Source organism: Mchenga conophoros, linkage group LG23 (genome assembly GCF_057382185.1).
Source record: "Mchenga conophoros isolate Kocher_MC1m ecotype Shallow Benthic linkage group LG23, M_conophoros_male_GT1.1, whole genome shotgun sequence".
NCBI lineage: Eukaryota > Metazoa > Chordata > Actinopteri > Cichliformes > Cichlidae > Mchenga > Mchenga conophoros.
The window spans coordinates 25,072,060-25,360,417 of record NC_140547.1 but is presented as its reverse complement, the minus strand read 5'-3'; the positions used below and the strand labels follow the sequence as shown (position 1 = coordinate 25,360,417).

General features: G+C 40.7%; 6 protein-coding genes, 1 long non-coding RNA gene and 1 pseudogene across 17 annotated transcripts in view; 4 read left to right on the top strand and 4 right to left on the bottom strand.

Annotated features, from left to right (window-relative positions):
* Positions 1-62,223, top strand: part of LOC146547343 (inactive dipeptidyl peptidase 10-like) — a 130,499-nt gene extending 68,276 nt beyond the window's left edge. For both annotated transcript variants that reach the window (XM_085264695.1, XM_085264697.1), the window contains exons 2-27: positions 2,055-2,169; positions 2,343-2,438; positions 19,949-20,043; positions 26,180-26,254; positions 31,947-31,999; positions 32,093-32,174; positions 33,432-33,552; positions 35,334-35,488; positions 36,650-36,747; positions 36,834-36,957; positions 39,247-39,285; positions 40,080-40,187; positions 43,101-43,192; positions 43,714-43,761; positions 43,852-43,970; positions 46,540-46,587; positions 49,465-49,554; positions 49,730-49,799; positions 50,305-50,433; positions 50,518-50,574; positions 51,875-51,929; positions 53,012-53,111; positions 53,733-53,791; positions 57,287-57,356; positions 57,596-57,669; positions 59,307-62,223. In XM_085264695.1, coding sequence (XP_085120821.1) covers positions 2,055-2,169; positions 2,343-2,438; positions 19,949-20,043; positions 26,180-26,254; positions 31,947-31,999; positions 32,093-32,174; positions 33,432-33,552; positions 35,334-35,488; positions 36,650-36,747; positions 36,834-36,957; positions 39,247-39,285; positions 40,080-40,187; positions 43,101-43,192; positions 43,714-43,761; positions 43,852-43,970; positions 46,540-46,587; positions 49,465-49,554; positions 49,730-49,799; positions 50,305-50,433; positions 50,518-50,574; positions 51,875-51,929; positions 53,012-53,111; positions 53,733-53,791; positions 57,287-57,356; positions 57,596-57,669; positions 59,307-59,435 — 2,301 coding nt within the window. In that variant the 3' untranslated portion in view covers positions 59,436-62,223. The remainder of the gene's footprint in view (positions 1-2,054; positions 2,170-2,342; positions 2,439-19,948; positions 20,044-26,179; positions 26,255-31,946; positions 32,000-32,092; positions 32,175-33,431; positions 33,553-35,333; positions 35,489-36,649; positions 36,748-36,833; positions 36,958-39,246; positions 39,286-40,079; positions 40,188-43,100; positions 43,193-43,713; positions 43,762-43,851; positions 43,971-46,539; positions 46,588-49,464; positions 49,555-49,729; positions 49,800-50,304; positions 50,434-50,517; positions 50,575-51,874; positions 51,930-53,011; positions 53,112-53,732; positions 53,792-57,286; positions 57,357-57,595; positions 57,670-59,306) is intronic.
* A 6,545-nt stretch (positions 62,224-68,768) lies between these two features.
* Positions 68,769-75,748, bottom strand: LOC146547342 (tubulin alpha-1C chain-like). The gene is made up of 4 exons (XM_085264703.1): positions 75,604-75,748; positions 71,319-71,541; positions 70,077-70,225; positions 68,769-69,964 (listed from the first exon to the last, which is right to left on the bottom strand). The coding sequence occupies exons 1-4, from the start codon at positions 75,604-75,606 to the stop codon at positions 68,990-68,992; spliced, it is 1,350 nt and encodes a 449-aa protein (XP_085120829.1). The 5' UTR covers positions 75,607-75,748; the 3' UTR covers positions 68,769-68,989.
* Positions 75,749-81,257: 5,509 nt separating this feature from the next.
* On the bottom strand, positions 81,258-83,929 carry LOC146547341 (uncharacterized). The gene is made up of 2 exons (XR_014890870.1): positions 83,629-83,929; positions 81,258-82,008 (listed from the first exon to the last, which is right to left on the bottom strand). It is a non-coding gene; the product is annotated as an uncharacterized LOC146547341 (long non-coding RNA).
* Positions 83,930-96,366: 12,437 nt separating this feature from the next.
* Positions 96,367-102,969, bottom strand: LOC146547340 (nuclear receptor subfamily 4 group A member 2-like). Its single transcript, XM_085264698.1, has 8 exons — positions 102,740-102,969; positions 102,611-102,656; positions 101,637-102,460; positions 100,385-100,514; positions 100,126-100,283; positions 99,819-100,018; positions 99,526-99,704; positions 96,367-97,200 (listed from the first exon to the last, which is right to left on the bottom strand). The coding sequence occupies exons 3-8, from the start codon at positions 102,453-102,455 to the stop codon at positions 96,941-96,943; spliced, it is 1,746 nt and encodes a 581-aa protein (XP_085120824.1). The 5' UTR covers positions 102,456-102,460; positions 102,611-102,656; positions 102,740-102,969; the 3' UTR covers positions 96,367-96,940.
* Positions 102,970-103,434: 465 nt separating this feature from the next.
* On the top strand, positions 103,435-142,698 carry LOC146547339 (glycerol-3-phosphate dehydrogenase, mitochondrial-like). Of its 2 annotated transcripts, XM_085263956.1 has the most exons (17): positions 103,435-103,579; positions 108,968-109,074; positions 114,180-114,351; positions 115,072-115,196; positions 115,346-115,443; positions 115,842-116,005; positions 121,375-121,539; positions 123,778-123,922; positions 124,513-124,706; positions 125,085-125,219; positions 125,300-125,475; positions 129,645-129,776; positions 129,858-130,016; positions 135,005-135,117; positions 137,077-137,155; positions 137,244-137,342; positions 140,370-142,698. In XM_085263956.1, the coding sequence occupies exons 2-17, from the start codon at positions 108,973-108,975 to the stop codon at positions 140,493-140,495; spliced, it is 2,184 nt and encodes a 727-aa protein (XP_085120082.1). In that variant the 5' UTR covers positions 103,435-103,579; positions 108,968-108,972; the 3' UTR covers positions 140,496-142,698. The 2 variants fall into 2 exon arrangements, with proteins under 2 accessions (XP_085120082.1, XP_085120083.1); XM_085263957.1 differs by lacking the exons at positions 103,435-103,579; positions 108,968-109,074 and adding an exon at positions 109,106-111,350.
* A 16,497-nt stretch (positions 142,699-159,195) lies between these two features.
* Positions 159,196-219,849, bottom strand: LOC146547338 (fibronectin type III domain-containing protein 4-like). The gene is made up of 7 exons (XM_085264384.1): positions 218,979-219,849; positions 186,944-187,059; positions 179,841-179,942; positions 168,436-168,538; positions 163,079-163,168; positions 162,704-162,870; positions 159,196-159,876 (listed from the first exon to the last, which is right to left on the bottom strand). The coding sequence occupies exons 1-7, from the start codon at positions 219,061-219,063 to the stop codon at positions 159,835-159,837; spliced, it is 705 nt and encodes a 234-aa protein (XP_085120510.1). The 5' UTR covers positions 219,064-219,849; the 3' UTR covers positions 159,196-159,834.
* Positions 219,850-246,947: 27,098 nt separating this feature from the next.
* LOC146547337 (poly(rC)-binding protein 3-like) lies at positions 246,948-274,877 on the top strand. Of its 7 annotated transcripts, none has more exons than XM_085266007.1 (13): positions 246,948-247,076; positions 256,892-257,060; positions 257,197-257,220; positions 257,321-257,353; positions 257,444-257,560; positions 261,362-261,493; positions 261,811-261,939; positions 264,958-265,101; positions 267,387-267,428; positions 269,365-269,440; positions 269,937-269,992; positions 270,663-270,832; positions 271,580-274,877. In XM_085266007.1, exons 2-13 carry the CDS (start codon positions 256,986-256,988, stop codon positions 271,632-271,634), a joined length of 1,053 nt encoding a protein of 350 aa, XP_085122133.1. In that variant the 5' UTR covers positions 246,948-247,076; positions 256,892-256,985; the 3' UTR covers positions 271,635-274,877. The 7 variants fall into 7 exon arrangements, with proteins under 7 accessions (XP_085122133.1, XP_085122131.1, XP_085122132.1 ...); XM_085266005.1 differs by having other exon boundaries at positions 269,934-269,992; XM_085266006.1 differs by having other exon boundaries at positions 269,362-269,440.
* An 11,765-nt stretch (positions 274,878-286,642) lies between these two features.
* The window catches only part of LOC146547336 (leucine-rich repeat-containing protein 3 pseudogene), an 8,007-nt pseudogene continuing 6,291 nt past the window's right edge, over positions 286,643-288,358 (top strand). The window contains exon 1 of one of the 2 annotated variants that reach the window (XR_014890850.1): positions 286,643-286,674. The product of XR_014890850.1 is annotated as a leucine-rich repeat-containing protein 3 pseudogene, transcript variant X2 (transcript). Of the gene's footprint in view, positions 286,675-287,087; positions 287,208-288,358 lie in introns of those variants that run through there. The other variant, XR_014890849.1, reaches the window with a different exon arrangement.

The following is a 288,358-nucleotide window of genomic DNA, read 5'->3' as shown; positions in this document are numbered from 1 at the left end:
GTTAGCTATTAAATCAGCTTCAGTGCTCTGGAAATTTTGTGTTAACTTCACAAATTCATATTAAATTAAAATGTAATTGAAACCTGGAGATGTATTGTTAATGCTCTACAGCATAGGTGTCAAACTCTGGCCCGCGGGCCAAATTAGGCCGCGAAGCCATACCAAATTACTATCAGAGCTGGCCTACTGGTATTATACAGCTAATATATATATTGTTTAGTATTAAGCTTTGCTTGTTCCATATTCAGTTTTTCAGCTAAACTTGTTTGAGTCCATAAGAAAAGATTCATTCTTATATCTGGAGGAAGATTTTTTTTTTCAATAAATATTAACGTTAGCCCGCGACTTTGTTCCATTTTGAATTTTGGCCCACTGTGTATTTGAGTTTGACACCCCTGCTCTACAGCAAGTATCACACAGTAATCTGGACCCAGGGGCTCAGTTCATACATGATTTTTAAGCCTATGCAGTCTCTCTCTGCTATGTTTGATCTTTTTATGATGGTGGTTGGAGCACGCTCAAGCATCTCAGTCCCAAACGTCCTGTAGATGTTCAGTGTGAACACCACAGCATCAAATTCAGTGAGCCTTTATTTCCTCTCTCATTTTGAAAGAGAGCACAGATTACAGCCAGAGCGTTCTCACTCCCGAGGCGTAACATGTCGACGTTTTGTCACGTCCCGCGGCGTTCCTGAGGAACGCGAAAGGAGACCTTCGGCGTTCTTAGGGTACGCGGCGGGTTATGGCTGGAATCCAGTGCAATGACGCTCCCGCGGTAATAGACGTTCCAGCCCTGTATTCCAGCCCTAAACCTAACCTTATCCCTAGCCCTAACCATAACCTTTTTCCTGACCTTATCCAGGACTTTAATGATGTCAAATAGCGTGTTTCTAAGCGATTTGAAGAAAAAGAGCGAACATGTGTAGATTCAGTCCAGAGGGTTCTCATATTTCCTCTGTTTTCCGAGGTCGTCATTTAGGAACGTGGTGGGTAGCCGAAAACGTAATATGGTGACGATTTGTCACCTAGCGTAAAATGTTACGCTTTGGGAGTGAGAACGGGTTGTTACAGCAGAGCCACAATTTTCTGTCCATCATTTAGTTAGAGTGAAATGGCCAAGGTTTCTTTGTCCTGTCTTCCTTTCCTCACCCCACACCAGTGGCAGATGGCTGTACCTCCCTGAGCCTGGCTCTGCCGGAGGTTTCTTCCTGTTAAAAGGGAGTTTTTCCTTCCCACTGTCACCAAAGAGCTTGCTGATAGGGGCTCGTCTGATTGGTGGGGTTTCTCTATTTTCTCTGTATTATTGTAGAGTCTTCACCTTACGATATAAAGCACCTTGAGCTAACTGTTGTTGTAATGTGTCGCTATATAAATAAAATGTAATTAAAATGAAGCATCAAACTTTATTTTGCTGGAGAAAGGTACAATTTTTGTATTTTTCCTTCTGTACACCAACACAGCAGAGTTTAAAACACTCAAGATGTGACTGACGTGGAAACCTTCAGCTTTAATTTAAGTGGTTTAATGACACTTTTGAATTAACTGTTTAGAAATTACAGCCCTTTATACAAAGTATCCCATTTTTCAGAATGATCAAAAGTAACTGTATTAAGTTAAGAGTTGTGTGTGTGGTTGAGGCTTGTGGGGAGCTTCAGGGCAAATCCCTAACTGGTCCACAGCACCTCCAACTCACAGTGAGCTGCCAGCTGGTGCCAGATGTCATAAGACACCTTCACAGGTCTTGCAGAGCCCATTTCTTTATATCAGTACTGGGATGATATTTTATTGTCAGCGCCGTGTAAAAAAAGTTTTCCTAGTTTGGTCTGGAAGAAGTTACACATAAATTCAAACTCAGCCACATGCAACACCTCTGGGATGAAGTGCAAGCTGGACCGCATTAAACAGCATCACTTCTGACTGAATGAGAGCAAAATCCCACAGCGAGCGTAGAGGCTGTTAGGACTGCAGATGAATTCTCGCAGTGTTCGAGTGACTCACACACAGAGGCACAGTTTCTGATGATTAGTGTTTGTTTCTGACTTTCTGTGTTTGCAGGAGTATGTGGACGTCAGCCCTCCGCAGAGGAACTGGAAGGGCATTGCAATCTCTTTGCTGGTGATCGTGGTGGTCTGCTCGCTCATCACCATGTCTGTGGTCGTCCTCACACCCGGTATGTCAGCCTGTGGAGAGAGACAGGATGATGTTTCTAGCTTTCTAAACCATGCAAATATGTGTTTGTCAGAAGTACATGAATATGCTTTATAAGACACTTATAATCTGCAGCTCTGCGTTGGATGAATCTCTCACTGTAACCTGGAGTTCACCCATTTATTTGTTTTCCAGTTGAACTTCCCGGCAGCAGCAAGTCCAGGCTGACTGTAGCAGATCTTTACAAACCAGAGTTCAGCATTCACGACCCTGAGGCCAAGTGGATTAGCGGTGAGTGTTTACATGAAAAAAAAAACCCACACAAAAATCCTCACACAAACAAAGATGTGTGTTGCTGAATATTTTGAGTCTGAGGTTTTAATCCTGCACAGAGTAGCAGCGTTTAAGTCTCCTTTTACAGAAAGAGAAGGAAAGGTAAACTCACGTCGTATATAAAAGATGGACTTAATGTGCTGCCCAGGGCTGGGCGATATAACCCAAAATTCATATCTCGATATTTTTTAGCCGGACGGCAATATAAGATATATATCTCGATTTTTTTTTAAAGCCATAAAGTAAGAACAAAAAGAGAGTTCTTAGTCAAAGCTGTGTCCCAGATGTCACACAGGCACTTTTATTAACATACAGCATAGATGTACATGAAAAAAACTACTCAAAAATAAATTATGAGCATTTATTAAATAATAATGCTCCATAAATGAAAGAAAACTATGTTGTTTTTGTGCATAACAAAGAGCTCACAATTGTGCAGTCAAAATGCAAACTAACAGACGCCGAGCACAATAACAAAGAGACAGATTTCACAGCTGCTCTGTTCCCAACTTCTACTGCGTGACTGACAGCCTGGAGTTTGAAATCCTCTTTGTAACCGTGTCTCTGAACAGGTGCCATTTATGGTCCTTATACACACACAATACGGTAATATTACGTTGAAGCACAGTACGTATTACGTATTAGTAGTCTGGAGCCTACGTATTAGGCTCCAGACTACGGTAGCCGTAATGTTCTGACAATCCATCAAGCGGTGCAGCTCAGTAGCTTACCAAAGTCGAACTAAAACATTTTTTGACAGATTGCTGAGCGCCGTGTTCCACATACAATCGGTTCGCGGCCATCAAGCACAACCAGAATTCATACATAAGGCGCGCTGTCGACTTTTGAGAGAATGAAAGGATTTTAGGCTTAGCTCGTTAGCGTGGTTAGCTCGTTAACAATTTGGTGCTGTCCAGCCCCACGCACGGGGCGATGCGCAGTAACTCGTTAACGGAGATTTGCCGTGTCCATCTTGTCGCTGCCTCCAGGTGAAGCGATGGGGAAGGAGGGGGAGTTGTGTTCAGTGAAGGAGAGGCGAGGCCGAGTAATGTTGCGTAAAGACAAAAGTGGACGAAAGAGCGGCAAACTTGTGGCTCCACAACTATAATTATAACGTAACTTATACTATATCGATATAAATGATATTGTCACATCTTATATCTCGTATGAAAATATATAGATATTTTTAAAATTACTCAATATATAGCCCAGCCCTAGTGCTGCCACTCATTTGACATTTCTTCCATCATGTTTGTTTTTTTGTTTGTTTGTTTTTTTGTTTGGAGACAAAAGTGACCAAACTCCAAAGGACATTAAGGTAAATAAGGTAAATGCTGTTCTTCAGAGTGGGAAGGTCATCAAATGGGAAATCTCACTTCCTGATGTGTTTTTGGATCAGTCTGGGAGCCCTAAATATTTGTCCCTAACAAGCAAAAGTAGCAAAGGTAAATCAGAGTTACTTCTAGCTTTAATTAAGTAACAATAGTACATTTACTAGATTGTGATTTTTTCAAGCAGCTCTGGCCATTTTTTTCTGTATATAAAAAGTGAAATTGATTTCTATAGCTCCTACTGACCAAGAAAGGTGACAATTAACTTCCCCTCCTTGTCTGATGGATGGATGGATAATATCAGGAGAGAATAACACCCGATGTACGTTATAGACAGAGAAACACAGTTTACTCGTGGTTCAGTCTGACAAGAGTGAAAACAGGATGACAGCCTGTTGAATGACAACTTGAGAGAAAGCCCAAAAAAATAGTGTTCACATTCATTTATTTCCTTTTTCGCAACTGATTGCAAGTACTTGTGCCAACCAGCTGGTTGCCTAGAGGTTGAGCATGCAGCATGTGACATCCTCAAGCTCTGGGTGATAACTCTAAATTGTCTGAGGGGAGGCAACCTGTCTCCGAACCATCGTGGTCTCTCTTGGACTGACTGTAATCACTCAGACTGGTGAAGGTTTGCAAACAATTGCTGTTTAATTTGTAAGTGTAGGCAAAGGTCAACATGTTGCACTCAATCCGAGTCAGTCTGTGCTAATCAGCGCAACTCATCTACGTCTCGTCTCTTTGCGAAAGAGGACTCCACTGGTTTTCTGCTTTTAATCCTACATCAAAGTAAGGTTGCAGTCAAACTGCTGTCCTGCAGCAACTATGTCACAGTTTCAGATCTTTGAGTTTCTCTGTGCACGTTAACCACACTGCCGCCCGACTTTTTATCTGCTGATTTATCATGTGTTTTACTCTAGATTAGTTGGACCGTAAACTCATCAGTAAAGTGGAAAGTAGAGTCATTTTCTTATTTGACTTCCTTATAACCTGAGGAGGAAGAGTCACTTCACGTTGGCTGTCAGGAAGAATGGCCATTGGTTTCATATTTCAGACCTGGAGGTTACATCTTGTTAGTTTTGATGTAGTCTTAGTCCAAGAACACATAGTACTCCATAAGCTAATACTGAAGCCTTGTGCAAATAGACACCTGATTTTTGTTAGCTGCCTGCTCATGTTTGTTTACCAACACTTTAAATTATTTTCATCTAGATCTCTTTTCACTGGAATCATAGACCTTTGTGACCATCGATTTCCATTGCAACAACTAACTTTCATATGTTAAGAAATAAAAATGAAACATTTGCATGCATTATTTAGGTACACTTGGTTTTGAAATAAACACATATTTATATCTCGAAACATCTGCCATGATGGATTTTTAATCAGTTTTATGTAATGAGATAATGGAGCAATCCTAGCTACAATAGCACTAACTTTTTATGTGCCTTTATTTTTGGAAAGAAAAACAAAAGTATTGCTGCCAATATCTGGCTTTGATGCAGAGGAGTATAGTTACATTTTAATTGTGACCCAAGGTCACGAGTCGTGGCCCTTGCAGAGTGAGGTGAAGATGATGTAGCTCAGGATGGAGGAGGTGAGGACAATGTGTGAGGAAAGCGACATGTAATGCAGTGCAGGCGAATAAAACTGTGCAAACAGCACAGAGGTGAAGTCTATGTGTCAGTTTGAGAGGCCTGATGAGAGGTGTCGTTTGGTATTTTTATCTTTTGAAAGAAAAAAAATCAGTTCTTCAGTTTCAAGAACAGCGTGTAGAAAACTTTACACAGTTTTAGTTGGTGCACAATTTCCCCTGTTTATTCCTCATGTGTTCCTTTATTTTAAAAAAACAAAACAACAACAACAAGAAGTTTAATAATTTAAACATCCATCCTGTTACGCTTAACCAGTTCAGGGTTGCTGTGGCATGAAGTTTATCCCCACGGTCACTGCTCGCCGTGCTGCAACCACTAATTAAAATTAAATAAAATAATTTCATTAAAACTACTCTTAATTAATATGACTTCCTATATGACTGTTAAATATTACATTCAAAGATTAAAAGACTAAATCAATAAACAGCTGATTTAAAATAAATACAAATACACAATAATGATATTTAATTTAAAATAACATTTATACTTGCATTGGGTAAAAGAGTTTGCACAGCCACGATATGTTTTCCTAAATATGTTTTATAGGGAAATATAAATGCTGCTGTAGCTTTGTCCTGGGTACTCTGTTCTTCATCTATTTTTGTTCCCCACCAGCTTTTGAGGGAAATATGTTGATGTGTAACTGCTGACCAGCTAGTCCACCACTGTGCTCATCAGCTCGGCTCTAACTGGGTCTGCTTGCTGTTTTGTACTGAGCAGGTAACATACAGGTGCGTTTCTTTAGGTTTTTCTATGAGCACAAACTCCACCTGCAGTCAATATAATGTGTTGCTGTAGCTGGTTGTGAATAAAGAAAACGAACCAGACCACCTTCATTTATATTCATAAAATACTCAGCTTTAAACAACATTACGCTATTATGCTTTTCCTCATTTATTGTCATATAAATACTGATGTATGTATTAGAGATGGACCGATCCGATATTAAGTATCGGTATCGGTCCGATACTGACGTAAATTACTGGATCGGATATCGGAGAGAAATAAAAAATGTAATCCGATCCATTAAATATCAAAAAAGCACCTCACAAAACTTGAGACACGGCGTAACTCGGCTCATAACCATAGCACGCAGCAGCAGTACCCCTCACGTGATAGAGCCGCTGCGTGTATTTGTAGCCTCGCTAGCAATCCGGCATTTCATCTCCGAGGAAGTTATCCCAGAGAGAAGTAAAGCAAGTGTGTAAGTTCATCTCTGAATGTTTGTAAAGCATTTCCACGTTAAGCTTAACAACCGATATATGGAGCAACTGCCTCTTCTCTCCCTCCCTCTCCTGTCGTGAAACTGATCAATGATCAGCTGATCGGCTTTTTTGTTGCAAGTCTGTCTCTCTTGTTTGTTTTTGGCCCACTTTGCACCAGAAAGAGGAAACCAGCGGCTGAACAACAGCAGCACGTTTAAGCTTGATAAGCTGTTGTTAGAATTTATTTAATATTACCTTCTACACCAGGATCTTTTTCTACGTAGCTGACAGCTGGTAACTGTGCAGGGGCGGATCTAGCAAAGTTTAGCCAGGGGGGCCGATAGGGCATTAACGGGGAAAAGGGGGCACAAAGACATACTTTTCTTTCTTATTCTCATTTAAAATGTCAAGCTTTTAATAAATAATTATCTGAATCTTACACCCAAAGTTTTAATCTGATGTAAAATGTATAGAAGTCCATTACTGTATATAGTAACTATTAAGTCTAATATATCCTAGTAAGCTATAGTACTTTTTCCTTTGGGAAGGTACCATCTGTGCAGTCTGCAGTTCTGTTGAAGAAAGATGTTGAATCTATTTAATTATTCTTGAAAAATAATTTATTTCTGTGCATTTTTTTTCCACACTGCATCAAATTAAAGTTGATTACGTCGATTAAGCATCACGAGGTGGAGGGTGGGGGTGGTTCCCTATTTTATTTTATTTTTTGCTGGAGTTTGCAACCCTATTAGGTTGCTTAATATTTCTGCTAAGTACTCTTTAAAATACCAGAATAGGAAGGATGTAGTAGGTTTATTAGATTGATCAGTATTGCTGAACTATGAAATATTTTGGGTGCAGTGTATTTTTTACACACAGGTATAACAGAATAGCTTTAGTGTTGTTTATTTAAACTTGAGTATGAACTTATACAAAATGCAGCAAGATATTAAAAAAAAGTTTTATTTATTAAAAAACACTATATCGGATTCATATCGGTATCGGCAGATATCCAAATTTATGGTATCGGTATCGGACATAAAAAAGTGGTATCGTGCCATCTCTAGTATGTATATATTTACTGAATCTTCACAGCAATTATAATTGTAAACATGTACAATTGCTGCGAGCCAAAGGCTTAGGTCTCAGACATCTTTAAACTCCTTTTTTTCTACTCTTAGCTGAGTATGATGTCATTGAGAGCAGATATCCATTAGCTCCACCCAACTACTTGTTTCTAAGAGGCAGCCAATCACAAGAACGTTGGCTTAAAGGGAGGTTAGACAGCTGCAATTGTTTATTGGAGACACAAACCAAACTTGAGATGTGGCACCAGAGCCCAATGCAAGATAAATAAAGATTATTTTGGACTTTGATTCATGCAAAGCTACTCTGGCAGAGCCCATGAATTAATAGATGGGGATGGAAATGAGTCAGATAGGCCTGTTTGAAGGCTAGAGAAATATAATGGCTAATTAATAAACTTTCCTGTTTTTATCTAACCAAGACAATTACATTTTTCTAAACTTGAAATCCAAAGCAAACTTCTGTTCTTCTCTTCAGAGCTGGTTAGAGTGGATTGGTGAGCTGATGAGCATTTAATAAAGTATTTTCCAGATAAATTCAGCTAACCACAGGATGGACACTTTCCTCCCACTGGGGGAGAAAAACCGCATTGAGAGAGCCGTGGGTAAAAAGTTCAGAGCACTGTGGGAAGTGCATTAGCTGGAAATGAGAATCTCTCCACCTGAGGTTTCATTACAGACTCCAAACATTTGTCAGTGAGCAGAGGGGGTCTGTTATTGTTTCATAAAAACACTTACTCACTTTTCATGATAATTAGTTTAGTTTTAATACTTTTTGCCTCTCTGTTTGACAAACCTCTGGTTCATTTATTGACATCAAACTGCCTCAAGCGTCTCTAACTTTCACCATTTTCATACTTTGTGAATTGCTTTTTAGAGCCAAAGGTTGTTTTTTTGTTTTTTTATTGAGTCCCTGATTTATTTATTTATTTTTTATGTCTGTCACTGTATAAACACATAAGCTAGCTGGAGTGACTCCTGCTGACCTGCATATTCAAATGCAGATGGCTTCTCTGTGTTGGAGCTCAACAGCCTGCAGTGACTCAACATAAACATCCACAACCCCTGTGACAAACTATGGTTGAGGAATAATAATGACTGTAACTGTGAAAAAGGTAATCACTGTTCATGAACATATGATGCTAAAAATGCAGATATTTTTACACGTCTAGGAATCAGATATTTTGCTTGTACAAGAGGAATTTAAATGGCCTTATTTCCTGATCTTCATGATGAAGTCATCAAAGTGTAGCAGGGTGACATCGTCACCATAAGGAATCAAATATGAATAAACCTTAAGACAGTTTTGACTTTTACTAATTGTAAAACTGGTACTGAGAGTTGTTGAAAGAACTTTTCTGTCTGTAAGGTCTTTGGCTTCTATTGCTGTTAGCCTGTGTTAGCTGGTGTTAATGTCTGTTATACTGTTAGCTCTTCTTAGCCTCTGTTAGCTCATATAAGCTGCTGTTAGCCACATTTTGTGAAACTGTCTTTTAAATGGATGAAACATTGTTGAGCTTAGACACTTAGAGAAGTAACTCTCATATGATGTGATAATGTAACCAAACTGTTTATCTGAGGGAAAGTTTGACTTTTAGGACACTTGAGCATAACTTTTGTTGACATAAGGTTAGCTGATAACCAACTGTTGTTGTTTGTTTTTTTCAGCGGCTTGGTCTTAGTGTTAGGAACAAATAAGTAAGTAAGTAAGTAAAGTTTATTTATATAGCACCTTTCACAGACATGTGTCACAAAGTGCTTTACAAGAAAGGCAAGAAAACACAATACAGTCATAAATACATCATAAAACCCCCGGTCTAATTAAAAGCTTTTTGAAATATGTCCCTGTAATGCTCTAAAAGTTAAAACTAGAATTTTAAAATGGATCCTAAATCCAATTGGGCTCCCTTGATCAGGCGGGTCAGTAGCCTCGCTGCAGAGTTTTGAACAACCTGTAGACGAGCCAGCCCTTTCTTGTTTAGACAAGTAAACAGGCCGTCACAGTAGTCGAGTCTTGTAGAGACAAAAGCATGTATTATCATCTCGAGTTCACTTGTTGACATGATGGATCTGAGTTTTGAAATGTTCCTCAAGTGAAAAAAGCAGGTTTTTACTATCTGATTTAAATGTCCCTCCAAAGAAAAAGCTTCATCAAAAATAATGCCTAGGTTTCTAAGGTTATGTTTCTGTGAGGAACCTAAATCATCCAGTCGATGTTTAATAACAGGTATTGTAAGTTTCTGTTTTGGCCGGGTTTAGCTGTAAGCAATTATTGTTCAACCATTGTTTAATGTTAGTTAAACAGTCAATCAGATGAATAGCAAAGGTGGAGTGGTGAACTTGAGCATTTTACTTGTAAGTTTTAATAAATTTATCAAAGAAAGCATGAGTAAACCTTATTTTTTGCCCCAGTTACACAACAAATGGACACTGCGATGCGAAAAGAGTTTTCACACGACGGTGTAGAGTCCTGTGAAAACTTTCTTTTTCATATGACTCTGTATCTGTGATCTGTGACACACTGTGGTGGCAAAATGACATGAAGGCATATAAAGAGTGTGGTAAAATGACTTGAGTGAAATGCTTTATAGTCATGCTTTTGGTAAATATCAGCATGGCAGCAGATAGTCGAATGGAGTCAAAGTGACACAGACAAATAGACAATAGGGTTCAAATCCAGCTGATTGTTGTTTTGTGGGGTTTTTTGTCGCAGCTGCAGCTCAGCTGGTCTGTTACTAATTGTGGCATTTGTGTTAAAGTGTCCTTGAGTCAAACTCTCAGTGTGTGTATGTGGGAGAAAAATATCTGTCACTGAGGATAATAAAAGCCAATTCACAGCTCTCAAACATTGCATCACCCCCACCACCTGAGTTCACTGACTCTTCTCCTCTTCAATCTTTCCCCGGGCCACGTCGCCACCGCCTCCTCATTACATTTTTCAACCGTGTTGCATAAGACTCGGCCCGTGCTACAGCACAACCTTGATCTGCGGTCGAGGGCTGTGTTGTGTCATTGCATCCCTCCACATCCTTGAGCTCCTGTTCAAGTCTAAATGTGGACAATCTCAAAGGCTTGCGTTGTTTAACTGGCTCCGTGACAGAGTGACAGATTGTGTTTGTATCCAGGCTTGGAGAATGAAAAAAAAGAAAAACCAAAGAAGAAGCAGAATGTAAATAGCAGCTATAGATGGCAGAGCTGAAGAGGAGGGACTCTGGCAATGTGATAGCTAAATTATTGCATTGGTTGTAAATTAGATAACTAAAAACACCCATAACACCTTTCCGGAGACTTGCTGAGAGTGACAGAAGGTGAGAGGAAGAAAGACAGACAGAAGGACAGAGGTGGAGGGGGACGGTGAGAGACGGTCCTCCTGCTCTGGCTGTGAAACACAGACTCACCTCCTGCTGTGTCCTTCCCTTCCACAGAGAGATAATACTAATGGCTAGTCTTGTGGCCTGTGGCTTTTCATAATGGGCTGTGGATGTTTAGTCCTCTACCACACACACGTACACACACGTTGATGTATGTGTAGAAGCAAGCAAGAAGCTGGTGTACGGCTAACTGCTGTTGTTTTTTCGGGTAATTATTGTAATTCTATTAAGTTAATTCAATGATACACCTACCTGAGAACCAATTTTAGTAAATAAATCATTGTTACAATATAATTTATAGTGTGTGTTATGGGAAGTGGCAGTGCAAAGAATGTCAGCGACTGCAAATGACACATCTTTAGTAGTTGCTGATTGGTGCTGAAATGAGATCATCAGTCATGTTTAAGGTCTTTTATAGCCTTTGGTATCACTACCTGCTAATGTAGAGGCTGCAAACAGAAGCATCCTTCACCTGATCTGTAATTTTAGGTCCAGTATTCCAGTATCACCAGTGTGTGAATGTGTGTGTGAATGGGTGGATGATTGCGTATAGTGTAAAGCGCTTTGGGGTCCTTAGGACCAAGTAAAGCGCTATACAAATACAGACCATTTACCATTTTACCATTTTACTGGAAAACCAAAATAATCCTAGTTTGTGACTTTAAAAAGAAATGTTTTCACCCAGTTGGGCTCTTCCATTAGTACCATCACTGAAAATAGGATTTGTGGAGTGAAGATTCGCTTACTGTATGTTGCAAATATACCAGCAATCGTCAGCTGTTGGACAAAAAAAAATGACCATATCACCAAAGTCTTTTGGAGAGAACTTTGGTCTAAATGTTATTTTGGTGTCATGACTATACAGTTGTGGTGAGAAGTTTATATCTGTTTATTATGGGCATGAATGAAATGATATTTTTTTTAATGATTTCTTTGAACTTCTCTTTTTCCAGAGTGGAATGATTGCACAGCATGCAATTTAATAACAAGAAGCAGGTGCATAACTTTGAATTTATTTAGGATTTTCTGTAATCCACACCGATCAAATGTATACACTCAGCCACACTAATGTTTGGTGAAATGTCCCTTAGCACATTGACCCTCAACCAGAAACTTTTGGTAGCCATCAACAAGCTTCCGGCATAATTCTGGCTGAAATTTGGCTGCTCTTCTTGGCACAATTGGTAGAGTTCATTTCAACTGGATGGTTTCCTGACACAGACGGACTCTTACGTTTTCCTGACTTTTAAGTGTAGTCCGCAAATTTTCAAATTTTCATGATGCTACCAACATCATGCTTAACAGCTGGCACAGGTTAGGTTTTAAAGCCTCATCTTTACTTTTTCAAACATACCGCTTGTCAATTTGGCCAAAGAGCTCAATCTTTGTCTTGTCTGAACATAAAACTTTGCTGCATAAGGCATTTGGCTCTACTCTGAGCCCCTACTGGATGAGAGCCCTTAGAGTCTTCTGAGGAATCTAATTTCTGTCACTCGTATCCGTCATCTTTTTCTGTCAGTCACTACCCGGGGGTCGTAAAGCAGGATAGGAATATAGATCAACCCAGAGTGGTCACGCCATCCATTTCCAGCTTATTCTATGATATTTATAGTTTTATTTATTGAATCACTTTGAATATTTTCTCCACTTTATAGATAGATAAAATGTTTCTTCTTCTTCTTTAGATTTAGACATATGTCAGCATGAAGACAGTATGCGTATGTAACATGAGGATTTAGGTGTGGTAGTCTTGTTTTGGGAACAATACTCTTGATCTTTTCAGCAGTTTGAACTTAAAAAAATTAGTTATTTTCATCCATCCTTCCTGTGTTTGCTCTGGGGGTACGTGCTCTAAGCAATCAGGAAGAAGATTTGGACGTGTTTGTTTTGCTCTGGTTTCCTGATGAGGCTGAGACATATTGTTTTAATGATCTTCAGAACTTGTTTGGCAGCGACTGAACTCAAGAAGCTGCAATCTCACAGCTTAATTTTTTTTCTGTTATTATTATGGTTGAAGTGTTTGCTTTATTTTCACTCAATTTGTCAACCGTGTCTCGAACTGCTTTTATTAGTGTCCTTCATGCTGTTAAATTAGGGCCGAGCAGCTACTGAAGCCTAACAAAGTTATAAGAGGAGAGAAAAGGAAATAAGTCAGAGGTTGTCAAGGAAGCAATTTCCATCATGTGTGAATTACACCCACAACATCTCCAGGAGGCGCAGCAGTAAATTCAAGCCCAGGCCTCGCTCGTCTGCGCTGTCTCTGGGCTCTCATCGCACCTGATCGACATTAGATTTACACCACGCTGCATGTCAGGCAGCAATTTCCCAAATTTATCATCAATCTCAACAAAACAACTAATGGGGCAGGCGACTCTGTAGGTCTGAAAAATTAATTACCACCAAAAACCCACAGTGCAGCGTTTGCCAGAGCGAACAGCTAACTGCTAACTTTATAAACGTGTTCATTATTTTACATCACTACCATCTATACGTCCTCCTCCTCACTAAACCTGCTCTGTCGGTTTGAATGTGCACCTGTTTATCTGCATTTGTGGTGTATTATTGTAATGTATGGACAACTTATGTGTTTTTGAGCTGAGGATGAAGAAAACATCCAGCTGCTTATGCAACAGAGCGATAACGTGTGTGTGTGTGTGTGTGTGTGTGTGTGTGTGTGTGTGTGTGTGTGCAATCACTTATGGGTGAGTGCTGCTCAGCTTGTCATACATGATTGCTAATGAGGTTTGGACAAACGAGACTACATCCTTAGTAGAGACTCACATGAGTAAAACATGATTACATAATATAAATAATGTGAGAACAATACTGCACATCCTCTATAAGAGTTCAGGTCGATCGCTGTTACTGGAGCACAGAGACTTCCAGTGGATAAGGGGGCTTCAAGACATGGGCAAAATGGATATGTGGACACCTCAGCATTAAACTTTTATTCTATATCATGTTGAAAATAAGCAGCTACCTCCGGAGTTGAAAATAGATGCAAAAGCTGCAGTTCCTCCAGTGTCCACTTGAGGGTGTCTTGAAAAGTGAGTCAGTCTATGGGGACTATGTTTACAGTCAAAAAAAGGTTTTGATCTCTGTTAGATAATTTCCTTATTTAAATATATGTGATTAATTTTTATTCCATGTTTCACTTCAAAAAGTTACAGTAAGTATTTTTTTTAGGTTATTTAATATTTAAAAAACCCATTGTACTCATAAATACACACTGATGAGTATTTCATTGCATCTTCCAGCAAACTGATTCATTCTCATAAACTCAGAATAAATCCATTCAGAATATGTAGGTTTGTGGAGATGAACATCACCATTTTCTGCTAATCACACTTTATATATGTGGCTAGAAACCAGACACATATATGTAGTACACCTTATCAGCATTACAAAGTGTTTCCCACACACTTTTAAGTTTTCAATTTGAAATGGAATGGTTAATAAAACACACCTTTTGAATGCACACTGCAATTTGCTGTCATCTAGTGGTGAGATATTACACAGTGTACCCTTTAAACTTTAAAGGGTACAAATAAAATCTACCTGAACAAAACAAACAGAGCTACCTTGTGGTGATGCCCTTGTGGTGATGCCCGTAGGTAGATTTTATTTGTACTTGTATTTGTACTTGTACTTATTTGAACTTCTGGGGCAGCTGGGGGTGGATTCCAACTGTTGGTAGCTTCCAGCCAAGTCTTATTTGCTTCCTCATATTTAGATGTTGGCCAATATGGTGGTGGAGTGGTGATCACGATTACTTCACAGCAATAAGGTCCTGGGCTCCAATCTACTCACCAACTGGAGCCTCTCTACATCGAGTGTGCTTGGGAATTTTCTGGGTCCTCTGGCTTCCTCCCACACTCCAAAGATGTACATGTTAGGTTAACTGGAGATTCTAAATTGACTGAGAACATGAATGGTTTTTATCTCTCTGTTTTAGCCCTGTGACAGACAGGTTATCTGTCCACAGTGTACCCTGCCTCTCGCTCCATGACAGCTGGGATAGGCTCCAGCCCCCTTGCAGTCCTGAATTGTATAAGCAGTTTAAAAAGTGGATGGCTGTTAAGGTGGTTTCTTTTGGAGATTAGAGTCCAGGCAGACCTTTGACGTCATCGCTGCTGGGTTTTTGTGACGCAGGAAACTAGCCTCTAATTCAACATGGAGAATATTCGTAATGAGGGGTTGTTCTCAAAGCACTTCTTCTTGAATATATACGAACTCCTGCCATTTTCTTCTTTCTCTAAAATTTAAAAGGACAAGGGGAAGGTCAGTGATGACCAGTGACTGCTAGCTTGCGCTGTTGGTATATATTTCTTTAAACAATAAGCTCTAAAATATCTTTATGAATTACTTTTTAGTCATTATCAGGTGAAACATGCCATGCAAGTTGTATATATATATAATTCAATAAATATCAGCCCATTTAAATACTGAATTTGACTTCATGGGGAAAATATCTGGTTGTTTGCATGCTAAATGCTACTTAGTGATCCACAGCAAGTTGTTAAAAGTGTGGTTTTTTTGTCATAAGTGTTTTCAGGCCCATCTTTGCCCACTATTAGTAACAAAGAGGTAACAAAAGCAGTAAGTTTCCAGCACCAAAACAAAGAGGTGAGCAGCAGAGGCTCAGTAAATAGAGCAGATCATCAACTAATCAGAAAGTCAGTGGTTGAAAAAATTATCCAGCTCCTCTAGTCTGTATGTTAAAGGTGAGTTCAATGTAGCTGCACAGTGTGTTCATTTTCCAGCTTTGGCATTTTTCTTTTCAAAAAACAGAGATAATTGTAGCCACTTGCAGTTGGATCAAACCAGCAATATTACGTATTTATGCTAAAAATGGCTGCATCTATTCATGTGTTTTTCTTCTCTAACAATGTGAATGCACATTAGCTTTTTTACGCTGCATTAGAGTACATTCAGCCAGAAAGCTGCCTCTGCTCGTATAGCAGTGAGTGAGTGATTGCCGCTCCTGCAATCAGCCACAAATTCACTGTAAATGAGTTTCAGGAGCTTGTGAAGAGGGAAGGCGAGGGAGGCACAGCTGCTTCTGGTTCAGTGTGGTTAACATGTGAAGCAGAGTGATTTTTCAAGAAATTCAAATCAGAAGTTTACACCATTTTTATTCTGACAGAAACAGACTAAACTTCGAGTAAGAGCTTTTTTAAAATTCTTTATTAATTCAGGCTGTCATCAGTTCACTTCATCTCTCCATAAAAGTAAAACACAGTTGTCATCATTTAAACTTGTGACTTGTCAAAACTCAAATGATCGATTAAAGTACATTTTAAATTAAATTTTATTCCAGATGTAGACGATAGGGACCAGGTCAGCTACCACTCAGCAGAGGCGGAGCCAGACATTTGAAACACCCGGGGCTTAGCCCAAAAGGGTAGTATGCATGTGGGATTTTTTTTTTTTCCCCTTGGGGCGGGGGGGTTAGAAATGACTGAAAGATTAATTGGCTCTGTTTTGAGTTTTGTTCAAAAAAGAATGACTTCATATAGGGAAAAATATATATCACATGTGCAGGACACCTTAAACTAGTTTTTTAATTAAGCAGCAAGGCAGAACAAGGTCGGGGCTGTATCAAGACACGAGGACTAAACCCCAATTCAACCAGACCCAGAACTGATCCAGAATTAAAACAGGACTACAACAGTTCAAAATCAGGACTACTGAGGACTTAACCAAGACAGAACCAGAATCAGAACTAGATGATAGCAGCACTAAAAATCATCATAGACCTGCACTACACTTATTTTTTAATTTTACCAAAGTACAGATTCAGAAAAGTTTATATAATTATTTAGCCTTGTTGTGCAAACAAGCCTGCATAACTTAATAAATATAGAATTTGAAAAATAACAAACCTAAAAAGAAACACTCAGTACGAGATACATGAGGACCTATGATACGGTGATACTTTTGGTAAACAACCATTTGACTAACATGTGTGTCTCACCTGCTCTTGTTCATCTCTGTTCTGTTCCTCTCTCTCTCTTTGTGCTGACAATCAAGCCAAACACCAACATCATCAAATATACAGTTGAAACCAGATATTTACAAACTCTTCAGATCAAAACACAAACACTTTTTTGATTGTAACATCAAATCAGACTAAATGTTTCTTTTTTTAGATTGATAAATATAAAAACATATTTGTTAACTTTAAGAGTAAAGAGAGAAACTATCTGTGTTTCTTAATTGCAAATGGCACCAAATTGTATTCAAACTTGAGCCACACTTATGGAGCTCCACAGTTCTGTTCCTGGTGTTTTGGTTGACATCTCTTGATTTTCCCATGTCAAAGAAACAGGCTCTGTGTTTTGCCTTATATGCATCCACAGCTGTGCCACCAGTTTACTCACATGGACTCTACGAACCTATCAGAAGCTTCTTCAGCTCAGAATGGAATCGTCTGGAGTTTCTTATTAATTAACAATAAACTTAGTGTACATGTACTCCTAAATTTGATGAAAGTGATAAAAAACAGAAAGCTCTGTCTCTCTTTATTCTGACATTTAACTAATTCAAAATATATTTCAATATTTATCTAAAACAAGTTTACTCTAAATTGATGTTGTACAGTAAAAATGTTTTACGTTTTCTCCCTAAAGTGTATGTAAATATCTGGTTACAAATGTGAATATCCTGCTGTGTACTGAAATCCCTCTTGTTTTGCATAGAAATATACTGAACAACATACAAAGCATAATATATAAAATAACATTTACCTGAGTTTTTTCTTTGAAAGAAGCCTCTAATGTCCATTCTTATATTTCAGTACATAACTGAAACCGATTTAGTCGGGGAGGGTAAGAACTGAAAATATGAAATAAACACATGTAAGCTAAGACTCTCTAAAAAAAAAATAGCATTTGTTCTGCTTTTCATTTCGCCATTTGTTGATTCACTTGAAGAGCAAGTAACGTAATATTGGTCAAGTGATCAGTTTGATATCAATCTTTCGTGATGCACCGTCATATTTACATTATTTGTACGGTACGAATGATTTGCTTTGGTACCTGGTCAAACTTAAGCTCTCCTTAGAATGGCTGGCTCCGTCTCTCCAACAGCGCACTCACGGGCAGCAGCTGCCCCGCCCCCTCGCTCAGTCGCTTAGTGCCTGAGCTTGGATCATACCAATATCAGGGGGGGATTCACGCACAGTCGTAAATTCCCACAGTGTGCACTATGTGCTTCGAATATTGTGTGTACTTTTTGTTTTATACAGTTGTCAGCCAGGCATCTAACTATGAAAAAATTACACTCCAAAATACCCCGGGCTTCTGACAAAACAACCCGGGCTTAAGCCCAGTAAGCCACCCCCACGCTCCGCCCCTGCCACTCAGAGGCAGTTCCTGTCTTGATATAATTACTTTGGTGCCTCAAGATGGGAAGTTAAGTTGGTCAAGTTGGGAATTACATGCAATACTTTAAAACTGTCAGTACTGTTTGTGGCATTACAGCTATTAATTGTAATAAACTGGTGAAATTTGCAAATCTGCTACTGTCTACATAGACAGAAGGTCAACCAGAATCTCACACACTCAAAAAAAATATGCCCCAAATTGCTGACTTGAACTAATTTAATTACATGTAATATTTGTGTGTGATTTTGTCACAGAAGTCCAAAGTAATGTTAAAATTAATGGAATCTGATCAAGGGAAATTTACTTGATTGTTATATATGTAGTTATATGTAGTTCAGAGTTGCACTCAGACTGATTGCAACATGTTGGCATGTTGGAGACAGGTTGCCTCTCACAAAGTGAAGTATGCAACTATTCAGAAGGTGAATGTGTTGCACGCTCTCAGGCAACCACTATTTTTGTTTTCCTAGTTTCAAAGAGGTTGCCGTCCTGTTTTGACTCCATGGTCATCTCAGTCACAGAACACAGAATCCACTTTAAGGGCACAAAATCATCATCAACCAGCAAACTTCTGAGGGAAACTTTGTCTTTAATGCATTTTGAATGAATCGCTGGTTCTTTACAGAGTAATGAATACATGGAAAATGTACATTTTAGTCCTCTGTACACTAACGATCCAAGAAAGTCTGCAAGACTAGAAGTTCAGTCAAAGTTTTTTTTCACTGAACATCTTCTCATACTCCTTCCCGATGCCGTCAGCTGGGACAGCCACATTTATAAAAACTGCCTTTTTTTTCTCCCGTGTCTGACGTATCTTTCTTTGGTTGGTTGGCCAGCAGCGGCTTATCTGTCTGGAACTTGAGGTCCCACAGGACTTGAGCGCTGGAGTGGAGTGTCCCAGTGGGACTTGTGAGCTTTTAACGAGCACAAATGTTCCTGTACACTATTACACAATTACTGTCATGAGCAGCTGGACTGTCCCAGAGCTTCTTTGCACACGTGCACCTTCAGTGCTGCCTCTGTGACACTTACTGTGCTCAGGGCATGAGTTTGCAGCCATGATCAGAACACTTGCCTTTTCTTGCCCCACTGGTAGGACTTCTTGAAGTCAGCCTCATCCTTTATCTGTTGATGGTACATGAAGAGGTTTGGTCTTCGTGGTGTTACCACTTACCCCTCATCACTTGTCTTCTTGTCCACATGTTCTTGTTGTCTTGGTTCTGCACTTTGTCTGGAACCCTCCACATATTGAGTCTAAAATTTTTCTGGTAATTTAAATTTTTTTTTAGCAAGATAACAGACAATCACATGAACTGAACTTGGGCTTTATTGTGGTATCTTGTGGTCTGTATCTAATTCTGAGTGTACTGTTTTTTTAAAAACATGTTTTCCTGGCTCTTTTATGTCTTACGTATTTTTCTCTCCATTATCAGATTCACAGGTGGTTTACAGGAACCGGGATGGAGATGTCATCAAGTTTGACTTTGACCTGAATGACACACATGTTCTCCTCAGCAACAGCATATTTGTGAGTGTTTTTACACTTTCTTTATTTAAACATATTAAATATTCCAATACACGCCCATGCGCCTGAGCTGTTATATTCTATGAATGCCATTTTACTTCACTGTTAGGTGATTGCCAAGGAATGTGATGTGTGAATATACATACTAGTGCAGGGGTCAGCAACCTTTAACACCCAAAGAGCCATTGGACCCGGGTTCCACACAAAGGAAAACACTGGGAGCCGCAGATACTTTTTGACATCTAACATGAAGATAACACTGTATATATTGTTTTTTACCTTTATGCTTTGTGTGAACAACTAAGGTGTGTTGCTTATGAAATTCATGAAGTGCTACAGAGAAAATTACATTTTATTCATGTAATTAACACATTTTGAACTCTTAAAGAAATATAACCAAAGGAAAGACACCCAGCTGAACTAAAATGATCCAGCAAACAAAAACTGTTGTGAGCCGCCACCCTTATATCGCCTTTGGGCTTTTGGAGCCTTGACCTGACTTTTAAAAAATAATTGGAAAAAAAGCACTATGCTGCTAAAAGATGAAAAATAGATATTTGCAAAATTCTGCCTAAATATGTATTTTACCTGGTTAATGTGTGTGGCGGGGCGTGGTCTGCAGCGCCGCTTAGGGGAGGCGGACGCACCTGAGCGGCACCCGCAATCACGCCTCGCCACCTTAACGTCTGTGCTCTCTATGCTGTTGTGTTGGTGTGTGTCGGGCTGTGAGCTGCAAAGCTACAGCCGGCTGTATACGTACAGCAGCTGTGTGTGAAAAGTGGTCAATAAAGAGATGCTGAAAAGCATGTTCATGCAAATATCGTCGGGTCTGCCGTGGTATGTTTACAATGGGACTTATTTTGAGCGATGAAAAAATAATAGAATATAATTTTATTTTTATATTTCAACATCACAATAATCTTCCAATTTAGAACTACAAGTTAAAAAATGAACTAACACAAAAAATACACTTCAGCTAAATACTTCTAAGTTATTTTCCCAAACCACGCGGAGCCGCAGTATAAGGACTAAAGAGCCGCATGCAGCTCCGGAGCCGCAGGTTGCTGACCTCTGTATAGTGTATAGAGTAGGGCTGCTCGATTATGGCAAAAATGCTAATCACGATTATTTTCACTGAAATTGAGATCTCGATTATTTGACGATATTTATTTAACAATAACAATGTATTGAATAATGACTTTAAAGATTGTCAAAAAATAATTTAAAATAGTGTGCAAATACTGATAACAGTGCAAATGTTTGCAATATAAAAAATAAATGAAAAATGTAAACATCTATGTTTAGTGAACTTCAAAATACTGCACAATATTTCTGCATACAAATCAAGGCAAGCTGTGTAGCCACACAATGCACAATTGCATCAAACTGACATTGAGGTATGTCAACTAAAGTTGCTGCTCCTTCATTCTTTGATCGTATGTCACTTTGTGAGCGGTCTTCACACTATGTCTACTTGATCCACGTCTGACTCCGTGAACCCATAATGTTTCCACACCACTGAAGTTTTTTTTACCTCTCTTTTCAACCAACGGCAGTCACTCTCCTCCCCAAATAACTTCTGCTTAGCTTTCCGAGCTTCCCTCGGGTCCTCTTAATTGTTGTGACGCGTGTTCGAATCGCAGAGAGGTGCGCTCGTTTTACCACACAGAGCAGCGCGAGAGTAAAGCACGAGGGAGGTGCTAATAACTGTTTACAACTTGCATAGTTCCCATTTCTGTATAACTGTATATCTCAGATTTCTGTAAAGTTATTTATTTCATATTCTGTATAGTTTTTCATATTTATATCCTGTTCATAGCCTGTACATAGCTTGTACTCACTACAGCCTGTACATACTTATAGTTATAGAATATTCACAACATACTTCATACCGTGTACATTATAACATACCATAATAGACCCATTTCTGTAATATACTTACATATCTATATTATTGCTAATATATATATTGTAATATATCTATATCACTAAAGCACTTCTGGATGGATGCAAACTGCATTTCGTTGCCCTGTACCTGTGCATGTGCAATGACAATAAAGTTGAATTCTATTCTATTCTATTCTAATAATCAGCTCAGTCATTTTTAATGATCGTTGAAAGCCCAGATCGTAATTTAGATTAAAATTCGATTAATTGAGCAGCCCTACCCAATAGTTATGTTTTGTGGACATAAAGGAGATCATTTCATTAATTTGAAATGATATAATGGTTTTAGAAGGTGTTCTAGATGTGTAAAAGCTACAAAAGGGTAATTTTAGTATGTTGGTAGGGTTAGTAATATCTGATTTAGATAAGAACCTAATATTCAAGTTTTGGGGATATAAATTAGATGTTAATGTTACAAAATTAAAACGATATAATGGTTTTTAAAAGACTATAAATGGCACATTTTAGCCTAATGCTAGGTGGTTGCTTTGCAGAATGATACCATCTTAATATCAGATGTAGCTGAAAGCCTTCAGGGGTCAAAGATGTACCTCTATACAAAGTTTGATTACTCAACCTCTGATCATGCACACGTTAAAACACAAATATCATCTTTTAGGACTTAAAGAAAACAGAATTACAGAACTGGCACAGTAAATTGGACACTGGCCTTGCGATCTTACTTCTGTCTAGTGCTCATCACAAAGCTTTCTCTTCTACTGTCTGGCTGCTGGGTCCCCAGAGGCTGCAGGAAACAAGTCTCATCCCTGCTTTATCTGCACAATAAAAATACAGTAGCCTCCTGGTGAAGACGCTGGTTGCCCGGCTGTCTGCACTGCGGACAAACTCAAACCTCTCTTTAAGGTTGATCCTCACCTCAACTTACCTGGAAAAGAGGATTTGACGTGTGAATTATAATTTTAGATAATTCTCTAAAACCTGATGCGAGCACACAAATGAACATTCATCATGAGTTGTCACACATGTATTACTTCCAGGAATTTTAAATTATTCCAGTGCAGGGCTAAATTGGCTGCTTTCTAATTGCATCATTATAATCCTGTTGGTGTTCCATCATCACAATCATAAACCATTTATTCTCAGCCGCGCTGTCACCGGGAAGCATGTTTCTACATCAACATGCTTAAATGAGTAGCTCCATGATGAAATCAAAAGACAGAGGTGGCCTCGGTGATGAGAAGTCATAGTCTTGACCCATGCTCGATAGCTGCATAGACAAACAGCTTCAGCATCTAAACCGAGCACTGGCCTGTCTTGCTGCACAGCTTCCCTCGGTCAGCTGTGCACCTAATTTTTTGCAAATAATTGCAAAAACGACACATAAGGCAAAAAGTGGCACTAGAAGTGATGCATGCTGTTTAATTTTTAAGCCTGCCTAATTATTCAGACTCTGCAAAATTTTGAAATGCTGTCTATAAAATGTTGGTCTACCACTTCGTATTAGGGCTGAACGATTATGGAAAATAATCTAATTGCGATTTTGTGCCCCAATATTGCGATTGCGATGCGATATGCGATTATTTTTTAAGGTCTTTGTCTTCTGTATTATTAAACAAAGACAAGCAATACATCATATAGTATGGCCAATACTATATTACATTAATTTTAAACTGTTCTTTCCTGGAAGACAGACCTCTGTTATGATGACATGAGGTGATGCATGAATTGATGACTGACATTTTTATTTAACTTCTTCAATCACAACAGTATATTTGAACATACACAATAGTTTATTTTTAGCTTACAAACATCTGAGCATAAAGTGCTGACAAGGAACCCTGGTGTAAACATTAAAATGAAAGTCAGTACAATGTGCAGATTGCAGAAATATACATAAAAAAAATCAGTGGCTTTACCACACTCAGTTTTTCGACATCTGTGAACTACTAGACAGTCATTAAATTAAAAAATAATATTAAATAAATAAAACTAATAAATAAAAAATACACACATCTTACTGATCTCTGCAGTCAGTAACATTACACATAAAGTGCAAACATAATAGCAATTGTATAAACACACACACAAACACGCCTTTAAAATTTAAAGGCGTGAAATTGGACGGTCTAGTTCTGATTAGCGTCACCGCTGTCTCGGTGGAGTTTAATAAACTCGGCCGTCTGCTTCTTGCTATCTAAAATATAACCAGACACTGGTGTAAATTCTCGACTGTCTCATACTTCTGTTTAATAAGTTTTCTGTCTGACGTTTAGTCAGCTGTGTGAAAACCAAGGAGGAACCCACCCGGGGGATTAATAAAGTTTTATTTTATCTAATCTAATAACTTTAATCTCAGCCAAACCGATTTACTCACGAACAAACAAAACACTGAAAAAAGCCCAACAATAACATTTTTAGGTTGTCTAAGTGACTTATATATTACGTTTAACCCGAGCAGCGAAACTCCGCGGTGATCTGAAAATGATGTGCCGGGAGTTGTGCCGTTCTCGGCCGCATCAGTAACCCTCGAGCTCCCGGCTAGCTGTCGAGCTGGTGGGTAGCAGACACCTCTGAAAACGTCGAAGCACTTTTGCAAATATGGGATATCTTGATAAACCGAGCAGATATTTGATGTTTACACAACTACTTTCTCGCCTGAAAATATGTTAAAAGTTTATTTTGTGACCCTGAAAGATTAGTATGAGTAATTTTAAAACTTAGTAGCGGCCGCCATTGTTGGAAACTGGAGTTTGGCTGGGCCGCGCTATGAATTCTGGGATATGGTAGTAATTTGGACAGCCTTCGGCGCGTCGCTGTGACGTAATCGGTCTACAAATGCGGCCTCAGGAGGATGCAGCCCATGAATTTGGACATGTCCAGAGTATAATCGCAGCCTTTGCGGTTAGAAAATTGCACTTGATCATGTCGCGATATTATCGCAAATGCGATATATCGTTCAGCCCTACTTCGTATACCAGAAATGTCACAACCTGCTGAGGTTCCCGTGTGGTTTTGTGACCTTTATCTGCCACATTAGCTTCTGCCTGCTGCATTAGTTTTCTTTTCTTTTTTTCATCATTGTCCTGGGGCAAAACCTGGAAAAAAGCTGGGGTGAAAATAGAACAGCAACCTCCAGATTTTACCTCAACTAGGAAAAATCAGAATCAGAATTTGACGCTTGACCATAAAACCCAACACCCTCCTGTTGGTGGCTCAGCTCTCAGCAACTTAATTCTTCCAGCCCTTCTCCTCCCTTTGATACCAGCAAGAGGCTCTTTCTGCTGCTTCCCTAATCCTGCACACAGCTGTCTTCAATTCATTCCCTTTTTACCCCACTTCTACAGAAAACAGCTGTGCTTGCCACCCTCTCTGTCTGCACTCTTTGATAATGTCTTGGTATTTATTTATTTTAGGGTTTTCCTTTCCTGAGCCTCATCACAGCCTTCTTCCAGTGGCACAGTAAAGTCCATAAAGATGACCTTCTTAACCTGGTCTGATCGTGCTGGCAGAGGTCTGAAAACAGCTGTGTGTTCGGCTGATAGAGTTTGGGAGGTTGAGCAAACAAGAATGGGAGAAACTTCCCAAAAATAGGTGTTCCAAGCTTGTAGCATCAAAAGTCTTGAATACCTATATACATATTTTGTTTTTTTTTAATTTTGAATGAAGTTGCAAAAAATTTCAAGCTAACTTTTGTGACTTTGTCATCATGGGTTATTGTGATTGGAATTTTGAGGTACAAAATGAATTGAATCCATTTTGGAATACAGCTGTAACATGACAAAATGGGAAAGAGGTGAAGCGTTGTAGACTTCAGTGAAGCATCACAATAAGAGCAGAGTCCCAACATTGGTAGGAAGTAGGACAGCAGCCTGGCAGTTGTGGAGATGAAGCAAGTGGAGAGTTGGGTCAAATGGTGAAATATATATCTGACCTATGGAACTTATGTTTAAGCTAAAAAACAAATACAGAACTTAATCGATTTAGGAGGAAGTTTATCTATTAACACTTGGTAACTAACCTTATCAGGATGCAATATTGCCGCACAATACCAGTGCTCAATCAATTTTTTTCGCCCCACTCCTACCAGTTGTCCATTCCTGCCTCCTGAGTGCTTGAGCTCTCTGTTATCTTTTTTTTTGCTATTGTTTGCTTGCTTGATATAAATGTGGACTGAGCAAAAAAACATAAAAAAAATCTTCTCCTCTTCTTCTATTTCTTTTTTTTCAATCAGGTTTCTTTCAAGGTGGCAAAGTACTCCCTGTCTGCAGATCTAAAGTATGCACTCTTTGCCTATGACGTCAAACGGGTGAGTTTTACATTAAAATGCATCCACAACCCACTATGATAAATCAAAATCCCCTGAACATCACATAAAAAAGAGCAAACAGAACAGATGGTGCATTTTTTATTTGCTTCCTCGTGAGCACACACCCTACGGCAGGAGTTCATCCTCACTGTCACAAACCTTTTGTTTCATTTCCAGCCAGGACGGTACTGACACTGCTTTCATTCACTTATATGCATGCAGCAACCTGATGTTTTTATTCCTAATCATGCTGTTTTGTTCTCAGACAAACTGTTTTTCAAACCCATAAAAAAATGGAAGCGACATAAATTAAAAGCATTCACTTTAGACTGAGCATACACCAGCTGATTGCAAAACACAATACTTACCGCGCTGCACGCGCCCACCGTTTCTCTGTGAGTATAAAGAGCTGCACCTGTGCTGAGCAGGTGTGTGTTTATTTGCGGTGAGGCTGTGTGCCTCTGCCCTTCCTGTGCATTTTCACTCTGTCTCTCAGTATTTTTGTGTTTTTCTGTTTGTTAGCGGTCAGTCATCCACCACGAAGCTCTCCTCCCCTCACAGGTTTTCCATTGATTTTTAGATTTGTTTGCAAACCGATGCATCCAGGCTTTAGAAAGTCTGCAGCAACTGAAAAACTCTGAGGTGGATGTTTGTACATCCTGCACTGGGGTCTGCAACACCAGTTTAAGGGCCTCTCAGCAGGATGGATCGGTGTTTGTTACCATAAAAAAAAAAACACACCTTGGAACATCTTCTGTTTATATAGAAACATGTAAACAGCTTTATTTTCAATGAGCTTTACGTTTTTAATATACCCTCCACTTATCGCACCCCTGTTTACCATCTACTGCAACATGATATCCCCTTAAGTACAATTAAAGCCTCTTCCTGAGGTTTTTAGTTGCACTCAGTTGAATTTCTTCCAGTTCAAGTTTGTTTTATTCCTTAGTTAATATTCCAATATTTATATTAAGCTTGGATTACATAGTGAGGGCATACTTAATATATTCAGATACATGGTGCTGTAAGAGGAGTCTTCTGACTTTAAAGGCACTTTTGGGGGAAATTAAATCAGAAAACCTAAAGTGTGGTTTGTGGTTTCCAGTGAATTAAATCATTCATGCAACTTTAAAGGGCCAAAATTGCACAAACAACATGATTTAATCTCCTGTATTTTTCCAGTATTTGAGAATTTTAAATTCCTACCTCAAGAGCAAGCAGTTTTTAAGTGATACCATGGATTTGAGGGCCAAAAACACAAAAGATAAGTGTCAGGAGAGAGATCTGGACTAGGAGTCAAACTGCCGGTGTTACAGTTTAAAAGCAAATGTTTAACCACCCAAGCCTCCACTGCTTTACAGTCGGCATTTATAAATGTGCCACATGATGTGAAGTGGTATCTAAAATGTTGTAACAAAGAGTGAAAAAACATTTAGTACTTTCCTTGTTCAAGTTGTCAAATTTGCATTTTTATGTGTTTTTGTGACAATTTCATGGCCCCAACTTTGTGGCAACAGTTTAGGGTTGGCCCCTTCTTTTTGCAGCATGCACACCAGTGCACAAATCAAGGTCCATAAAGACATGGACTGATGTCACAAATGTGCTTCTGGAAGAACCGGTCAAAAATTCCCAGAAGAGCTGAAGCTGTTATATCTGCAAATGGTGGACTGACCTATCAAACCCTATGGATTAAGAATGGGGCGTCACTCATGTTCATACATGTTTGAAGACAAACAAACTAATACTTTTGGCTGTATAGTTTAAGTCCATTCTCACTGCTTCCAGTGTAATTAAGTGGGTAAATAGCACCCTGGTGCTGCCAATCAAATGGACTTGATTAGTTAATGATCAGCAAGTATGAGCACCTCTATAAAAGCAGAACTTTTGGCATTTTGCATACTCAGAAAAACTGCCAAAAACCCAAGAATTACACCTCAGACTCTACAGGCCTTAATTAGCATGTTAAATGTTAAATTTCACGAGAGTACAATTAAAAAAGACTGAACAAGTATGGCGTGTTTGGGAGGATTGCCTGAAAAAAACCTCCTCTCTTTAAAAAGAACATGGCAACACAGCTTAGGTCTGCAAAGCTACATCTGAACAAACCACAAGACTTCCATAACAATGTCCTTTGGACAGATGATATCAAAGTGGAGTTGTTTGATGATAATGCACAAAACTAGACCCAACATCAGCACAAATACCTCATACCATCTGTCAGCACATGGTGATGGGGTGTTGATTTGGGCTTGTTTTGCAGCCACAGGACCTGGACAGCTTGCAGTCATTGAGTCGACTCTGAACAACACGTAAAGTATGCTAGAGTCAGATGTGGGGCAAGTTGAACAGCTAAAGCTTGGACCAAACTGAGTCATGCAACAGGACAATGATCTCAAGCACAGCGACAAAAAGCAATGGGTGGAAAAAAAATTCAAGATGCTGTAGTAACCAGTCAAACTTCAGACTTCAACCTGATTGAAATCCTTTGATCTGATATCCTTAAGAGAGCTGTGCATAAATGAAACCTTGCAAACTTCATTGAACCGAAGCAACATTATAAAGATGAATGGACCAAAATTCCTCCACAACATTGTAAAGAATGATAAAGTTAGGCAGAAAACAATTACTTCAAATTTTTGCTGCTAAAGGTGGTTCTACACTTTTCACACTTGCCTAGTTTATTTCACCACATTCATTTGTTGGGTGGGTGGAATCAATGGATCCGGTAACATTATTCTTAACTTAAAATTGTTGAACAAAGCCTACAGTAAGAGCCAGTACCCCCAGTGCTTCTGATAAAATACAGTATACCCAAATTTGCATGATTCGTTTCCCATTGACTTGAAGTGAACCTGGGGGCCAGTCCACTGGCAGTGGTAATTCATGAATATGCAGATGTTCTGTAAATAGCTTCTAAAAATCCTGCTCGCGGACAAGAGGGCAATCTGGGCTGTAAGGAGAGATTGATGAAGATAGATTGAGACAGCTTTTGCTGAGCAAAATGTCAGTATGATCAATATTTGTAAGAAAAAGCAAAACACAAGACAAATAGTGCAATAACACAAGATATTTAAGCCAGAATGGATGACGTGTCAGTTCATAGCATCATTGGGTCGATAAAGATGACTTTACTGAAGCATTTGTAAACATACATCATTTTAAGCATCATAGCGAAGGTCAGTCAGTCAGCAGCAATCTGTGAAAAGCAGATTAATCTGTAAAGCACAACTCGTCCAGTTTCCTTGGTATCGTTTGATAAAGATGTGTTACACCTATTCCACACGTGAACACATGTGTGTTAGTACGTAAAAAAGAGCCTGCTTTTATTTTGACCGCTGTGTCCTGAAATCCTCCTATTTAATAGAAGTTAAGTACAAATCCTTGGAGTGTATTATAACCCTTAAGTTTTACACTTGCATATTTTGCCAGCAAGCTAGGTTTTGTTAAGTGTGTTATTAGAAAAAGAGCCAAGTGCAAAAAGAAGAATTTTAAGCTGCTTAATGAGAGAAAAATCAAAACAGCTAACACTGAAAAAGACTGTTATAACCTGTTTCTACCAGAAACACACAAAAAACATGATGTCCGTTACTCAAATTTTTGGGTTAGCAATTTAAAATTAGAATGAAACACAATGGGAATACAAAAGGAATAAACAAGTGCTTGGGTGTGGCTGTGGCTCAGGTGGTAGAGCAGTTCAGCTACTGGTTGGAAGGTTGGTGGTTCAATTCTTGGCTTCCCCAGTCTGCATGCCAAATATCCTTGGGCAAGATACTAACCCCAAGTTGCCCTCCGATGCGTTCATTGGAGTGTGAATGTAGTTTAGTTTGCACTTGTGTTTAGAAGTGTTTGTATGAATGGGTGAATGAGGCATGTTGTATACAGCTTTGAGTACTCTGGGAGAGTAGAAAAGCGCTTTATAAGAATCAGTCCATTTACCATTTACAAACCTATCAAGAAAAGCAAGTGGAGAACAAAAGCCAATATAGAAAACAGAACCAAAATACAAAACAAAAAAACCACCAAACATCCCCAAAATAACTCAAGAACTCGAACATTAACCATACTCAAAACAAGAACAACCACGAGCTCCTAAAATAAGAACACAAGCAGAGAACAGAATTTACCAAAATAAAACAGGAAGTGACAGCAACGGAAACATCGATAAAACCATCAAAGACATACACTAGGGCTGCTCGATTATGGCAAAAATGATAATCACGATTATTTTCACTGAAATTGAGATCTCGATTATTTGACGATATTTATTTAACAATAACAATGTATTGAATAATGACTTTAAAAATTGTCAAAAAATAATATAAAATAGTGTGCAAATACTGATAACAGTGCAAATGTTTGCAATATAAAAAATAAATGAAAAATGTAAACTTTGCAGTGTTGCTCTGTGGTGCAGCTACGACACTGTAGCTTACACACTATGTCTACTTGATCCACGTCTGACTCCGTGAACCCATAATGTTTCCACACCACTGAAGTTTTTTTTACCTCTATTTTCAACCAACGGCAGTCACTCTCCTCCCCAAATAACTTCTGCTTAGCTTTCCGAGCTTCCCTCGGGTCCTCTTAATTGTTGTGACACGTGTTCAAAATGCAGAGAGGTGCGCTCGATTTGCCACACGGAGCAGCGTGAGAGTAAAGCACGAGGGAGGGGCTAATAATCGGTTCAGTCATTTTTAATGATCGTTGAAAGCCTAGATCGTAATCGTGATTAAAATTCGATTAATTGAGCAGCCCTAACATACACATATTCTGCTACATGGATTTATTATGCCAATGCAAGAAGCAGAACAATAACAGAACACTCAGGTTCGCCAGGGTTTAAACTACATATGTACTGTCAGATTTGATTTAGGAACTCATTCAGCAGTCACATAATTATTAAAGGTATCAAACAAAACCTCATGTCACAAACAGCCAGCTAAAAAAGCCAAAACTACCCGATTATTTGAAGTATCTGAGGGTCGTCTGAATGACACTGAATGACACTCAAAATAGCTGTCTACCATCGCCATACTTAGCAGCTCTGTCATGGTGACCCTATCCTCCCCTCCTCCGCCTCTGATCACGAGCCTTTTACAAAGGAGGGGGACGGTGGTGGGTGAAGGGATCATAATTCACAAGAAGCCCAAAGCTGAGCTGATAAATAGTTTTAAATCATGCTTATTGAGTGTCTGAGCTTGGTTTGTGGTGACTAATCCTAACTTTTGGTTTCTTGCATTCAGAAAATTCCTGAAATATCTCTCCACTGAAATCCCTTTATCTCCTCAAATGTAAAACATGCCTCGAGACTGATTATCAGCTTAATCGTATCTTATATAACGAACATGCCTGGCAGCATTGTTAGGGTTTCTTTAAATGTGTTTGTAGGCTTAGCCATAGGTTTAAACAGGCATGTTTGGCTTTAAGAATTTGAGATCCGCTTTCCCACTGAGACACCTTGTAAACATGAAGCTGTTTCTTATCCATCAATACATCAGGGTGTGAATACCTGAAGTCTTGTCTTAGCAGCAATCAAACAGGAAGCAGAATAACGAGATGTTTGCAAACGACTGTGACTTCAGCACGTATATCAAAGTTTTCCCGCTGCAGTTGGTTTGTCTTTGCTCAGCAAGGCTGGTATCAGTGATGGATCAGTGTTTGCATTATGTGATGGCTTGCTCTCTCATTTCAGATGTACAGATATTCATACACCGCATCTTATATCTTGTACAACATCTACACGAGGTAAGCCGGTTTAGACTTTTCATCATCACCTGCTCTCTGCACGTGACGGCATTCAGGTTGTTTTATTTCTGTGTGTGTGTGTGTGTTCAACAGGGAGGTAAGGGAGCTGAATCCTCCCGAGGTCCACAATGCTGTGCTCCAGCACGCAGCCTGGGGACGACAAGGACAGCAGCTGGTAAGGCTGAGCGTGTCTGTTTTTAAAGCGTGATGCTTTCTCTCATTTCCTTTCTTCTGTCCTCGGCGGCTTTTTATAAATTCACGCTGCCCAGCCGCTCCAGGGGGATCTGCTCCACAGGATAGGTTGTGTTTACACGTTCTCTGTTTTCGTCTGTAGTTAATTTCACATTTTTACATTATGTTACACTCAGGGTGCTTCTTCAGACTTATTAGTAGAGTGAGGAAGTCTCTGGGCCACCTGTTTTCATTTTAGCGCTGTGCTGTAGAAATAAATTCAGCACTGTAAAGCAAGCAGCAGCTTTCAGCACAACCTTGAATGTCTGCTGATGTAGTGCAGTGCCTTTTATCAGTAGTTGGAAAGCAATATAAAAGAATAACATATATGTATTTTATAAATATCTTTTATAAAAACTTTGAGGGTTTTTTTTTTAGTCTTCAAACTTGGAGCACAAGTCCAGAGCTCATTCTCACTTCTGAAGGTTAACACAGCCAGATTATTTCATCGTTCTTAGCTAGAGACCAGATTAATTCTCTTTTACTTAAGGTTTTGCATTTTTGCTTGACGAGACATGTAAGAATCTGTGCTTTTGTGTCATTTTTAAGCACCATGAGTTGAGGGCAACTTTAATCATTTCTTTGCAAGTTCTTTTAGATGTTTCTATGGTGGCTCTAAAAGGTCAAATGCACTGCAACTTACAAAAAACAGGAAATATAAAAATGCACATAAGAAATCGACAGAACAACAGAAGTCGAATAAAACACAATGAAATGGAAAAATGTTTCACAAAAAAGATCTCATGACACTGATGAACCCTCCACCTCTTGGTCCATTTTTCCTAAGTTGGTGTCAGTGTTGTAACATTTGTACAGCTATTAAAACAACAGCTGCATTAGGTGTATGTAAGCCAGAGGAGCTGCCATGGAGCTAATGACATTTGACAAGAGAGCAGTGGAAATGAAGCAAATGCAGCGGGAAATGACTTCAGGAAGATTCAGGATATTGGTGAAGATGCAGGATCCTGTTTGTACCTTCAAATGCAAATATTAAAACACTGATGAAATATGGTGAACAAACAGTGCACACTGGGATTTAATATATATAAAAAAGAGATGTCATCAGAGAGGAAATCAAAAAGAAAAACAAATCAAGTGGACGAGCAAAAAGCAGCTTCACACGAGGGTGAGAAACGGCACAGAGGAAAAACAAACTAAATTTGCGTGTTTGTGTCTGCTGTCGCTTCGTCTTCCTCTCCAGATCTACATCTTTGAGAATAACATCTACTACCAGTCAGACGTGAGGAGCAACTCTCTGAGAATCACCTCCTCTGGGATGGAGGGAGTCATTTTCAACGGGCTCACTGACTGGCTATACGAAGGTGTGTGCCGCAGAGTGTATCGACTCTGAACGTTGAGTCCTTTGCATCTTTTATGAGCCCTTTAATCACTACAAGTGCAACTTTTATGTATAAACTGCACTTTGGGCTGATGCACCATAAATGCCAGCTCTGACTTAATGTGAATAACTGTGAAATTAAATCTTGCACAGACACTGAATGTAAATGAGTTATAAACACGTGTGAACTTTACTTATGACTAAATTCCTCATGACATCAGCCTCAGTTGTGGTTTCACATATAGATACACACATTAGCCAACATGAGCTCCTCTGTATGCCAAAGTTTTCTAGAGTTCAATGTGAGGACATCTGTCTGACAGATAAAGCATGCAACAGGACAATGAACACAAGCATACAAACAGAAAGCAAATCTCCAACACAGTGCCTGAAAAAGAAAAGAATCAAGGTGGTGCAATGATCCGGTCAAAGTCCAGACTTCAACCTGACTGTTGTGGGCTGCTGTAAGTTGTTCTACAAGTCACTGAATCGCAGGATGGACGTTGTTTTACAGGACTGGTAATGTTAGCATGCAAACCTCTCCGCTGGTAAATATGACAACAAATAACTTTTTTATATAGTCTATGATTATAACAAATAACTAACGAGCAATGCAATAAAAATGTAAAACATTTACTAAAATTCACACACATTGCAATGGGCCAGATATCATTATCTTACAGTGTTAAATGTTTGTATGTTATTCATAAACAATGAGCCATTCTAGTGTCTTACCTTTAGGATGTTACACTTATACTGGAGGCTGGAGTATGGCTACAGCGGCTGTGGTTTTACTAGATTTGTAACGTGCACTACAATTTTTCAGCATGAGATCTTTTCCTTTTACTCATTTTGACATATTCCACTAATAAAGAGAGAAAAAGCACATCTATGGACACAGAAACAGCCATTTATGAAAGGTGGCATTGCTCCCATTAGCAGTGCGCTTGTAAATTGCATTTGGCTCACTGCTCTTTTTGTTACTCTCTGAATTTCTCTTACTAAAATGCTCATTTAAGACCTTCAGAAAGTCAGTTATAAAAACTTTGTGACATTAATAATTGCTAAGTTTAAATCGAGGTGGTTTGAATTTTTGCCATTCTCTCTTTAAATGCCAGAAGGTGAAACAGGAGAGTCGCTGTGAGCTCGTTGGTGGAGGAAACAGTTTCACGGTGCACTGTGGATTGTCGGTTTTTCAAAGATTTGTCTTTGGCATTAAAAATGCAGCAGAGCAGACTAGACAAACTCAGCAGAGTGGCAATGAAAAATCAACAACAAGCCTCTACGATCCATTAAGTCTCTGTGTAAACAAATTCAGTAATGTGGTGATAGTGTGTGCAGTGTGCGCAGTCTGCACAGAGAGCAGCACAAACGCTGTCTGAGAGAGATGGGGAACATTACAGAATAATTTTTGTTTGTAGATTTACTGAAAGCTGTTCATTTTCACTGTTTCATTTGCTTTTACTTCAGATTGCAGCCATTTGGCTGATATGTTCTGACAGCAGAGGAGCACAACTCCATCAAATAGTGTGCTTTTGACCAGTTTTTGGATTACATTTTAAATAACGTAAAGTGACCTAGAAAAGGCAAAAATAAAAGAATAAAAGAATAGGAGTGCAGGTGGGGAAAACCAGCAGGTTCATAAGATCTATCTGTCTTAATGTATGTAAGTAGATCCTCGGGTCGCTTTAAATACAGAATGAGAGGAAAAAATCTAAATAAAGCTGTTTTACAGATGGTTTTGTATGTTTTATTCCTGATCAGAGGAGATTCTACATTCATATTTGGCGCACTGGTGGTCTCCTGATGGAGAACGACTGGCCTACCTCACCATCAACGACACACTGGTACCCAACATGGTTCTTCCCCAGTTCACCGGCAGCACGTACCCCCGAGGCCTACAGTACCCATATCCAATGGTGAGGCTGGGCTCTGAGGAATAGACAGTCGCTTTCTTTAAGGCTCTTTGCAGTATTTTCATCCTTCAACTAATACACAGCTAAATCTAAATATACCAGAGGGAAAATGCAATGCCACATCAATAACCTTAGATTAGCAGAGTAGCAGTAAGTCACTGCTCTGCACATCTGGCTCAGGTGGAATCATTTTAAATTATTTTACTGTAAGTAATTACCTTAAAGTGCAGTTTTTCGATGACAGAATCATGCCTGTTGTTAACGCAGTGCTGCCCGAGGGCCCGAAGACCACAGGCATCCGTGTTGATTTTGGGCTTTGTCCTTGCACACAGAGATTTCTCCAGATTTTCTGAATTTTTCAATGATATTATGCACCATAGATGATGAGATATTCAAAGTCACATTTATGTAGAGGAACATTATTCTGAAATCTGTCCACAGGTTGAAGATGCAGGGTTTTTTCAGATTTGTTAAACTCTACCTCTTAAAGATGCTCTTTTTATACACAATCATGTCACTGACGTGATGCCAATGAACCTAATGAGCTGGCAAAAGTTACTATTTTAGTACTGCAATCAGTGTGTTCTGTTTTTGTTCACATTTGACACAGCATCCAAACTTTTTTGAAATTGGTGTTGTCATTCCCATCGTGATATCTTGAATTTATACTGAACGCATCAATACTTATGGACACGTTTGCACTCAACCCACAAGCGTTAAACTCGGAAGTTGGCTGAACATTCATACAAACAAATTATCTCCCTGTTTTTTAGATGATTTGTTGATTGTTGTTTTGTCTCAGAGTTTTGGGAATTAATTTCTCACTGTACACGTGATACCAGCAATTCCCCAACCAATGATATGTCTGACCGTTTAAATGATCCTATGACCTGAAGACCACAGCTGTAGTTATTGTACAACTGAGGATGCAAAAATCTGCTATGTGGAAGAGTAGAATTTGTGGAAATAAGTCATGAACAGTTATTTATTTGGTGTTAGCTTGCATATTCTCTCTGTGATCTATAGCATTGTCTTTTCATTTTAAATGAATTATTCAGACTTTTTCTCTGCTTTTATGTATAGATGTCAACACCACAGTCTCGTCTTATGTACATTAAATTAAAAAGCTGATTTTAGGGGATGTTTCTGTGTCCGTCCCATCAGGCTGGTCACATCAATCCTACAGTCAAGCTGTCGGTGGTCAGCCTGGTTGGTGCGACGCACACTCAGGAGATGCAGCCTCCCGATCAGCTCGCGCTCAGGTGACGACACACAAACATAAGCTCGGGCTGGCACAGAAAGGTGTAAAATCCACAATTCGAGTCTCCTCTCTGTGTCTTCTCTGCAGGGATTTCTATATCACCATGGTGAAGTGGATCAGTAATACTCACCTCGTCGTGCAGTGGCTCAATCGGCCCCAGAACGCTTCTCTGCTTACTGTGTGTGACGCAACAATAAGAGTCTGTCTTCAGGTTAGTGCTTTTGATTTAAACCTCAGGAAGGAAACTTAGTTCAGAGTTTCATTGTCCGCATACAGAGCAGATTACTTAAGTGTACCCCAAAGCACTGCTGTGAGTTGAGAAGAATCAGACTCATTAAAGTTGTACTGTTATTTTACTCTCTTAGGGCCAGTTGTTCTGCTTTTCTTTATTTACAGTCAGATATATACAGTCAGCGAGTCCCAGTCTTTTGTGACACTGAGGCATGTAGGCCACTCTGATACAGAGTAAATTGTAAAGTGGCAGAAGCTCTTTGCTGCAGTCTTGACTATAAGAAGATCAAAGCTGCCACTTTACAAGCCTGTGACCCTTTGCCAGGACTTATAGGCAGATGGTGCTGTGCTTGTAATGGTGCACACTTCAACCAGTGCAAGTCAGTGTGAGCTGCTGCTAGGTGAGGACTATGTGCCAGAAAGCACTGGAACTTCTCTAAGTGTCGACTTTGCATCAGGCCGCCACGTGGCCGATGAGTCCACTGATACACCAAAGTAGCTTTAAGCATGCCTGCTCCCACTTGCGCTCTCTGTGAATAAAGAACACTGGCATTCATTTGTCAAGACCCAAGATGGAGAAACTGTCATAAATGTGGTCATTTGGTTCTAAAACTGAAATCATAGGTATCTGACGTTCACCTCCACACATCCAAAACTGGATGGACTGATAAAAATGGAGTTGTTGTCAGACGGGTTTAAAGATGGTGAAAAGCGGTTATGCTCTGCGGATTTTGGTTTGGCAGCTTGGCAGATGGTTTGGAAGAATGACCAATCTCTGTGACATAAAGTCCAGTTTATCAGACACGGAGAAGTCCAGTTTGGCATAGAAACAGTTTTTGGTCTTCCCTGCCTTCTAAGGCTGATGGCAGTGGTGGACTGCACTGATGGGCATAGCCTAAAACTCTTTTCAGACCTACTGGTAAGTTCCTTTAGCTTCTCAAAACCGTTCTTACAGTCTGTGGTAGGGGTGGGAAAAATCAATCAATCAAAACACTTGATTGATAATAGCTTAGTCGCACAAGTAAAAATAGGACAGCAACCTCCTCACATCTCCAAGAAGACCAGTAGCTGTCTGACGATTGTATTGAATTGGTGATTGAACTGTTGGTAACATCATTGGTGGCTGCCAGCAGTTTGCATTCTGGTAATGTTCCTACAGAACAGGAAGGCTGCTGAGCACAAATGTGATAGTTAGATATTCATTTCTTTCCATGTCGACAGCAACAGATATGTGATGTGCAATGATTTATCAGAGTTAATTGCTGATAATTGTGCTGTTAATTATGCTGTTATGCTGTTATTATCATAAACAGATTGCATATAACTGCCAACTTGACCCCATTTAATACCACAGTGATCGTAGACTGACTCTCTCATGGCAACATTTATGGCAGGTTTCAGTTACCACGTTGGTGTGCTTCACAGCCTCAGTACCTGAAGTGAGATAACTTTATCTTACAGAATAAAACAGATACTGACTAAATCTAATTTGCAGTTTAATAAAAGATGATAAATCGCTGTACGTGTTATTACTATACTCACAATAATAGTTAATGAGTGAAGTACTGTAATAATATAATATTATTAATAATATAATAATATGATCATGTTATTTCTACCTGAAGTATATTAAGTGATTTTGATGCCTAGTGGGGGGAGGGGGGGTATGAAACGTGGCTTATTTAACATAACTTGAGAGTAAATGTAGTACTTATAAGAGTATGACCCACTTTTACTAACTTGTGTTTGTACTTATGTGTTTTAGTTTGGCGTCCTTTGTTTTGATAAAAAACGCTCCCCTCATCTACTAGCCCCTTTTTGCAGCCATAGCAGTGTGTAGCTGTGACAGGTACATGACATGCTAATGCTAGCTTTACCAGATGACATTTTAAAAACTTCATTTTTATTTTTCAGTTGTTTCACACTTTTTTGACCGTTGTCGTCACCTTTAACTTTCCGTGTTTCTGCTTTCTGTATAGTAGCATCCAGTGTGGCCCGCACTGGTGCTTCGCGTGTTCTTCTTCTTTTATTATTATTAAGTGACATTGAAGCACATTACTCCCACCCTCTGGTGAGATTGGTGCATTACATCCTAACAAGTGTCAATAAAAAAACAAGTGAAGAAATAGTTGCATAAATTATTATACTTTTAAGTAATTATAGGAATATTCAGAAATCATAACCATACCTAACCTTACAGAGACGTTTAATGGACACATGATTCAAGCTGTGTCAAACCTTGGATTTTATTTCCTGCTCTTTCATGCAGAGACATGAGGAGTCTTCAGAGACGTGGCTTTCCAGACAGGTAAGTCTGAATGCACACATTTATCACAGTGTCCCATATGTGGAATCAAACCGTGAATACCACACAAGTGATAAGTCTTAGCTTTAACTTGCAAACATTCATGCCAGCATTAGAAAGGACCAGATTTCAAGGTTACAAAACTAACCGGACAGGCTTCTGCACTCAGACCTTGTCCAGAGCTGTCTTTATTACACAATTAGACATGTTTGTAGGACTGGAAATAATCAGTGTGGTTCAGGGGAGGGGGCATCTCTGGACAAGAGGCAGGTCACGTGACGCCCATTCACACCTGACAATCACAAGGACATTGTAGCAGAGACATCGGAGGTTAAAGACCATTTAAAGTATGAGCTGACCGTGTTTGACATCTGTGTTCTCACATGCTCCTCATTTATATGATGTCTAGAAAAGTCCAGGGTTCCTGTGGATGTGTGAAAATGGCGTAATTTTTTTTTGGGGGTGTTACTAGCATTCTTTTTAATGCTTGAATAAGTGCATTATAGCGTAAAAGCCTGCAAGAATAATGAATAAAGATAGATTTTCAAGGTTTGTGTATACAGGAGCATCCCCTGTGCTTGGATAAGGGGTTTAACTCATGGGGCGGGTTAGTTTTCACAGTAGGCGAGACGTGAAGGTTAAATCTCCTGCACAGCCGCCTCCTTTAATGTCGTATCCATCGATAAAAATATGCGTAGCTTATTTTTGGACTGTGTTGTATTGCTGAGTCAGCATGCAGCAGGATGCGTCCATGCGTGAAGAATGTGACCTCTGAAGTCTTGAGTTTCTCTCTGCAGGGACAGGATCCACTGTTCTCCAAGGACAGGAGCCGGTTTTTCCTCACGCTGCCTGTGAAGCAGGGAGGTCACGGAGACTTCCACCACATCACGATGTTCACCAAGAAGGTGATTTACAGACGACACTCTGCTCTTTTCTCCACGTCCTCGCCACAAGTGGTGTCGCCAGGACCGGATAAGAGTAGGACGACTGTTTCATCCGTTACTTGGCTTTGATTTTAATCCCAACCACAGTTTTTATTTAATCAGAATACTTTATTAATCCCTAAGGAAATTATGTAATTAATCACAAGTAATTTAAATTTAATCCCGTCTGGAACCCTTTAAACCTTTTATGTTGCAGAGGTTTTCTGAACTATATTTAATTAAATATTTTATTGAAATGTTATATTTAAGATTAAACGGTTTTGGTTATCCTGAGAGGAAACTATTTTTTCATGATGAAATAAAATGTTCAAAAGAGCTTTAAAAATATATTCCCTTTCATGTACACATTAAGCTGGAATTTACTAGTAATTAAAGTGGACCATTTATGCCTTCTCCTTATTTTCTGGATATATACTCACTGGCCACTTCATTAGGTACACCTTGCAGCTGTCAGGTTGTATGCTCTTCTTGCCTTCAGAGTTGCTTTAATTCTTCAAGTCACAGATTCAACAAGGTGCTTGGTGCATGTTGACAGCATCAGACGGTTGTTGCAGATTTGTCAGCTGCACACCCGAAAGGTGCTCTGCTGGATTGAAATCTTGTAAATATGGAGGCCCTTTGAGTACAGCCACACACCATTACACTACCTGAAGCCAGAATCACTGATATAGGGCAGGATGGCTCCATGCTTTCATGTAGTTTAGATCAAATTCTGACCCTACCATCTGAATGTTACAGCAGAAATACAGACTCATCAGACCAGGCAATGTTTTTTGAATATTTTGTTGTCTAATTTTGATGAGCCCGTGTGAATTGTAGTCTCAGTTTCCTGGTCTTAGCTGACAGGAGTGGTCTTCTGCTGCTGTAGAGATACTCTTCTGCATACCTTGGTGGTAATGAGTGGTTATTTGAGTTACCGTTGCCTTTCTATTAGCTGAAAGCAGTCTGGCCCTTCTCATCTGACCTCTGACATCAACAAAGCATTTTCACCCAGCGAACTGAACATTTTCTCTTTTTCTCTGTTCTTTTTGAAATACTTAGATCAACAACTGTGTCATGCTCAAAGTCACCGTTCTTCCATTCTGATGTTCAGGTTGAACCTCATTAAGTCGTCTTAAGCATGTCTGCATGCCTAAATGCACTGGGTTCCTGCAGTGTGATTAGATTAGTCTATGTTAATAATGTCATCCTCTAATCGCTCAGTTTAAGACCATCTTTTCAACCCAGCTGCTGTTTAGACACTTTATTTATTTATTAATGGCTACAAATCAGAAGAAAGCTGGGTTTAAAGTGAGGTCATCACCAAGGTCCACAGAATGATTATGTAGATCTTTGAATGATGTAAAAAATACGCTGCTAGAGTCACACAATATAAACCTGGAAATGAGCATAGTAGGGCCACTTTAAAATAAAAATACAATCTGGATTTTTATGAATTAATGTTAAGAACAGAAGCTCTTATAACTGTGTAATTCCACATGATGTATAAGATGCAATGAAACAAACTGCATTCGCAGGTCACTGAACTTCAATTATCAGCTCAGTTTTATATGAAACTTTAGGACATTAAAAAAAAAAATTGGTCATTAAATACACAGAAGCTTAAAAATTGATCTAATTTACTTCAGGTTCTTCAATTGTTTTGAGTTCTTTTTCCTTGTTCGCATCGCTGAAGGTTGTAGTATACAGACAGCTGTCACTGTGCTGCTTTGCTAATAAAGAAAAAGTCAGGGTCCAACTGGTGGGTTGGACATAAAAAGGAAACAATTCTCACAATAAAACGCATATTTGCATATTTGCATATTTGCAACTGTCAAGAAAGAGGAGGCACAGAATCGGGGCTGGCACCAAATGTTTAATTGGAGAGAGACAGAATATCAACCAAAAATCCAGAAACACCATTATATAAAAGTTATAAATTGATCTGTATGTTATTGATTTAAATAATTATTTGAAGTCAGTTGGTAATGCCGTTGGTGACACACTACGCTGTAACTGACTGAAATCTGAAGACTCAAAGAACACCATCCCCCACGTGGAAACATGGTAACTGTACAATACGACTTCATGAGATCCTGCTTCCCTCAGCCAGGACGCTGAAAATGAGTCATGGATGGCTCTTCAAGCAAGACATTGACCCAAAACATATCACCAAAGCACCAAAGGACGGGCTAAAGAAGAAGCACACTGTGATAAAAGAGTAGTCTAACCAGACTTCAGACTATATAGAGCTGAAGCTGCTGAGCTTTAGCCAAAAAACCTAAAGGATTTAGAGAGTTTCTGTAATGTGGAGTGGACCAAAACACTTCCTGGGATGTGTGCAAACCTGGTGACCAACAGGAAACAGCTTACCACATGACTCTTGTTTTGATTGGGGATCAAATACTTATTTATTCAGTGACATGCAAATCAGTTTTTAACTTTTATGTAATGTGGAGCCTGAATACACAACCCCCAGACTTAATTTTTTTATTTAACCTTCTTTTCATAAGGAAAAAATAATCTTGAGATTAAAAGTCTCTTTTGTCATGAGTGTCCTTGCAAACAAGGACAGCAGTACAATCATAGGCTGCACAAAACAATATGAAGCACACACATCCAAATCCATACACCAGTTAAATATGGGCAAAGGATGAACATTAACAAAGAAATTTCTAAACTTCACTGTCAATAAAAATGATTATCTTTGTCAAAATAGTAGTCGAATGCCAGAAACAAAGATAATAATATTCAGACAGCATGAAGTAACTTCATCAAAGTCATTTAAAACTGCATTTCCTAACTAACCAGTCTGGGATGAGAGACTCCAAGTCTTATCAGTTCTTCACTTTGTTTTCACTTCAGCATGTTTCCATCAAACTGTTTGTCTTTCAGCTGCGAAGCGACCAGGACGAAGTTCGCAACTTGACGTCGGGAAACTGGGAGGTGACAAAAATTGTGGCGTACGACGAAAACAACCAGACTGTGTAAGACTCAAACAAAATCATAACCCGTGTTGTCTCAGCAAACACTGATTGATATTTGAGAGGAAGATGTTAAGACGCTTCTCATACAGCCACAAAAATGAATGTTTTAACACAGACTGTGTGGCTTTTCGTTGCCAGGCTGTAATTATAACGCTGGACTCAGAAAGCAGTGGCTCAGATGTAAAGTAGACGATGAGAGAAAGGAAAAACACTCCTGCTAAAAGCCTAATTTTTCTCTAGATGAAAAGCCTTTTTTTCATTTTCCAACCAAGAAACAGAATAAAAACTCTTCTTTCTGTCTTATTTATTTTTTCCCATTATCACTGCTAATAATAATAATTCAGCTTCATTGAGGAGGAGGAGATAAACGTGTGAAAACAACAAGTGCTTTGTGAGCTGCCAGTTTCATGACAGCACAGATCTTTACTTACGGTTGGGCGGACACAGAGACGAGTGCAGGCGGATGGATAATGGATGTGTGACCTTGTCCTACTTTAGCTGCTCTGCTTTCCTTCACACAGATACTTCCTGAGCACAAAGGACGCTGCAGAACACAGACACCTATACAGGTGAAACACACACTTAAAGCCTTATTCCCCCAGCCTTTGTGTGTGTGCGTGTGAGGCTCGGTAAACATTTTGTCCCCTTTCCTCTGACAGTGTGTCGACTCTCAGCTCGTTTCCACGGCGATGCCTCACCTGTGGACTGCGAGAGGGATGCACCTTCTTCGATGCCAACGTCAGCCCAGACGCACAGCACGCCATCGTGCACTGTCGAGGTCAGAGAGGGTCGATGCACATCCCGCTCGGGGAAGCATCACACACACAAATTATGAGGTCTCGTGTGAGCAAGATTTGGCATTTTAATGACAGAGTGTTAATGAGCACTCTTTCTGAGCTTATGAGTTCTGACCGGCAGAGGCTGTAACACACGGTGAGACTTTACGCCATGAAAGACAACGTTTGAATAGAGAAATATTAAGAGTTATGTGTGAAGAGGGAAGTCCTCTTTCAGTTTTAAAACTCTATATATGGGGGCTTAATGAGAAACCATCTGGTCCTCAGATGAGAAACAACATGATTTATTGCACAGTGTAATTATTTATTTAACAGAAACTGAGCCAAAATGCAGAAACAGTGTGTAAAACAAGCATGGATCACCTCACTGCTTTCACAGGAATGAAAGTGTTTCTGCTTTCTATCAGGCCTCAGTTAGCATGTTAAATGTTAAAATTCATGACAGTCAAAGTAGAAAAGGATGGGACAGGTATGGCTTCTTTGGAAGGTTTAGCAGGAGAAAGCCTCCTCTCTCTAAAAACAGCAGGTTTGTAAAACTGCATCTGAACAAACCACAAGACTTCGGCAACAATGTGTTTTCGAGAGACGAGACCAAAGTAGAAATGTTTGGTCAGGATGCACAAAACCAAAGACCTCATACCAGCTGTCAGCACGGTGGTGGAGGGCTCATGATCTGGGTACCTTGCGGTCATTGAGTCGACCGTGGACTCAGGACAATGATCCCAACCATAGCAGCAGATCTACAGCTGCTGCTATGATTCAGTCAAACGTCTCACCTCAGCCTGACTGTAATGCTCTGGTGGGATCTTAAGAGAGCTGTCCATGAACCTCAATGAACTGGGATAATTGGAGATAAATTATCTGAATTTAAGGAGCGAGACCACGCTCCTTCTGGGTATTATCTATTTATGGACCCCATCCCCATTAGTTTTTTTGTTTCCTGTTCTCATGCTGTCCTCCCAGGAGCCCAGCATGAGTAGAGGATATCTTTTTTTCCTCTTGTACTTTCCCATTGTAGTGTATATTTCAGTGTTTTTTTCTGTAACGCTACCGATCTCCGACCTGTATCCCCATGTGATGTCTGTGTTGTGTGTGTAAGGTCGGGGGAGTCCTATTTCACTGCAGGGCAACCTGCACGTGGCGAATAAAGCCTTGATTGATTGATTGATTGATTGATTGATTGATTGATTGATTGATTGGACCAAGTGTCCTTCACAGTGATGCTGCTGAAGGTGCTTCTACAGGCTGCTGAATCCTGAGGTCTGCTTAGGTTCAGCATTTTGGTTCTTGTTAAATAATGACACAGTGTAAGATGTCGTGCTGTTGTTCATCTGAGGTTTTATTTAAGTAACTTTAGAACCTGGCGAGGAACACATGACTGTATTATGTCCCCATATGTAAAATCTTATAATTGAATTAGATTTTCCAGTGTAAATCAAAAACACTTGTTTTTATTTTACATTTTTAACCCTTTAAAACCGGTCAGAGCGGGCACGCTCCGTTTTGCGTAACTATTTTTAAATCCTGGTAGCTCTGCAACCACGTAATATAATAATAATAATATATAATAATATAATAATTTTTTTTGCATATGAAACCGGAGCAGTTGTACTTACATCTTATGCCATCAGCTTGTCCTAGGTCACGGCTTCCTTCCACATATAGCTTTGCAAAAACTGCATAAAAAGCAGTTGCAGCAACAAAAACACAATATTCCAGAAACACGCTTTGCCGATCCGATCAGCTGTTTGTAACACTTCCTACGTCCATCAGCGTGAACTATCACATGTCCGCCATGACCTGCCCGAAACCGGAAGTGACGTCATTTTCGCGGAAATGTAGTTTTTTACCATCAAGGCCTCAGGGCCTATACTTGTGTTTTTAAAAGTTATGTTTGACTTTATGACTTTCTGTGTCGTTTCTGGGATGCTTAGGACTCATATTGGACTGCTGGAAATAGTTTATTTTGATGCAGATGCTGCTTTTTTGCAAATTTGCACTATAATATTTATTTTCGTTTTTCCTGCAGTGTATAGAAATTGGTGTATTTCAAAAATAAAACTATGAAGACACTCAAAATAAATTTCCTGTGGTGGGAAACTATTTTGTGCAACTTTTTTGTATTTACAGTTTTGAGGGATAAGCCTTTCCGGTTGGCTTTTTGGCTTCTTTGGCTCCATGCTAGTTTATTTCTCCAGACAAATAACGCACTCAATCTAAAGCCAGACAACACCATCTATCGACAACATTGTTCACTTTTACTTTCTAATATGGCAAATGCAAAGGAAAGCTGCATTTAGAGCTTGGCTGAGAGAATTAAACCTGATTGAAATCTCCAGTTTCACTCTTTTTGCTTTAATCGCATAACAACTGCAGAAATAAAAATAAAAATACTCCTGATGTTCAGAATAAGTTGTTCTTTTTTGCTTTTGCATGACTGATAATTGGTCAAAACACAACCTAAAGCAGGCTGCATCAGCATGGAGCTTTTTATTCACAAGCACACAGTCATCTCTCTCCCTCTCTCTCTCTCTCTGTCTCCCATCGCAGGTCCCGGAGTTCCAGCTGTGCTGCTCGTCAGTCTCGCCGACGTGGACTGTGAGTGGAGTCTTTACTCCGCCTGATGGTGTTTGTGCGATGTTTGTGTGGGCGGGCAGATGTGCTTTTTTCTCACTTCTGCTCTGAAATGGAAAATAGTTTTCTGCAATTAGGCGACATCATCTCATTTGTGTGGAAACATGAGCAGCTGCTGGATTTGGTGCCAGACTGCGCTGATAATTTCTGCATTTTGGAGGCGTTTAACGTCTTTGTATCACAGTTTAAACGGGCGGGTGTCATCGCTTAGTGTTTTAGAAGAGCTAATCATCAGCGGGGCTGCAAGGGGAATTCATTAAAAGATTGTGAAAGAGTGGATTTGGATACCATCTGTGTAAGTTAGTGGTGCACTGATAGAATGCCAGAGAGAGGACACCTACACTACATTTCCAAAAGTATTCACTCAGCCATGGTGTTCCAGTCACCTTCATGGCCACAGGTGGATGAAATCAAGCAGCTAGCTGTGCAGACTGCTTCTACAAACATAGTGAAAGGAGAGGTCACCAACTTCATGCACAGTCGCGGCAGTGACACCTTTGCTTGGCCGTGTGCTTGTGCTTCTTCAAATGCACATGAGCTGCAGAATTTTCCGTTACACAAAAGCAGGAATTAAAAGCTGAATTAAAGTACAGTAACAGTTTCCATGTGTCTGTTTTTAGGAGAAATCACCTCAAAATGCTACAGGGCAGCCTCGTCGTGTCGAGCCACATTGTGTTGTGTTAAAGTCAGGCTGAAGTAACAAACGTAGTTATGTTTTCTGGGGTTCCTTTTGTGAGAAATTCTTCCAAATGCTGAAGTTTTCAGGGATAACAAACCAGATGCTTGTCGTGAGAGGATCAACTTTCTCCAAAAAAAACATGCATGTTTAAAAAACATCACCAAGCTCACTGTTGCTTCTCAGTGAGTGTATTACTGCCACTTGCTGTGGCACTTGGAGACTATGGGGGCAGACAAGAACCCACTGAAGGTCCAGGGCTGAAAAATAAATCCACAGCTGAAGTACCAAAAACTGTAGTTCTTCTAATGCCTGTTTGAGGTGGACTCTGTCAGAGGGCTCGAGGATGGAGAAGAAAGGAGCAAATTCACCTTTGATATACAATCAACCAAGTTTCCTTATGCAAGTTTTCCTTAGAAATAAGATTGGGGGGGAGGCGGTATGAGAAATCAGATATAGTTTATCAGAGAACACCACCATGACTGGTCTGCAATATGGATTATTTATGTTGCTTATCAGCAAATGCTTTCAGCCTGTTCATACAGTGGATTTATAGCCAGTTTACCCAGCAGCCTTTGCTGAAGCCTGGTGCGTTTTGCAGCCACATAAAAAATAGATGAATTACGACTGAAGGTCTCCCAGTGCATTTGCTGCATAAATGAAGCAGAGAGAAATTAAACAGCCAAGAGTGACAGCTGTCAAGTTAAGTCTGTGATTTTTATAGTCCAGTATTACAAACGGCAAATCTTTCTCACGGGGGTTTCACAATCTGCACCAGCTGCACTCAGACTGATTTGAAAAAGGTGAAAACACGCTCAAAAAACATTTTGTATTAGGTAATTTGGGAAGAGTGACTAATGAAGCATCCCTCTGATAAGACCCTGCTTTGCAGTAATAGTATCTTGGGAATCCTCCTCAAATAATGAGTGTAAAGGGTTTCCTATAAAAGGACATTTTCCTTAAATAACAGGTAGAAGGTGAGTGGTCATATTCTAAGCAGGGTCATGTTATATTGAGGCCTATGTGGTGTTTTAGGAGAGAACTGCAGGTGTGAGTGTTTTTCTCCTCAAAGGTGATTTTGATGTGTTGCCAAGCCAGAAAATATTTACTGGTTGGTCTGGTTCATGGTCATCAGTAAACCAGTCTTACACTGCAGGTTTTTCCCAGTAATCCATACAGTAATGAACTTTCTGAACTCTTCTAGCTGATCAATCATACATCAGAGGCAAAGCTCAAATGAGAAACTGTGAGCATGTTAATAAAACTGCAAGTTAGAGCTTTTGCTATTAATCAATGAGGACCTGATGGAAAAACACCAACACAATTAGCTGCTCATTACAAACTCGCATATGAGTGTCGTGTACCTTTTAATAGACACCGCCTGTATGAGGCATCTATTTATGACACTGTTTAGTCTTTCTAGCCACGATATCGGCTGTGTTGTAGTTGGATAAACATTAGCAAGTTTTACATTTTACTCAAGCAGGCTCATAATCCATGCTACATGCAGCGGCCTCAGTCTGCAGACCCTCAACTGAGATAAGTAAAAACACCATGGCGATCTTCTGATCTCTAAACACAGCTGTTTGAAGGTAGGGGTCATCCTCTATCAGGGTCAATATTTGGTGAGAACAGAGAGTCACGTGCTGGGTTTTTCCACCCACAGGAGGTAACAGTGAAAACTACCATACTATACTAACTTTATTTGTAAAGCACTTTACAAACAACCACAATGAACCAAAGGAGAAGATGCAGGTTTTAACGAGATTTAAAAACGAACAGAGAAGAGAAATTGTTCCACATTTTAGGAGCTGGTATCAGATGTTTGAGTTTGTGCTTTCTGACCAAACATCTCGATTTTGGTCTCTTCTTTCCAAAGGACATTGTTCCAGAAGTCATGAACTTGAACGTTTATCATGCTAACTGAGACCTGTAGAGTCTGAGATATAGCTCGTGAATAGCAACGTCAAGTCATGACTTCTTTTTATTGTGTAAAAATAACAGTGGCGTAATAACCAGCAGTCGATGAAGTCTTGATAGAAAAACACTCAGAGAATTAACTGCTCCGCTCTGAGCATCCTGGACCTCTTAGCATCTTTTAATGATTTTTCTCGTCTTAATAACAGCTTTGTTGCACTCTGATAAACACGATTTCTTCTTCACAGCGTATTTCGTCTTGGAGAACAACCTCCCCCTGCGCTCGGCGCTGGAGACTAAAAGGATGATTCGGACGGAGCTCACTAACACAACCTTTGGTACAAATTATCTGCACTTAACAGCTGTGCTAGTGTGTGAGCTTCATGAGATAATTGAGCCACTCCGAGCGTGTTTGAGTCTGTGCACCTGTCGTCATGTTTGTGTGTCTGTGCGTGCATCTTTTTTTTATCCTCGCCTCGTCTCCAGCTAATATTTCTGCATGTCTTCTCACAGGGCTGCCTCTGAAGCTCATCTATCCTCCTGACTTCTCTGACTCCTACATCTACGGCCTTCTTCTTATTGTGTAAGCCTTTTCCACTTTATTACATTTGCCTTTTTTATTTTATTTTATCGCAGCACTGTGAGCTTCAAAGGTCAGACTCTGTGAGGACAGCTAAAAATGGAACTGCAGTGTAGCTGCAGGCTGTCGGACACATTTGTGGAGATGAAAATGGATGTTTGAGAAAAATGTAAATGTCATAGCTAAAATCAACCTGCAGTTTTATATACATGCGGACTGGTTTCAGAAAGACGTGGTTATACAGAAGTCTAAACGACCTTCAGTTCCCTTCATTTATGTCCTTAGTTAACATTTTTCTCAGGGTTTATGCCCTGGGTGGCTAGTTTTAAGTCTTTCTCAGTACAGCATGATGCTCATTTTGTAAATTATGGTGACCATTAGAGCAAAAATGGGTCAGGGCCAAGGGTCAAAATGCTTCAGTGAAGCGCCACTCTCACACAGTAAACTACAAATATGTCCGGATCTAAGAGTCAGTACATTAATGTGAGTAAAACAACCTTCCCGACAGCGACAGCTCTCCAGGCACCCAGACGGTGACGGAGGAGTTCAGGCTGGAGTGGGACTCGGTGCTGGCAGGATTGGCGCAGGTCATCGTGGCGCGGATTGATGGCAGGGGGTCAGGGTTCAGAGGTCAAAGGTAACAGTTTTTGTTTTTTTAGTAACAGAAGTTGTTTCAGTCCTTTCTGACCTCACAGTTTCTTTGTCTTTTGTCCTCTGGCAGTTTTTCACAGCAGAGGCTCGGCATAGCGGACGTGGAGGACTACATAGCAGCTCTGAAGTACGTAGCGTCCACCCTGGAGTACCATTTCTCTGTTAGACAGAGATTTTGTCAGAGCTTCGCAGATGACTCTGTGGTGTTCTTGGGCGGGAAAACATAAACAAGATGCATACGTTAAAAAAGTTAAAAAGCAAAGCAAAACCCTTAAATGATCTATAACAAGAAGCTTCTGAGTCCTGCTTTGTATTTTGTATATATTCATTTCGTTTTCTTTGTTATTTTTAAAATTATTTTAAGAAGTTTGAAGTATGTAGTGCCATAAAACCCAAGGTCAGAGTGAAGTCAGAGGTCAGATGTGACACGATATTTGTAGGATATTCATAATTCTTTCCTAAATGTTGCTGATACAAACAAAGAAAGTTTGACCTTAATAAACTTGTCAGAGTTCCAAAGTAACGTAATATATTTAAAATCCTCCTGTTTGTCATTCCCTACATGTCTATATGCTGTCAATACACGATATGGCAGTAAGAAACATTAATGATCACTTTGACTTTCAGCTCAATCTGTTGACCTTGAAGAAGAGGTCAGAGGTCAAATGTGATTTGAGGTTTAAACCTTTATATGTTACTTTCTGTACTGACGACACACCAAACTTGTGAGAATCATAGTTTCTGGGTTTTAAGGCTTTTTGTCATTTTTCGACCAGTAAGTTGACCTTGAAGACCTCGATGGATGTAAGGCTAATTTTAATGACTTGTTAATATGAGTGCACCTTACTCGCCTACAGAGTTTTATCAAAATTCATTTAAACCTTAAGAGCTTTCATGTTTACAGACAGAATGAAGCACACATGTAAATGCTACTGAAAACATAACTCCTTGGCCCGAAGCAACTAATTGAGTTTGTGAACAGAAGAAAATCAATCGAATCTCTGTTTCCAGTTTTCTGGATATAAAGGTGCTTGTTTTATGAGCTCTAAACATCTTTGAAATGGACATTTAAGAGCTTGTCACTGTTTCTTAAAAAAAATAAAACATTTAAATGGTCATTTTTACAACTGTTACACCTTTTATTGGAATTGATGAGATGATTAGAATGAGGTCTGGTGTAAGTGATCTTTGTTCAAAACTTTGGGAGATGTAAAGAAAAAAATTATTTCTTTATGAATAGTAATATTTCTGGAAAACATAAATTTGCATTCAAAAACTTCTCTCACGGCTTTGACCTTTGACCTTCCTTATGTAGCTTCAGCAGAGTGTGTGATGTGTGAAATGAAATATAAAGTTATAATTACCTCTCTTGCTTTCTGATACCCACTTCCTCTCCACTCGTTAAAAATAGCCGCTGTGTTTTTCAGTTTCCTGGCGGAGCGGCCGTTCATCGATCGCACTCGTGTTGGAGTCTTCGGCGAGGTTAGTCTCTCACGCCCTGACCTAACCCTGAATACACGTGTGATCGGTACAGTAACTGTAGTGGCTGCCCAGTCAAAACTCTGATTTCTGTTTCCTCCTCATCCAGTGAATTAATCCCACAAAAAAGAGGAAATGAGATTTTACAAAGAAAACATGGTTAAAATGGACTCTGCCATCATTAATTATAACAACTCAGTGAAGCTTCAGTCTGCCTATTTAAGAAGTAGAAACCACTGTGAATCCATTTCAGCCGCTTTGGTACAAAAGAAAAAGAGGTGCACTGGAGTATGGAGGGCTGTGAGTGCCAAATGAATTTATTTGATGTACTGAGGTAATTAAATTCCTCATTAAATTATAATTGAATCTAATAATAATTAATTAAAATAATAAATGCTGTATTAACTGTTTTAAATGAAATTACTTAATATTAATTATTTGTATATTTAAATAATTTTTCATTTACAAATGTAATTATTTATTAATGACACCTTAAATGAATGATTTAATGATGTACTCAGTTAATTCATTTTGGCACTTGTGGCCCTTCATTAGGAGGCAACATTTGTCATCATGCATTTGTCATCCAGGGACTACTTAAAGGTTCTGGCCACAGGAGACTTGTTTATGACCTGTACCAGGAGGAACAGGAGTTTCTCTTGGTCTGAGTAGTCTGGGTACCGCTAGCTAGCACATGAAGGTCTGTGTGACCCTCCAAGGATACGCCTCCCCAAACCATCACTGCCAAACGGGCCACACTGGATGATGTTGAGCAGTGTATTTACTCTTTGAGCTACTTGTAATATAATGCTCCTGTTTTTAAACCCAGAACAGCCCACTAATACCACAAAAACCCAATTAAATTACACATTATTCCCTAAAATTTAGTTTTGCCTTTCTTTATTAGTTTGTTAAAGATATTTCAACAGTTCTTGCTGCCAGCTGCTCTTGCTGGAGACCATATATAAATGTAATGAAGTACAGATCCATGCAGAGACTGCCATTTTTTGATGCTGTGTAAACACGATAGAAACGTCCTGTGTTTTCTCGGTGCAAGTGACGCTCCTCTAATGTCTCCCTTGCAGGGCTACGGTGGCTACCTTGCGCTGATGATGCTGAAGTCGACAGAGAAGCTGATCAGCTGCGCAGCTGTTCGCGCTCCCGTCACCGACTGGAGCATGTACGGTGAGCAGGAATTTGAATCCTCTTTAATACAACGCTCCAGAGACGCGGAAATATTTATTACTTCTGCTGCTGCTGCTGAACCCGGCTAGTCATTTCTCAGAACACAACATCTTTATCCTGCACAATCTTTTTCATGTGCACTGCCGGGGTAATGTCACTTTAATTATCCTTTGCGTTCGCTTTCGGGAATTCAGGGTTATTACATTTAAAGATGAAAAAGTTCTCGTCAGTTCTGGGAGGGAATGCTGGGCGTTAGCACTCCTGTACAGCTCAGGACTTCCTGCTGGCTGTGAGTAGAGTTTAATAGACTGAAGTGTTGCTGCAAAGCCTCTGCTTCAAAGAAAGCGTCTCTGTCTGTCTGTCTTCACTCGTAAAAAGCAGAAATAAGACGCCTTTCCACCTCCGACTGTTCTTCCAGCATGAGTCGAAGAAGACTTCAACTTGTTTTTTGCCAATAATAAACTTCAAATGTGTCCTCTAACATAATGTGTGGCTTCTAGCTTATTCCAGTGCCACTGATCTGTCAGATCCTCCAGAAGATCCATGCAGCACTTTTTATGTAAAGTTCTCAGGTTGCTGCTGACGTCATGTAACCTCTTTGATTTCCCTTTTCCCCTTCAGCCTCAGCCTTCTCAGAGAGATACTTCGGCTCACCTTCAACTGACGAGAGCAGATACCAAGTGAGCGTCTTCTGTCTTTTACCCACCTGCTTCTTTATTAACGGATGACTTAGATTCATTTCATTTTAGTCATAGTTTAAGCATTTAAACTCTTTTATTTTTATTCAACTAATTGTTGTAGCACGAGCGTTCCTCCACACGGCATCTTATTTTCCTGTCCATCAAATGTGAAACCTGTCCATATGTCCGCTCGTCTCTTCCTCCCAAGCGTTTTCGAGAGAAACTGCGAGCACGTGAGGTGGTTGAGTCGTTTCCCGAGGGCAGCTCAAATGTGTATGTCTGATTACTTCTGATTGGATTACTTCCAAACTCGTCCCGCCTTGCTCACAACTTCATAAGTTCTGATTGGATCTCTTCTCTCCAAAGTGTCCATCAGTTTTTGTTTAGTTATCATTTGTTAGTTAAGAAAATTAACACTGCTAAGAAATTCAGCTAAATGCGACTGGATTTGGGAAGTTGGATGTCCCTCATCAGATGGCGTGTCACGTTTGACCTCTGACCTCACATCTACATTTCACATCTGCCTTTTTTAGGGGACGTCAGAAAGTATTACATGCTTAAAGATAGTAGAGTAAGCTGCATATACTGTAGTGTAGAGAGTGAAGTAAATATCTCTCATGCTACCAGTATCTGATTTTTTACTGCACTACAAGCTGCTTAAAGTACTTTTAAAAATAACAAAGAAAACAAGATGAATGTATACAAAATACAGTACTGTTCCCTTAAAAGTAAATATTGCCCAGAGAGTGAGCCGGCTTGGCGGAGGTTTGTGCTCTCCGAGTGCTTCTTGTTATTATTAAATCCTTTATTTAAACAGGCAGTCTTATTGAGATCAACATCTCTTTTTGAAAAGACAGACCTGTGTACAAAAAACATATACAGAAATTGAGACACATTATACACACAAAAAAAGAAAAAGGTGTGCTGGGGTTGTTGCAGGGAGACAAAGACGACCCTTTAAAGCGCTCCAGCGAAATCAGAGAATAGTTTTTTTGTAGCTTGTTCCATTTATAGACAGCAATGTGTTTAAACAAGAAGCACAGCTTATGATAAAATGTCCTGCGACCTGACACCTTTATCTTTTTATCTTTACTGTGTTTAAACCGAGGCGTGGAGGTAAGCTGGCAGCCGTACAGGCTGCTTCATGCAGCTCAAATCTCTGAAACCAAGGAGAGTGCAAACTTAGAGCCACTTTAATGGGAAATGCAGCTGGCTGATGATGCAGGTGGCTGGGTGGGTTTCACCTTTACCTGTTTGATTCCCAATCATTTCTACATTTTACAGTATAGCAGAGGTTAGACAGCCAACACAAATTATACAGCTCCCATTTTTTAAAAGTAAAGAACAACCAGTAAAGAAGAAGAAAACATTTAGGAACAGAGAAATGCCATCCTAAAAAAAAAAAAAAAATCACCCAGCTGTCCTCCAAGTGAAGGTTGCAGTCAGAGAGTGTTTTTCTTCCTAAGTGGGTTGCCTGTAACTGGGCCAGAGAGCTCTATTTTTGTGACTCTCGCAGCAGGAGGGGTGGTCTGCTTCAAAAGTCACCCAGAGAAGGAAATGTGGCACAATCTGATCAGACAATAATCAGCAGGGCATCATCACTCACCCAGTCCTCCGAGATGCAGAAACAGACGGGTGAGAAAACATGCTGTGGTTGATGGCTGGTCGCGGGTTTGAATTCCAGCTGGGAACAAAATGAATGACAGCAGTGAGACTGAGACATCCTGTAATATTAAAGCTTCGCCCTCCCAGTGCGATCGCTATCAGTCTGGCATCTTGGTTTAAAAAAATGTTTTTTGCTTAGTTTTTAAATATCTTAATCCAAAAAAAGCAAATCAAAGAGCATGAAGGACAACAGACGGGATCATCACACTTAAAGTGGCTCACGTTACATCATGTGAGTCTAGCGCCTTTATTTCAGTGGCTTTAATTCAAGCAGACTACATATATAACTCTAAGGTCGAGTTTTTCCAGGCTAAATAAATATAAGAAATGACCTCAGATGGAAACACGAGCACTCAGAGAGCTCAAGTCACCCTGAAGGACAAGGGCTACACTGAAACTTTGTTTTCATTACAACATGCTGACGTCAATGTGTTACACTGTCATTGTGCTGCTAACATCAAATGTTTTTACTCAACAGAGGTACTCGTGTCCCCCAAGTCCTGGTATATTGTTGTGAAGTTTGAAGACGATACATAAAAAGTTGTGGATAATCTAAAGTTTTTACTGATATTCACATTCGGTGTGACCCTGACCTGATTTTTACTAAAATTAAATCAGATTGAGCTATTTTTGGTAACTACCATCACACAACAATATCCTGAAAACTGTGGACGCTGGACTGCTAACAAACAGACAAACAAGGGGAGCTGATTGCATACTTCCTCGCTTCAGGGGGTGAAAAATACTGATGGCTGTCGGTTCTACCCCTCAGCCTCCTATTAGATTAAAAAGGCACCTGCAGCACAAATGCAGTGTAAAGGTCCAGTTTAGTGACTGATTAGCCAAGGTGAGGACTTGCAGGCTTAACCTTCCTGTTACCGCATCTTTGGGCTACAAGCCAGACTACAAACCAGTACTCCTAGTTTCAGTCCCAAGACTGAATGAAAGAAGAAGGTTGTGTCAGGAAGGGATTCCAGTGTAAAATATGCACCTAATCAAGCAAGCAGATAATTAATAATGTGAACCATGGAATGACGTGGAAACTGTGCTACTGCTGGCTGAAGAGGGAAGGCATGTTCAGAGGCAGTTAAAGAGAAGGAAAAGCAGGAGCGCCGGAGTGAGAGGAAGACCTCAGAGGAGGTTCATATAGTGAAGGATGGGCTGGTGTGACAGAGGAGGATGCCAGGCATAGCGTGAGATAGATGATCCAAAGTGGCGACCCCTTGAAGGAGCAGCTCAAAGAAGAAGAGACAAATAACCTATCATGCAGTTGTCATGCAGGGGGAAACAGGGCAGTTTGTGGCCTATAAACATGCTTTTTATTACTGTAAAGGTAAACATTTTAAAAAGTTGAATGGAGATGATGCGCTTACTAGAGGAATGACAGGTTTGGCACGTCTACGTTCGTATAATTTTTCATCAAGAAGATGGTTACTTGCTTTAATAATCTAGTGATTTCCAGTATATTTAGCTTAAAGCTTCTGTTTACTGCTTAACTAATTCAGAGTCACGAGGGATCTGGAGCAGGGTAGACCCCAGATAGATGGACAGAGAAACATCTCACTCTCACATCCTCACCTAGAATTACCAGTTAATCTAACATGCCTGTGAGACGAAGCCAAGCTTGCACAGGGAGAGCATCAGCCAACAAGAAAAAATTAGCTTCTTATATATTTTTTCCTGTTAATGATCTTACAATCCGCCTCCTCAAGTGGAAACTTCACGATGAACTTTTCTTACACTTTTGACCCTTCAATCAAATTCTGATGCTTGTAATGTTATGACCTGGTGTTAATGCGACAAATAATTTGATTTGTGTCCAATCTTCAGGCTTCCAAAGTGCTGTCCGGCATGAAAAATCTGGGAGGAACTCTATTCCTGGTCCACGGCACTGCTGACGGTATGCACATTTCCTTCATCCTCCTCACAGAACAGCAGAAACGGAGGATGTAATTTGACTTCATTTCACAATAACATCGTAGTAATGTGGGCTACTGAAGGTAGGCGTGAGTCTCACGAGCCTCTCTGCTATGCTGAGCTTTAAAACTTGACCTCGGCGAGTGCGGCGCCTTTTATCCAGTGGTGGAATTAACCTCTCCGACACTTATTTGCATGTCCTGTTTTTTTGTGTCTCGGCAGCCAATGTTCACTTCCAGCACTCGGCCGAGCTCATCAAGCACTTAATAAAGATAGGAGCCAACTACACTATGCAGGTAAACACTCGGCTCTTACAAAGAGTCTTTGCAAACAGCAGCTGTGGCTTTTAATTAAAATGGGTCATTCTCCATTATGTATCAGTGCACTGTTATGCAGAGTCTTTATTTACTCCAGTGTGGCACAGGAAATTTGCTGTCCTGTACTTGAGTTCTAAACTTCATTGTAAAAGTGTGACTTTTAGGATTTTTTTTAATATTTAAAAACTCACTTTACCCCACTTTAAAGGTACTTATGAAGAGCCATCATTCAATAAATAGCTTTAGTTTTGCTGATTACCTTATCACAGCTTAGCATGGTCACAGCTGGTCCATTTTTCACTTAAACATGTTTTAAAAACCTCTCTGTGCCAAACTTCACTGAAAAAAAATGTGTTTTGTGACAATACTTGAAAACGGTTAAGTTTTGGAAAATATGCTAAAGAACAAACCTGTAAACATGTTGCTTTTATGCTTATAGTAAAAAATATATATAATTAAAAACATAACTAATGAGCAAACTTTAGAGATGCTGCTAGGTGGGTATTGCTGCCATTTGACTGACATTTGCTTCTGTTTCCAGTGTTTGAATTAAGCTAAGGCAAGATAGCATATAAGCTAGCAAAGGTAGCATATTTCTTAAACAGTGATGCATATCATCTGTTAACAAGAGAGCAATTCAATCATATTTACCTAAGTATAGCTGCAAATACTGTAAATCATCTCTTCCACAGTCTTACAGTGTCAGTAAAAATCCACCTTTGCTTTGGTTGCTGGAAAATTGCGACCTGTCGTCTGTAGTTTTTCGCATTAGCAAATTCTTGCCAGCTATTCGCTGAGCAGTTGTCAAACCGAAGAGTAAACGCTGCACTTTCTGTAACATAGTTTGGTGATGTGGTAAAACAAACTTTTACTTGGACATTCTCTATTTCCAGTTTGCGTTACACTCTTCAGTTTGACAGTCAGTAAATAGTTGAGGAGTGTTTGCTGACAACTTGGTGTCTTTCATGCAAAAAAAAAACTACAGACGACTGCAGTAATTTCCCAGCAACCAAAGCAATCACAAGGAGGTTTTGGTGCAGCAACTTCTTTGTAACCAGTTTCATCTGGTGATAGCCAGCAATCACTCTAAAAGCCCAGACTCAAATCTAAGTATCTCCCCAGAAAGTAGAGGAACCTGATTTTCTCTGATCCACAGATTTTCTCCTAGTTCTTCCACAGACAGATAAACAGATAAAAGCTTCTCACATATCTTGTTTCAAAGTGAGCTACGAGATAGGAGTGGGCAGATTGATCCAGATGTTGACAGTATTGATACTAAAGCTGGTATTGGTATCGGATACTAGCACGATTGGATTGATGCTCTCTTTGTCTCGTCTAAATTCAGCGCTTTGCTCCTGTTCATCAACAAAGCAGCAACACTTTAAGCTGTTAAATTTTGAGCACTCAGAGGATTTATTTGTTGGATATCTGCAGTCCAGTCACTATAAAGCAAGGAGACTCAAGGACAGACATTTCTATTGTGGTCAAAACCTTGAGCACATTCGAGTAAAGTGAACCTTGAGTGAAGAAAGTGAAGAATAAAACTTAAAGCTCACTACAAGAATTTTTCCAGAGGTTGTTCAGATCAGATAAATTCTCTCCTCTTTCTGGGCCAGATCTTCCCAGATGAAGGCCACTTCCTATCAAGACGCAGCCAGATTCAGCTGACTCACTCCCTAATTGGATATTTCAGAGGATGTCTCCTCGATGCGTCATCGTTACTCAACCAACGGGATGACGAGTGAGAGGGAACGGGCTCGCTACTGTTTCTGAGCGTGTGTGTGTGTGTTTTATACCTGTAGCACAATGTTTGACAGACAGGAAAAGCTTCTTATTGACATATCAGAATAGTCTGTGTCACCTCAGTAGAAATAAGTTTTCACCTGCTGTCAGAGGTTGTCAGTGACTGTCCCTAGATTTCCTTTTTTGTCCTGGTGGCACAAACAAGCCTGTGAAAGAAGCATTTAGAACTGTTCAAGCTTCAAACTGTGAGAAAACTGTGAGATCTTGTTGGAGTTGTTAATCGGAGTTCAAATATAATTGAGAAATTGCATTTTTTTAACCTTTAAGGTTTAGATTAGTTTAAAATCTGTGAATCCTTGTTGCCTAGAGTTTAACGGCTGATTCAGAAACCTGTTGTTCAAGGTGTGATTGAGACGTTCCTCCGTCAAAACAACTTAAAACGGTCCATGTATTCAAATATCACCAACCAGCACAAAAACCAACTCCTTTTTCCAGTTTATTCCTGATCATTAGTAGAGGAGGAGCTGTTTGAGGCAGTGTCCCAGTGAGGCAGATGTGTTAAAATACAGTCACACCAGGGAAAACAACAGCAACAAGTGGACGTCCAATCTTGTTGCCTTTTAAATTATTGCTTCGACTTCGGTGCGTCGAGGCAGTGATGAAACTGTAAGGTGTTTATCTTACGGTTTAACCCTCTCAGGCTCAAATTAAGTTTTTGTTGCTAATGCACAAAAGAATACCTGCAGTGGTACTTCTGAGTAAAAAAAACTCATAAAATATGTATGTGCGGTAACCAGGTTGTTAGCTTTTACTTGTTGCAAATCTGCAGCGCCTGCCTTGAGAGGGTTAAGGCGCCTTGAGGCAAATATTGTTGTCATTTGGCGCTATATAAATAAACCTGAATTAAATGGCAGTGTGATGGAGTCGATCTGCTTTCAGTCTGTGATTAATTGGGGTCATGTTGACAGTTTGAGTTTGTGAGAATACAGCCGTAAAGGCTGATAAATCAGATAAAATCAAAGATCTTTTGCCAACTACATGCACAGAAACTCACACCAGTTACAACATCACAGATTTGAAACAGAAATTCCTCCACAGATAGTAACATAGGGTTTTTTATTTTTATTTTTAAACAATACAACCAGTTGAGTCGAGCCTCTCATTGCAAAGCATCTCAGCGTTGTACCAGGAGTTACTGCAACTTGTTGGCAATCAATCTGAGAGCGATTGCAGTCGGTCAAAAGGCAGCCTGCAAGTGTTTGGAGACAATCATCACAGTTTGTGCTTTGGTGTCATGGAATCATTACACTTTTTATTAGCAGTGTTGGTGGATATGAAACTCATTTTTACGAGATGAAGGGACTCGAACCCTCAATTTCCTGATCCGAAGTCTGACACCTTATCCATTAGGAAAGTGGTCACACACTGAAGCACAGACTTACTTCTGGTATGGTTTGTAAAGACGGGACTCTTGGCTCACACCTTGCATCAACTGTTGTGTCTTTCTCAAAATATTAAAGCATAATGATACCAACGATACCAACCTGACCCAGAGGTCAAGAATCTTCCAGAGCTGGGAGGATAAAAAAGTAGAAAAACATCAGTTTTATAGATAAAGCCATGTTTAAAAAACCGACTTCAAGGGCGTTTTCAGGTCATGTTGTTACCTTCTTTTTCTACGTCTCATTTCCCCGGGTGTTTGTGATGCTATCCTGTGGATTATTTATGTGGGGGCAGCTTACAAAGTTTGACTCATCAAGCTTATAGACAGCAATAGTGCTAAACAGATGTACGACAGTTACAAGATCTTTTTTTTAAGCACGCTATGTTTCCTTGTCCTTACTGAAACAGAGTTATTTATTTATTTATTACATCTAAGAGTAGATATTTACCATTTCACACCAGTTTTTTTGGTGTTGTGCAGGTGTGGAGGAGCTTAATAGCTACTCATAGTTTGGCCTGGACTACATTTCAGGACAGCCTACTTTGGTTTAATTTTTCTCATGGGTATTTGAGCAGCTCTGTTGCAGGTTAAATTGTGACATTTGGCTTATAATGTATATTTTATGCTGTAATTTCTTTTTTTTTAGATAGCTGCAGGCTGTTCTGTTTTTGTATATTTAAGTATGTGGTCCAAAACTTGGTATAGAATCACCTTTGGCTGAATACAGAAGTTTTCACTGTATTTGGTTCTGTTGTTCTCCAACTTCAGTTTATGCATTTCCAGCTGCTTCAAGTCTTCTCTTTCGTAAATACATCGTGGTTGTAGTGTTATCCAGAAAACACTGCAATAAAAGCATAATAAATGTTATGCCAATACGACACCCGAGAGCGCTCCTCACTGTGATTACGGCTCTGAGAGCGATTCCCACAATTACCGCTCGGCCGCTCACAAGTGCCATCAATCACAGAGACGAGCATCCTCGGCGAGGTTCATCTCCACGCGAGGATAAAAACAGTTGCAGGAGCTGGCGTGCGTCGGGGGTGAAAAATCCCCCCAGTGCTTGGCTTGCAGGTAGTTGCCATGACAACTGTTTTGGTAGCCCAGGATACGGCCACTCTCATAATTCATTCAGAGATGAGCGCTTTGCATCGCGGAGCGAGCAGCTGCTGATGCAACATACTCAAAGCCATATGTATCTGTGCTTTGTAACATGGAGTCTGTGAGGGGATGGATTTTGTTCTGGGGAGGGTGGGAGGGAGGGGGGCAATGTGGATGTGGGATGAGTGATGAGAAGCTTATTGTAAATTTTTTCGCTGTTTTAATATTAAAGAATGATGAAGAAGTCATGTTTGAGCTGTGAGAGTTTCTTTGTTAAACACAGGAACACCTCGGATCTCAGTTAGGCTCATAAGCATGGACTGTATACGAAAGATGCAAGGCAACAAGTTAAATCAACACACAAAGTGTCCAAAAGTTGATTCTGTTCATCTGGACGTAGCGTTTTGTGGGAGAACTGTACAGTACAATGTACTGTTTATAAGAAACCTGCAGTCATCTGAGACTGAAGAAGTCACTTGGATGAGTGACGAAACGTTTCTCCCACAAAATGCTATGTCCAGATAAACAGAATCAACTTTTGGAGATTTACTTACCCGGATGATTGAGCATGCATCAAGATGAACACAAAAAGTGGTTAAGCCTGAATTCTCGCTAATGTCCAGCAGGGGTGCCTGGCTGGATAAAAGCCTAAGATCTCCGCCACAAGGCGTAGAGGCTGCTTAACAACCTTTAGTCGCTAGGGAAAGATGTACAGTATATTTGCAAGAGGCAGGATATCAGCTGCAGAGAGATGCAGTTTGCACTTGACATTCACTCTGAGCTTTAGTGAAACTTGAAAAAGTGCAACACAGACTAGAAATGGAGAGTGTTAACCTTTGGCAAGCAACCTGCTAGCAACCAAGGCAGTCACAAGAAGGTTTTTCGGTGCAGTATCATATATCCTCTTTGTTACCAGTTTTAGGCTAGCAACCCCTAGCCAACCGGATGGCGAATGAAAATTTTGGCCTAGCAACCAGATGGTGGTTGCCAGATGACCACAGACTGGTCTCTAAGCCTGTGTGACTACAACTTAAATGAAAACCGCCCTCTGCCTCACTGGTGTGTTTCTGTGAGAGCTTCAAAGCACCTTGGGGGCATTCCAAAAGCGGAGCTCAGGGGTCTTTTATTTTGAAAATTGACTGGATTCTATATGGTATTCCTGTGTCTGACTTCCTGTCCTGTGCAGCTTCTATCAACAATAAACCCAGTTCTAATTTGAGAATTTGGTAAATGGCCTGGTTCTTATATTGTGATCTTCTACTCAAAGACTCAAAACACGTTTTACAACATGTCTAATTCACAATCTCAGTCCTTTCTATCTCTGACTCACCTATTCTCATAACGATCGTGTAATTTCGCAGGACGAATTTGTGCCATTTAATTTTTCTGGAAAACGCTCACTGTTTTAGGATTTTTCGCATTTGAATAAACAATAAACAGCTCCGGTACTAAAAGAAAAAAAAAATCTTGCTTAAAGATACTTTGAAATGCAGACTGAAGCATCCTGGGAACATACCACCAACTTTCCAATTGGTAGATGACCTTTACACGTGTGAAACTAAAGTCTCGCAAGTTTAACGTCTTACTGAATACAACATGATACTCAGTAAATTATTTAAATTATCTGTTCTGGTTCAGAAGGAAATAGGAAGTACGTGCTCATTGGCTAACACAAGTTATAAGTCTTAGAAGATGGTTATTTTTATATTTGTGTTTAACTGCGTTACCTTACATTTTGTGGTATTCCTTTACTAAGCTTTTATTGTTCTAACTACCGTATCTAAAGTAAGACCAATGTCTTACTAAGGTCTATAAATATATTATTATTGAGTTAAGAATAGTGTTCATAGCTCTCTCCTCCAGAGCAGAGATTGTTTTCAGATGCATCAGGGGACACTCGGCGTCTTCAGTAGCATCATACACATAATTCCTGCTGTCATTTCAGAGTCATTCATGAACATGTCCGCAGTGTTTCCCAGCCTCATCGTCTCCTGTCCCCCATCCTCTAACCCACATTCCTCAAGCTACAAGTAGGTTCTCATATTTTCTGTGTAAAGTGTCTGTTTGGCATTAAAGTTACAACAGCTGTCTTAACTTTCAGCATGAGTTGATATTTTAAATGTAGACACGGGTAAAAACAGCAGACTTGCTGTCCACAGGCATCAGTTTTCCACCAGTGTGTGGTTAAATCAAGTTTTCCTTTGTTAACTTCTTGGGCCTTTGTACCTGAATAATTTCCTCCCTTCATTTGCAGCCAAAGTAGTGTACAGTCAGCATTTTCTAGGTAGAAATGATTAGTGGCTGTTGTGCACAAATCAGCAGCATTTCCCTATAGACCACTTCAGGTCTCGGCTCAGTAGCAGAGCCTGAAGATTAGTCAGGAACTCGATGTGAAGCCTCCACCCATCGGTCACTGCTATGACTGAAAATGGTGCCACATTTGGCTTTACAACCTAGAGAAGTGCACCTCTTATAAAAATTCAGACATGAGCTGAGGAGGGGTGAAAATGCTTTGTGAACATAATAAATTAGCAACAACATAGTTGCCTTTAAATTTTCCAAAGTTTAAATTATTTTCTTTCTTTTTTTTCTTATAAAAATGACACAAAGCAACTGTGAACTTCACATATAGAGTATAAGTTATGCAAAATGTGGTTAGTTTGCACTAATGAGACTGGGCTTTACATGTGTGCTACTTTCTCTGGATATACAGTGGGGCAAAAAAGTATTTAGTCAGCCACCGATTGTGCAAGTTCCCCCACTTAAAATGATGACAGAGGTCAGTAATTTGCACCAGAGGTACACTTCAACTGTGAGAGACAGAATGTGAAAAAAAAATCCATGAATTCACATGGTAGGATTTGTAAAGAATTTATTCGTAAATCAGGGTGGAAAATAAGTATTTGGTCACCTCAAACAAGGAAAATCTCTGGCTCTCACAGACCTGTAACGTCTTCTGTAAGAAGCTTTTCTGTCCCCCACTCGTTACCTGTATGAATGGCACCTGTTTGAACTCATCATCTGTATAAAAGACACCTGTCCACAGCCTCAAACAGTCAGACTCCAAACTCCGCCATGGCCAAGACCAAAGAGCTTTTGAAGGACACCAGGAAAAGTATTGTAGACCTGCACCAGACTGGGAAGAGTGAATCTACAATAGGCAAGCAGCTTGGTGTGAAAAAATCAACTGTGGGAGCAATCATCAGAAAATGGAAGACATACAAGACCACTGATAATCTCCCTCGATCTGGGGCTCCACGCAAGATCTCATCCCGTGGGGTCAAAATGATCATGAGAACGGTGAGCAAAGATCCCAGAACCACACGGGGGGACCTGGTGAATGACCTGCAGAGAGCTGGGACCAAAGTAACAAAGGTCACCATCAGTAACACACTACAACGGCAGGGAATCAAATCCCGCAGTGCCAGACGTGTTCCGCTGCTGAAGCCAGTGCATGTCCAGGCCCGTCTGAAGTTTGCCAGAGAGCACATGGATGATACAGCAGAGGATTGGGAGAATGTCATGTGGTCAGATGAAACCAAAGTAGAACTTTTTGGTATAAAGTCAACTCGTCGTGTTTGGAGGAAGAAGAATACTGAGTTGCATCCCAAGAACACCATACCTACTGTGAAGCATGGGGGTGGAAACATCATGCTATGGGGCTGTTTTTCTGCCAAGGGGACAGGACGACTGATCCGTGTTAAGGACAGAATGAATGGGGCCATGTATCGTGAGATTTTGAGCCAAAACCTCCTTCCATCAGTGAGAACTTTGAAGATGAAACGAGGCTGGGTCTTCCAACATGACAATGATCCAAAACACACCGCCCGGGCAACAAAGGAGTGGCTCCGTAAGAAGCATTTGAAAGTCCTGGAGTGGCCTAGCCAGTCTCCAGACCTCAACCCCATAGAAAATCTGTGGCGGGAGTTGAAAGTCCGTGTTGCTCGGCGACAGCCCCAAAACATCACTGCTCTCGAGAAGATCTGCATGGAGGAATGGGCCAAAATACCAGCTACTGTGTGTGCAAACCTGGTAAAGACCTATAGTAAACGTTTGACCTCTGTTATTGCCAACAAAGGTTATGTTACAAAGTATTGAGTTGTATTTTTGTTATTGACCAAATACTTATTTTCCACCCTGATTTACAAATAAATTCTTTACAAATCCTACCATGTGGATTCATGGATTTTTTTTTTCACATTCTGTCTCTCACAGTTGAAGTGTACCTCTGGTGCAAATTACTGACCTCTGTCATCATTTTAGGTGGGGGAACTTGCACAATCGGTGGCTGACTAAATACTTTTTTGCCCCACTGTATTTGTTGCACAGCAAGGTAAATTTGGCACATTTTATATTTACATGACCTTGCTGGCATTGGCCTGTTGATGTGGCACTAAACCTATTTCCAACAGCTGTTTGTCCAGCTGCTGCCTCCTGAAATCCAGTCATTTTCTTAAGCTGGGTGCACACAGGACAGCTGATTCTCAGACTTGAAGGATGGACAGCATTGTCTTTAGATGTTTGACATCACAGAGTTGGCTGCTGCAATGGACTCTGGACACAGTTTGTGGACAAATTTAAATGTAGACAGTGTCACGAGGACCATCTCACAGTGTGACTGCTGCTACAATCTGTTGGTCCTTGCCCAGTAAGAGAGGTTCATAGTTGGTGAACAAAGATAACCTGGGGAGGAAAAAAAGTCCATCATGCAGTGATCCAACTTGAAATGGCAACTTAATGCTGGCAAAACAAGGTTGAACAGATTAGAAAGAGTGGAACCCCCTGCTCTTATACACTGTTGTGATTTAGGAATCTTGGTAACAAGAAACAATTGTATTGATATATTTGATAATGCTGCCGAAATGGTGATCTGTCACTGAGTAAAAGAGACCTTGCTGTAAAGTAACAGAGCTACCACTGCACCACCAGTTCATCATCCATATTCTGCTTCTTATCTGGGTCCAAATCAAGGCGGCTGCAGCCTAAGCAGAGATGGACCAGGCTTCGCTTTCTCCAGCCACGTACTCCAACTCACCTGGAGGAACATCGAGGAGTTGCCAGGCAAGCTAAGAGACATAAATGAGCCCCGGTTCTGCCCCTGGGTTTCTGTCCTGTAGGGAACACATAATCTAGGAGGCAATCGAGTCAGATGCCCAGATGCTCCTTTTCAATTTGGAGGAGCAGTGGCAGTACCCTGAGTCTGAATGACTGAACTTTTTACCCTATCTCTAAAGGAGAACTCTGTTCTGCCGCTTCTATCTGCTGTCTCCAATATCGAAGAAGGTTGATTTCAGTGTCCTGATTGTCCTTATTTAAGTATTTTTTGAGCTGCTGAAATCTAACCTATCAAATATCATCTTGCAGTTCTCTCTTCTGTTTAAACTTGCTATAATCTGTCCTCATTTGACACTTGCAGCAGCAAACGTCAATACTTTATCCATCTGTGCACGACCAGGCTGCAGCCTGTCCCGACCCTGCTGTGATTATTTATCGATATCAGCACCTTGTAATTTCCTTTTTTTGCCATATTGAGCAGGTGTGTTTGTGTGGCACCCTGAAACCCTGACAGATGTGATTTAGGGCCTCACGGCCACGTCGAGAAAAAGCGAGTAACAGTAAAAGTTGGTGGACTGTGGCAGCAGACTTATGAAATCCAGGAGAAAAGAACATTTATCTTTCTCTCTCAGCCCTCTGTGACCTTTATAAATCCCCCGTCCGCGCTGTGCCTACACTCCGCTCAAATTGAGCCTTAATTACATCAAAGCAATTACAGAGCGCCTCATCCAGGGAAGGGAGGAGAAGCTGCGGCGGAAACTTCAGAAGATGTAAGTTAAGTTTGTCTCTGGTGGTTCAGCAGAAAATTTATAAAGACCAAAAGAAAAAACACTTTGTACTGCAAGAAATGAGGAATCGAGCCTTGCTTTGACAGTTTTAGAGTACAAAATCTGCAGAGGGGTGACCGCAAAGGTCACATGTCTGTACAGTGTAAACCACATGAGCAAATTTAGACCTGTGAAAACAAACAGACATGTTTCAGTTTGCTTTAAATGTTAAATGGTAACTTTGAGGTAATAGTAGCTCACTAATATAAAATGTTGCTTTTGATTAATCCATCCTGATTAAATGCATACATTTAAAAATAAAGTACGGCGCAAAAGTCTGTTCTGCGTAAAGTCACCCCACACTGACATCTAGTGGTGGACCACCCACATTATAACCCAGAAGCCAAATACAGCCATTGAACGGTTTAGGGAAGATTTTAGTGTTGTTATCTTATGGTTAGTTATGTAGTTACAGAAAAATAACAAAATATTCGTTTCTATTGGTAGAATAGAAAATGTTTAAAATTTATGGATCTGAATGGGATTTTTTTTAACCTTTCCATTGTTTGCTCTTTCCTACACCACTTATCAAACTCTCTTTTTATCTTTGCGTCACTTATACTTTGAACTTGATCTTTTTCTTTTTTTGAAGAATGACATGGTATTTATTTTATAGAATAATATCTTCAGGTGTCATTCGATCTAAAAATGTGTAATAGGATGCAGATTATTGGACAGCCTGTTTAAAAGCCATTTTCGTTGGACCAGAAAGCTTCAACATTTCCTAAGAAGGGCTTTTTATTGGTTTATTAAACCAGTACTGTAATAATGAATCTGCATATGAACATATACTATTAGGCACACATTATGGTTTTATAACTTCCTTTTCCTTTTTTTTTAGTGCCTGGCTTCTAAACCTTCATTATAGATCTGCATCATAGAGTTTTAATAAAGTGTTGATGAGGACAAGCTTGATAGTTGCGAAGAGTTTTATTAGAAAAAGAAGATACAGACACAGTCTCTCTCAGTGGAGAGTCGTTCTTCAATAAAACCAAACACCGTGGGATTGAGCTCAGACAAACTGCTGCTCTGCAGTCTTTATTAGTGGTCTACAGTCATTAAACTGCTTCTGCATGAGACTGATAACAATGACATGAAAAAAGCTCTTTTTTTAAATAAACACTTCCTGTTTTTAATACTCCTCCCCCTCTTCATCTTCTTCGAACGAGTCGACGCCGACCTCCTCATAATCCTTCTCCAGGGCAGCCATGTCCTCTCTGGCCTCTGAGAACTCTCCCTCCTCCATTCCCTCTCCCACATACCAGTGGACGAAGGCCCTCTTGGCGTACATCAGATCGAACTTGTGGTCGAGTCGAGCCCAGGCCTCTGCGATGGCAGTGGTGTTGCTCAGCATGCACACTGCTCTCTGCACCTTGGCCAGGTCTCCTCCAGGAACCACGGTGGGGGGCTGGTAGTTGATGCCCACCTTGAAGCCTGTAGGACACCAGTCCACAAACTGGATGGATCGCTTCGTCTTGATATTGCCGATAGCGACATTGACATCTTTGGGCACCACGTCACCACGGTACAGGAGGCAGCAGGCCATGTACTTTCCATGGCGAGGGTCACATTTCACCATCTGATTGGCCGGCTCGAAGCAAGAGTTGGTGATCTCAGCCACGGTGAGCTGCTCGTGATAGGCCTTCTCTGCTGAGATAACAGGGGCATAGGTGGCCAGAGGGAAGTGGATGCGAGGGTAGGGCACCAGGTTGGTCTGGAACTCTGTCAGGTCCACATTCAAGGCTCCATCGAAGCGAAGGGAGGCGGTGATGGAGGAGACAATCTGGCTGATGAGGCGATTCAAGTTGGTGTAAGATGGGCGCTCGATGTCCAGGTTCCTTCGGCAGATGTCATAGATGGCCTCATTGTCCACCATGAAGGCACAGTCGGAGTGCTCCAGGGTGGTGTGGGTGGTCAGGATGGAGTTGTAGGGCTCCACCACAGCTGTGGACACTTGAGGAGCTGGATAGATGGCAAACTCCAGCTTGGACTTCTTGCCAAAGTCTACAGAGAGACGCTCCATGAGCAGAGAGGTGAAACCAGAGCCGGTTCCTCCACCAAAGGAGTGAAAGACGAGGAAACCCTGCAGCCCTGTGCACTGGTCAGACTGACCGAAAAAGGCACATATTAAAATTTAAGAATCAAAAACAACATTCAAAGCCCATTTATTTCAGCAGCCCCACACTCAAAATCTCTCCAGGTTTCTGCTCTTCTCTCACCAGTTTGCGGATCCTGTCAAGAACAGAGTCGATGTGCTCCTTTCCCACAGTGTAGTGGCCGCGGGCGTAGTTGTTTGCAGCATCCTCCTTCCCGGAGATCAGCTGCTCAGGGTGGAAGAGCTGGCGGTACGTTCCTGTACGGACCTCATCTGAAGGAGAGCAAGAGAGAGCGAGCAATGCTTTGACTGTTCATGCTGAGTGAGAAAATTTGCTCTTAAAAATCGAAGCGCACTATTAAAATGGATGCCAAAACATTAGGAGTCCCCCTGAAGGTCATTTGGGTCCAGTTTGTAGTTTCTGTTAATGGCGTTTGGAAGAACAGAAACTTTACAAAGGCTCTTTTTTGCTTTTGTGGGTGTAAGTAAACAATAAAAAGGAGCCAACATGCAATAAATATTAACACTCTTGATGCAGCTCTAAGTCTGTATTAATTCCATCTGTAGTTGCAAAGGCATAATGAAAATATTGAGTGAAAGAAGAAGAGTGGATCTGACTGGCTGATTTAAACTCAAGTGGGCTGGGCTACAGAGAAACCCAGCCTACTTGAATGATTTGAAATGACCTTCGGCCAGGAGATAAATTCATAAAAGTGACTGTTACAGCATCAACATTATCTTGGAACCACCTGCTACCGATAACAGAAAATGATTAACTAGTTTTAACTTCATAGCTTTGGACATTTTTATAGCTCAGTTTACACACACGTTATGAGTTTTTTGGCCACTTGGGGGCAGCAGAAACAAATATTTGCCCACTACATAAGAATCAGCTCCACTTAGAGCCGAGCTCACGTCCTCTTGATAAACAGAAGTTGAGATTCCCTCTTTTTAGCTCCTGAGGAAAAACATCGGGCTCTTCGACTACTAAATGCTCCACTATGTTCACCAGCTGGACTTTAACCGGGTCCCTCTGCGGCCAAATGCTGAGCATTGAAAGTATGTAACATTTCAGGGTGAGGCTTATCTTAGTTCATTGTGTCTGCAATCTAGTCTATTTATAAAAGAGTGCGATGACAAACCACTGTATGACAGCTTTGTGATACTTCACAGTTTGCCTGTGTCTGCAGACCGTAGCAAAAACTCAGACAAAAAGCATGAAAGGAGTCTTTTAGCTTTTTAAAAAACTGATTGAAAAAGTTAATCACCTTAAACTCTAAATGACAAATAAAATAACAGCTCCCACCAACCTTTCGACGCCCTAAACCCTTAGGTCTTAAAAACCCGCTCAGAGTAAAACCCTCACCGATAACAGTGGGCTCCAGGTCCACAAAGATGGCTCTGGGGACGTATTTCCCATTGCCGGTCTCACTGAAGAAGGTGGTGAAGGAGTCGTCATAGCCTCCGGTGGGCTTGTCGCTGGGCATGTGGCCATCTGGCTGGATGCCGTGCTCCAGGCAGTACAGCTCCCAGCAGGTGTTGCCCATCTGGACACCGGCCTGGCCAACATGGATGGAGATACACTCACGCTGTAGAGGAAGAAAACAAAAAAGACATTTTAGTCATTAATATTCTTTTCATTTTTGCTCTAATATACAGCTGTTGTCAAAAGTTTACATCCACTAATCACTGGCATAAATTTCATGGTAATTTGGGACTTTTAATGATTTTATTTAAACTCCCCTTTTTACATGGTGGAATGATTGTACAGCATACGTCTTTAATCACGTTGTTTTTTTAAAAGAGAGAGAAGAAAAGGGGTCACAAGTTTGAACGTATTTTGGGATTTCTCTAATCCACACAGGGTCAACAGTATAAATACAGACTCAAATAAGAAACGAACACTCCGACTAATATTTGGTCAAATTTCCCTTAACAACTTGAACCTCAACCAGACACTTTTGGTCGTCATCAACAAGCTTCTGGCAGAGTTGGAACACCCAACTGTGCTCAAGTTTCAACCATCTAGCTCACAGGTGTCAAACTACAGGCCTCGAGTCCAATAGGTTTTAGATGTGTCCTTGATCAAACACAGCTGATTCAAATGGCTAAATTACCTCCTCAACATGTCCTGAAGTTCTCCATAAGCCTGAATGAATGAATGATCATTTGATTCAAGTGTTTTGACCCAGGGTGTTATCTAAAACCTGCAGGACACCAGGCTTCGAGGCCTGGAGTTCGACACCTCTGATCTAGCTGTTAATTCAACACGTTCTTAATTTGAGGTGAAGTTGAAGTATTTGGAAGTTCCTCCTCCTTCATTATTCCATCCACTTGCAGTGTACCAGTACCACTGGCAGCAAAACAGCCCCAGAGCATGATGCTACCACCACCATGCTGGTGGTAGCATCTGGCTACAGCTGGCACAGTGTTTTTAGGTTTGAAAGCCTCACCTTTACTCCTCCAAACATACTTCTTGTCACTGTGGTCAAACAGCTCAATCTCGTCTGACCATAAAACTTTTTGGCTTGTCCATGTGGGCTGCTGTAAATTTAAATTGAGTTTGAAGGCATTGATGATGATCACTAACAAGATAGGCCTCATATAGGACATCATAGAATCTTCAGTACCACTTATTAAAAGATTTAAGTGTGTTTATGTATATATGTGAGGCAGTATCTATATGTTTGACCCTGTGCGGATTAGAGAAAATCCAAAATAAATTCAAACTTGTGCACACAATTCTTGTTTTCCAAAGTCATTAAAGATGCATGCTGTACTGTTATTCCATCCTAGAAATTGAACATTTTTAAAAAAAAAATGTTAAAAGCCCAAAATTAATATGACATCATATCCATGATAAATAGTGGTGTATCAAAAATCACATAAAAATATATATTTTTTAAGGCTAAATTGTTTTAACTGGATACCTTACTGCCAACATTTCTGCCTTTAAGCCTGTCATGACCTGCTTTATAAGACAGTTGAGCTGGGTGGAGTCGATTTGCTCTACAACCCGATTTCCATGTGTTCAAATTGCCTGGATCTGCAATCTTATAGTTCTCAGGCATCACTGCCTTAGACCAGTGGTCCCCAACCCCACAGAGCGGTTTGTGCCCGACAATATTTTCATGGACCGGCCTTTAAGGTGTCGCGGATAAATACAACAAAATAAAACTAGTACCGGTACCGAAAAAAAGAAGATTTATTTATAACACACGTGAAAAGACCCAGGAAAACCGAGTTAATGAAAAAAATGATAACAAAATAAAGCTAAAAACTGATAAAAACCCTGAAAACCATACATTTCACACCCGAGTCTCAACTCTCGCAGCCCGGTACCAAATGACTCACGGACCGGTACCAGTCCGTGGCCCGGGGGTTGGGGACCGCTGCCTTAGACTAACAAGCAGTGGTGATTAACACAGTCTTGTCAGAGTGTGTGTAAGGTCCAAAGTGCTTCCACTCCCTGCTCAAGTATTTTTTTTTGCTGCTTATAAAAGATGTGGGTGAGAGTGAAAACGTGTTTGGTCTCATCGTGCAGAAGCAGCCCGAGGGAAAGTAGGATGCAACATCAGCCAACCAGTTTAGGCTGTCAAAAAGCAACATGGATATGAAATTAGCCTCGTTCATGAATTATTAACCCGAGTCATATTTATCTCTGCAGATGATTTTGTTCCACACTGTTTGCATTGTCCCAGCAGTTTCCCTGTCAACAGATGACCATCTGTCCACGAAAAAACGAGAGCACATGCGTCATGTGTTGCTCATACCTGCTAAGACAAGACTTCAGGTATTCACACCCTGATGTATTGATGGATAAGAAACAGCTTCATGTTTACAAGGTGTCTCAGTGGGAAAGCGGATCTCAAATTCTTAAAGCCAAACATGCCTGTTTAAACCTATGGCTAAGCCTACAAACACATTTAAAGAAACCCTAACAATGCTGCCAGGCATGTTCGTTATATAAGATACGATTAAGCTGATAATCAGTCTCGAGGCATGTTTTACATTTGAGGAGATAAAGGGATTTCAGTGGAGAGATATTTCAGGAATTTTCTGAATGCAAGAAACCAAAAGTTAGGATTAGTCACCACAAACCAAGCTCAGACACTCAATAAGCATGATTTAAAACTATTTATCAGCTCAGCTTTGGGCTTCTTGTGAATTATGATCCCTTCACCCACCACCGACCCCCTCCTTTGTAAAAGGCTCGTGATCAGAGGCGGAGGAGGGGAGGATAGGGTCACCATGACAGAGCTGCTAAGTATGGCGATGGTAGACAGCTATTTTGAGTGTCATTCAGTGTCATTCAGACGACCCTCAGAGAGCGGCGGCTACACTTTTACTCCGCTAATCTGCAAACAATCTGACGCTTCCAGCCTCTCTGCAAACATTACATTACACTGCAAACATATATGAAGCTAATTCAGCAAGAGCTGTTGTGACATCTGTTGGCTGAATGTGAGGAAGGTGGGCGTGACGGCCTGTTTGCTTGCTGGTGTTGCAATATGCCTCGCAGCCTTGAAATACCCACTTCCAGGAAAACATGGGGGCTGAGGGGGGTGTCTAGAGTGAAACTGTGCTTCCTGTATCTCGTCCCCTGACTGAAACCACGTCATGTTTGACGTCCGGGTCTCCATGCTGGTAAGCTAACACAGTAGAGAGCTTTGTGCTGCAAGAGTGCGCGCTCAAACAAAAATGCAGAAGTGGCTATGAGTCATTAAAGATTTTGGAGTTTCCTGGTTTCCTCGGATGAAAGTGAAGTGGATTGTTGTTGTTTGTGTGTATTTTGGTGAAAGAAGGAACCGGGTGGACAAATCAGAAGCCGTCCAGACCAGACGATGCCAAGTATTCACTTAAAGCTCACTCTTTAAGGTGGAATTGAGTCTCTGAGCTCTCTGCACTTCCCCCTCCTCAGTAGGAAGTGTCACAAGAAACCGTTTTCTTGCGTTCAATCACTTCTGTCTGCCTGCATTTTCCAAATGACCTGCAAATGTTATACCACTAACTGCTGCAAAGGGAGTAAAAGTCAGGGGGGGGGGAGGTCAGAGTCCTGAAGTTTATGCACAGTTTCTGCTGATTTCCCTTATCTTTAACATTTCGAGCAACTTTGCTCAAAACGTTGTGCACTCCAAAGACCCCGGAGGTTGGAGTTTTTGCAGCTTGTGAGCACGCTGCTGAACAAAAATAAATGCAAAATACACAAGCGGCCTGCTGGAAGCCACATCAGCATTCCCAACCAGCCGGGCAAACAAGCACGCCCCTCCTGACAGACACACAGTCCTCCAGGCCTCATATGGAAAAAGTTAACCTTCCCCTGAGCCGGAGCTGAAGCCAGCTACCCGGTAGCTTGTTTCCACTGACTGACTCTATGTTTTAAACATACATTTGTTTTCCGTGGCTGAGGTAGGAGGTATTTCCTGCATCAGCGCCAAAAACAGAAATGTGTTTTGAGAAGCAGCCTGGGGCCAGTAGAGTAGAAATAGTAGACTGAAGCTTGGGTTTGAGAAGAAAGTGTGAAGATACAAGAGGAAACCTTAAATTATGAAGAAATTTCAAGTCTAATATGTTGCATTTTGGGGTAATTACGGCTGAATAGAAGCAGTTCTGTACTAATAACAGTAAATAATGTCTGGATTGATACTCACCATTGTGCTGTTTTAATTGTTTTCCAAGGAGAAGAAGTAGTTCAAATCTGCAGGTTCTCACAGTGCACCTATAATGAGATCTCTGTGAGGGAAGTCTCATCAGTGTGTGACACGCACACTTTTATAGCTACTACAGGAGGTGGAGGAAAAGGGAGGAGGAGAGGTGGAGCCACCCAACAGCTGAGACTTTGTTCTTTTTTTAAGGGCAAGAGAAGTCTTCCTCTGTGTCCTTGTCATAATAAAAGTCCACAGGAAGTACTCAGATGATGTAATCTTCTGATAGTGATCGCTGTTTTTAGTTCCACAGGTGTGAAGTACATGTATTTAAAAACTCTCATTATAGGTTTGTTCCACTATGTCAAAATAAATTTGTGTTACCTAACTTTCTGTAATATAGATCTCCTGTTCCAGTACTGGATCCTCATATTAAACATCAAACATTAACTGAAGTTTTAAAAATGTGCAAGTAATACATATGACTCAACAGCTCTAAATGCTCAGTTTCAGGCAGTTGTTTTTCTAGCCTTGGCTCTGTATGATGTCATAAAGAGCAGATTTCTTCCTAATATGGTCGTCTCTTAAATTTCGTTGTCATGTTGTAATTTTTTTTAGAAGTGTGCTGTTGTTAAACTCCCCCCCCCCCCCGGGGCCAACACCGTTACATAATAATCTGCTCTTCATCACATGCCTGGTTAAATAAAGGTTATGCTGACTCACTGCACCATCTTGTGACAAAGTTGTAAAAAGTCTATTCAGATCCTTGTTAAGTAAATAAAAGATTTCTGACCCTCATCAACCCTGTTATTAGGAGCACACTCCTCTGAGAGTGCTCTTTAATGGGTCTATAATGATCTGAATGACTTTGATGCAGGGCATTGTTCTGTGCTCACTATGCTAGTCCTGAGTACTGCCTTTGATCACAAAATTTTACTTAATAATCTTAAAATAATACTTTGGCTGGTGTCTCTGACTCTGTGTTAGACTGTTGGCAAATTATCCTGTAACCCTGCTTCTCCAACCTGTGGTGTTCCTCAAGGCTCAATTTTTTTCCTGCATTCTTCTTTCAGCTGCCATCATCGGACATCATTCTGACATTTCTTATCATTTCTATGCTTATGACATTCAGCTGTATATGTCTTAAACCCCACCGGCTTATCCCAGATTAGTGACCCTAACAATGACCTTTCCAGTAACACTAAGGCCCCTGCACTTCCTCCTGAAATACATTAAAGAATCAGTTAAACACTTGCTTACTAGATAACTCGTCTAGATAACTTGCAATGCCACGTTTACCAGCTTAGACAAATCATCTTTTTCACAGCTGGTTATATGCTTCTTTTGTTTTAATTAATTAATGAATTAGTTATGTTTTTTTAACAGCTAATTAATGTGTTTAAATTTAACGTTACACTTAATTATGATTATTACTAGACTTTATTTTATTGCACAACACTCTAAATAAAAAAAACTTCACTTACTTAACAACTTGTGGTTAAACTAAATAAATAAATAAACTGGGATTACACAGAAGTACAGCCCAGTCCTACTTAAATTTAATCTGATATCTCCTAAACAGAATACAAAGATGTTTAGGACATTCTGTTGAGATTCACTATATAGCGCAGTATTTAACAAAAAAGTGCCCTTAAGGAAGAGGCTCTGAAACAACATACTTTAGAGGTTGGAACTGAAAGGCTGCACGAGGTGCAAGAGAAAAAGGTTACTTTGAAATGAGCAGAATAGGTCTGTGTTAAGACAGTCAGCTTAATAAATTAAATATGATTAATATTTAATGCAAATGAAATGACCTGTAAGTATATAAAGCAATTCAAATAAACAAAAGGCACCTTTCAATTGTTCTTACAATTTACTTACATTATCAGAATTATAGTGACTCGTTTCTGTATATCTGAAAACATGCTGACTTTAAATTTTGTGTGTTATTTCTTATATCTCAAAAACAACAAATGACCTATTTTTGTTTCAGTCATGTTTAACTTTAGGTTTTGTCACATAACTTAGCAAATGTGTTATTTTATCTTTTCTGTTGGGGTTAAATATGATTTCAGTATAAGCCTCACAGAAACTTGAGCTTCTTTCCTCATGAAATATTATCACACAGAAGAGCTTCACCATCAGTCCTCCTGCTATAATGAATAGATGTTGTAACACTAAGGCTGAACCTCTGTGGTTAAACTGTTTATAGAGTTACTGACAGTGACATACTGCATAGATGACTTTTCAATAACAGATCGACAGTGCTCTCTTCAGGTCAAATGACGCAACTGCATGTCTGCAGCTTAAGGTACAGTTGTGTTCAAAATAATGACAGTCCAACAGGAGTAACCAGATCAATCAGTATTTTGGTACAAATCATATTATTACAAAGCAAATTGGAATTGTAAAGCGCTTTGGGTGCCTTGAAAATTATCAGTCGGTGTAGTAGAGTCAGAGAAACCAACCAACCCAACACTCATGATATGAATGCACCCGAGTCTGCATAACTGAATTAAGTGAAATGGGCGTGTTCAATATGATAGTAGTAGAGCAGGGCGATATGGCCAAAAATATTTATCACGATATATATTTGAAAATTTGCGATAACGATATAACTGACGATATAATTGATGCGAGACAAAATACAACTCCACAACATTACTAGCGCAAAAAGACAACCTTCCATTTATTTTCACTTAAACAAGAAGCTGGTTTTTATGTACATTAAAGCTTTATAAAAATTTAACAGTGCAAATGCAAATTCCTTGCTGAAAGTTTAACCAAAAGGCATTTCCAGTAGAAATGGGCTGACATATCCTGAGCATAACCATGTATAATATCCACTGAAGTTAAAAAGAGGTGCTTTGCAACATTAAACTGCAGTGTGCAGTACGCATTTTTCGGACAATAAGGTGCACGGGATTATAAGGCACATTAAGCGAAACAAAGCAGTCAGATAAATCAAACTTTATTAAACTCATTCTTCTTGCTTCCTCCAAATCTGTACCAGTGATTCATTAATGTTGAATTCTCTGGCAGCGGCTCTATTCCCATGTTGTTGCAGTATATTAATGACTAACCTCGTATTGTGGATGGATTATCTCAGTTGTTCTCCTGACTGAAGTTCGGTCCGTTTACAGCATCCTGCCATGCGATTGCATTTGTCTCTAACCATGAGGAACCTTCACGTTAACTTTTATCGAGTGGAAAAGTGTTAGTGTTCGTCCTCCAGCTTCACTGTTTATGTTATGCTAACATAGCTGTGTCGCTAGCGATCACGTAGCACATCATTATATACCAGCTAGCCCAACTTCAGTAACCCTACAAACGTCACTGCTGTTTAGTTTCCTGTCTTCATTTATGTTGGAAGTGATAGCAGAGCTGTACGTTTGAATTTTTTCAGAAATCTATATATCATGCTTAGGCAACTAGCGAAATTAGCGAGCTAACTTCCGCTAGCTTCCTGCTAACTTCTAACTCCGTTAAATGTAATAAATTTTGTTTTCATGGATGCCTGGAAGTTAAACTTCATAGTTACACCTGGTAAAGCAGCAATGCTGATCGTTTTATTAAAGATGAAAGAATTTAGACAGTTTTTAACTCTCAGTGATGCTGCAGTGTTGTTTGACCTGAAGCATACGGAGTTTAGGACCCAGATTACTCCCAGATTTAAGAGCATCTTAGTCCGACAAATACGACAATAACAACGGCCGCTTGCATGTTCTGCAAAAAAATGTGCTTTCTTGTGTATCTGACAGACAAACACCAAACCAGTTCCACATCACTGAAGTTGCACCATTTTTACAAACCAATTCTGGTTCATCTGTTTCACTCAACAATCGGCCGTGTGCGTATGAAAACAAAGGCACTGCGCATGCGCGTTTTACTCATATTCTATCGCGATATTTCATTTTCCTATCGTTGCCTAACATTATACCGGTATTACCGTGAACGGTATAATATGGCCCAGCCCTAGATAGTAGTATAGTATGATGTTATGTAAAAAAAACAAGGATACAATTTGCCAAAGAACATATCAACTGGCCTAAAGAGAAATGGAGAAACATTTTGTGGAGTGATGAAAGTAAGATTGTTCTTTTTGGGTCCAAGGGCCGCAGACAGTTTGTCAGGTGACCCCCAAACACTGAATTCAAGCCACAGTACACTCTGAAGACCATGAAGCATGGTGGTGTAAGCATCATGATATGGGGCTGTTTCTCTTACTATGGTGTCGGGCCTATTTATCGCATAGCAGGGATCATGGATCAATTTGCTTATATCAAAAGGTCATGCTGCCTTATGCTGAAGAGGAAATGCCCTTGAAATGGGTGTTTCAACAAGACTATGGCCGCAAACACACCAGTAAGCGAGCGGCATCTTGGCTCCAGACCAACAAAATTCAGGTTATGGAGTGGCCAGCCCAATCCCCGGACCTTAATCCAGTAGAAAACTTGTGGGGTGACATCAGAAATGCTATTTCTGAAGCAAAACCAAGAAATGCAGAGGAATTGTGGAAGGTTGTCAAATCATCCTGGGCTGGCATAACTGTTTACAGGTGCCAGAAGTTGGTCGACTCCATGCAGCACGGATGTGAAGCAGTTCTCAAAAACAGTGGTTAAACAACTAAATATTAGCTTAGTGATTCACAGGAATGCTAAATCTGAATGGTTTTTTTCAGTTTATTGAGTAAATATTTGAGTTTGTAATGAAAAATGCAGACACTGCTATTTTTTTGAACAGCCCAGTATCATGTTTTGCTTCATTTTCTGTAAAGTAATTGAAATATTGATACTTTGTTCTTCATGTTTTGATGTAAAATATAATGTGCAGTGTTCCCAATGAATGGAAATAAAAATATTATACGGATTTTGAGCTTTACTCACGTTTTAAAACACACTGTTATTATTTTGAACACAACTGTACACTACACTCACTGGCCACCTTTGTTAGGTACATCAGCTACTACTTAATGCAAATATCTAATCGGCCAATGACATGTCAGCAACACAGTGTATTTTAGGTAGACATGATTGAGACAACCTGCTGAAGTTCAAACTGAGCATCAGAATATGAGAGAAAGGTGATTTAAGTGAGTTTGAACGTGGCATGGTTGTTGGTCTGAGTATTTCAGAAACTGCTGATCTACTGGGATTTTCCCACATAACCAGTAGTGTTTATAGAGAATGGTCTCAGGTCAGAGGAGGATGCTCAGGCTGCTTTAAGCTGCCAGGAAGCCAACAGTAACACCAAAAAACAAAAAACCACTTGTTACGACTGAGGTATGCAGAAGAGCATCTTGGCGGCAGCAGAAGAGCACACCGGATGCTGCCCCTATCAGCCAAGGTCAAAGAATGAGGCTACAATTTGCAGGGGCTCACCAAAATTGGACATGCTAGCATGTTAATATCAACCAGAATCTGAGGAATGTTTCCAGCACCTTGTTCAATCTATGTCATAACAAATTAAAGCAGTTCTGAAGGCAGAAGGAAGTCCAATCCAGTACTAGCAAGATGTATCTAATAAAGTGGCAGATGAAAAGGCAATGAGTCTTTTTAAAAATAACCAAACATCCATTTTAAAGCATTAACATCTCTTTCACAGAGCTCCCGTCACAACAATCAGAAAATTTTAGAATGAATGAAAATGGCAACAAAATATTTAAATGAAGTTGTTTTTTAATCAATTTTCAGATTTATAATCAGCAACAAAGAAAAAAGCCCACCGCTCACTTTGAACAACAGAAAACCCCACAAACAATAATCACCAACATCTGGCTCCCTATCAAACAACTCCTCAAGTGGGCTTCACTCTGAACCTTCAACACATTTTCCCCCCAAATACCTCGCACACTTTTTCTGTACCGTCTGTACCTTTGCTGCTCTTTGAGCTAACAGCATGCTCATTTTCTTCCCAGTCTTGGCTCTCATCTATGGCAGAGCTGTCTTTGGCTCTGGTTCACTGTTAGGGATGTTCAGCCCACAGAGACCTGGTTTAGTTCTTGCCCTCAGTAACCTACCAGGTTTTCCAGGACCTTGTGTGAATCAGGATCCAAACTGGAATAAATCAACATATGAAAACAACAAAAATGGAAGAGAAACATGTTGCCCGGTGATCTAAAGAAACTCAACTTTTAGTGTCAGTATGGACATGTGCTGAAGGCTTCACTGGGAACGTAAATGTGTGAAGAATGCGCAGTCAGAACCAAACAGCCCTTTGATTACTCCCCCCGTAGATAAGTAAGGAGTCACCATAAAGTTATTAGCCTCCTGCTTGTCCCTCATGCCAGGTGCAGGTTTTCTCCTCGTCCTCTTTAATCCGTGACCTCTGAGTCCTTCTGGTCCACACTGGAGTTCTGCTCCTGGTTGGAAACCTCCAACTTCTTCTTAAAAGCTTGATTGTGTGGGTCATCTGGAGGGAGACACACACACAGACACAAAAAGTGACGAGAGTGATGAGAGGACAACACAAAACAAATATATTATAGTAACAGCAGAGGTCTGATGGCACAGATGGTAATCATTCGTTTGGGGCATTCTGTTCATAACTTTCACAGAGAGTTTTCAGATGTAACCGAGGGAGGTGGAGGGTTTGTAGGGTTTGGTGGAGTCGTCGTTCTGGCCTCACTGAACATTGGCCTGCAGGTTGCACTGGAGCTGTTTCCAGTATTAGCACCTCCGAGTCTGAGGAAGACGCTTGACTTGCTGCCTCGGGGAGGAGTTCAAGCATCTCAGGAAGGAGCGGTACTCATCCACATTGAAAGGAGACAGTCGGGTCGGTTCAAGCATCTGATTAGGAGGAGATTCCAGCTTAATTCTCAAACAAACTGAAGATATTCTATTCCCTAGAAGAGTTGGAGGAGGTGGCTTGGAAGAGTTAGAGCTGTGCTCTTCAGCTGAGACTGTGGCACTGTGTCCTGGGCTAGCATAAGCGACAAAAAAAATGGAGCTGTTTCTGATTAAAAACCTACCAAAAACAACCAAACACAAGAACCTTTAAAAGGCACAAAACCTTCAGAGGAAACAAACATTTTACCTAAAATTACCTTTTTAAATTTTCCATGTGTAGCAGCATAGTTTATAGAAAGTAACTCTCTGGACGGTGTGCAAGCGATCAGTCTGCAATCAACACCAGTAAAAGAATTGTTTTACTTTTAAGTTCTGTCGTGTCATGATTGGTCAGTACAGAAACCAATACAAACGCACCCAATCCAAGTATCGATAGCAACGCTGGTATTGGTATCAGGCCGGTACTAGTGCAACAGAATTGACGCTTTGGGTTGTTTGTCTTCCGTAAGTTCCCTACATTGTTCACGCGAGTTTCTGCGGCCTATAGGTAATGTTATATTTTTATATTTGAACCATTTTTGCGGTAAAATAAGCATTTTCTAGCCTAAAAAAACATAACAATATAAATATCGTCTTACCGCTGAACACCACATTGATGATCCAGCCTATAGAGCAAGGTGTTTTTTTCCATGCATTTAAGGCGTCTTATATACGAAACACCCTGCTGAATACATACAGATGTGTCTCAAAAGTGTCTTTAAAAGTGTCAGGAGGGTTTTTATGGCTTTAAATTGATGAAAATAATAAAATAAACACATGGTTTCTGATTCGCAGATTTTCCACGTCCTGGACCATAAACCCTGTGTTAATCCAGGGGATGCTGTATTTGGTGGGGTTGTATTTTCACACACAATACTGTAATACGATACTGTAGTGGTCCCACCCACTACTGCATAGCCCGGCAGGATTGGACTCTTTAGCGTGCCACTTCTGGGTCCCCGGGCCATATGTTTGACACCCCTGCACTCTACCCTTTCCTCTGTTTTTTAATAATGGGGTCTGGGTGCAGCAGACTGTCTCTGCCTGCAGCTTTATAGCTTTTTGTTGGTGGCCTCCTCAGCAGACTCTGCTGATCTCCGCCCTGTCCTGTTCCTCACCAACACCCACGGTGTCACCGTCCTCGCCCCTTCTTGTCAACACCGCGCAGTCACACCGAGTGTGGTTAAATCAGGATCTTACACACCTATTCTGTATAACTTTACTTCGGGTTTCCAGATGACATCCAGCATTTTCCGTTGCTGCTCGATCTGCGCCTCGTACCGGACGGTGGTTTCCTCCAGCGCCGAGCACAGGTCATCGCCCACAGCCGACATCCGCTGCCTGAGGCGCTCTCTGAAAGACCCAACCGAGGACATCTTCACTCCCACCGACGGCTGGGTTTAGTGCGAGCACACAACAAAGAGGTCCTCCAGCCGAAAAACACCGAGATAATGCCGGTAGCGCCTTCTTCGTCTTCAGCTGGGCAGCGGTGGCGCAATGCTGCCCTCTGCCGTTCACTTGTGAAATCCACATGGAAAAACATGCAGGACACTAACGCTTTTTCCTGCCTGTTAAATTTGATCTGTTTTGTGCTGATGTCACTGATACTGAGAGAGTGGTAGAGAGAAATCGTAACACATTTGGATTTTGTGACACTTGGAGAAGACATAAAGTTGATTTGGTTGCATTTTGAACCCTTAGATTTCTTCTCCTGTTCTTCTGAAGCAAACTTGGAAGAAAATAAAAGGTGGAATTAAAAAACGCCAAATACTACTTCAAGGGCTCGTAGGATATTAGTAGTGTGGGGAACATTTTATGCTTCCTTTTAATATGTCCACTGTGTGAGCCTTCATGTTACTCACCAAGGAGATCTGGGCTGTCAAACACAATATTTATGCACTTACCTGTCCTTTGCGCACAGAGATCTCTCTATATTTTGTGAATCTTTTAATGATATTATGCACTGTAAATGATGAGATATTCAAAATCTCTCCCAGTTTTATGTTGATGATTACTCTGAAACCGTTCCACAATTTGCAGGTGCAGTTTTTTGCTGATTGGTGAACCTCTGCCCATCATTACCTCTGAGAAACTCTGCCTCTCTATGATTTTAGAGGACGCTTTTTATACACCAAGTCACATTAATGAACATTAATTAACTAATGTTTAGGTTAATTAATTAACCCAAGTAGTTCCCAAAAGTTCCTCCAGCTGTTTCTTTATAACACCACACACTTTAAATTCATTATTAGCTCAGATTTTTCTTAAATTTTCTAAGTTTTAACATTTTGTATGTTTTCTGTGTTTTAAATTAGAAAAAAGCTTCATGAGATTGGGAAATCGGTGCATTCTTGTTATTTTAAAAGCTATGCAATACTTAAAATCACTTACAGTATACTTATTTCTTTGTTTCCTGTAAGGACCTGATTTGTTACACTCATGTTACACTCATTTACTTACCAATTGTAAGTAAATATAATTACATTGTAATTTCTAATAAAATACATTGTAATCCCATTTAATCACAGGTTAATTATGCCCCTAGTTGCAGGTCATATTTCAAAGTGTTGGCTCCTGACTGTGAGGAAATGACACTGTAACACTGTGTAACATTAAAGCAGTGACTTCTTTATGCAAACCCAGACTGAGCCCAGGGTGAGGACTCTGTGTGCACCAACACTCTGGGTGAACTGAAACCAAACCAAAAAGAGAAACACTGTTTTTTCCCCCCTTGTGGTGTTCACATCAAATCATTTCTCATTAGCAGTGTGCCTTTGTCATGGATGCATGCACGTGGTCAGCATGTATGAGGAAGAACAAAGTCTTGGTGAACTTTAGCTGTCCATCACTCTTCACAGGAACGCAGAACTGATCCAGGAGCTTTCACAGGCCTGAGCCCATCGCACCAGGCCGCCGCCTCTGAATGTGAACGTCCTCATAATCCTCAAAGTCCTCCGGAGCCTATAGCTCCTTCATTCCTTCCTTCAAACAGTCCCCTAAGCATCTTTTTTTTTTTCTTTTTTTGGAAAGGTGCGAGAGTTTGCGATAGTGGAGATCTTTTTCATGTCGTGTGTTTCGTCCTCCTCCCCCTCGGAGGTCCACAGATGCTCTTCTGTTACATCTCTCTCACTTTTTCTGCACCCGGTCCTCATGACTGCTTGAGTTAGAACGTGACAAGAACGCCAAATCTCAGGTTAAAGTCTTTTAGACAAGTCACTTTATTTATAAGAAGAAGCAACACCTGTATAAAAAGGAGATACAAGCTGGAATCAATGATAACAATTACAGAAAAAAAACCTTTCAGCTTATGAGTTATGCAGCAGTAAGACGTTAGATTGGAGGATTGAACCCACATTATTACACTGTGTGCATTCACAGGGAAACAAACTGTTTAAAGTCAGCTCATTTACAGAAAATAGAACTTTTCTGTGGTTATATTTCACCTGCATCTGGTTTCCCGTGTAGTGAATCTAACACAGCAAAGTCGTGCACACTTAAAGTACATCAGAAATTCAACGACTTTCCACTTTAATGAAAACAGTTTGCAGTACCAGCATAGAGGAGGAAGAGGGGGCTGGTATTTCAGAGTAAAGTGGAGCTCATAGTGGGCTCAAAGAAGCGAAGAACTCCCACATTTATTATTATTATCATATACATTAACAGTGATCATGCCGCAGGTCCCAGCAGAAGGTTTTAAAGCCACATATTCCCGTCAGATTCAGATCTAGGCTTTGGTTAGCAAAGCAATCAGTGGATTTGGAATATTTTGCCATCATGAAGAGCGCACTCAGCAACTCTATCTCTAAATCTTGTGTCACCGAGACAACAGGTAATAATTGGAAGGGATTAGAGTGCTTTATTTCTGAGGGGTAAACCCCTCAGGGAGCTCCTCACAGTTTACAACTGAAATTAGCATTGTCTGCTAACAGGGCAAGAACTGAACACTTGAATCACCCGACTGGATTACTTCAGCCCAGAGGTAAAGGACAGAATACACACAGAAGAGCCCAAGTGATGCATCAAGAACCTGATTTACCGATTCGACTTTTAACCTCCAATCCGCAGCTGATTCATAAACAGCAATTTAGTTTCTTCTGTGAGTTTGTGCAAAATTTCATAATGAGGCAAGAAGGTAAGACTGAAAAAATGGAATTATATCCTATTAGTTTAGAAATTAAATCATTTGGCCTAGTATTAGAGTCACAGCTTGTATTTGCTTTGTGCAAACCTAACAGCCCTTTGTTGGAGCTGCCAATAAGGCCCTGGTGATAAAATTTAAGAGTTTACTGATCAACATTTTTATAGTCTGGCTTATTGGACAAACTCTTATTATGAAGAAAGCCAAAGTATTTCTTTCTAATTAGAAACAGCATGCATTTGGTTTGTTATACACACTCACTGGCCCTCAACGTTGCTATTACGGGATTAGTCCCGTTTTGGACATGGTCACCAATCTTATGTTGTCCAATTTTCTGTTTTGGTTCAAAGGTTCCTCTCCTAGGCTAACAGGAGTAGTACCTGCTGTGGTCTTCTCCTTCTTCTGAGATCAGCAGTTTCTGAAGTACAGTCACTTAAATCACCTTTCTTCCTCTTTCTGATGCTCACACTGAATCCAGCAGAATGTCATGACCATGTCTTCATGCTTAAATGCTGCCATGTGATTAGCTAATTATACATTATTGTACATAACCTTGGCTTTTCTATAAAGTCCAACATGCTCAAGTGACACCCAGAAGACAGCATTATTTCTCAGACATCAGCTTATAGCTTAGTTTTCATTTTGTAACTATTTTCAAAAATGTTTGCTGGGTATTTTAAATGTTGTGCACACAGAAAGGTAAGAACTTAGAAGAACAGGGGTTTAGCCTCAGTTTGCCTTTCTCAGCTGTTTTTATGTGTGTCCTCAGTAAAAACTATTTATTACAATTTAGAGTAAAAAAAAACTATTTAGAGTAAAATATATGACAAAGCAGGATAGTTTTTATTCTGCATGTTTACCCATTTGTTTTCTCAGTCAGATTAAACCCTCACCTGTCACATCTGGTCTCTAAGCACCAAGAAGGCAAGGTTTTACATCAGGACTGCCCTACCATTGGGTTACATTATGGGCCATCTTTTATATACAAACTGACAACATCCTCCCAGGTTTTTGGCTTCAGTCCTCAGCCATTTTCCAAGCACAACATTCAGAACACTTTGGATATTTGTGGAGAAGTACGAGACATTATGGAGGAAGATAAAAACAATGGTCTCGTTTGACGTTGAATCTCTCTCACTTGCATTCCAGTTACTGGAGTAGTGGAGGTAGTTCATAAGACATTAAAGGGTGACCCTACCCTTCACATCAGGACTAGTCCTCTGTCTACATTTCACACACAACTGCCATTACTACAGGCAGAAACATGGTTGCACCAGTTTTACCCAATGTAGGTAAAAAAGGGCTCCAATATTCTATCCTGAAACACCACCAAGCCATTGAGTTTGTTAGACTGTGGAACTAGTACTGAAAAGCTGATGTGTACCATAGGCCAATGCATATGGATACATTAAGGCATGACTCTCATCACCCACTGGAGCACAAATTAGTTGTCATCAGGATGCTACAGCACAGTGTGAACATCATCCCCACAGATACAGAAGCCAGCAAAGCAGAAGAACATCATATCAAGAAGGCCCTGAATAAATGTTGTCATCCCAGCTGGACATTTGTCAGAGCTGGGAAGATAACCCAACAATGCTCCAGGCGATCCAGGAAAGAGTATGGACAGCCACTGCCTGAGTGAAAACCACTGGTGAGCCCTTATGTGTCAGGAGTTTCGGAACAGCTGAGACTCAATTTTTCAAACCCAGAAAACACGCTATGCTAAAAAACGATCTACCCCAAGGAAAACAGAGTAACAGGAAACAAAGTAATATCGTGTACATGGTGAAGTGCCCAGAGGATTACTGTGAATTATAAATTGTGGAAACCAAGCAAGCTCTGGCCAACAGGATGGGAAAACACAGAAGAGCTACCTCATCAGTCCAGGACTCTGCAGTCTTATTATGCCTACAAGCTAGTGACCACTCCTTCGGTGATTGGCTGTAGCTCAGGAGGTCGAGCATGTCATGTACTAATCCAAAAGTTTGTGGTTTGATCCCATGGCTGCTCAAGTCTGCATGCCAAATATCCTTGGCAAGATACTGACCTGACGTTTTGTGAATGTTAGACAGAAAGCACTTAAGCACTGAAAAAAGTGCTTGGGTGAATGAGGCATGTTGCATAAAGTGCTTTGAGTGCTGTATGAGAACCAGTCTATTTACCAGTAAGTGATGAGGATGTGCACATCCTGGTAGGAGTCAAGGAAGCCATTTGTGTGAAAAGAGAATGACCATCTCTGAACCGAGGAGGGGGCCTAAGGGTGCCATGTCTTTGTATTTATACAACATTTTAATCATTATTATTGAGCCGGTGCTAGTGTCAGTCTTTCTTCAATAGCACGTTTTTTAAGATCAGGGAAACCTGATCTTGAAACCTGCAGTCAGCTGAGACTCACGTAGTCAGTTGGATTAGTGATGAAATGTTTGTTCAGATTGACAGAATCTACTTCTTCTGATTACTGAGCATCCATTAAGACATACAGTCCATAATGAAACCAAACTTTATTTTAAACTGCGCTCCAAGCACTGTAAGAGCCAAACGGCAAGAGAGAACAAATAAAATGTATGCTTTAGAGAGGTTAAGTTTAATCCTCATCCTTTCCAGATATAGTTACGGTATGTTACAGTAACTCCGGCCTGAAAACACCAACTCAGCTTTGTGTTTATCTGCAGAAGCAGCCAGAAGGTGAAGCTGTACGTCTACAACATGCTTCATGCTATAAATGATAAATGCTGAAATTAGAGTCCAGTCAAACTGTGCAATCATCAGTGTGGTGACTTATTTTTACATTTAACGAATATGTATTGATTTCTGGATTATCCATTCTTAAAAGAAAAATGACCATTGATTATTGAAAATGTTTGATAAAAGACCGAAACAATCCAGCTTGTTGTTTTTGTCTGGGGACCTCTAAAAGTGGTTCATGCATGCTGTAGGAGCTGTAGTGACTTCAAATGGAAAGTATTCATTTATAATTATGACAGCTATTGATGCATCTGTCCAGTAATCTGTAATAATCTGCAATGGATTACATGTTTAAAGTAACAGGGGGGGCCCCTGCCTATAAATCTGTCTGCGGTGGTCCTGATGCTGGCGGGCTCTGGGCTGCTAGCGATAAGGGTTAAGCTGTATTGAAGCTGGATGGATGCAGAGATCAAAGTCAGAGCTTCAGAAAAACCCCACGAGTTGTGCACTTGAGATAAAATAGTTGATGCTCCTGAGCAACCACGGCCAGCCCGAGGGGCTTCAGGAGCCCCAAAAGCAGCCTATTTCTGATGGAAGTTCAGTTGTTTGGCAGTGAGAGACAATCAGAGGTCTGTTCTCACTGCTGCCTGAACTCTCTGACCTTCTGAATCTCCATACTTTGTCTTATATAAAATCCATAGCTTATGAGGATTCCTGTTGGTGTTCTCCCCTGTTTTCCTAACATTTATAAAGCATACCCAAAGTTAACTTTTATAGTTGTGGCTCTTTTTCATTGATGATGGGTGAAAAATCCATGCAAGCCAGATTAACTGTTCCAACCAAACCTGGGAAAACCACTGCTTTATGGAGCTGACTGTGTCCTGCTGATAGGGAAAGGAGTTTCCATATACTGTACTAAGGTAAAAGATTTTGAAGCAGCCCATTGGTGGATCCATACACAGGAAGTATAGTTATGGTCAAACATTTACATCTACTCATCATGGGCATGAATGCCATGGCTTTTAATTATTTCTTTGCAGTATTTGTTTTCCAAGTGAAATGGCTCTTCTTGATGGAGGACACAGTGAGCTCCATAAAGACGTGGGTTTTCCAATTTGGGATGGAACAGCTACAACTTGGCGTCATAGAGGATTGGGCTTTGGATGAATGAATCAAGATGAAGTTAAACCAAGAAAAGAAATATTTAATAGAACTTACAAACAACAAAAAGCAGTGCACAAAAACTGGCGGGTTGAAAATATGAAGCAATAATACAAAAATCTAAAAGGAGCACAAAGAAGGCTAGGAACAACACAGTCAGAGAAGCACAGGAAATGACCACAGAGGAGTTACAGGTGGGGGGCAGTGGGGCCAGACAATCACAAAATCGGGGGGAAATTAACAAAGGCAGGAAGTAAAAACCACAATGAGGGAAAACTAACCTTCTGCTCCATGTATGATGATATAGTGACTGCTCTGCATGAAAGTGGTACACTGCTTGATAAACAATATAAGCATAAGAAACCTAACATCAGACCTGGCTGGAAAGAACATGTATCCATGTACCATGATGAAGCTCGCATAGCTTATAAATGTTGGGCCATGGCTGGAAGACCTAAACAAGGCCCAGAATTTGAACAGAAAAAATGTGCGAATGCCAGATATAAGTACGCTGTTCGCTTTATAACTAAAAATGAGCAAATGCTGAGAGCAGATTCTTTGGCCAGGAAAATGCTGTGTAATAATACGGCAGATTTTTGGAAAGAGGTGAAAGCTCTTAATAACTGTAAACCATCTCTACCATCAACTGTTGAAGGTGTTTCTGGGGCAGATAACATTGCAGCATTATGGAGACAGCATTACAGTGCGTTGTTTAACTGTATAAAAAGTGATCCATATGAGGACAATCTTGACATGAGTAATGACACAATAAGTGTAAGGACACATGAAGTATATGAAGCCATTCATAGGTTGTCTGATAATAAATCCTCTGGTTTGGATCACATCACTGCAGAACATTTAAAACATGCTAGTGTAAGGCTAGCTCCTCTTTTAGCACTCTGTTTCACTGGGTTTATGATTCATGGCATATTACCAGACTCAATGCTGTGTATTTTACTGGTACCAGTTATGAAAGACAAAGCTGCAAAAGTGAGCTGTTTGGATAATTACAGGCCGATTGCACTAGCCAGTATTTTATCTAAGGTGTTAGAAAGAATCCTGTTTGATAGAGTTAGTGTGTTCATCTCTTCTCTGGATAATCAGTTTGGCTTTAAACCAAAGCACGGCACTGACATGTGCATATATGCACTCAAGGAAATAGTCAGGTTGTATAGGGCTAAAAATTCATCTGTCCTCATGTCTTTCATTGATGCCTCTAAGGCTTTTGATCGAGTGAACCACAGAAAACTTTTTGATAAATTGAAGACACGGGGAGTTCCTCAGTACATCGTGAGGATTCTCTCTTACTGGTACGCTCATCAGAACATGCAGGTTAAATGGGGAAGCAGTATTTCTGCCCCCTTTGGTGTCAGCAATGGTGTTAGACGGGGTGGGATTTTGTCTCCAATTTTATTTAATTTATATGTCGATGATTTGTCCATACAGCTGAGAGCCTGTAACACTGGGTGTATATTAGGTGAAGCACTGATAAATCATCTTATGTATGCAGATGACCTGGTTGTTTTTAGTCCAAGCAGTGCTGGGTTACAGGATCTTCTTAATGTCTGTACTGAATATGGTGTGCAATATGACATTGAGTACAATGCTGCTAAAAGTGCTGTTTTGATATGTAGAACCAAGCAGGATAAACAGCTAAATTTCCCTTTGTTTAAACTGGCACAAAAAACTCTTGAAGTTCATAAAAAGGTGAAATACCTCGGTCACTTTATTACTGAGCAAATGAATGATGATGATGACATATACAGACAACGATGTAAGCTCTATGTGCAGGCAAATACTATTGCACGCAAATTCAGCTTTTGTTCACTTCCAGTTAAAGTGGCTTTGTTTAAAGCGTATTGCACACCGCTATATACTGCCCCCTTGTGGTCATCCTACAAACAATGTAGCATGCAGAAGCTGCATGTTGCATATAATGATGCGATGAGAATCCTTTGCAGGATACCTAGAAGTGGTAGTGCCAGTCAGATGTTTGTAGCTGTGGGTGTCTGGACTTTTAAAGCACTTTTAAGAAAGTTAATGTTCAGTTTTAGAGAACGACTGGATGGTTCGAGTAACAGTATAATTTTAGCACTTACAGATCCGACAGTGAGTGGTTCCCGTTACTCATCCAGTCTCAGAAAGCACTGGTTAAAGTGTTTGTGTATTTATTGATTTATTTTAAGTAATTGTGTTTTATGTATATTATGGTTTTATATTTTTACAAATGCTTTATATACTTATTTATATACATATATATATTTAATGGTATACCTTGTGTTGTGTGTGTGTGTGTGGGGGGGGGGGGGGGGGGAGTTGTGTGTGTGTGTTTCTTGTCTTGTTTTTATGGACATGTAGTCTGCCAATAAAGATTGAATTGAATTGAATTGAATTGAATTGATGGCTCTGACGTGCCACTGAAGCTGATCGCGCCAACTCAACACAATGCTTCCTTGTGTATTTTATAAGCGTCCCCATGGTGCCAGGTCTATTTTTTTAGGAGGCTGCACAGAGCAGGTGAAGAGGGCAGGAAGTCAGATACAAGCAGTACATAGGGAATCCAGGGAATTTTCAAAATAAAAGACCCCACACAAACTAAAGGCTCTGTTTCTGAAATGCTCCCAGTGGGATTTGAAGCTGTGCAAAGGATGGAACAAAACAGTGATGGGAACGTGACATTAAATCCAGTGTATTCCCAGGGTAATGCTGGCAAAAAGTAAGTGACAGACAGGGACATACAGAAGGCAGGAGGAAATGGGAAGTGGAAACGGAAAGGAGTAAAATAAAACAAATGATTACTTGTAGAATGATACAAACCAGATGTTTTGCACTGTGCAGCAACCCCTCTTCTTTTGACAAGAGTCTGTAACACATCTTCTTTGCATAATACAAGTTTTTATGAGTTTTATTTTTGTGTTTTTGAGCTCTTTCACTGATGTCCACAACAGAAATGTGACTGTTTTTGATGTAATGCTGTATGAGGGCCTGAAGATCCCAATCCAGTACTGATTTTCAGCCTTGTGCTTTGCGCACAGAGATTCCTCCAGATTTTCTGAATCTTTTGATGATATTATGGACTGTAGATGATGAGATATTCAAAAGTCTATACATACAGGACATTATTCTGAAATTGTTCCAGAATTTGTGTTTTTTTTGGTGATTTATTTAAAATGCTGGGGTTTTTTTTTGTTTTTTTTTAATACCCAATCACGTTGCTGACCTGCTGCCAATGAACTTGATTGTCTGCAAGATGTTCGTTCTTTTCAGGTAGCACTTACTTTTCCAACCTTTTACTGTTTTACTTAATCAAATGTACGAGTTAAACCTTTCATTAAAATATTAAACTGTCTTAGTTTAAACATTTAATATGCTTTCTTTGTTCTACTGCAAATAAAATATGAGTTTATACGTTTTTTTAATCACTGCATCACACAGCGTACCAACCTTTTGGGGGAATTCAGTTTGTACATTTCATTCAAAATTCCTGCCCAGCCTTCTGTGTGGGAGTTTGCTTGAACCCATCTTCCCTAAACTAACAAAACCTATTTCCAGTGACAGAGAGCTGGTGCAGTTGCTGGTGCCTTTTGAGAAGCTGCAGAATGACAGGTTTGAGAAGCGATTGTTAGGACAGTTGGGGAAATTAAGGGGGGGAAGAGAATCCTGGCGGATAGAATCTGCAAGCTGCATCTGTGAATTATCGATGAATTTCCTGCAGCATCCTCTCCTTTAGCTGCTCATGTCAGCGCACCATACAACACAGGACTACAACATTAGCTAAAAGTGAGGGTACATCAAAGCTAACACATCACATAAAAATGTGAAGTAGTTGATCCATTGTTCACATTGCTTCTCTTAATCACTCCAGGACTATTGTAGTGATAGTGATGAATTAAAGAAGAACCAACTAGGAGATGTTATATTAGTAAATCATTGGGTACCGGTTACTTCAACATTTGTTCCTATTTTTGTACTCCATATTTTGTATTTAATTTAACTGACACACAGTGAATTTTGGAGTCTTTGAGGCCTTTATGAGCTAAATATCCATAAATGCAACATGAAAGGTGCTTTTACATGTTGTTCTTACACCTGATATCAGTTATGGGACATTAAAAGTGCTTTTTTGCAATGAGCTACAGCCTGGGTACACTGTCTGCTGCTTGATCTTTGTGTAGACCGTGCATGAAAGAACTTTTAATTCCTTTTTCTTGCACTCTGTAGTTTTGCTCTTTGGTTATTAGCAATATGAATAGCAAATGATTTCAAACTCAAGCCAACATCTTCTTTGAGGCTGGGATCCAGTGGTAACAGCTGCACAAGTTTCCTTAAAGCTCCAGATGGGGGTGTCTAAATACTTTTGGTTATGCAGTGTATTACAGTACTGCAGGGACTTGGCACTGACATATACTGTGTATGCGATAATGCTCTAGCATGACTTTGTGGATCAATAGATTTCCTATAGGCTAATTTTTGTAAAACATTCCTGTCTGTGACCTTAATTCAATGTCCATATTTATAAAGGTGCTATAGGAACTAGCACTGTTTGGCTGTTAAATATCAGTTATTGTATTGCACTCGCTTTCTGCACCTGTCAGTCACCATCATCATCAGAATAAATTGGATGTTTCTCAGATACCGTTATCGATTTATCTCTATCTCAGCTCGCCACGCCGGGGCACCCGAACGGCCCCAGATATCGACCTGCAGGCCTATTAAAACCTCCTTGGGAACATCATCCTATAAGACCTTTTTTTCAAGTCATGAAATCAATGTTTTCAGCCAGATAGAAGAGAACACATGTCACCAGCTGCAGAGTACAAATCAGCTGGAATAACTTGAAATATTTACATATGTATGACTAAAAATGTTTAGGCTGCTGTTTAAAGGATTTGGCTTTTCACTGAAGTCTTTTAAAATGTGATGTTTTAGAAGAGATTTTAATCATATGGACAGGAGCAACATGAGGTCGTAGGATATATTCAGCACCGGCGCCTCCATTTATTTGCTCTGTTTGGCCTTTCTTGGTGTAGATGCTGAATCCTGGGCCTTTATCTTTGCCAACGGCAGCAGAAACTGACTTCTTTAATGCCACATCTAACCAAAGGGCTGCAGAAATGTCAGGCAGCCGACGGCCAGAAAACACACACACACACACACACACACACACACACACACACACACACACACACACACACACACAAACACGCACACACACACGCAGTCATGCCTTGGAAAATTCTGTGTAAACTCTGCCAACTTTGAAAAAACAGTGCCAGTGTGACCTTTACATTCATATACAGGCACACATACGGTTTCTTATAGCTTATTTTTTAATGGATCTCCAAAGTTTGCTTTTCTCATTACTTATCAGAAAAAACTGGCAAATTAACTAAAGAGGAGAAACACTGCTCATATTACTTTTACTTCTTTTCATCTTACTGGCAGGCGTTAGCATCCATATTTACTGTTTCCTGCATGAATCGTGCAAATTTTCAATAAACTGTGTTGCAGCATTTCACACAAATGCAGCCAGCTACCCATAATGTGTTCGTATGGGTGAGTACTTTATGGCATTTTTGCATGCATAAAAAATAATAAGCAAAAAAAAAAATTGCATTAATACGAACCAACACGTACAGAAAGAATGACCTTTGCATAAAAACAATGTGACATAAATTTGGTCTATGCAATAAGTACATTTAAAAAATGCAAACTTACATATAAGTTTGAAAACATAATTAAAATTTAACAGCAAAATAAAATAATTGAATCTCTTTAAGAATGCGTTTTTACAACAGTAGGTGTTAGAAAGTTGAATTAAATGTTATATATTGTAATTAGAATTGTTATTAAATTCAGTATAACATTTTTAAAGGGACTCTGCATTTCCTGCGATTAAAAATCAAATGTCCAACCATAGTTTCAAATAAATGATAGAAGGCCCAGCAGTCCAGCCAGTGTAACTTCATTTAGTCTTTTATTTATGAAAGTGTGGACAATGACATCTTACTCTGAGAAGACAACAGAGGTTAATGAATATTATTAATCACTAATAAACATGATGGGACGCCTTGTCTCGTATCAAAATGCCTTTGTACACAATGAGTAGCAGGAGAAAGCGTAAAATAAAGTCGTCTGAGTCACTTGCAGTCCATAATCTTGGCCTGACGGGCTCATTAAATCACGCTGTACAGAGTAATAATGGTAGGAAAAGCTTATTTCAGTCTTGCAATGAAATTAATCCTTTTTTTCAAAGTCATCAGCATGCTTCAGTGAAGTTATATTTAGAAATTAAGTGGTCACAATTCTTGGATTAAATTGCTTCCACTTCTCATTTCACTTGTTCTCATCCCAATGTGATCTTCTGGTTCGGTATAACTTTTTAAAAATGTTTTTGTTTCTTATTTTTTTGCGCACAACATCCAGATAGTCAGCAATTATTATCGGGAACAAAGCAAAAGGGGTCTTACAGTGTCCTCGGCGAGAAAACCACAGAAAACCGTTTCCCTGTGTGTCTCCTTTCTTGTCTCTAAAATGGCAACGTGTCGAGGAATAACTTATCTATGATGGCTGGTGGCGGCACCAGATCCTCCAGCTTCAGGTAGAAAATCCTCTGCAGGCCCTGGATGCACAGAGTGCGAAGTTCCGGCAGCTTTTCCAAAAGTCTGGACAAATGATTGGACCAACAGCTCGAGCCTCCATCCGCGCTTGTCCCACCGTCCTTCAAGCACCTGACCACGCTGCTCTGTAGCTCCTCAACTTTCTTTGGCTCCTTCAGTCCATGCCGCTCTGTAGAGAATTAAATAAAAAATGAACTAACTTTACAAAGTTAACCAGGATATATTGAATTCTTTTATTACCTTTTAACTGGTGCTACAATAATTTCATTAAGTAAAATTACTACTTGTAAATCAGACTTTTGGTAGCTACATTCATCTCAAGGCTTTTGTTCTAAAATAACAAAGAATGTGAACTTTTAAAAATTCAGTTTTATCAACCAAATTTCAACCATTCAATTCATCTTATAAATCGCATATTTAAGATTGTTTTGCTTGGGTATAATTTTCAATACTTTTCCAGTCATTATGTTTAGCTAAGATTTTGCCATGCTATCTGTTACTGTTGGTTAGCAAATAGGTTTGACTAATTATATTAATAATTTATTCAATTTTAAAGCCCACTTATCGGGCCTCAACTTAGCTAACAAACTCATTTGTCTCAAACTTTTAGCTATTTCAACTAGTTTTCTTTTACTATTTCAAATTAGCTTTAACTAGTTTTTCTACCCAATTACTTTTAGCTAACCTTTTAGTAGTCAGTTTAGCTAATTATGCTAACTATTAATTTTAATAACATTTTAAAAACTATTTATCCCATATTAACTTTTTTTTTTAAATTAATTATATGAACCACATTTCAACCATTATCATATAAATTGTAGACTAAAGAGATTTTTGTTTAGGTAGAAGTGTCAGTGCTTTTCCAATCATTACTGTCTGTAATGTTAATTAGCTGATAAGTTTAGCTAATTATAGCAAACATTTATCCAATAAATTTAATTAAACATTTTTTGAGCCTCTGGTTGTTGCTAACAAATCTATTTAAACAATTTACTTTTATCAATTCTGTTTTCTTTATTTCAACCACTTTTTAAAAAAACAAATTACACTATTAAATTACCTTAAACTAATTATTCCCCAAAAGTTTTTGTTTTTACCATTTTTGTTATTTTAAAAGATTCTATATAATATTACGTCTTTGCTTTTAGCTAACTTTAGCTGTTGTCTTTACTTTTTCGCAGTCATATTTAGCTAATAGAAACGTATCCATTACTTTTAAATCATTTTTAAGATATTTATCTATTTTAACTAGAAAGTTAGTTATTATAATTTGCTAACTATTTCAACCATAATTAAATGACTAACAATTTATCCATAACTTTTATCAACAAGTTGTCAAACAAACTATTGTTTTGTTGTTGTTTGTTGTTTTTTTCACTATTTCCAGCCATTACCCTTTAATCTGGGCTAATTACTTGGAACTTTTAGATAACTATTTAAACCAGTTACACTAATTATTGCACTTATTATTCTACAAGATCGTGAAGGACCTCAGCCATCCCAACAACAGACTGTTCTCTCTGTTGAGGTCAGGAAAGCGATTCCGCTCCCTGAAGACCAACACAGAGAGACTGAGGAGGAGCTTCTTCCCGCAGGCGATACGGTCTCTCAATCACACCACCACACAGTACTGACCCACACATATGGTTCTTACACACACACTGGACATTCTGGACATTGTTTTCACTTCATTACTTAAATCACGCTGCTGTTATTGTGTATATATTTATTTATATTTCTTCATACATTCTTATATAGTTCTATATTGTGTATTTTGTTGTACAGTTATTTTATTTTCAACTTTAATTTATATATTTTATCTTATTCTCCCAGTTAAATTACCCTTCATTCTAATTTGTGTTGTACAGTTATTTCATTTTTAACCTTAATTTATATTTTATTCCTTCCTAGTTAAATTTACCCTTTTTAATTTTTCATATTTATTTCCTATCTTATTCATAGCCTTTTCCTTTTTTGTTTTCTTTAGGTCACGAGCAGTTGTCCAAGCATTTCACTACATATCGTACTGTGTATGACTGTGTACGTGACAAATAAAATTTGAATTTGAATTTGAATTTGAATTTGAACATGGCGTCACAAATTATGTAAAATTGCACACCTTTTGCCAAGTTTCGCTAGATTTTCTCTAGATTTAGAGAAACTAAATCAATAACAATCAGTCCAGCTTACTTGTCATCCCTTAAACATGTAGTTCACATTCAGGAAAGTTTATCCTCAGTAAATTAAAGCTTCACATCCTGGCATGATTTAATAATGTGACTGATTATACAATATTGTTCTTTTATCTTTATTTTGATTTTTCTTTTTTTAAACTGGAGCTGTGTTAATGACAAAAAATATTATAAATGGTAACATTCCCATGTTGAATATTATCAAAATAGATAATCCAGGGTCACTTGAATGTAGCATTTATCGGTTATGTCTTTAAGCTTTGTAAATCGCATGAAGCGGAAAATGTTCTTGGACGTCTCACCGGTGACCAGGGCGAGGGTGCATATACAGGAGAAGGTGGAGACGTCCAAGTTCATCCTCTGCAGATTGGCAGAAAATTCAACAATGCTGTCAATCCATTCGCCAAAGCCCCGCAGACACTGGAGCCGGTGCCACACTGACCCGTCACAGAAGATCAGTTTCCCTTCTTCTGGGTTGGATCTGAAATGTTACAACAGCCTGTGGTTAACGTGTGAAGCTGGAGGGCAGAGGTGAATAAATAAATAAGTAAATAGGCAAATAAATTCTATATAAAATGTGTAAAAGGTTATTTACCTGTACGACAACCGTAAAACAAAAAGTTCCAGGAAGGCAGAGTAGAAGAGAAGGTCTTGGTCATGTTTAGGTAGAGAGGTGAAACCCGGGATCTTCTGCGCCCAACCCCGAATAACCTCTATCGATCTGGTCAGGAGGTCATAAAACTGGCGGACATGCTGAGCATCGTCTCCTGGGGGACTTCCTGGATTCTCTTTAAACTGCATTTAAAGGTCACCGGTCGGATCAGATTGGAAGGAAGGAGGATACCAATGATTATAACTCTACTATGTCTTAGTCGTATATCAACAGTGTCAGTTCTACTTACTTTGGAGTAGTCCAGGCGAGAAGGTGGAGGATTGGACTCCACATGCGCCCTGATGAGGGCGCTCAGGAGGGCGCTGCCAGGTGAGGAGGCGTCTGGAAGAGCTCTGGGTTTGGACGGCAAGCGACCTCTTCGACCTTTCAGGCTGTCTGTCCTCACCACTGCAGAGGAAAAGATGAAGAGGGCGACACTTTTCAGCTCTGACCTCCTAAACGGCACCAAGAATAATGGTTTAAGAAGCTTTTTGGCTCTATCAGTTTACCTTCTTTGACCATTCCCACTGCGAGGCACTTCTGGAAACGGCAATATTGGCATCGGTTCCTTCTGCGTTTGTCCACAGGGCAGCTTTTGGCAGCCAAGCACACATACTTGGCATTTTTTTGCACTGTGCGCTGCACAGAGAGAAGAAGAATCTGCATATTACTCTATATACCTTTTGAAAAATACAATCCTGCACTTTAATAGGTTCATGGCTCTCGGGCTGAGGTGTGGTCGAATTTACATCAGTCTTCTTCCTGATCCAGCAAACACACCTGATGGTTAAAGGACTCTTTGGTTAATAAAAATCTGACTTGTTGGTGTGTTTCTTAAAAACTTGAAACAACTTTCAGTGCTCTAAACACATCTACCACTTGCTGCTGTTCACTAAAACTTTACACAGTACCTTTTCTTTTTCTAGTAAGAGATTTTTGGAAATTTTCTTGTAAAATTTTCAAATTAAAGCACAATTTTGGTCTCTAGAAACGTGTGCTGGTGGATTAGTCTGAAATATGGAGCCATATGGATCTTTTAAAAGATCTAATATGAGAAAAAGGAACAAAAAAAAAAAGGTCCCTATGAAAGAAACAACAAGAAGAGACATAACAATAGTAATAGCGGACTTTTTTTTATAAACATACTGTCATGACAATACATCTCAGAGGGCTCATTGTTAAAAAAAATACTTTTGAGCCATTTTAGAAAGATAAGAAAGGTAAAAGTAACCTAACAAGGGGTTAAATTGTTCCTTCAAAATTAGTGGCAGCACTCTTGCTCCTGTGGGCCATCTGAGGCACTGAGCAGTCGGACAGGCAGGTCTGGGTAAATAGAGGGTCGTGGTCATTCATAATTTGGAGACTGGCCCCGGGGAATCTCCCAGTGAAAGACGAAGGAGAAGGTTTTGATTCACGGCACGTTGGTGACCATTTTCATACAGGACATTCGCGACGTTTAACGCGCGTGTCAAGAGACCAAGAGAACAAAACGTGCCTCTGGAGTCTATTGTCCAATTTAGAAGGCCGGTCAGAGCTCCCCGGGGGAACCTTTATATTATAGCCAATTACTTGGAATTAGAGTTGCATTATGGGATATAATTCCCGTGGGTGTGTAGTTATTTTTTCATCATATTTTTCACAGAAATGTTGGAAGACTTTTGTGCTAAAAAAGGGAGTAAATATCCATAAAAAACAACTTTCAGATCTTCAGAGTTTCCTTTAAAACTGCAGATTTGTATTAAGCCTTCACTGAAAACAAACCTTGAAGAACCCCTTGCAGCCCTCGCAGGTGCGCACTCCGTAGTGCTGGCAGGCTGCGTTATCCCCGCAAACCGCGCACACCCCCTCTGAGCTCAGCGGTCCTCGGCCGGGCGCAGAAGAAGTTTGGTATTCCATAAAGTGGTGGCCGTGCGCGAGATGGAGTGGGTGAGCAAATCCAACACCGCTCTGTTTGCCCAGGCCGGTGGAGCCCAAAACGGTGGGTGTTTCCAGCTGCTGGTGCGCCAGAGCTCCGTCAAACTTCACCTGGCACGTGGACAAACTCTGGCCGTCGTGTTGCGCGTGTTTTAGGGACAGCAGGGAAAACCTGGACAGCGCGTTTTTCCTGTGCGTCGCCAAATAGTCCTGCCGAAAGCTGTACAGGGAGCCGGAGTCCTCCCAAATGTGTCCCGACGGAAGCTGGAAGTTGGGCGTGAGGGAGGAGTGCGGGGAGGGGGAGCGGTAGTAATAAACGGGGCTCGGGGAAGAAAGGAGCTCGTCTGACTGGTGCGCTGGGTGCTGATTCGGTTGATAGCGCGGGCACCCGTGCGCATCCTCCACCTTGACGCACGGCAGCTCCCCCTGGACCTGCATCTGAAACAGACACGGGGGCTTTACGTCGTACCCAGAGCCGTAAGAGTCCGCCAGGGGGCCGAAGGTGGGGCCCGAGGCTCCAGCCGACACTTCACTGTTAGTAAGATCCATGCTGAACTTGACAAACTCCGGAGTGAGGAAGTCGCAGCTGCGCTCTCCGCCGGAGCTCTGGGAGGCTGGGCTGGCTCCTTGAGGCGACGAGCCGCACTGGGTCTGGACGCACGGCATGATCACTGCAACAACACACGCAGATGATGAAACGTGTTTAAAAGTGCGATAAAGTGATGCTCTAGTGAGGCAATGTCGCTGGAATTCACCGTCAATGCTTTTTTGTTGATATATTTAATTATAATATTTTTTTAAGGTGAAACAAGCAAACTCACCTTACAATTGATTTTCCACAACCTCCTATTGTGCCCCAAACGTCTCCTGGCACGAAACAGAAACAACAGATAATTTGTTAGCGAGCCCAGTCCCCCCATTTAAACTCAAAAGAGTAACATTTCCACTACCTTAGATGTGGATCCAGTGCGGGAGGACGCTGGTGAGTAATCCCATCCCTACTGTGTTGCTGCTCGTGGATCTTCTGAAGCTCTCTGGCTGTATGGACGGAGCGATGGAAATGACTGTTCACTTCAGCCACTCTTTGGCTTTGCAGACTGGCTGCCAGTGGCACCGACAATGTGCTTTTGTTTACGTGCTTACGCGCTCCAAGCCCCATTACGCACGCACTGGCCACAGAGGGGTGGTGTGAGAGAGTGTGTGTGTGAGTATGTGTGTGTGTGTGTGTGTGTGTGTGGTTAGAAAGCGGCTCAGTGAATTTGGAAATTATGTTTATAATTAAGTTTAATGTAGTTTTAATAGATGTACGGCTGCAGTGGGGGATTCAGATTGGACTTATCTAGTTGTAAACGTGTGTAAAAGTATATAAAATTACACTTTTTATGTAGTTTTTAAAAACACAAGAATACTACTACACATGCTTTAATCTGCAGGGTGCTTGGTTTACTTATATGTGCACGCCTTCTGTCCTAAATAACAGAGGAAACGACAGCTGGCTCGTTGTTATTATCCCCAGGGAGGATGAAGAAAAGAGCGGAGTTGCGCAATCCTGCCTTTGCCTTACATCAATTTACGTGGCACCGCCTCCGCTCGAACCCAATTGGACGCTCTCAGCCGAGCTCCGCCCTCCGATTGGCTCTCCCCGACATCGCTCGACGTGCCCGCCGGGCTTCCTGGTTGTAGCTGTCAAGCGCTCACTCAAGCTACGGTTTGGATAGCTACCGATGCCCCCAGTCGCCGCCCTGCATCGCCCCGAGCGACTTTTATCCAGCCACGAAGCACCAAGTCCTGTAAGTGGGAATGTTTGTTGTGTCACCCGGTGATTTTCGGACATTTTAAAGCCGCTCTAAATAATTGTCTAACCCGTGTTTTTCTTTTCTTTCCCGACCCCAATAAAGGAAAAAAAAGCAGAACATCTGCGAATTTTTCTTCGCTAGCCGCTATAGGGCTGAGAGACTACCCTTCAGTTTTATCGTGTTCGTGGAGCTAAACACGGGCCATATTTACGTGTCTTTTTAGGCTATTTAAGCCCGCGTGAACGGCTAAATATTTCACACACCCTTTGAAGTGTATGTAGCCTTTTTTTCTTCTTCTTCTTTTTTACAACGTAAAGGCGAAGGTCAACAGTAATCTCCCCCCTCAGAGACCACACCGACACTGATCGCTTACATTTTGATCCACGGCAGGACAACAGTTAAAGATCAAACCGACTTCCTCTTGTGTGGCCCGGCGTACCTGCATCGGTATATCACCACCTGCTGTTAAAAGCAAACACTCCCAAGTAGGACATTTTGAATTAAAAGAAAAAGCCACAAATTTCACGTGTTTCTTCATAAAAATCACCCCCTCCTCCTCTTCCGGATTCATAATGAGCCTGCAGGCTGCTCTAAGTGAAAGCTGGTGACTTTCCCCAGTGACACGAAGACACCAGTAGTGGCATGAATATGGTGTGCCATGTTAATAACATAGAGTTTAAGAGTCCTAGTTGCTTCACTCACAAAATCAGGGGTGTCAAACCTGAGGTCCGGGGGCCAGAATCGGCCTGGACTCCAACCGGTCAACTTCAAAAAGCAGGAATGAGGGTGTACATTTTGGCCTTTAACTATATTTCAAAGGTTTTAGCTTTATCTTAACTGATAAACACCTCCCACATGGCCATTCATGCTACACCAAAGTAAATAGCTATGTAATAGATTTTTTGAGTTTGACATCACAGCACTAAAGGAGGCACCGATTGTGAAAGTCTGGGCTAGTGCTCATGTTTAAATATTCCAGATTGCCCCACACAGCTGGTGCAATACCTTGTCTTTGAGGGTTTTTAGTTAATTGGTATAATTTATTCCTGTCTGTGAGAAACAAACTAGTGTTTAATCTTTGAACACGTAGCCAGCACAAACATAGCATGACATTTGTACACTTTTGGAAAAGATTTTTTTTCTTTTTGGAAAAAGAAAAAAAGTGGAACGATGGAGCGACTGGTCTCATTGTGAAACGTCAGGCTAATTATTTTCATCGTCACTTTGTTGGTGTCCACATTATGTGGACCAGTGATGTGGACCACAAATGGGACCTTAATCTTCAAAATTAGCATCATGTTCTTTTAAGTAATGATTTAAACTTGTGATTGGGACCATAAACATATTAGAATAGTGCTTACTGAGGCCATTGGTCAAGGAAGACGTATCAGGGCTGTCAGATTTGTTTTTGAAAGTAGGAAAGTCGCCCCCTGCTGGACTTTTGGAGGCAATAAATTGCACACTGAGCTAAATTTGTCAGACTCACCTAGTCTTAATGCAGGTTTTCACACAGATTGCGTAATTTAGCCTAGTTAAAGTTAACATAGCGAAATTGTGCTTTGTTAATTGATATCTGGCTGTTGGGTAATTGCTAATAAATGGTAAATGGCCTGTATTTGTATAGCGCTTTACTAGTCCCTAAGGACCCCAAAGCGCTTTACACATCCAGTCATCCACCCATTCACACACTTGTGATGGCAAGCTACATTGTAGCCACAGCCACCCTGGGGCGTACTGACAGAGGCGAGGCTGCCGGACACTGGCACCACTGGTGTCTGACCAGTAGGCAACAGGTGAAGTGTCTTGCTCAAGGACACAACGACCGAGACCAAGCTGGAGCTCGAACCGGCAACCTTCCGATTACAAGGCGAACTCCCAACTCTTGAGCCACGATCGCCATTAATAGTTAAACCCAGTCAACAACTAAGATGGCATTTACTGATGTACTCTCTCTGGGTGTGTCCCTTGGCTTCTTTCCATCCAGGCTTGCTTGGAAACTTTCAAAGGGAGGCGCTGTTTAGATACCACACCGCATCAGCTGGCTCATTTTGACGTGAAGGTTCAGAAGCTTTACTTCGACTAAAATCTTTTTTCAAAGACTGCTTGAAGCCCTGTAGAGTCCATGCCTATTTGGTACATCGTGGTGTAATAACTAGAAGATAAAATGCAGACTGGGACTGGACACTTCAAGCAAAATGACTGTTTGTTTGATTTTGATGTCTTTTGAACATGTTTTAATTCACCCAAACAAAATTCAGAAGAAGGCAAACTTCAGCCTGACTTATAGGTGTGAAAAAAGTTGATACTGTTATTAATTTGTAGTTGTTGTTTTGAGAGGTAAAGTTTAGAATTTGGTCAAAAGTTGGCAGTAAAAATAATAAAAGACAGCGTTTGTGTGGCTAATGTCTGGCTGCCACAGTGGTATGCTACATGTAATAGGTCATTAATTACAGCAAACTGCTTGTTGACCTTTGGGCCATCTGCTTTATTAAAATGCATTAGAATCTGCTGCGGTGCACTGCGCTCCCTGGAAACTTGTTTTTCGGCGTACGTTACCGTAGGAATGCAAATACTTTACTGGGGCTCACCTGATGGGAATTGAAATTCGTGGGCCGGCGTGCAGAGCAATGTGTGTCACGTCGTGCTCGTTACGGCACAGACTCATTATCAGAATATTAAAGAGTCAACATCATCATATTCATTGGGGATCAATTTTAGTTGCATTTTCTTCAAGTATTATTTTCTCTGATGTAACCTGTAAAACCTGACCAGATGAGTTTTAATTATAGTTATTTACTGCATGTAACCTGGTTAGACTTTATACTTCCTTTGTCAGAGAGCTGAAGAAATTATGTTTTTTTGGCATGTTATGCATTTGATGCTAAAAAGTTCTGCTTCTTCTTTGCTGAGATTTGCTGCTTTTTTCTTTGTTAAACATCAGCACTTACTATTTGCTACCATTTTATACACCCGATGATCGTGTAATGTTAGGCAGTAATCGATGGGTAGATTAATGATGAAACTGTTCCTTCTATAGTCCCTTTTTACACAGGTAGAATTACACTTAGTGGCCAAAGGTTTGTGGACATCTAAATGATTTACTGATATGTTCCAGTAGACATGGAATTTGGATTCACATTCAGGGGTTTTCTTGGTTGAGAGTGAGCCTTTTTGTTCCACATATACATATAAATATATTATAAATATGAGTAACTAAAATCCATACTTGTTAGAAATAACAGTGATCACCTATTTAGCTCACCAGGCAACCGCTATGATGTAAGGCTAATGAAGAGGCCTGCCCCAAGGCCATTTAATGTAAGTCTTCTGATCTTTTTCTTCTGAAGTTTTTATGCCTTCTCTCATCTGAGCTAGAAATTCCAAAAATATGTGTTTTTTTCTTCGTTATTTAAACTTAATATATAAATTTGGTGGTTTTCCTTTAGTGGGATGCCAAAACATTTTTGAGTGGTCAGGAAAAATGCTGATATTGTTGTAGAAATAAGCCGTTGCATTAGGATCCACATCGAATTGAACATGTTTTTCAAATTCAAATTCAAATTTTTATTTGTCACGTACACAGTCATACACAGTACGATATGCAGTGAAATGCTTAGACAACTGCTCGTGACCTAAAGAAAAAAAAAATACTGTACAAGTATTAACTGGAAATGAAGAATATAGTGACCAGTGTTGTGCAATCCACATTATGTCTTGTGCAGTGCAAATATGCTTAAAGTGATTTAAGTGATGAAGTGAAAACAATGTCCAGAAAGTCCAGTGTGTGTAAGAACTATATGTGTGGGTCAGTACTGTGTGGTGGTGTGATTGAGAGACCGTATCGCCTGCGGGAAGAAGCTCCTCCTCAGTCTCTCTGTGTTGGTCTTCAGGGAGCGGAATCGCTTTCCTGACCTCAACAGAGAGAACAGTCCGTTTACCCTACATGTCACATCTCACCTTATAATCTTTAGCTTTGTTTGAAGTTAAACAGGTTTTAGCTGCTATTGCCACGGTTCAGCAGTGTGGAAAGCAAGAAGTTGATCCCAATGCAAGACTCAGGAGACAGGACTTGATAAAATCACAGCTTTATTGCTAGCAGTCCATTAAAAACAAAAGGCCAAAAATATGCTTAACAGGGAACTTACTTGGAGGAAAAGTCAGAGAGTGCTGGACAGTGAAAACACACTTCCATGTGGGGGAGGACGCGACAAAAAACAGAGAGAGACTCTGAAAATAAATCTGCAACAGGTAACTAGGGAGATGGGAAACACCAGGGAACACAACTTACATCAGGTAAAATAGGGAAGGTAAAACTCAATACGAGGTACACAAGACTATCAAAATAAAACAGGAAATGGCTAACACTGAGACGCACTAAGACATGCAGACTTGATGCAAATAAGCAAACATAGAAACACGATAGAAACAGAATGACATTCCAAAAAGGGGAGGGCCAGACAACCACAGGAACCCAACTAAGGAAACAGAAAGACATCACAAAAAATGGTGACTAAATATTACAATACCAAGAAGATGAAGTGGAATATAAAGAGAGACTGTTGACAGAGGATAAAATAAATGATGAGGGAAAATAGCAAAAACACATTTTCAAAAACAAAAGGAGCCACTAAACTAGCATAGAAACACAAAAGCCATGACAGCTGTCATCAAAGATAAAATCAACGTAAGCGACTTCCTAGGATCAGGTCTGTGTTTGCATGTTTAACAGGACTCAGAAGAGCGCCTGAAACTTGAAGTTTTTGCAGCTCTCCTGGTTTTCCTCCACAGTTTGAATGCCCTGCTGGGCAGCAGTTACTTATGAAAGTGTGCTGAATGTGTTGACGGGCGATCGTGGCTCAAGAGTTGGCAGTTTGTCCTGTAATCGCAAGGTTGCCAGTTCGAGCCCTGGCTCCGACAGTCTTGGTCGTTGTGTCCTTGGGCAAGACACTTCACCCGTTGCCTACGGGTGGTCAGAAGGTCCGGTGGCACCAGTGTCCGGCAGCCTCGCCCCAGGATGGCTGTGGCTACAATGTAGCTTGCCATCACCAGTGTGTGAATGACCTTAGGGACCAAGTAAAGCACTATACAATACCATTTAATCCTGCTCTGCTGGATACACATAATAATTTTTCCATTCAGGAGGTTTAGCTAACAGTATTTTCCTTATTGATAATTTTGCCAGTTGTTTTTTCCGATACTTTAAATGTCACATGGCGAATAAACTTGTCTCTTTCATCCTGACTTGCAGCTTTTGGACCCTCCCACCTTCCCTTTATCTGCATACTACCTCACAGACTGGCATGCCTGGCATGTCAAAAGCCTGCTAACCCAGGTGTCTCTACTCTCTCTCTGTCTCTGTCCTGCCCTGTACCTTCACTGCAGGGCCGATGGCGTTCAGGAGGGCTCTGAAACGGACGGCCCTTGTAGGCGGTGGGGCGGTTGCCACGGCGTTTGGCCTGTCACAGCTGATCGAGTACAGAAAGACACAGGTAAGAAGAAAACTCGCTCCAACAAATGTTTGCTTTCAGTTTTGTTTTTGGCTAGGACATCCACGCAGATGTTCTTTCACTTTGCATGGAATAGTTTATAGTTTGTGAGAGCTCCTTCTCCTTAACAAAAGAAAAAGAAGAGGCAGACATCTGTTTTTTAGGAAGGGAGTGCCATTCAGGGCATGTCCTGTCTAGATGTTGGAATGTGTTTGAGGTCTATTGGGTGTGTTTTCAGTCTTTGTATTTGATGCTTCACTTGCTGCTGTGCAGGAGGTCGTGATTGGACCTTGAGCTGCACAGAAACGGTGATTACAAATAGTATAATCGGCCACAGCAGCATCAGGTTTTACAGTGTTGTTAGGCTGTAAAATGGAAGTAATCACCCTCACATTCTGCTTCCTCCACTGGTTCACTGCCTACCCACTCGCCATGGAGGTGTGGCCATTTTAGCATTTGGCTTTTCAACATAAAAGTCAAGTGCCTGTCACTAGCATTTTTTATTTTTTGCTATAATGGGAATATTGACCCCCCCCCTCTCATTATTATGCTCTTTCCAAGAGTTAAATAAAAAAATTGATACCACTGTCATGTCACTTCTCTGAATATGAAGCTACTTTTAACAACCAACAAACTTAGCATAAAGACTGAAAGTTAGGCCAAAGCCACGGTTCTCAAAGTGTGGCCTGCAGGCCAGTGGCGGTCCCTGGTAATTCGCAAGAATCCTCCGCTGTACATTTAATTCATTCACAGTTTTTATCACGGTCATGAATCATACATGTAGTGTTGAAGAAGAAAGAAAGTTCACTGCCACTGGTTCCATAGAAATCAAGAAGTTAAGCAACAGCCAGGTGCTGCTAAGCAAATTCACTTTATTTTCTCATCTGCAAATGTGAGCACCTCTGAAGGTGCATAAATTCTTCCGTGTGTTAACTCAATGCCACAATATTCCTACTAACAGACCTCCCAGCAAATTAAGCCCAAGGTCAGATCATGCAATACTTGGAGAAAGTGCAAAAAAACGAAGAAATGTTCGTGACAGTAAAATGAGAAAAAAGACTGAACAAGTGTGGCCTGTTTGGAGAGTTGAACAGGAAAAGCCTCTTATCTCTAAAAAAAAAAAGAACTTGGCTGTGCAGCTTAGGCTTGCAAAGTTACATCTCAACAAATCACAGGACTTCATAAATGTGCCATATCAACAAAAAGACCTCATACCAGCTGTCAGCACAGTGGTGGAGGGGTCATGATTTGGGCTTGTTTTGCAGCCTCAGAGTATCTTGCAGTCATTAAGCTGACCGACCATGAACTCCTCTGTATACCAAAGTATTCTACAGTCAAATGTGAGACATCTGTCCAACAGCTAAATGTTGGCCAAATTATGTCATGTAATAGGATAATGATCCAAAGCACAGCAGCAACCTTACACAAAAGCGTCCATTAGCCAAAAGGAAGGATGAAACGATCCACAAAGGGTTAAAATCTAACATGTAATATGTTTGCTCCGACTAGCCATACTTGTTCAGTGAAGTATGTGAGGATTGACCCACTTTTGTAGCCAGCCTCAAGTGGCCGTTAGAGGAACTGTAGTTCTGAACAACAGCAAGGAAGCATCTTCTTGGACAAGTAGGCTCCAGGCGTCACTCAGAAATACAAGCATCATCCTCTAAGCAGAGAGATTACAAACAGTAAAGTTTTTTAATCCTCTGTTGCCCTCATTTGTGCTCATTCATGAAAACTTTGAGAAGCCCTGGTCCCTGGATTGTACATTTGGTGGAACTGTAGGTCTCTGTGTCCTAATAATGAGCCCATACTTCATGCCTGTATCTCTACTAATGTTGTCCAATGTAGCCAAAAACAGACGTGTCAGGGTATCAATTCCTTCATTTAACTTTGAGCAATAAAAAAAGTGCATTATTGTTGTTTTTATTTATTTTTTTCATCCATTTGATGCTTTGCGAATCTTGTGTTTATCCACAGGCGACATCAAAACTCTTCATACAGTAAATGATGATTTAGGATCTTTGAGAACAGCCGGAAAGATAAGAATAGATGATGTCTTTACATTCAAGCCTCCAGTCTCAAGCTTGTCTTCTTCAAAAAAAACCTAAACAGCTGTTCCCACTGACTTTATGACGTGTTTTAGGCTTATTATAGGCATGCCACACAACTACATACCAGGCTTTATTTGACTGCACAACCTAATGTGAACTCTGCTTTGTGTCCCGGTGCGATAATGTCTTCTCTTGCCCGTCGCCGTCCTCTCAACCAAGCGTGGATTGGTAAGCAAGAAGTCGACCCTGATGAAATATAATTATTTTTCACAATAGTTTGTAATCATGCATGCCTCTAATCCCAGTAATTGCAGTGCTGATGAGATGAATGTCCGTCTTGTCTCCTTTAGCAAGGGCACATGGCTTGGAGAAGTTTTCAAGACAGCGGCCGATTGGCTATTAGCGTGGGCCTGGCTGCGCCACTCTTTGACTTAACTTGATTACGTTGGGGAAGGTGGGGGGTTGGGAGCACACACCGTCGCTTAATTCTGCGGTGGTGTTTGTCTATGTGCATCATCAGAAATAGACAATGATTATATCATGGTCTTGTTTGCGGCTGCAGGCTTAAATTACAAAAACGCCTGCTGGTATTTGCAAGTCAAATGCCGCGGTGGCTTCAAAGCAGCTTGATGCAATCATTTAGCTCGAACTGCTAAACAAAAAAAAGAAAATTAATAAATATTTCATTAGAAGAGAAATCCTGCATCCTTGTGTCAGAGCTGTTTTCTTTTTTATTGTAGATGTGATTATTTCTTCTTTAAATTCATTATTTTGCTAATCAGACAGTGGGCAAAAGCGATGTTAAAAGCCTGCAGTGTGAATTAATTTTATTAATTTTTTATTTTTGTAAAGCTGAGCAGCATGCTGCAGCAGGTGGTAACCCTCCACACTCTTTGATTTGCAACTAATCGCACCAGGAATGTGTTCTGTTTTTTTTTTTGTTTTTTTTTGTATTAGCAACACTTCACTTGTCGTGGGACATCATAAGCACGTTGTGATTCCACTTTCTGCCAAAAGTAGCTTCATAAGAACAATTTTCAGATTTGAGCCGGAGAGCTCAAAATTTGATTTGTTAAAAATGCCATCTGTAGTCACTTTGGTAACTCGACCATTTTTACAGTCCCCTAATAACTTCTTTCAGTCTTTACCAACCTGAGCCCCTGCAAGAAGATATCTGTAGGTGATGAGCAACATTTTGTTACCAGCACCACACCACCAGCTTGTCGTTATTTACCTACTTATTACTTATTTATTAACAGCTAGCCAACAACATAAAATAATTAACATCAGTGATTAAAAGGATGATGGGAGAAGTAATAAGAGACTTTTCTCGTAAGTGAAGCGTCAGGGTGATGTAGTAAAAATTGTTAATGTGCCTCAGTTAACTGTGTCTAAGCCTGCAGTCACCCACCTGCTGCTAGCCTGGGCTGCAGGACCTTCCGAGAGCAGCCCAGGCTAGCAGCAGGAAGTTGGAAACAAGTGAGGTGGAAAGTAAGATGGCCCACATCTACGTGAAACGCCACGTTCTGCAGGTTTTTGATTGAGAACATAAGCACTCGACTGGGGAAATACGCAACCATGTTAAACTGCTTAGGCCAGAGCACGACTGTGTGTGCAATGAACTTGCGATCTCGTTGCCTTTGTACTGGGTGCTTCAGAGACAGAGACCACAGTGGAATCGACCGGTGCATGAAGATGGCGATAAAACAGCAATAAGGTGGAGTCGGTCTGCTATCAGTTTTTGACTGAATGGGGTTAAAGTGGCACATGCATAGAATCTGTTTTCAATAATACAACAACCAAGTGTAGGGAATCAGTGAAACAATGTAAATCTTTTGCTTTCTGCATGGACAGAAATTCATAATAACTACTTTCATTCAGAGTTCAGTCAGAACCTCATAGATTTGAAACAGATGTTCCTGCAGGACTGCAGTTTAACCGCAAAAAGCCATAGGTGCTCAGCAACCTTACTTTTATATAGGAACGTAACCAGCTGGCAGCCAGTTAAGTCGAGTACAATATTGGAAAGTGATGATATTGTAAGAGAGTTTTGCGACTCAGACTGATGGCACCGCATCAGCAATCTCTCTGCATTTATAAATTAGACAGCAGTTATTTGTAAATCTTTGCCAATCTAAGAGCGATTCCAGTCCAAGTTGGACTGTCACTGTTTGGAGACGGGTTGCATCCCACCAGGCGACCTGTGCAGGTGTTTAGTAAACAAAAAATGTTGCACATTCAAGCCCTGCGGTGTTTACCCGACTGACTGAGTCATAATTGTTGTTACGTGGCAGAAGTTGCCACATATTTTCGTGACATTTACCATGCAGTTTCATTGCTGAAGAACGTAACTGGCTATGTCAAAAAGCTTTCAGGTACAGATGCAGTGTTGCTACAATTTAGCTCAAGAAAAGGCGAGCAGTAGGTTTTTATCCCTATTTTATCAACTGCTTATTTACTAACTATAAAGTACTCAAAGGAGCAGTATAATATTGGATATACTCACATAAAATAGCCTTATTTGTGCTGCAATTACATAATTACTTTTCTATATGTGGTATAGTCACTTGGGTTGTGCAACATTAAAATAATAAACAGCCGGTTTGTTCACCAGAATCTGCAGGTTTTCAGGTTCAGCATGTTGTAGAAACTCCTTTTAGCCAATTAAGAGCAATGATCATCCATCAAGTCATAACTGTTTTCCCATACATGCATTATATTCCATCCGCCACATTGCTTATTATACTGTAAACATGTCTTACAGTAATCACATTACACAGTCAATCCAAATGCATAATGTATTGAAATGATTGCAAGTCATTATGCATTATGTCCCATGCCACTCTGAGGTGATTATGGTGCAAGCATCATGTCCTCGCAATGTGCTTATAATGTTTCAAACGCACCTCAAGGAAAGTGTTGCTACGTTTTCTTTTAATTTAACGTCTAACATAGAAAAGCTAGCTGATTCGCATTCATTACGAAGGGCCCGTGTCTCTTTAAAGCCTCGTGCTCTTTGTGTTCGTGCTGATCCATGTGCGTGTCTGTCACATCCAGGCTCGGTTAGCCCAAGTGGCGGCAGAAGCAGAGCTGAAGGTTCCCTTCATCGATGAGCTCCCCTCTCGGCAGGCGCAGCTCGCAGCGCTGACAAACACAGAGGAGTTCGACGTTCTGGTTGTCGGAGGAGGGGCCACGGGGGCAGGATGTGCCTTAGACGCTGTCACACGCAGTAAGCCCGCCATCAGCAGGGTGTCTCTGCTTTCAGGTTTCACTAGGCTTTGGAAGTGTTCTCACTGAATCATGGTCGAAGGTTTATGATGGTCCTGTACTCTATGCTTCAGTTTTTTAAGAGGTTCTTCTAGATTCTGCAACTGTGCAAAATGGACTGGTTCTCATATCGCTTATGTCCTATTCACCGATTTACACACACATCCATAGAAGCACTGCTTTCAACATCTAAATCCACGAGTATTTACTTTACTTACTTTAGGGTTTTCCTTTAGGTGGCAGTACCTGGTACTTTTAAGTTCATTTCAGGTCTTATTATGTACAGAGTACTGGGCTTGTAAAAGTTGGCTGCAATTAAATCCATGTTTATGTTTAGTCATTACTGTGTGGCAGACGTTTATGACGTGGCCCTTACTTATTTAAAAGCCGTCACTCCTACAGGTTTATAGATTCACTGCGAGCTGATGAAGCTCATTTATCGCAGATCAGACTTTGAAGTTAATAGGTCAGAACAACATTTTTCACTTGTATTGATAATAACCGGATTCATCAGAGCGAAGAGCCGTCTGTTTATTTGTTTTTTGCCTTGAAGTTTTCGGGTGACATATAAGCTAATCGTCTGTAAGGTTTAGGTCTTATATAAGTTTAAGTTTTAGTGTAAGAAGGAAACAAGGCTCTTCTTAATACCGTTATCATTAAGGCGCTGTGTCATTTTCCCCAGACCTTAAGACTGCTCTCGTTGAGAGAAGCGACTTCTCTTCTGGAACAAGCAGCCGAAGCACCAAGCTCATCCACGGTGGAGTCCGCTATCTGCAGAAGGCCATCATGAAGCTGGACTACGAGCAGGTTACTCTGTGCTGCACCTTCGGCTTATTGAGATGCTCCTCTCTCACCATCATCTTTTTGGATTAGATAAACAGACTTTTATTGTCATTTCAGTCTCACTAACAGAGCACATCAGTAGGAAAATATATATATATATTTTTTTATAACAGTACATGATGGTGAAAGAGGCCCTCCATGAGCGAGCCAACCTGCTGGAGATTGCACCTCACCTGTCTGCGCCGTTACCCATCATGCTTCCTGTTTACAAGTAAGATTTAGAACAAGGTTTTTTGGTTAAATATGGGCGTTTATGAGGGGGATTCATCTTCAGTGGGTCTGTGTCATCTTCCCTGGGTAGCAGCTGCTCTGTGAGACTACAGTAGGGGTGTATAAATGCCTGTCGGTTCAACATCTATTACTCTTTTTGTTCTTTGTAGCTATTTGTTGAGCAAACCTAAGTTTTGAGTAAATGTAGCCACGTTTTGATGATGACTGGGGTAAGGACAAAACCTGCCTTGTTTAACCAGCTTATAATTTGTTTAATACCTGTCTGAAGGAAAAATAGATTTTTGCATCTTTGTGGTGACGTAAAATTGACCAAAAAACAAGATTTTGTATCCAAATATTTAAGTAGACAGAACTTAAATCACTGTGTTTGCCTCACAGATGGTGGCAGTTGCCTTACTACTGGGCAGGGATCAAGATGTACGACTTGGTGGCGGGGATCCAGTGCCTGAAGAGCAGCTACGTCCTCAGCAAGACGAAGGCCTTGGAGCTCTTCCCCATGCTGAAGAAGGACAAGTTGGTGGGGGCCATCGTGTACTACGACGGTGAGCTCACGGCTCCGTTATTGTTGGGGTTTTTTACGCCAGCAGAGCTGTTTGTTTCATCCGCGCTGCAGTGTGTTTTCAGTAGGGCTGAACGATTATGGAAAATAATCTAATTGCGATTTTTTTGCCCCAATATTGCGATTGCGATGCGATTATTTTTTAAGGTCTTTGTCTTCTGTATTATTAAACAAAGACGAGCAATACATCATATAGTATGGCCAATACTATATTACATTAATTTTAAACTGTTCTTTCCTGGAAGACAGACCTCTGTTATGATGACATGAGGTGATGCATGAATTGATGACTGACATTTTTATTTAACTTCTTCAATCACAACAGTATATTTGAACATACACAATAGTTTATTTTTAGCTTACAAACATCTGAGCATAAAGTGCTGACAAGGAACCCTGGTGTAAACATTAAAATGAAAGTCAGTACAATGTGCAGATTGCAGAAATATACATAAAAAAAATCAGTGGCTTTACCACACTCAGTTTTTCGACATCTGTGAACTACTAGACAGTCATTCAATTAAAAAATAATATTAAATAAATAAAACTAATAAATAAAAAATACACACATCTTACTGATCTCTGCAGTCAGTAACATTACACATAAAGTGCAAACATAATAGCAATTGTATAAACACACACACAAACACGCCTTTAAAGTTTAAAGGCGTGAAATTGGACGGTCTAGTTCTGATTAGCGTCACCGCTGTCTCGGTGGAGTTTAATAAACTCGGCCGTCTGCTTCTTGCTATCTAAAATATAACCAGACACTGGTGTAAATTCTCGACTGTCTCATACTTCTGTTTAATAAGTTTTCTGTTTGACGTTTAGTCAACTGTGTGAAAACCAAGGAGGAACCCACCCGGGGGATTAATAAAGTTTTATTTTATCTAATCTAATAACTTTAATCTCAGCCAAACCGATTTACTCACGAACAAACAAAACACTGAAAAAAGCCCAACAATAACATTTTTAGGTTGTCTAAGTGACTTATATATTACGTTTAACCCGAGCAGCGAAACTCCGCGGTGATCTGAAAATGATGTGCCGGGAGTTGTGCCGTTCTCGGCCGCATCAGTAACCCTCGAGCTCCCGGCTAGCTGTCGAGCTGGTGGGTAGCAGACGCCTCTGAAAACGTCGAAGCACTTTTGCAAATATGGGATATCTTGATAAACCGAGCAGATATTTGATGTTTACACAACTACTTTCTCGCCTGAAAATATGTTAAAAGTTTATTTTGTGACCCTGAAAGATTAGTATGAGTAATTTTAAAACTTAGTAGCGGCCGCCATTGCTGGAAACTGGAGTTTGGCTGGGCCGCGCTATGAATTCTGGGATATGGTAGTAATTTGGACAGCCTTCGGCGCGTCGCTGTGACGTAATCGGTCTACAAATGCGGCCTCAGGAGGATGCAGCCCATGAATTTGGACATGTCCAGAGTATAATCGCAGCCTTTGCGGTTAGAAAATTGCACTTGATCATGTCGCGATATTATCGCAAATGCGATATATCGTTCAGCCCTAGTTTTCAGTTATCCAAACAGCATGCTTTGTTTGCTTATTTGTTACTCATCTCTTTTATTTTGTGTAAACATGAAAAGACAGCTGAGTCAGTCTTGCCCTTTCCCCGCCGTCTTCCTCTCCTGCAGCAAAGATTTACAATAGCGATGGCTTGATGGAAATTTGCGTGAACATGAGGTTTTATAGAGCAGCTCTGTAACCGCTATTTAAACGCCTGACAGCAGCAAACGTGATGACAGGTCTTGAAATCTTTTTCAGAAGCACCCATTGACTTCTGGGGTGTTGAAACATCAACGTGAGCATTCACGAGATGACTAAACAGATAGGAGGGAATGAAAAAATATGTTATTTGGACTGACCTTTTCTGCTTATGAAAAACAGGATATCTAACCCTCGTAGGCGTCTAAATAGCTCATATTAAATTGTCAAATGCAAAAACACAGGTGTGATGTATATAACTAAATATAGTATTTCTTTCTTTCTGGTTGTATATTTGCTGAAACAAAACCTACAAAAAGCTTGCAGTAGCTGCAGAACAACATGTTTAAGTTTTCTGTGAATTGAATCTGTTGATGGCTGTCTACACTAGGAGCCGCTGAAAGGCTACTTGAAGTACTCATTTAGTAGTCTTAAGAGCTTGAAAAGAAGGCGACAGGATTGCTTTCATTTTTTTCCAAGAGGTTTCTTTAGCTCTAAAGTAAAAGATCTTCAAAACACCCAAAGATGTCCAGTCACCAACTCTTAAGACTACCATGACCACAATGACTGAGAACCTACACTCACATAATCATGTGCAACTTAACTCTGACCCGACCTGATAAATCTTCTGTATTTTACAAAATTATTCAGACAAAGGTTCCGAAAATACACCTGTTAACACATTCAACACTGACCGTTCATGCACTCTTTGTATTCATGTGAGTAGGAAGAAATTGGCTGGTAGCTTGTAGAAAGAATAAGAGAGGACTAATAGCAATGGCAAAAAGTGAGACTATAGATTATAGATTTTATTTTTGAATTTTTTTGGCCTGGAAGGAGGAGAAGTTGAGTGAGAGCTTTGGGAGTCATCTCATAGAGCCATCAGTGACCCTAACCTGTAGATTTAGTCGTAGCCTCTCGGTTTCTAACATGTTCTGTTGCTTTAAGTTCAGTTTGGTGTCGCTGACTTTTCAATGTTTAGCATTTCTGAAACTTTTACCAGCGTCAAGCTTTAGTTAACAGTTGATATCTTAGCTGTTACCAAGAGTAGTACGTTAAATGATAGCTAGCTAGTACATGTCTATTTGCCACCGAGTGAGCATGAAATCACAAATGGTATGTGAGCCCAGCGGTAATATTTTGGCAAAAAGAGTTTCATGCCCACAAATCTAAAAAACTGCAGCACTTTCAAAACTTTTAGTTTTAGTTTTGCTCGGTTAGTTGTGATCAGAAGTTTGTATCCACTCATAATTGACATGAATGTTGTGGAAAACTTTAGGCTTTTATTTATTTATTTGAACTGTTCCATTATCAGGGTGGAATGATTGTACAGCACACATTTTAATGGCTTTAAAAAACACGATTTGGGTGCACATTGAACAACTCATTTAAATATTTTAATAAGTGGTGCAGAAGAGTTTTGACAGCACTTATTGACCAGTGCTGAGAACAAAGTGAAAGTCTAAAGAACTCAGTGAAGATCTAAGAAGGACAAATGTAGATTTACACCACCTGTGAAAGTCTCTTGAAGTCATTTCTAAACAAACGCAGATTCCAGGCTCATCAGTTCAAACATTTTTACATGAGTACAAACTATTCAGATTTGTCACCACTTTACCGAGTCCTGTAAGAAGACCCAAACTGCCACCCTCAGATGACAGGAAATCGGTTAGGATGTTAAAGAATAACCCAGAAACCACCAAGGCTCAAGCCTGCCATGAAAAACTGTTGAATGAAAACTCTTGGAAGTGAGTTTTATATCACCATGAACTGAGAGGGTGCTAACCAAGAAAGAAGCCCCTGCTCCAAAATCAACACCAACTGAAATCTGCAGCAGCCCACATGGACAAGCCAAAAAGTTTTATGGTCAGACAAAGCAAATATTGAGCCATTTCACCACAACGACAAGATGTAGGTTTGGAGGAGTAAAGATGAGGCTTTCAAACCTAAGAACAACATACCAGCTGTCAAGCATGGTGGTGGTAACATCATGCTCTGGGGCTGTTTTGCTGCCAGTGGTACTGGTACACTGCACAAATTGGTTGGAATAATAAAGAAGGAATTTCTTCAACTTCACCGGGAACCAACAGCTAGATTGTTGAAACTCGGACACAGTTGGGTGGATGTATTTGAACTGCGTGTTTATTTTTGACCTTGTGTTGATTAGAAGAAATCCTAAATAACATCAAGCTTGTACTTCCAGTTCTTGTTTTAAACAGTTCAATGAAATCCTTAAAAGCCCCAAATTACTATGAGATTGATGCCAGTGTGAGTAAACTACTAAACACAGCAGTAGTAAAAATTAAACGCCTTTAAAATACAATCTGTCTTTCTTCAGTTCATAGACATATTTTTAGCTGTGCTGTTCAAAACCTGTACGAGTACAGACAAAGAAGCAAAAAACAATTTATTCTTTACATAAAAACATACTTTATGCTAAGAATTTAAATCAGGTAAAGTTTACGACCAACTTTCTCTTTTATTCACATTTAAACACAAATAGTGCAAATCTGAAATATACTTCAGGAAACATGTAGGGATGGTATCATTAAGCCAAACAGCAGATTAGAGAATGCAGGCCTCGGATGCAGCTCTGCCCGAGGCCTTCACATCTCCACTGGTGCCGAACAAAATGTGTTGACAGACTGGTAGGATGCCCCCTCTACCCCCGCGGCGCTAAAGGTTGCGTGTTTGCCTTTTCACCACGAAGGAGAACCAAACATATGCTGAGCGTCCAGCTGAGTGTGAGGAGCCTTGTGCCTCTGGCGTCCTTTCCGTTCCGCCGCCGAAAATAACAACGGCGTATCTGCGGGTGATGTGTTTTCTACTGCTGGCTTCGCTGAGTATGGGCTCGTTGTGTTCACTCACAACAGGCTGTTTTTTTTGTTTTTTGTTTTTTTTTAATTGGAGAAATGACACCACTTACAGGTTGCTGATGTTTGTCTTTATCATATTTTTACTATGAAATAAAATACGATATCCATTAATATCCGTTTATTTCTTCAGCACAGTAAGGAGCGCTTACCTGAAGTTTTATTTATCCATTTAAAATACTTTTACTCTTAAGTGATCGGAGGTTCCTGCCTGCAGACTGAGAAAATGGAAGAGCGTTTTCCTGGTGCAGAGCAGCATATGTTTGATTTTCACCTCCTCACCATCCTCCCATCATCTGCTCTGAAGGGGTGGGGGCTGGGGGCCAGGGTGATGGGGAGGAGGGGGAGGGGTGGGTCGTCTTTTCTCCAATTATGCCGTCTGGAACAATCACGCCCGTGACATTTCGAAATATGACCTTCTCTCCCGGCGGTGTAGACCGCAGAGCAGCAGCGGCGGCGGCGTCACCGGTCGGAGCGGGTGAGCAGCAGCAGCTATTTCTCCCACTTCCTTGGTTACTGCCGCTGCCACCAGCAACAGCAGACACTTCTTTATTGTCACAGACACACACCAAATGTTGGGCCTAATCCACTTACGCCGAGCTGGCTGGCTGCTGTATTATATATATATGCATTCCTCAAATACTTCCCCTAGGTACAAATTCTCCTATCCATGTGAGAAATCCAGCTAAATGCCTATAAAAAGGCACAAATTACCTCTTCCTTCCATCTTGTTCATGTCCTTCTTTTCTGTCCTGCTTCAGGTCAGCACAATGATGCCCGTATGAACCTGGCCATCGCCCTCAGTGCCGCCCGCTACGGCGCCGCCATCGGAAACTACACCGAGGTGATTCACCTGCTGAAGAAAAAGGACCCACAGAGCGGCAGAGAGAAGGTGTGCGGTGCCCGCTGCAGGGACGTCATCACAGGTGAGGGATGCGGGCGGCGAGATGGCGCTCTAAAGTTTAATTTTTTCCATCCGAAAGTGTCTCTGAGCTCCTAAAGCACAGGTTAGAAAGATCATCCTGACCCTGAAGGTTTAGACTTCCTCCAACACCATAAAAAGAGAAGATGAAATAATCATTTAAAAAGGCCAAGCTGTGTTGTGCCGCTTCAAACTGTTGCATCAGTCTACATGGAGACTGACATTAAAAAAGCTTTTTAAACATTAGGATTAAATATATTTATGAAAAATCCCTGGAAGTGAGGATGGAAAGGGTCAGCTCTATACCTGCTATATACCTGAAGACCACCATGTAACCATAACAACGGCATGTCCATTTAATCTCTTTCTTTTAACTTCTCATTAACACCATAGAGCCAGGGTTAATAACTTAAGTTCACTCTTCTCGCTTTTTGGAAAAACATGTCATATTGAGCTCAAATACGCCCCCTATGGTGGGAGCGGGAAAATCAGAAACCCCCAATTTCACCTTCACTGTGGATTGCTTTTTTTTTTCTCCCACCCATTCATCACCTTTCAGGTTTCTTGTGTGACATCATGCGCACATTGATCAATAGTTATCCACCATAGTGAACATTAAAAATGTGCACTAACAACCAGTTGGTGAGTAGTTCCTGGAGGTTTCTGGCAGTTGGTGCAAACACTTGCCATCTACTCATTAAACGGCAGCCAGAAACAAACAGTTTCCTTTAAAGTAAAATTTGGATCTACACAGCCAACACCTTTCAAAAGGTGCAACTTTTACTTTGAAAGCAAAAGATCTCCATCACTTCCACTAGGAGAGTAGTTGGCAAATGCTTGCAGATAAGTCGATGTCCTCCTAACAATAGTTTCCTGGTGTCCAAGACATTGTATACGTCTTTGCAAGTACCTCTTAAAAGGTTGATTCTGTTCATCTGGACGTGGCGTTTTCAGTGGGAGAAACGTTTTGTCACTCATCCAAGTGACTTCTTCAGTCTCAGCTGACTGCAGGTTTCCAATCTTATAAACAGTACATTTGCATAATGACTGAAACCAGCCCACTGAATGAACGAATGGGCTATGAGGTCAATTCCTTGATCATTAATATGCAAATTATCATGACCATTGATCAACAACCACTGATTAAAGTCCATAGATCAATGGCCATGAGTGCCATTCACAGTGGGAGTGGCTGCAATCACAGCATTGTTAGATGGCAAAAGATGTACCCTTAAGGCTCCTCCTCCATTCATAGATGTTCTTTACCTTTTCACGTAAATGGCCTCCTTGACTGTCCTCAGGCTCAGTCTTTCAGAATTTACTTACCTGGTTGGCTGAGCATGCATCAAGACATATTTGCAAGTAGTATCACCTTGCCACCTTGCCTGAACATCTAGAACTACAGTGTCACATGTTCAAAATGGCAGACAAGTTGAAGCCAAGCATTCGCATGATTGCAAAAACTGAATTCCACGTCTAATTGGCTTTTGCTTTATTTGCGTGTGGCGTCGGCTCAGGAGGTAGAGCAGGTCATGTCTTCCCCCTGTGCATCCATCAGAGTGTGAGCATGTGAATGTTAGGTTCAAAGCACTCAGACGTAGGAAAAAAACACTTCTGTAAATGTGTGTCAAAGGGTCAGTGACGCTTGTATTAAGAGGCGCTCAAACAAAGGAGAAAAGTGCAACAATTAGAGCCAAATATTTGTGCACTGCAGTCCACAGAGAAGTTAAAATATAAATAAAAAAGTCTCATCGTGTCCAGCTGTAGCGCTTCAGGTCATTAATAACAGTTATATTATAAACTACAAGCCTTACATTAGATTATTAATGAATAAGTTATTAGTAATACTTCAAAGCTGATAAAGGAAATTCCCATTATCTTGTTGCTGTTTTTCTTGTTTCTGCCTCTGATGTTTTCTGCAGCTATATCTACAGCTTCCTTTTATTTGAGTTATGTATTGTTCTTAATGACCATGAAGGCTTCTAAAAGGATTTTTTTTGGGTAAATGCATTATTGTAAATGTAAGTAGAAATGAATGTGTATAGCAAATAATATATACACAGGCAGGACGGTGCTGCAGTGGTGTGAAATAAAAAAGGAAAAACTCAATTTAATTGTGATAAGAAGCTGCTGTTTGCATTAAGAAGCCAGTGAACGGTTCCTCCCACATTATTGTTTGCTTATTTTTTGTATTTGATGTCTCTCTTAATCGAATCTGTCAACGTCTCGCTCGTCTTCACAGGGCAGGAATTTGACGTGAGGGCCAAGTGTGTGATCAACGCCACCGGACCGTTCACAGACGCTCTGAGGAAGATGGACAACCAGGAGGCCTCGAACATCTGCCAGCCCAGTGCTGGAGTTCACATCGTCATCCCCGGATACTACAGGTCTGACATAATAATGCCAAAAACAACCAAAGCTGTTCCTGTTGTTTTCTTTTTCTCTTCCATTAACATGTATAGTAGTTCCTGTGTTTTCTCATTCCTGTGTGTAAATACTAAGCTAGCCAAACTATTATCTGACCTCCGCCTACATACATAGGACAATCTTCTCCAGTTAAGATACAGCCGAGTGGCAGAGTGGTTTTGTTGAAGTCGGAGGTTTTAAAGTTCAGCTAAGCTTATTGAGTGAAACCCGAGGGAGCGCGAGCCCTTTGAACAGAAATGCCAACCACCTAATTTTCTTCCTCCTGCTCACTTATTCTCATCTTCCTCCTGCTGCTATCTACCCCCCACCCACATACTCCCGTGCCTCCTCTACCTCTTCCATATCTGTGTTCATTTGTCTCCTGCTCAGGTTGGCCCTCATCTCCTCATTTTTAGTGCCACCATTCCTTCTTTTCCTCCTGTTTTCCTCAATTTTTTTGCGCCACTCTCCTTTTTTATTTCAATAAACCGCACAGACTCCTGCTACTTCTATTACGAGTGGTATATTTAATAATAAGAAATCCTCCTTTTTTCCCTTCTCCTTGGCACAGTCCTGACAACATGGGTCTCCTCGATCCAGCCACCAGCGATGGTCGTGTCATCTTCTTCCTGCCGTGGGAGAACATGACCATCGCCGGAACAACCGACACCCCCACTAGTGTGACAGCCCACCCAATCCCAGGGGAGGACGACATCAACTTCATCCTGAGGGAGGTCCGCAATTATCTCAGCCCTGATGTAGAAGGTACAGGAGCGCTTTGTGATGAACTTTTGAGTAGCCTGCTTTTTATTTTTTACCTGCTTCACATGGAGCCGCATGCTTATATGGTGACTGAATCTGCAGTTTTAAAGGTTTTTTTTAATTACTGACTCACAGGTTTGGGCATTCAGTGATGCATTGGGGAAGGGTAGGTAATCGTAATCTCATCTTTTTGGGTAGAGCAGCGAGTTTCTAGTCAGAAAGATTGCTCTTAAGGGTCTTAAATCAAATCTTGCTGTGCTTGGAGTCCCTCAGGGATTCATTCTTGGCCCACAGTTGAATATAGAGTTGTTAGCTCTATATTCTCCTCTTTGGCTCCTTCTTTAATAAACATGACATGGTGTGACATTTTTGTGTCTGCAGTGCGTCGAGGAGACGTGTTGGCAGCGTGGAGCGGCATACGTCCCCTAGTGACGGACCCCAGCTCCAAAGACACCCAGTCCATCTGCAGGAACCACATCGTCAGCATCAGTGACAGCGGACTGGTCACAATCGCTGGTGAGCTGGCCTTCATCTGTTTGATCATCTTCAATGAGAGGTACCTGTGATGGATTTTAAAACACAGCTTTGGTGTTCAGGTGGGAAATGGACCACCTACAGATCTATGGCTGAAGAGACCCTGGACGCAACAATTAAGGCCCACCGCCTCTCAGCTGACTCCTGCAAGACTGTTGGTCTGATGCTGGAGGGAGCCAAGGGGTGGACGCCGACCCTTTACATCCGCCTGGTGCAGGACTACGGCCTGGAGAAAGAGGTCAGATGTTACGTTACTGCAGCTGGTCATTAAAGCCTAATACTGTACTGTTTACTATTAAAGCTCAGCAGGTTTTTAAGCACAGCTGCTGATCGATGGCTCTTTTCCTTTCATTTCCTCTGCTTCTGCTTTCCTTCTGTTACCGAGTCGCTTCCAGCAGCCTAAAGCAGTCCTACTCGGCAGGTTTGATACTTTATACATGTTAGCCTTAATTTCTCAAACAGTGGCCTTTTCTTACATTAACCCCAAAGCATACTAGGCCTTTATTTAAAGTTTCCTTCTCTTGTACATTTTATCAGACTTGCCAAAGAAGTGTGTCGTTGTGGACCGGAGAGTTGAGTTTCTTATGATTTTATGCTTTATGTGCAGTTTTGTTTCTTCTTTTAGAAAACTTATGATCCAAGCTGCAAAAAATTGATAAATAAGCCCCATAATTTACCACCACATCTTCAAATCTCTTCTTATGCTACATCTGTTTATTGTGAATTACCCAACAGTGGGACTAATATAGACCATCTTATCTTATCTTAGCTTGCATTTGAGCATCAGTCTAAACCTTGAAAATGTTAAATTGATATATAGGTGTCTTTTGTCCTTTACAATTATAGCTGGTTCATCGATGAAGCTCTACTTCTGATTGTTGTCAAAATGCAACACACTCTGATGTTTTCATATTAACAGCTTTCATTTAAAAGGCTGAAAGACTTTTATCTGAAAAGTTTGGTAAAATGGCAAAGTCAAACTTGTGAAGCTGTACTGGTGGAAGAGGAAGAACTAGAGGTCAGGGAAACATTCACCAGTTCCTTTTTCCCGCCTTCGATTGTCTAATTAGTGAGCTCATGTGTACTGTAGCCTCAGTTTCCTGTTTGTAGTTGACAGACGTGTCACCCGTTCTGCTGCTGATGAGACGCATCAGCATCAGCAGCAGAAGACCACACTCCTCTGCATAGCTTGGTTGTAACAAGTGGTTATTTGCGTTACTGTTGTCTTCCTATCAGCTCGAAGCGGGCTGAGCATTCTCCTCTGACCTCTAGCATCGTTTTCACCCAGATTAGTGAAGCTCACAGACTATTTTCTCTTTTTCAGATTGTTCTAGAACTCTAGAGATGGTCGTGTGGGGAAACTCCCAGCATATCAGCAGCTTCTGAAATACACAGTCCATCAACCCTGCATTGTTTAAAGTTGCTTAAATCACCGTCTTCTTCCTCTTTCTGATGCTTTTTGAACGTAGCTCATCATCTTGATAATGTCCAGATTCCTAAATACACTCAGTTGCCTCCATGTAATTGGCAGACTGGATGTTTGTGTTAATGAGCAGTTAAAAAAGTATACCTAATGAAGTGGCTGGTGAGTGTACAAATAAGTGTCTGACTTTAATGTGAAAGTCTGGATCTCTCTGCCACTGAGATAAATGACGGTTTATATTTAAAGCCACATCTTCCAGGTTTGTTTTCAGACCAATCAATGAGATTACTGCTTCATTAAGAAAAGTTTGGGAGTGCGTAGCTACTGTACACACTGGCTGACACAGCCGTGTACAAACCGAGCTGTAACCGCAGCTCTCGCAGACACATTCGGTGTCTTCTCCACCAGATGCTGACATTAAAGCTGCTGCTGTAACAAAGCTGACATTTCCACTACACAAAAGACTGGACACGCGTTAGAACGCACTGTGTGCTGTCCAATTTACCAGTGGCATTAAGGAAAGGCACATCGACTCACATCAGCTTTGCAGCGTCTTTCTGATAATTAGCCTGCTCGTTTTCATTAAGCGCAGTAGAACATAGTTTCATAAGGAAAAAGGAGTCCTGCGCTGAGTGCCTGCAGTAAACGTACTCCTCATTAGGGGCCTCAGCTCTGGTTGTTCTGGTTGTTCTCTGAAATATTCCTAAAAGGTCACTGTTGGTATTTGGACAGCGTTTGCCCTTTCACACGATCAGCAGGCCAACGATCTGAATAGCAAATAACCTGTTGTGTTCTGTAAACATGTGACACCTCATTGACAAAGCGGCGTTATCGTTTGTCGTTTAACTCAGAAGAGGTGAAATCGATCATCTGAATACCAGCAGCTGCAAGTTTACATAATTTAAACTGTAGTGAAAGGACTTAAACATGCGTTTAAAAGCAGAAGCTTTTTATTGTTTAACTCTTTAATTGTGTGTAACGTCTGTTAAAATCAGTCTTCAGTTTAAAAGTGGAATATTTGATTGATGGACAGTGCTGAGTCTGTTAATATCAGGGTGTTTTTCTAATTTTGTATTAAAACTATGTTTTTTGGGCTGTTGGTTAAACACAACAGACAATTTAACAGTTAATCTAACAGTTATTTTCTGACCTTTTTTAAAAACATGCTGTTAAAGAGGACAGAAAACTAAATAATTCTAAATAAATTAATCAATAAATTAAGTAAATACAAACATTTATTCGGGGAGGGAATTGAAAAATAATTTCTATACATACTATTCAAATTTTAATTAAGGCTACAGCTGTTTTTCTACATTTGATAATTTTTATTCTACATTTTCTATATTTTTTTGTATTTCACAATTCATGTATTTATTTATGTATTTATGCTCAGTTTTACTACAGTTATTTAGTTTAGTTTTAGTTTACAACATTAATTTATAGATAAATTTAATGTATTTAATCTATATAATGTATTTATTTAGTGTATTCACTCAGTTTTTATATTATGTTTTTAGTTCTGCAAATCAATTTCCATAGTTTTACATTAATCTAATTAATTCTCTATTTTGCATCATATATACTTCAACATTTACTTAATGATTTATTTATTTTTACATTTATCTTCATTTATACTCGGTCATTATTTGAAAGTTATTTAGGTAGTAGATATTAATTAATTAATTGTTCTGTTTTTGCATTTGTATATTATTTCTCCACATGAATTTATGTAGCTATCTAATTATTTCTGTATTTTAACTTGGATTTATTTCTCTGTCTACATTCAAACATTCATTTTGTACATTTATTTTTAAATGTATCTATTTACTTATTCAGACTTGTGCCATTATTGCTCATTATTTCACTGGCAGCTGGGAAAAACTAACCAAGAGCAAATAGATTTTCAGAATAATGGACTTACATGTTGTAGGAGGGATAACAGGAATTATACATTCACACACTTATTATACACACACTGAATTCAGCTTATTTGGAAAAACCCAAATAAGCTGGCGTCACACCTGTAATTCTTAAGTTGGAGTAGGATGTTCAACATCTTTCTCTATAGAAATATTTTAGCACAGCCCCCCCCCCCTATTATTTAACCGTTATAGCAATATGCCATTAACAGTGGAGGGAAACAGCGGGAGTAGCCATGTGAAAGTATGATATACTGTCAAACTCTGTTTACAAATGTATTAACTCATTCACTGCCATTGACGTCTATAGCCGTCAATTGCAGTGAATGAGTCAATGGGTTTAACTCATTCACTGCCAATGGCTGGCAGTGAATGAGTTAATCAGTCAGTATAAGAGGTGTCGGTCTTTTTTTCCTCATGTAGGAAATGACTTGTAATATTTCTACTGATGCTGCTTATGTATTTCTCAGATCAGCTAATGACTTTATATAAAAGCTCCTATGACAAGGATGGTAAAAACGTTTAGATATAAAAAGCAGTTTAGTGTAAATGATATATTTAGGAAAATCAAATTATAGACCATGATGAGACTTTGTTCTAGCAGATGTAAGAAAAAAACAAAACAAAACAAAAAAAAGTTCCTAATGAGTGAATAATGTATTCATTTTAATAAAAGTTTTATCAGTGAATAACAGGTGGGTCACATGTTTCGATGTAACTAAACAGTCAATAAACTTCTAATAAGTGCTTCTGATTATCCAATAATTTAATACTGTTATTAACACAGTTTAAATTGTGTGTTTGTGGGTTGACTACACAAATTCAGGCAGTCTTTTTGCTTTAGTTTCACCTTACTGTTTATGCATGTCCCTGTAATTTATGACCTTTGATAATTGTTTGAGTATTTGAGTAATGGTGTTTTATCACAGTCCTGGTGATTTTGCTTTGGTATAAATTCCTAAACATGTTTTCAGGGCAGAAAACCTCTGATTAGCATTATTATTAACATAAATTAATATAAAATCTATGTATTTAAGTAAGTATTTATATCTTTCTCTGGCACAGGTCGCTCAACACCTGGCCTCCACGTATGGGGGAAGGGCATTCGACGTTGCCAAAATGGCTCAGGTCACCGGGCAGAGATGGCCGATCGTCGGGAAAAGATTGGTGTCTGAATTCCCGTACATCGAGAGCGAGGTAAAGTGGGACTGTTGTGTAAACGGTTAAAGTTCCAGCTGTGTGTCTGAAGAGTGTCTGAGAGCTTCTCGTCTTTTTCAGGTGCTATATGCGATTAAGGAGTACGCCTGCACCGCCATCGATGTCATCGCCCGGCGAACTCGCCTGGGCTTCCTGAATGTGCAGGCGGCTGATGAGGCGCTCCCACGTATCGTCCAGATCATGGGCAAAGAACTGGACTGGAGTCAGGAGAAGAGGACGGTACGGCTTTACAACACTTGATGTTTTTAACCCTTTAACATTCACCAGGTCACCGTTTGGTATGGTTAGATTTACAGAATCTCTGTTGTCCACATAGAGAGGCTTATTAAAAAAATATGCACGGCAATATGTCTGTGAAGGTTCTCAGTCCTCCAGGTCATCGTAGTCAAAGGAGCTTGCAAAGAAAAGCGTCTGGACTTCTTTAAGTTGCTTGAAGACGTTTCACCTCTCATCCGAGAAGCTTCTTGGATGAGAATGTCTTCACAGACATAAATAAAAGGAAATATAAGGCCCACATCTACTACTGAAAGTGTGCTTATGGTTAAAACACAACCTAACTCTATTTCTAAAACTGTCACCAGCATCCTGAGGTGCATGTCTGCAGGTTAAAAGGATGTGCACTGATGGGATTACACTTGTTTTATTCCCCTGGCTTCTGCATAAAGCTTTAATCCCTGGTGGGTTTCTCAAGTCGGGGCAGGGATTCGTTTTTGATCAGAGTACAATGGAAATGTCCACACCCTTTGCTCTTTCATAGAGGAGGCTCTGTGCATGCATGAAAGTTGAGCTATTTTAGGCCTTTATTGTTAACCAGCAGAAGTAGTGGGAGAATAGCTCATAAACAAGTCGGTTAATCATGCACCAAACAATCTGGTTTCTGGTTTTCCTTGTGTAAAAGCTTTCAGTTACATTGTTGTGAAAAAGTGTCTGCTTTCTTCATGGTTTTTTGTTTGTTTGTGTTTTTTTGCATATTTGTCACACTGAAATGTTTCAGATCATCAAACAAATTTTAATGTTAGGCAAAGATAACCAGAGTAAATACAAAAATGCAGTTTTTAAATGAAGATTTCATTTATTAAGGGAGAAACCCTATCCAAACTCACCTGGGCCTGTGTGAAGAAGTACATCATGAATTAACTGTATTAACCACATTTTTTGGAACCCTGACTTCAGTTTCTTCAGCTACACTAAGGCCTGATTACTGCCAGACGTGTTGAATCAAGAAATCACTTAAATAGAAAATGTGTGACAAAGTGAAGCTAAAAGATCTCAAACACCAACACAGCACATCACGATCTAAAGGAGCAGCTGAGAAACAAAGTCAGTGACATCTATCAGTCTGGAAAAGGTTACAAAGCCATTTCTGAGGCTCAGGAACTTCAGTGAACCACAGTGAGAGACATTATCCACAATTGAAGGAAACTTGGAACAGTGGTGAAGCTTCCCAGGAGTGACCAGCCAACCAAAATTACTCCAAGAGCTTCGATGACTCATCCAAGAGGCCGCAAAAGAACATCTAACTCACTTGTCTCAGTTAAGGTCAGAGTTCATGATTCAACAATAAGAAAGAGACTGGGCAAAAACGGCGTCCATGGGAGAGTTCAAGGAGAAAACCACTGCTGACCAAAAAGATCACAAATGCTCGTCTCACATTTACCAAAAACATCTTGATGATCCCTTTTTTAAATTACAGTTTTTCATGGAATAAATGTAAAAGCTGCAGTTTGTATTTACTCAGACTTACTAACTTCTAGTATTAAATTTGTTTGATTTGATTGATCAAGAAGGTGGAAGATACTTTTTCACAGTACTGCAGCTCCAATGATCAGTTTTCCCAAAAAAAAAAACCTGTAACATCACCCCAAAATTTGTTATTGGTAATTCTTTGTCTGTGATTGAGAGATTTTAATCAGCGTAGTCCAGGGCCCTACTTCAGGAAGCCGGTTTAGAAAACTCAGAGTGAAAAACGATACTCAGGGTTGAGTAACCCCGAACTGTCCAACTCGGAATATTCGGTCTCAGAAAGGCTGATAACAATTAGTTCAGTCAACGCGGAGTTGCTTTAACCCCAAATTAAACGCGCGCACGAGGATACCGTAATTGTCGGGCTATAAGCCGCTACTTTTTGCACAAGCTTTGAACCCTGCGGCTTTTAGTCAGGTGCGGCTTTTCTATAGATTGTCCATGATTTTTGTGATATTGTAAGACGATTTGTTTTGTTTGTTCCGCTGTTGTACGGCACTACGTTGCCTGGCGGAAGGATCGGAGTTCAAGAGTGGTATGTTGGTCACATGTCCGTCCGCCAGGCAACATAGTGCCGTACAAGTAGCGCGAAAAACAAACTTCAAAGTACCGCTATGCGTTCAGCGGGAGTCGTGGATGATGAGCGGCGATAAACTTGCGAAAAGCAAGTTGTGCTCAACTCTACCGGTGGATTCTGACAGCGTGGAAAAGTGTGCAAACATCCACGATCACCAACGGATTTCGAAGGGCTGGACTGCTGCATGATGAAGAGGAGGACACCGCCACGGCCCTTCAGAGGGTGTTCGACTCTGACACTGACAATGACAATGAGGATTATCTTTGGTTTTGAAAGTGACAACGAAGGAGAGAAGCGGAGAGTGGATGACGAAGCCATCCTGAGCCTGTTCGTTTCCGACACTGGAGAAGAGGACTTTGGTGGTTTTAGAGCGCAGGAAGATGGTGGTGAATGACTGACTTTTCTTCTTGTTAAAGCCATGTCACTGCACCTGAGCCTAAAAGGTAGTCCGAATCTATTTTTCTGGTGTGCTGTAGGTTACTGTTATGTACTACATTTGTTACTCATTTATGAAGCACAGCACATGTGCAAATATGTACCCATAACTTGATTTTCAAAATATTAATAAAAGGGGTGTGTCTCCAAACAGCCATCTCTTTCCTGACAATTCGCTTTGTGCATATTCTCTTACATATGATAAGTCAATATTGAAACACCTGCGGCTTTTGGTCAGGTGCGGCTAATGTATGTACAAAACAGGATTTTCCCCTGATTTTAGCTTGTGCGGCTAATATTCAGGTGCGCTTTGTAGTCCGGGAAATACGGTACATAAAGCCCTGATTAGTGGAGCACAGATTAAGCGAGTCACCATGGAGACGGAGGGAAAGAAGGCGCGGTCAATGTATTTTACAGCGCTTGAGGCCGAAATTCTGATGGCAGCATATGCCGATAACATGCAAATTTTGCAGAAAAAAAGTAACACAGCCTCAGCTGCAAAAGAAAGGGAGCATGCATGGCAAAACAAAGCCGACAGAGTCAATGCGTGAGTGTTAATTTAAACATTGATCTAGGGATTTCCACCCATTTAACACGTTATTTTATTATATTTCATTTTTTATTTTATACATTTTATTTTGTGATGTGACGTGTGCGCAGGTGCAACCCAACAGGCCCCAAACGTTCCTGGCAGCAAGTAAAAATGAAATATAAAAATATAGTCCAAACAGGTAAGGTGTAATTGTATTATGAGCCATAGTGCTTGGTCTGTTTGTCCGATGTAAATCAATTGCAGTTAGAGGCTACATTAATTTCCCCTCTGTAAGCACTTATTGAAATTATCTGAGCACATTACAAGTACATATTTGCTTACTCTGTATGCTCAAATGTGACCCGTTATAGCCAACAGAAAAAAAGCGGAGGCCCGAAAAACAGGTGGAGGTCCTCCACCACCACCACTCACAGAGGCTGAGCAGTTGGCTTCCACATTTGTGATAATGTTGGCAGCATCACATATGATCTTCACAGTGCAGAGAACACAAATTAGCATCCATTACTATAATGAAATAATTTGTTAGTTTGAAATGCTACAGGGAACTATGTACCTGTACATTAATGCTGTGGAAAGACTTCCTGTTCACATAGTCTCCTTCATTCACTGAAGGAGCAATGATTGGAATGTGAGTGCCATCTATACAGCCAATCACGCCTGGGAACCGTGAAAATAAATGTAAAATTTAAGTAGTAGTTCAAATATCACCACATCATGAATTAAGTTTCGTTCATCCTGATACCTGCAATTTTGTGGCATCCCTCTTTGATAAATCTTGTGGGTCTATGACCGGGGAACACCACAAACGAGTACAGGAGACGTTTCAGTGCAACTGTAACATTCCTGACTGCCCGACAGACGGTAGCCTTGGAAACGTGCTCAGCGTCACCAATATTATACAGAAAGCTCCCGTTTGCAAAAAACCGAAGTGCGATACAAATAATATGCACAGGACTGAGAGGATGTCCGCGATGTGTCACATGAGCAATATTAGGCCTGAGGATGTTATTCAAATAAATTGTAGATTGTGCTGAAAAACGGTAACGTTCACACAGGAAATCATCAGGAAATGATAAAATGTCCAAACGCGCTCTAATCACTCTCTCCCGGCGGAGAGCTCTGCGGAGAATTTGGGCTTCAACATCTACTGGCTCTTCAAGGAAGGAGCACGCCATGTCTGACACTTCCTACAGTCAGGTTTCCGACAAAGAGGCGGAGAAGGTCAGGGTTAGTTGAAGTAAACCTGCTAGGGGGCAGGTTAGCTTCACGGAGTGTGTCGTCATAGTAACTCACTCAGAATTAATCTAAACTCGCTTTGTGAAACCGAAAACCCAGAGTTTTCGTTAACTCAGGGTATACTTACTCAGAGTTTGCACTAAACCGGCTTCCTGAAACAGGGCCCTGGAGTTAGAAAACACAGATTAGAAAACACAGATTAGAGAGTCTCACTTGTAGGATGGGTGGAAGTTGTGCAGCCATAATAAATAATTTCTCCTCACTGTCACTGTCATGTGACAGCGACAGACTTTCTTTAGATTTGATGTGGTGGTCAGACACAAAGAGACTTTTGAAGATGTTATTTTGAGTTTTGGAAAACCAGATGTTTTCCAGTGTTTTGAGGTTTGTTTAGAGCTAAAAGATCTGATGAATCAGGTAAACTAACATCGAGCTGTGCATTTTGAGACAGCAGCTTGTATGAGTGACATGTAGCAAGCTGGAGAAAAAGAAACATTTTAGCCGTTGACACACATTGTAGTGACCTCATTAGACATTAGATGCCTCATTTAATGTTATAACCTGAGTTACAGAGGGTGTATGTGTGAATCTGTTTGTTCTGATTAAGGAGAAAATGACTCTGCTGATTAGTGTGGGCTCACTTTTTTTTTTCTTTAAATCCAGGAGGAACTTGAGGCAGCGAGGAAGTTCCTGTACCATGAGATGGGCTACAGGTCTCGCTCTGAGCAAATAACCAAGACGTCTGAGATTAACCTGGACAACCATGAAGTAGCCAGGTAGTGCTTTTGAAAACGTCAGATAGTTCATTTAAGTTTCCTGATTGATTTATGCATTTTTTTTTCTTTCTTAATCATGTTCCATATCAGTTATAGACTACTCAAAAAATTAAAGGGACACTTTAATGAGAGTATACCATCCAGTCAGTTAAATCTCTGGGATGTTGTTCTGGTCATTTAAGTGTCAGAGGGGCTTGTTAATGAGTTTCAGTTGCTTTGGTGTTAATGAAATGAACAACAAGTTCAGTAGACGTGTGACAATGAGACAAACCCCAACAAAGGAATGATTTGCAGCTGGAGGGGACACATTTTTCCCTCTTCACTTTTTCTGTTTTTTACTAGTTTTGCATTTGGCCAGTCTCTGTGTCACTACTGCTAGCATGAGACGATACCTGACCCTACAGAGGTTGCACAGGTAGTCCAACTCCTCCAGGATGGCACATCAATACGTGCCATTGTCAGAAGGTTTGTTGTGTCTCAGGAACACACAGGCAGTTACTGTAGGGGAGCTGGACAGGGCCATAGAAGGTCCTTAATCCATCAGCAGGACCGATATCTGCTCCTTTACGCTAGGAGGAACAGGATGAGCACTGTGAGAGCTACAAAATGACTTCCATTAGGTCACTAGTTTAAATGTTGCTGACCAAACAATCACAAACAGACTACATGAGGGTGACCTGAGGGCCTGCTGTCCTCTGGTGGGCTCAGTGCTCACTGCCTGGCACTGTGGAGACTGATTGGCATTTGCCAAGGAATACCAGAATTGGCAGGTCCACCACAGGCACCCTGAGCTTTTCACAGACGAGAGCAGGTTCACCCTGAACTCGTGACAGATGTGAAAGTGTCTGGAAAAGCCGTGGAGAAGGTTGTGCTGTCTGTAGCATCGTTTAGCATGACCGGTTTGGTGATTGGTGATTGGTCAGGGGAGACATGTCCATGGAGGGGCACACAGACTCTGTGGTTCTTACTGTGGGGCACAGAGCAAATTTCAACTACAGGATTTCCTGCAAGTATTTAAATAATCTTAAAATATTATTTTTATAGTAATTTATGACCCTGATCATATTTAAGTTCGCTCTCATATTTTTACTATAAGGGGAATATTTCTCCCCACTGTAACTTTGGTCAGTCTGTCTCTACAACTCCTCACATTTTTTTGTTCGACTTGCTGGCTCTGATTATTACACAGCTAATAGACCCAGAACCAGATTCAGAGATTCTGGAGCAGACATTCAGGCTCTGGAAAAACCTGCTGCTTTCAGGGATAAAGGACCATGTTTGTGGCTCAGTTACCCAAATACTGTCTCTGGTACTGATCTCTGGTTGGATGAAGAGTTGGCAACAGTTTCAGGCAATGCCCTTTTAAACTCTTTGAAGGATCTGGTAGAGCTGTGATACCAAAACTCCTCTATTTTTAAAAGTAATATGAAAACATCTTAGATTACCTGTCACAGATATATGACAGGTAATGATGACCAAGTATAAATAAAAAAGTATAAGTAGGTCATAAATGGTGGGTGAGGTGGTGGGTGAAAGGAGGAAAGTCAGGCCTTTTTTTATCCCGTTTGGGGAAAATACTTATTTATTTCAGTGCAGATGGTAGTAGTTACAACTTACTAACTGTTGCTGTTGCACCTCAAAGGCATTTCCAAACCAGCGAGTAATTAGAAGGTCAACACGCTTTTGAGGAAAGCATAACAGCCTCTAACAGCCACTGCTCGCTAGGGAAAAATGTTTATTCCCAAACACCAACCAGGGAACGAAAGCTAGAATTTAAGTAGTGGTTACTGGAGGCCATGTGGGTTTTTTGGGTCGTGGTTCCAGTGTTGGTCCTGGGCCAATGCTGGTTATGGTGTTGTATGCGCAACATCAACATGACGGTATTTGATCCACTGCTGTTGTTGTTGTCTGTTAATATCGCTGCTGTAAATCGGCTGTTACTGCTCGTGTGTCTGACAGGTACAAGAAGCGTTTCCATAAGTTTGACAAAGAGAGCAAAGGATTCATCACCACTGTTGACGTCCAGCGAGTTTTACAGGTGAGTTTTTTTCTCTCAGTCTTCACATATTTGTTACCCGCAGCTGCATGTCATTGATCCCGAGTGCTGTGTTTCTCCTTCCCTGCAGAGCATCAATGTGCACATTGATGAAAACGCGCTCCATGAAATCCTTAATGAGGTAGACCTCAACAAGAACGGACAAGTCGAAATTGATGAATTCCTGCAGGTAGGCACTAAGTACAGAGATGATCAGCAGCGCTTAATTTTAAGTGCCTTCTTTAGCATCTGTAAGCACAAGACAGACATCAGTTATCTGTGATCTGTTAATGGAGCAGCTGTGCACAATAAATGCTTAAACTAGCTTTGAGCTACGTGCTCTGAGTGGCCACTTTGTTAGGTACAGCTGTCCAATCAGCCAATCACCTTTTAACAACTCAAAGGATTTGGGCATATAGACGTGCTTCATGCCTAAATGCATGCAAGGTATGCTCTTCTGCATACCTTGGTTGCAGTCAAGGTATGCAGAAGAGCAACTCCGAATGGACAGCATGTCACTTCATTATATTAGCCAGTTATCAGATTTCAGTCCAGCAGAGCAGCTTTAGGATGCGGTGTAATGGAAGATTCTCATTTGCAAATCTGCAGTAACTGTGTGGTGCTATTATGTCAACAAGGACTAAAATCTCGGAGGAATGTTTCCAGCAACTTCTTGAATCTGCACCATGAAGAATGAAGCCAAAAGCGAGTTCGACCCAGTACTAGCAAGGTGTACCTAATGGAATGGCGGGTGATGTTACATAGAAACACGTCTTAAAGGTTTAGTTACAGCTTACAAATCCAAAATGCGGTGGTGGACTGGATTATTATTTTTTTTTTCTAGATTTTAGCAGGCAGTGAATAAAAAAAGTGTCTGGCTGTAATAATGCAAATTTATTTGTTTTCATTTGCAAAAATAAAAAATGCAGATTCATGGAAAAACTGAAAAATATTTGGATCGCAGATTTCAGCTACATGATTTCCTGCATGTAGCTGAACATTTAAATAATCTTTAAACAATCTTAAAATATTATTGTATTTATATTTTAAACCTTTACAGGAAAATCAAAAATACCAGAACAAATTTTAAAAAAAGGCAAATAAGAATGATTTTCTTTATGCGCACATGCACAGTATGCAGTGTGGTGTGTGTCTTATAAGAGGGAGCATTAATGCCCAACACCTCTGTGAGTGTGCCTGCCCTTCTCAAACCAGCAGAGCAAACATGACTGAGGACGCAAAGGCTGGATAATGGAAGCCCTCAGGAGCGTGATCTGTCACACACGGATTCAGCCTTTTTCTTTTTTGTTTTTTTTTTGTGGGAAATTGAGCCTGGAATTAACATGAATTCAGCCTGTAAGTGTACAAATCCAGTTTTTCTAATAGTAAGGTCACCAAAAGTCAAAGGTTCAGTTCCTCCTCTCTTGCCTGTCATTTTCAGTATTTTTACCCTGATAAAAGCAGCATATTCCTCCTCATACATGCAGGAGAGCTGGAACTTAAATTATCCTGTCGTTAAGAGAGAGAGAGAGAGAAAAAAAGAAAGACCTGTGTCCACCTGACAGGTGAGTAAACTTCCGCTGCTGCAAGCCGAGAGTGTGAAGTCTAAAGCAGCGGCAGGTCAGGCCGAATGAAGGTAATTAGAGAGGAGAGGCTCTGTCAGCGACTCGTGTAATGAGGCCTGAGGAGTGTCCGGGGAGCCCACACGTCCGTCTGTCGCTAAATTACTTTCTCACTCGAGTCCAGAGAACAGCCATTACAGAGGACTACCTTTGTTAGCGACCTATCTCTGCTGCAAACGAGCCGATGTTCGGACAATAGAGAAGCTAAAAGTGAAAAGAGCTTCTGTCTCCTTTGTGATGACATCTGTATCTGTGCGTTTGTTTCTGCTCGCCTGGTTCGCCATGTGAACAACAAACACAAAGTAGTGTGGAGGATATTGATCTTTTAACCCTCACACAAAACCTAACCCAGTTCTCCGGTTAACGAAAATTATGGCTGGAGGTGGGAAATGAACTAAAAAGGTCCAAGAAGTGTTAAAGCTGAGCCAGGTGACTTTATCTGTGGTGGATAAGGAACAGGAGCAGCAGCCGTGTGTTCTTCTGCTGCTGTAGAGATGCTCTTCTGCGTACTTTGGTTCTAACAAATGCTTATCTGAGTTAATGTTGCCTTCCTGCCAGCTCCCAGCAGTCCAGTCATTCTCCTCTGACCTCAGGGTTCAACAAGGTGTTTTCACCTAGAGAGCTGCTGCTCACTGGATGTTTTCTCTTTTTCACAGCAATTCTCTATAAAAAACAAACAAACTAGAACTGCGTGAGTGGGAAATCCCAGCAGATCAGCAGCTTCTGAAATACCAATAACCATGCCACATTTAAAGTTACTTAAATCCTCTTTTTTTTCTCAATTCTGTTGCACAGTTTGAAGTTCAGGAGGCCACCTTGACAATGTTTACATGCCTAAATGCACAGAGTTAGTGCCATGTGATCGGGTGATTAGATATCCACTGTCCATATGTACATAGCGCTGCAGAACTGTACCCCCCCAGCATGTTTACACTGAGTAGGAGATGCTCTGTATCTCATTGTACAACTGTATAGTGACAATAAAGGCATTATATTCTATTCTACTCTATATATTTTGTTAATGAGCAGTTAAACAGGTTTACCTAATGAAGTTTTCATAGATAAAGCTGCTTAGCAGTACATGAAGTCCTTAAAATAAGGGCGTCTTTGACCTGAACCAATTTAATAGAATTAATATAAGGAGTTTAAATATTTGTGTTTCGTGTCTAAATTTTTAGAAAAGAAAAAACAGTGACAGCACTTTCTTAGCGCGTCATCTTAACTATTAAAACATTGCTTTGCACTCGATTTGTTGACACTAAGATTGAGAAGAATATATAATCATGTCAGAGAACATTAAAATCGCTGCTTGTTTCCTGCCGTTGGAGAAGATTACATGACCTCATTTTCACATTAAAACAGTCGCACCTTGCTCAGCTTTAACACATGAAAACTAAAAATGGTTTCATCGTCTGCCTCTCAAACTCAGGGATGTGAGCTCTAAAGCCTTTCACTGCCAGGCAGGCGGTTTCCTCCTCGTCCTGCAGATAATTATTTCTGCCCGAGGAAAGCGGCCCGCCTCGCTTTGACAGGTTAACCTTTCCCGCCGTTGTCCTACACGCCACGTACTCTGTTCTCTCCTGTTCCCTCCGCAGCTGATGAGCGCCGTGAAGAAGGGACACGTGTCGGACAGCCGCCTGGCCATTCTGATGAAAACTGCAGAGGAGACTCTGGATCAGAGGGAACCGGTGTCGGTGGACCGAAGCGGGGGCGGAGTCTGAGTTGGATGCCAAAACAAAAAACCAAAAAAACCCCCAACCTTTAAAGGTGGTGATGACACACAAAAAAAGATGCAAATGGAGCTATTTGAATGACAATATTGCAATCAAGCATGCAGCCGGATGAATTTGGACAAATCAAGCACTCCTGTGTGTTTTGGGTGAAACGGTATCTAATGATTGAGGCTGAGATGTGTCTGTTTATTTCATCTGTTATGTCCAAAGTCTTAACATCTGGTGCCTCAGACCACACACACAACATTTTATACTGTCTTTTTACGCAGCACTTTTAATACTTTGACGTTCTCTTTGTCCAGCACTCCTTGATTGACGCTGATTATTGTGTAAATACCATCTTCAGGTGGCTTTGCATCACGCAACACAATTTACAGATAAATGTGAAGTTTCCTAGAAAAAGAAGGAAAAAAAAAAAAAGCAATTTGGTTCCAAGTATTGAAAAAAGAGCACTTCATTTACGTTTCTCAAAAATAATCACCCTTTTATTAAGTGAAAAAAGGTTTTAGCAGCTGCTTGAGGAAGATGCTTTCACCTTTTCAGGACGCCCGTTCTAGCTGTTGTTTAGTCACCGTACGTTAGCTGTATCAGTCTACTCGTATATGACTAAATGGTTGACAGGATGCAGGCAGCAGAATTAAAAAGAAAAGAGAACTTGAATGTGCCACTTCAGCCAGAAGAGGCGAATATGCGAGGCTGAAGATGAAGAAAGCGGGTATTTGGTCATTGTAGTGGCAATTTAAACCAGTTTTGCTACCGAGGCGCTGCCAGAGACGTTTAATTGGTGAGGTCTTGATTGTCCGTTTCTAAAGTTATAGTTCCGCTGGGGCAAAATGTCCGCATGAATCAAATACAATCAAACAACATCCATTTGTGTATCCAATATATATCCATTAAATGTAGAGCGGGAAGAATCGATACATTGTCGTATCACAGCATTTTGTATGCTGATGTTGTATCGATACAGGGAGACCAAACATCTGTACTTTTTTAGAAAATTAAACTACAACCAATATGTGATTTTCATTTATTTTAACAGTTAATATATTACGAGAAAAACAGACTGATAGCAAATTGACTCTGTCTTACAGAAATATTTATAGCAGATTTTAATGACAACTGTATCTTATTGTTCAAAGCATACTGAGATTGACAGATATTGAGGACATAATTAGTGATAGTTTGTCACTGCTGTAATTAATTTAGTTTTATTTATTAGTTTTCATTTAGTTTTAAATAGCGCAAAATCACAAGGACGGTATCTTATACAGTAAACACTCTATAATCCATCTAATAATCCAGTCACCAATCAAACGACCCCCACTTGGTGACAGTGGAAAGGAAAAAAAAAATATAGTGTTTAAATGGAGCCGCTCTTTTTTTTTAAAAAAGAGAACGTTTTTATTTTATTTAGCAACAAATTTCCTTTTTAAAAAAAATAATTTTCCTTCAAGGAAACTTCCTGGTAGGAAGTGTTGGACCTTTAGACAAAACCTCAGCGATAGTTTCTGCGTGTCCTCTCTGATCTGTTAAAAGCACAAGTCAGGTGACGCTCAGCATATTTAAAGTATTTCTTCAGCCAGGTTTTTGTTTTTTTTCCTCTCAGATGAGTTATTTTTAGGCTCATCTGGGATCTGCTGTTTTTTCCATCTATTGCACTACTGAGGTTTACATGACGAGGTTTCCATCTTCAGCGCAACTGTTTGAGGACGCTGTCACTCTGATCTCCTCGTGTATATTTTTTATAATTATTTATTCTTTTTTTTATCCGTGTCATTCTGCTCTTTGCTCTTATAAAAACAGGATTTCAAAGGAACTATGAGTTATTTTTACTGGCTATAAGGTTGAAGTTTGTTTTGTTTCTGTGCTTGAGGTCGAGAGCAAAGACCTGAATTAACGCTGTATTAACGCACATCCACCAAACTGTTGTGTAATCCTGCATGCAAGCTGATGATTTTTTTAATCATGTATCTGACGGAAATGAGATGTTTTTAAGTGTGGCATGCTTCGTGTGCAGACTTTGTCTGAGTGCAGTTGAAAGACAGTTCACTGTATGAATGTATGATGTGCCTTGTTCTGCCTATAACATGACACTCAGTCTTCTTTTTCACAAAGCTACATGAGTTAAACATTAACAGGAAAACATGTTGAGAATGTAAAGACATTTATAAAACATTTATTACGTGAAAAAGTCGATTGTATGCCTGGTTTGTTCGAAATAGAGACTTATTGACGGAAGTTGAAGGGTTATTATTAGTTATGGATAAGGGTATTTTCTTTATGGAAGCCGATTACTTCATGTTTTAGTATAAAGATTTGTACTTTGATTGGGTTTTTTTGTTTTGTTTTGTTTTGTTTTTTGGGGGGGGGGGAGATTTTCTGTATCCCATTGAAGGATTGTTTGGCTGAAATGACTCCGCAGCACTGTCTTTCTGCATCTTAAGTCAGAATCTTTGTAGCTAAAGATAAAATTATTAGCTGTTTGATGAACTTTTAAGGTTTCACAACACAAAACCTTTAAAATGTTGAGTGTTTATTTTCCTTATTGGTGCATGTAGATGTGAAAATGAATGTTTGGCAGAAATGGAGAAGAGGATTCTGGCACAACTTAATACTTCCAAGGTGTCCCAATGAGAACATGAAGTCTGAAGAGGTTAAAGATCCAGCAACAGTTGTAGGATTAAGAGCAGCTTTGTTTCAGCCTTTGGCCTGTACCAGGCCAGTGAAGTCCAACAGTTTTCCTTCATATGAAAACTGTTCTTGGAGCTGTAACCTCCAGTTTTCACTGCAGTGCTGTGAAAAAACGTTCACTCTTATTGCTTCTATAGGAAGGTAAAGGTAAGTCTGCTAGAAGCAATTAGTACTTTATCATTGTCATCAATAGTTATACTTGGGTGGGGGGGTATAACAAATTTGAATGTTATATTTTACAATATTAAATATATTAATATTAAATATTATATTTTATTAAATAAATTGCACTCTGGAAATACCATGAATAACAGTGCACTACCTTCCCGAGATAACATTAGCAGAGCAAACTTGACAAAGCTACCTCCCGATTGACAGCAAGCTGATGGCTCAGTTACACAAGTAAAAATAGGACAGCAACCTCCTGGAATCTGTTGGTGATTGTTGTGAATTTTTCCACGTGCTGCGACTGATCGTAACTTGTGACTAAATGGTCAGAGGTGGGACCAAGTCATTGTTTTGCAAGTCTCAAGTAAGTCTCAAGTCTTTATCCTCAAGTCTCAAGTAATGTCAGGCAAGTCAGAGTCGAGTCTCAAGTCACTGGTGTAAAAGTCCGAGTCAAGTCACAAGTCTGAAACTTTGAATTTCAAGTCCTTTCGAGTCTTTAAAAAAAAAAAAAACAACGAAAAAATAATGTTGCAGTTATATGCTAAATGTAAATATTAGACCATGTAATTTTAAATCTGTGTTTTTCTCAACACATGACAAAATAGTGAACTTAGAAAATATACACAAATTGTGAAATTGCACCTCTTTAAAATGCAGCTCAATTAAACTTAGCTCCAAGAATAATTTTCACCGACAGTTCTGAGATACGCTGCATGTTATTCTTGGATGCGGTTGTAGGACCGGCTTTAAAATCGCATGACAAAAATATACACATTAAAAAAAACTGCATCACCAACGTAGCCTGGAAAACATTTGCTAGTTAGATGAAGTCAGCTATCTCATCGTAGCATATTTATATGCATATTTATAATCATACGGTTCTTGGAGTGAGTGCATACACTCATGAAGTTTAGTAACTTCCGGTCACTGCAACAAGCCCAGGTACAGTTTACCGACGGATGGGTACAGGACCTTGAAATGCACCGTGTAGAAAGTAAAGACCATCGTACGTATCATAAGTTTACCAGTCTCACAAATCGTCGTCATAAATACACATTCCTTAACCGTTTATTAATAGGACCTTTGAGCTCAAGGGTAATTAATCAGTAGTGGAAATAATTTCTGGTACGAGTTACAGAAATGTAGCAGTGACAATAATACTGTATGCTGTAATCGTACTGGGCAATTAGTGATACAAAAAACCTGTTTTATCCTGTGAATAAAAGTATATGTTTTTGTCAGTGTACCATAATAACAGAAGCGAAACGCAATATTGTGTCAGGACAATTCACTATTTATGCACAATAAATAAAGGAGCATAGCTCGACAATTTCTGTTCAGTGCCAGACTTGCTTGTAACCTATATCACCAATTATGTTATGAAAATGACGTATTAACTACTAAAAAACACTGACCTTCGTGTAAATGCTTGGAGCAGACTAACCTGTGAGCTGGAGTGTTCTGGGACGTTATATTTGGTCTTTGAATGGCTGCAATCCAGACCATCCGTCGCCTCTTTGTTACTTCGGAAACATGGCTCGAACAATTTCTCTTCAACGAGGTAATCCGATAACAACCGATCTCTTTACCCGTCGGCTTCCCGTGGCTGTCATGCGACCGGCTATTGCAGTTAATAATACAACAGCTTCTTGTGTTTCTTTTTATCGCTGTATAACTGATTTTAATTGAAAGCCTGCGTGCGCTAGTACCGCTTGCCACGAGTTCCCAGAATCCTTTGCGGTTCTACCCGTGAATGACGTCACATTTTCAATCTCTATATAATATGCATGTTAAATTTTGTATTTGGGGTAAAATATCAAGTCTTTTCAAGTAAACCGGTTCAAGTCCAATTCAAGTCCCAAGTCATTGGTGTAAAAGTCCAAGTCAAGTCACAAGTCTTAGAACATTTTTTCAAGTCAAGTCTAAAGTCATAAAATTAATGACTCGAGTCTGACTCGAGTCCAAGTCATGTGACTCGAGTCCACACCTCTGTAAATGGTTGCCCAGATCTTGAAGGTGTTGCACTTTTGATTGCACGGATCATCTGATAGGAGTCAACCTTTTTGCAAAAGGTCTTACTTGGACTGACTGCAGTCACTTGGAGAAATTGACAAAGGTTTGAAAGTAATTATTTTCTACCCTACAAATGTAGACAGATTGCCAGCATGTTTAAACAGATATTGACAATATTTTACTTAAACTACATAATTTCAAGTAAAAGAAAAAGTGATAAATCACAATATATGTTATTGCAAAACGCACAAAATGTTAAAAATCTTAATACCATCGTATCATGAGCAAAGTATGGTGATAGTATCATTTTACTACAAATAAATTTCCACAAAAGTTGGGCTGCTGTGTAAAATGTTCATAAAGACTGAGTGCAATGATTTGCAGACGTCAGGAACCCATACTTTAGTCAAAATAGAACATTAAAAAATGTTCCAATGTTTAAACGGTGTGAGACACTGTGCCATTTTAAGGGGACCGAAACAAGGTCACTTTGAAATGGAAACAACACAGTTAAAAAAAAAATACTTGGGACTGGGACGCATTTACCACTTGTTTACAATATCCACAGCTACACTGTGGGTTGTGTATTAATGACGTGGTTAATTATTTTGATTTCAATTTTTGAGGTGTCCTTGGGTGAAATGCTGAACCCCGAATCTTCACAGAGTCCCAAAAAATGAAAATATTTCGTGTTAATCAGTATCTGAATCATCACCTCCCACATTGCAGCACATCTTCCCTCACTACCAGCCTCTCCTCAGGTTTTATAATCTAAAAGAAGCGTGTGCAGGCTGTTCCTCCTTACTGCCTTTATGGTGTGATTCATTCTCACTAGCAACAAGTATTCAGTTTCTCTTAGGCCTTTTTCTTATTCCCTTCACAGAGTCATGCTGCAGGTTTTCCTTCTAAAACACTGTAGCTGTTATTGCAGTGTATCAGTGTGCGGTCACGTGGGGGTTCGACTACAATACCTCGACACTGAGGACCCTTCAGGCTGCCACCGCTGCCCGTCTAACCTGAATAGCTCATGGGCAGTGCGACTTAAATCCTGATGCTTGATTGTCTCCTTTGGATGAAATTACAGCTTTATCCAGGGTCAAAGAGAATCATATTCTTTACTGCTTTTCTCTTCACCAGCACTGTAAAAATGCAGCGATCCAGTCTCCAGGTGGAAAAAGAAACAACAGCAATTATCTAATTAAATGTATCTGGTTGCTTGCAGAGCTTTGTGTGGTTTTTGTCTTTCTGGTGAGCATCAGTCAAAGCTGGCGTCACAACAGCCGAGGATGTGAGCGCCTGTGAGAGAGGAAAGTGAGCATTTTAAACCAGAAGTGTTTTCCTTGTTTTTGTTTTTAATTTGATGTTATTTAATATCAGAAACCATGTGATACGAGTACAGTAGAGCTTACTTACAGGGACCTGTTTGCCTTGTTTTATTCTTATTTAGAATTCAGGTTATTCTGCAAAAAGTGGTAAAAAATGTGAGTTGAAACTTGTCAGATTCATTTTTCCTGCCTTTATCTAAGTACTAACTGAACAGATATCACCTTTGGTTTTGGAAAACTGACAAAGGTTTGTTTACACACCAGAAGACTGACAAACGATAGACAAAACTTACCTAAATTCCCAGGGGGAGGGACAAATGCCTTTGGAGGTTGCATCCATCCAATGTAAAAGTCTGCCAAATAAAAAAGATGTTGAGCTATTTGCTGAGGTGACAGATGAAAGTATCTTAGTTCTTGGCGCGAACTCACTACTGCAACCATGCTGTGCCTCATGCATGTATGGAAACCCTTATGCTTGAAGGTGGAAGGTGCATTATGGACAAAGTGCGAGTTCAATAACAGAACACCATTTGTGTTCAGGCCTGGCACGCTGTTCCTCCCAGTCAAACCCTTTGAGGTCACAGTTTCATCGCCCACGTGAGAGTTGAAGTGCCCCTAAATGGACAATGCAGTATCCAGATGGGGCACTTTCCGAGCTCAGTCTCCTTCCACACCCAAGAGATGATATTATACAGCCACTTGGGATTGGACCATCAGGGCCTCAGCCACTGAGAGCACTCTGAGTCCCCACTGAATAGGTCTTCATTTGACTCTTGGGAGACTGAGAGATGGGTTGGGGCTGCATTGTGTTGGTATGGTGTGGTGAAGAGACAGCTGAGTGTAGAAACCCTAGAAACCCAGCTGTAAGTTTACCCACTGATCTACACCCCTACCCTCACCTGTGGTCACAAGCATACGTTAGTGATTGAAAGAATGAGATTGGGTTTGCAAGTGGCTTCCATGAAGGGTGGCAGGCTGTTGCCTTAGAGATGGGATGAGGAGTTCTGTCATCCCATCTATAAGAGTAGAGCCACTATTGCTCCACATCAAAAGGAGTCAGTTGAGGTGTTTTGGGCATCTGACTCAGATGCCTTCTGCGTGAAGTGTTCCAGGCATACACTACAATGAAGAGGCCCTGGGGTAGACCCAGGAAATGCTTGCCTGGGAAACCCTTGGTGTTCACCTCAATAACCTGTAGAAGGTAGCCAGGGAGTTGGAGGTTTGCACTTCTCTGTTTAGGCTAATGTCCCCACAACCCAGCGCTGGATATGTTGAAGAAAATGGATGGATGGTCTTTATCTGGCTTCTCAACAAAGGCCTACTTGCTTTGGGAGATTTTGTAAGGGTTAATACACCTTTGACAACGTAGCTGTTGGGATGACTACTAGGGCATAGGCCAGGTCAGGTGTTTTATTCATATCCTGCCAGGGGAAGGCCTCAGGGCAGACCCAGGACCCACTGGAGACATTATATCTTTTGCCTACCTTGGGAACACCTTTGTTTCCTCCTGGTGGAGCTGGAGGAGGTGGCCGGGGAAGAGAGGTCTGGGCTATTTCATCCCCGACTTGCAAGACCCAGAAGAACAGCAGAAAATAAATGGCTGGATATATTTTGGTGAACACATTTAGTAACTTACTTTGCTCTAGTCTTCATGTCTTTCATGCATGCCGTGCAATTAATTAGTGACTTTTTTATTTTAGGATTGAAGCAGTTCAGTTTGCCTTTTTTTTAGTTTTCATGATAAGCTAAGCTAAGTAGTAGCTGGCTATAGCTTCATATTGTACATGGATGGAAGAACAATTCTCTCACAATTCTTTTATTTATATGGTAGGTTTTCAGAAGAATTTAGTCACATAACAGGGTGTTCCACAACAGACTATTGAAAATGTACACATTCTGTAACTCCTTGTTCAAAAACATACCGACTTCTGAATTCCAGTGACAACTGAGAACAAAGCTCTCATGTTAAGCTCCAGAGCAGCAGCTGAAAGTACCAGATGGTGACATTTTTACTTTTAGGAACACCTCACGGCAGACCTATGTTGTTAAATGTCGCACCCCTTCTGTAACATCTCCGTAGCTTATGGATATTTCTAACCAAGAGTTCATTCAGTTAAAAAAAGAAGTGCTTTTCTCCCAAGTGTTACTTTTCACTCTGCGGCTGTAAAACATTGGGTGAACTTGGACCAAGCCAAAACGTCCTCACAGAGGCTGAAGTACACGACCACACACACACACACACACACACACACACACACACACACACACACACGCACACGCACACACGCATTAACCTTCATGCAGTCGGCTCCTGCAAACTGGGTGAAAAACAGCCTTTTCTCCTGAAAGGTCACAGCCAGATTTGAGTGACAGCTTTAAGTTCTGCGCTCATATTACAATCTGCAGCCGAGACGTCTTCATGGGAAAGGCCGCGAGTACGGGGAAGCAATTAATTGTAATGAATAATGGGACAAATCTGGTTGGCATATGACCACTAATGCTCCTTTTTTCTCCGGAGGGTTAGGACGCTGATGCCAGCCACACCGTAGCGTCCGCCTGCACGCTAATTGAAAATGTGTGGAGGATGTCAAGGGATGGTGTCAATTACTGCCTTCTGCTTAATTCAAAAGAAGATGAGGTTTTTTTATGCCCTCTTGTTTTTTAGTAAACTTTAAAATAGCATAGATTGGGATTATTTTTTAAATGATGAGGTCATAAAATTAAATAAAAGAACAAGTCACCAAATTAATAAATAGCAAAAAGGTGTTTGAATGTCATTTAATGGACTGAATGTCTTCGAAAAATGCTTGTGCTGATATTTTGCATCAGGATGATGCGGTTTGAAAGTCTGCAGCCTGTGAAGAAATATGAAATCCACACATATTGGACAAAAAAAGTTAAATTCAAAGAAAAAAAACTGAAAGAGTGGAAGAGTCAGCATTTATCATCAATGAAATGAAAACTTAAACTATAGAAATTATTTTAAAATTCCACTACAACTACAATTACAGTCGCTTAAAAGTAAATCATGCAGATCATAAGAATTAGCTGTGGTCCTGTCCAGCAAAATCAAAAAAAGGCAAATAAAAAAAACCAAACAAACAAAAACACCCAGAACATAATATTATAAACAAACAACAGCTTGCCCACCCCGATGGGGTTTTTATTGTCGCCGGCGACTTTAACAAAGCGTGCCTAAAGACTGTGCTTCCTAAATTTGTCCAGTTCGTGGACTTTGCTACGAGAGGAGAACACACTTTGGACCATGTCTATTCAAACATCAGGCATGCTTTCAGAGCGACACCCCTCCCCCACCTGGCTGGATCTGACCACCTCTGCATGTCCCTCACCCCCACCTACACCCCCCTGCTGAGAAAAACAAAGCCCCAGACAAAGACAATAAAAACCTGGCCTGAAGGAGCCCTTTCTCAACTGCAGGACTGCTTCTCAACAACTGTATGGGATTTATTCTCCAGCCACAACCTCCAGGAGTACACGGACACTGTACTCTCGTACATCAGGAACTGTGTTGACAATGTCACCGTCAACAAAAGGGTCAGGGTGTTTCCAAATCAAAAACCCTGGATGAATAGCGAAGTGCAATCCCTCCTAAAAAGCCGCAACACTGCCTTCAAGTCAGGGGACAGGGCTGCGTATAGGGCGGCCAGGGCAGACCTGAGTAGAGGCATCAGGAAAGCTAAGGCTGCCTATAGGAGGAGGATTGAAGATCACTTTGCTGACAACGACCCCAGAAAAATGTGGCAGGGGATCAATCACATTACCAACTACAGAAGCAATAACCAGGCAACATCTAGGACTGATGCCTCACTGGCTGAGGATCTAAACCGTTTCTTCGCCCGCTTTGAGACGACCAAGCCCTCAGCTGCCACACCACTTCCACCCGCCCCCAGCACTGGCACACTAACACTTAGGGAGCACCAAGTGAGGTGTGTTCTAAGGTCAGTGAATCCCAGGAAGGCGGCAGGTCCTGATGGAATACATGGAAAGGTTCTCAGAGCATGTGCTGGCGAACTGACCGGAGTCTTCACTAAAATCTTCAACCTTTCCTTGTCATCAAACACCGTCCCGCCCTGCCTCAAAACCTCCACCATCATCCCCATCGCCAAGAAGACAGCTGTGGCCAGCCCAAATGACTACAGGCCTGTTGCACTTACGCCTGTAGTGATGAAGTGCTTTGAGAGACTGGTCTGTCAGCACATCAGGGCCGGTCTGCCTCCCACTCTGGACCCCCACCAATTTGCCTACAGGACAAATCGTTCCACCGAGGACGCTATCACCATAGCGCTCCACACTGCGCTGAGTCACCTGGAGCACCGAGGAAGCTATGTGAGAATGCTCTTTCTGGACTTCAGCTCAGCATTCAATCATATCATCCCGGAGATCCTGGTCCAGAAACTGTCTCACCTGGGACTCTCCACCCCCATCTGCCTCTGGATCAAGGACTTCCTGACAAATAGACCACAGTCTGTCAGACTCGGCCCCCACCGGTCCAGCACCATCACACTCAGCACCGGGTCTCCACAAGGATGTGTTTTGAGTCCCCTCCTGTTTACGCTCTACACATCCGACTGCTCCCCTACCCATCTCTCAAACACCATCATAAAGTTCGCGGATGACACCACAGTGGTTGGATTCATCTCAAGGGGGGATGAGTCGGACTACAGAGATGAGGTCAACAGACTGACTGAGTGGTGTTCAGTTAACAACCTCCAACTGAACACCACGAAAACTAAAGAACTTATCTTGGACTTCAGGAAGGGCAGAGCAGACCCGGCCCCACTTTACATTCACGGGAGCTGTGTGGAGAGGGTACACTCCATGAGGTTTCTGGGCGTGCAGATATCTGATGACCTCTCCTGGACTGCAAATACTACAGCAGTGGTTAAAAAGGCCCAGCAGCGTCTCCACTTTCTGAGAGTGCTCAGGAGGAACAACCTGGAGGAGAGGCTGCTGGTGACATTTTACAGAGCCACCATAGAGAGCATCCTAACGTACAGCATAACAACATGGTATGCAGGGTGCTCAGCTGCAGACAGGAAAGTACTGCAGAGGGTCATCAACACAGCCCAGAAGATCACTGGCTGCTCTCTGCCCAGCCTGGAGGTCACTGCAAACTCTCGGTACCTCAGCAGAGCTGGCAATATCATCAAGGACCACTCTCACCCCAGCAACCAACTGTTTGAACTATTACCGTCAGGCCGACGGTACAGGTCACATAAAACCAGGACAAACAGATTCAGGGATAGCTTCTTTCCCAGAGCTATCACCGTAGTAAATAAGCACAAAAACAATTGAACCTATTCCATACCGTCACTGTCATTATATTATGCTGCTATTCATACTGTCATTATATTAATGCTGCTATCCTGTATATATTGTACATACTATTGTTTGAGTACTTACGATTGTTTTTTTTGTACTTTTTATATTTTACATTTATATTTATTATTGAAACTTGCACCAAGGGAGTGGCACTCCAATTTCGTTGTACTCTGTACAATGACAATAAAGGCTATTCTATTATATTAGGTAATAATTTTGAGTTTAATGCAACTTAAATATATAAAATCAAGGGTTTATTTATTCAAATGATTAATTGTTAAGGAAAATATGGTTGGTGAAAACTGACTGTATACCAGTCAAGTCAGAATAGATTCCATTAAATTAAATATTTTGCATTCTACTTATGTTTATATGTAACATAATTACACATAAAATGTAATTAAATTACTTAAAGTCAATATCCTTTTGAGAGCAGTCACTTCAAGGTGCTGTATATTAGGGTAAGGTAAAGACCCAAAATATTAAAAAGAAACCCCAACATTACACAACTCTCTTTGAGCAAGCATTTGGTGACAGCGGGGAGGAAAAACTCCCTTTTAACAGGAGGAAACCTCCTTCAGAAACAGGCTCAGGGAGGATGGCCATCTGCCATAGAAAGGACAATTAAACTTTGAACAATGAGTTAACGTTAATGTTTGTTCTTGTTCTTCTGCGGGGCTCCAGATAAAACTGGGAGCATTTTAGAAGCAGTAGTCTGGGTGGGGTCTTTTATTTTGAAAATTGGCCTTATTCTTTATGCTGTTTAGACAGCTTCATGTGTCTTCTCAGAAAATAGAATCAGTGCCGTCTTAAATGACACAGACCAGGTGGACACTTCTGGGATGCTTCTTAATGCAAGTCTCGTATTGAACGTGTGTGATCAGCTGGGCCCATCTGATGTGATCTGAAATGACCTGTGATTGGTCAGCGTCTCCTATCATGAGCTAGCGTTTTCAGAACCTTACAAAAAGGTGCAGAGTCCCCATCTTTGAAGCAATCATTTAAAAGACAAAAAGATCTCAAGTTGCGCATCATTGCACAGGATGGCAACAGCTGTGCTCCCCAGCTGCTGTTTGCTTGTTTTTTTGTGGCATTTTTGCCTTTATTAGATAGTTGAACAGTGAAGATAGACAGGAGAGTGGGGAAGAGAGTGCGCAGGAAAACATTCAGCAATGGACCACAGGTCACACTCAAAGCTAGGCCGCTGCTCTCCGGCTAAGCTAAACTACAACCCCCCAGCAACTGTTTTTCCAAGTGTGACTGTATCATAGCTTTACACTAGGGCTTCATGAGCAGTGTTACACTGCACGGCCTACACACAGACATAATAGTGCATTTACAGGATTTTCTTTCAGGCGATTTTGAAAGGAAACTTGTCAGGTCAGTTCTTCAGGTAAAAATATGGCCACTTTTGTGACCCTCTAAAGTCAGGCTTTAGGATCAGCTTACCTCACTTACCCACAAACTTTTCTTTGTAGTATGTTTCTCAGCTGGCGAGACCACTTGAGTTTAAACATGCTGAAAGGTTATGGATGTTTTTTGTCACATTACTTTACATTAAGTGTATCTCATTTACTTTTTCAATTACTTGATTTTATTTCTATTTATTTTACTAGTTTCCCTCTAGTAAATAAAACTTAAAAACAAAACAATAGTTTGTCTTTGCTGTAGGTTCCAGCAAGTAAACTGATATTTTCTTTCTGTAATTTATTAAATGAGGATATAAAGTGGATGTTTCACATCTTTTAAAGCTTGATATTAGATGTTATGACATCATGCGTGTGCTTGACAGGCTTTTCTGGGTTTATTTTAATCACATTTGCCATAATCCGGCCTCATCATGCATATGATAGCAGTGTTAGCATCTATTCAGTCCCACGAGCTTGAGTGCCAGTGTCAGTAATGAGAAATTTCTAAGTGGGAATTATCAGCTATTCGCCCAGTTTGCACAAACAAGTTTCAAAATAATGCCCTTTTGATGAGTTTTAATTAGAGTGCACCGGGACCAGAGGGCCCCACAATGACCCGCCAGGGCTTTAATAATTATGGTAAGAAAGGAGATAATTAACTGATGGCTGGAGAAATTAATCACATCGACCACTTGTGAGGAAGGAAAAGTTCAATTATTGATATGAGAGGGCAGGTCTGACTAATTTAATATATTGTTATTTAACATTTTTTTGATGTACAGCTGATTGCAAGTGGAAGTCGTTAAACCTGAGGTTGTTTTTGAAATGCGGATGCACTAAAATGACTACCTGCAGTCGCTGATTGATTCTCCAGGGCGCTCTTGGTGACTTTTAGGGGTGTCCGAAAGTGAAAAACCTTCATTTAATGGGGGAAATAATGGTTCAGACCTTTCGGGGGCCACTCTTGAACCTTCTCCCATTGAACAAAAGGTGTCCTGACATTTACCTGGGTCATTGGCAGGCTTTGTGCCTCGCAGCGTGCAGACGGGAAGTTCTTTTAGCTGCGTTTCAATGGATACCTGCCAGTCAGCCGAGAATCTCAACTCCACAATCATTCTGAAGCCGAAAGGAGAAGAGGAACATTAACATCAATAAAGAAAAAAAAATCCCTTCTTCTCAAACAAGGCTTTTTTGTTTCAAAGAGCCACCGATTGGCATGACCAAATATCTCAATGAGAGGAATGTGCACTGCAGTTTAGTGATGCTGGCTACTTCTGATTCCTCCTACGCAAGTGAAAATTGAGCAGTGTCTTTATGAAGAGTTTCCTAATCTTTTGCCTTCCTCAGACTGTGTCCATGATGTGTTTCTCCCTGGCAACAATGCCTCCTTTCACGTTGGACTCGGCACAGTGAGTCATTCAGCTGAATGTCCCTGGCTCTGAATGATTTTGAGTGGGCTGACCAAATGTGTTGGGAGATTCAACACTGAAACAGCTCTTTCTCTCTGAGAGACTGGATGCTTCACTGTCATTTTAGACATATTTTGTTAGAGTTCTGCAAGGCTTTCATGGAGGCATGCAAGGTCAAAATGTTATAAGACTCCCAGGAGAGTTGTGGTTTCAATCCAGTAACACTTCCTGTTGCTGGACGTTTAAGTTTTAACTCTTTCCTCAAGAGGTTCAGGACTAAATATTTTGACCGGTAGAACATTGGTCGGCTTTATTTTCTTTACTAAATGTCTCTGACGGTGAAAAAAATATAGAGATTTGATAAATATTAAGGCAAAAATAAATAAATACAAAGACTTCTTCAAAAGTATGTCTGACAGTTTGCTGAGATGGCTTTGCCAGGTAAGGCCCTGCTCTGGAGCTTGTGGGTTTTAATTCTTCTGTGCGTCAATGAGTTTTAGGCAAAACACATCATGAAGACTGAAGAGCTGGAAGAAACTAATTTGAAGTAATTGTATAAATGAATCTAGCAGTTAAAGAAATGCCTGTTAGATTCTGGTCTTATAGACCTTATAGAAACTTGGAGTTTGGATGTTTGTGAGTTTCATCCTCTCAAACTCAGACCAGTAAAAGTCCCATTTCTGTCAGTATAAAGAAGTTTAACAACACATTTAATCCTTGAGGTCACCCTTAATATGAGGGAAAAAGAGCAATTTCCACAACACATCTCAGTGTTTTCTACATGATAAACAAATGTTGGAGTAAACAAAAGAAATCTGGCGGCACAACTCTTTAATTGGAAGAAAACGTGTAAAATTGCACATTACAGTTAAGTGTATAAGCGTGTACAATGGATACTGTGCAGTCTCTACACAGTGTATCCATTGGGCAAGCTAATGTGTGCTGGTTCTGGAATATTTTAGCCTATTTATATGATCATCTGACTGGTGGCATGACAGATTGTTAATTTGATCTTTAATTTCACTTCAGCTTGAGAAACATGTGAGGGTATCTTACCGAATTTTAATTGGATGGAATAAAATAATTAAAAAAATACATATCTGGTCAGGATATGTGTGGGTCGAGCGTACTGTAGAGAACATTCGAACACCTTTTAAAGGCAAACCTTAATGACTTCTTTAAATGTCAGTGTGGAGGGTGCTGTTATGTATGTCTGATTAAAATCTCATTAACTGAGAATGAATCCCTGGCACCGGCAGGAAAGTGGATGTTTTTTTTTCCCTTTTAAAGAGGAAATGTGATGGGAGAGTCAGTACAACATTAAAGAAGAGGATTTATCCACAGTCAATGATTCAGTCAGCAGCGCTTGATCGATCCTGTTCCCTCGCTCCTCTGCCTCAGTATTACCACAGACTTGTCGCAGACTCCCTCAGAGCATCAAAGAGGATGACGAGCCCCGGGCAAGCCGTGATATTTCAGACTGTTGGTGAAGGCGACCTGCCCTTTACCTCCGCAGTCACTGAGGATTCCTCCACTCCTGTCTTTTTGTTTTTAGGAAGAGAGGACAAAACATTTCAGGAACATATTTCACTTTTAACTCAGAAGGTCGACACGTGCCTGAGGTGGAAGCCCTTCCTTCCTGTGACCTCTGACCCGGAAAGCCTTACAGCTGCAAATCACGCTCTGTGTGAGGTGAATTAGTGACATTTCCCTTTATTCAAATGAAGCAGAAATATACGCTTACTTCTGAATGATATGCAGACCTTGCCTCTCGTTAACTGCAGGCCAGGTTCTGATGGTGTTGTTCATCTGCTAACGTGTGAAGAATGGGATGAATAATCCTCTGAAAAGAGGATAGTATTAAGCTAAATTCTTTTTGCTTTGAAAACTAGATGTTTTTAGATTCATAATCAGTGAAGTCACTGAAATCTTAGAGAAAAAAACTTTCTCAGATTCTCCATGCATCAGAGCAATCCAGTACAATAATAGCATTAAAACAAACAAAGAAAAAAAAAGCTCATTTTAAATCTATGATCTCGTCTTAGATGCTTTACCACTAGCATCCCCAGGCTTCTACCTTTCTACCTATAAAACCGTGTCAGGTCAAACACAAATGCAAGAAAAATCAGGCCACTGTGCGATGTGTTCACTGCAAAAGATACACATGTGGTAAATGCAGACTACAGGTACCATGGCAGTGCCAGGATTGTGAGTGATTGCTGACAATGTTGAATTATTTGTAAATATGTGTACAAATGGTTGGTTTTTTGTACTGTTTTTATCAATAAATGTCAGCAACAAAGGACATACACCCATGTGTGTTGATTTCTCCCCAAGATGGCAAACTGAAACACTCCACTCCCCCACCCCCACTCCCCTCCCTCCAGAATTCCTACTTAACAGCCTAATATACATATGAATGACTAGCCAATTTAGCTTCCACTTCCACCATTTGACTGCTCTCCGGGTTTTATAGGTAGGAATCCCTAAAATGATGGCTCGCGGGGGTTTAAGTGTTACCTGCACGGACAGAGATGCAGATGCACAAATACCCCTGCAGCTTGCAGAACAAAAAACTGTATGTGATGGAGTTCAGGCGCCACCTTGTGTCCAATCTGCATACAGCAGTTATCAAAATTGATATTTGTTTAAGTCCATTTATAAAACATGGCAGATAAAAGCCTCAAACTCAGTCTTAGCTCCATCAAAAGGATTTTTCTGTTTGAGCAGCAAAAGTGTCACGTGTTTGTGTGCACTGATGCAAAACCTTATTGATGTTAACATCTGCACTCCTGCAAACGGTGCCTATTGATTAGCTGGTGATCTGCTAATCATCCTAATGCACCAGTAGGCTCACACTGACAACATTTCATGTTAATTTCCTGCTTGATGAACCCATGACAGAAAATAATGGCTTTGCAGATAATAGCATTTGATGCAGTTTGATTATGTACCCTGGCCTAAAAGCTTTTTCAGAGGACCTTTCCAAAGACAGAAAGTTTGGCTTTTGGCACGAGAAAATTCACTAAGTGTCCATATTGTGCATAATGGCAATGAGATGTCATCTATCCAGATATATTATAGGCTTTAAACTCAATATACTGCAACCAGTATACTGAGAATACATCATCCATCCCAAAATATGGCTTACTCTTATGAGGTTACTTGTCATTGGTTGGCTGTATTGCACAAACCAATAAGAATTCAGATCCACTGGGAACAAGGATCAGGTCATTTCTGTGTGCGAGTTTCACTAAAAACTGAACAGTTCTGCAGCAGGAGAACAAACAGCTACAACAGCTGGTTGTGTTGTAGATGTTTACTAAACTTACATTTTTTTAAACAAATTTAGACATAAAGAAACGTCTTTCTAAAAGTGCCCAGAGGACAACGTCCAGGGATGTCTGGTGTTCAGAGAGTACCTCTAATTGCTTCACATTTTGTTTTCTGTTAGCAAACGCAACTGCAAATGGTTTTCTACCTAGAGTTGATGTTGCTAATGTTGTGATTTACCAGACACTTTATTGGGTACACTGGTTTGGCCTTTCATGATTAGAATTTGATGTTCAACCACATCCCAAATGTGCTCAATGGGATAGAGATCTGGTGACTGTGGAGGCCATTTGAGTACAGAGAACTCATTGTCATGTTCAAGAAACTAGTTTGAGATGATCTAAGCTTTGTGACATGGCGTGTTATCAGAAGATGGTAAACTGTGGTCATAAAGGGATGGACATGGTCAGTAACAATGCTCTAAGCTGTGGTGTTTAAATTATGCTCAGTTGGTACTAAGGGGCCCAAAGTGTACCAAGAAAATATCCCCCACATCATGACACCACCAGCAGCCTGAACGGTTAGTACAAGACAGAATGGATCCATGCTTTCATGTTGTTACACCAAATTTTGACTCAACCATCTGAACGTTGTAGCAGAAATTGAGAATCATCAGACCAGGCAACATTTTTCAAATCTTCTACTGTCCAGCTCTGTTTGAGCTTATGTTCAGTAAGTCATTTTGACCATGTCTACATGCCCTGAGTTGCTTGCACTTGATTGGCTAATTAGAAATTTTAATGCTTAATGAGCTGTTTATCAGACATGCATAATGAAGTGGCCATTGAGTGTAAGTTAAGCTGTAAAAATAGGTGTTTTTGAGGGACAGACAAGGTTTAGAGCTGTACTTTTAAGTGGCTCAGATAGAAATAAAACCTTTTAACAAAATCCGAAACAACAAGAGAAGCTGCTGGAAACTTCAGGTGATATATCTTGAGAGTTGTTCACATCATTTCTGCTTTTAGAAACTCTGAGAAAACAAAAAGCTTAAACTTAATTTAAAAGGCAATCACACAATTTCAATGATTTAATTAAACTAATTATGAATTGTTTTACAATGTAAATTCCCCACTACCACCTCCTACATTCAAATGCTTCTGTGAATTACCTTTACAATCACCTTCAGCCTATGTACAGATTTGAATTGCGATGCTAAATTACCGAACATGAAAGTAATGTGAATTAATCCCATTAAATAACCATCCAGACAGGATTTCAAACGTGTGGTTCTACAGCGGGTAAAAAGAAAAAGGGATGAGCTGAACACCCGAGATGAAAGAATGTCTGCTGAAAATGAATGAGTCTGAGGCGAGTGGGACTTGGCACACGGTCGGGCCGACATGCTGGCAAATATTCACACTTCAGTCTTTGACATCAGAGAGAAGAAAACGGGAGATTAGTTTGGCCGCACTTCAGATGAGTCCAGCTTCCTTCCAGCTGTTTCTGAGCCCCCCGAGTCTCTGGCCACTAGAGAGCAGCAGCCGTCCACGGTCTCCGCAGCATGGCTCCTCGCTCTCATTTCAGTCTGATTTGCATGGAGTGGTTCCTTACTCGGCCCATATTTTACAATAGATTGGACTCTGAGTTTGTAAATCCTCCTCGCTTGTCCAAGAGGCTCCGATCCGGCACCCGCATCTCAGACCCTGATGATGCTGATGGAGGAGGAGGCCCTGTGCAGCTGAAAGAGAAGGAGCACACCATGAGACGTGAATCACAGACCACAGCATGTCATGCATGTCAGAGATTTACTTGCCAATCAATGAGCGAGGGTGAGCAGAGAACTAACTGCTCCCAGGAGCTTTTTATTTAAAGACTATCCTATTTAAAGTAGGATGCTTTTATTTTGAATCCATCATTAGGCTTTGGTATTTAAATCTCTGCAGAAATCTGTGTGTGCACATATATCCCCAGGAAAGTAGACATAGCCCTAAATGAATTATTTTTTTAAAGGATTAAACTCACGAGAAGTAGCTAATAAACTGTAAGGACACTTAAAAGCTGCAGAAATGCCAATAAGAAAAGACTAAATTAAGATAAGAGTGGTGTTTTTATAATTAAATTAACCATTAAATCCAGCCAGTGCAGTTTCAGCTCCGTAAACGCTCAAAGTAACGCTGCCTTTCTCTCACTTTGACACCACTGGAAGCCGTCCTGTATGAATAAACAGTGCGAGCTGCGCGCGGTGGGCGGTCAATTGACCCGTACATCGCGAGCAGTGAAGTCACAGGTTCTCGCAGCGAGAGAGGCCAATTAGAACGGGAAGTGTGAATTAACTTCCGACAGACAGATGCCCTGCCAAAATGTTCCGGGACATTCTCTCCACAAACACTCTTTGATACATATAGACAGGCGATGGATTAAAGGAAAAGATTTTAAAACAGAGCGCAGCAGAGGACAGAAATCTGTAAACTCCACATTTATGATTTGGAGTCACACAGGCTGTCGCTCACTTCAAACTTACCATGCCACATAGAAGCTTTTAAAGGACTCAGTGGCATTGCATCTAAATGCACTGGCTGACCATGGTTCATTTTGTGAAGGGCCGTATTTTAATCCAAGCTGTGAACCTTTCCCAAACCAAACTGACTGTCTCCGTCACATTAAAGTAAAAACAGCATGTCAACCTCTTTGCGACCAGAAAATTGAACTAGAAAACTAGAAAAGCTGGTGATTGCACTGCATTTTTTTCATGATCGAGTGCTGCAAGTAGTTGCGACACCAAAAGCATGAACACTTTTGATTGCCTGGAGGGAGGCAACCTGTCTTGAAACAGACTGCAATCACTCTGAGACCACTTGGCAAAAGTTTGCAAATGATCCTAAACGCAAATTCAGAAACACAGATTTCCAGCATTCAATCAATCTAAGTCAGTCTGCACCAAATGAGCATGAATCTCTGTGCAACATGAGACTCAACTTAACTAGTACTCCCCCTTGTAAAAGCAAGGCTGCTGAGCACCAAGATCATTTTGCAGTTAAATGAGTCATGAGAGCGTCTGCTTCGCGAAAATCCGCTGGCAATGAGTCTTTCACATCGCTGTGGAGGAATTTTGTCCCACTCTTCTTTGCAGAATTGTTTTAATTCAGACACATTGGAGGGTTTCCAGCATGAACGACCTGTTTAAGGTCAGTGCAAAGCATTGCAATCTAATTTAAATCCAGAGTTTGACTTCACTCCAAAAACATTTTGTTTATTTCTGCTGGTGTGTCTCTGATCATTGTCCTGATGCATAACCCAAGTGCTCTTGAGCTTCAGGTCTTGAACTGATGGTCGGACATTCTCCTTCACGATTATCTGGTAGAGAGCAGAATTCATGGTTCTATCAGTTACAGCAAGTCGTCCTGAAACAGCAAAGCAGCCCCATCACACTACCACCACCATGTTTGACGGTTGCTGTGATGTTCTTTTTATGAAATGCTGTTAGTTTTATGTCAGATGTAACAGGACTTGAACCTTCCAGAAAGTTCAGCTTTTGTCTCGTCAGTCCACAGAATATTTTCTTGGGGATCATCAAGATGTTTTTGGTAAATGTGATACAAGCTTTTGTGATCTTTTTGGTCAGCAGTGGTTTTCTCCATTTTTGTCCAGGCTCTGTTTTATTGTTGAATCATGAACTCTGACCTTAACTGACACAAGTGAGTCATGCAGTTCTTTCAATGTTGTTGTGGTTCTTTTGTGACCTCCTGGATGAGCCATCGAAGCTGTTGGAGTAATTTTGGTTGGCTGGTCACTCCTGGGAAGCTTCACCGCTGTTCCAAGTTTCCTGCATGTGTGGATAATGACTCTCACTGTGGTTCACTGGAGTCCCAAAGACTCAGAAATGACTTTTTAACCCTTTCCAGACTGATAAATGTCACTGACTTAATACATGATTTAATAAAGGGGGCAGTTACTTTTTCACAGCACCGGGATTCAGGCTGCTGGATAGTTCCTTATTCTATTAACGCACATAATCTGTGTCCTCTGTTTCCTTCCTCTTAATGACCAAAGTTTTATGATTTGTTGTAACCTTCCTCTGAGAGTTTGTAATGAGGCCGTGAACGTACAGCCTCGCTTTCTCTACTCAACACCACAAGTGAAGAAATGTTCTTCTATCTGATGTTATTCTCTGCACCAGTAATCTTGCAGATGACGAAATGGGTGATAAATGAAATGTGGCCATTAGGGGGCGCTGCAACCAGGACACCTGTAGCTGGTGTGTCTAATTAAAGCTGCTCGCATGTGGAAAAACAAAAACAAATCGTCTGCCTGTTCGCTTTAACTGAGGAGATGCTCAGCAACAACTGAATGGGCGTTTGCGCTGCTCTCTGTTTTCAGCCCGGCTGTTTTATATTTAGCTGCGATGGCAGTAGCTCTAGTTGCTAGGAGATCTCTGATGCAACTACAAAGACTCTACAGAGGAAACAAAATACTCCTGGCAGCCAGGAGCGAGCGTGCATTATAGAGGAGTTCTGCAGCAAGACGAAGAGGGGAGGAAGAGGAGGAAGTTTTAGTAAATGAGTCACCCTGCTGCTGCGGACGGCTCCGTTGTGGTAGATGGGCGAGCTACCAGCTGAGGCATTGTAGTAGGAGGAAGTGGCTCGGACCAGCGGCCGCTTGGCTTTCTCCTTGGTGCCGTTGGAGTCGTTGTCTTTGATGATGTCGTACTGCCGGCAGAAAAGGGCGATGACGGCTGGCGGTGTGGAAAGCAAAGAGAAAAGAAGTCAAAAACATCCCTCGCTTGATGAGTTTGCGGTCTCAAGCACTAGATTCAGGTCATATTAAATTAACACATGAATTTTATTGAATACATTAAGGCGGTTAACGGAGTTAGAAAGGAAAATTATTCAGAAGAGATGCTTAGAGTGTCCATTGGATGGTGTCTGTTGGTGCAAGCTGACCTGCCCACAGCAACAGCACAGTGGTGATGATCAGCAGCTCTCCAGTCTCCAGTTGTGGAGTCATACCCAGACCCTCCATCGCTGGCTCATCTGAGGACAAAGACAAGTCTGGTCAAACTCTACTCAACAGAATATACTACAGTTCTATCTTCTACCAGCAAATCCCATTAAAAAAAATAAAAAAATCTGAAAGGCTCACAGTACGTTTAATGTGGACTATTTTTAGTAGCGGATTGATCCACATTTTCTGTTGTTTTCATGGTAATAATGCAACATGTGAGTCAGTGCAACAGTGTGACTCACTGATGTGTTTTTAATGACCACCACAGTGAAGCTCTGAGGCACACAGGAGTAACATGTACGCTATGACACTTTGTAAACACAGTACTTAATGGGATTTTCCCCCCAGATGTTTGTAGTTGCTATGGCTACTTTACAGGTATTATTTTTACTGCTACTGTTCCACCCTTATACTACAGTGCTATGCAAAAGTCTTGAGTCAACCCTTTCTTTATATCTTTCTAGGAAAATGTGATCTACTGAAACGTGCAAATATATGAGGCAAAAACAGAGTTTGTACAACTCTAATGAGTTGTGACCATCTTTATTCTTCAGGACAGTCTTAGGCAGCTGGAATAGTTCTCCAGGCTTCTTGAAGGACATTCAAAGCTCTTCTTTGGTTGTTTCTGCCTTTTGTTCCGTTCTCTGTCAGCATGATCCCACACTGCTTCGATAATGTTGAGATCCAGGCTCTGGGGAGGCTAAATCCATGGCCGATAGTGTTCCACTATGTGTTTTTCAATCGAGGTATTATTTTACTGCATTGGCATTGTGTTTAGGATCATTGTCATGGTGAAAAATGAAGCTGCTGCCAATCAGATGGTTTCCAGATGGTATTACATGATGGATCAAAAATTCATAATTCAACAATTATGACAAAGATCGCCAAGATGTCAGCCTTTCCTCCCTGTTTCCCTCCATTAATGATTGCTTCCTGACAGCCACGCTTTCACTGAGACCATTTCAATGAGGCTTCAATGAACAGTAGCTGGATCAGCTGAAGGTCCAGATGCATTTCTCGTGTCCTGTGTCTGTTAGGAGACCTGGGTCGTTGACCCAGAGTTTTGAGTTTTCATTATTGTTGAACTTTGACTTAGCCATTTTTTATCGTTTCTAGTCTTTTGGTTTATTTGTTAGAGTTCTCTGTCCTATGGTTTATGTATCTGTGTTCTATAGTTGCTCTGTCTCCTCTGTTATCTTTATCCCCTTGTCAAGTCCGCGTCTCTGTATTATGTTTCCTGTTTTACTTTGAAAGTCCCTGATTTTGCTTCCCTTGTCTCGTTAGCCCTGATTTGTCCCAGCTGTGTTTCCCTCCTGCCTTCCATTCCTTGATTGCGCCCTCTGTGTATTTAAGCCCTGTGTGTTCCTCTGTCTGTGTCACGATCTAGTGTCTTATCATGCTGTGTGTTCTGCCTGTCAGCCTGTTTGGTTTTGTCGTTTTCAGTTTAGTTTTTGGTTTTTATTTTACAATAAATCTAAGTTTGAGTTTACATTCCATCTCTGTGAGTCTGCACTTTGGGTCCTCCTTACCACCACTCCTGCCTGCATACAGCCTCACCTGACAGTGTCAGGTCTTTGCTGGATTTCCCCCCCCCCCTGTTTCTTAAGAACGTGACTTTTAGATAGTATTCATCTGCTGTACTTGTCCAGTTTCCTCAAAATTTTTAAGGACAGAGTGCACACCATGCTGAGATATGCCAAGCTTTCAGCTATATCTCTTTGTGAATCACCTTTCTGGTGCAAAAATACTATTTTATGTCTGTCAAACTGTGTTATCTTTGATATTTTTCACAGATTCAACCAAAGAAATTGAAACAAATGGTGTGTTTTTATGATAGGTTGCTAATAACAAAGTAACTAAAGATACAAAAGAACTATGCCTTTGAAGTAAAACACAAAGACATGAGGAGTGGCTCAAGACTTTTGTATACTGAATAACGCGTACAACATTACAACTACATCATTTTATTATTATTGCCAGTGTCTGTGAAGGTTCTCAGTCATCCAGGTCAACATAGTCTAAGGAGCTTGGAAAGAAAAGCGTCTGGACTTCTTTAAGTTGCTTCAAGACGTTTCACCTCTCAACCGAGAAGCTTCTTCAGTTCTAGGGTCAAATGGTGGAGAGTCCCAGATTTTAGCCCTGTGGGAGTATCCCCCCCGAGAGGGACAAAGGACCCCCTAATGATCCTCTACCTAATCACATGAGCCAAGTTGTGAAAATAGGTGTAGCTCACAATCAGCCAGGCTTTCGTGTGGGCTCATTGTGAAACCTAGCCCCACCCTATCATGTGAGTACCTGAGTTTAGAAGGCCCAGGATGTGCGTGGGCGTTAAGGCGTCTGGGAAGGGATCTCAAAACTGAATTTTAGATAGCAGACAGTTGGTGTCGTAAAGCCCCGCCCTCTGTTCATAGATGGTTTGACTGATGGCCCTTACTATAAAGATTTGTTTTGGACTTTACGTTTCCCAATTTTGCTTTAAGTTATAAAGTTATTTTGTTATTTACATATGGCCTAATAATTATCCTTATTGCTGTTTTAGATGCTTCAAAGGATAGTTACAGATTTCTGTCAGAATCTGCAGATTATACAGTACTCTTGAGGGTACACCAGTACTGAAGGTCCAGATACACTCAACTCAAACGCTGCTCATGACATCCTTCCATCTCGTATTATTAAAGATGGGTTTAACATTATCGAGCCCTGTATTCTATCATTAATTAACCTGTCATTGTTATCGGGTTGTGTTCCGGCTGCTTTTAAACATGCTGTAGTGCAACCTATACTCAAAAAGACCTCCCTTGATCAGAATTATCTCGCTAACTTTAGACCCATTTCCAAACTCCCGTTTCTGTCTAAAATCCTAGAGAAGATTGTTCATTCCCAACTTCAAACTTATTTGGATGCAAATAATATCGAGGAAAAATTTCAGTCGGGCTTTAAGCCACGCCATAGCACGGAAACTGCATTACTGAGAGTCTTTAATGATCTTCTCTCAATTGCTGACTCAGGGCGCCCTGTGGTGTTAATTTTGCTTGATTTGTCCTCTGCTTTTGATTTGGTGGACCATAATGTCCTTTTAATGAGGCTTAAACATCTGGTGGGCATCACGGGCAGTGCCCTTAGCTGGTTTAAATCCTATCTCTCAGAAAGGTCCTTTTCTGTCACCATGGGTACCTACTCCTCCTCCATTGCCCCTGTTACCCCTGTGTCCCCCAGGGGTCTGTGTTGGGTCCCATGCTGTTCTCTTTATACTTGTTACCCTTGGGCCGAATCTTTGATAAATACAATATTTCTTTTCACTTTTATGCGGATGACATTCAAATCTATTTTGAACTGGCTGAGGATGTCACGTTGTCGTTGCAACACTTCTCCGATTGTATGAATGAAGTTAAAATCTGGCTACTGAGCAATTCCCTCACTCTAAATGATAAGAAGACTGAAATTGTAATCTTTGATACTCCCTCCTCTCAGGCTGAACTAATTGGTATTCTCGGGCCCTTTGCTGACTCCCTTTCTGACACTGTGAGGAACCTGGGTGTTGTCTTGGACAGTTCCTTCAAGTTGCACAAACATGTGTCCTCTGTAGTTAAATCGAGTTTCAATAAATTACGTCTAACCTCTAAGGCCAAGCCCTACTTACCACGTAAGGACCTGGAGAAACTTATCCATGCCTTTTATTACATCAAGGTTAGATTACTGTAATTCCCTTTACACTGGTCTCAATTCTGCCCTTGTTCACAAACTGCAGCTCGTTCAAAATGTGGCTGCGCGTCTCTTAACTGGAACTGGCAGGTTTGAGTCTATTACTCCAGTTCTTTCCGACCTGCACTGGCTCCCTATTAAATTCCGTATTGATTTTAAAATCATATTGCTCACTTTTAAAATCATAAATAACACCGTGCCCAGCTATCTTACGGATCTCCTCAGCTTTTATACCCCTGGGAGAGCGCTTAGATCAGCAGGTCAAATGCTCCTGGTGCGACCTAGATCTCGGCTCAAGACCAGAGGTGACCGCGCATTCGCCGCTTTCGCCGCTTTCGCCGCTTTCGCATCCTACCTCTGGAATAACCTCCTTCTAGCTATTCGGGCGTCTGATTCAATTCAATCTTTTAAATCTCGATTAAAAACGTATTTGTTTAGCCTTGCTTTCCCCGCCTCCTAGAGCCCGCATTTTTAGTGTATTGTAACTTATCTTTTTCGCTTTATTAATGTTTATAATGTTTTAACCTTCAGCCTTTTGGGTTGTGCCTACTATGCCTGGTGTATTATTGGTTAGTTATGTCTCCCGCCTGTTAGTATATTTTATTTGTTTTTTGTATTTTGTGTTTTGTACTTGTATTTATTATTGCTCTTAACTCGTTCTGTGAAGCACTTTGGCATACAGTACCTGTGGTTTTTTAAATGTGCTATATAAATAAAATTGTATTGTATTGTACAAATAAAATGTTCACATTTCTCCAACGTTGTCTTCCCAACAGTTTCACTAACATCTACACTGGATGGCCAGGAAGCATTCACGATGTCTTCTCCGGCGCTGATAATTGGTGTCTGTCTTGTGTCAGTGACATAAGACACGGATTTAATGCGACATGACCATTCAAACAGCAGTCGCTTTCTAAAACATCAGATATGTATCGGATTCAGTAACACATATGAAAGTAGCCCAGATCGGATTTGAAAATATCGGATTTGTGCTGTTCACACTGTCATACCATGATCGGATATGGGTCGCACAGGGTCAAAAAAGTCGGATTTGATGTGCTTTCGCCTGCCATCTGAACGTAGCCATAGATGGCTTCTTTTCCTCCTATTTCAAACCATCTGTCTTCTCTGTCCAAAATTTGAACATTGGCGTCCTCAAAAGAGTGACCTTTGTCCTTTAGATGGAGATGGACCGCTGAGTCTTGTCCCGTCGAGGTGGAGCCATGCGTTTGTGAAGTGGCTGTTTGGTCTCTCCAATGTAGAGGTCTGAACATTCCTCGCTACACAGTACAGCATATACTATGTTGCTAAGTTTGTTTTTAGGAGTTTTGTCTTCGGGATGAACCAGTTTTTGTCGGTCTTAAAGTCCAGACACATTTCTTTCGAAGCTCCACAGACTATTATTGCCAGTATTTAACATGTGCATACACACCTTGAAAACTTGACTTAAAACAGCGTTTCTGAGACACCAAACTTCTGCGTACTTCATGCAACAATAAAATGCCTCAGATTTGTGTCTGTGCTGCTGAAACACGGCACGTCATGTGTTTTACTTTAGGAAGCTCCCCTCTGGAGTGTGTTTATGAGCACTCACGGTGGTCCAGGACTCCGGCTGGATAATGGTCGGTCCTCTCCAGAGTCCTGAAGTGGACGGCACGGCTGGGTGGGCTGTCACCGTGCGGCCCAACGGACTGCACCTACATCCAACAAGGGGGAAAAAAGTATTTAGAGGGAATGTTAAGATATTTTTAAGCAAAGGTAGAGCCAAGCTGATGACAGCTGAGCACAAACTCTGGGTGCATTCGTACAGTGGCATTAACAAAGGACAACATTATGCAACGATGGTAAGAAACTGGCTGCTGAGGGTATATTTAGTGAGCGAGCGGTGCTTTGGCTTTTGGCCGTGATCCTGAATGATCATTGGAGGACGCTGAGTAAAAGCTTGAAAGGCAACAGAGAGAATATGAATTTAAGCTATAAGCTCATTTGGGGACATTTTCAGTCACTGGGAAAGATTATAAAATTAGGCTTTGTGTAAAAAATAAACACGTGTTAATGGTGTTTCACATTCAAATCGGGCTGCAGTGGAGTTTTGTAACAGGAAGCACTCAGTTTAATGCACACACAGGGAAATCAATCAATCACAGAGATAAAATTACATCCACACGAGGTCTCAATGTGCCACAGATGCTCTCTCCACCTACACAACACAGCCAACGGCAGTATGCAGCAAGTTTTCTGTGGAGTGTATGAAGTAAGTCCTTGAATTTAGAGTGTTTGTTCTCCTCTAATTCTACAGTCTGATGCCTGCAAAGTGTCCTCTGCAAGCTCTAATCTGTCCCCTCATCCTGGATAACAACACCCAACTCCATTGGGAAATTCATCCTTTAATTTTTAACCTCCCCGCACGCCAAAGGGAGGTCAGAGGTCAAATTCAGCCCCCTCTGGACCTCACCGGGCAGCAATGCATTGCTCAATGACACTTTCGCAGGACATCTGTCTGCTGACGAGCACATTGAAGCAAGTCCTGCAGCTGAAGGACAGTCTGCAGTCTGCGTCAGTCTGTTAGGCTATAAAAATTTTAATAGCACCACGATAATGGAGTCACATTAGAGACTCCCTCTTCAGAGAGGAGCTGCAGTTTTAGTTTAAACTTTCAGAACAGAGACGTGTCACTGTTTAGGTTGATCAAACACTGACACTTGATTTAAGAAAAAATGCTTTGTCATCATCTAAGAAAGTTTCTCAGCTGTGATGCAGATGATCCATCTATTCGCTAACCAAGCATTAAATGATACTGAAATAATTAACATAATTAAAATGGTAATTAATGTTTTTATGAGAGGTTCAGCAGTGTTTTTCAGCCCTGGATAAGCAATTTGTAAGGTTGCCAGGTTGTGAAAATATCAAATTATTTTACATTTATGTGGACTTGTGCTTAAAATATGAGTTTATAATCAGCTTTCAGCTTCATTACACTGAGTAATACATAGATATACAGTTTTGGTCAGACGTTTACATCCACTCATCATAGGCATGAATGTCGTGGTAATCTTGGGCTTTTAATTATTTCTTGGAACTGTTCTATTTCTAGGCTGGGATGATTGTACAGGATAAATCTTTAATGACTTTGAAAAACAAGAACTGGGTAAGTTTCAATTCAGTTATCTATTTATTTTGGATTTTTTCTAATCCAAACAGGCTCAAAAATATGCATACACTCTTAAATCTTTTACTAAATGGTGCTGATTGTTCTATGATGTCTTTTAACTCACAAGGCCAATTAACTTCTCGTTAGTGATCATGACTGTGTACAGCTGGTAGTTTCTCTTTGCAGTATTAAAAGGATTTGTTTGACGGCACTCATTAGGCTGACCAATACTCGGAACAATGGGAAAGTCCAAGGAACTCAGTGAAGATCCAAGAAGGAGAACTGTAGATTTGGGAAGGTTGTGAAGGTCTTGCAGCCATTTCTAAACAACTGCAGATTCCAAGATCAGTGATTCAAACAAATGTACATAAGTAGGCTACAAGTTATTCAGATGTGTCACCACTTTGTTGCTACATCATGAAAATAATGTTGATCGTGGACCAACATTATTATTACCTAAGAACGCCGTACCAGCTGTCAAGCATGGTGGTGGCAGGTTCATGCTGTGGGGCTGTTTTGCTGCCAGTGGTACTGGTACTGTCACAGTCTGGCGAGGGCAGACTGTATGAATTGAGAAAAGGACCCAAAACGCAGACTCCAAGGAACAGGGAACAGAACTTGAAATGTTAACAAAAGGCGAGCCGTTTAATATGGCTGGTAGAAGAGATACAAACAAAGGGCAAGGCAAACTGAAGCAAAATTAACACAAACCTAAACTGGGGAATCTAAACAAACAATAAGAAAAACCTAGACAAGAAACTTGGAAGCATGGCATGGCATGGCATAGGAAACATGGCGTGGACAACAGACGACCTGACAATCACACACTGAAAACAGAGGACTTAAATACACAGGAGGTGATTAGGGGAAGTGGAGACACATGAGGAAACAGCTGACTAGGATAAACATAATGATGCACAGGCAAGAGTAAAACTAACCGCATGAGCACAGAACACAAGACCCCTTTTTCAAAATAAAACAAGAAACATGCAGACTTAGACACGACAACCAGAACTTGACAACGTAAGACACAGACATGAAACGCATGAAGAGCAGGGGAGATTTAACATGGTTGGAAACGGAGGGGGAAATAATAAGAACTAGAAACACTTAGGCATGATAATACAAACTTGATAACATAAGACACGCAGCATGAAACACAAAGGGTGAGGGGAAGCTTAAATACAGGGGAAGAAAACACAAGGAGTCTAATAACCAAATGAACTTAGATAACCTAATGAACAAAATAAACTCAAACATAAAACGCTGGGTCAAAAGACCCAGGACCATGACAGGTACACTGCAAGAAGTTGATGGAATAATGAAGAAGGATGACTATCTCCAAATTCCTCAAATTCACCTCAAATCAGGACAATGATCCCAAACAGATCAAAACTAGTTGGGAATAGATAAAGCAGGCTAGCATTGAGCTTCTGGAATGGCCTTCCTAAAGCCCCGACCTCAATCCTGTTGAAAATCTCTGAACTGGGCTTAAAAGCCGGGTCTGTGCCAGGAAACCATCCAATTAGAATGAGCTGGCAGAAAGTATAATAGGTGAGTTTTGAAGGTAAAGATATTTGATATTAAAGAAGATATTATATATATATATATATATGTTGCACACACAGTAGGTATATATATATATACCTACAACCACGATTACCGACACTAACAAGCTGATCTACAATACGGCAGCAGTGATCAGTGAGATGCTTGGCTACAAGTTGAACAGCCACAAGGTGCAGTACCCCCCATGGAGAAGGAGGCTAGAGGGCAAGATCAAAGTAGCACGGAGGGAGGTTAGCCAACTAACGGAGTTGCAGAAAGGTGCGACAAATAAGGTGCCTAAGACCAGGAGTGACATGTTTAGCCGCATGTTCTCCTTAAATTGCTGGCTGTCTGAGTGGTGTCCCAGAAACGATGTGGGCTTCATAGATAATTGGCAAACCTTCTGGAGGAAACCTGGTCTTGTTAGGAGAGACGGCATCCATCCCACTTTGGATGGAGCAGCTCTCATTTCTAGAAATATGGACAAATTTATTAAAACCCCCAAAATATGACTATCCAGAGTTGGGACCAGGAAGCAGAGTTGCAGTCTTACACGCCTCTCTGCAGCTTCTCTCCTCCTGCTACCCCCCCAAAAACCCATCTCCATAGAGACTGTGTCAGCTCCCAAACAGACAAAAAACAAACTAAAAACCAGCAACAAACAACTTAAACTTAAAAAATCACAAAGAAAGAACAATACAGTATCCACATCTGAACCAAAGAGTAAAACAGTGAAATGTGGATTATTAAATATTAGGTCTCTCTCCTCCAAGTCTCTGTTAGTACATGACTTAATAATTGATCAACAAATTGATTTACTCTGCCTTACAGAAACCTGGTTGCAGCAGGATGATTATGTTAGTTTAAATGAATCAACACCCCCGAGTCATTCTAACTACCAGAAATCTCGAAGCACAGGCCGAGGGGGCGGTGTGGCAGCAATTTTTCACACCAGCCTATTAATTAATGAAAGACCAAGACAGACTTTTAATTCATTTGAAAGCCTGATGCTTAGCCTCGTCCACCCCAGCTGTGAAACTCAGAAACCAGTCTTACTTGTTATCATCTATCGTCCACCTGGGCCTTACACAGAGTTTCTGTCTGATTTCTCAGACTTTATATCTAATTTAGTTCTGAGCTCAGATAAAATAATTATTGTGGGTGATTTTAACATCCATGTAGATGCTAAAAATGACAGCCTCAACATGGCATTTAATCTGTTATTAGACTCAATTGGTTTCTCTCAAAATGTAAAAGAACCCACCCACCACTTTAATCACACTCTAGATCTTGTTTTAACATATGGCATACAAACTGAACATTTAACAGTGTTTCCTGAAAACCCTCTCCTGTCTGATCATTTCCTGATAACATTTACATTTACAATAATTGATTACACAGCGGTGGAGAGTAGACTTTATCAAAGTAGATGTCTTTCTGAAAGCGCTGTAACTAAGTTTAAGAATATAATCCACCCACTGTTATCATCTTCAATGCCCTGTACCAACATAGAGCAGAGCAGCTATCTGAACGCTACCCCAACAGAGGTCGATTATCTTGTTAATAATTTCACCTCCTCACTACGTACGACTCTGGATACTGTAGCTCCTGTGAAAACTAAGGTCTCTAATCAGAAGTACCTGACTCCGTGGTATAATTCTCAAACACGTACCCTAAAGCAGATGACTCGTAATCTGGAGAGGAAATGGCGTGTCACAAATTTAGAGGATCATCATTTAGCCTGGAGAAATAGTTTGCTGCTTTATAAGAAAGCCCTCCGCAAAGCCAGAACATCTTACTATTCATCACTGATTGAAGAAAATAAGAACAACCCCAGGTTTCTCTTCAGCACTGTAGCCAGGCTGACAAAAAGTCAGAGCTCTTTTGAGCCAACAATCCCTTTAACGTTAACTAGTAATGACTTCATGAACTTCTTCACAAATAAAATTTTTATCATTAGAGAATAAATTACCAATAATCATCCCACAGATGTAATATTATCTACAGCTACTCTTAGTACCATTGATGTTAAGTTAGACTCTTTATCTCTAATTGATCTTTCTGAGTTAACTTCAATAATTACTTCCTCCAAACCATCAACGTGTCTTTTAGACCCAATTCCTACAAAACTGCTCAAAGAAGTCCTGCCATTAATTAATTCTTCGATCTTAAATATGATCAACCTATCTCTAATGATCGGCTATGTACCACAGGCCTTCAAGCTAGCTGTAGTCAAACCTTTACTCAACAAGCCATCTCTAGACCCAGCAGTCTTAGCTAATTATAGGCCAATCTCCAACCTTCCTTTCATATCAAAAATCCTTGAAAGAGTAGTTGTCAAACAGCTAACAGATCATCTGCAGAGGAATGGTTTATTTGAAGAGTTTCAGTCAGGTTTCAGAGCTCATCACAGCACAGAAACAGCTTTAGTGAAGGTTACAAATGATCTTCTTATGGCCTCTGACAGTGGACTCATCTCTGTGCTTGTCCTGCTAGACCTTAGTGCAGCATTCGATACTGTCGACCATAATATCCTATTAGAGCGATTAGAACATGCTGTAGGTATTACAGGTACTGCACTGCAGTGGTTTGTATCATATCTATCTAATAGACTCCAATTTGTTCATGTAAATGGAGTGTCCTCTTCACACACTGAGGTTAATTATGGAGTTCCACAGGGTTCAGTGCTAGGACCAATTCTGTTTACATTATACATGCTTCCCTTAGGCAGTATCATTAGAAGACATAGCATAAATTTTCACTGCTATGCAGATGACACCCAGCTCTATCTGTCCATGAAGCCAGATAACACACACCAATTAGTTAAACTGCAGGAATGTCTTAAAGACATAAAGACCTGGATGGCTGCTAACTTTCTGCTTCTTAATTCAGATAAAACTGAGGTTATTGTACTCGGCCCTGAAAAGCCTAGAAATATGGTATCTAACCAGATTCTTACTCTGGATGGCATTACCTTGGCCTCCAGTAACGCTGTGAGGAACCTTGGAGTCATTTTTGACCAGGATATGTCCTTCAATGCACATATTAAACAAATATGTAAGACTGCGTTCTTCCATTTGCGCAACATCTCTAAAATTAGAAATATCCTGTCTCAGAGTGACGCTGAAAAACTAGTTCATGCATTTATTACTTCCAGGCTGGACGACTGTAATTCATTATTATCAGGATGTCCAAAAAACTCACTGAAAAGCCTTCAGCTAATCCAAAATGCTGCAGCAAGAGTACTGACAGGGACTAGAAAGAGAGAGCAGATTTCTCCTGTTTTGGCTTCCCTTCATTGGCTTCCTGTTAAATCCAGAATTGAATTCAAAATCCTGCTCCTCACATACAAGGTCTTAAATAATCAGGCCCCATCTTATCTTAATGACCTTGTAGTACCATATCACCCTATTAGAGCACTTCGCTCTCGCTCTGCAGGCCTACTTGTTGTTCCTAGAGTATTTAAAAGTAGAATGGGAGGGAGAGCCTTCAGTTTTCAGGCCCCTCTTCTGTGGAACCAGCTTCCAGTTTGGATTCGGGAGACAGACACTATCTCTACTTTCAAGTTTAGGCTTAAAACTTTCCTTTTTGCTAAAGCATATAGTTAGGGCTGGACCAGGTGACCCTGAATCCTCCCTTAGTTATGCTGCAATAGACGTAGGCTGCCGGGGGATTCCCATGATGCATTGAGCTTTTCCTTTCCAGTCACCTTTCTCACTCACTATGTATTAACAGACCTCTCTGCATTGAATCATATCTGTTATTAACCTCTGTCTCTCTTCCACAGCATGTCTTTTATCCTGTCTTCCTTCTCTCACCCCAACCGGTCGCAGCAGATGGCCGCCCCTCCCTGAGCCTGGTTCTGCCGGAGGGTTCTTCCTGTTAAAAGGGAGTTTTTCCTTCCCACTGTTGCCAAAGTGCTTGCTCATAGGGGGTCATATGATTGTTGGGTTTTTCTCTGTATCTATGAAGCGCCTTGAGGCGACTTATGTTGTGATTTGGCGCTATATAAATAAAATTGAATTGAATTGAATTGATTCTCCTTATGGGGACCTGATATGTTTAATATGCTGCTGAGAATATAGCCCAGAAGAAGCGTATAGTATAGCTTTTATTCTGGAAAGAGCCATTTCTCTGTAATAAACTCTCTTTTCCAAAGATGAGTGATTCCTCAATCAGACATATTTTTTTTTTAGTACTTTGTTGTTTCAGCAACATTAAATTTAAAAACTGTACTTATGAGTTAAAATATATATTTATAATTTCAATAAATGACAAATTAAAAAGGCATGAACATTTTTTTTGTATCAAAAAATATCGAACCGTGACACCGTGAATTTTGTGTATCGTTGCACCCCTAAATGCACCCCTAAATATATATATATATATATATATATATATATATATATATATATATATATATATATATATATATATATAAAAAAAAACACCCAGCACGCCCCTGCGGGCGGTTTATCCTTCAAGCTCGGGTCCTCTACCAGAGGCCTGGGAGCTTGAGGGTCCTGCGCAGTATCTTAGCTGTTCCCAGGACTGCGCTCTTCTGGACAGAGATCTCAGATGTTGTTCCCGGGATCTGCTGGAGCCACTCGCCTAGCTTGGGAGTCACCGCACCTAGTGCTCCGATTACCACGGGGACCACCGTTACCTTCACCCTCCACATCCTCTCGAGCTCTTCTCTGAGCCCTTGGTATTTCTCCAGCTTCTCGTGTTCCTTCTTCCTGATATTGCTGTCATTCGGAACCGCTACATCGATCACTACGGCCGTCTTCTTCTGTTTGTCTACCACCACTATGTCCGGTTGGTTAGCCACCACCATTTTGTCCGTCTGTATCTGGAAGTCCCACAGGATCTTAGCTCGGTCATTCTCCACCACCCTTGGGGGCATCTCCCATTTTGACCTCGGGACTTCCAGGTTATACTCCGCACAGATGTTCCTGTACACTATGCCGGCCACTTGGTTATGGCGTTCCATGTATGCCTTGCCTGCTAGCATCTTGCACCCTGCTGTTATGTGCTGGATTGTCTCTGGGGCATCTGTACCCTCAGAAGGTCTGCTAGATGATTGTGTCTGGGGGTGGGCGTCCGGGTACACACCGGCTCACTCCTTGGCGGCCGCTTGTCGGGGCCTGGGGCCTGGGGTTCGCTCGGGCCCCTTTGGAGGTGGGGTGCCCCTGGCCTCTCGGCCTGGGGCTCGGTCACTCAGGCACAGCTGGGGGCCGGCGGAGCTCACGGGCGCGTCACTGCAACTCCCCCTGACTTCTGCTCCGCGGCTGCTGGGCGAGCCCTCATCTGGGACTCTCCTCAGCTCTTACTGGAACAGTGGCGCGGCTGCCCCTCTGTTGGTCTTCCATGGTCTCTTGTGTTCTGGGGGCCTCTGGATGTCTGGAGTTTTGATCTCCTCCATACCCGCTTCACACCCTGGAGGACGGGGCTGTGACCCCCCCACACTCCCTAGCAGATCATTACATGGAGAAACCTTTGGAATGCAAGCATGCTGATCCACACAGGTATGCACACATGGGTATTCACAGACGCGGACTAAAGCTTTCTTGGCTGCTGCCTCAAAGCACACTGTGCGCTGTCTATCTTGCGTGCTGCACAATATCGTTTATTATTTAGTAAATATTGATATCTATGACTAGCTAGTTTATTGTGATGGTGCTTTGTTTTCTCTATTATTATGTTGCTCTTTGTTGTTTGCTGTCTCCTCTGTTTGTTTTTTTTTTTTTTTTTTTTTTTTTTTCTCCATACAGGTGACCCAGGAGTTCTTTTTTTTTTTCTCTCTCTTCCCCCCCCTTCTCACCGTCTCTTCTCCCCTTTGGTTTTCTTTCTTTCTCTCCCCCTCTTTCTCTCATTCATTCCCCCTGTCCTATTTATTAAAAAAAAAAAAAAAAAAAAAAAAAAAAAGACAAAGGATGAACTGAAGCTCTGCCATCACGTAATGTCGCATACTGCTGTTTCTGATGTCATTTAGGAAGAAAAAAAAAAAAAAAAAAAAAAAAAAAAAGGTCTGCTAGATGATGTTAATGCAGCACTACGGGCAATACCTACAACCACGATTACCGACACTAACAAGCTGATCTACAATACGGCAGCAGTGATCAGTGAGATGCTTGGCTACAAGTTGAACAGCGACAAGGGGCAGTACCCTCCATGGAGAAGGAGGCTAGAGGGCAAGATCAAAGTAGCACGGAGGGAGGTTAGCCAACTAACGGAGTTGCAGAAAGGTGCGACAAATAAGGTGCCTAAGAAATACAGCAAGCTGTCCATACCTGAGGCCTTGGAAACTGCCAAGCAAAGACTCACAGCCTTGGCCAGCCATGAAACAGGCTAAAATGAGCTTTCAAGGTGTAGGTCTTAAAGAACAGGAGGTAAAACTACTTGTTTCAGACAGAGGATGAACTGAGGAGCTCTATAAACAACCAGTCACAGTTTTTTAAACTGTGAATCATGCAAATGTACTCTAGCTGACTCATAGAATGAAAATAAAGAAGAAAAGGATGATGATAGGTCTCTTTTTTCCATACACAGAGGTAAGAAATCTCAATTTCAAAGCACTTACAAAGACCAAATCGTCCAGTTTTATTTCTAAATGTATGGCTTTGTTAATATATCATTTAGACCTCATGTCTATTTGTACAAACATGATGAACATTTTCTTACCTTATGGCTCAAAACTATGAGGCCCTTTTTGCAACATGCTGAAAATTCTTTGGTCTGGCATCTAAAAGATTGTCCTGACCTGGACAGACACATACTCTTGTGACACAACTTCATTCATTTAAGGTGCACAGAGAAGAGCATTAATCTGAAGACATTAAAGTTCTTTTGCAGCAACTTTTGTGGAATACAGGACTTTATTATTTAACCCAAATGGTTTGGCTTAGCTTCCATGATTGTTGTCAATTTTTTAAAATTTGCAAAGTTAGGAGGACACAGACAGTTTTTCTTTAGTTGTTTCCTGTTTTATTCTGCTGGCTGATGTCAAGTCTACCTACTTCCTTTTTCTATTTTTCTATTTCTCTGTTGCTTTAGCCACTTCCTGTTTTATTCTGAAGTCTCAGCCAGTCTTACACTTCAGTCAGACGTACTTCCTGCCTGTTTTCAACTGCTTTTTCATCATACCTGTGTTCAATCAGTAATCAATCTCTTAATTTTTGAGGTTTTGTAGACGTGACCGCTAACCACATGATGTTAACTTGTGCACCATTTTTGGACACCTGGCTAAAGCAAAAGTGTCATTCAATGCCCGTTTTCCTCCATCATTTTTCAACTGTTCCTATCATAACAGCCTAAAAGAAACAGCTTCCAATATCAAGAATGTGGAAGCTGGCAGACATGCCAGTGAGCCCCCAGCAACCATCTGTAACTAAGGGAAAATGTATATTCCCCATCTACCTGGCAAAAACTTTGCTGTGATTGATTTTGTTGCTAGCAGATTGCTGTGGCCGTAATTTGAATTGTAGTGATGGGCTTGCCTACAAACACCTGCTCTCTCAGGCGCCGTGAAACTGTGAAAAGTGTGACAGACCAGAAATGGAGAAGGTTTGCCTTCAAAACAAAAGTTGCCTCTTTTGAAGAACGCTGGCTTCTCTTTGAAACTTCTCCATTTTCAGTTCACATTGCACATTATCAAGTTGTGTAACAGTGAGTGATTTGTAGGAAAATATGGAAAAAATACAGGCAAATGGAGGAAGCTTAGGCCTCACTCACACAGACCTAAGGACACAGACCACCCCCTCTCGGTAAACACTGGTTGCTAGGGAGCAGTGTGTATTCCCCAACTGATTGGCAAGTGGTTGCTGGAGGTTTCTGGCAGTGAGACATCACGTGAGAAACCTCCTTAAATTTGCCAGATTGCCTTGTTGCATTCCTCAAACTTCCCAGCCATCATTCCTGGTTTTCCAGAGTTTTTTCTTGTTTCCTTGTGTACAGCTGTGGGCTGAACACTTCAGTCCTGTTCACGGTGCGTCCTGCATGTCGTTCCTCCTCCTGGGTTTCACAACTGCTCCAAAATACTTCTGAATTATCAACTTCTTCTTCTTTTGCTATTTTGTGTTTTGTAAGCCTACATTTGCATAAGACCTTTTGTAATGGCAGTGTTTATGGGTTACATAGCCAATAAAAATGGTTAGTTACACCATTACACACCTGCCTTTTAGAAAAAGATACCATCCAACTAATACATACATCAGTCTAATTAGCTATTAGCTATTACATAGCTATCATTAAATAGGTAATAGCTATTACACTTCACACTGTGTGTGTTTTTCTCTCACCTGGACACTGTAGTGTGTGTCTTCGTCCAGGTCCCACAGCACACACCAGCGGCTGGACGTGTTCACCTCTCGTATGGAGCGCTGCATCAGGCCGTCCTGCCTCTGGAGACAGTGAGAACGGGTTGGCACACATGAGGAATACATGTGGTGGATGCTTTTGCACACACAAAGACATTAATGTGCCACACTTACGGCAAATTTAAATCAAATCTCGGGATCTGATCAGCGTATCCGGCTGACAGCTTAAGTATTATGATCTAATAAAAGCAGTAATGGCCTCGTACTTTGCTCGAGGCAGATAGTGTTGTCTTAAAAGGAGAAGAATCTTTTCTGTTTTCTTTTAAAGTAAACTTTGCTAAACTAATTTACCAATAAAAAAAATCATCATTATGTCACATTTAAAGGCAAATACTTGAAATGCAAGCAGAATCCCTGCAGTAACAAGCAGCTTCGCCTCATAGAAATTCACCTCACACCCATACAGCCCCAATGGGAGAAATTAGGTCTGCAGGCAAGGTAACACCAGCAATAGTCATTCAAAATAAACAGAAAAACACATGTTTAGGCAGAGACGCTCTGTTAGTATAAGGAGCTGCAGAATTAATGAAGAAATGTCACTTTCTGGATCAGCAGGTAAACAGATGGTGACCCCGTGGAGATAAAGTTTACTTTTTAACAGCTGTATTTAGTGAAAATTTGGGGATGGGTGGATTTATAAATTGTAAATACAACACAGACATATTATCATCTCCATTTTTGCAATCAGAAGGTAAAACACAAAAAGATAATTATTAATTTAGAGCCATGCTTTAATTCAAGTCCACAATTTAATCAGTTTTAGCTCCATTTTTGGTCACCACCACCTCCCTGGGGAAATATCTGAGTTTTCAGCTGCTTTAGCACTGAGAAGATCACATTCACCGTGTTTATTTAAAGTCCAGTGATAAAAGGTGCCTGCAGAAGAAGACAAAATTACTGGAAAGACAACACAAAGCAGTATACATCCATGAGGGGCTGCGAGAATCGAGGCAAGAACATTTTCACAAGGTTACCCACCAAACTCTACAGTTCATATCTTTAAAATGAGCTGTGGATTCAGAGGGCAATATGTAAATACACTGTGCACGTGGATTCAAAGTAACAATTGCAAATCAAATCCTTCATGTTATGTGAACATGAAGACTGGTGGAGTCCCAGGACCCTGAATTGATAAGAGGAAGAAAATGGATGGTTAATAATAATAATGTCTGCAGAGGATTCTCTGCCAGGCAGATATCTGCACTATATTTATGGAGTAAATAAACTTACTAGTAGTTCAGTAAAATTAAGAAAATGGCAAAAAACAAACAACAACAGAAAACACAAGGCTTCCACTTAACGTGGCACCATGGTAACAGCAGTTAAGATGCATTTTGGTTCTTCATTCCCCCTCGGACACAGAAAACAAGCTAAGAGTTTCCAGCATAATTTGCATTTGTGTTTGTGTGTCTGGAATTGCTAAGCCAACACAATGAGACCTGATTTTAGCCTTTAAGATTGGTGATCTTGATAAAACTGCACATGTGGCAACGCTTGATTGCAGTTCTTGCGGCCAAGTGTGGCACAGCTAGTTATTAGATTTAATTTAATTAATTTAAATTCTATTCAGTTTTATTTATTTGGTGCTAAATCACAACAGCAGTTGCCTCAATGTGCTTTATATTGTAAAGTAGACATCCTACAATAATACAAAGAAAACAGAGAAAACACGACAATCAGTCCCCGTACAGGCTTGGCGAGAATGGGGATGAAAAAACTCCCTTTTAACAGGAAGAAACCTCTGCATGAACCAGGCTCAGTGAGGGAAGGCCATTTGTCACAACTAATTGGGGTTAAGGGGGGAAAAAAAAGACGAAAACATGTTGTGGAGAAGAGACAGAGATTAATAATAACTAATGATTAAATGCAGAGAGGTGTATAAACACATAGCAAGTGGGGAAAAAATCAAGTGAAGAAGAAACACTAAGGGGGCAATTACTCTTTCACACAGGCCCAGGTAAGTTTGGGTAAATTTTTCTTCTCCTAATAATCAAAATTATAATTTAAAAACTGCATTCTGTATTTATCTTGTTTAGCGTGACAAAAAAAAAAAAAAAAAGAAATCATGTTTTTGTGTGGCTAAGTTTTCCCGACAACACGAGACTTGCACGAGACTTTAATTGCTCTGATTGGAGACTCTGTATGAAGGAACCTTTAACTGTCTTCTTTTTAACTGCAGACATCCTGATGAGCGCTGCTCAGAGATAATTGGTGTTCACACAAAAGCACCAGCCTGCATTCTTGTTTTTGAGATTGTAGAAAATGGCTCATAATATATTCAAGCTTTTCGTTATTGTCATTGGTGTGTAACTTGCCCATTACACACCAATTACACCAAATATTCTAAAAAACCACCAGCTCGGCATCAGAACAGCTCATAATGAGGATTTTTTAACAACTGCTTGGTAAGCATCATCTAGCGACAGCTAGTCCAGTTTGAGAAAGTTTCCCAGATTGCGAACGTGCCTGTGGAGCACTGAAGGCTGAGGAAGAGTCAATAAATAGAAAGCTGTCAGGACGCTCGAGGCTCTCCAGATGTCTCGCGTGGAGAGTCAAAGTGGTGTTTGCTGCTCCTCTGGCAGCCCTGCAGGCAGCGAGTCAGCCAGGACACTTTGATCTAAAAGGCCGTCATATAAAAGTATATACTGAATCAACGGGGGTTAAAAGGATCGTTAATCAGCACCAGTGACTCAGCTGTGATGGAGGCATTACCATTTTGGAATAAAAACTCCAAAACCATCTAATTTTGAAAAGTGCCGCTGACGTAACTCAAGATACTTTCTAATTTTCAGGTTTTGTCAGTTTATCTCATAGGCACATTTAATTCTGCAGTTTTAAGTAAGACAGTAAACCAGGAAATCAAAACTAATGGACACTTGTCACAGCCATCTAAAGGTCTGTGCAAAAGTCTTGAGCCACCCCTTTTTCCTTTATATTTTTGTGCCACAAAGGTCAGCTCCAAAATAGATAACCGCTTTTAAAAAAAGCTGGTCATCTTTATATATATTTTCTAATTGTAGTTCACATAGGAATACCCATGGGAAAACAGATTTTTTCTAATTCCTAACAAGCAAAAGAGCATTTGATGATGAGCGTTTTATACTGTTTGATGACAGAAGAAAGTAAAGCCTGCAGGTTTGAGGTGCCTGCTGAGAGTCAGTCTTTATATTTTCAAGGTAGGTAAAACAAACGTTCTACATTGACAGACTCTCTGCTTTTAGTTGATTTCATGAGTGTTTTATAATCCCTGCATCCATTTACAGGATGGAAAAAATAGGATTTTTAAAGTATGCATAATTCAGTAGTTTGTAGAACCACCTTGGGATCAGCGACAACTTGAAACAATACATTTCTGTATGTCATATCAGTCTCTCACATCGTAGAGGACTTTGGGTCTGCTCTCCTGTCCATGCAGCGGTGCTTCGGTTCATTGAGGGTTTGAGGGCATTTATTTATGCACAGCTCTCTTTTGCCAAACCACAGCATTTCAATCAGGTCGAGGTCTGCACTTAGAGGTGGTCATTACTTTGATCCACACTTTAACTGCCTAACAGATGTCTCTAGAGTACTTTGGTATGCAGGGGAGTTCATGATTGACTCAACGACTGTAACTTGCCCAAATCATTACGCCTCCACCTCTATGCTGACAGCGGGTATGAGGTGTTTGTGGTGATACGCGGCGTTTGGTTTTGTGCATTATGAGCAAACATAATAACAAACTTTAGCCTCATTCCAGGGATTTTGTGGGTTGTTAAGAGCAAAGAGGCTTTCTCCTGGAAGCTCTTCCAAAGAAGCCATACTTTTTCTGTTTCTTTCTAATTGTACTGTCATGAAGTGTGGTGTAGCTCTTTTTGCAGTTTCTCTGAGCATTGCACAGTCTGACTTTGGGGTGAATTTGCTGGGACGTCTACGTCTTGAAAGACTGTGGCATTGTGATTTCTGAAGACCAGCAAACTGCCCAAATGTCTGCTTTTATAGAGGTGCTCACACTCACTAATGATCAGTTTATCAAATGGATTTGATTATCAACAACTGGCTGCTACAAACCCTAATGTGTGCTCTTGGAAGTTCTCTGACAATTGAAGTAAATATTTTCTTGTTCTTGCAGGGGGTTTTGAGCTTTCTTTTAATTTTGGCAGCAGTCTTAAAGTTTGATTTGTCAGGGTTCAGCTTCAGACACTTTAAAAAGGAACAGAAGGCACCTTTACTTCAGTAAAATGTGACTGTGAAGTCTGCAGGTGAACACGAAGTTTGGGTGCATCGCTATTTTTAGGTCAGGAAAGAAGTCAGCAGCAGCCTAATGCATTTCAGAAGGAAAGTGGTGCAGAAAAACAAATCTCTCCTCTGATGTTGTTACAGTCTGACAATCTTCTTCTGGTACAAACATCACAACACAAGTTTAAAACAGGCACTCTCTGCAGGTTTTATTTGATAAGCATTGCCCTTGCACTAATCATCAATTAACCCTGTGTGTTTGATATTTGAAGTCATAGAAACCAGGACTGCTGGGAGTCTCAGACACAGAAACTTAAACTGGGTTACTTCATGTGTTTGTGTGCTTGGGAGCGAGGTTGTGTAACGCGTGCATCTTGGCAGCCAGCACCGTGGGATTTGGAACAACTTTAGATGAGTGAAGCAACTCTTTGTCTGGGCACATTCACTCGTCCTGCTTCTCCTTCACAAACAGAAGGCTCGGCATGTCACCGAAAAATACTGTGAATGAAATAATCCCACAAAGCAGCCACGTTTGAATCCTAATCAAGACTTAAGCCTGATGCGAGACCACTCTTGCAATAAGGAAAATAGAAATGGTAGAAAACATACTTGATTGACAGAGCAGCCTTTTATATAACAGGCTCACTCTGATCCAAGGCAACCTTTGATGACTAACAATGGAAAATACGGGCTCGGTAGATAAAACCTGCAGCACGGATACCCGCTGCATCCACCTGCTACCATCACCTCCCCGATTAATATTTGAGTAAGTGTTTTTTACATAAGTGCTTTCTGAGGTTAAAGCAGGAGATGTTTTAAATCCCGATCCTGTGTTTTCTTGAAAATGCCAAAAGGTTGATGGATTCTGACTCAGATGTGAGGTGACTTGGGAAAAAAAACCAAAAAGAAAGAATAAGAGTTGTTTGGCATCGACACCGCTGTGGATGTTTCTCCTGTGAGACGAATCCTGGCCAAATAATTTCCGCTAATGGAGACAACACCCACTCAGAGCTCAGCTAATGTCTCATTCTCCTTTTGCCAAAACTGTAGGTGGTGAAGACTGATTAAAATGAGCCAAGCTGAGCTAGCAGCCGAGGTTTTTAAGAGATCTCAGACAGACAAAATGTTGTTATGTAACAGCAGAATTAATGTGAAACGTCTCTTACGGTGACGCAAACTTCTTGTACTTTAGGTGACAGTTGTGTTCTTTAAAGGTGCTACGTGGAAGGACTGCAGCGTTTAATTAAATGAAATGTAAGCAATGAATCGATGAATTCATGAAGAAAAAGAAATACATTCTGAACAATCATATTTTGTTCAACCGCTCATTAATGCAAATATCTAATTAACCAGTCAGCTGGCAGAAACTCAATGTATTTACACAAGTGGACATGGTTAAGACGACCTAGTGAAGTCCAAACTGAGCATCAGAATGTGGAAGATTATGTTAATGTGGTAATGTTGTTGATGATTTAAGTATTTCAGAAACTGCTGATCTGCTGTGATTTGCCTGCACAACCATTTCTAGTGTTTACTAGTGACCTGAAGAAGAGAAACTATTTGGTGAGCATCAGTTCACTGAGGGAAAATGCCTTTTTGATGTCAGAGGAAAATGACCAGTGTGCTTTGAGCTGATAGGAAGGCAACAATAACTCAAATAACCACTTATTACAACCAAGGTATGCAGAAGAGCATCTGAACAGCAGCAGAAGACCACACCTGTAAGCTGAGAGCAGTCTGTATTTCTTCTTCCAGATGTTAGGGTCAGAAAGAGGACAAAATACACTATTGTTCTATTGTCAGCTGTCTGAAAGGCAAACAGACAGCTGTATGAAGTACAGCTGAACATAGTATCTATAATACTAGACAGAGCAGTAATGAGTGAATTCATGGCTTTAATAAAGCATGTGCTACCAATGTGTCTGTTGCTTTCAGCTATTTGTTGGAGTCTTTTTTTCCTGAATTAATTAAATACCTGCAACTTCTTATGAAGATCTCTAAAGCCCATTTTTGCATTAACACACCGTTATGCATGTGGCCCAACAGCTGTGCAACTAAATTATTTATGATAAATTACCCCAAACACAGGCAGAGCATATGACTTTTGTTAACCTCACACAGTTGAGCTGACACACCAGTGCACAGCTGTGGATGTCTTACTTGTGAGCGATCTTTTCCCCCTCAAATCCACGGCAGGATCTTTCCTCCTGGGGGATATTTAAAGATCGATTAATTCGATAATCAGGTTTTTCTTGCTAATTGGATGCTTGGAAAGTCCTTCTTTTGGCTGCACCTTATGTAATTAAGAGATTTGGTTTTTTATTATTACCTACGTCAACCAGTAGCCATCCTTGACATTAACGAGCTCCTTAAGAAGTAAAATGTTAATGAGCAAATTCCTCTGAGAGGTTTCCAAACTTTCCCACCCCTCATGACTCAAAGTGTCTTTGAGCCGAATGCTGACTGCCTACCCGGCTAATGAATGACGCAGCATTTTAATAAATCCCAGAAGACAGCAGCAGGAGGACAAAAGAGAAAGAAGTAAGCCCTCGTGAGATCGAGATGAGCATGAGAAATACATAATTTATCTTTGAAAAGCTGTTCTAGCCCCGAGCATGGCACCGGTCCAGCTTTTCTGGGCATTCAATTCATAATTTGGATCCCTGCAAAATTAATCGGCCTTCAGCTGAATGAGAGGGCACATCAGGATGTATTTGACATTCAGTTTAAAAAGAAGAAAAGGCATGGTCCATTGGCCGTGCATGCTCAGTGTATGCATGCAGCGATGATACGAGGCTGCTGTATTGTACCTGCTGTGAGATGGCGTATCCGATGACGGTGTCTCCCTGAGGGACATTCCAGGTCACCATGGCCGAGTGTGCCCTCAGCTGGGTCACCGATACATTCACCGGGGGTGCTGGCACAGCTGTTAACACACACACACGCACACACACACACACACATTTATATAGTTTGTTAGCGACGGTCAGTGAAGGCCAGGTAACACATGCAGTCTGCAGAGCATTTAAACTGAGATGATCACAAATATGTAGGCACACCAACATTACTTGCAATTCATTTATGGGCTCCTTTTTTAAGTATTTATTTATGCCTTTATTTGATCAGGATAAACAGAACAAGTGGAAGGAGAATGATCAAGAGCCTTAATCGAAGCAAGGAGGACCTAAACCTTTGGTCCATTCAATATATATATCAATCAGTTATAACATTATTACCACCTGCCTAAAATTGCATTTGTCCACCTGACTCATCGAGGCATGGACTCCTCTTTACCCCTGAAGGTGTGCTGTGCTATCTGGTACCAAGATATTAGCAATAGATCCTTTAAGTCCTGTAAAATGTGAAGTGAGCCCTTCAGGGGCCAGACTTGTGTGTCCACCACATCCCACAGATGTTTGAGTGGAGTGCATAGTAGGGCTGGGCCATATCATACCGTTCACGGTAATACCAGTATAATGTTATAAGAAAATGAAATATCGCAATAGAATATGGGTAAAACGCGCATGCGCAGTGCCTTTGTTTTCATACGCACATGGCGGAAAAAGCATGGCAGAGACGGAGAATGAGAAGGCCGAAAGCGGATCGTTGAATGAAACAGATGAACCAGAATTGGTTTGTAAAAACGTCGCAGCTCCAGTGGTGTGGAACTGGTTTGGCTTTTGTCCGTTAGATACACACCAAAGCACATTTTTTGGTAGAGCATGCAAGCGGGCCGTCGTTATTACTGTTATTACCAAACCGATTTTATGTGGTACACGGCGCTCAAAAATCTGTCAAAAAATGTTTTAGTACGACTTTGCTAAGCTACAGTCTGAACTCTCTGTTACGCCTGATGGATTGTCGGAGCATTACAGCTACCGTAGTCGGGAGCCTCGCGGAGTAATACATACTGTGTTTCAACATAAAATTATGGTATTGTGTGTGTATAACCTCTTTTTAAGTTTTGTGGATATTATACATGGTTATGCTGAGGATATGTCGGCCAATTTCCACTGGAAATGCCTTTTGGCAAGTAATTTGCATTTGCACTGTTAAATTTTTATATAGCTTTAATGCACATGAAAAACAGCTGCTTGTTTAAGTGAAAATACATTGATGGGGTTTTTTTTTGCACTAATAAAGTTGTGGAGTTGTAAAGTATTTTGTCTCACGTCAATTATATCGTCAGTTATATTGTTATTGCAAATTTTCAAATGTATATCGTGATAAATATTTCTGGCCATATTGCCCTGCCCTAGTGCATAGTGCATCCTGGTATCAGGTGTTCCCCAGGTAAATGACTCACATGCACCTGGCAATCCACATGATGTAAAAGAAAATGTGATTCATCAGACTAGAACACCTTCCTCGGTGGTCTAGTCTGATGCTCACATGCCCACTGTTGGTGCTTTTGACACTGTGCAAGGGTCTGCATGGGCATCCAGAGTGATCTGCAGCTATGCCGCCACATACGCAACAAACTGTGATGCTCTGTGTATTCTGTCAGAACCAGCATTAATGTTTTCAGCAGTTTAAGCTACAGTGGCTCGTCTGTTGGATTGGACCACTCGGGCCAGCCTTTGTTCTCCACAAGCATCAGTGAGCTTTGGCCACCCATGACTCTGTCGGTGGTTCACCGCTGTTCCTCCTTTGGATCGCTTGTGATAGATACTGACCACTGCAGACCAGGAACACCCCACAAGAGCTACAGTTTTGGAGATGTTTTGACTCACTCGTCTAAGTCATCCTCAACTTCGCTTAGATTCTTACACTTGTCCATTTCCCTGCTTCTAACAAGTCAACTGTTTTTCACTTCACCTGTCTGTGGTCATAATGTTGAGCCTTTTCAGTGTAGAGACATCCAGCTGCACCAGATGTTTTGTCATTTGCTTCCAATTACTTACAGGGGTATTAGTGAAGGCTGATGCTGATTTTGATTTAAAATCTTTCCCATAGTAAAACTGAACCAAAAGTTTAAAGTCAAATTTTAATATCTCTGCATCTGCGAAGTGTTCAAAAAGCTTTCAAGTCTTTATCTCTGTCAGGAAAATCAATCCATTAAGGATGGATTCAATCATATGAATAATGTACTCCAGCCCCCTGGCATTTCATAAAGACCGTTCTCCCATTTATTCATAAAGAAATACAATTTAAAAATGGCTTATGACCTAGAACAGAAGCTGTGCATTTGCAGAATTATAAGTGAAACTGTATTTAACTGTAAAATAGCATTATTATGATAATAATTTAATGTACTCTGCCAACAGTTCACACCTGAGTGTCAGGACTTGCTCCAGTGGATCAAACAACAGATTTGAGAGGTCCATGGATCAATTCCAGTCCAAATTTCATCTTTCACAGAAATTCTAGCAATTATTTGCAGTCCCTTCATTTTAAAGAGGCCATATGCTAACTGGGAGGTAACTGGATATTTTAAAATGTCTATGTTTAAAAAATATGTTTAAAATTACATGGATGGATAATTTGTAAAGGACAACCATAGAAACACGCTGACAGCTGCACAGCTGCACAGACTGTGTCTATATACACTCAACAAAAATATAAACGCAACACCTTTGTTACTGCTCCCATTCCCCATGGGATGGACGTAGAAACCTAAAATTCATTCCAGATACACAATATAACCATCCCTCCCAAACAGTGGTCACAAATCAGTCCAAATGTGTGGTAGTGGGCACATCTGCTATATTGAGATAATCCATCCCACCTCACAGGTGTGCCACATCAGGATGCTGATCTGACATCATGAGTAGTGCACAGGTGTACCTCAGACTGCCCACAACAAAAGGCCACCCTGGAATGTGCAGTTTTTTGCGCTATTGGGGGTCTGGGGACCCAGAACCGGTCAGTATCTGGTGTGACCACCATTTGCCTCATGCAGTGCAACACATCGTCGCATGGAGTCTATCAGATTGTCAATTGTGGCCTGTGGAATGTTGGTCCACTCCACTTCAATGGCTGTGCGAGGTTGTTGGATATTCGTGGGAACTGGTACACGCTGTCGTATACGCTGGTCAAGCACATCCCGAACATGCTCAATGGGTGACATGTCCGGTGAGTATGCTGGCCATGCAAGAACTGGGACATTCTCAGCTGCCATCTGCCCTGAACAATGTGAACCATGATTCATCCGTGAAGCGCACACCTCTCCAACGTGCCAGACGCCATCGAATGTGAGCATTTGCCCACACAAGTCTGTTACGGCGACGAGCTGGAGTCAGGTCAAGACCCCGATGAGGACGACGGGCATGCAGTTGAGCGTCCCTAAGACGGTTTCTGACAGTTTGTGCAGAAATTGTTTGGTTGTGCAAACCAATTGTTCCAGCAGCTGTCTGGGTGGCTGGTCTCAGACGATCTTGGAGGTGAACCTGCTGGATGTGGAGGTCCTGGGCTGGTGTGGTTACACGAGGTCTGCGGTTGTGAGGCCGGTTGGATGTGCTGCCATATTCTCTGAAACGCCTGTGGAGACGGCTTATGGTTGAGAAATGAACATTCAATGCACGGGTGACAGATCTGGTTGACATTCCTGCTGTCAGCATGCCAATTGCACGCTCCCTCATTGCTGTGGCATCTGTGGCATTTTGCTGTGAGACAAAACTGCACATTCCAGGGTGGCCTTTTGTTGTGGGCAGTCTGAGGTACACCTGTGCACTACTCATGATGTCAGATCAGCATCCTGATGTGGCACACCTGTGAGGTGGGATGGATTATCTCAATATGGCAGATGTGCCCACTACCACACATTTGGACTGATTTGTGACCACTGTTTGGGAGGGATGGTTATATTGTGTATCTGGAATGAATTTTAGGTCTCTACGTCCATCCCATGGGGAATGGGAGCAGTAACAAAGGTGTTGCGTTTATATTTTTGTTGAGTGTATAACCAAAGCTAATGTCCAAAACCAGTCCCTTCGTGGATGTTGAAAGATGAAACTATTTTGTTACAACTGAGACAAGTTTTTGATGTCAACAGAAACAAACATTCATCTGTTTAACCCTTGTTTCACTCTGGTGTGTGAAAGCCGATCAAAACGTAACCCTGTCATGCATGAATTATGACAACCTAAATCAGGATTTTTTTTCTTAAGTATTTTTATTCATCTTTAGGCATGAAAAAAGATTTTTGAACTTCATTTTTTTAAGCATGTACTTTTCAAATAGTTTTTTACATGTTCACTTAGTCAGTCCGCTGGCTGACCAGTGGGTGGCAGGGTATGGAGTGACACATTAGTGTCCAATGTAGTAGTTTATGTGCAAGTATACCATCAACACTGACACAAATACAAGAAAACAGCCTTTGAATATGTTATGACTTCAGGATAAAAATGCTCGGAAACTCAGGTGCCACTTTTAGGATGTTTACTGACCACTTTTAGAAACAACCACAGCTAGTCGCTACACAAACAGGAAACTGTTTCTCACATAACATTCTGACAGAGAAAACCCTGAAAAACCTCTAAAGGTTCCGGGGTGCAACGCCCCCAAACATACATTAACATCAACACTGTCTATAACAGAATAGCTGTCCACTGTTATGACCACTATGCGTGAAAGGGTTAATGCAGATGTTTGGTCATAATGCACAAAACCAAACACAACATATTAGCACAAACACCTCATACCAGCTGTCAGCACGGTGGTGGAGGGGTCGTGATTTGGGCTTTTTTTGCAGCCACATTAGCACCTTACAATCATTGAGTCCACCATGAACTCCTCTGTATTCTAGAGTCAAATGTGAGGACATCTGTCAGACAGCTAAAGCTTGGCTTAAACTGGGTCATGAAACAAGACAATGATTCCAAGTACATCAACACATCTACAACAGAATGATTAAAAAGGAAACATCAAGGTACTGCAGTGGACCAGTCAAAGTCCAGACCTCAACCTGACTGAAATGCTTTGGTAGGACCGCGAGAAAGCTGTGCATAAATGAAAGCCTGCAAATCTCAATGAACTGAAGCAATGCTGTAAAGAAGACTGGGCCAAAAGTCTTTCACAATGATGTGAGAGAATGATAAAGTCATGCAGAAAACAATTACTTTGAGTTATTGCTGATAAAAGTGGTTTACAAACTACTGAATCATGGGGTGTAATTAGTTTTCCACATGACTGCAGAGAGACCTGCAAAAACGTTCTTTGTCATGGCTCTCTATATATCACAAGTTATTCCTGCTTTTCTGGCCGATTTATAATCTCGAGCTTGTTTTATATCTTGTCAATAGCAGGAAAGGATTATAGTGCCTATAAGGTACCTTAGGTAAAGCTGTAAGTGGTTATCAGCTTTGTAAAACAAATTATAAGATTGTGTTAGATTTTGATGATGATCAGAGTGTGATTCTAGGTGTTGGAGGGCCACTGCAGAAGTCTTTAGTTTGGAAGAAGTCAGGCACAGGAAGGAATTACCAAACTTTAGATGTTCTCGCAGGTTGTATAACCTTTGGACAAAGTCAGAATAACAGTTTCCCCCTGAGGGTGTGCTGTGCTATGCTACAAAACTGTTGGATCCAGCTTCATATATTATCATGACAGTGCTACCTGTCACCTGTCTCTCAAACTAATCGTCTAACTCTCAGCAAGAAAATATTTACAGTGTTTTGTATTGTTTTGTATTTCTTGTTTTGTATTTTGAGTTTGAACGATGAAGAAATCAAAGAAAAGTAAGAAAAATGACTGAAAGTCTTTCTAACTGATTAACCTGAACCTTGGAAACATGAGATAATATTTCCTTTAAAATCTTATGTTAGACAGGTCTTTTAAGATGTTGTTAAAAATGTTTTTGTCCCCAAAACAACTTTCTCCTAAACCAAACTGAGTAGCTTTCTTCCTAAAACTAACCAGACTGAAAGGCATTCTTCATCGTTTGCTTCCATCAGTGTTCTTTAGTACGACCGCTCCTCCCGCACTCTGATTCAGATTGAAATGCCAACTAAATGGCTGAAATTCGTATATTTTATTTATATTGTCTCTGTATTTATATATATGTGTGTGTGTGTGTATATATATATATGTATATATAATATTCTGTAACTTCTGTCGGTGCTGTGCTTTTTTGGAAATCGAATTTCCCAGAGGAACCCACCCGAGGGATTAATAAAGTTCTATCTAATCTAATCTAATCTAATCTAATCTAATCTAATCTAATCTAATCTAATCTAATCGAAATGTAAATGTATGATCACACCCACGCACATACTGTACTTACAGGCGTGAATGATTCTCTGGGGGCCGGTTAAAACTGATGGGAAATCTAAAGCACTCACAAATGAAGTGTGTGATTTCTTTTCTCTTTTTTGTATTTTAATGTTACTAAATCATCAGGAAACATCATGACCTTCACTGAGAGTGAGTCAGGGAGAAAGTAAACTCTAAATGGGAGTTTAAAAAGGGATATTTGCTTTTAATGGAGAAAACAGAAATGGAAAACAGGGGAAATGAACATTTATGGTTACAGTAACAGAAAGTGGATTATTAAAGGACTAAGCTTTTACAGAGACCACAATTTGTTTGCATTTATTTAGTTAAATCTATGAAGAAAGTCAAAGACAACAGTTTGACAGACAAAGTAACATTTTTCCCATCATTCCCTAAAAGCTATTAGCTGAACATTTGTCTAAACCTGACAGGTCAAGGACAAAAGAAGATGTGTCAGGCCTAGAAAAAAACACCCCAAAAAACTATCTACAGCAGATGAATATTTTCTGAAAGTCACTCTCTTAAGAGACAGGAAAAAACCCAGCAAAGACCTGAAACAGACCTGAGAGACACATCTGAACCTTCAGCTCATTCAGCTATATCACTAAAGCCTCATCAGAAATGGTCTCAGTGGAAGAACTGGACTGAAAAATCAGTGGCAACTGTTGGAGTGATGAGTCACTAATCACTAACAGTATGTATGGAGGAGGTAAGGTGGAGGCTCTGTCATGGTTTGGGTCTGCATTAGAGCCAGTGGTGTTGGAGATCTTGTCAAAATTGATTAATTATAAACAAAGAAAAGTACCATCAGATATTGATCCACCATGAAGTACCATCTGGAACTGCACCTGATTGGCACCGGCATCATTTTTTAGCATGACAATGATCTCAAACACACTGCCAATGCAGTAAAGTCGTACCTGGATAGAAAAACACACAGTTGAACTCTATCAGTCATGGATTGGCCTCCCCAGACCCCAGACCTCAACTATTGAAACAGTGTGGGATCATGTTGGCCAGAGGGGCCGATGGCGCGATAGGGCAGCCTCGCATCTGTCAGTCTGCCCCAGGGCAGCTGTGGCTACAACTGTAGCTTGCCTCCACCAGTGTATGTGAGAGTGAATGAATAGTGGTATTGTAAAGCGCTTTGGGTGCCTTGAAAAGCGCTATATAAAACCAATCCATTATTATGTTGACAGAAAATAGAACGAAAGGCAGAAACATCCAAAGAAGAGCTTTGAATGTCCTTCAAGAAGCCTGGAGAACTATTCCTGAAGACGACTTAAAGAAATGACAAGAAAGCTGCCTAAGAGAGTTCAGACTGTGCTGAAGAATAAAGGTGGTCACACTAAATGTTGACTTTCAAGCTTGATAGAATTGTACAAACTTAGGTTTTGCTTTATATACTGTATATAAATGTAATTTGCACATGTTTCTATACATTGCTGAACCTATTCCACAATTTCCTAGGACAACACAAAGAAATGACGGGTGACTTGAGACTTTCCACAATACTTCAGACTAAAAAACAAGAAAAACGTGTTAAAAAGACAGAAAACAAGATGAAACGAGCTTCAAAAAAGTGAAAAAAGAGAATACATAACGCAACAACACAGAAAGCTGAAGAAGTGAAATTTAGAGTCAGAAAACTTCCAGGAAAAAAATGAAAGTAAAAACAAGAAGAATTCTAAATAAGTCAGAGAAAGAAAGTTTGAAAGCGAGAGACACAAAGACAAACCCTGGAACAATGAAAGGAAATGACAGATGAGCAGCCATCCCTACTTTCATCTTACTGATGATAAAACATCTAATGGACTCAAAAGCTACTTCAAAAGCCATCGATGAGTCTAGTCTGCCCACTCCAGCTCCTCCTCCTTTACTGCGGGACAGGAATAGCACCCCACATTTCTCTCTTTAGTTTTCTCATCCTCAATTAATGAGTACCCGCTGGTAGAGTGTGTGTCCTTGTCTGTTGGTGTGTGTTTGTAGTATGAAAAGACACAAATACACGATGATGAGGGAAAAGGAATCAGCGCAGCAGCCAATTAGGACATCAAGGCTGAAAAAAAGGACATTAAAATGCTGCGATTTTGCATTACACAGCACTAACTTGCATTCCTTTCTGAAAAATGATGCAGCATATTGTTATGCTTCAGTTTAAACTGCATTTTACTCAAGAGCAGCAACCTCTTATTTCATGGCGGTGTCACGATCCTGGGTCTGTTGACCCAGCGTTTTGAGTTTTAGTTTTATGTAAGCCCTTCGGGTTCCTAAGTTCATTTGTTATCATGCCTAAGTGTTTCTAGTTCTTATCATTTCCCCCCTCGTGTTCCCAACTATGGTAAATCTCCCCTGCTCTTCATGTGTTTCATGTCTGTGTCTTACATTGTGAAGTTCGGGTTGTCATGTCTAGTTTTAGTGTTTCCTGTTTTATTCTGACAGTGTCATGTGTTCTTTGTTCATTGTATTTAGCTTTCCTCTCCTGGTCCTGTCATTAGGTTTATGTCAGTCAGCTGTTCCCCCATGTGTCTCCACTTCCCCTGATCACCTCATGTATGTATTTAAGCCCTTTGTTTTCTGCATGCTGTTGTCAGGTTGTCTGCTCATCCATGTCTCATCTCCAGGTACCCATGGCACTTCACTATGGTTAAGGTTTTTTATGTTTTGTTATTAGTTCACCCAGTTTAGGTTATTGTTTAGTTTTCACCGATGCCCTATTATTTTGTACCCTCGTTGCTAGCCTCAATAAACGGCTTGTTTTGTTAATCCACACCACGTTTTGGTCTGCGTTTGAGTCCTCCTCTGCAACACATACGGTCTGCCCCAGCCAGACCGTGACAGGCGGAGGAGAAAATTATGGTTTTCAATCATTTTTATGCAAAACTGAATCAAACTAAAGACTAAATCCATGACTCTTACTTTCTGCAAACCAGCATTTATTTGTTTCTGCAGTACTCAAAAAACCTATAGATTAAGGTGTGTGAAATGGTGTCTTAAGTAGCATTATACTACCATGGTCAGGATGTTGTGACTTCTGTGCTACTGTTTCAAACTAAATCTGAGCAAACCTCTACTCTGGACATCAAATATTTTTTGCAGAAAAACTAATTAAAAAGTGAGGTCTGCATTTCTTTCGATGTTGTTCTGGGGTCTTTTGTGACCTCTTGGATGAGTTATTGAGTCGCTCTTGGAGAAATTTTTGTCAGCCAGCCACTCCTGGGAAGGCTCACCACCTTTCCATCTGTGGATAATGGTTCTCACTGTGGTTCACTGAGTCCCACAGCTTTGGAAATGGCTTTTCCAGACTAAAAGATCTCAGTGACTTTGTTTCTCATTTGTTCCTAGATAAGATAAGATAAAACTTTATAAATCCCTCAGGTGGGTTCCTCTGGGAAATTCGGTTTCCAAAAGCACAGCACCGACAGGAGTTACAGAACGTGAGCAGAATAATTAATATATATATATATATATATATATATATATATATAAATATACGAAAGGGATAAATAGGAATAAGAATACAAGGGACTTGCACATTTCAAGTATTGAGTCTATTGCACCGTTGACTATTTACAAAAAGTATTGCACAAGGTATTGTACAGTGAGGTGAAGAGGCTTAGTTGTTCCCCCCTCCTTTGTCCTCCTGTTTCCCCTCCAGAGAGGAGTTAAACAGTCTGATGGCGTGTGGGACAAAGGAGGTTTTAAGTCTGTTGGTTCTTGTCTTTGGGAGAAGCAACCTGTCACTGAACAGACTCCTCTGGTTGTTTACGGCCGTGTGCAGAGGATGCCCAGCATTGTTCATAATGTCCAGCAATTTTTTTTTTTTAGTGTCCTTTTCTCTGCCACTGTCACCAGAGTGTCCAGCTTCATGCGACCACAGAGCCAGCCTTCCTGATCAGTTTTTCCAGCCTGGATGAGTCCTTCTTTGCTGTGCTGCTCCCCCTGCACACCACAGCATGGAATGATGTCTGGCTTTTGAGGATCTTTTGGTCCACTCCACTTTGTCAAACAGATCCTATTTACATGATTTCTTGGTTTGAGAATAGGTGTGGCAGTAATCAGGCCTGAGTGTGGCTACAGAAATTGAACTCAGCTTTCCAAAGATGTGATATACCACAATTAGTTTATGTTATAACGGGGCCGTCTGAATGTTGCAAAGGAAATTGAGACTCATCAGACCAGGCAACTTTTTTTTTTTTTTTTTTTTTTTCCACTCTTCTAGCTAGCTAACCCGTAGACTCATTTATCTGTTGTTAGCTGACAGAAGTGCCATCCAGTGCGGGCTTCTGCTGTTGTAGGCCATCAATTTTTGCTGCTTAGAGGAGGCAAAACTATTCTATTCAATTCAATAAAACTTTATTGATCCTGAAGGTTGACCCCGAAGGAAATTGGGTTTAATGAGGGCTGCAGTTTTCTCCATACAAAGGTCATGTTTTGAAACATCCTCTTTATTTAATTCATTATGTTTTTCTGCAAATGACATTTTAGGCACATTCTGTGTGATGCTGGGCTAAAACAATAACATCATATTTGAGATAACTGGATATTTCTCTCATGAACAGGTTTCCATACTGGGTAATAATTACCCGACTTATCTTCTGTTGCCAGCTTTTTGTGCTTGTCCTCGTGATAAACAATCAATGCCAATAACTTAAAAACCTGGTGGAGGCATTACTTCAAGTGTTACAGCTGTAGAAGGTTGGACATGGAGCCTTCTCATAGATTAAATTTTACCATATCAGGTTGGTCTGTTACCTGATTTTGTTCGGTAAATCTACCAAAGTCCTCCATTGATGGACAGTGATGCAGTTTTCGTGATTTTGCAGCTTCACACCAGCACAATTATTTTTTACTAAAGCAATAAAAACACGATTCAAGTGGAGATTGTGAGCTTTAAGGTTCTTAACAAAAGAGCGTAGAGTACGCTTGGGGAGTGTGATCGTGTGTACAGCGTCTCTTTATGTCTGTCTCCACATTGGTTGAGTGTGGAGTAAGTGCATATGAGAGCATGAGGGTGGGATGTTTGTATCTGTGTGTGCCTGTATGTCTGTGTCTATATGTCAGGTTGGGTGTCAGGCGCCACCTCTCTGGGGACATCTTAGGCCCTCCAAGGTTTGGAGGTCTATCTCCCCCCACCACCACTTCCCCTGCCAGTGGCTGACTCCCTCAGACATCGGTGCGTTGGTGGTTCTTTGTGTCCGGGGATGGGCGTCCAGGTACACACCGGCTCACTCCTTGGCGGCCGCTTATCGGGGCCTGGAGCCTGGGGCTCGCTCGGGCCACTTCGGAGGTGGGGTGCCCCCGGCCTCTCGGCCTGGGGCTCGGTCACTCAGGCACGGCTGGCTGCCGGCGGAGCTCACGGGCGCGTCACTGCAACTCCCCCTGGCATCTGCTCCGCGGCTGCTGAGTGAGCCCTCATCTGGGGCTCTCCTCAGCTCTTTCTGGGACAGTGGCGCGGCTGCCCCTCTGTTGGTCTTCCTTGGTCTCTTGTGTTCTGGGGGCCTCTGGATGTCTGGAGTTTTGATCTCCTCCATACCTGCTTCATGCCCTGGAGGACGGGGCTGTGGCCCCCCCACACCCTCTAGCAGATCATTACATGAAGGAACCTTTTAAAAAAAAAAAAAAAACAAGCGCGTCCATGCTCACAGGTGTACACACAGGTGACCCCCCCCCCCCCCCCCCCAAACTACACCCTTTTTGGCTCCTACCTCAAAGCACACTGTGTTCTGTTGATCTTATGTGCTGCACAATAATGTTTAATATTTAGTATTTACTGTCATATTCCCATATATCATTGTGATGCTGTTTATTCTATTACTCTTGTTCTCTTCTGCTTATTTTCTTTTTTCTTTCTCAGCAGGTGATCCAGGTGATTGATATATGCATTTTTTATTTCTTTTTTTCTTTCTGCTCATTCTGTTGGTTTTTGTCTTTTGCCCTTCTCCCCCGTCCCTCTTCTCAGCTGTTTCTCTTTCCCTCTTTCTTTCTCCCCTTCTTTCCCCCAGTCAAGTCTGTCCCATGTTCAGTAAGTGAAAATAAAATAAACAATAAAAGGTGAATCAAATGGACCATTACGGCAAGGCTGGGATGGTCAATTTGGTAAAGTAAATCCGTTGGGCATCTTTCTTTGCCTTTAGACAACAATTCTGATGGCAAAAGAGCCAAACGGGACAGGCAAAAAAAAAAAAAAAAAAAAAAAAGGTCCTTAACAAAAGTATTGCATTGATAGCGTGAGAAAGTAATGGGACAGTTGACTGATGTGATTAAAAAGCTGGCGATCACCCACTTTAGTTCTCTACAGCCTCACAGCGCTGGTCTCTAGCCTGATTACGCAATCCTCATGTCAGTGCCACCTTGTCTGGAGGAACGACAACCAAAACAGAAATGCCAGCACTGCCTTTATTTTGTGGTTAGACAACTACAAAGGACACAACTCAATCCCAGGCTGGCGGAGGAGCCGAGCGCGACAAGAACTCTCCAAACCGAAAGCATCTGGCTTGGCTCTGTGGACTGTGACCATGAATGTCAAGCTCTATCTCAGGCTAACAATCTAACCACAGCTCATTATGCAAGCCAGCTTTCCCACACTCCCTGCAGGACACCCAGGCCTGCCTGCCTGCCAAGACTGCTTCAGAGTGGTTAAAGGGAAAAATCCACAAAGTGTCTGTAGCATGACGCAAAACGATCATCAATCTGCGATAAGGCAGAATCCTGCTCCTTCTGTCTCCCTTGTCTGCTTCCATTTGTGACTTCTTACATTTCCCTGGTTGCCCTTTGACAGCTGACAAGGAAGGATTATAAATCCGTTGCATCCATCATGTGTAGGTGGAGTGAATGAAAGCATGGCAAGAAGCACAAGTAGGTGGGAGTCTTTTTTTTCAGTTGAGAAAAAGCAGCATTTTACTGAAACTGTCCTGTGCCTGCATTGAATTCTGGTCTATTTCCTGATGCTGTGGGCGTTAGAGTTGGCCAGTGTGCTCGTTTTCTGACAAATTCCTCCCTCTATGATAACTGAAGACTGTGGGTGCAGAAAAAAGCATTTGCACTTTACAGCCGAGGACCTGAAAAAACAGATGTTTTTCAATTTCTCTTCCTTTATAAAAAAACTAAAACATTTAGGTGAATATCCAAAGATTACAGTTACATATGTGACCATAGTTGTAGATTTTTTTCTCTCTCAATGAGCCACAGCAGCCTGTGGTATTCTTCAGATGAGATGCACATTTTAAAGCAGCAAAGGCAATGAGAAAATGCTGTAGGAGATGAAAAAACACATCCACTGAAAATGTTTTAACTTGGGCAAAAATATATGTGGTTGTACAGGAGCTCTATGAAACTAGAGCAAAACAGGAAAGCAATTGAGGGAAAAATCCTTGTGAGTTTCTTGTGAGATCACTGACAGGTTCAGGATAGGATACGCACTACTAAAACTAGACCCCCATGGAAGATTTCCCGATCGCCGATCTGTTTTTTGTATTTAAGTAATTCACGTCTAAAGTTGGGTACAGTAGTAGGTTTAGTCTTGGGGTCCAGCCTTTATCCAGCAGCACAGCTATCCATGTCAGTTTGGCGATTCCCACCTTGAAAAAGGTGCAGGGCTTTTTTCACCACAAAGTTATCCTACCATCAGAGCATCCTGTCAGGCTCTGTGGACTGTGACCATGAATGAATAACCACAGCTCATTATGCAAGCCAGCCTTCCTCCGCGCTCTGCAGGATATATACAGACCTGCCTGCCAAGACTGCTTCAGAGTCATTAAAGGAAAAGTCCAACAATTCTCCATCAGTGTGACTTGGAGCTGCTTATTTCACATGGAGGCACCTTACTCTATAAGTCATTTCAAGGCCAATTAGAACTCAAACCCATCGCAGACTTCTGAGCATAACTGTTTCCAGATCAAATTTTGTGTAGCAAGACGTTAATGATGAAAACCCTCATCGTAAACATTCAACATCTTAAAGTTAACTTGAACATTAGACAGTAAAGTCTCCAATTGGTGACTTTTATGAACACTTCATGCTTTCATCTCTTATATTTCAAGGTTAGGTCTGGCTTTCAGTTTGTTTTCTAGTTCATCCCAATGGTTCTATGAAGGGTTGAGGTCAGGACACTGAAGGCCACTCAAGTTCTTGTATGTCAAGCTTCTTCTGGAGTTAATTTTAAGGGATTTCCTTATTATCCACATACATTTGTCCACAAACCTTTGCCCACATGGATCATCTGGACATGATGCCAGATGAGGACTTTAAATAGACAGTATTTAGGCATTTAAAAAAACAAACACATAATGAACACGTAATGAAAATATGCGGTGAAAGCACATCCTCCTCCTCCTCCTCACACCCTCCCTGTCTCTGCCAGTGACAGCCAAGATCCCCCCGAACTCCCATCGCGCTACGGTTGCTAAATCCCAACTGCTTTCATCTGCCAGCGCTGCAATGGAGTGCTCACACACTGAATAGACTTCTGCAATTACATTATACACAGGAGAAGAGAGGAGATGAGAGGGGAGGCTTGGATGGAGTCAGGAAGACAGAGGAAAAGAGAGAGATGAAAGAGAGGTGGATGAAAGACGACAGGAATATGACAGAGCAAAGAATGAATGAGTCAGGAGGGGGGGAAAAAGAGATGGGAGAGCGAGAAGAAAGAGCAATTATCCTGGGCAGATATCAAGAGATGGGGACGGCGGGGTTTTCAATCTTTGGTTTTGGAGAGAAAAGACAGACGAAGGGCAAAGTGGGATGGATGGATGGAGGGGGGGGAGAAAGATCAATGTGCAAGGAAAAAAAATGGAGAGAGGGTGGAGGGACAACGGGGGTGGGGAAGTAGTATGTGGATATTAATTAAATGATGAAATACAGCAGTGATCAGGTGGATGTTAGAGCACATACACACAGTTTCTACATGCCCTTGTTTGTCCTTCATGTTTGAGTCGAGTTTGTCTGATTACATATTTATGACCATCCATTTTTAACTTCTGGAATATTTCAGCACACATCTGGCTGCTTTTAAAGTCTGTGTTTCAAATTATCCTAACTTGAGATTTTCATTTGTTTTCTAAGATTATACATACACAACAGGCAATCAAATAAACTGACTTAATAAAAAAAAACATGTCAATAGCACTCAACTCTTTTTATTCAAAAACGCCCCTAAAGCGGAAACGAGCTAAACAGCGGTTGATTAAGGGCTTAACTACATTTAAGTCCCGCTTAGTCAAGCTTTATTTATTTTTACTGATAATTTAGAATAAATAAACTATTGCTGTAATTACAATTATGTATGCACAATTATGTATTTAGAATTTTCAAGTTTCTTGTCAAGGAAAAAGTGACTCTCCCATTTATAAGTATAAGAGGTATGATCCAACTGAGCCAACCATCCATCTATCCAACCAACCGACCATCTATACAACAAACCATCCATCCCTCTCCAGCTTATCTGTGGTTGGGTTGGTAATTATAGGTAACCAGAGACTAGTGATGCGCAATGAGCAGTCACTTCCTGTGTGGACACCTCTTTAGCCTCTAGCCAACAGCCAATTTTGGGGGGCTTCCAATTAATCCAGGGTATCCGGTAAATGGATAACAAACAATACACAATGTCTATTCAAATCTGATTCCTCAGATTCTGTACACTGTTCACTCTTTACATCAGGGGTGTCCAACTCCAGGCCTCAAGGGCCGGTGTCATACAGGTTGTAGATGTGTCCTTCACCCAACGCAGCTCATTTAAACGGCTAAATTACCTCCTCAACATGTCTTGAAGCTCTCCAGAGGCCTGAGAATGAACTAATCATTTGATTCAGGTGTGTTGACCCAGGGTGATATCTAAAACCTGCAGGACACCAGCCCTTGAGGCCTGGAGTTCCCCACCCCTGTTTTAGGTAGATTTCTAAAAGGGTCTCTTTTGTCCTCTACAATACTTTTGTCAACATGTACCAAAACCTGCTTAAACATGAACTGTGAGAATGCAGGCGGATTACAGATGTGAACAAGGAGGTTGAGAATTAATTTAGAGCCAATCAACCTCATCCGGATGTGGAAAACCAGGGCTAACCATGTTGGAGTCAATGGAGTTATTATTTTGTTTGTTTTTTGTTTTTTTGATAATCTACAGGGTGGGCCATTTGTATGGATACACCGTAATAACATGGGAATGGTTGGTGATATTAAAGTCCTGTTTGTGGCACATTAGTATATGTGAGGGGGCAAACTCCTCAAGATGGGTGGTGACCATGGTGGCCATTTAAAAGTCGGCCATCTTGGATACAACTTTAGTTTTTTCAATAGGAAGAGGGCCATGTGACACATCAAACTTATTGGTAATGTCACAAGAAAAACAATGGTGTGCTTGGTTTCAACGTAACTTCATTCTTTCATGAGTTATTTACAAGTTTCTCTTTGTTCACAGCCTTTGACATGTCGAAGAGGTTAACATGTGAGGAGCGGATCGAAATTGTGTTGATATCTGGTGAATGCCATAACCGGGTCATTGCAGCAGATTTCAATGCAAGACACCCTACGAGACCACCCATCTCCCATGCTACAGTTAGCAAACTGCTTGCTAAGTTTTGTGAAACTGGTTCAGTGTTGGATTTGCCAAAATGTCGACGCAAGAAAACTGTCACTAATAAAGAAACATCAGTGGCTGTCCTAGCTTCATTCAACAAGAGCCCACAGCGTAGAACTCGCCGCATGTCACTGGAGAGTGGCATTAGTTGAACATCCCTTCGGCAGATATTAGCTACTCACAAAGGGCACCCTTACAAACTCCAGCTACTGCAGCATCTCAACGAGGATGACCCAGATCGGTGCACAGAATTTACAGAATGGGCAAAACAAAAATTGGAACAGGACCCTCAGTTCACGCAGAAGATTTTGTTCAGTGATGAGACAAACTTTTATGTGAATGGTGAAGTTAACAAACAAAACCAACGCTATTGGTTGACACTAACCCACATTGGATGGATTCATCCAAGATTGTTGGAACAACAAAAGTGATGGTTTGGTGTGGTATATGGGGTACAACGATAGTGGGTCCATTCTTCATCAATGGAAACCTCAAGGCCACTGGATATTTGAAATTGCTACATGATGATGTGTTTCCCTCTTTATGCACTGAAGCTGGCACGTTCCCTGAGTTTTTCCAGCAAGATGGTGCACCACCACATTATGGGTGCCAGGTCCGAGCATTCCTAGATGAACAGTTTCCTGGAAAGTGGATTGGTCATCGTGGGCCAGTTGAATGGCCCCCAAGGTCTCCCGATCTGACCCCCTTAGACTTTTATCTTTGGGGTCATCTGAAGGCAATTGTCTATGGTGTGAAGATACAAGATGTGCAGCACCTGAAACTACGGATACTGGATGCCTGTGCTGGCATTTCTCCTGTGGTGTTGCTATCAGTGTGTGAAGAGTGGGAGAAGAGGGTTGCATTGACAATCCAACACAATGGGCACCACATTGAACACAATTTATAAGTGGTCAGAAACTTGTAAATAACTCATGAAAGAATGAAGTTACGTTGAAACCAAGCACACCATTGTTTTTCTTGTGACATTACCAATAAGTTTGATGTGTCACATGGCCCTCTTCCTATTGAAAAAACTAAAGTTGTATCCAAGATGGCCGACTTTTAAATGGCCACCATGGTCACCACCCATCTTGAGGAGTTTGCCCCCTCACATATACTAATGTGCCACAAACAGGACTTTAATATCACCAACCATTTCCATGTTATTACGGTGTATCCATATAAATGGCCCACCCTGTATATTAATAGAAGTGCCACCGCTTAGAATATGCTATGTAAAAAGGGTGGGTGGAATAAGCTAACTCTTTACAGCACAGGTGTCAAACTCATTTTAGTTCAGGGGCCACATGGAGAAAAGTCTATTCTCAAGTGAGCCGGACTGGTAAAATCACTGTATATATAACTTAAAAACAACAACAACTTCAGATTGTTTTCTTTGTTTTAATACGATCAACATAAAAAATAACGCTAGAGCCTGTGGACAGTATGTTCAAAATAGTACAGGCACAACATAGCTATTAATTACAAAACATTTCAAGCTATTTGAAAGTTCTGAGGACAAAGAACACACAAGCACAAAGTGCCTCAGTGATTCACGGAAGTATATCACAGATCACAGAACTACATCAGGGTGTCTCATGCAACACTTTCAGTGGGGTTGCATAGTTTATTTGACTCCTGATACCTGGCATCGTTTAGCTTTCACCAGCTCATCAATATCGATCATCACATCCTGAGCGGCAGCTAACTTCAAGATGTGATTCAAGTGCTTGTGCGTGAGCCTTGAGTGCAGTTTTGTTTTATTTATGCTCATTACAGAGATTACAGAGAAAACTTGCTCACAAAGATATGTGGTTCAGAACATGCACAACAGTTTTGCAGCAAGGGCTGTCAAGCTGGGGTAACCTGGCAGGAGATTCTGATAAAAATGTGTTCAAGCCAGCTGCAGCAAATTTGGCCTTCAAATCCAAGTCACACTGCAAGTCTATTATTTCAAGTTGGATCCTGACGGGCAGATCAAAGGGATTCACGGTGAGTCTTTCTCCAGTTCACCAAACAGGTGAACACTAACAGTCCCGTTATTTTATCTTTGAACCGCTTTGTATCTGCCACACTTTGGGTCGTGCACACATTTTTCAGATAGGGGAAGTGAGCTGCATCACCACCAGCGAGCTGTGTCTCCCACAATGACAACTTCAACTTGAAAGAACGTAGGTTTTCATAATACTGCGTGACAACTTTGTTGCGTCCTTGCAGCTGTTTGTTCAAGTTATTCAGGCGCTCTGTAACATCCACCATAAATGCAATGTCCTGCATCCATTCTGCGGAATGAAATTCTAACACTGGTTTGCCCTTTTCTTCTGTAAACTGTTCAATTTCTTCTTGTAAATCAAAGACACGTTAGTCCTTTATTTATCCAGGTAAAAAAATCTCATTAAGATTAAAAATCTCATTTCCAAGAGAGACCTGGCATGATGTGGTCTTTCTCTCTGAGAAGGCTGTCAAACTGAGGGTGATTGAGGCTTCTGGATCGGATGAAATTAACAGTTTGGATGACCACCTTCATGACGTTATCCATTTTCAGTGACTTGCAACACAAAGCCTCCTGGTGCAAAATACAGTGAAAAGTCCAAAAATCACATCCTCCATTTGCAGATTGCACTTTATCTCTGAACTTTTTTACAACGCCCGCGTTTTTCTCGATCACTGAGGGCGCACCATCTGTAGCCAGGCTGACAGCACGGGACCAGTCCACTCCGACCCTGTCCAGCACACCGACGAGTGCGGTGAAAATATCAGCTGCATTCGTTATTTCTGTCATCGGCACCAACTCCACGAACTCTTCGGTGACGGTCAATGTGTCGTCAACTCCGCGGATGAAAATTGCCAGTTGTGCAACATCTGTAATGTCCGTGCCTTCATCAATTGCAACTGAAAACGCAATAAATGACTTTAGTTTTTTGCTTCAACTGGCTGTCCATCCGCTGAAAGATCAGAAATCCTGTTGGCAACTGTGTTTCTTGTCAGGCTGATATTTGCAAAGGCCTGTCGCTTTTCAGGGCACACAATCTCCGATGCGTTCATCATACATGTTTTTACAAATTCACCCTCACTAAATGGTTTTAAAGCTAGTGCAATTTTGTTAGCAATGAGGTAGCTAGCTTTCACTGCAGTGTTACTGATGGCTGTGAGTAAACACAGACTGCTGTTTCTTCAGACCCGCCAACAGTTCATTCACCTTCTCTCTTCTCCGCTGTCCTTGAAAGTTGTCATATTTATCGGCATGAAGGCTCACATAGTGGCGACAGAGGTTATATTCTTTCAGCACTGCAACATGCTGGGAACACACCAAACATACAGCTTTCCCATTCATTTCCTTGAATAAATAAGAGTATGACCATTTTTCTTGGAACACTCTGCATCCACTTTTCTCTTTTTTGACAGAGACATATTGGGGCAATGAGGGTGCCAAAGCACATCAGGTTTAAATTTCGCAGGCAAAACTAAGTAGCTCACAATTGCTATTGCGCCATCCAATGGACGCAATTGAACAGCAGGTTCTTTTTTGAAAAATTGCAGCTCATTTTCATAATGCATTTTTTTACATTTTATTTGGGGTGCCTTTCAGAAACCCAAGGTCACCTTACAAAGAACAAAATTAATAAAAGGAACAGTAGTCATAAAATACATAAGATAAGTTAAAATTGCAAAACAGAGGTTGACAACAGATAAAATCAGCACTAAAGTGAATAAACCAGTTTAAACAGATGCGTTTTGAGCTGTGACTTAAATACGGAGAGGGAGTCAATATTTCTTATGGCTGGAGGAAGAGAGTTCCAGAGCCGAGGAGCAGAGCGACTGAAAGCTCTGTTCCCCATAGTAATAAGGTGTGAGGACGGAACAGTAAGATGAATAGCAGATGATGATCTGAGAGGGCGGGAAACAGTGGTGATATGGAGCAGGTCACACCAATATGAAGAAGCAGATTTATGGACACACTTGTATGTAAGACGTAAGATTTTAAAATTTATCCTGGGTTCTACGGGCAACCAGTGAAGCTGCTGAAGAACTGGGGTAATATGAGCTCTTAACGGAGTGCAAGTTATGACCCGAGCTGCAGAATTTTAAGAAGTAAGATAAGATAAGATAAGATAAGATAAGATAACCTTTATTAGTCCCACACGTGGGAAATTTGTTTTGTCACAGCAGGAAGTGGACAGTGCAAAAGTTATGACGCAAAAATTAGAATACAATAAGAATAAATACAGTACACAGCTGTACAGAATAGAATAAAATAATATACTATATACAGTAGAATAAAATAGAATAAAAATATACAATAAGATAAAAATAGAATACGAATGCTATATACAACTGATTAAAAATACAACGATGCCAGAAAAGATTATTGCACTTAGTGTTATTGCACATGTGTGGATGTGTGTGTTTGTTCAGTTAAAGTCTTTGTTGTGGAGTCTGACAGCAGTGGGGAGGAAAGACCTGCAAAATCTCTCCGTCCCACACCGTGGGTGCCGCAGTCTCCCACTGAAGGAGCTGCTCAGTGCTGTCACAGTCTGCTGCATGGGGTGGGAGACGTTGTCCAACAGGGATGACAGCTTAGCCGCCATTCTCCTGTCACTCACTCACCATCAAGAAGTTGGAGTTTATGAAGGGACCTTTCAGGGAGACCAAATAGGAGGGAATTGCAGTAATCAATACGGGACGTAATAAGATTATGGACAAGGATGGCAGCAGCATGGGGAGTAAGGAAGGGACGGAGTCGGTTAATATTACATAAGTGGAAGTAAGCAGACCGGGTTATGTAATTAATGTGAGACTGGAATGAAAGAGTATTATCAAGTATGACACCCAAAATCTTAACCTGAGGGGAGGGAAGGGTAGGAGAATTTTCAACGTTAATGGAAAAACTGTGGGATTTGGTTAAGATAGATGGTGTACCAACAAGTAAAACTTCAGTTTTATTACTGTTACGGTAAGTTTGAGAAAATTGGAGGAGAACCAGGATCTAATCTCAATAAGACCGTTTGAGAGGGAGGTAGGTGGGAGGGATGAATTGGGTTTAGAAGAAATGTAGAGCTGGGTGTCATCGGCATAACAGTGAAAATTTATATTAGATTTTTGAAATATATGACCCAAGGGCGTAGATTTGGTTTTGGCATTGGTGGGGACGGATGATTCAACCACCAAACTATATATGCTATTCTACATGCTTTTAAACCATTTAAAATTACAATTCATAGTTTTATATGTGAATTGTACACAGCAAATCCAGCATGTCCAAATTAACACTGTCGGATTTGATTTCAACACTATTAAAGTGTCTATATGGGTCCACACCAGAGAGTGTTAATTTAACTCTTTTTGGAGAGTTGGTACGTTAACTCTGATTTAGTGTTAAACACCAAATCTGTCTGGAGTTGATAATTTAACACTTGGTGTTAAGAGTTTATATATTAACTCTCAAAGAGTATTTTAGTTTAACTACGTAAGAGTTATCTTCTAATTCATTCTAAAAAGCGGGAATTTTACTGTTCTGAACTTCCAGAAATTTCTTTTGGAAATAAACATTTACTAAAAAGACGCAATGGTTTTTGAAAAACATTTATTCTGAACTGTGACCACAATTTCAAAACATTTTCTGAAAGATGTAACAGTATACATGTTCTCACTTTCATTAGAATTTTGTTTATCAAAAGGTCTGACATGGTAAATGCAAATAACAGCATTCTCATCACTTATTTCTTCAATACAATATGCATGTCCTTCATTCATCCCTTTGTGGAACTTCAACACACTTCTGCTCTCCCCCATATTCCATCTTCACAAGCATATCCTGTGCGGAGATTGAATAAAAATTAGTTGACACTAATTAATGGCACAAATAATCCAGTAAACAATTGCAGCACAGTAAAAAAAAAAAGGAATCCTCTTTGAGCCATTACTTGTGTAAAGTATTTTCCCAAAAGACAAGGACACAGGCAACAGGTAATACTGAACTAAATGTAAAACCTCAACCTTTTTCATTTTTACCTAAACTGTGTGCACAAAACTCTGGAGGGATCTATGCTAACGTAGAACCCAGTCAGGACGTCTGCTACTGCTGTTTGCTCGTTTTTTTTTTTATGGGCGATCGTTTTCAGGCTTCAAGCAGCACCATTATACCAACATTTCACATTCTAGACATTGTTTTAGGTGTATTTGACCAAAAGTTTGACTGAAAATTCACATGCAAGCTTTTTTCAAGGCTGTGGTATTTGCCCGCAAACAATACCTTTCAGCTAGCTAAAACAGAATATTATGCTATCAGCGAGCAACATGGCTAATGCCTTTCACACAGCTTTGTCTCAACTCCAAAGAGCCACAGAAGTAAAAGCTCATAATAATAATTGAAACAATCTTTGAAAAAATGACTTACCAAGCATGGCAAACAACTCGAATATGTAGAGCAAAATGTTCTGAAACGGCTTCACTTCAGCTTCGATTGGAGCCGTGCTGGGGGCGGAGTCTGTGAATTTACTCTGTTGGTGTCATAGCCCCTCTAGGAGTTCAGAGTTAAGAGGTCAAGAGTTAATGTTTCCATTGTAACACCTCCAGATTTGACAGAGAAACACTCATTTTTAACACTCGATTTTAACTACTATCATTTTACACCTCAGAGTTACATTAAAAGAATGTGACTCTGCTTAGAGTAAAATTAACTCTACTTTTGCAAGAAGACTATTAACACCAAAACATTTAACACTTTTGAATTTGCTGTGTATAATGTTAAATTACTATTAATCAAATGACTAAGTATTTTAGACTTTAGTTTACTTCAGCCATATTCCATACAAATCAGGTATCATGCAAAAATAAAAATAGCTTCAAATACAGTCATGACAATAAAAATATGACTTTAAGGATTTAACAACATTACTTTAGTTATACACCAACATGTCTTATACATTAGCACTAAGGGAAAACTGAATGATCTGGTGGTTTTTGTCAATAAAACTACTCATCTAAGATTACCACAAAGTAAAAGATCTGTCAGCAAAATTATGCAACATTTTAGGCACACTATCAAATCAGTGAGCTGGGATTTTTTATTCTAAACATGAACTACTGTTACAGCAACAGACATGGACACAACTCAATGTTCACTATGTGAAGGAGCCAAACACATGCCTTCTCCTCTCGTTAACTGAGATAAACTGCTGGCATATTTGTTTTACATCTATACTGTCCAGTCTCTCCTGGTGGACATGGTACAGCCTCTGTAAACTAATATCCTGGCTTGCTCGAGGCTCTCTGACAGTTTCAATCAAAATTAGAAATGCTACTCTGAGACTGAGATAACTAATAGTGCTGCCTGTTGTGCAGTTAGTTTCCAAAACACTTATTCATGGTTACATATACTTTTAGATTGATGTGGGCCAAAACCTAGGATAGCCTGTAACGTTATTATGACACATCTTATGAGTGAACTTGACTTTAAGTGACTTACAGGTTTCTTTGAAAAATACTTTCTTATATCCAGGTTCTTCCTTTTTGCTGCCGTCCTCCTCTCCTCCTTGCAGGTCCTCGCAGCGCAGCTTTGCTGCCATTTGTTTATGTTTTATTGGAGGTTTTTTTTATTGTTCTTGTCATATCAAACTGCAGTATGGAGCAAAATAAGTTGAAAAAAATCTCTTTGGTTCTGGAGTCAACATTTTAAAATAGGTTTTTGTTGCAAAGGAGAAAATGCACAACTTTTTTTTCCCTCTACAGATTTTCAAAAAAGTAAAAAAGAAATGCATGTTTGATGCTGCCAATTATCAGCAAGAAAATGCAGCCTGTTCTCAATCCCAGGGTTTCAGATACCTTCTTTTGTCAAAGCATGTCTGGCATCTCCTTTTGCACACAGTGTCCTTCTGAGCCTGCAGCAGCATGTTTGACCTGCTAAAGGCTGAAGGTAATTAGTTTTTGTGGCACGTTCCTTCAAAAGCAGCCGTGGAATTAATAAATGCCACAAAACGTTATTGCATTTCTCCAAAGCAGACCTCAGAATGCAGAATAATAACCCCTTTTTCAGGTCTTGGAGTTTCTCTCACAGCTCTGCTTGTGCTGAGTTTTGGAGACAGTAATCCTAATCCGGATTTTAACAGGAAAATAAAAAGATAATTTAACAGAGATGTGAAGTTCGGCCTGGATGTGCTTACTCTGGAGAATTTCCCTCATCTTCCCGTCCTTATTTGAAGTAAAAAAAAAAAAACAACAACCCTCCCACACTGTGGTTTGATCTCTCCACACGGTGCTGTATCTGTGTGTTGTACTATGAAATGGACGAAAGCCAAATCTACTAAACATGGATTTTTTCGTCGGCCTCCGACCTCGTGTTTCTCTGCAGGACCACAAGATGAAAACAAAAACAAGTCCGGAGATGGCAGCTGTTTACCTCCGCTCGTCCTGGAGTACTCTGTGACGTGTGACTCGAGTCGGACGTTCAGCTGTAAATCACAGCGAAGAAACAGTTTGACGATTGACTCAGACAGCCTAATCTCACTAATGGCTCCCTACCACTCTCTGAGATGGATGGATGTCCGTGGATGTGCACGATCTAATATAGTAACATCCTCTCCATACTGATTAAATATACAGTATGAGTGCATTATGAGACATTGTTCCCCTCACTCCTCTTACATAAGAGCGAGACAGAATGAAACTTGTTGTTGCTTCACTTTGTGTTTTTTTTCTGTCCCTGGCTACCTTTGAGGTCATTTCGTGCTGCACTAACTTTCTTTGGTGTCTCTTTGCAACTGTTTGTGTTGATTTCCATAAAAGTCTTGATTCACCACTCATTTCTTTATGTTTTGCTCAGAAAACAGGAACTTAGGATGTATTGAAACGTACAAACATATAAGGCAAAAAACCCCAACAGAATTTGCGCAATTTTAATGAGCTGAAAGTAAATATTTGGTTTGACCATCTTTATTCTTCAGCAAAGTCTGAACTCTCTTAGGCAGCTTTCTTGTCATGTCTTTAAGTCGTCTTCAGGAATAGTTCTGCAGGCTTCTTGAAGGACATTCAAAGCTCTTCTTTGGATGTTTCTGCCTTTTGTTCTGTTCTCTGTCAACATGATCCCACACTGCTTCAATAATGTTGACAGTGTGTTTTTCTATCCAGGTATTATTTTACTGCATTCTCATGGTGAAAAATCTTGCTTTTGTTCATCAGATACTTACCAGATGGTATTACAAAGTGGATCAAAATCTGATGGCGCTTTTCTGTGTTCATAATTCATCAATTTTAAGTGGCTCAACAAAGAAAGCCCCCCAAAATACTTGGGGGACTGGACTGGGTTAAAAATGAGTGGGAAAAGTAGCCAAAAGAAACACACTGGAAAACCTCCACAAAGTTTTAAGAACTACTGGTCCAGAGACAGAAAGTCTGGCCCCTTGGAAGCAAAAATATAAAGAAATGACAGCTGGCTCAAAACTTTTGCACAACATTGTATGTGTTCCTTTCTGTTCATTTTCAAAATATTTTTTGTAATTTTGTGCCAATTTTCATCCATCCGTGACTCTCTCTGGTCACTCTGTGACTGTTGTTTTCGGATGTCTTCATCGTGTACCATGGAGGCTCTGCTATGCTTGTGATAATTTTGTGTTCCCGCAACGTAATTTTCTCCTTCTCTGTGAACCATTTGCAAATCTTTTCAGTCCTTTTGTGTCATTTTTCCATCATTTTTGCCTCAGTTTGTTATTTGTTGTCATTCTTTGCCACTACTCATTTTTTAGGATGCTTTCCATTCTTGTAATAATTTTGCATGATTTTTCATTTGTTTTTGTTTTTGTTTACAACTGTCTGTTTTGTTGCTTTGTGCATTTTTTTTAACGTTTTTTGTGATTATTTTGTTTTTCTTTTCCATATTTTTTGTGCTTTCTGTGTCTCGTTATCATGAATTTAGGGTCATTTTTGTGTTGATTTTCAATATATTTGTTACAAGGACACTTCATTTTTTTTGTTGTTTTTTCATTTGTTTAGTGAATCCGGAGACACTCAGCTTTTGTGGTTATTTTAAATGTTCTATTTACACTGTGCATTTGTGTTGTTTTCCATTACTTTTGTGCCTCTTTGTACACATTTTGTGCTTTCCATTATATTCTTGCATTACTTTCTTGTTTAGTGTAACTTTTATATTGTCACCTTTGAGGAAATTTTCAAATAGTGACTTTTTTGTTACTATTTGTGTAAATGTCATTCACTGGATGTCTGGATGTGACCAGGTGATAGTTTCTGTGATCATTTTGTTTCTCTATCTACATGGCAGAGCTATGCTTATTGCTTTCCATACATTTATGTTTCTTCGTGATTATGAAAGATTAATTGAACCCTAGCGGCTGACACTACGAGTCCTCCTTACCCCTGGGCGTGTGCCCTGCATGTCCTATTAGGAATCCTTTCATGAGAATGGCAATTTACGTTTGCTGGCCTAGCAACTGTAAACTGTAAAGGGGTGGACATGGTTGGCAACGAGTCTTAGTACTATCCCCCACACCATAACACCACCACCACTAGCAGCCTGAATCTTGAAAGCATGGATCCATCCTGCCTTGTATTAATCTTGTTTATACCAAATTTTGATCCATCTGACTGTTGCAGCAGAAACCGAGACTCATCAGACCAAGCAACATTTTTCTAGTGTTACATTGTCTAATTTTGGTAATTCTGTGTGAATTTTCATTTAAATCATCAGGTTGCCATGGAAAGATAAGGACAATCAGCACTGAGCTGAGGCAGTTATGTGAGGCTGAGCTGAGTATAAAGAGAGGCTTCGCTGCTGGAATAAAACAGCACTTTACCCTGCTCCTTTTAAAATAAATACCTCCTGTGTCTGCAGTTGGTGCATTTTTATGATCCCCCTACAAGCTCTATGCTCATCTTTCTGCTTTGTTCTCCTTTCTGAAGACCCGTGTAGGACAGCTTTCGTCTCACTCCCGAGGTTTTCATCAGGGAGCGGCGAGATGCAACAGAGAGAAACACAACTGCAAATAAATCTTGGGAATTTATTCTTGGCTTTGACAGCATACGGACTAAAAATATTGTCGTGCGAGGTCCAGTTACTTGACTAGACTTTAGCCACATCCCACGTAAGCTGGCAAGAGCTTTGCCACGCGATAAAGAAAGCTCAAATATAGCGACTCCTTTACAGAGCACACACACTGGCCTTTTAAATATAAGTTTATAATGAAGGTCAGAGCTGTTGGTGGTGTCACAGTGGACTGCCTTATATTAAAAAGTGTGGCTAATACTCTCCTTCCTCTGTTAGAAATCCTAGCTTGTAATCACTGTAGAGTACAGATGCAATAACAAACTCATATTGAAGTAGTGCCAATCAGAACTAGACACTGAGTGCATGCCAAATAAAGCGACAAAGTGGCCTCTGCTGAATTCTCTGCTGGTACAAAGACTAAAATGTCACCCCAAACTATTCAAAATATCAGCTGAGCGTGTGCATGTGCGGCTTAAGCAAAGGACACAAACCTGCAGGTGTTTAAATTTTCATTTTTGAAAAAAATGTAAGTAGACTGACCTTGCACATCACCCACATTTACTCTTAATATCCAAATTAGTTTAGACTAGACACTCTTTGACCTATAACTGTTTTCTCAGTTTCCTTAATAAATAAGACTTGGGATAACATATTCTAATTTTAGTTTGTCATTCTAGATGTGGGATATTATTTGAAGGTTGACAACTTAAGCAAAAAATTGGCTAAAATGAAAAGACGGCTAAGCGATGCGTATTTCTTGCCTCAGAGGTTTTCAGAAACACATTTTGCTGAAGCATCTTCTTAATTCGTAAGATGAAAATTAGCTCCAATGTTTGTTGAAATCTGGGACCTCACAATCAACATAAGCTATTCCTCTGCATGGTTATACAACCATGTAGGAGAAGGAGATCACTGTGTAGTACTGGCCGTCAAGCATCCATTGCAGTGATGCAAATATGCCCCTATGGCCAAGCATATCGTTATTTTGTCAGAACCACAGGCATCCAGGTTCATGCATGAGGTGTCCTTTCGAGCGTGCACCCAGACAGACAGGGTTGTGACATCGAGCAAAAGGATCTGGCACTCCCAACTCATCATTTGCCAATATTCCTAAACCTAACCGAGTCAGGTTTTAGTGCCTAATGCTAACTACTGAAAGCAAACGTTAAAAGTGAGTGAAAAAACAAAACAAATACGCATGTGAAGAACAAAATAAGCAAAAATGAAAACACACGATGCACTGTCTCCTAGCTGAGAAACCTGCAGCCTCCTAAGGCAGACTCGGTAGGTCTCTAAAATAAGACCTTTATCTCTCTGTGTTAGAGCAGCAACACCAGGGAGCAGATTCCTGAAATCAGGAGATGCAGCTGATAAATCAGCATTTCAGACCAGAATCATACAAAGCAAAAAGAGATGGTCATGCTCAAATGAAGACTTGTCACATGTTAAATGACTTGTCAGGCACAAGTCGTTAGCTGAGCAGTGTGTGGCTTCAGAGCCAGATGCTCAGTTCAAGCCTTCATAACAGGACTTCACTAACTGTCGGGAGATGTAGCAGTGACTACGTCCATCTTCAATCTGTGGTCAGGATGACAACATGACGGCACCACCACAACAAAATATTAACTGTAGGTAATGTAACTCATTCCACATAATCCTCTGTAGGGCCCAACATACATAGAAAAGTTAAGACCGATACAGATACCAATACCTAATACTGATATTGATCCTTATACCAATACTGAGCGTAATACCGATACTTGGTGAAAAATCCGATACATTAGCTAATAATTTTTTTGATATGTGTAGTTATTTATGAGTTCTTACTTACATGTCGTAACACTAATATGATATAATTGTTTTACTGACCCAAAAAGTGGTTGATTACATGTTTATGCCCGAAACTGCTCGAGTTGGCAGCTGGTGGTCTCCCAAACATGCGTTTTGTGAAACTATTCAACATCATTTGCTTTTTAGATTTTTACTATCGGCTAATACTCATATATCAGCAAGTAGCTAATATGAGGCCGTCCTGGCAGAGCTAATCCCCGGGATGCATTTTTTCATTTTTACTTTCAAACAAAGACATAAATTGGATCAAAAATGACTGATCATGCCTGTTGAGCAAAGATTTTAGATTTGCACATGTTGGAATTTTAATTTTCTGATTCAGGTTGGTCCCTAGTTTAACGCCCAGTGAACAAATTCCATTTGTTTCAGTGTTAAAATCTTTTTTATTTGACTGAAGACTCTTCAGCTAGTTAACATTGCTTATAATCCTGCTCAGAGTCTGGGATAAGCTAACATCCACCTCTTTTTATGGACTTTGTGGGTATATAAGGCATGCAAAGGAAGATACTTATAAAACAAGAACATACATAATCATAAAGGATAAAGCAACTCATTTATTATAATCCCCCGTGTGCGGGTAATGCATTGTTAAGAATGTAACTCACACTGAACACAGATTGTTGTGCTAGCCAAAGCCTTTTGTTGAAAAAGCACAATTTTCAATCTCATAAAACATAGAACAAATATTTTTACACAAAGCTATAACCAGGTGTAATATCACCTGCTGCTTCAAAGTCATGAATCAATCTTTTTAAAATAAGATGCCGGTCGCTTCCTGAAGTGCTGCTGTCTGTGATTTATGGTGAAGGAGGGAAAAAAAGGCTTCCTCCCGCAGCTGTTTGTCATGACTGGAAATCTGCATTTAAAATTAATGGGTGGCAGAGAGCAGGAAAACGAAGCGTGGTTGATGAGCTCCCATAAAGACATGACGTCTGTGACGTGAGCTGAGCAGGTAAAGGCCGTGTGGGGGGATATAAAGACATAGCAGCTCATTGGATAAATCGATACAGAACCTTGTAAGCGCAGATTAGCTGCTCTTTGGTATTCATCCAAAAAGAAGCATGTTAATTCGGTGCTATTTGCCAAAGGCTACTTTGGATTAAACCTCATGGGAAGGTGCAGAGGAGGGGGGATGTGACCAGTGGTCTGGGTGATTTAGGTGCATTCCTGCAACAGCTAATTAAACAGAGCAAAGGAGGAGTGAGAGAGAGAGAGATTGCTTTGAAATTCTAATCCCCCGATAAGCATTCAATTAAGGTTGGGACACTTTTTCAACAGCTGTTAGTCTAGTTGAAATATGAGGCGTAAACAGAGCGCAGCATACGCTCCACTCACCTCAAATCACACAGGTGGACACACAAAGCAGTGTGTCAATGTAGAGTCGCGCCGCTGTCACGTACTTAAAGCTGTAGATGATAACGAAATATCGATCATCTTTCAGGGCCAACAGCTTATTATTACTGCATATAACGCCAGTTTTTACAGGCTAACATCCAGGTTTTCCCTCTTTTGTCCCACATGGTATTTACACTGATGGTTGTTATTTGTGTTTGGCATCTTTGCAAACTTTTGCAGCTTAAAAATGATGATGTGTGGGCTTTCAGCTGTCCATTTTCTGTGCAGAACACCACGTGAACAGTATCGCCTTTTCATGATTGCTTTCAGATCATACAAAAGAATGAAAATAATGAGGCCGTCCTGGCAGAGCTACACACACACACACACACACACACACACACACACACACACACATATATACATATATATATATATATATATATATATATATATATATATATATATATATATATGTATGTAGGGTTTTTTGTTTTTTTAACACTGCATTTAAATCACCATTCCACTTCTTACTTCTTATCAGTCAGACGGAGGTATTTCTAGAGCCAAAGCAAAACGAGGCTCTTGTCCTTGCTCAGATATAACAAGGACATTGGGCTTTTTAAAAATTCGATGTTTTTCCAATGGAGTTTTGAACGCAGCTTGATTAAAAAAGACAAAGCTGCTTCAAATGAGCTTAAATGGAGAGAAACAGCGTGGTAGACATGTGTTCAAACACCTGTGTCCCATCATGCCGTAAAAATGTCATAATTATGTGAGTTATGCCAGCTGTTTGTGCCAATCCTGTCACTGCTTCCTAAAGTTTCTTATATTTAGATTAAATATGACACACAGAGAAGGAAAACGGGACACTCACTTCCTCCGACCATCCCCGGGGTCTGCCAGCAGGCCAACAGGAGCAGCAGCATCAGCCCGAGATCCAGGTGAAGAGACACGGTCATAACCTCCTCCTGTGTCTCCACGCACAAATACGCACACACCACCACCAGCACCTCTGGCTCCTTCTGCACGCTTTCTTCTCTTCCTCACCTTCTCACCTCCTTTACCCCACCTCCCCCTGCTGCTTATTTACTGAAGGTCTCGCCACGGGGTCACCACTGTTTCCACATCACCCGTCATCTTCTGCTGCTGCTGGTGCTGCTGCTGTGGAGGGCACAGTTTTGCCAGACCGCACGGGTCGGACTCCCAACTTGCGCGAAGTAGGTCAGTAGGTGTGCAGCCTAAATCCCAGCCTCTGCTCTCTCACCGAGGGCACGGAAAAGCGCAGAGCGGAGCCCGGAGGAGCAGAAGAAGGTGGAGGGGGTGGGAGAAGCTAACAGGTAGTCTCCGTGTCTTGCGGTTTCTGGTTAAATGTCGGAGATTTCGTCGCAGCAGGTGGAAGGTCGGAGCTCGGTCATTTATGAGGAGAAACTGCGCTCATTCGGGGTTCGTGTGGATACATAAGAGGACGGAGGGGCTGATGCCGAGGCTCCCGATGTCTCTCACAGGAGGACGCAGGAGCCCAAAAGGTGGTCCCGTCTCATCCGGAGAACAGCAGGCTGGTTTAAAATCTGGCAGATTGCGGGGAACCTCTGAGGATCAGAAAATATATGTGTGTGCGTGTGTGTGTGCGCAGGAGCTTCAGCCGGGAACTCCTCACGTCAGCCGCAAACACAGCCGATCTGCACCGACACAAATCCTGTCACTACACAGAGCATGGAGGATGATGAGGATGAGGGGGGAGAGGAGAGCGAGAGAGGGAAGGTGGGTGGGTGGGAGGGAGAGGACAAAGAGGTGCGTTTCTGTTCGCGGAATAACCTGCAAGCTGCCAGAGACGAGCGCTCTGAAGTGCCAACTGTTGCTTATGTAATAAGCCTCGCAGCACTGATCTGAATTCATTCCTTCAGAGATCAACAAGTACAGCCACGAGGCCATCTGCCTCTGACTGGTTTTAAACTGGGTGCTGTTTAACGCTCAATTCCAGTCACAGCCTCCCAGTGGTCTGTGACTCATACTCACTGGTTTTCTATTTGAGCTATAGCTGCCGTTTTGTTACCTTTTAGCCATAGCCTGTATGTAAAAGATGGACATAACCACTGAGGACTGTCAGAATTTTCAAATAGTTGTTAACTTATTTAAAAAAAAATATAAAAAAAAATAAGAAAAGAAATATCATTTGTAGGACTATTTTTTTCTCTTAACCCTTTAAAGCCAGTCAGAGCAGGCACGCTCTGTTTTGCGTAACTATTTTTAAATCCGGGTAGAACTGCAACCATGTAATTTTTTTTGCTTATGAAATGGAGGAGTTGTACTTACATCTTATGCCATCAGCTTGATCTATGTCATGGTTTCCTTCCACATATAGCTTTGCAAAAATGGCATAAAAAGCACTTACAGCAACAAAAACATAATATTCCAGAAACATGCTTTGCCGATCCGATCAGCTGTTCATAACACTTCCTACGTCCATCAGCGTGAACTATCGCATGTCTGCCATGACCTGCCCGAAACCGGAAGTGATGTCATTTTGCAGAAATGCAGTTTTTTTTTACCTTCAGGGCCTTACGAGCCTATACTGGTGTTTTTAAAAGTTATGTTTGACTTTATGACTTTCTTTATCGTTTCTGGGATGCTGAGGACTCAAATTGCACTGCTGGAAATAGTTAATTTTGGGCTATAATGGTTGTATTGATGTATATCAACTTGAAATGCTCCCAAAAATGGCACTACAGCATGTAAAAATATAATATAAGCTCTGGCGAACTTGGTTCTATGGTAGGTCTTAAAGGGTTAGCTATACACTCACTGGCCACTTGATTAGGTACACCTTGCTAGTACTGAGTTAGACCTTCTTTTGTCTTCAGAACCACCTTAATTCTTTGTGGTATAGATTCAACAAGGTGCTGAAAACATTCCTGGGGGTTTTGAGATTGTAGCATCACACAGTTTAATGCAGATTTGTCAGCTGCACATCACAAGGCAAGATGGATCCATGTTTTCATGTTGTTCATGCCAAATTCTAACCATATCATCTGGATGGTATTAGAACAGGTGATGTCGTTATAGTCTTCTGTTGCCCAACTTTGGTCAGCCTGTGTGAATTGTAGCCCCAATTTTCTGTTCTTAGCTGACAGGAGTGGCATCTGCTGTGGTCTGCTGCTACTGTTGAGATGCTTTTCTGCACACCTTGATTGTAACAGGTGGTTATTTGAGTTACTGTTGCATTCCTATCAGCTCAAATGGTTTATTACCTATTCAGGTTGTGTATCATGTTTTTAAAAAGCACCCAAGCAACTAAGTAATAAAGTAATTAATTACTTTTGAAAAGAAGTAATCAGTAAAGAAACTGGATTATGTTTTTGGAGAAGTAATTAGCAATTAATTACTTTTTCAAGTAACTTGACCAACACTTCTGGTTAGTGAAGTCCAGTTGTGAAGCTCCAGCTGAGTGTTTTACTCGCTCACTGGCTGATGACTCATAAATGACAAGTGATTAGCCAATACAGACGCTGTACTACCAAGTATTACTGCCAAGACTTACTTCTAGAAGCACTTTGGTATAAGAAACTCACTGATACCAAACCTCTTACTATTCTACAGGAAATGAATTTGTGAGCTCTGCCTGTTTGTCTTCTTTTTTACATAAAACACAACAAATATTGTTGTATAATGTTATTTTTCTTTATATGATGAGCAATGTTCCCTCTAATTTTTCATGTGTCTGAGCAAACACACAAACTCCCTGAGCGGTCCCTTGGACCACTGTGAGCAACAGCAGACGTTTGCACTCATTTATCTAAGTTACATGGTTTATCAAAGAATCTAATTACAGTATTTACATTTCTTTTAGAATCCTTTTAATTAACTGCTTTATCCCACTTACAATGAAAAATTTAAAAAATCTTGTTCATGACCTGTGTAGTATGTTAACACTATTGGAAGTAAAACTAACCTGAACTGTACCAATTTGCTACAGTCTGTATCAAATAAGATGCCACACAAATTATTTACACACACAAAACTATCGACTACACTACACACTAATTACACAACGCAACACACTACCTTTCGACTCCAAACACGCTTAACGTCACAAATCTCTCACATCTCCTGCCGCAGTCACTCCTACAACGTCCCCTTGTTCCTAAACAACCAAATGCCATGTTGCCATATCATTTGTTGATTTGTCAACATGGTACATTTTTCCACCAATAGGAAAGGGCGGAGGTTTTTTTGGTTTTTGGCTTTGCTCACACGCTTTCGAGCGCTTTCCTTAGAAAACGCAGTTTTTACAGTTTCTTGCCGCAGTAAATATAAACAACGATAGTGTTCAGGAATAAACATCACATATATTTATTTTAATCACAACTGTGGTTTTACATGGCCCATCAACACAATTTAAAAACTGGTATATAGTTTGAAGTCCACACTTTAAGACAAAAATGGAAATCGGGGTTGTCTTGGGTTGACATAACATCTTTTTGCTATGTCATCTTAATTTGGTCATGTGATTGGTTTACCATGACTACTTTATTCTTCCTCAGCTAATCAGTAGCACATGTGCGATTGTCTCCCCCTCCTAGCTCCCAGTAAGCTGAAGATAGGTTCAAGCGTCTGTGCGTTGAAACATAGTAAAGAGTCCACACCGCATTTTCTTGTTAGTAACAGCGTTGTAATGATTGAAATGGTAATTATTCAGATTACTAGTTACTGAAAAAAGTAACGGCCGTTATTCCCATCTCTGATAATGACACAATTATTTGTATTTCTACTACTCATAAACTAGTGACAGTATTTATTGATCAGTATCCACAAATTAAAATTGTAAATAAATGACACTATGTGCACAAATCTGACTGAGACCCTAAACTTTACCTTAAATTTTCCGTCTTCCCTACTCACATTTCCAGTGGTTGTACGCGTTGTCATTAGTTTGTCTTCCGCTTTGCTACCTAAAATACCGGTGTCATAACCTGTCAATGATGTTGATTAGCTGCGTATATACAAATGTGAATCCTTGGCTGGAGCCGCCAGTCACCGGTCACTCACTGACTCACACTGCAAAATGGCACAGAATGAATTGTTACGTATATATTTTAATTTGAATTCAGGTTGGAATTCTTTGTGCGTAGCACAGATTTTCTGTGCTCGGAGACCGTGTCAGCAGTGCGCGATTGCGCGCGCATGCAGCATAGAGTGAACAGTGATGATGAGTTGATTATTGCCAGCTGCCTTACAGCCACTAATGTGATGGAGTAATAATAACTTGCACCAGGTTTTCAGCATTTTCATGACTTTAGAAGCAGTTTCGACAAACAAATATGAGAAAAAATAAAAGTACACGTGCAAGTGTGCTGCACAATGTTTGAATCACACGCTATGCAAACAGCCCTAACCCTTTTATAAAGCAATACTGAACAAAAATAGCACAAACCATTTAGTGATTTTCTAAAATGTGGTATGGATTTAATGACTTGAAATACTTTTCAACACATGAATACATATTAAAGCTTGCACAGAGGAAGACAAAACCCATGAAACTGCACTATTATGTCTCACAGTACCGACTGTAGTGAGGCAAATATAGTTTCTCATTGATATGCTGGTTTTTCACAGGCCACAGAATTGTCCTTTAATATTTTAACCACTACTTGGGGTTTGTTATTAAGAGCTTTATTTCAATTATAAGTCTCTTGAGATACATTATGTACAATTCACAATAGTTTTTTCTTTAAAAGATTTACTGAAAAAAATGACGTAACTACATAGAAATACTGTAATTCCGTGTTGCATGATTATAGAAATACACTATAAAGCCATCTCATTATAACAATGTTATCCTAAAACTGTAACTAGAAAAAAAGCTGCCTTTAAATAAGCTAACTATGGGAGGTAGGGCTGAGTATATGGACATATATGGACTTCCTACGTTGAAGCTTGAGTTATGGCAGCTATGAAGCTGTAAAACCTACTCAGTAAACTGAGTGCATGCCTTTCAGCCCTCTCCAAAGCCTTTATATCACAATAATGGTTCTTCCCAGATGTTGGATGGTGTCAGAATAAAGCTCGATATATTTTCATGGTCTTGACTTTGTTCAGACTCATATTGGACTCGAAGTGAAGCAATCGATATTTTCAGCTGATATTTTAATTTTCTTTTGTATACATTAACTTTAGTGTATTTACTGAAGCTTTGCCTTCATAGACTGAATATTTATGAGCTTCAGGCTCCCAGAGCACATCAGGAAGGTTCAAAATTTGGTGCTTTGTCTTTATTACCTCCACCAAGTCATTGGTCATTCTGCCTGTAAATATGAGAGCTCAAAAACTTTGGCTTATATCCACAAAGGTCTTCGAGGTCAGCTTAATGATTTGTTGATGGAAAATCGACAAAAAGCCTTGTAAGAATCATAGTTTCTAAGTTATAAGTGTGGTCTCTGTTGTCAAAATATAAAAAGTACCATGTAAAGGTTTAAAATACCACATCCGATATGACCTCTGACCTCTCCTTTAAGGGATATGAAAGATAGATTGATCTGAAGGTCAGAGTGATAAAAATGCTATAAATGGTAAGGAAAAACTTGTATTAAGGCACTCCATGATGCTGGATGGTCTTTGAGACAATCGTAGGCATAAAGTGTTCTCACACTGTGGTGAAGTATGCTTTGGAGTCGATTGCTGGGACAGGTACTTGCAAAATGCACCAAAGACTAGAATCATATTGAACAGATTTGGGAAAAAAGCTTCATCCGAAGCAAACCTCTGGAAACAGCTGGAAATTTGGAACTCAATAAAAAAAACAAAAAAAAAAACAGTTCGAACTTACATATAAACAATGTCAGCAAGAATTTGAAAAGACTTACATGCAAACAAAGCTCTTATTCATAATTACATCACTCTGTGTGAAAACGTGTGCATATTAAAGCTGTTAGATTGTTTGACCACACCTTGATTGCTTCAGTTCAAATCCACTGTGGAAAATAACCGAGGCAAAGACGTGAAACCTGTGTCACGGTCTAAATACTTGTGGACCCAGCAGTGAAATACCTCTTTAATAAAGTCCTTGTTTAGACGCTGTAGGGCAGCAGCTGTCTGTTCTGACAGCCTTCATTCGTCATTTATCTTGAGCTGAAGATTTCGATTTTTAGCACTGCGAGCGAAACTTCACTGCAAAACTACACAGGTTGACATTTTCAACATGATTTATTGATTCGAGATCAAAGGCAGCGCATGCTTTTCTGGGATCAAACAGAGCCAAATGTCTTAAAAACCTCAGAAAGGGTGAACTAAGGAGAGTACACGTGTATTATACAGGGAAACAGCATGAGAATTAGACTGCTCACCAGTATTGGGAATGAGCCACATCCTGTTTGAAAAGTGAAATTCATGTACTCAGCTGCAGATAAACCCTTCTTCCTACTAATAATTCAAGAAGTCTTGCTGCTCGTGTCTTCTTAGTCAGTCTCCAGCAGTTCATCCAAACTGCTTCAAAGTTGGCACGTCAGTGGGGACAACAAGTAAGTGTAGTGTTGAGTTTGATGTTGTCATGAAGAGTGTAGATTTAGACCCAGATGCAGACTCATAAACAGAACTGAACAAAAACAAAGCTTTATTTGGGAGAGCAGAAAGTCCAAAGGCAGCCAGTAACAGAACCCGACAAACTCAAACTGGAAACACGGGAGGAAAGCCCAACAGAGAGCAAAGGACAAGACACAACTGAGGAAAACAGATGAAGTTAATCAGCCATAATTAGACTGGGGATGAAAACTAAATACAAAGCACACGGACCAAAAGACTATCAAAGTAAAACAGGAAGTACATACCAGAGGAATGCCTAACACTGAGACTGAAGCTTAACAGGGAGCACAGTGACAAAGTGAAACAAGGACTATGACCATGAACATGACTTAGACAGCAAAGCTAAAACTTAGAAGGTCGATGAATATATCACAGATAAACTAACCAGGTGGCATCTGCTGAATATAAATCTCGAAGTGCCATAAACGATAGGCTAAGGGTTTATGGCACCAAAGTTGAGAGAGCATGACGCATGGTGCCCCTTTTGTCATACAGCAAACAGTGAGCATAGCCAGATAGCAAGGCGATGGGTAGGTGGAAGTAGTCGTTACGTAGCAAAGACGTGCGCTTGCTCACTTGCAAGAGGCCGTTCATATGTTGTTTAGTGCTGTCTTGCCTCCGTTTCACCTCTTTCTGCACGACCCACATGGAGAAGCATTCGGTAGCATTAATGTCACTTTCTCAGCGGTGAGACATCGATAAGAAACATCTAATGTTTAAAGAGTTAATATGAAAGTAAACCACCCTGTTTTGCCTGGAATTTAGGCAAAATAAACTTCCAGCTGTGCAGAGTAATGCCAGACATGAAAAGATGGTGATAATTTTTTGAGTGTACCTCCCAATTTTGTCATATTGCAGATATGTGCTTTGCCTCATGTCTTAATGAGCTGGTATGTTGTGTGGACGTGGGGTTACAAATCTCTTTACTTTAATTTTTGGGGAGTTTTCGAGGATTGAGTGAAAGTTTAGTCATAGATGTTTTATGTCTTAAAGTAACTTAAACTAATTATCCTGACACACAACCAGTGTTTTGCTTTGTTGACAGGAGCCAGGTGAGGTGATTCAGACATCTGCTTACAACGCCTCCAGGACGCCTCCCTGTGGTGGTTATTTTGAGCCACTGGGAGGAAGACAAAAGTGGGGAAGATCAAAAGCATGCTGCAGGGTTTAAATATCCCATCTGGTATGGGAACGCCCTGGGATCCCCCTGCAAACACTGAATCATCTGCTGGAGAGATTTTTGATCTAAAGAGGTGAGAGAAGACAGAGAGGGAGGGAGAGAGAGAGAGCCCACAGAAGCAACAAAGACGAGCACATAAGAGGAAAATATCTGAGGTCAATCAGCAAAAAGAGCCACAGATAAAATGTCTTTACAAAGGATTATTTCACCCCACAAAAGAAGCACATAGTACCAGTTATTCAGTTGTTCATAACTCCAACTGGACACTTAGGAGCACCTGTTCAGCTGGTGTATATATCTAATCAATCAACCATGTAGACAACTCGGGGTATTTAGGTACATAGATTAAGATGACCTGAGCATCAGAATGATTAAGAAAGGTGATTTAAGTAACTTTGAATGTGGTATGGTTGTTGGTCTGAATATTTCAGAAATTCCCAGATCAGCTGGGATTTTCTGGCACTTTTGTCTCTCTCTGGGAGAAGATGTCTTTTTGATGTAAGAGGTCAGAGGAGAATACAAAACTGCTTTAAAGTGTCAGGAAGGCCTCAGTATCTTGTCAGAAGAGCATTTCAAGAACAGCAGAAGACCACACCAGGTGCCACTCCTGTGAGCTAAGAACACCAAACTGAGGTGTAGGCTCACCAACCTTGGACAACAGAAGTTTGGAAAAACATTGTCTGATCTGATGAGTTTTGATTTCTTCTGCTACATTCAGATGGTAGTGTCACAATTTGGTGTAAACAACATGAATGCATGGATCCATCCTGCCTTGGGATGTGCTTACGGCACATCTGCATCAAAATACATGATGCTAAAATATCAAAATCTCTGAGGAATGTTTCCATTACCTTGCTGAATCTGTGCCGCGAATGATTGAGTCAGTCCTGAAGGGGCCTAGCCCAGTATTACCAGGGTATACTTAATAAAGTGACCAGTGGGTGTAATTCTTCCATAATGAATCAGATTCGCATGCAATAAAGTGGCTGGCGACTTTATATGCTTGTGTGACGTTTTTAATGATGACGATGTTTCCTACTGAGAATTTGTCTGTTTGCTTCTACTACAGCTTCTCGTAGTTTTACTGGAACTGGCTCTCTGCTGCAGTGGGGATAATGGAAAGTTCTGTGAAATACTCCATATGCACGTTTTAAACGTTACAGGCTCTGATTTTATTGTAATTTCCCACTTCAAATTGCTGTGTTGTGATGTTCTGGAGAGAGCCATGACTAAAAAATGCAGAGAACCCAAATCTGCTGCTGCAGAAGCTTCAACTTTGAGGGTTTTTGCACAAACTACTTTAAAAGTGACACATCTACAAACCTTTTTACTAGGGGTGCAACGATATTCGTATCGATATTGAACCGTTCGATACAGTGCTTTCGGTTCGGTACGCATATGTATCGAACAATACAACATTTGTAATTTATTTTATCAATTTTCCTTCTGACGATGCTGTCTGTGTTGAGCGCTCAGTGAATCTGTGTTCGACTACTCCGCCTAGGCTGCACTGTCGAGCGCAGATCCACTGAGCGCTCAACACAGACAGCATAGTCAGAAGGAAGAGCGCAGGGCAAGCTAGCGAGACAGAAGTTAAGCTCTCCTTGCAACAGGCAAATTGAACCTCATTCAGATCTGGCGTTTGGAATTATTTTGGTTTTCATGTGACGTATGACCCTGAAGGTAAGCGAGTCATGGACTAAAGTAAAACAGTATGTTGGATGTGCCATGCAATGCTCAATTACATTGGTGGGAGCTAGTGTGTTAGCGCAGTTAGCTCGTTAACATGTTGGCCATCTAGCCCCATGCACGGGGCGATCGGCGGTAGCTCGTTAACGGAGATTTGCCGTGTTGTGGCGTTAAGGTCATTTCAATGAGATTAACCTGAAAGCACTAGTGGGAACACAACGAATATGACTGCACATTTATGCCGACATCATCCTAGTGCAAAGACAAGTGGAAGCAGACAAAAAAAAGCAAGCATGCTACTAACTTTAGCCGAGTCATTTAGACAGCTGTTAGCACATGATTCTCCTTATGCTGCTGAGAATATAGCCCAGAAGAAGCGGATAGTATAGCTTTTATTTTGGAAAGAGACATTTCTCTGTAATAAACTCTCTTTTCCAAAGATGAGTGATTCCTCAATCAGATACAGGGCTCGCAATATCGCTAGCCCGACGTCCCGGAGCTAGCGATTTTTTTCAGTCGGGCTACCAAAATCTATCTCTGCCCTGCCCGTCGGGCTATTGTAGGAAAAATATATGTCAATGCTTTTGCATTCTTTCAGAAATGTAGCTGGGTAATTATGTCATTGGCATCGGTGAGCCACTGTCAATATGTGACATATTGAAGTCGCGTTTGAATTTGCGCTTGTTTTTTTGCTTTCACTTTGCAATCGTGCGAACTGTGTATAGAGAGCGACAGCACTGATCTGTGAGTGATGATAATTTGTGCACCAATTCCTCTGACATCGTCTTATTAATCGTTAGCTTACTATGCAAACATGACAAGTGAAATCTCCCGCAGCTTAAACATGTGAGAGGTTGATCGTGCAGAGAATCGCTGAGCTTATGTGAGTGCGTGTGTAAAAGCATTTCAGTTTTGCTGAGCCAAATAAGACAGGTCGGGGTGAAGAAGTGACAGCCAAAGAAAAGCTTACCACAAAACGGAGAAGTTATGACAAATCAGACTATAAGGCAAAAAGAAAGTGCAGCTTTATGGTTTCATGGACAAAAGAATTTCTGTGGCTGCAATATGATGAGCTAAATAACCAGGGCTGCACATAAGTGGTCCGCAGGTGTGCATTCGCTGTCAAAATAAAAAACACGCACAAGGGTTAGGGTTAAATTTAAAAACTGTACTTTTGAGTTAAAATATATATTTATAATTTTAATAAATGACAAATTAAAAAGGCATGAACATTTTTTTGTATCGAAAAAATATCGAACCGTGACACCAAAGTATCGAACCGAACCGTGAATTTTGTGTATCGTTGCACCCCTACTTTTTACCATAAGCCACATTCACTCTTTCTGTCACACACATTCACGCTCCGATGGATGCATCAGGGGCAGTTTGGGGGTTCAGTATCTCACCCGAAGACACTCTGACATCCAGACTGGAGGAACCCGGGGATCAAAACAGCAGCCTTCTGATTGGTAGATGGCCTGCTTCCTCCACTCTGTATTGAATAAAAGATGATGGGTTTGGATGTTTTGGAGTTGGCTGATGTGACAAAGGTTCTGTAACAACCGTGATCATCACAGTCTATTAAAAACACAGCTGCTTTATTAAAGACGTAATGATGAGCTCTGCTTTTCCATCTCTGCTCCTGGTAGGACTCGCTAGCAAAAATTAAGTTTTACTTCCTTATTTATGGCAAAATGCAAATGTATGTTTCAGCTGCGTGGGAAAAAAAGCAGAAGGGAAGAGCCCTTAAGTGAGTATGCAGAGTAAAAGGATTAAAGATGCCTCTGGTTTGACTGTTACACAATGCAGGGTAAACTTATTTGACACATTTTAAGCCGATTTTTGGCTTTGAATATTTAAATTTGACCTAATTTTGTTGAAGCTTCTTTTCAGTCAGGCCTAAAAATTAAAGATGCACCAAAGAATTTAATTATTTTGCTTCCTGAATACATTTCCATGCAGCTCTCAATCACGTTGGCAGGTTTTGTGTGTTTGTGCTGGGATAATTAAATCTGAATAATAGCAATGAGAGTACATCCCTCCTTTGACTTTAATGTCCATGGGTCATTAATGGCAGATTTTGGGGGAGCTTTAAATCCAGATGAAGGTGCACAGCAGTGGCACGCTCCTGTTTACTCCTGCAGCGTTTCAGTGTACCCATTCTGTCCACCAAGGGGCGCTAGCAGCCTGCACTTAATCATGTGTCCTTTGGCAGTGCCAAGATTATGAGTCAACCAACTTGAAATCATGTTTTCCTTCAGCACAGCACAAAAATCCAGTGAAGAGAGGCTGGTTCATGAAGGCCAAGCCTCATCGCACAATAGGATTAGCCAGAGGATTTGTCGAGACTTTACAAGCAGGAAATGGAAAGAAGAGCCGAAGACTGAAGAATACTGAAAAAAAAAGCAAAATCATTCAACGGGAAAGTGAGCTGAGGCTGAAGGAAAGGTCTTTAGTTTTACAGATATTTTGTCAAGAATCTGAACTGATTTGAGGATTTTCAATTTAATCCACAATAGCTGTCAACTATTATATTTAAGAGTGAAATATTAGCATTGTTTCAACATTGCACGCATAATTATATTAAAAAAAAATGCGCAGACTCGCAGACTGTTTTCTTATCAACATGCACTTGTATTTTTAATTGGTTTAATTAATTTGCTTAAAAATGAATTTGACTGGTAGCATTAATGTTACTTTTTAGGTATTTTTTTCATTATTTCATTTAATTCAGTTTAATTTATATAGATCCGGTTCACAATAACATTCATCTCAAGACACTACAGTGTTAGAGAGATAAGTCCAATAATTAAATGACCACTATGAGCAAGCACTTGGTGACAGTGGGGAGCAAGAACTCCCTTTTAACAGAAAGAAATGTCTGGCAGAAGAGGGTGAGGGAAAAGAGAAAGAAGAAAAAGAGAGCATAGGTAGGCAGGACAAGAAACAAACCATGGGAGAGAGAAGGCACATTCTGATGGCTATAAAGCAATAATAAGGGGATGGTTCAGCCCTTATACTTTATCAAAAAGGACATTTTAAGCCTAATCTGAGGGGAAGAGAAAGTGTCTGTCTCCTGAATCTAAAATCCAACATTTTATTTGAAATCCTTCTATGGAAGCCCATCTTCTATGGAAACGGCTTCCAATTTAAAGGGATTTAATGAAGCTATTATGAAAGAAATACACTCGCTGGTCACTTTATTAGGTACAACTTGCTACTACTGGTTTGAAGCCCTTCAGAACTGCCTTAGTTCTTCATGGTATAGATTCAACAAGGTTCTGAAAATATTCTGCAGAGATTTTGAGACAATAGCTTCATACAGTTTGATATAGATTTGATTACTTTCAAGCTGTTTATGCTAAATGGTGACCCTACCATCTGAATGTTGACCAGGCAAAATTTTTTCAACCTTATATTAATCCAGTTTTTATGAAGCTGGGTGAACTGTGGCTTTAGCTTCCTGTTCTTAGCTGACAAGAGTAGTGCTCAGTGTGGTCTTCTGCTACTGTTGAGATGCTCTTCTGCATACCTTGGTTGTCACAAGTTATTGTCTGAGTGGCTGTTGCCTTCCTATCAGCTCAAAGCAGTCTCACCATTCTTCTCTGATATCAACAGAAAACTGCCGGTCATTGAATTTTTCTGTTTTTTGAATCATTCTCTGTAAACCCCGGAGTTTCTGAAATACTCAGACAAACAACCATGCCACATTTAAAGTCCCTTAAATGATCTTTCTTCTCCATTCTGATGCACAGTTTCAAGTTCAGCAGGTCATCTTGACGATGTATTGACACCTTCCCTACCATGTGACTCGCTGAGTAGATGTTTACATTAATGAGTAGTTGAACATGTGTACCTAATGAAGTGTCCAGTGAATGTATCATTCTAGTCCCAGTTAATACTATTGCTGCGGTGTTTTTGAAAACAGCCTGATAATAATAAATAGCAGTAATCCAGCCTACAAGTAATAAATGCATGAACTAGTTTTTTAGCATAACTCCGAGACAGGATGTTCCTAATTTTAGCGATATTGCGCAGATGAAATAACACAGTCCTCTCTCTTTGTTTTATGCACAAGGACATATCCTGGTCAGAGATGACTCAAAGATTTCTCACAGTGCTACTGGAAGCCAAGGCAATGCCATCTAGAGGATTCAGGATTAAAATCTATCCAATATTTGCTTAAAAATATCACACAAATGCTAAAAGTTCAGCATAAAATACAAGGTAAACATGGTGTGTAAACGCTTGTTTGTATGTTTTTAACATATTAAATGCAAAACTAGTTCATGACAATGACTTATTAAAGATACCCCTCTGTCAGATATGCACTGTGCTGAAGGGTTCATTCCCATTCTTCACAGCTCAGCGGTCCGGGCCACCTAAAAGAAACCCTCAGAGATGTGAATAAAAATAATAATAACACATTAGAAACAACATCAAGAATTATGCATCACAAAGCCTCCCTGCTGGGGTTTAATAGAGAAATTAATGCTCTTATTTAAAGATTGCCCTCACTTGATTTTGGCTTCTTGATTTGCCTTCTTATCTTATTTTTTCCTCTATTTTACACATTTATGCAGCCAGCACAAATCAGAAACCGCCCACTCGAGGAAAAAAAACTGCTGGATCTTTACTGGAGGGCGAACAGAAACGCTTGAAATTACAAGGCCTAATTTATTTATTTTTCCTCTATCCTTTGCTAATGATGAAAGCCAGTCATGCGTGGACTAAATGAGCAGCTCCGCATATGGTGCTGCAGCCATGAGGAATGTCAGTTTTAGTGGGCAGCAATTGTCTGCGTGTCCGTCCTGCTCGATTCACTACGCTGCTTCAACATGATCTGCAAGAGTAAAAGAAATCAATGGAGGGGCTGGAAACCTGAGGTAGACACTGCCCAGAACTTTATGTTGTCAGAAATATAAATAAATGAGGCTTTTATCTCCATAGCAGCATTTTATCCACACATAGAGGAGCCAGTTATAATTTCATACAGGCATGAGTACCAGACAGCTCATTTGGCCCGATCTCAGCTACAGCTACCTCATGCAAACATTAATGTCACCCCCTTGTGCTGAGCTTTAATATCGGTTAACTGTGCACTTTTGTTGATTGCCTGTTGTAGATGGTGTAGATATAGAAAAAATTTCCTTCCTTCCTTCCTTTTTCTCAAAGAAACAACATGGTCAGTCGCCACAGTGGGTAGCTCTGCACGGTTGATCTGGCAGATTTTTATATACCAGATGCTGTTTCTGATGCAACCCTGAAGAGATTTGTCTCTTCACCTAGGATCAAACTGGGAAAAATGATATTCTTCATACCTTGAGTCGTTTCTCTTCTTCTCCAAACGTTCCCATCATTCTGCTACAAGTTCATCTTATTTTTTAATATGTCCAAATAATTTATTACTTTATTAATGATTATAACTATGCAGGCTTTCAAAATCTAAACTGATCTTCTTGTTCTTGAGTGCAACCAGTGGTTTGCACTCCACTGTGTTTCCATTCAAGAAGGCGTCTGTTTATTGTAAGCCTCGACAATGATACCCCTGCCTGCTCCACAGTGTTCTTGACTTGGTTAGCTGTTGTGAAGTTGTATTTATTAACTGTGTAAATAATTCTGTCATCATCTGCTTTAGTTTTTTTCTATGGTCTTTTAGTCCTTTTGGTGTGCTAGCGCACTCCTTTTTAAAAAGGAACCAGCCTGTTGCTTTGGGAACACATAAAGTTTTTGTTGTCTTTTACTTTCAGATTTTCAGCCTAATGATGGCCTCCCTCACTTGCATCAGCATCTCTCTGGACCTCATATTGAGAATACAGAACAGCTACCAAATGCAAGTTTGTCATGGAATAATTAGGCTAATGATCTCAACTGGCTCTCAACTTTGGGGTAACTACGGTGGACTGTGTATAACTATGGCTGTAATTCCTAAAGAGTAAATGCAAGGATGTCAAACTCTTTTTACATTGTGGGCTACATACAGGTGGACCAGTGAAACTCCTTTTTCTGGCAGTGTAAAGTTTTTTAACTACGCATTTAATCCCTGAGAAGTGCAACATCAACAGAACATTTCAGTTTTTATTCATGATAAGGAAATGCCACTGTAGTAAATTATTGTAATTATAAAAGATTTTGTTAATTCACAGAAAATGCCTTTTTTAAAACTGTAGACCCTTTGTTTAAAAAGAGCTATATTTTTAATGACTATTCTTTCATGTAATTGTTTATCTGTTACTCATTTACTTGGTTTAGTATGAATGGCAACGATGGAGGTCTTTATCCGTTCCAAAACTCTAGTCTTTGCTCAGTCGATTCTGTCCCTTCTCCTTAAGTTTGAGTTAATGCAATAGTTTTCTCAAACCCCTTAAATTAAGGCTAAAAGTCTACACTTCAAACAATCCACTGTGGTGGTGTACAGAAGCAAACAATGGTGGCATTGTGGACCAAACTCACTACAGGTTTATGTTGGGGGTCGAAACAGCAGGTACCAATGCAAAGCAGCAGTGATGACATCCCAGAGGGAGAGATGAATGAGACATTTTGCACTTTAAACAGACTTCAAAATGGGAGGGTGTGTTTTGTATGAGGAGAGAAGCATGTATGATGTGATGTAGCTGCCTGAGCTGGCTCGCAGGCTTTTGCTCCATTCAACTCAAAAAAATGTGCAAAGAGTTTAAGCCCATTATTATCGTGACCTTCATACTGGAAGTAGAGTTTCAGCGCCACTCCAGCTTCATTAAGCCAAACTAATTCACCCAAGTGAGTCATCTTCATCTTGCCTGACACTAAACTGTTCATATCTGTCCGACTATCAAACATCCCCTAATCTGGTCTAATCTATGTTTAATACCTCAAATCAGGATTTCCTTCTGCTGCTTTGGTTGTATAGATTTTGATCAAAATCCTCAAATCTGCCAGGTGCTCTGATCTAAATGTGCTTGCATGGATTTGTGATCCCTGAGAAACACTTCCCATAAACATTTAATACTTCATATAAACTGTGCACATGTTTGAGGTATTTCCCAGTACACCTTCTGCTGGCTCTGGTAAATGCAGAAGAGTACACACACACACACACACACACACACACACACACACACACACACACACACAGGCCCTTTGCATACAGTATGGAGACACTCAGATGTGCACCCACACGCTAACAGTGACACTTCCAGTATATTCAGGGCATCAAGGCTTCAGTCCTACTGACACCCAGGGGAACTTGTGTCCTTTGTCAAAGCAACTGGTTCTGTTGCAATGGCAGCTTCAGCTAGAAGGCAGCCAGACTGTGTGTGTGCGTGTGTGTGTGTCTGTGGATAAGAGACACTATGAAGGTGAAATAACTGTATGTGTGCAGTATTCGATTGGCAGGTCTACAGTAACACCTACAAACCCAATCTGCATAAAATGCAAATGCAAAAGTGCTCTCAGCTGCCAGGTTTGATTAGCATGTGAGCTACAGCTGCTGCTCGGCTAGTGCTTAGCAACAAGAACGGAGACAAGATGCATCAGCACTTAATCTCTTATCCTGAAAACATTTTCCCGGCAGGGACTGCAGCCAAAAAAGGAAAACAATTGCTGTATGTCAGAAACGTCCACATTTAATTAGAAAGACCCACTGAGAAAACACTTATCAATAATCTGGAGTCATGGAGCAGTGCCAAATCTTACATCACGCCAGCATCCAGCATCCTAAGGTTAAATCAGTGGTTTTCGTTACAGTTCCACCGTAATTTAAAAAAAAAATCCATTATACAATACATAATAATCTAAAAAACCTAATATTTTGCATGGCCTCCTTTAGCCTTGATAACAGCTTGCATTCTTGCTGGCACTGTTTAAGTGGGAGAAAATGAACGGCTAGATAATCTCTGCAAACACACATCTACATACAAACACACAAAGTCTTTCAGTGGGGCTTAAGATTTACAGAGTTGTTTGTAAAAAGTAAATTGAGATCATTTGCTCATCAAACATTACTTGCTTCAATCATTCCTTTGAAAAACTGCTCTTCTAATGTGAAGATTTGCTGCTTTTCCTGGTGTTCATTTATAACAAACAGAATGATTTGATGGAGAAAAAAGGCAATAAATCCGAAGACTTTATTTGGGAAGTACAGAGCAGATAATCAAGAAAATAACTAGCAGATTAAAGGAGAGTTTTTTTTTGTTTTTTTTTATCCGTGCCACTCTGGCTGCTTCAGTCGACTGTACTTGAGGCCCCCGAGGTTGTCTGGAGTGTTTGTGCATTACGGGCCCTCTAACTTTGCTAGCGTCAAAAACTGTCCTTCTGAGGTTCAGTGATGTTCCTTCGTGTGTGTGTGTGTGGTTGTGTCTCATCTCCAGCCTCTGGCATGGTCAGGTCCAATTTCTATCACTGTGCTCTTTGGACGGGCTAAGAAAAATGGTTTGCTCTGCCTCTGCAATGCACCAGTCATCCGTCCATTTGCTCATGCATCCTCTGTTCGTCCACCTATAGATCCTTCTGTCCATTGATTTATCCAACATGAGTTCTCTTCGCTTTAAATCATCTCCAGATGTGCATTCTTGTACTGCCTGCACTGCAGTTACCACACCCATAATCCCCTGGCTCATATCACTGCAGTTCAGCACATGGTTGCCCCTTGCAACATCATCATCCTCATCTGATTTCACATCTGCACATACCCCGCATCTTAACGCGTCAGATCTCATCGAATGGCATGAGTCTAAAATCCTATCGGGACTGTTCCGGAGGAGCCTACGTGTCGATGAGTTGTGATGATTAAAATAGATTTCAGTCATAGAGTGTTTGCCGTGACTCAATACTAATGTTCTGTCCTGTATTACCACCGAGGTAATCCTCGGATTGGAGCAGACACCCTCAGAGAGAGACTGTGCCACTTCCAACGCCTCTGCGTGTCTGCGGAGAGCAGAGAGACACACGCTGAAAATGTAAGCAAGGAGCACAAAAATCAACACAACTGCCGTGGTGGTTTTAAAGCTGAGCGGGGCAAGATTTTAATAAGATACTACAATTTTATCAGCACAGGCAAACGATTCATGAATCTGCCCTCAAGAAATGACAAATATCAGTTGAACACCATCAAGGCTGGTTTGCAGCTTAAAACAGTGACTTTGAGGTATTTGATGAAGTCTGATGCTCTGCAAAAATGTGTTTAATGTTATGATACTAGCATTTCCGAGAAGGTATAAATTAGAGATGGACCGATCCGATATTACGTATCGGTATCGGTCCGATACTGACCTAAATTACTGGATCGGATATTGGAGAAAAATAAAAAATTTAATCCGATCCATTGAATATCACGAAAGCATCTCACAAAACTTGCAACACGCCGTAACTCACCTCAGAACGTTAGCACTTGGAGCAGTATGCATCACGTGATAGAGTGGCTGTGGCATGCGGGACCTGTCGGTGGTCTGGATAGCATTTGGAGCTTCGCTAGCAACCCGGCATTTCATCTCCGACAAAGTTATCCCGAGAGAAGTAAAGCAAGTGTGTAAGTCCATCTCTGAATGTTTGTAAAGCATTCCTGCGTTAAGCTTAACAAACGACTGCCTCTTCTTGCTGCTACTTCAATCATGAAACTGCTTAACGATCAGCTGATCGGCTTTTCTGTCGCGAGTCCGTCTCTCTGGTTTGCTTTTGGCCCACTTTGCACCAGAAAGAGGAAACCAGCGGCTGAACAACAGCAGCACGTTTAAGCTTGATCAGCTGTTGTTAGAATTTATTTAATATTACTTTCTACTCGAGGATCTTTTTCTATGTAGCTGACGACTGGTAACTGTGCAGGGGCGGATCTAGCAAAGTTTAGCCAGGGGGGCCGATAGGGCATTAACAGGGAAAAGGGGGCACAAAGACATACTTTTCTTTCTTATTCTCGTTTAAAATGTCAAGCTTTTAATAAATAATTATCTGACACCCAAAGTTTTAATTTGATGCAAAATGAATAGAAGTCCATTACTGTATATAGTAACTATTAAGTCTAATATATATACCCTAGTAAGCTATAGTACTTTTTCCTTTGGGAAGGTACCATCTGTGCAGTCTGCAATTCTGTTGAAGAAAGATGTTGAATCTATTTAATATTTCTTGAAAAATAATTGATTTCTGTGCATTTTTTTTCACACTGCATCAAATTAAGGTTGATTACGGCGATTAAGCATCATGAGGTGGAGCGTGAGGGGTGGTTCCCTATTTTTTATTTATTTATTTTTGTTGTTGCTGGGAGTTGGAACCCTATTAGTTAGGTTGCTTAATATTTATGCTAAGTACTCTTTAAAATACCAGAATAGGGAGGATGGTGTAGGTTTAAGTTTATTAGATTGATCAGTATTGCTGAAATATGAAATATTTTTTTTTGCATACAGGTATAACAGAATAGCTTTAGTGTAGTTGTTGTTTTAAACTTGAGTATGAACTTATACAAAATGCAGCAAGATATTTAAAAAACAGTTCTGTTGATTAAAAAACACTATATCGGATTCATATCGGTATCGGCAGATATCCAAATTTATGATATCGGTATCGGTATCGGACATAAAAAAGTGGTATCGTGCCATCTCTAGTATAAATGTTATAACAGGTGATAAATTAAAGCAGGAATTTCATGTATAATCTTATGCTTGAGAAAAAAAGGATGTTTTTCTTCCTTTAAGTCTCAGGAAAAGCTACAGCAATAAGGCCTGCTGCTCATTTTAACCTGTTCACACAGCAAAATATAAAATAGTGTTCATCAAGAAAAACTGTGCCCTTTTGTTTTTCTTGGAATGAGCGTGAGGACTTTTGTTTCGCCATTTCACGGAGTCAGCAGATATACTGATGCAAAATGTTGTTGATGTAAATTTTTTTAAAAAAGGAGGGAAATGTCATATCCAGTATCATGGGGCCACCCTTCATTTCTTCATGTTTTGCTAGGCAAATGGGAAAAAGGTGCAACAATTTAAGCAAACCTTTGCAAACATACATGGAAATAAAGTATATAAGGTCTGATTTAGACTTCTAACCTATGTATGTGGCAGATGTCATTATCAGCAATTACCATGTGGACATGCCCCAGAGTTTTATATGCGGTACCAGCCGATTGAGACAAATAAAGTACTGTGACTTTTTCCCCTCCTGGTTCACAACTATTTATTGGGGACAGTGTTTTTCAAAGGCAAACATATTTGTCCCTGAAGTTTTTCCACTTATTTGTGCATTTCCCTCAGGTCACTTCCCAGATGTCTCCCTCCAAGCAATTGCTGATGTTCGTGAGTTGATGCTATTACTCTTACTGCTAAATTTAACAGCTGTAGTGGAAAAGTACCTAAAAATACTCAAGATGAATTGACAGCACTGCATCGACCCGACGTGTGGTTACATTTCTCAGGAGGTGCGTGTCAAGTTATGACGTAGAGTTTCTGAGTAGTTTGCGGTTACAATATAACAACGTCACCAATTTCATGCTGAAGTGTAAATCCCCAGTAAGGCCAAAACATAAAAACGACATCTAAACGAATTGCCTCCCCAGAGTCTGGACCTCAACATTATTGAAGCAGTGTGCGATCATCTTGACAGAGAACAGAACAAAAGGCAGAAACATCCAAAGAAGAGCTTTGAATGTCCTTCAAGAAGCCTGGAGAACTATTCCTGAAGACGACTTAAAGAAATGAAAAGAAGGCTGCCTAAGAGAGTTCAGACTGTGCTGAAGAATAAAGATGGTCACACCAAATCAGAGCAGGCAATGTTTTTCTAATCTTCAACTGACCAATTTTGGTGAGCTTGTGTGAATTTTAGCCTAATCCTAATCTAGCATGGTCTTATTAAATTGAGCTCTTGTTTTTTTTTACCATTGGTGCGGTTTTTTTTGTGCAGGCGTGAACACAGTAATCGCACTTGCGTGTGCACCAAAATAACTGCACCGAGACCCCTTTGGGTGAGGTGCTTTCTGTATGGTCCCAACCAGAGATGGGCAGTAACGCGTTACTTGTTACGCGTTACTGTAATCCGATTACTTTTTTCAAGTAACGAGTAAAGTAAGGGATTACTATTGTAAAAACGGTAATTAGATTACCGTTACTTTCCCGTAGGAACGCTGCGTTACTGCGTTACTAAAACCGTGATTTTTTGCGAGAATGTCTCATGACAGTGACGTAAGCAAGTGCAACGTTTGTGACAACAGCTGTGTGCAGATCAACAATGGATCATATATCGAATGCAGGAGAGAGTATGAGTGTGCAGCGTTTAAAGCATGGAAGTACTGACCTTACTTTGAGTTTGATTCCATAAAAAGTGACAAAAACATTAGTGTCCGTTGTGCGTGGGAAGAAAACTTCTTTTTACAGTGAAAAAAAACCCCTAAACTTCCAAGCAAGCACCAAGTGCGCAACGACGTAATGGGAAATTCACAGAGAAACTCGCGGATTCTTCCGCTGACCGCCGCGGCACACCTGCACCAGGGTAAACCTCCGCCTACCCTACTCCTGCTTTACAGGTGAAAATAAAGCAAAAGGACCGCTAGTCTTTGATGTTATTTATTTTCTGCTGTGTTTTACTTGCATCTATTTGAAAGACTGAGTGTAAACACACACAAAAAAAAGTATGTGCTGGAATGTGCAGAAAATAGGTTTAAATATTTAACAAATTTCTTCCAGTCAGAGAATGTTGCATATAATTTAATTTTTGCTTGATGCATAAAGTTAAAAGATCAAAACTAATAAAACAAGTTTTAAAAAGGGACTTTTCCATTTGATTACATTTTGTATGATGGATTATGCAGAAAAAGTAGAATTGGGCTGAAAGATCTATCGCTTTATCACCTATTCAGGTTGTAAATTGTGTTTTTAAAAAGTAATTAAGTAACTAAGTAATTAATTACTTTTGAAAATAAGTAATCAGTAAAGTAACGGGATTACTTTTTTGTGGAAGTAATCAGTAATTAGTTACTGATTACTTTTTTCAAGTAACTTGACCAACACCGGTCCCAACAAACTTCAGAGTGACTCGTTTACGATGTGAATGTGGCCCAACACCACTCTGAACCAGCTACCAGGTGTATGTTAGAAGTTTGAGCTAAAAGATTTCCCGTAGCCACGTATGCTTTGTATTCTCAATACAGGATGGTGCAATGGTCTGCATAGGCTAGCAACTAGCTGCGAAATGAACGTAAATTATCAGTGTTTTCCGATAGCCCAGAACACAACACCATCTTACTGTACTTACTGCTGTTGCCCCCACCTCAAACACATCTGGTCACTGAGAAGAGTGAATATTGTCACATGGTTTGTAGGGATGCATTTTGGTCTGCTTGGAGTTCACTTGGGTTTTTCTCTGTGTAAAAACAGACCAAACTACGCAAAAATGCTACAAGTTTACAAACTAATCAACTGATCTTGACCAGAATACACAAACTATAGGAGTGAAAACATCCTAAGTTTGTTGCTCACAGGAGTGGCATGTGGTCTTCTGCTTCCTCTTCAAGTCTAAATATCTTGTGTGTTCAGAGATGCTCTTCTGCATACCTTGGGTGTAACAAGTGGTTATTTGAGTTACTGTTGAAGAACTCTGAACTCTGTGACCTCTGAGATAAAAAAAAAAAGAATTTTCTCCTGGAGAACTTGATATTTTCTCTTTTCCAGATCCTTCACTGTACACTCTGTAGATGGTTGTGTGGGAAAATACCAGAAGATTGACATTTCCTGAAAGTCTCTTAAATCACTTTTTTGCCTCCTTCTGATGCTCACTTTGAACTTAGGTTTGGCTACATACCAAAATGCACAGAGCTGCTGCCATGTGATTGACCAATTAGATACTGGTGTATTTAATGAAGTGGTCAGTCAATGTATGTAAAGCTCCGTTGCACCGACTTGATTTTTACATAAAGTGTTTTATAAATAAAAGACTATTTCTTCTTCCAGAAATTTAATTCAGTGTTGATAATAAATTCTGTAGCATTTAAAGGCCAAAGAAAAACTACAGCAACTTCTTTTAAAGTCCTTAAAAACTGAGGCGACAGTACTCTCTTTCATATAAAACCTCCAAACTGTCATGTTTGTTCTGATGTTTCATGTTTCATTTTTTAAACAGTCAGTTTAAAAATTCTTGCCTCTTTCAAAAAAGAGGCAAGAATTTATCCTAATGTTTATCTTCTAAGCGAGTTAGACCCTGACAACTGTGAAGCAGAAAGAAACGAGCCCCTAAGATGTTGAAGTCTATTTTTATTCATGCTTTTCTCTTCTTCTTTCAAGGTAGACAACATCTGCATTTCCTAAGGGCGTTTTGGTTTTTCTAAAGAGGATATACTTTGATAAGAGATTTGAAGTAATCTGCAGCTTTGGAGTCAAGATAAGGCCACGTTCAAGTGTTGAGAAATGTGCAACTTCGGAAACTTATGAGACCTGTTTTCCATACAAACTTGTGTTCATTGTTAAAATCGCTCCAGGAGATCAAGGTTAATATTTCATTGCATCCCCCTTCAGAGGACAATGAGATGGGAAACAAAGCCTCCCTCCTGACTCTGGTCATCAATGTGTAATATGTTTTCTTTTTCCTCCTGTGTGCCATCAAATAAACTAAACTTCCTTACAGATAAATGCCCAACATATCTCGCATTTGTGTTGTTTTTGAACACTAGTAAAGTACGACCACAGCATTGGAGGCTAGAGGAGTCGCACACACTCAAAGCTCCTCACCAAACAAAAGTCTATTCATCATTGGTTTTTGCCAGGAGGCAATGTGTACCCATTATGGGCCGCATTGACCACATGAACAGAAAGGGTCAGACAGTATTTTCCATTAGGAGCGTGGAGCTTTAGAGTTGAGGGCGAAGGCTTTTAGAGCATGCTGAACACTTATGAGTGCTTTATTGTTCCCAAGACATAGGAGTGCTCCGGTTTGAGCTATCGGGGATAAATTCTCAACATAAAAGAGGATAGGAGCACGTTATAAAAAGGAAATTGATTCAAAAGGGCTTATATGTTGCTCTTCATTTTTGTCATCATTTATGTTTAAGCAAAGCTTCATCTTTATCACCAAACCGTATATCTACTTCTTTTTTTTCCCACTACAGGCTTAGAAAAATAATGTTTTAATACCAATAAAATAGGAAATTATTAGAGGTTTTTATGTCCTCAGCCAGATTTAAAATATTTCAAGAAAGAGCGGAGAGGGTGTATCAACTGTTCCTGTAACAAATATTTACTTTAATCACTATTTATAAGAGGAAAAAAAGATCCCCAGCATTAATACACCACCTTCATCAGAATTAAATGTTTGATTAACCATCAGAGTAATTTGATTTTGGTGTGACTGAAAGGAACCCTGAAATGTGTAGCCAAAGGACAGATATGTGGATGGATGGATGGGTGGATGGGTGGATTGATTGAGAGGAGCTTGACATTTGTGATTCTGAGTCAACATCTTAATCTGTTTCATGGATTACAGTGCTGATGGTCCAACTGGCAATCCACCTAATAAGGGTGATTAGAGAAGTCTAAAGTTGGCCAACACTGGCTTATTACCAATTCCTGCTAAGATTTTCACATGTTCAAATGAATATTGTGTCTTAATTATATTTGTGATGGTTATGTGTTGATTTCACTTTTGGGTTTGCAACTGTAAATACTGTGCCTTGTGATTTTTGTAGTGTGACCTGGTCCCTAGTTTGGCTTGTTGGTCGATTTTATTAGAACTTCCATTAGGCTGCAATCTAAAATGATTCAATTCATATCAGAGAGCCAATATAGGAGACCAGTGATACATTTTACAGATTCAAGCAGCCAGACAGCATTGAGAAATTCTTTTGGAGATACCTGTCTGGTTTCTCTGCATTACTGCGTCTTCTCATCATGGAGTTTATCTGTTGAATCTGATAAGCAGCACTAACAGCACTGACAACAGAAGCTTGAAATACAAAAAGCCAACACTAAGTGCACCGGTTAAAAAAGAAGTATCAAATCTCACATGGTAACAATAGCAGGACAAACTTAACACTTCAGGGGGGAAAATGCTTTGATGTTTATGTATTTGAGTTCTTGGAAAGGGGCTCATGAAAGCAACAACATCAAATTAAAAATTACACTCACCAGCCACCTCATTATAGATACATGTTCAACGAGTTGCTGCCATATGACTGTCTGATTAGATATCTGTATTAACAACCAGTTGAAGTTCAAAATGAGCATCACAATGGGGAAGAAAAGTCATTAAAGTGACTCTGAACGTGGCATGGCATTTAGTCTGAATATTTTAGAAAGTGATGATCTTCTGGCATTTTCCCACACAGCCATCTGTAGAGTTTACACAAAACAGTCTGCAAAACAAAATATATCCAGTGAGTAACAGTTCTCTGGGAGAAAATGATGATGTCAGAGGTTAGAGAAGAATAGGCAGAAGAAAACTTTGCCTGGTTTAATGAGTCTTAATTTCTGCTGTGACGCTCGAATAGTAGGTCAGCATGGGTCTATGCACACTTTTGGTCCCTTAGTACCAACTGAGCATCATTTAAGTACCACAGCCTACCTGAGTGTCGTTGCTGACCACCCTTTTACGACCACAGTGTACCATCTTCTAATGGCTGCTTCCAGCAGGGTGTCACAAAGCTCAGATCATCTCAGACTGGTTTCTTGAACATGACAATGAGTTCACTGTACTCACATGGCTTCCACAATCACCAGATCTAAATCTAACAGGGCTGGGATGTGGTGGTTTTTGATCTGTAACTGACAAATCTGCAGGAACTGTGTAATGCTGTCATGTTAATACAGACCATAGATGAATCTATATCTTCGTGGCATTGATGAATCTATGCCATGAAGAATCAAGACAGGTTTGAAGGCAACAGGGAGTCTAACCTGGATCTAGAATGATTTAAGTAAAAAAGTTTTGATTAGAAGCTGAGTGTATTTTTTTAAAAAGCTCTTGATCACATTTAAAGCCTCAGAGGAATTTACCTCAGTTTGATTTCGAAATAAGTCCAATAAAAACATCAATATACAACAGCCTTCAGCTGAAACAAGAAAAGATATAAATGTAGATACAGAACCTACATAAAGTTCAAAAAGAAGGTAAAGGCTAACCTTAATATAGATTATCTGATGTGGGATGCAGAAAAACTGAGATCTGTATCTAGCTAATGGTAAAACCAACATTGTGTCCTTGAACACTTATCTGAAAACTCACTAGAATCTAGTATTAGAATAATAATAATATATAATATAACAGACAGGTGAAAATCTAAAATTACAGGGGGGCATGAATACTTCCTCGTGCTACACCAAAGCTTTATTAAAAAATAAATTCTGGTCATCTATGGATGTGTCAGCTGTGTAATTTCTCATAAACATGACTAAACCATGCCTGCAGTCATCTTTAAACAGCCATATGGCTTTTTAAAAATATCATATAAGGATTATTATCAGCATATAAGTGACAACACATACAGACAGATGCAGGAGGCCCAGAATATTGCTTTATGACACATACAAGTTTTATTAGAATATTTTGATATAATTTATTTATTCTTTACTTGTTTCATTTCCAATAATCAGCAGACGGTGTAGATTTTGAGGATATTTTGAAAGTTGAATGGCTGTAGCCCAAGTCTATGACAGTCAGTGGTTACATGTTGTTGCTGTTACTCACGGAAAATCAATACTGATTGCAGAGGAAGGGATAACAGGCGTAGCTCAAAGTCAATATGAATCGTCACTCTCCTACTTTGCCTCTTTATTGTCCGCATGAAAGAGATTCTTACATTTCTAAGTTGTGGTGTTTCTCGGAGTCATTTTAGCACTTTTATTCTAGTCTTTTATGCTGATTTTCTACTTTAGCTCAAGATGGCCTAGACTGAAGTCTGTGAATTGGAAACTCAAGGAACATGAGAGGCAATAAGCTGCATATTGCAACTTAGTGTTGTGCAAAAGTCTCGAGTCACTTATTTCTTTATATTCTTCCCCCCAAAAAAGAAAAACAGGTGTAGCAATTTACACTGAAACAGCAGAAGAACACTATTCATTTTGGAATTTCCTGTATTTTGTGACTTAATAATTGCAGTGATGGTAGACACTGGTACTGCTGAGCCACCAGGACAACCCTTTATGAGTCCGAGTTTCACAACTAACATGGAAAAGTTGAATTATGCTGCCAGCTCTTCCATCTCTTTCCCCACATGTGTGACCACTTTCATCCTCTCATCAACAATCAGTGGGATTGACTGTCAGTGCGATCTTCTCTCACTCTCTCCTTCACGCCTCTCTGCCTCCATTAGGACCCTGGTACCCTGATAGGGGATGTGGGTGGATATGAGGACAGGCTCTGTTTGGCAGGAGTGTTGGGGGTAGGGGTGGGGGTACATTTACTGGATCAGCCTGGATTCATCACCTTGCTGGAGGCCATAGGCGGCGGGGGGGTTGACTCTACTTATAGGGCCTTGGGAGCTGTCCCAACTCTCAGTGTGCCCAAAATCTGCCATCTTGGTCCTAAACTCCCAGACTGCACCCAACCTGCTCTGCCCTGATCAGGAGCATCCCTACATCTTAACCGGTAAGCAGTTTAACCTTTGACCTTTTGGTCCTTGTGGCCATTAACACTCCATCTCAAAACATTCCACAGATTCTCAAAGGACTGTCGTACTTAGAACCAGCAAAGATTAGACTTAATTATACAAGGGTGTTACATAAACTAGCTTTTTTTGATGGTTACCACTACTCTTGGATCTTTTTGGAGTTTTGAAGATGAGCCAAGACATTTTTGGGGGGGGAGGGGGGGGTGTCAAATAATGAGCAGATTTCCTCTGACGTGGTGCTCCATTTTACCCCACACTCTTTCTCCTTCTTTGCCTCGTATGATTCAATGTGGAGCAAATTTAATGCTCTATTTGTAGTTTATCCCATGGGCCATTTTACAGTCGGGTGGGTAGGTGGGTAGGCATGTTTACCATTTAGTGGTCTATAGGAAGAAAAATTAAAAGCCTCATCACAAAAACCCGCTTTTTGTAATTTGATACATAATCAGTTTTTCCAATGGAGCGCTTCGGTGTCAAATAAAAAACACAGACAAAGAGGTGAATCATGTTCTTCATTGTCTGCACTTGCCCCTAATCCAGACAGTATAACCCCACTGTTTTGCTTTCTCCTGGCAGCTCCCTTAAATGTTCTGCCGCTGCTGCCGTCCCACCCTAATAATGTCAGATTAAGCTCTGCACAACTGTCCATCTGACATGAGGGCTGGATTTGTGCTGGATTTGAAAATCTGGACGGGATGCCTCCATCCAAAAGCTCTGTAATTCTGCACACACACACTCACAGAAGCAGATTAAAAAGCAGAGGATGCGCAAGTCCACGAAGTCTGTCGGTCCGCCACGCTGCCGTGCACAGTTTGGCACGGGTGCATTTTGCTTTGCCCTCGATCGCTTTGAGGTGTCTGGTTGCGTCAAGCCCCGACAAAGTTCCTCAACTGTCCTGAGCTGAGTCCCTCATAAACAAGCACTTTGGCAGCAGTGCCGCAGCATTGTTTTAATCTGAGGTTGGGATTATTTGAACATGTAGCTGGGTTATTCATGTGTCGATTGTTATCGGCAACGACAAGGACGCCGGCTTTGTGGATTTCAGAGATTTGGGGGGTTGGTGGGTGCTCGACCCTCCCCTGGCACAGATGAACACCCCGGAGGCTACAGTTCTGATTCAGACCAGCCTCATCCCCAGACATGCCCCGGTGATGCCCGTGTGCCTCACTGGGCACGTCCCTATTTTGTTGCAGCTGACGGAAAGAGGGGGGTGGGGGGTGTTGGGGGTTGATGGGGTGGTGGGTGATGGTCACCCAGATTATGCCTCATCATACGGCCTATTTACAATTGACACCAAACAGTGCGGCAAACAGCGGCGCAGAAACGCAAACTGAGCTCATCGGGGGAGTCGGTTTTGTTTCATCATATAATTTCGAGGTCCGTCACGTGTTCCTCTGGTTGCTCATGTGACCTGTCGGCAAGGACCAATAGGGTGTAAGAGTTTGTTCTGGGCAGAGCAAAAGGCAAAAAAAATAATTTTCCCTTTGCAATTTTTAATCGTCCAACGCCGAAAGTGGTCGTCAGCGACTGTCTCCTGCACTGCATAAAGGTAAACCCTCTTCTTGTTGCTTCTATTCAGGAAAAACTTGTTAAAGCTCCAGAGTGAGCCTTTTCCTTTACAATAATAATAATGAATAATTTGCATTCTTATAAAAATGATTTGTTCTCTACTTTAGTTAAATACATACTTGAGTTGATTGCTTGACTTCCAGGCACATTAAACAGTTGAAACTTTAAAAAATGCCGCTCCTCGCCGAGTTGGGTATCGCCATCAATAATTAATTAACTTCATAACTTACCCACAGCCAGGATTAAATCATTACGCACATAATGAGCTGTGACATGGTGCAACTTATCGACCTATTGTTACCTAATTTGATGCTTTCAAGTTTACGTTTTTTGTAAGTTAGCCTCAGTGAGTGCCAATAAGATGACCCATGCGGGAGGAAATATTTTGGTTCTCCCTGGGGAATTTTATGGTCAGTCGATTTTGCTTTCAGGCGTCTCTTGATTCACATTGTTTAGGTGTTCGTTGTCTTGGTTTAGATTCAAGCATGAGCGATTTTATTGTTTCGAGAATTAGCAGTGAGCACGAAAACAATAGTAAGTGGAAGAAAACCTGCTTAAATTCTGCTAACGATGAAGCCGGACCGCCCGAATTTATAGTAGAAATGATGCTCAGTGGAATTGATACATCAGCCCCCGTGCCACCCCCCAACAAAAGATCATTATTCCAATTATCGTCACATAGATATTAGCACTGCTGATGGCCTTATTTGCAGCTAGTCATAGACCAAAAATGTCATTTGCCATTACTTCAGAAGCGGCTCTCTGTGTTGCACTTGGAAACCGGCGATGAATAACTCCTTTGTTTGGGTGAAAAGCTTCTGTTTGGCACTCAGATTAATAAGGTCTGATACACTCAGAAATTTTCTGTTGGGAGGTGACAGAGGCTGAAAAAGAAAAGAGGATGAGGACCTGGATGAAGATGCGATTTCAAGCCGTTCTGCTCGACCACTCGGCGAAAGCCCCCACGTATGGAAGCCATGACTTTGTGACAAGCAGTGATCTCACATTACAAATTGTGGCAAATCTAAAATGGCCGACTTAACGCTGGGCTCTTAGCACCGCATTCACATCACAACATGGTGCGCCTGCATTGTAAAGCTTACTCCTCGCCCTCCCCATCCACCCCAGGACACTTGGGCTATTTTAAGGGAACGCAGAATAGGCGGTGAGGTATTTTTAAAGCCACTTGGCGATACTTGGTCTTCACGTCTTCCTCGCTCAATTTGTTCTCTGATTTGACTGGTCGCGGTGAAGATGTGGTGGCCAGAGTTTTGATTGTGATTTGGGCTGAGGTATCAGGATGCTGGGCTGCTGATGTGGGCTGACAGCTCTTGAGAGCACTGTCATAGTGGCGTACAGGAAGGCTAACTGGGCGGACGCCCCCCCACTCAGCCGCGTACAACAAAAGCCTGTGCCAGACGAGACGAGAGCTGCTCATATACCAGGAAACGCAGGGCGAAAACCTCAGGACTTAGAGCAACTCTTCTCCATTTCTTCTACTTGATCTTGCTACAGTTACTATTTCTGACAGCAGCTAGCAATTATACACCACCATTTTCCTGTTACTTCAACTATCACAAACTGCAACTGAGAAGAGATTTGTGGGTGTAAATGTAGAAGAGAATTGCCAAACAGTGATTTGAGCAGATCCACAGGAAACATATGGATCAATGAGGTCACCCTCTGCCCAACAACCCGGTTTTGGGCAAACATATTGGCAACATTACGGATACACGTTTTCTCTTGGTTGCTTGACATGCACCTGCACACATCTGTCAAGGTGTTTGCAGCATCATTAAATACTGCACCACTTCATTAATTAACCCCATAACTGAAACGCAAGTGTTTACTGAACCTTCTGAAAAATTAAATATAAATGAATTAATACAATAAACATTAAATAGCATATGTACATTTTAATTTGCATCATATTTGTTCAGTTTGGCATTGTTGTGAAATTAATTTTGTTTTTTCAGAAGGAAGAAAAGATCACACTGATGTAGAGGTCTCAAAGACTCATGCATCAAATACGATACGAATGGGGCTGCAGGCTCAACATTAGCATGGTTGGTGCTGGAGGTGGAGCTAACAGAAGTCAGAAAATTTTAAACAAATCTTGTCAAAATTTCTTAGAGCCAAATGCAGTTTAATTTTTATGACATAAAATACAAAAAAAAAATACCCCTAAATTTTAATGGAAAGAGAATCTGCTTTAGTCATATTCTCTTGGTTATCAATATGGTGGTCGACCCACATAAGCTCCACCCACCAAGTGCTTGAGAAACTAGGACTGGCGACTAAAGGACCAATTGCATATGTTGTTGTTGCCCTTGGCAAGAGCGAGAGTGACAGCAGACTGTAAAAGTGCATTATCTTTTTTACGGCAGCTTTTGTAAATGGTAAAATTCAATAGTAAAAATATGTTGGTTAAAAATAAAAATTTGAATTTGTGGCAACACCTAACAATGAAAATAACGCTGCAGCTGGTGACAGGTCTGTGCTGATGCCACTGTTTACAACAAGTACAGTAAAAATAACGGGCCCTATTAATTAACCTTTATCAGACCTGTTGCAGAGATGGGAGTGCTGGGAGTGTTGGGAGTGCAGCTGTCCAAAGAGTTCGGGGAGACCTCATAAATGAACACAAAACAAGAAATTGGATGGTAATCAGAACAAAGATGTCCAGATATTTGCATTATTATATGAACACTTTTTAATGACAGAAGACTGCACACAACTCGCTTGAAACTTGCCACCTAATCAGTAAAAATCTTGCCGTCTCAAGCTGATGATTCAATTTCACAAACCTCGGCCGTGCAGCTTTGGCTCAGGCTCTGTTTGATGTCGAAACGTCATAATGACATATCTGTAGATATGTGGATTAGGATGGAACAGATGACAGAGGCTTTGGCCTAGATTAGACTACCGGCCGCCCATTTAATGATTTTTCTTTTTCTGCTCCTCTGTTATTCTCGTGACACGAAACAGCAGCAGTTAGTGCCTTGTTTTTCTATTCCACAGGGAGGAGTTTGATTAATTATCCTCTTTGTCTTCGACTTTCACATTATGGCGGATGTCACGGTGACGGTTTGCACTGTCAGTTTAGCCCCGCAAAATAAAAACAGCTCACAGTCGAGGCCGAGGGTGGAATGAGAGAGAGAGAGTGACTTCATCCATAATGTAGCCCTTGAAATGCAAAGCACCGACAGCTTCTGAATTCAATAACCTACATTTTAAATCAGTATGTGAGGCACTACATTAGTTTCCTGGCCAGATAAAGTTTCACATTGCATCTTTAATCTATAAAAAATTGCCTAAAGCTGAACATTTTATGCAGAAATCTGATATTCTGACCCCTCACACCAAGTCCACTTTGATCTGCAACCACCTCTGCCAAATAATTTCCAATTAAGAATAGATAATACAGTTAATGTTAGTTAGCTTCCCTCCTTACTAAAACAATTTTCAAAAAGAGCCCCTTAACTTCACTTCTGCGAGTGTTTTTCCATCATTCACGCAACACCGGCTCTGCACAACAACAGCGTCTCCTCATTGTTGGCGGGAGATAAAAGAGGAGGAGTTCGAGTTCTTCTAGAGCAGCTCTCGAGCCTTTTCTGCGGCGAGTGCCGAGCAGTCGCAGCGTGAGATGATGGGAGGAGAGGGGAGTTGGGAAGAGTGTGTTTGCGGAGGTGTGTGTGGGGGGGGCATTTTTGTGCACTGCGTTGTCCAGCCGAGCGTAAAGCGTGATTAATTCAATAGCCGCCATAGAGGAGGAGGCTAGCAGTGCTGCAACACCGAGCATGACCCACTTTCCCCATCAGATGTCATGAAAAATTCCCTCTCTGCATTCCCCTTCTCCAACTTCCTGCCTGAGCAACGGAGACAAGGAGAACAGAATTATATATAAAAAATAAAAGTATATAAATCAGTGCAACAGCAGAAATGATGGACACAGGAGGAGGGACTCCTATCAGAGACCAATCCTTCTTTAGCTTTTATCAGGATATCTTTAAATTAGAGTTTTTATCAGGCTTGGAATTTTTTTTTTAAAAAGCTGCAAGGTTTTTGCCCATTGGCACCAATGATTCACAAGGCCTTGACCCAATTCTATTATTATACAGGAAACATGAGTAGAATACAGTCTGAGAAAGCCACTACTGAAATGCAGCTCTTAGCGCTGTGACCCCATTCGACTCTGAGGTTCAGGCAGCCTCGATTTTTGTTGACCTAAATCTACAGAGAGGTTTCACGGTCTTAATCACAGGGAAGGAGGCTCCTCCATCGAGAAGGGGTTTTTTTCTTGCTGGGAGGGGAGCTGTATTGTCCGAAATATTTAAAAAAGAAGAAAGGATGTGAAATGATATTTAATCTGAAAGATCAATCTTCCCAGCAAAGACCCTTCTTTAAGCACCTTCCTGCCCCTGATGTGAAGTTTAGAAAGGGATGAGGATCTTCCCTCGCTCATCTTCAATCCCGTTGTCAATCTTAAATGTTTTTGCTTTTTTTTATTCCCTTCTCTCTCTCTCCAAGCCCCTGGAGAGGACCTGCACCGCTGGCTTGGGTCTTAAACCCGGATTAAAGCTTTTTATGTAATCTGGTCTCCTCTGGGAGATTGGAGAGACAGCTGGCAGCAGAATCCCCGTCCTTATCTCTCGACCCTCCTCTGGCCTCCGACCAGCATCCCAGCGTAGATTAAAGGATGAATCTACGGCTACCGTTTCACAAAAAAGCATTATTTTCAACATATGTCTGTCTAGGTTAGAGGATATAAGAACTGTACATTACAAAAAGAAAGATGAGGCATTTAGTCTACTAATCAATTTTGATATATTCGATTATTAAACCCTGTGGGGTCACAGTTCATGGCATGTTTCTTTTCCCCAGCACAAACCATGAGTCTTAGGTCCAAGCCTGAAATTTCAGTTTAAGACAGTAAAAAATAAATAAATAATGGAATAAATAAATGCTTTTACAGGCATGAAATGCTAAATGAAATGATACTTTGGTTAATTTTATTATCATAAACTCAGTATATTTCAGTTTCTGGACTGCTGGTCAAACAAAATGAGAGACGTGAAGCCATGTTCTGCACTTCATGTTGTTAAGGTTTAGGGTTTGGAGTTAATTCATTTCTTTAATGTGAATATTTCCTGCTTTTGTCAATTTTTATATGAAAATCACCTAAAAAATCTTCTGGTTTTTGTACCTCTCTAATCTCTAGCACCCTGACTCCCTCACTTGGACTTTTATTTCACATATTCACAGCCAACAAAAAGACAAAAACTTTTCAACATAACATCTTCCACATAAAGTGATGCCAAAAAGGAAAAATGTACAACCTCTAACAGCTAAAACCCTGAAGAAACTACACAAATCGTGCACATTTTTACATACATTTTTAAAAAGGGAGTCACATACCGTCCTTTAGCTCAGAGCACCGAATAAAGCCGCCTCATCTGAAATGCGAGGCATCATAAAAGCAGATTTTTTTGCCACGTAACAACTGCGACTCAGTCGACTGAAGGCCTCGACAAATATCTCACCAGCAGGCACAGCTGGTCGGGTCACCATTTCAAGCAACACTCATTTGAATGATTCACAGCTACAAATGACATCAAGTGATTAGAAATCAGACAGGAAGGGAGCCAGAGAACACATTACATATATATATATATATATATATATATATATATATATATATATATATATATATATATATATATATATATATATATATATATATATATATATATATATATATATATATATAGAGAGAGAGAGAGAGAGAGAGAGAGAGAGAGAGAGAGAGAAAACACAGCAATAATGACTGTGACATTAACTGTCTCTGTATTCAAGGTCAGCCACTTCAGGATCTCTCCCATCCATATTTCTGTCTTTTTCTTGACTGCATTGTCAATCACCAGAATAAATATTCATACTGACTAAAGCAGAGGTTTCTAAAGCGTACTTGGGAAGGTTAACTCGTCTTGTACTTCCTGTCTCTGAATTTGATCTGAAAAAAGGGACATCTCTCTTCTCCCCCCCCCCCCTTTTTTCTCTCTCCATCTGCAGTGCGTAACACTTCTATTCCTCTGATTTATTTTAATAGATTTCCTAATAATTCAGGCTCACAAAAATGGCTTTCCCTTCTGGAAAAAAAATTGGATTATCATCATTTAAATCTTGTTATATCAGACAATTCTCCCCGTCAAGATATTCCTGATTTATTTATTAGCAGGCACAGTTTCCAGTTGTGGATTTTAAAAAAAGAAGAAAAAAAAAGAAGAAAGAAATCCTGCAGAGCCACGTTCAGGTACATAGCGCCATCTTGTGCGTGCTCTCATCACTGCGAGTCCTCCCTGAGTCATTACATCACTTGTCAGGCAGAATTAGAGGCGATCTGGCTGAAATGGGCTAGATAAAAATAAATATGGCGCTCGCCGTTTGATGGCTCATCTCGAGACTGCGGAGACATATGCTGACCTACATTTCAACTGCTTTTATTGCATTGGATCAGGAGACCACTTATCCATCCACTTCCATGTCTTCTGTAATATTTGTGGTATTACCGATATATTTAATACCTAAGGGGAGAATAACAAGATGCTCCTCTATTATTTAACCCCTTCTCCCATCTTTGCTTCTGTGTGTGCAGTGGTTACTGGTCATTTTTAAATACAGTTGAGGTATGTGTCACAAAACCTGCACAAAAAAGTTGCAAAATCCAGTTTTTCTTAAAAAAAAAAAAAGACAAAGCAGCGACATTAAAACCCTGATAATCTTCCTATAACACCTCTAAGACTATTAAAAACACAGGATTGAGCCACACCGTTGCACTGACCTGTTTCTTCATTATTATGAGCAAATACACTGTTGTTTATTTTCACTCAGTCCCACAGAGACTGAGAGTGGATTAATCCACAGCTAAAAATAGTCAACAACAAATCCAGTTTTGTTTTGCTGCTGTTTGAGTGATGGTTGCTATAAACTGCAGTTCACATTCATTTTGTTAAATTACATCTTTCTTTTTCTTTTACGACATTCCCAAATTTAGTAAGAACAAATTAGGCACACAGTCAAGAAAAATACTGAATGTAACCATGTTTGTAGTATTTTTAAATGTACATTTCCAGGTGATTTTACACAGTCTGCATAATGAGCTGGGTCCCAAAGAGAAGCTCTCATGCAGGCCTACATTTTTATAAAAGCATAAGGCAAAGACTGCAAATGTTTACAGCTTTAGACTTGCATGGTTTGGATCCATTAAAAAAAAAAAAAAAGTGCTGCACTGAATCTCTGTCCGACAGCGGCCCCCAGTGGGCCAAGAAGGCACTGCAGTTAGGCTTGTTTTAAATTATGAGTTAATATTTTTAAAAAAGTGTAAAACCACAAAAACTAAGCCATGTCGTTTCATTATATTATTACTACATATTTAGTTTCTTATTATATATATATATATATATATATATATATATATATATATATATATATATAGATAGATAGATAGATAGATAGATAGATAGATAGATAGATAGATAGAGATATATAATTCTGAGGATTATTTTTAATTTCTCTGACCTGTTATTGGCACAGAAAGAGTTAAAACTCCTCAGAGGATCGTAAAAGGATGATAAGTACAAAAATATAGTACAATGTAATGTTTAATTTAAAGGAATTTCACATATCAAATTCATTACAGATGTTAAATTTTTCACAGTAAAGGTCAAAGGCTGGATAAAAGTTACCTCCACAACTAAAAAAACATCATTTCCATCTTACAAATATTAGAATAATGTAGTGTATCAACCACAGTTTGTATTTACGGAGTATTGTGGTTTTAAATAACTGACTGCTGTAAATCTTGTTTGTTCACTGTGGATGTAAGAGCCCAACAAAGGATACATGTTTACAGCTATAAACTCTACGTGCAGCACATCAGTATTAAAACCACGTTAAACATGAATTGCCCCGTTTAAATAAATAAATACAAATAAAAAATACATTTTTACAGATTTTACGTACTTTTTAAACACACATCAAATTTTAACACAAAAAAGTAGAATTTACTGGCATTTTCTGTTTCTTTTACAGTGTGGGTTGTAGAAAGTGCTCTGATAGGTCAAATTTAAATTAGGGAATGGCTGCCCTACACTAACTGAAGCAGAATAAATTAAAATGAAAGCATCAAGCATTTTTGCATGTCTGCGTTTCTTTTACCTGGCAGGTGACCGGTTGGCTGACTCTACCATCACACTCGCATTGGCCCTCGACTTCCTCTGTCACGTGAGCACGCCCCTTCCTTCACATCCAATCCCAACATGGAGCCCATTAAGGTCCAATCAGAAGGTGGACTGAATGTGACCCTTACCATCAGGCTGCTGATGCACGGCAAGGTACAAACACACGAATTCAAACTTGTCTTTTCTTGTTCTGCTTCTGCTTCCAATTATCTGTAAAAAGAGCAAAGAAAACAAAGACTAATTTCAAGGAGCCCATGGCATCTAACATTTCTTTCTGTTGTTTCTGCAGGAGGTTGGAAGCATCATAGGAAAGGTATTTATCACAAGCACAACAAGCAGAGCATGTAAAGCATGATAACGCTGGTGGGAAATGCACAAAACATCTCACTGCTCTTTCTCCCCTTTGCTTTCAGAAAGGAGAGACAGTCAAGAAAATGCGTGAAGACGTAAGAAGAATTTTTCTCAAACTCTTGTTAATTATTTTTGTCCTATAATCACGTATTTAATGCTTTTTTGCTCTCTCTTTCGCTCTAAAGAGCGGCGCCCGTATCAACATCTCAGAGGGGAACTGCCCTGAACGGATAGTCACCATCACCGGGCCAACAGATGCCATTTTCAAGGCCTTTGCCATGATAGCCTACAAGTTTGAAGAGGTACCGTTCATTATTTTACACCACAAAGAATCTGTTTTTAAAACAACAATAAACTTGGTATTATTTAAGCACTGATTTCAAATCAAATTTGAACCATTTTCCTCTATAAGATTTTTTTAAAATGGCACATTTTAAAAGAAAAATTAGCAAATGTAGCAACATTTTTACTTTAACATCTTAGTGGTTGCATTCAAGAATCTTACAACTGTATGTAAAGTAATGGCGTAAAGGCTTTATGTGCATCTGAGTGCGACCGTACTTATGAGAGAATCCAGCACCACAGGCCGGCTTTAGCACCTGCACTGACTCATTTCCAGGTGGAATACAAAGCAGCTTTGGCCCTGATATGTAGGACAGAAATGTGCTGATCTAACCTTGCAACACCCTCTGAAAATGGGCCAGTGCTGTGTTTTGATTTGGGTGCCATATCAGCATACTTTCAGCCCGACCGAGCCAAGTGTCTCCATAATACAATAGATAGACTCAACCACTTATTATTCAGGCGCTGCACACAAGTGCAGCTTTAAGTAAGTGTGGAGATTTCAGGGTCAGTTGTCGTACTACGACGCAAACACAAGTCACTTGATTTTGTTTAACTCTGCAACTCAGCTACACTCACATATTAGTGTAGTCAAGGTGTTATCGATTATGCCTGAATTCACTGTTTAGTAAGTGTGAAGGTACGCACATGCAACGCTTACCAAATTATTAGAACCCCACCCCATGTAAGGTTTATGTCCCTGTAAGGGTTAATTCACCAGCATGTGCAGGCTCTTTAATTTAAATTATAGTTTTAATGCTAAAAATAAGAATTTTCATCACTCTTAATCAATTATCCATGAATGGAGTCCATTTACAAAAACAGGTGAAAAAAGGCAAAGCACATTTTTAAAAAAAATATTACAGTCTTTGCTCAATAATGATACGTTTAGTTTTAAACGCGTTTTTGACAGATTTCTGAAATATTTCTCTTTTCCTCCTTTAATGACAGGTGGTAGTAATCACTGTACTTTGTACTTTTACAACCCCCATTAAAATAAATGTTGTGTTTGCTCTGTGTACTATAGGTGAACAGGGACTACAGAATGTTAATCATTTAAATGCTCTATTTAAGTGAAAATATTTCACGGACTGCATATTAAATTGGCAAACTGAGAAGCTTTTTATTTTTTATTTTTTAGGAATCATGGATGTCACGCTCTCTAGATAAGAAGATCTGTATTGTTATCAATGATAAGTTTAAAAGCCAGAATCTGTGATGCTAATTGAGTGTTGTGCCTGCAACAATGCAATTTATATGCATTTATACAGGGCTTTACTCAAAGCAGTATTATGCAGAACTTTGTTCACAGCTAGCTTGTGGGAAATACATGTAGGCACAGGAAGATCATCTACTCCACACAGAAAGGCTCCAGCCAGGTGAGGCTTGAAACTGCTGCCAGCGGACGTGGTATTAGCATGCAGCACATCTGTGAAGGCCCCATTAATGCTAAACAAAGCACACAGGTTTTAGAGCAACGCTGCCAGCCAGACAAAGTGTTTTTCACCGACGTTGTTGCTTATTTCAGCAAGAATATGCAAAACAACAATCGCATATCCCAGCAGCAGATCTTCATAGAACTTTTCAAAGTTGCAGAAATTTGACTTCTCAATGCCAAAACACTTGAAGTCTGGTACAGTGGTCCCTCGCTATAACCCGGTTCACTTTTCGTGGTCTTGCTGTTTCGTGGATTTTTTTGTGCAATTTTCCATGTTTTGTTTTTGTTTTTTTACGGCACATTGTGTTCTGCGTCCTGATTGGCTGTAGACCATTGTGCAGTGTCTCCTGTACAGTACAGAATGCGTTCGGCTTGTCAAATTTACATAAATCTTCTATCGCTAGCAGTGTGACTCTGAAGTGCTGTACTGTATGTTTGTAAGTTTTCTCCCCAACAAACACAACAATGTCGACGAAACGTTTTGCACCGTCAAAGGAAGCCACGGGTGCTTTGGTTTCATTCTATAATACTGGACTTATTTTTCTACGAAGGTTTGAACTTTGAGAGTGTGTAAACAAAAGAGAAAAGTGTGAAAATGTTCATGCCTGTCTGAGAAAAGTGTATAAAGCTTGTAGTGAGGGGTTTTACAGCCTTAAAACGTCTATAATAATTGTAAGAAATAAAGTTGGCGACTTCGCGGATTTCACCTATCGCAGGTTATTTTTGGAACGTAACTCCCGCAATAAACAAGGGACCACTGTATCATTAAAAGCCCCTACCTTCACCCTTTCACCTTTTTTTCTCCTCAAAAGAAGTCATATGCACATGATTTGGACATGCATTTGCCCATTAAACTTGTAAAAATCCTGCATCTGTCACGGCGGGGTGCGCCGATGTGTGCGGAAACAGGACCCAAAAGCAGATGATGACGAGGAATAGTAATGATTAACAGAAAAGTGAACCTTTATTGCGATGACGACAGGAAATGAACCAAGAGACCAAAGCAAACAGGCAAAACACTAAGAAACAAAACACTAAAGGTACTAAGACCAAAAACTATAACTATGATTGAGGTGGAAAATAAACAGGCTAAGACTGTGACTGTAACTGTAACTGTAACTGTAACTCTGGTGAGATAAACAGACGAACTGACAATGGCATGAAGAAAACAAAAGGCTTAAATACAGACATGAGGTGATCAGGGGAAGTGGCGACACATGGGGGAAAACAGCTGACAGACATAAACCTAATGACAGGACCAGGAGAGGAAAGCTAAATACAATGAACAAAGAACACATGACATTGTCAGAATAAAACAGGAAATGACAACACAACTTAACAGACCTAATACGTGATGAAATAAATAGAAAACCCCAAAACATAGAAAACCCAGGAACAATAACTGCCTAAACTAAAGGCAAATAGGAAATGACACAAACTAATAACATATCAAAAAATACAAAGAAAACTCAGAGTGCTGGGTCGGAGACCCAGCCTGTGACAGCAACCACAGCTGTCTCTGCCACAAGGGCATAATGGTGCATGTTAATTATGCTATTACATAATAAACCGGGGTAATACACGAGATCATGACGGCAGAAATAAAACAATCGAGACTTCCATGTGTGGCAATCATACATTTACATGGTTCTATGATAAACTCTTTTTCAGTTTCCTTTACTTGATAAACAACTTGGAGTTAATTTTAGCTAAATGCAAAGGACGAGCTTTCTCTTGCAATAACTAGACTTAATTATATTTCTTGAAATAGGATTTTTGGACAGTGTATCAGGATTTTATGCTTCAGTGGCACTGATTTATTTAAGTAAACTCTCTTACGGCTCTGGCAGCCAAATTTGCCTTTTTGCACTGTCATCTCAACAGGATACCTTCTGTTAGTGCTTCATTATTAAATAGGATCATATTAATAATACTGCTTTGGTCAGTTTCTACTGCTGTACACTGGCTGTACAGTACCTTATAAAATAGATTAGGTGGAAAATATTATAATTATAGCCAACAGATAAAATGGTCAATTTTAAAGTAGCATCATACTGAAATACAGAGGCTTTAACCCTGTTTATTAGAACAATATTAATAAAAGCAGCAACTTAAAAGTATGAAGAGATGTTATTGCCAAAAAGTAAACATCATTCTAGCTTTTTAAAGGTTATTTTGTGCCGAAGCAAAGAGTTTTCTCAAAGCGCTGATGGTGAGTTAAGAACCATGAAGGTAGATTTATTACAAAGCCTCCACTTCACAGACAGAAAAACACTATGAAAGTCATCGCATCTGACAAAATGTGGCCTTTCCTCGCCCGCAGGATATTATCAACTCCATGAGCAACAGCCCAGCCACCAGCAAACCCCCCGTAACCCTGAGGCTCGTCGTCCCAGCCAGCCAGTGTGGATCCCTCATCGGCAAAGGAGGCTCCAAAATCAAAGAAATGAGAGAGGTGGCGGCACATTTTTCATCCTAACGATGTCCATAAACATAAAATCAATCATGTTTTTTAAAATAATGACACTGCCAGAGGATATGCTTATATTTATCCCTCATATAGCTCCCATGTAAGCTTCCCAAATCCCACATTTCTGGTTCATGTAGTTTCCATTTAAGTGTTCAGTCTTGCAAAATACGTGCAAAATATGTGCACTGCTCCAAGAGCTCATTTTGCTCTCCCATATCGGTTTCTGCTCAGTTTGAAGGGATGCAGGCTCATGTAATGAGATGATATTAATTTTTAAAAAAATGTTTCTTTCTTGCCTCCAGTCCACAGGAGCTCAGGTCCAGGTGGCAGGAGACATGCTCCCCAACTCCACTGAGAGAGCGGTGACAATCTCAGGGGCCCCCGAGGCCATCATCCAGTGTGTCAAACAGATATGTGTGGTGTTGCTCGAGGTACGGTGAGGGGGGTGGGGTGGCCACACAGGGGACATGAAAGAAATGTTATGTAGCTGAAAATTAGTTTGATACGGAGAATTCAGAGGCTTGACTACACTTTTTAAAGTAATTTACTCCTAGAGTTTCTGCTGTATCCAAAGATTTGTTTCTAAATGTAATTTTTCACATTTAATGTATCCGCATGTTTTTATATTGTTTATGTTTGCAAGTCTGGATTATTAACATTACTGCACTGCTGCAGACACATTTCTTTGCCTTTTAGATGGCAAATGCGACACCAAGTACTCAGTACATGACGCCAGAGACGTGCAAATGTCCTGCACTGACTTAATGTTTGCACAGTCGGGAGGAAAGCAGGTTTCCATAGGTCGAAAACAGCAGCCTTAAGACCTCGTGTGTGGACTTTTGGGTGATTTTTGTTTACAGATAACGAACTGACACATCTGTAAATAGGTTCAGGCCATAAGCTGTACATAAAAGATGTACACAGTCATCATAAAGAAACTCTTTGTTTTTGTGAACTCCTATTCTGAAGCCTCAAATTTGGGGTGTAGTGCCAATTTGTGAACTAATGCTAATTAGCTGGGTTATTACAGTTCATACAAAGACCGGGGACTTAAATATGGATAGCTTTAAATAAATGCTAACTTGAGGATAAAACACTAAAATTTCACTCAGGAAAAACTGAAGTACAGACTTCCTCCAAACCAGAAAATAAACCACACAGCAATCTAGTAATACCACAGTCACAATGGAAAGGTTTACTTCACTTGAATTGTATGGTAAAGCCGACAGTGAAGAAACCTTATAGAGCTCAACAGTGAGCTTCCAAAAATCCCATTCCCATTCATATTGTTCATAGGGATTTCGATTATTACCATAATGCTGTGAGTCAACTTACTACAACCTGCGACACTGTGAAACGATGATAATCTCTCCTTTAGAAACCATAACTCGGCATTACACCTATAGTCCATAAATACAGGATTTTTAAGGCCAATACCAGTAGTGATATTGATAACAGTACCAATGCCGATACTGTATTTGGTAGAAACCCAGTATATTGGACAATAAATTTTCTTTCACAGATATGAAACTCAAACAGAGTTACGAAGTTATGTGTCGTTATTTATGAATCCTTACTGAGATAATATGACAGTATAGTTCAAAAGTTACCATGCGTCATTGTCACAACAAGTCATGAATTATTATGCTTGGTCTGATTCTGCTCGTCAGCTGGTTGATCTCTTTGTGGTGTTCCAAACATGTGTTGCCAAGAGGGAAGTTGTGGAGTGCCCTCTGGTGGACAAACTATGCAACAGCAACACTCATAACAGAGCTGAAGGGTGTTTCTCCCATCTGTTCTGTATAGGCCTTTAGAAATGCCAGTACTGACATATGAGATCAACTTTGTTTTAGCAAAAACACAGTTTAGTCGTAACTTTGGGGGGAAAGAATACTCTTCCACTTTCCTGAACTGAAACAGCAATTTCTCTGTTTTGTGAAAGTCACTGTTTAAACCTACGAACATCAGGTTGGTTAGTGAGTGTAAAACTTGCGGTGACTGCAGCCAAGAACTAAGCACCATCAAAAACAATGCTACAACCTTACAAACTCTGAAAGCTGTGACAATGAAAAGGAGGAGATTTAGACAGGCTGGAAGCCAATCCCATTTCTAGTGCATTATGGGATAAGTTGTTTCCTAACCCTAAAAAGTAATTATGTACATAGTCTTGTACCTCTGTCTATTTTTATTATTATTATTTTCCTGGGTTTTTTTTTTTATCCAAATCTAATTTTCTAATGGTCAGCATGGCTTTACAGTGGTCATGGCTTAGATCAAGGCTTAAAACTCTTTATGTAAGGATCTTATGAAACATTAACAGAGAAAGTTCACTCCTGGAACCGGACTTCTTAAAAAAGTGGGCAGTCACTGCTGAGCTCAATCGATCACTATCTCACATTTACCCCTTATTACAAGTCAAGTGTTAAAATCCCACCCAACCTCAGTTTTAGAGTCAGCCTAAAGATATTACAATTACAGATTTAATTTTTATAGCCATGAAGTGTAGTTTATTAAATCCAAGATTAAACTCAGGATTGTGTTTAAGCTAGTTTGGATCACTGAAAGCTTTAACTTATGATATTTATATCATCTTCTAATGAAGGTGGATGTTGGTGCAAACTTTCACAGCAATCTGTCTCATAGTTGCTGAGATAATTAAGTGTTGGACTTACCTGTGAACAGCATAAATAGCATTAACCCTTTCACGCACAGTGGTCACTACAGTGGACAGCTATTCAAAGACTGTTTTCTTGTATTTGTGTCAGTGTGTACTTACACATTAACCACTACACTGGACACTGATGTGTCATCCTGATTGAGGTTGTCATAATTCATGCATGACAGGGTTAAAGCCTGATGTATCAGTAAGAAAAATTCACCCAAAAGATCAAAGCAGGAGGCATATATTTGATGTTTTTGACAAAAGTATTGTTACCTTCTTGTAATTCTGTGTCGAAAATGGAAAAAAAAATGCTTTGGATCAAAGGGCTACACGGTATTTAGGTGTCTCTCTTTTTCTTGCACCATTAATTTGAACTATCTGCACAGCCAGTTCTCCATTGGGCCTTCATGATGGCACCAGCCATGGATACTAGGACATTTGTGACATGACTGTAAGTCTCTAGACTTAAGAAAAACAAAAGTTAAATAACAATATGTTGAGTCATCATTATCCAGTTGAAAGTGGTGTTCCAGGTAAATCCAAGTTTAGTTGTGCACTGAACCACGATTTGGACATGTAATGTCAGCATGAACGCACAGTGAAGAGCACTTTTTGTGTGGGTGTCCACAGGTTGTCTTCCCTAAGGCACTCTCCCTTCTGGTCTCACTTTATGCAACTTCTTTCTTTCTCTCTCTCTATTATTTTCTGTCTTCCCGTTCTAACACTCTCTCCACATCCCGCCCCTTCTTCTTCTTCCCCCCACTCTCTCCTCCTTTGCTCTCCTCAGTCCCCACCGAAAGGTGCCACCATCCCCTACCGCCCCAAGCCTGCCTCCACCCCTGTCATTTTTTCAGGTGGCCAGGTAAGAGCAGACCCACTGGGGGCGTCCACAGCCAACCTCAGCCTCTTACTGCAGCACCAGCCACTGCCTGTTAGTGTCGCACCAGGTTTTACTCACTTTTCCTCCCTTCCTCACTCCCCTCACCCACCCAAATCCCAACTAGCATGAAACCCTCACTGCTTTTATTTGTTTTAAAACTGTCATCCATCACCCCCAGCCACTCGAACCAGAACTGAGATCAATTGCGTTCAGCTCATCTGAGTCAGAGGATCCATCAGGTGACTTACCTTTTATTTAGTGAAAATGGATGCTGGTGCTTGTAGATGAAAATACTCTGCTTAAAAGTCTAAAAGAAAATCAGGAAAAACAAATGTTAAGCTTGATGAAGCTTGGGGAAATTAAACTTTACTCTAAAGCCTAAAACAGTAACCAAGTGACCAAGACAGGAAAAATCCTCTAGAGTAGATACTCTTGGAAACACAGCTTTTTCTTAGTTTGGAACCAACAGCAGTAAAAATACACAAATATACTACTGTAATTCTACTTCAGCCATAAACAGACATAGGGAGTAAAGGAGCTCATAGCAACAGAGCCAGCCACAATGGGGAGGCTCACAGGAGCAAGGTGTGTTGCTATATAAGGTGGTCTGCAGGGGAAGGGAAACTCAGTGGCAGCAGCTAGTGGATAGGAGTAGTATGGCAGGACAACAAATGAAGCAGCAGCTTATATTAATTATATTTTATTCATTTCAAAGTACAATTTTTTATTTTTGGACTCTAATAGAGCAGCTTTGTATGATTCACAGTTAAAAATAATCCCAGTTTATCTTATACTGAGACACGTGCAGCTCCTTTCCTTTTATGGAAATCCATTGGTCAAGCAAGCTATCTTGTGATTGGCCACTCCTCATTAAAAAACAGTAGGGTGGGGCTTCTCTGCTCAGAGGCGGCTAATGGAAAGCAAGTTTTTTTGTTTTTAGAGTAATCCAAAAACTGCTTTTGAGCTGTAGGTTTTGGCTACAAGTGAGGTGTGTCTGGCTCACTTGTAGAGTGCTAAACACATTTTTAGATCATCTATAACAAAAGGAAGAAAACACCAATAATTTAGAAATCTGTCTGTTTAAAGCAAAAAAAATTTATATTGATATTTGTTAATAGTATTATTATTATTAAGACACACGCGCACAAACACAGGTCTTGCTTTTCTTTACTTTAGCTCCAATTAACTAGAGCTTATTTTTTACTATAGGCTATGTTCCCCTCAGCTTTGCTGATCAGTAGGTTGGAGGCTTTCTATCCTCTGCTATAACAGGACAATGGTGAAAACACCCAGCAAATGGCCTGGGGCAGATTCACACCTGTGCCTCTGCAACAGCCTTAGGTATATGAATCACTTGAGAAACACTGTGAGTTAAACTGGCACCCCTGCTTGGTGGTTACATCAATTATAAAACAGGGCAAAATTGTGAAGGAAAAATCTTCAGAGTCATCTAAATTAATAAATATTCACATCCAAAAAGCTTGAATTTGTGGAAACTTGGCTATATTTATATTCAGCTGTGCAAATTACTGCTGGTTGACAAGTCTATGAATAAAAAAACTGCTTCAGCTCTATGTTATTCAGGTCAGGTTTGACTCAAAAGATTCAATACTTCCCTTTAATTACCTTTAAGAGTGGAAAAACTTAATACAGGAACCCATAACAGGAGTCCGGAGGCAGATTTTTAATTAAAATATTCAGTTATTCAAATAGTTGCAGGCAAAGTTCTTGTGGATTGACTAACTGATTAATCACTTTAACTACATTCCTGTATAGCATCTATAATTTGTTTGTTTGTTTTTAGATTTTAGTGGTTGATGTCAGACTATTGAGAAAGGCAGTAAAATATCTAAAGCAGAAGCCACAGACTTGGTGTGTTTTTATTCTTATATTAAAAATCAGGTTTGTATCTTGTGGGATAAAATTCAATTTTGCTCAGTTCTGACCTCTGTGGCTCTTATAAACCACATGTCCAATAGGACACGACACCTTACTCCCCTCAGGGTCGCTCCTCTGGTTTACTCCACACCCTCCCAATCACCTTCCTGCTGTCTGATTTGTCCCTTTTTTATTTAGTTCAACTGGATTTGATTGATGAATTGTAGGAGAACTTGACAGGAAATCTGTAATGCATGTCTTACATGTAATATGACTCATGAGATATAAAAAAACATTTAAGTCTATGTTGTCCTTGAGCTGTAGAAATGTCGACAGTTCATTTTTTTCTTGATTTATATTTTGTTTCAGTCCACTTTTGTTTATTTAGCTTTTCAGAACTTATTGAATAATGTGTCTTGTGGGATCATAACAGTGAGCTCTTCTCCTCATGTTTGCAGGCGTATACCATTCAAGGACAGTATGCCATCCCACATCCAGATGTGAGTGCCCCGCGAGGCAGTCAACCTTGCACCCTCTATAACTCTGTCTCGCTGCATCCAGATTTTCTTACTTTCTTTCCACCCTTATTAATATTAATTGTTAATATTAATACAGCTTTTATTCTGATATGTTATTTCCTATGTTTCTAACTTTTCTTATTCTTGCCTCTGTGCCCTCTGATTGGCATTAAACCTCATGGGGCTTGGCCTGAAGAAGTTATCAGATTAGTCTTGAAGTTCTTGATGGACTTCAGATCGGCTCCTGACCTCCACTCCATTTCTTTTTACAATTTAATTTTAATTAAACTAACTAACTTTAATTAAACTTTCCATTTGTTGGCATCTTCAAACAAGCTCAAGACGAAGAAGAGGAAAAATGCTGTTTTTGCAAGTAGAAAGGAAACTGTATGGAATCCCAAAATGAGGAATTTTCATTGATTAAAACGGCTGCTTTGATGGTAAAGATGACTTTGAATACAAGAAGGTTTTGAAACTCTCAGTGTTCAACTCACCTCCAATTTGAGTTATTTATCTTAAAGATAATCCCCTGTGGGCAAGCACTTGGTGAGAGTGGGAGGAAAAAGCTCCCTTTTAAAAGGAAGAAACCTCCAGCAGATTCAGGTTCAAGGAGCAGCAGCCATCTGTCATGACCAGTTGGTGGTAAACATTCAAAATGTAAAGTTACAGCTGTTAGAAAATGTAAACTCATGAGCATGATTGATTTACTGACAGTCAGTGAGCGTGAACAATATCATTGACTGACATATGAAAAGGTGATATTAGGCATTAGGGGAAGGTGACATCAGGGGATTACATTGGCAAACATCCACCCATCCATCCACTATCCTCGACTATCTAAAGTTGGATCACAGTTACCTATGCAGCCTATTCCAGATATCCATTTACTGGCAACGCATTACAGGAGGTATCCAGGAGTCATCCTAACAAGATCCCCAACTCAGCTGGTTGGTTGTTCGCTTGTGGACATTCAAGGCTTCAGTTGCCTAGATAATCCTCTAATGTTGTTACCACCAGGTCATATCTCAAAGGTATTTTTCTCTCTCATTGCTTGTAGCTTTAATCACTCACTTGGAAGTTGAGAAAAGCTTATCCCAGGTCCTGTCCACTTCGCGTCACCAGTAGTGTCCTTGGCAGGTGCTTGAAGTCGTGGAATGTCATTCAAATTCTGCAGTTTCTGCTCAGCAAGTTGCTGCAAATCACTTTCAGTTTGTATGGCTTTAAGTGATAGTCACTAGTTTCATAATTTCATACCCTCTTTTGCTCTCCACACAGACTGTTTATCTGCATTCAAACAACACCTGCTTTAAAAAAAAAAAGGCAAATAAAAATCAGACAAGAAGCACATTACATATGGCAACCAGAATGCTTCTGCTACTAAAACTCTCATCTGTGGTCACCAGATTCTGAATGTGAACCTGTGCAGAGTGATTGATTGATTGCAGAGTTCTATTCTAGAAATGCAGAGTTTCAAGAGTTTAGTTTAACAACTGCAAAGGTCTATTTCAGAACTGCAGCAATTATTTTAGCAAGTGCAGGATTCCAGGCCAGAACAGCACAGTGACATTTTATTCCCTAAACTGCAGTTTCAACATAGACTGTTCCATGTGTAGCAACAGTAACAATGAGGGGCGGGGCTTATGAAATCCTCCCAAATGCTCCAATCTCAGGCCAAGTCCTTCATGAGGTTCTCCTCTTCTTCTTCTGTCTTTCTTTCATGGTCTCTCTCTTTTCTTTCTGTCTTTGTCCTTCACCTGTCAGTGTTGTTACTTCTCCTCAGATCCTTACTTTACTCTTGTAGCATTTCGGACTGACCTTTGTGCGTGCGTGTATGTGTCTGGTGAGCGTGTGCGTGTCAGAGTGCGTTTTTAACGATGACCTCATAGCTCTGCTGTCCTCCTCCTCCCCCCCTCAGCAGTTGAGCAAGCTCCACCAGTTGGCTATGCAGCAAACCCCCTTTACCCCCCTCGGACAGACCACCCCTGCCTTCCCCGGTACGTACCCACCTACACAATGACCCTCTTCACCAAAGATCCTTCTCTCGTTTTTACCTGTAGAGACGAACACATTCTCTTCCTCCTTTTTTTCTCTTTCTCTTCTTTTCCTGTCTCTGTCCTTTCTTTCTTCTTCTCGTTGTTCTCCTCCTAATGGTCTCTGTGGTTCACTGCCATTGACATGGCCTGCTGGTGGTCTGCTCTTGTTGATGTTGAGGCTTCTTTTGTTTTTTGTTTTTCCCTTAGTTTCCTTATTGTATAGAATTGCAGTTGTCTTGGATTTTTCTTCTTCAAAAGTTAGAACTCAAATTTGTGTATTGCATAGGCTCTGCATAGGGCTGAGCCACATTCCCAGTGACATGCGTTTGCTGCTGGTTTATAGATAACATAGTATTTTATAGTAGATAATCGCAGTTTGCCTCCTTAACGTGCCAAACTGTACTTTATGTCCTTTCCCTTTCCTCCACTCTTTCTGTCTGCTTCCTGTGTTCAGCAGCAGGTCTGGATGCCAGTAACCAGGCCAGTACTCATGAACTCACCATTCCCAATGATGTGAGTACATTTGTCATGATATGCAGACACCCAACAATGCGCTTTCACTCACCATTCGTCACTTTCATTTTTTCCTGACGAAAAGGTTTAACGAAACTTGCAAACAGCAGTGGTTTAAAATGAGACATTTTTCACAAAATCTGACAGAGAATCAGGTTATCCATTATCAGGCTTCAGGCAAGTCAATATTGTGAATGCTGTTGCAGAAATACTGTTGTCTTCTTCAGTCACACTTATTCAGCAGTTTGGGTAATTTGGGCCCACTTTCTGCTGTTTTGTCACTCCCTAAAGCTATAATCGGGGTGAATGCTCAAAACTGCTACAAAGGAATAAATAAAACAACAGAAAGTCTGCATTAAACTGGTAAAACTGGTTATCAAAGCACAAACTCCCAGACATGCTCTGTTTTATCATCTTTTCACATGGCTTCCTGCTGAAGTTTCCAGCTATGCAATGTGACAGCAATTCAACTGCAACAATTATAGACAAAGTGCAGCCAAAGGCAGTTAGCTTTGCAAAGTGAATGTCCTTAATGGAAAAGACTTGTTGGACCTAAATAAGGAGCATCTAAGTTATAGTTGAAAAGCTGTCAAAGACTGGCCAGTACTCACACGCTCCACTGAGAATCAATCAAATGTCTCTTTTATGTCCCATCCTCTTTTCTTCCCAGCTAATAGGCTGCATAATCGGACGCCAGGGAACCAAAATCAACGAGATCCGTCAGATGTCTGGGGCGCAGATCAAAATAGCTAACGCCATGGAAGGGTCATCGGAACGCCAGATTACCATCACAGGGACTCCCGCCAACATCAGCCTGGCCCAGTATCTCATCAATGCAAGGTCAGAGATCAGTGACTGTTTGACTGCAAAAATAGTCCAAACAAAGAGAAAAATGTGAAAAACTTCCTCCTTGTGAACATGGATGATATCTTTTGAATTAGTGCCTAATTAGCTGCTCTCACTTTGTCAAGATTTTGCAAAAGCACTTTTTTCTTCTCTTAATGAGCTCTCAGTGAGTGTTGTTTGTTTATTTTATTCTTTGTTTTTAATTGCCTTTCCATCAATGTTTTGCTTTGTAACATCACATGTTTTACTACCATAACTGTTTAAAATTACATCATAAATAAATAGTAATGTGCAAGAGTTTTGAGCCATCCCCCATTTCTTTATATTTTAAATTGTATATTTAGGCTCTTTGTTTCTAGCAGCCTATCACAAAGGCAAATATTTCTATAACTCAATCTATGAAAAATACCAAAGATAAATATAAAATGGTATTTTAAAACATAAAAATGCATAAAATAGTACTTTTGAGTTACCGAACTTCAAATACATCTGTAAAAATTTTAAAAACTATCTACAGCAGATGAACAATATCTGAAAATCATGTCCTTAAGAAACTGTAAAAAATCCAGTAAACACCTGATACAGGACCTGAGCGATACATTTGGACCTTTAGAAATGGTCTCAGTTGAAGGGTGGCAGTCAATAAGCCATTTTTAAGGAAAGGAAACGGGGAAATGGGGTGAGGTATGCTGAATTACACAAGAACTGGACTGAAAATCATTTCCAATCATTCTCCTTTAGGTTCAGAGACGTGGCGGCTATGTGGACTGACCCAACTTCCATGACCACATCCTGAGATCCCTGACTGGCTCCTCCGTTTGGCCCTTTCCAATGACTGACTACTGCAGACAACCCTGATGAAGCCCTTCGGACTCTGGCTCTGGCTCTCCGAAAACCCTGACCACCTCCCCACCCTGGTTCAAAGCACCTCAGGGAGGATTGGGTGCTCACTTTTGTTTCAGAGAGCCACATTAAATTAACAAAAAAAGAAAAAAAGAAAATGGATAACAAAAAAGAAATTCTCTGTTGCTTAGATTTTTTAGAGAACTGTTGAAGCATGTTGAATGTTTATTAGGAACAACTTGTGTTACTCTTTCTTCTTTTTCTCTCTATCTCTTGCTTTTGCTTTCTCTCTGTCAGTGCTGCGTCATAGAACATCATTTAAAAGTAAAAAAAAAGTACTAGTAAAAGACTGAACGTTTTTTGTAGGACATAGTTATTTGCATATAACAGCTGCTCAGTGATGCTATCGGTAGAGTGCGTGGTGAGATGTAGCCAAATTATCAAATTTTGATAATGTATTTCTGAAAAGACAAAAAAATTGGACTGTTCTGCTTTTGTCCTAATTTGCATCTCTGTCGAATCTCTACCCATGACTCTTTGCTGCATCACATGACCCTTTCAAGCCAATGGTATCACTCCTAGAGCCTCCCTTCTCATGTTAATTTCCTAGGTTTGCATTATATTGCATGTTTTCAGTGTTGTATTGTCGCGTATTTCAGTAAGCCTGTTCCGTGTACTTCAGATGTTATTATTATATCTTTGTTTTCCTGTTCTTTTCCGCAAACTGTTTTCAGCATTTTTGGCCACTCACGTCTAGTTCTACTCCCTGTCCAGACAAAAAACCTTCCGACACAGCCTCCTTCTATCAACACCGAATATTAGTATATAGATGCATGAATGGGAATTAGTGAATAACCAGTGGCTAAAACACTGACTGAAATTTAAAATGATTGTTTACTAACTTATTATTCTACTGTATTTGTTTTTGTATGAGGACTCTTGTGACTTAGCACATTAGTCGACTACGCGGCGCTCATGCAATAGACCACTCAACACTTTACTCTGGACTGCCTCTGATGTAGGGAGGATTAGTTGGACTTAAAAGCCAAGCGTTGCGTCCAAACCTTTCGGCTTCTTTCCCTTGTTTTGGAAAAAACTTGCTAGGCTGAGAGAGGTTTCTAAAAAATTTAAACTAAGAAATTGGAGGGAAAGAAGCCGAATTTTAATGGCACAGAGGCCTAGACGTTTGGACGAAGCCAGATGGTATTTTTTGGGCCAAGGAATGTTCAGGGGTTCATTGGGGGGAACCCGTGGGGCCTGGGCGGACGTGACCACTCAGTCTCTTTTTCACGATTGTTCATCTCGTCATGTTCTTTTCATTGTCATGCGGTTGATTTTAACGCTTTAGGTTTGAATGTCATTTTATTGTCGCGACTGTGTCAGCAACATAATTGTTTTTATTTTAAAAGTAAAAAGAGGACAGGTTGGATGACAATTCCTGCTTTGCTGTTTTCTAGTAAAGCCAGCATGTATTTATTTATGGTGTGTTGATGCACTTATGAATTTTCATTCATTGATCATGAACATTAAGCTAAGTTAGTTTTGTTGTATTGTACTTAATATGAGAGGGAGGTGTGGGTGATATTTGGTATGATTCAGTAATTCAACTTCTCCCACCATCTTCTGCTGAAGATGCGCTAAAGATAATAGACAGCTTTGGGTCATCTTTACTTCTGAGTTTCAGCTAAGCTCTTTTCAGCGTTGACGCTAACAAACAGCTGTTGAATGTTATTGTCGACTCACATTATCTGCCATCCAACACAGAAACTTTCTGCATTCACAGAACGTTTGTTTTATTGCCAGTAGCCTACACTGAGCTTAAAGGAGAAGTTTAACAGTTTGGGGGAAAGCTTTTAGGGAAATATGCTTATTTCTGCCTTTTTACATTGAACAATTGATGTTTGCATGCTAAACACTGACTAGCACAAGTCTATGAAGCTTATAAGCACATAAAGACTTTTAAATTGTATGCAGCACCTTATTTATACTATTAGAAATGGTCAAATCTTTTTGCTAAGCTAAGCTAACTGGCTCCAAGCTAAAGTTTCAGATCCCCTTTTCTTTTTTTTATGTACCAGTGGTTCCTGTAGTTCATCCCACAAGAAACCATAGACAATCTAGTTGTCTCTGTTTTTCATGCTAGGTTAAGTAAGCTTACTGCTAACTTAGCCTAGCTATAAGTACACAAATAAGCATATTTACCAGAAGTGTCTATTCCTAAGACTTTTAGGTGTGTTGATGACATAAATGGACCAAATGCTGTATCAATATACTGAAGGAGGCATAGTCAGTGATAATTCTGCAATAATTCTTACATTTTGATGTGAACTCAAGTAGTAGTGATAGAAATGACATTTGGGATTCGTGTTTCTTTTTGTTTTCACTTGTCATAGCTTGTATTCTAATGGGAATGTTTGTCAAATTACAAGAAATTTAGTTTTTTGGCAAACTTGGTTTTTTTGGGGTTTTTTTTTTAGAACTGTTAGCTAATACCTGTTAAGAGGATATTCTTTCTAAAATTGCCCACAACACTGTAATGGTGAAAAAATATCCTCAAGGGTATTGTGGCTCTTATAAAACAGTTATCAGTGCATGCTGAAATGTTTGCTTAAAACGTGAATAATCAATGACTAGACAGCCGGAGTGTGCATTTTACAAATTTAATCTTGTTGTGTTTTATGAATTTGATTAATAAGCAGGAATATTGACTTGTAAGTGATGGCAGTGTGACTTCAATAACATCAATTTTCATGTGTTACTCAGTGTTTGAAAACTGTATTTACATTTGTGTATATGCCTGAGTATACTGCGACTTTGAAACAAACTGCAACTAATGCAATAATAGGGTGCAATGTGCAATTATTTATTCAGTTTATTATTAGTATAGATACAGAAGAGCGGTGTAGCTTGTTTAAAAAAATGTTTTTTTGAGTTTTATCCACTTTTCGTTTGGTGGCAACAGCGGGGAAAAAAGAATGGCTAGACATGTTTTTTGGGGGGTTTGTTCGTTTTTCAGCTTTTCTTTGTGTGTATTGCAGTTTGGGGGGGAACAAAATGATAGAACTTTGTAACTATTTTCAATTGATTTATTTGCTATGTGCAGATCTATATTAGTTGTGAGTAATTACATAGGTTTTAATTTTACAGTGTTGGTAAGTATACAAACAAATAAAGTTTCATTTTTTTCTTTCTGTGACTTGCCTTTTGACGTCTTTCTCAATTATTTTTTTCTACAACAGCTGATAAAAATCCCATAGAGACATTTTGAAAGTTCTTGAATGAAGCTAATTATTGTGCCACAATGAAATTACGATAATTAGATGATGAGATCTTAATGGGAAGCTCATCTGTCCTTTTTTGAAGGTTAGGTTTTGCATAAATCAGATTAAAGAAAGTCACCTAATTATTACCAAAGCTGCAGCATGCTTATTGTTTAGAGAAATGGTTCTAAAGTAAGGTTAGAGGGACCCTGTGAGGTCTTCTTACAGTTCTGCAGCCAAATGAGGGATAACTGTAATTTCTTAATAACCATTGACTATAATTTGATTTTAATTCATCCTAATTAAAGAATGAATTAAAATATTATCTTAATCACAGTCTCCTTTTGTTCCACCTACAAAGACGGTAAGATAAAATCATAACTCAACGGGATGAGAGATCTCTTGGGATAAATTACGATCAACGAGGGGTGTATTAAAAACCTGTGTGGATGTATGAAGTTTAATGTATGCTTGGCTGGACCGCAATGAGCTCTCTCCAAAACAACAACAACAAACAAAACAAACGAACCTGTGTTTAAAGTTTAATGCCGGTAAAGCTTCTACAGTGAGTTCAGGTTTTCACTCTTTGCCCATTGAAAGCTTACTTGCAGTAACCATTGAAGCTCTTTCCTAAACTAAGTTTTTAATCATATTTCAGTCCTGCTAATAGAACAAAATGACTGGATGTGCATTACAAGTTGGGACAGTGGTTTCAGCCTATGTAGCTACCCTTGGAAAAATCAGTAAACTGTTCTCATGGTTGCTGAAATATGACTTTATTGACATAGACCTAGGTGTCAAAACCATAATTAATTATTAGAGATTATTGAAGGTACAGGGGAGGTCATCAAATGTCTTTAAGAGTTCATGTATAGGCAAAAACAAAGAAGTATGATGAGGTATAAAGTTAATGTGGAAGATCTGGTGCAAGTCCAGTACCTTAGTTACACACTTCATAACATTAACCAGATTCCCATTAAAATTTTATGCAAATTTTAACAATGTTTTCTGGTTATCTGCTCAACAAAATGCTAATATAGACTCACTGGCCACTTAATAGGTGTTCATCTGCTTAAAAAAGGCAAATGTGTAATCAGCCAATCACATAGCAGTAACTCAGTGCATTTAGTCACGTAGACACAGTCAAGATGAACTAACTGCTGATCTTCTGGGATTTTCGCACACTACCATCTCTAGAGTTTACAGAGAATGATCTGAAAAAAGTGAGCAGTGAGCAGCAGTTCTCTGTGTGAAAATACCATGTTGATGTCAGAGGTCAGAGCAGACTGGCCAGACTGCTTCAAGCTGGTAAGGTGGTAAAAAAACACTTGTTACAACCCAGGTATGCAGAAGAACATCTCTGAAGACAGGACACATCAAGGCTTTTAAAGCCATCGCTTTTTTCCCTGGGAACTGGATGATTTCTACATCAGTGCTTTCTGTAATTTCACATTTCATGCTGCAGCAGACATATCTCTTTCTGAAATGTTGAAATGAGGCTCATGCATCTCCTATGAAGCCTTTGTTTTCCTCTGCAAAGTGTTTCCCTCCACCCCTAGTAAGAAAACGGGTCCGATACCACTCCTTTGTCAGGAATCTTTGCTGTGTACGCCTTTAAATTTAATCAGCAGACACACAGAGTAATGTCCAGAACACTCCTAAAATACTCTTTAACACCAACAATTACATGTTAGATGGAAATCTTCTCTCATCTGCAGCTTCACTGCTAAAGGGGTACCCAGTGCACTAAAAAGTGATGGATCTGGCTAAACATACATCTGAATTTCTACGTGGCTTCAACTAAAGTCGTGTACTTCACATTTGTTCTCACAGTTTACTGACAGTCAATTCATTTCCTTTTTTTCTAAGGGTATTGGCATACCTGCATCTGATTAGTACAGTACCTCTTTTAATGTACAGCTTCTCCTCTTTCATTAATATATCATATGTATGGACAGCATTTGTTCTAGACAGCAGCAGATTGAGATCCAAAGATTCCTTCCTCACTGCAGTGAAAGACTCCCTTCAATGTAACATCTTGATATGAGCTAGCTGTCTTTGAACCTGCAAATTGCTTTTTCAGAGTGCAAGCTGAACATCCAAACCTGCAGACAGTTCACAGGCAGCTCCCAAACAACTGAGTTTTTCACCCCATTGGAGTAAATCATACAGCGATCTCCACTGAAACTAAATTATGTAGGAAGCTTGTATGCAGGAAGCACATAAAATCAGGATGTCAGTTTTAATTTCTTGTATGACTCTTCTATAAAACGTTGTTCCAAGATTTAAGGCTGAAGAGATCTGAAATGACAGAAAATTGGTCCTATTTTATGTTGCATGGGAGAGTGGGAACACTAAAGGCTTAAAACTAAGCACAGGACAATGCTGGAAAATATAAGTTTAATGCTTTTGATGCCACAGCTTTAGAGAAAAATATAATAGCTCCTGGGCTCTCGGCTGGACTAAGGCCCAATTGAGATTTTTTGGGTGATCGCCAAGAAGCTGCCTGAGAAATTTAGAAGTGGGCAGGCTATAATCACAGGCAGGGATCCAGTGGAGAGCTTTGCAGTGTGTTGCAGATTTTATTGTGCTGCTGACAGTGTGCCTGACTTAGGACCTCCTGACACACGACAATCACACTGTACCATCAGGAAAGTCTTCAGGGAGACCTAAGCACTTCTGAGAGAAAGGATAGTGATTTATATATGTCAGCGCCGAAGCGATGAAACCAAAGTGAAACAAAAAGAAGTGAAGAAGTTGCCTACAAAGCAGTTGGAAGGTGACACTTTTTAAAATATGGTAATTGTTCCTCATCTTTTTTATTTTATTTTCAGTCCTCCTCAACTTAGAAACACAGAGGTTTCCTAGATGTTTTACCTGAAAATGGTATAGAGGACAGTATATCCACCAGGTTTAGCTTTATAACATGGTCGCAAAATACCAGTGCCACACGGCCATGCATTCGTTTTGAATAGCTCCCTTTTTTTGTCTCTTTGCTCTAAACATGCAGAAGTACGCTGCAGGCTGCACTTCCCTTCTATATATTCATTTCATATATTATATAGATGACCAGATTTAATGCACAGGTGAGAGCTGGACCCAGTTATTTGGACTTGATCATGTTTCTCGAGTCTAATCACAGAATCTAATTAAGTGTACAAAATTACATGTAACACCAGCACACTAAATGTCCTTCACAGTTCACAGGTTTCTTCTGAGTGTGCCACATGCAGTGTACAAACAGTTTAACAGCAGATGAACTCAGTGAATGTGTTCATGTGTGAGATTGTTCCTGTTCAAGTCGTGGTTGTGCAGACCAGGAAGATTGCAGGCTGCAATTTTCTCCAGAACCGGTCATCCAGAAAAAACAAGTGAGTTTATCTCATTTATCTCAATAAACCGGAGAGAAAAAGATAAACGAAATTAAATGTCCAGCTATCTTTGAACAGATCTGAGTCTCAGACCACCACAGTCGAGTCATGTTTTAAAAGTTATAACTTTGCGGCTGGATTTCATTTTTTCCACACGTTTCAAACCCTTCAAATTGTTTTGTTTCAAGGTTAAGGGTTGGCCTTTTGATTAAAGTTGGATTTTGATCAGGATATGAGTTCTGCTTTTAGTTTTGATAGTTAACTTTGCAGTTCTAATCAGAAGTTTACATGCACTCATCTTGGGCATGAATGTGATGGTATTTTTGGACTTTTAATGATTTCTTTAAATTGTTATTTTCCAGCATGGAATGATTGTGCATCATACATCTTTAATGACTTTAAAAAACAAGAATTGGGTTTGCATACATTATCTTTGGTTTTCTCTAATCTACAAAGGGTCAAAAGCATATATTCACCTAGAGCTATTAAAAGGTGGTTCTGAAGGTTCTACATTTACTTTTAACTTGACATGGCCTGTTAATTTCTTGTTAGCAATCTTTATTAGCTAACTGGTAGTTTGTATTTGCAGCATAAAAAGGATTTATTTGACAGCGCTCATTGGATTGACCAATACTCAGAACAACGGGAAGGTGAAGATCTAATAAGGAGAATTATTAGAGTTACAGAAGTCGGGAAGGTCTCTTGGAGTCATTCCTAAACTGCTGCAGATTCCAAGATCATCACTTCAAACAATTATACTTAATTACAATTTATTTGGAAGTATCGCCATTTGTCCAAGGTCTAGAGGAAGAGCTGTCACCCTCAGATGAGAGGAAACTGTTTAGGAGATTCAGGAACAACCCAGGAACCACCAAGGCTCAAGTCTCCTTGAAACTTGTGGAACACCAGCATCACTATCCAGAGAGGGTGTCGACCAAGTGGGAAGTCACAAGAACAAGCCAAATGTCTTCTGGAGAAATTTTTATGGTCAGATTGAGGTCTTGAGTCACAATGACAAGAAGTATGAGTAAAGGTGAGACTTTCAAACCTAAGAACACTGTATCAGCTGTTGTGCATGGTGTTGGTAGCATCATGCTCGGGCTGTTTTGCTGCCAGGGATATGGTACACAGGACAAAGCAGATAGACTAATGAAGAAGGAGGACTACCTCCAAATTCTTCAACTTCACCTCAAATCAATCAAACAGCTAGATGGTTGAAACTTGGACACACTTGGGTGTTCTAACAGGACAATGATCCCAAACACATCAAAACTGATTTTGGAACAGACAAAGCGGGCCAACAAAACGTCTGAAATGGACTTCACAAACCCCGGACTTCAACCTGATTGAAAATTATTGAAAAAAAGAGAAGACAAGGATCTATATGTGTATATATATATATATATATATATATATATATATATATATATATATATATATATCCTGTGTGGATTACGGAAAATTAAAAATAAATCCAAATGTTTTAAGAGGCTTGAAAGTGCAATAATGTCAATGAATCACAAAGACAGCCAAATAAGCATGCCTGTATGTCTGTGCTTCCCCCTAAACACAGAGTGGAGCAGTCAGCGGTCACTTTAATGGAAAACTTTTATTGAAAATATGAGGACCACTCAGCCAAATGACCTCAAACTCAGCACTTTACTTTCTCGTGTCCCCAGCTTTACACTTGCCAAGTTTGAAATGGATCAGATAAAATGTTTTTCAGCAAGAAAAGAACAGATAGATGGACGAATTCAGAGAGATGTCTCATTTCTTTAGTATGATAAATGCAAACCTTGAGATGAGTTTGTTTCTTTTCTCAAAAGTAGCCCCAAACCCTCTGAGAGCTGGACTTTAATCCTGCTTTCATCAGTCTGTCTCTCTGTGCTCTTCTCACTTAATTTACCCTTAATAAAGATTCAATAAAGGTTTGTCCGACTGGCCTCGTCCTAAAGTTCTCTGCCCCAGTGTTGGCTCAGGGTATGAATGTTGGAGCCTGTCCATGCTCTCACTTAGCAATGCTGTAAGCTGCTTATAGACAACCTTCTCTCTAATGCAAACGACTTTTTATCAAAGCAATGAGGACAGCAATGACATACAGATCTCAAAAATGCTCCAAATCTTTTGTGAGCCAGGATCTCGCCTGTCCTGGTCCTCTGTCACAGGGTCACAGAGCTAAAACATGCTGTGACTGAAAGCAACTGGAAGCAGAGTGAGCAAAATCCAATGTACCCTCTGCAGCCTGAAATCATTATCAAATGTACCGAGTGTGGCTTTGGAGAGGTCAATATATACTGTAGGGCAGTGCGGTGCTGCTTTCAGAGAGTGACTTTACAATGTCATCTATAATAAGCCAGGCAAGAGGTGTCAAAAACAGTATCTTTGTTCACAGGAAGTAATGTCATCTTTTGCAATTCAGCACTGATACAGCAAATGTGAAACATGACAGAAGTACTCTGTCTCTAATGCTTATCCGACACTTTAACTGGCCCGGCTCCATATCATTGTGATCCTGAGGAGGACTGAATTTATTTAAGACAGGATACCATGCAGGAATTTTGCCAGGAGCCTGACAAGATGAGTAAGGATGTTAAACAAATGCCTTGGCAAGTTTCACTAAGCTTAAATGGCGGCGGATGTGAAGTAAATCTATCACCTAAGAGGCAAAGAAAAAAAATAAACAAAAAGCCGCCATTGAGCTGTTACAGCATTTATCAGCGTGCCTAGGACGGGCTGTGGATGCAGCCACAGTAAAACCAAACTCATGCACACTGAAATGCTTCACTGGTCAATACAATCAATGATTCTGCCTTTCAGCAAAATTGACGGGGCTGAACTCTGCACATGGCTGCCATTTAATCATACAGATGCTTTGCAAAGCGCTGCCTGCATTCAGGCAGTCTTTGCATGTCCACCATACCTTCAAAAAGGTCTTTTGTCACAGCCAGTGTGACAGCATTGAAGTCCTCCATCGGGGCAGGACAATTGTAATCAATGTTTATGAAGAATGACAGAGAGCGGCATGCAGGGCAAGCAATCAGTCACACACAGAGCACGGGGACAATAGGGTGGCAGTAGGTTAACAAAACAAGGCGCAGGGACCTCCAGACTTTTTTAAATGGGATGTTCATGAAGAGAATAAAAAGTTTATTGTTCCTTTTCATTAAAATGGATGCTCAGTATACTCTAAGTGGGCTAATAAGTGGGCAACTTCAATGGCAGAGTACAAAACACTCATTAATTTAGTTTGTCGTGCCTTTTGGGGCTGCAAAAGTGCTCATTGCAGTGTTGTTTCTTTTTAATAATCAAACAAATACAGAATGGGGTTAAAATATACATCAGAGAGGGAGAGAAGATGTCCCAAAGAAAAGGTTTAGCTGTCATTCAAAAGTGCAAGCAAGCTTGAAATTTGAATTTGATACATCAGTAGGTGCCGGGAAATAAAGAGATAATGCACGTGGACTGATTTACACAATAGGGGAGTTGCAAAAACTCATTTTTAGGAGCTCAGCCAATCATTTAGTGGAGTGAATGCCACATATGATAAGCAGAACGTTTGTAGATATGCAGTTTGTCAGAAGCTTTCTCTGCATAAAACCCCCCAAAATGAATTCAGAATTTACAACACGGATGCATGCATTCATGTTTTCCAATCTTCCATTCTTCATTTTTGGTGAGCTGGTGATCTGAGTTTCCTGTTCTAAGCTGACAGCACTGGTTCTGCTCCTGCTGAGATTGAGTGATTCATGCAGGTTGTCTTGACAACTTCTAAATGCACGGAGTTGTTTCATTGTGATTGCGAGTGCCTAAACGTCATTCTATATAAACTTATGGCCAGTGTGTGTATTGTTTTTTATTAGCAATACGCTCTAACCATTTAAGCTAACCAGTTAGCTATAAATCAGCAGGTATACCTAATAAAGTGGCCAGTGCCTGTAACTTACAAACTGCAGACATTGAAGCACCACGATCTAACCATCTGAGCTAACCAGCTAGCTTCATGCCCCCAGTGTACCTAATGAAGTGGTCAGAGAGTATAATTTACAAGAAGACATGCTGACATTGTTGGCTGTTCCTGAGCTTGAACCCATGAACCCCCTCAGTGTTGGCTCTGGCATCAGGCTCTAGCCATCAGAGCTAACTGGCTAGCTTCATGGGCCGTGGTGTACCTAATAAAGTGGCCAGTGAGTGTGATTCACTAATTGCAAATATTTAACCAAAGAAAAGAGAAGAGCAAACAAGTCTTTCACTGCAACTTTTTGACCAGCGTGTGGATTGAACCCTGTATTTAATAATCTGAGCTAACCCTTCAGCTAAACACAAATAGCTGTATGTACTAAAGTGATCATTGAGTGTTAACTTACAAACTTACAGCTTTACATCATAAACTACACATGAGCAAATTTCCCTAATAAAGTGGGCAGCTACTACAATAGTTTTCCTTCCTCTGTTCCTTGTTTAGATGAGTAACTACATTTGAGCAATTTTGGTATATATATATATATATATATATATATATATATATATTGTGGCGAGCTCAGACAAGGAGGAGACGGAGGTATCGTTTGGTCTTGCTTCCCATGAGCTAGCCAGGGAGCACAGCTGTTTATTAACATTTGCAGAAGAACACTGCCGCTAGCTAACTGCTCAGCGCGGCAACAACAACACACAGGGTGTCCTCTGACACCGGAAGGACACACCGTCGCAGTGAGAGGGCGTCACCCGTCACAATGGCAACATAGACAAAACATAACTGTACAAACAGAACCCCAAACAGCCCTGACCCGCTACATAGCCCCCACCTAAGGGGTCAGTCGTCCCCGACGACCCCATTACCCCACACAAAATCCTGCAAATTGCGGTTGAAGCGCTCAACCAAGCCATTGCTTTGTGGGTGGAGCGGTGTGGTTCTCGTCTTCTCCACCCCCAGTCGCCGGCAGATCTCCCCGAAGACCTTCGATTCGAAGTTACGCCCCTGGTCACTGTGGAGCTCAGACGGGACCCCAAAACGGGTGAAAATCTCCTCCACCAGCTTCTCGGCCGTCGTCATTGTGACAGTCCATAGCCACCAACACATACCGGTTCCCTGACTCTTTGACGGGGAAAGGCCCTAGGACGTCCACTCCCACTCTTTCCATTGGGGCCCCCACCAGGTACTGCTGAAGGGGGGCAGTGGAGCGTTGAGTTGGGCCCTTCTGTGCCGTGCAGGTGTCACAGCAGTGCACATGAAGTTCCACATCCCGTCGACAGCCAGGCCAGTAGAACCGTCCCCTGAGGCGGCGGAGAGTTTTGGCGTTCCCATAGTGTCCTGCCCCCACCGAGCCGTGGACCAGCTCAAGCATCTGCGACCGCAGCGACCAAGGCACCAACAGCTGCAGGAGATCTCTGCACTGACCGGGGGCCCGCCATCTCCGGTACAGGAGGCCGTCGTGGGTCTCCAGATTGTTGTGCTGGGAGTAGTAGGCCTTCACCTCGGGCTCCTGTCCCGACACCCCCGTCCAGGCGGGGCGTTGCGCCGCCTCTAGCCAGGCCCCCACCTAAACCAACGTCGCGTCGGCCTCCTGCTCACGCTTCAGCTGCTGCGTTGTCAATGGGAGCCACCCCCCTCCGCCGGTTGTGGCCTGAGCAGTAGCCACCCCCAGCACCTCCTGGGCCCGCTCCTCCTGTCGCAGGCAGTAGCGGCACTCGGCGGCTATGCAGGGCTATCTGGAGAGGGCATCAGCGTTGCCATGCTGTCGACCTGCCCGATGCTGGATCTCGAAGTCATAGCCCTGAAGGACCTCCAGCCAGCGGGCCACCTGCCCTTCTGGGTGTTTGAAGTTCAGGAGCCAAGTCAGAGATGCATGGTCAGTGCGCAGGAGGAACCGGCAGCCGTGCAGATATGGCTGGAAGTGCCGCACCGCTAGCACTACGGCGAGCAGCTCCCGCCGGGTCACGCAGTAGTTCCTCTCGGCTCGCCCCAAGGCACGACTGAAGTATGCCACCACCCGTTCTCCAGCCTCGTCCTGCTGGGAAAGGACCGCCCCGACTCCTACATTGCTAGCATCAGTGTCCACAATGAAAGGTTGCCGGGCGTCGGGGTAGGCCAGGACTGGGGCTCTGGTGAGGGCCTCCTTCAGCTGTGCAAAAGCCGCAGCACAGGCCTCCCCCCAGCCAAACAGCTGTCCCTTATCAGTCAGGCGGTGGAGGGGGCTGGCCATCGTCGCCAACCCCTTGATGAACCGACGATAGTAGGAGGCTAGGCCCAGGAAGCTCCGCAGTTCTTGGACATTTGAGGGAGTCGGCCAGTCCCGGACCGCAGCCACTTTTGCGGGGTCAGTGGCGACACCTCGAGCGCTGATCACATGGCCCAAGAACGTGGTCTCTCTCGCCAACAGCCGGCATGTCGCGGGGTTGAGCCGCAGCCCAGCTCGTCGGATGGCACTCAAGACCTCGCTCAGGTGAGACAGTGCCCTGTCGAAGTCGCCACCGTGCACCAACAGGTCATCCAGGTACACAACACAGCGGCTACGAGGGATATCCACGAGCACCCTCTCCATCAGCCTCTCAAACGTCGCTGGCGCATTGCAGAGCCAAAATGGCATGACCCTGAACTGCCACAGCCCCTGTCCAATGGTGAATGCAGTCTTAGGCCTTGCATCGGGGGCTAGCTCCACCTACCAGTAACCGCTGCGTAGGTCGAGGGAGCTGAACCAATTGGAGCCGGTAACGTAATCTAGGGCCTCGTCGATCCGCGGCAGCGGGTACGAGTCCTTCTTGGTGACTGCATTGAGACGGCGAAAGTCCACGCAGAACCTCGGGCTGCCATCCTTCTTCCCCACCAGAACCACGGGTGACACCCATGGGCTATTGGACGGCTCGATCACCCCAGCCGCAGCCATCACACGGATCTACTCTTCCGCTACCTGCCGTTTTGAGAGGGGCAGCCGGTGTGGGCGCAGACGGATGGGCTGAGCAGAGCCGGTGTCGATGGTGTGCTGGACCAGACTCGTCTGCCTACAGTCTTTGTCACTGGCGGCAAAGATGTCCACATTCTCGTCCAGGAGGCACCTCAACCGCTGGCGCTGGTCGACGTTGAGGCCTACGCTGCTGCACTGCCAAAGGTCATCAACAGCCTCAATGGTCTCGGTCGAGGGAGGTTGAGGCTGAGGCAAGTGGAGATGACCCGGAGCCACCTGCATCCGAAATCTGCTGAGCGGCAGCTGCCTGACGCCTGTCTCGTCTGGTCCCCGCTCCCTGCTTTTGGCCCTGCTGGAGGGCAAAAGTCTCTGCGCCAAGAGTGATAGCCAGCTTTGCGGTGTCGACGCAGGCCCCCCAGTGGCTCAGCAGATCCAGGCCAATGATGCACTGGTCTTGAATGTCGGCGAGCCAGAAGTCGTGCACCAGCTCTAGATCCTTCACTAGGATCCGCAACGGTTTCTTCCCCCGCATAACGGTTTTCTCCCCCGTCACTGTCATCAGCTGGGTGTCTGTGGGCAACCAACGCTTCACCAGTGGCCCGGATGTTTCAGGGAGCACGCCAGGTCGTATCAGGGAAATGGTAGACCCCATGTCCACCAGGGCCTGGCATGGCAGGTCCTCAACACAGCAGCTCAGGTAGAGTCCCTTGAGGTGCCCAACTCGGCCCACCACTGTGCATCGTCCTTGGAGGGGGGCAGGAAGCTGGAGCGGTGGTCCCCTCGCTACACTGCTCCCTCCTCATTTCCCTGAGGCTGCGTAGTTCCGGTCTTCGGGGCTGGTGCTGGGCAGTCACGCGCCACGTGGCCAGGCTCATCGCACCGGTAGCAGCGGTCGACGAGGATGCCTCCGGGGCACCGAGGGTTGCAGCTGGGACATCTCGGCGACCTCCCCCTCCCCGTCGCAGTCTGCGGCTCTGATTTGGGGGTAATTTGGGGGGGGGCACCTCCTGGTTAGGTCGCGAGGTGAGCACCGGCTCGGCCCTTTCAACCTCAAGGAGCGCCTCACGGAGGGTCTGAGGCATGGCCAGGCGGACATGTTGGCGTAGTCGCTCTGGGAAAAGTCCTCGCAGAAAAGCATACAGGCTTAGCTCCTCACGGGCTGCTGCTGGAAACTCCGGGTAGCCATGACGAGCATACAGCAACACGTCTGCTGCAAAGGTGCCCAGGCTCTCGCCTGGTCAACGGCTCCGGTTGGTTAGCTGCTCTCTGCTCTGATCAGTGGAGTGCCGCTGCCCGAATCGCCTCTCGAGTGCCGCGGTGAGGGCCTGGAGCTCATGCTGCTCTGCCGGGGCTAGGTCAAGGAGTATCTGCAGTGCATCTCCCTCTAATGCTAGCGCTAGGTGTGTAGCAGTCTCCTCTTCGCTCCAGCCACTATGTCTGGCGGCTAGTCGCACTTGTGAGAGGTAGGGCTCTAACGGGGTTAGCCCGTTGTATTTCGGTACCTTAACTGGCGTGGTAGGCATAACTGCTCGCGGTTGGGGGCTCGGCATGTGGCCCATGAAGCATTGCCCTAGCAATATATATATATATATATATATATATATATATATATATATATATATATATATATATATATATATTAGGGGTGCAACGATATTCGTATCGATATTGAACCGTTCGATACAGTGCTTTCGGTTCGGTACGCATATGTATCGAACAATACAACATTTGTAATTTATTTTATCAACTTTCCTTCTGACGATGCTGTCTGTGTTGAGCGCTCAGTGAATCTGCGTTCGACTGCTCCGCCTAGGCTGCACTGTCGAGCGCAGATCCACTGAGCGCTCAACACAGACAGCATAGTCAGAAGGAAGAGCGCAGGGCAAGCTAGCAAGACAGAAGTTAAGCTCTCCTTGTAACATGGACCTCCCCCACCCTCATTCAGATCTGGCGTTTGGAATTATTTTGGTTTTCATGTGACGTATGACCCATGAAGGTAAGCGAGTCATGGACTAAAGTAAAACAGTATGTTGGATGTGCCGTGCAATGCTCAATTACATGGGTGGGAACTAGTGTGTTAGCGCAGTTAGCTCGTTAACGTGTTGGCCGTCTAGTCCCATGCACGGGGCGATCGGCGGTAGCTCGTTAACGGAGATTTGCCGTGTTGTGGCGTTAAGGTCATTTCAACGAGATTAACCTGAAAGCACTAGTGGGAACACAACAAATATGACTGCACATTTACGCCGACATCATCCTAGTGCAAAGACAAAAACAACAAGCATGCTACTAACTTTAGCCGAGTCATTTAGACAGCTGTTAGCACATGATTCTCCTTATGCTGCTGAGAATATAGCCGAGAAGAAGCGGATAGTATAGCTTTTATTTTGGAAAGAGACATTTCTCTGTAATAAACTCTCTTTTCCAAAGATGAGTGATTCCTCAATCAGATACAGGGCTTGCAATATCGCTAGCCCGACGTCCTGGGGCTAGCGATTTTTTTCAGTCGGGCTACCAAAATCTACCTCTTCCCTGCCCGTCGGGCTATTGTAGGAAGGAAAAATATATGTCAATGCTTTTGCATTCTTTCAGAAATGTAGCTGGGTAATTATGTCATTGGCATCGGTGAGCCACTGTCAATATGTGACATATTGAAATCGCGTTTGAATTTGCGCTTGTTTTTTTGCTTTCACTTTGCAATCGTGCGAACTGTATAGAGAGCGACAGCACTGATCTGTGAGTGATGATAATTTGTGCACCAATTCCTCTGACATCGTCTTATTAATTGTTAGCTTACTATGCAAACATGACAAGTGAAATCTCCCGCAGCAAGCTTAAACATATGAGAGGTTGATCGCGCAGAGAATCGCTGAGCTTATGTGAGTGCGTGTGTAAAAGCATTTCAGTTTTGCTGAGCCAAATAAGACAGGTCAGGGTGAAGAAGTGACAGCCAAAGAAAAGCTTACCACAAAACGGAGAAGTTATGACAAATCAGACTATAAGGCAAAAAGAAAGTGCAGCTTTATGGTTTCATGGACAAAAGAATTTCTGTGGCTGCAATATGATGAGCTAAATAACCAGGGCTGCACATAAGTGGTCCGCAGGTGCGCATTCGCTGTCAAAATAAAAAACACGCACAAGGGCTAGGGT

What these genes read in the sequence shown, in the direction of transcription:
- LOC146547342 (XM_085264703.1), bottom strand. An exon ending in CCTGGAGCCCACTGTTATCG is followed by an intron (nt 70,226 to 71,318) that starts GTGAGGGTTTTA and finishes GCTCTCCTTCAG; the next exon opens with ATGAGGTCCGTACAGGAACG. An exon ending in TTGACAGGATCCGCAAACTG is followed by an intron (nt 69,965 to 70,076) that starts GTGAGAGAAGAG and finishes TTTTTCGGTCAG; the next exon opens with TCTGACCAGTGCACAGGGCT.
- LOC146547340 (XM_085264698.1), bottom strand. Translation starts at nt 102,455, where the DNA reads ATGCCGTGCGTCCAGACCCAGTGCGGCTCGTCGCCTCAAGGAGCCAGC. An exon ending in AGTGGGAATGGTCAAAGAAG is followed by an intron (nt 100,284 to 100,384) that starts GTAAACTGATAG and finishes TTTCCTCTGCAG; the next exon opens with TGGTGAGGACAGACAGCCTG. An exon ending in GTTTTACGGTTGTCGTACAG is followed by an intron (nt 99,705 to 99,818) that starts GTAAATAACCTT and finishes GTAACATTTCAG; the next exon opens with ATCCAACCCAGAAGAAGGGA.
- LOC146547339 (XM_085263956.1), top strand. Translation starts at nt 108,973, where the DNA reads ATGGCGTTCAGGAGGGCTCTGAAACGGACGGCCCTTGTAGGCGGTGGG. An exon ending in TGAAGCTGGACTACGAGCAG is followed by an intron (nt 115,197 to 115,345) that starts GTTACTCTGTGC and finishes TTTTTATAACAG; the next exon opens with TACATGATGGTGAAAGAGGC. An exon ending in ATCATGCTTCCTGTTTACAA is followed by an intron (nt 115,444 to 115,841) that starts GTAAGATTTAGA and finishes TTTGCCTCACAG; the next exon opens with ATGGTGGCAGTTGCCTTACT.
- LOC146547338 (XM_085264384.1), bottom strand. Translation starts at nt 219,063, where the DNA reads ATGACCGTGTCTCTTCACCTGGATCTCGGGCTGATGCTGCTGCTCCTG. An exon ending in ACACACACTACAGTGTCCAG is followed by an intron (nt 168,539 to 179,840) that starts GTGAGAGAAAAA and finishes TGTTGGATGTAG; the next exon opens with GTGCAGTCCGTTGGGCCGCA. An exon ending in AGCCGGAGTCCTGGACCACC is followed by an intron (nt 163,169 to 168,435) that starts GTGAGTGCTCAT and finishes CTTTGTCCTCAG; the next exon opens with ATGAGCCAGCGATGGAGGGT.
- LOC146547337 (XM_085266003.1), top strand. Translation starts at nt 256,986, where the DNA reads ATGGAGCCCATTAAGGTCCAATCAGAAGGTGGACTGAATGTGACCCTT. An exon ending in TATGTGTGGTGTTGCTCGAG is followed by an intron (nt 261,940 to 264,957) that starts GTACGGTGAGGG and finishes TGCTCTCCTCAG; the next exon opens with TCCCCACCGAAAGGTGCCAC. An exon ending in CAGTATCTCATCAATGCAAG is followed by an intron (nt 270,833 to 271,579) that starts GTCAGAGATCAG and finishes ATTCTCCTTTAG; the next exon opens with GTTCAGAGACGTGGCGGCTA.